Below are 241,920 nucleotides of genomic sequence, written 5' to 3'. Positions count from 1 at the left end.
TAGAAACGAGAGCTGAAAAGGCCAACAACAGCAAGAGTGCTAGGCGAACATTGGCAGTTTGCTCACTGCATTTCATCAAGTAAGGCATTATTTGTGTTTTTTCTTGATTCCTTTGGCATCTAAAAAGTTTCAGAAGTGATAAATCTGGCTGTAATTTTTTTTAAATCGCCCATGGTTCTCGTGGGTTTTTCATACAAAATGAAAACGCATCTGAAGAAATATTTACAGCGGGGGAGAGGGAGAAGGGGGGAGAGGGAGAAGGGGGAGAGGGAGAAGGGGAGAGAGGGGGAGAGGGAGAAGGGGGAGAGGAGAAGGGGGAGAGGGGGGACAGGGAGAGAGTGGAACGATAGCACATTATAACGCGCAGCCGTCCCATTCCGACCAAAGATTATAGAGCAGAGCTCCTCTAGTATCTTTGATTGCGGCCGCCGCCACCGAACCCCCGGCCCACCATTGCACCAAAGATGATAGAGCAGAGTTGTATAATATTTGATTGCACCCTTCTTCACGGCGGGCTTGTGATCTTTGCTTGTGATGTCTCGACAATTCGAGGGATATAACGGGTAACAGCCGCCCATTCTCGGACTTGAATCTGAGCTCGAAAAATCTCCTGGTCACTGGACCTAATGTGTCCCGCGGGCCATATTGTGGAGACCAATCCCTTACAAGAACAAAACCAAAAACGTACAGAAGTGTTAAAATTGTCTTTATTATTGTGGTGAGTAAAGATCTATTAAAAATAAGTCTAATAACTTTCTAATGTACCGACAAACCCAGTTTCCCAATGGCCGTTGATGGGAGAACAGAAAATAACATTTTCACGACAGAATAGCGACTGAAAATAATAAAAATATTTTCTCACCTTTCTTTTTTATTGGGGAACCTAAAGAATGACAGGTCGGGTCGTTTAGATTTACGATTAGAATAATTGATAGCAGAGCAGTGAGATGAAATTTAGATAAGGACGCCATGACCGTGTGGGGGAAGCCCAATAAAATGCCTCAAAAAATGGCGTCGCCGACCACACACGTGATACTACGCGTTTTTCGAGGAGTGGTCTATCTTGCTCCTCTATAATCTTTGGCATCCGGGGCTTTGAAGTCCTGCCCCCACCCCGGAAGGGGTGTTACCTTCATTGTGGTGATTGACAGGAGAGAGGACCAATCAGCTGATCTCAAGGTTTTCTAACACTCAGAACTATTTTATTTTTCATCGATGGAAAAAATCCTCGGGGCTGGCTCAGCGGAGGAGGACTGTGAGCAAGATGGCCAAAAACCACAGCGATACAGGGTAGCATTTTTTCTAAAATCAATATACAGCGTAGACGGGAAGTGGTCAAGATGAGTATTAATTATATAGAGGTTTGTCAGAAATTTTTAAATGATGAAGAGTGAATGAATAACTTGAAAACTGCGAGTTCATCATCGTGGATTGTAAGGAATAGATCATGGATTTCTTTAATAGAGTGGTTGAACCGCTGAAAAGTTCAAGTTCACATTTATTGTCACATGCACCAATTTGTCACATACAGTGAAATATGAGTTACCATACGGCCATAAAAATAAAAATAACACAATACACGATAGAGTTTAACATTAACATCCACCATAGCGGAATCAACGTTTCCCACTGTGATGGAAGGCAATAAAGTTCAGCCATCTTCCTCTTTGTTCACCCGTGGTCTGGGCCTTTGAACCCTCCGCAGTCGCCGCTACAGACAGCCCGATGTTCAGACACTCTCGCCGGGATGATTGGGAAACTCCAGCGTCAGAACGGATTGGAACACACTTGCGGCTTGGAATTTCTGAATCGGCCGCTTCCGACTAGAGACCGCGGCTTTGAAGCCCACTGGCCGAGCTGGGCGGAGCTCCAACACTGGCGATCTCCGGCAAAAGATCCCAGGCCTCCGCGATGTTAAAGTCAGCATCGCGCCCGCAGCTATAAGCTCCGCAGACTACAGCTTCACAGTGTTAAAGTCAGCAGGCCCAACACTCCGGAGCTCCAACACAGGGGATCCCCGACAAGGGATCCCCGGCTCCACGATGGTCATTCAGCGCTGCGTCGCTGCTGAAGCTGTAGCCGGTCTCCGATAGGAAAGGCTGCGCCAATCCAGTTGGTGAGCCGCAAGGAGAAGGGGGGGGGGGGTACGAAGATGCGACATAGAGAAAAGATGCATCTCTGTCCAGGTAAGTGACTGTACAACGGTTTCCCCCTGTTCCACCCTCATCACCCCCATATAAGACATACTAAGAAACATTTAAAACATACAATTAGACACTAAAAATAACAAAAAGAGTGAAAGGACCAACAGCTGCTGGCGAGTCAGCCATTGCTGGCGAAAAGGGGAGTATCGATGGTCATTATTGATAATGCACCTGAGAAGATATGTTACTTCAGTATGTTCCATCATAAGGGATCTTTTGCTGATGTTGTAACTCATTAAATGGAGTGCAAAATGAAGGCCAGATTAGGGAATTATTTGCACGACTGAAATCAGAGTAGGATTCAGATAAGTACTGGAATTGGGTTGATATTACTATTGTATTCTGCACAGAACTGTGTTGGGACCATGTGTATAAGCAATTATAGGGCTAAATGAATACCCAGAAGTGGGGGGTGTTTGAATCCTGTGTATGAGCTGTCTCCAACTTCATTTTATTTATTTGCTTTGTTGTTACCTTCTCCACAATTATGCATTCTACATTTTCCTTGATCTCCATTCCCTTTGCCCATGTTTTCACACCTTCATGCTTCCTTATCTATCTATCTCCCTCTCCCCTGACGTCAGTCTGAAGAATGGTCTCGACCTGAAACATCACCCATTCCTTCTCTCCAGAGATGCTGCCTGGCCCACTGAGTTACTCCAGCATTTTGTGTCAATGTTTGAATACAGTTTGATCCTTGTGCCTGAAAAAGTGCTTGAAAAAGTGTTGGTCAACATTGCGAATGAGGTGACTGGGGGCTCAGGGTGGGATAAAGTAGGCAGCTGTACACTGGGGAGGGGAGGAGTTTGGCGAGGTGAGCATTATGTTGTTAGATTGATGGGAGAGGCATAGGCCACCAATTGATGGACATCTCAGGGACATTGAAGGTTGTGGGTGTAGTTCAGTACAGGGCAGGGTCATGATGTGCTAATTAGGTTATTCACTGACCAACAGGTCTCCCAGATTGTATTGTGGGATGAGGACTGCTGATATCCTTGTGAACAAAGAGGGGGCGTGTCAGGCCCCAAGAACGAAGGGGAACTGGTTGGGGTTGAGGGCTGCTGTTACGTGTAGCGGCAGGCAGTAGATAGGACTGTTTGGTACCAACATGTGGAGACACTTGGGTACTGCCTAGGTTGCGTGCAAAACAAAGCTTCTGACTGCACCTTGGTACACGTGACAATGATAAGCCTAAGCCAGAACATGGTCTCAGAAAGTGAGTTTGAATCCTATAGTTGCACAGAATCTAAGATGGTATGTCATTATCTCTAGTATCCCTGTCCCCCGACTCTCAGCCTGAGGAAGGACTTTGCACTGAAATATTACCTATTCCTTTTCTCCAGAAATGCTGTCTGACCCGCTGAGTTACTCCAGCTTTTTGTGTCTTCTAAGGTATGCCTAATTTGAAGAAGTTCTCCTTCTCTCTTTGATGAGAGTTCTGCAACACCCTCTCTTGCTTCTCCCCCTCGTGTTTAATTTGTTCTTTGTACCTTTTCATATCTCTAGTTTCCCCTCTCCCCTCATACTTAGTCTGAAGAAGGATCTCAGCCTGAAATGTCACCCATTCCTTTTTCCCCCAGAGATGCTGCATGACCAGCTGTTACTCCAGCATTTTGTGTCTATCTAAAATAACACTGTAGTTTCAGATAAGATGCTAACCCTAGGATCTTTCTTCCAGTTCCTGAGGATATTAGAAATGCGTGCAGAGAGCACAGGGTCAAGCAGATTTGGCTGATATTCTGTGAACAAACAATTATAGGTAATGAAAGTCAACAAAGCAATAGAATAATGCAGCTATTTTAATCAAGATATGTCATCAACTTTTATACTCATTTGATTCTCATACAAAGAAAATGTGGATTAGAAATTATATGGTGGTCTGAAACATAGAGACCACAAACTAAAACTATTGGGTAGATTGGAAGTTTACTTAACAATTTATTCAACAGTTTGAAAATAAAAAATGGTTTAATACAGATCTATCTGTTAGAAGTGATAAAGTGAATCAAGTTCCAGAAGCATGTTCAGTTTGGCCCCTCTGTTAATTTATGGATGCAATGTAAAAGTATAAGAATAAAATCAAAAGAAAACAATCTGCTGGGAGGCTGCCAGCGAATTCAATCTGACTCGATGAAGGATATCAACCACTTAAACAAACTCCCGTGGTGTAGAACAAATCCTGAGCCAGGATTAAATACTTTTTCAAGTTCCTTGAGGGTCTCGGCGGTAATGTCAAAGGGAATCTATTGAGAAATAAATGTATCACAATATTTAATGTAATTGGGTTCTGTGAAAAAGCTTACTTTGGAATTTGTTCCAAGAATATGAGAAAGCAATTCTAAATTTGCTGCTGATTCTCCATTAAAAGATTAACTGTATTTAGTATACAATAGTATTTAGTTTATTTTGGAGATACAACGCGGAGACCCACCCAGTCCGTGCCCTAGCATTACCCTACACACTCTCGGGGCAATTTACAATTTAGCCAAACCAATTACCTGCAAACCTGTACGTTATTGGAATGTGGGAGGAAACCTGAGTTCCTGGAGAAAACCCATGCAGGTCACAGGGAAAACGTACAAACTCCGTACAGACAACACCCAGAGTCAGGATTGAACCCAGGTCTCTGGCACCGTAGGGCAGCAACTCTACCGCTGCGCCACCGTGCAGCCCATCCAAGGACATGGTGCATAATCCCTAAAAGGAATCATCATCACCACTTTTCCAAAGTCTCTGCCAAAGTTATGGCAGACTGGAGGCAAATGTTCATACTTTGATGTTCTCAGGGCTGGATTGCCTGATTTCATCTTGCACCTTTGCCCCAACTTATTTATTTGCCCAAGGAAAACATCTAGCTTCCATCACAGAAATTGAACAATAATGCCACTAACGTTCCTTTATCAGCCAAGCGGGTGGAAGATTGGCTGGTAAATATTTCAGTTTAAAACTCTCCTCTGTCGCCAGAGAAGATCAGGTGTTTCCCCTCATGCAATGGCTGGGCATCCTCCCCTCATGACTGCTTCAATAACTTTCCTGAAACTGACTGGGGACCCACTACTGGTGAATAGACAATAGGTGCAGGAGTAGGTCATTTGGCCCTTCAAGCCAGCACCGCCATTCAATGTGATCATGGCTGATCATCCCCAATCAGTACCCCGTTCCTGCCTTCTCCCCATATCCCCTGACTCCACTATTTTTAAGAGCCCTATCTAGCTCGCTCTTGAAAGGATTCAGAGAACATGCCTTCACCGCACTCTGAGGCAGAGAATTCCACAGACTCACAACTCTCTGTGAGAAAAAATGTTTCCTCGTCTCCGTTCTAAATGGCTTACTCCTTCTTAAACTGTGGCCACTGGTTCTGGATCCCCAGCATCGGGAACATGTTTCCTGCCTCTAGTGTGTCCAAACCCTTTACAATCTTATATGTTTCAATGAGATATCCTCTCATCCTTCTAAACTTCAGAGTGTACAAGCCCAGCTGCTCCATTCTCTCAGCATATGACAGTCCCTCCATCCCGGGAATTAACCATGTAAACCTACACTGCACTCCCTCAATAGCAAGAATGTCCTTCCTCAAATTAGGGGATCAAAACTGCACACAATAGTCCAGGTGTGATCTCACTAGAGCTCTGTACAACTGCAGAAGGAGCAGGTGAAGGAGCATGAGACATTCATGGCGCACTTATACATTCCTGTGAGGAATGAAAGAGTTTGGCCCGGTTTGTGTTAATTTTTTCAATTGTTCACTTCGCCCATTTACTCCTAATTTTAACTAGAACTTACTTTAATCCCTCCAGACAGCTTTCCAGCCATGCCATGATATAAAGATGGCTCTAATAAAAGGCTTAAATTTCATATGGCTGATCTATCTTTCCCCATTTCCTCTCTCTCCGTGGCTGACGACTGGATTCTTATTTATCATCTCTCCACCATTATCCAGCTAGGTGGCACTGTGCTTACCTGGTTCCATTCTTATTTTGAAACAATAGATAATGGAATACTGAAATTAAAACAGAACATGCTGGGAAACTTGGGTCAGGGAGCACTTTAGCTTAGTTTAGAGATAGGCCCACCAAGTCTGTGTCAACTGGCGATACCCACACATTACCATTATCCTACGCACACTCGGGACAATTTACAATTAGACCAAACCAAATATCCTATAAACCTGTACGTCTTTGGAGCGTAGGAAGAAACCGGAGGTCCTGGAGAAAACCCACACGGGTCATAGGGAGAACGTACAAACTCCGTACAGCCAGCACCTGTAGCTAGGATCAAACCCGGATCTACGGTACAGTAAGGCAGCAAGTCTACCGCTGTGCCAACATTGTGGAAAGAGAAACAGATGTTTCTGGTCGAAAGCCTGTGTCAGAATTAAATTTCCAGCTTATCCCATTTCCGTTCCATCATGTCTGTCCAATAATAGCCATTGTTAAGGGCGGTGAGTATATAAATCGGGCGCGGGGCTTGTTTTCACAGAGGCCCAGGACCGTTGGAGACAGTGGAGGAGGGTCAGGGCTTACCAAAATCCGTAACGTTCCACACTCCATAGTGAGGGTTCTGGTGGAAGCCGCTGATTGGTGGAAGCAGTCTAGAGGAAGCAGCTGATTGGGTGCAACATCAGGTTAGCATTTGTGCTTTCTGGTTAAAGGGGCAGTGCTTTAGTTAAGGTTCAGTGGGTTAAAGGGGCAGTGTTTTAGTAAAGGTGCAGTGTTTTTGTATTATACTGGTATCAGATCCAGGGTAAGGCGGGAGAATGACAGTCAGAGCAGTGTACTGTTCTGGATGTCAGATGTGGGAGGTCATGGTGTCGGATGGCCCTCCAGACATCCACATCTGCACCAGGTGCAGCGAGATGGGGCTCCTAAGGGACCGTATTAGGATCCTGGAGCAGCAGCTCGATGACCTCGCTCTGATCAGGGAGAGTGAGGAGGTCATAGAGGGGAGTTATAGAGAGGTGGTCACTCCAAAACCACGGGAGAGAGACATGTGGGTCACGTTAAGGAAGGGCAAGGGGCAGAGGCAGGAACGAGTGAGTACTCCAATGTCGGTACACCTCGCAAATAAGTACTCCTGTTTGAGTACGGATGGGGGGTGACAGCCTACCCGGGGGTAGTGACAGCGGACGGGCCTCCAGCACAGAGACCGGCCCTGTTGCTCCAAAAGCTAGGGAAAAAAAGAGGGCCATAGTAATTGGGGACTCTATTGTTAGGGGGTCGGATAGGCGATTCTGTGGACGCAGTCGGGAGACCAGGATGGTGGTCTGCCTCCCTGGTGCCAAGGTCTCGGACGTGTCTCAACGCATCCAAGATATCCTTAAATCAGAGGGAGAGGAGCCTGAGGTCGTGGTACATATAGGTACCAATGACATAGGAAAAAAAAGGGAAGAGGTCCTGAAGGGAGGATTTAGGGAGTTGGGAGGAGAGTTAAGAAAAAGGACCAAAAAGGTAACCATATCAGGATTACTGCCTGTGCCACGCGACAGTGAGAGTAGGAATGGAGCGAGGTGGAGGATAAATGCGTGGCTGAAAGACTGGTGCAGAGGGCAGGGATTCAAGTTCCTGGATCATTGGGACTTCTTTTGGGGAAGGTGGGACCTGTACAGAAAGGATGGGTTGCACTTGAACCCGAGGGGGACCAATATCCTAGCGGGGAAATTTGCAAAGGCAGCTGGGGAGACTTTAAACTAGAATGGTTGGGGCGAGGGACTCAAATAGCGAAAGGTAGTAGACAGAATGGGAGGCAGGAAGCAGAAATGGGAAGCACTCGGACACAAGAGGAGAAAGAAAAAAAAGGAAATAAACAGAGAATAAGAGACGGGGGTTTTCTTAAATGTGCATATTTTAATGCTAGGAGCATTGTAAGAAAGGTTGATGAGCTTAGAGTCTGGATAGACACCTGGAAGTATGATGTTGTGGCGATCAGTGAAACGTGGTTGCAGGAGGGCTGTGATTGGAAACTAAATATTCCAGGATTTCGCTGCTTCAGGTGTGATAGAATTGGAGGGGCAAGAGGTGGAGGTGTTGCATTGCTAGTCAGGGAAGATATTACAGCAGTGCTTTGGCAGGATAGATTGGAGGGCTCATCTAGGGAGGCTATTTGGGTGGAATTGAGAAGTGGGAAAGGTGTAGCAACTCTTATAGGGGTGTATTATAGACCGCCAAACGGGGAACGAGAATTGGAAGAGCAAATATGTAAGGAGATAGCAGATATTAGTAGTAAGCACAAGGTAGTGATTGTGGGAGATTTCAACTTTCCACACATAGACTGGGAAACACATTCTGTAAATGGGCTGGATGGGTTGGAGTTTGTAAAATGTGTGCAGGATAGTTTTTTGCAGCAATACATAGAGGTACCTACTAGAGGAGGGGCAGTGCTGGACCTCCTGTTAGGAAATGAGATGGGACAGGTGGCGGAGGTATGCGTTGGGGAGCACTTCGGGTCCAGTGATCACAATACCATTAGTTTCAATATAATTATGGAGAGGGTCAGAACTGGACCTAGGGTTGAGATTTTTGATTGGAGAAAGGCTAACTTTGATGCGATGCGAGATGATTTAAAAGGAGTGAACTGGGACATTTTGTTTTATGGGAAAGATGTAGAAGAGAAATGGAGGACATTTAAAGGGGAAATTTTAAGAGTACAGAATCTTTATGTTCCTGTTCGGTTGAAAGGAAACAGTAAAAATTGGAAAGAGCCCTGGTTTTCAAGGGAAATTGGACATCTTGTTCGGAAAAAGAGGGAGATCTACAATAATTATAGGCAGCATGAAGTAAATGAGGTGCTTGAGGAGTATAAGGAATGTAAAAAGAATCTTAAGAAAGAAATTAGAAAAGCTAAAAGAAGATATGAGGTTGCTTTGGCAAGTAAGGTGAAAGTCAATCCAAAGGGTTTCTACAGCTATATTAATAGCAAAAGGATAACGAGGGATAAAATTGGTCCATTGGAGAGACAGAGTGGACAGCTATCTGCAGAGCCAAAAGAGATGGGGGAGATATTGAACAATTTTTTTTCTTCGGTATTCACCAAGGAGAAGGATATTGAATTATGTGAGGTAAGGGAAACTAGTAGAGTAGCTATGGATACTATGAGGTTCAAAGTAAAAGAAGTACTGACACTTTTGAAAAATATAAAAGTGGATAAGTCTCCAGGTCCTGACAGGATATTCCCTAGGACATTGAGGGAAGTTAGTGTAGAAATAGCCGGGGCTATGACAGAAATATTTCAAATGTCATTAGAAACGGGAATAGTCCCCGAGGATTGGCGTACTGCGCATGTTGTTCCATTGTTTAAAAAGGGTTCTAAGAGTAAACCTAGCAATTATAGACCTGTTAGTTTGACTTCAGTGGTGGGCAAATTAATGGAAAAGATACTTAGAGACAATATATATAAGCATCTAGATAAACAGGGTCTGATTAGGAACAGTCAACATGGATTTGTGCCTGGAAGGTCATGTTTGACTAATCTTCTTGAATTTTTTGAAGAGGTTACTAGGGAAATTGACGAGGGTAAAGCAGTGGATGTTGTCTATATGGACTTTAGTAAGGCCTTTGACAAGGTTCCTCATGGAAGGTTGGTTAAGAAGGTTCAACTGTTGGGTATAAATGCAGGAATAGCAAGATGGATTCAACAGTGGCTGAATGGGAGAAGCCAGAGGGTAATGGTGGATGGCTGTTTATCGGGTTGGAGGCAGGTGACTAGTGGGGTGCCTCAGGGATCTGTGTTGGGTCCTTTGTTGTTTGTCATGTACATCAATGATCTGGATGAAGGTGTGGTAAATTGGATTAGTAAGTATGCAGATGATACTAAGATAGGGGGTGTTGTGGATAATGAAGAGGATTTCCAAAGTCTACAGAGTGATTTAGGCCATTTGGAAAAATGGGCTGAAAGATGGCAGATGGAGTTTAATGCTGATAAATGTGAGGTGCTACACCTTGGCAGGACAAATCAAAATAGGACGTACATGGTAAATGGTAGGGAATTGAAGAATACAGTTGAACAGAGGGATCTGGGTATAACCGTGCATAGTTCCTTGAAGGTGGAATCTCATATAGATAGGGTGGTAAAGAAAGCTTTTGGTATGCTAGCCTTTATAAATCAGAGCATTGAGTATAGAAGCTGGGATGTAATGTTAAAATTGTACAAGGCATTGGTGAGACCAAATCTGGAGTATGGGGTACAATTTTGGTCGCCAAATTATAGGAAGGATGTCAACAAAATAGAGAGAGTACAGAGGAGATTTACTAGAATGTTGCCTGGGTTTCAACAACTAAGTTACAGAGATAGGTTGAATAAGTTAGGTCTTTATTCTCTGGAGCGCAGAAGGTTAAGGGGGGACCTGATAGAGGTCTTTAAAATGATGAGAGGGATAGACAGAGTTGATGTGGACAAGCTTTTCCCTTTGAGAATAGGGAAGATTCAAACAAGGGGACATGACTTCAGAATTAAGGGACAGAAGTTTAGGGGTAATATGAGGGGGAACTTCTTTACGCAGAGAGTGGTGGCGGTGTGGAATGAGCTCCCAGTGGAAGTGGTGGAGGCAGGTTCATTGGTATCATTTAAAAATAAATTGGATAGGCATATGGATGAGAAGGGAATGGAGGGTTATGGTACGAGTGCAGGCAGATGGGACTAAGGGGAAAAAAATTTGTTCGGCATGGACTTGTAGGGCCGAGATGGCCTGTTTCCGTGCTGTAATTGTTATATGGTAATGGCTTTCTTCCCAGGCCAGTGACATTACTCCTGACATCCCTCCTGCTTTTCACAGCAACATTGAGAAATGGCAATGAGTGGACAGAGGGCATGGCTGAGGTACAAAATGAGCCTTCTACTTGGAAGGCCAAATTGCTGGAGTCTCAGCAAAGGAAGATGAGGTTAGACATGAGTTTAAAAATATGATAAAGCAGGGGGACTAGAAAGCTAGCTGCTCATAAAACGGATACGTCACCTGGTCCACATGGCATGTAGGTTGTTGAGAACAGAAAGGAAAGAAATTGCAGAGGCCCCGGCCAAAATCTCCCATATCTGATGGTGCCTGAGTACTGGTAAATACGTTATGCCTCTGTTCAAAAATCGAGCTTGGTAGCAGGGAAAATGCTAATCATGAACAGGCTTACAAATTGACTAGACTAAGCCAGAATGGATTTGTAAAAAGTACATTCTGCCTAATAACCTCGTAGAGTTGTTGGTGCAGTAACCAATAGGATCAACAAGGGAATCTTCACTCAAGTGGTAGATGTGGACTTGCGAAAGTCATTTGATCAAGAGCCAGTCATCAAGTCATAGGCTTGTCATCAAGACTGCAGATCAAGGAATGAAAAATACTCAGATAGCAGTCTAGACAGAAAAATGCTTCAGTAACAGAAAACACAAAAGGATGGTTAAGATTTTTTTCAAGGAGAGGGAAGTAACCATTGAAGTCCCTTGGGGCTAGAAATGCATTTCATGACATGTGTTAATGATTTTGGATGATTTGGATGTACGGAGCACAAATCTGCAGAATGAGGACTGGGTGACTTTGCTCTCCCGAAGCTCAAGATCAAGGATGGCACAGTGATGCCAGGTAGAGTTGCTGCACCAGAGACCCATGTTTGATCCTGACGACGGGTGCTGTCGGTACAAAGTTTGTACCTTCTCCTTGTGACCTGCGTGTGCTTTTTCCGGGAACACTGGTTTCCTCCCACACACATTATTGACTTGGTAAAATTGTAAATTGTCCCTAGTTTGTGTAGGATAGCGTTAGCGTGCGGGGATCGCAGGTTGACACAGACTCATTGGCCCGAAGGGGCTGTTTCTGCCTTGTATCTCTAAACTAAACTAAATCAACTTCACCTCTACATCTGTGAAGTCAGATGGTTCAACAATGTCAGGATGGGACTGAGGCTGTTTTGACTCATAGGATTCAGCCTCAAATTGGAAGAACTCATTGGAGTAACAGGATAGTTGATAATTCATGGTGTAAAGACAACCATTGTCAAGATGACCAAAAGGAAGGGAACAAAAATACAAATACAAAAATACAAAGACCAGTGACTATACCTCTGTTTCTGGCTTGATGACCGATCCAGAAAGAAACATTTCTTTTATTTCTCTGCATATGTTTATAGCCATCTCCTATAAAATGGATTAGAATATTTGAAGATCGATTGTATAAAGAATGTTATAGGCTAAAATATTTTAACAAACTAATAACGCCATTTACTATCAATAGTGCACTCAATGGAAGGATGATCTTTTAAGTGTCTAAAATATATGTGACCGTTAACAAGAAAAACTTTGAAAAATAGCCCGTAATTGTATTAATGGCTGCTAAGGAATGACACCATGAAGTCACACTGTAGATACATAATCCTGAAATTATAATCTATTGATTAATTGTTTATCTGTTGGATCTAAATTCTATATTGTTATGCCCATCTCTCGTGAATCTGGATAGAGTGGATGTAGAGAGGATGTTTCCATCAGTGGGAGAGTATGGCCAGAGGCCGTGGCCTCAGAATAAAACAACATGTCTTAGAAAGGAGATGAGGAGGAATTTCTTTAGTCAGAGGGCGGTGCATCTGTGGAATTTATTGAATATTTTTACAGCGGAGATTGACAGATTCTTGTGCGGGTGTCAGGGATTATGGAGAGAAGGCAGGAGAATGGGATTGAGAGGGAAAGATCGATCAGCCGTGATTGAATAACAGAGTAGACTTGATGGGCCGAATGGTCTAATTCTGCTCCGAGAATTTATGAACTAATGAACCAAATTCATGAAATGAAGTGCCTGTTGGCTAAAACACTATCACTATTTTATGAAACAATTAGACAGGTACATGGATACACGGGTTAAGAGGGATATGAGCCAAAAGCAGGTAGGTGGGACTAGTGTAGATGGGACATGTTGGCCGGTGTGAGCATGTTGGGTCGCATGACCTATTTCCAGGGCCGGATTTAGATGAAGAGAGGCCCTAAGCTGTTCCACTTGTGAGGCCCCCCCTCCGCGTTGGTTTTCAGAGCTGGCGGCGAGGCAGCGACCGGACAGCCATGGCGGCCAAATCTCCCACAATTCAAAGCGAGGGAGAAAGTGCCCAGCGCCGACCAGTTGCCGTTGCAGTGCGCATGCGCAGGGCGGCCGATGATGTGCTGGCCGTGGTTGTGCGCATGTGCAGGGGGAGGACGTGCAGGCCGCAGCAATGCGCATGTGCAAGGCGGCCTGACCTGCCGTGCCGGCGGATGAGGAGCGAGCGGAGCCCGGCGGCCCGAACACGGATGGCGGGGGGAGATGGAGGGAGAGAGATAGAGAGGGGGGCCCGCCCAGAGTTGAATGGTAGGTGTCCTGCCTTGGCCAGAGGCCCCCTAGATTTGAGGCCCTAGGCTTCAGCCTATGAAGCCTAGTGGTAGATCCGGCTCTCCGAGGCCCCCCTAGATGTCGAGGCCCTAAGCTTCGCGCATGCGTGCTGGCGGGATCTTCACGTAGTCACTCACGTGACTCTGAAGTAAAATTCTCTTTCTCTTCCCACACCCAAAGATGCTGCTGGACCTGTTGAGTGTTTCCAGTATTTTCTAATTTCATTTCCCTTTGTACAACCTAGTTTCGCTAGGCACTGGCTTCACATGTCCAACTATGAGGTTCAACAATTCAGCAAAGGAAAATTGCTCACTATAAAAAGAAACCACTCTTCAATTGATCATTTTTCACACTGAGAACAGTCCATTCCTTGCCTTGTTTACTTGTTTGAGTGCCCCTGTAAAATCCAACCTAGAGTGGATTGCAGTTCCATTAAAAGTCTGCATTTTCTGCATGGTGGACATATTTAAATAGGTTTGAGGTGGTCTAGTTGTAGCATACTGTACATTGGCTCCATCTTTGTACTTTGTCAACAAAGTATTTGAGATTTACCAGACAAACAAATGCACAACATACAGGAGAGTACAGCCTGCATCTCCCTTAATGACAGCAGTTTTTCAGAGGACTTGCATTGCAGTCCTTCTGCAGCTTGAAAGTCTTTATCATGAAGTTCCTTTATCAGAGATGTTGATGTTCAGAACCAAGAAGACAGCAACTTCTGCATCCATCACATTTTCCCTTGCGGATAAACATTCCAGAAGAAAATATGAGGACATTTCTGAAAATCTTTTTCTATGAAATCTTCCCCTTCTCACCTTGAACCTATGACTCTGGCTCTGACTCTGGTTCTTGATTCCCTACTCTGGGTTAAAGAATCTGTATATCTACTATATCAGTCTGAAGAAGGGTCGACCCAAAACGTCACCCATTCCTTCTCGCCAGAGATCCTGGCACAGAACATAACACCCTCTTAAGTGTCAATACTTGCCCTGTGTTATCTCGTACACTGGCTTCATAGGTTGAGGGCAGTGGGATGAGGTATTTTCTAATGATTTTTATTCTTTACTGAAATAATTTGCTGATTGAGAGAAAAGATATTTGCAGATTGAGATAGCAGATCTAGCATAGTCTTCTGGACACCAATAACAGCATGCAGGTGCAGCAGGCAGTGAAAACAGCGAGTGGTATGTTAGCATTCATAGCAAAAGGATTTGAGTATAGGAGCAGGGAGGTGCTACGGCAGTTGTCCAGGGTCTTGGTGAGACCACACCTGGTGTATTGCGTACAGTTTTGGTTCTAATCTGAGGAAAGACATTTTTGCCATAGAGGAAGTACAGAGAAGGTTCACCAGAAGATTCCTGGGATGGCAGGACTTTCATATGAAGAAAGACTGGATAGACTCGGCTTGTACTCGCTAAAATTTAGAAGATTGAGGGGGAATCTTATAGAAACTTGCAAAATTCTTAAGGGGTTGGACAGGCTAGATGCAGGAAGATTGTTCCCGATGTTGGGGAAGTCCAGAACAAGGGGTCACAGTACAAGGATAAGGGAGAAATCTTTTAGGACCGAGATGAGAAAATCATTTTTTACACAGAGTGGTGAATCTGTGGAATTCTCTACCGCAGAAGGTAGTTGAGGCCAGTCCATTGGATATATTTAAGAGGGAGTTAGATGTGGCCCTTGTGGCTAAAGGGATCAGGGGGTATGGAGAGAAGGTAGGTACAGGATGCCTGCCTAGTCACCCGCCGAGTTTCTCCAGCATTTTTGTCTACCGCCAAACTGACCTGAGTGCCCCCACTGCCTGGCAATGTCACTCCTCTTATGCTCGTGTCTTTCCTGATGGACCTGGCAAAAAGGTACAACACAACAGACGAACAAGAGAGAGAAGAGAGGGCAACCCTGCCTGACTCCAGACCTGATGGGGAAGCTGCCTGATTCCCACCCATTGATTTGGACTGCACTACAGATATCAGTGTAGAGCAGTTGGATCCAATTTTTGATTCCCTCCCCAAAGCCCATTTTGGAGAGCACGTCCCTCATGTACATGTGCGATATCCTGTCGAAGGCCTTCTCCTGGTCCAAGCTGACTAGGCAGGCATCCGCCAGTCTGTCCTGCATGTAGGCAATGGTATCTCGCAGCAGTGCCAGGCTGCCTGAGATTTTCCTGCCAGGCACAGCACAGGTTTGGTGGATCACCCATCTCAGAGCAGACTTGACCCGGTTGGTGATAGCCTTAGACATGATCTTGTAATCAACATTCAACAATCTGATGGGTCTCTAATTCCTTATGTCATTCATCTCCCCCTTCTGCTTGTAGATTAGCATGATGCTGCCCTTCCTCAGAGTCTGACATGCTACTGGCTAGAAGCATGTCATTGTACATGTCCAGCAGGTCCGGGCCCCACCCAGTCCCACAGAGCTGAATACAACTCGGCCGGTAAAACATTGCTTCCGGGAGTTTTAGTCGAGTCAAAGGAACGGACAGAGCCAGTCAGCTCCTCTAGGGTCAGTGGTTGGTCCAGACTCTCCCGCTTGACAAGAACTGGCTGGAGTTGGTACCCAAAGTGAGGAAGAAACGAGCTGTGGAAGCAACTGATTCCCACCCATTGATTTGGACTGCACTACAGATATCAGTGTAGAGCAGTTGGATCCAAGTTTTGATTCTCTCCCCAAAGCCCATTTTGGAGAGCACACGGGGAAAAATCTATAACGGGGAAACATTTGGTGATCAGGTGTGAGGTGCTGTACTTGGTGCAAGTGTGGTCTGGCCCACCCTCCTACGCCACAGAGATCACCTGGAGCGTCTTCCAGTTCATCTGTGGGTCGAGGATGGATCGGGTGCGATGGGCCACAATGCACAAGTCGGCAGACAACGGGGGTAAAAGCATGCTCAACGTTTCCCTCACCCTGATAGCCACCTTCGTGTGTGGCTACATCAGGCAGAGCGTAGAGCCAAGGCACGTGGACACCAAGTATCACCACCTGTCCCCGGTGTTGCGAAGGATGGGCCTGGCGCAGATGCCACGCAATGTGCCAGTCAGCTGGACATTGCCGCCCCATCTGTCGTTTGTGGAAAGGTTCTTTCGGACCAACACCTTTGACCACAAGTCCATCGGGCAGTGGTCAGCACGGAATGTCCTGCAGGCACTGCAGGGAAATGACTCCATGGATCCTGTGGCGTGGTTCCCACAGCAGACTGCCCAGCTTGTCTGGCAAAAAGCCTCATCACCAGAACTCATCAACAAGTACCAAGACCTGGCTTGGCTGGCGGTGAGGGGAGCCCTCCCAATCAGATCCTTCCTGCACCGTCGGAACCTCACTACCAGCACACGCTGCCTTTGGGACGGCTGCTATGGAGAGGAGACGGTTGCCCACCACTTTGCATAATGTGGATTTCCAAAGAAAATTTGGAGAGGTTTGCAAGGGTCCCTGTCACGATTTATTTCGAACAGTTCCGTCACAGAGGACTCTGTGATTTACGGACAGTTCCCAAGGCCCCATTCAGAGACTGACATCGAGTGCTGCTGGAGGGTCATCAACTCGGTGAAAGACGCTCTTTAGTCTGCCCGAGCGTTGTCACCACCCAGCGGAGCGAGATGTCCGTCAGGGAATGTTGCCCACTGGCCCGCTGCAGACTGCAGGAGTACGTGCTGAGGGGCGCACTGAAGCTTGGTGCAGCCAACGCCAAGGCTCGGTGGGGGAGGATCCCAGTCTAGAGTCCTTCCGCTGCTGGACATGGGGGGCAGGGTGTGGTGGAGACACCCCTCAAAATAAGGGAAGGGATTCCACGGCAGTGGGCCACATGAGTAGCAATGATGGGGGATAAATGTGTAATTTGTGCAATGTGTGTAAACAGTATTGAATGCTTGTATAGCTTCCGAAAATGTTGGATGAATTTTTTGCACGATTCCTGTATTATATATATTTATTACTTGAATAAAGTCTATCTTTAAATAAAAAAAGAGCACAACATTTGCAATTTCACAATTGATGAATATTATCTTAATGACAACAGGATGCTTCCAAAAAATTATACAAATTAAGAATAAGAACTGGTATGATCATATCTATTTCAACTTACTTCTGTTTGTGTGGGTAGTTTTCTAATATTCAATGCAGAGTCTGTTCGAGTGTACCTTTGCCTTAGTCTGTGAAAACTGCGTTGGGTTGTAGCAGATCTTGAAATTTCCGGTTGCAAGTACATCTCAGCCTTTTGTATCAATCCAGACAGTTTCTTGCGCAACGAAATTAGTCTGGAGTATTGGAGAAACGTTATAGATTCAGTGTTCATTGGAATGCAAGACCATGGGAATTCATAACTGTGGAACCCTGTCGACTCATCCTTACACTCCATCTTCAGCCCTTTCCCATCCCCTGCAGCAACAAACTGTAAAGAATGTATTCTTAAATTCACTTGTAAACACTGGCGTTTAGAAGGATGAGGGGGATTCTTATAGAGACATATAAAATTATAAAAGGACTTGACAAGCTAGATGCAGAAAAAATGTTCCCAATGTTGGGCGAGTCCAGAACCAGGGGCCACAGTCTTAGAACAAAAGGGAGGCCCATTTAAGACTGGTGAGAAAACACTTTTTCACCCAGAGAGTTGTGAATTTGTGGAATTCCCTGCCACAGAGGGCAGTGGAGGCCAAATCACTAGATGGATTTAAGAGAGACTTAGATAGAGCTCTAGGGGCTAGTGGAATCAAGGGATATGGGGAGAAGACAGGCACGGGTTATTGATTGGGGACAATCTGCCATGATCACAATGAATGGCGGTGCTGGCTCGAAGGGCCAAATAGCCTCCTCCTGCACCTATTTTCCATGTTTCTATGTCTCTAATGGTGATTGTCTGAACAAGGATCCTGACCCAAAATGTCATCTATCCATGGTCTCCACAGATGCTTCTTGAACCGCTGAGTTACTGCAGAACATTTTTCCCCCCAAATATAAAGAAGTTATTGAAAAAGATTATCAATCCATTCAACATTGGTTGATAGGATATTTGGATTAGATTGATATTTTTAAGGCAGAGATAGTTAGATTCCTGATTAGTACGGGTGTCGGGAGTTATGGGGAGAAGGCAGGAGAATAGGGTTAGGAAGGAGAGATAGATCAGCCATGATTGAATGGCAGAGTAGATTTGATGGGCCGAATGGCCTAATTCTGCTGCTATCACTTATGAACTTATGATAGTGGAGTTCCAATGCTAGCTTTATTACAAAAATTGCAGCAAAAATATTTATTTGGATAAAGGTTACTTTGGAAAGTTCATTAGTCCGTGCACATGATCGATTTGCAAAATAAAATTGCTGCATGATATTTTGGGATGCTTTCAGAATTGATTCCATTTTTAGAAAGCAGTGCAAGCATTTATCCTATCTCTGTCCCACAATCCTGATCCACCCAATTCTTTTATACTGCCCTCTGACTGAAGGCAGACCTGTACCTGTTGATAGTTGGAACTGCCTGTCACGTCCCAGGGTTTACTTTCTAATTTAAAGAAGCCTCTCTTTCTGAGATGCCTACAACTCATCTTCGTATACCCACATCTTCTCATTTGTATGGTATTTTCTATTTCCAGGAAGTCTCTGTCACTGAACTCACTTACACTTGTGCAGCTTACGGTATGAATATCGACTTCTCTAACTTCAAGTAACCCTTGCTTTCCCTCTCTCTCTCCCTCCGCAAACCTGTGTTCTTATCTCTGGCTCTTGTTCCAATCATCTGCCTGTTAAAAAAAAGCCTTGCCTGTGGCGACCTATTTTCTCCCAGGCATTGGCTCGCCACTTTCCTTTTCCAAAGTTAGAGAAATAAATATTCATACAGCTGTTATGAGCTGCTGATCCTCTGAAGGTGCTGAACAGCACCTCATATTTTGCTTGTGCAGCTTACAACTCAGCATTATGATATTGATTTTTCAAACTTCAAGTAACCCTCTCTCTCGGTCACTCCCCAACCCAAGTCGACGTACTAGTTTCACTGTCGTCTCATTGGCTGTAACTCATTTTCACCTTGCCAAATCTTTCATTCATTTGTTCTATATCTCTCCATCTCACCGTCTATATCTCGTTTCCCTCAGTCTGTAGAAGTTCAAGTTCAAGTTCAAATTTATTTGTCACATGCACCATAAGGTGCAATGAAATGTAATTTACCATGCTGCGTTACAATTAGAAAAGGACACAATACACAATATAATCCAACACAGACATCCACCACAGCATTCTCCACTTGGAGGAAGGCAATACAGTTCAGGCAGTCCTCCTCCTCCTCCCTTGTTCACCCGTGGTCGGGGCCTTGACCCTCTGTAGCCTCCGCTATGGAGGGCCTAATGTTCAAGCCCTCTGGTCGGGATGGTTGGAACGCCGACGTCGGGACAGGTCGAGCACACCCCGCGGCCCTGGAGCTCCCAAATAGGCCAGCTCCTTACCAGAGACCGTGGCTTCTAGATGTTGTAGGCCGCAGACTGGTGGTCGGAGCTCTTCTCCACGATGAAAGGTCCGCTCCATGCCTGCCGCCAGAAGCTCCGCAGACTGAGGCTCCAAGATGTTGTAGGGTGCAGGCCAGCGGGCAGAGCGCTTCTCCGGCATCGCCCGGCATGGGTGTCCGCGATGTTAAGGTCCCCACTGTGCCGCCGCTGAAGCTCTGGCCCCGTGCATCAAACCAGCTGTTGGACCTGCTGATTAACACCGTGGAGCTGTGGTTGCGAGGCCTCGGGCGGCGCTGACTTTAACATCACGGAGGCCTGGAACCCTTTGCCGGGTGTCACCAGTATTGGAGCTCCACCCAGCGCGGCTTGTGGACTTCAGAAGCCCCGGTCTCCGGTAACAAGCGACAGATTCGGAAACTGAGTGTGTTCTTCCGTTCCGACGCCGGAGCTCCAATCATCCCGGCAAGAAGGCCTGAACATCGGGCCATCGTAGTGGTGACTGCAGAGGGTTCAAAGGCCCCGACCACTAGTGAACAAGGAGTAAGATGACTTAACTTTATTGCCTTACCTCACGGTGGGAAATGTTGATTCTGCCGTGTCGGGATGTTCATGTTAAATTCTATCGTGTATTATTTATTCGTATGGCTGTATGGTAACTCAGATCTCACTGTACCAATTGGTGCACGTGACAACAAATGTAACTTCAACTTGAACTTGTAAAGCCGCGAGGAGGGGGGCGAAGAAGCGATAGGGAAGAAAGTTCAGTACCGTCGAGGTAGGTGCCTGAAAATGGTTTCCCCTTATTCCCTCCCACCACCCCCCACACAAGACATACAGAGAAACACTAAAACATATTTTTCAACATTCTAAAAAAAACAAAAAAAGTCAAAACAATGAACCCGCTACAGGCGAGGTAGCTGACGCAGTGCCACCGGAGAAGGGTCTCAACCTGAAACGTCACCTATTCCTTTTCTCCAGAGATGCTGTCTGACCCGCTGAGTTACTCCCTACACACTAATGGCAATTTATAGAGGCTAATTAACCTACAAACCCACTCATCTTTGGGATGTGGGAGGAAACCAGAGTGCCCGGGGGAATCCGGTCACAGGAAGAACGTGCAAACTCCATGCAGACAGCACCAAGGGTTGGGATTGAACCTAGGTCTCTAGCGCTGTGAGACTAGCTGTACCAGCTCCATCAATTTGCCGCCCTACTCCAGCAATCACCCTGCTTTGGAAAGATGGATTAAGTTGGGAAGAGAACGCTGTCAAGACTCAAGGACCTGATCTAGGAAGAGGTTGGGCAAGCTAAGACTTTATGCCTTAGAGAGTAGGAGATGGGGTACTTTATAGACGTATGTAAAAGCTTGAGGTGCATCGCTAAAGTTAATGTACACAATATTTTTCTCAGGGAAGGGAAATTAAAAACTTTAGGGCATATGTTTTAGGTGAGAGGCGAAGGATTTAAAAAGCAACTGAGGGGCATCTTCTCAAAGAATGTGAAGCATATATAGAGAAAGTAGTTGAGGCAAGTACAACAACACCATTTCAAAGACAGTAGAGAGAGGGGGGGTAGAGAGAGTGGGGGAGAGAGAGAGAGGGAGTGAGGGGGAGGGGGAGAGTGTGAGGGGGGGGGGGTGAGGGAGGGGGAGGAGAGGGGGGAGGAGGAGGGAGGGGGAAGAGGGGGGAGGGGGGGAGAGAGAGGGAGAGCGGGGGGGGAGAGAGGAGGAGAGGGAGAGGGGGGGGAGGAGGGGAGAGGAGAGAGAGGGGAGGGAGAGGAGGGGGGGGAGAGAGAGATGGGGGAGAGGAGAGGGGGGAGAGGAGAGAGGGGGGAGAGGAGAGGAGGAGAGGAGGAGGGGGGGAGGAGAGGGGGAGGAGGGGGAGAGGAGAGGGGGGAGAGAGGGAGAGGGAGGGGGAGAGGAGAGGGGGGAGAGGAGGGGGGGGAGGGGGGAGAGGGAGGAGGGGGGGGAGAGGAGAGGGGGGGAGGGGAGGAGGAGGAGAGGAGGGATGGGGGAGAGGAGAGGGAGGGGGGGAGGGGAGAGAGGGGGGGGGGGGAGAGGCGATGGAGGAGGGGGGGGGGGGGAGGAGAGGGAGGGGGGGGGGGAGAGAGAGAGCCTTTTTACTTCAACCCAAACCCAAACAGCCATTTGCAGGCAGTGCTTTTTTACCTCTAACCATATTTTCATTTTCAAACCAAATTAAGGGTACTCACAGTGCTGTAGACATTTGTCAGTGTCATTCAAAGCTCTGATTGAGGCACACCACTTGCAGAGACTGATTGAAGCACACCACTTGCAGAGTTTAATTGAGGCACACCACTTCCTGGTTTTATAGTCCCTCTCCCTCCCTCCAGCAGGGGCAGCAGAGAGAATGGGGAATGTTGTAAAAACATTAATATCTCTGTCAATTTTCATCGACGGGAAAAACTCTCGGCACACATGCTGTGGAGGGGGGCTCTGAGCGAGGTAGCCAAAAATGACGGCCATAGGTGGCGGTGTACTCTCGGAAACCGCAGCACAGAAAGCCAAAACCGGTCAAGAACAGAGTTGTAGTAATATAGATGTGAAGATCACTCGTGAGTGAAATGAATCATTTAAGGATAACTGTTTTTCAGTTTAATATACTATCACGTCCATATTGATATAGGGTTAATGAACATTGCTTCTCTTAAGATAATTAACCTTCTGCTGTGATAGTCAAGAAACAAAGTCACTCATTCAGTTTATAAAGATTATACATTTTGACAAAAAAATATATATGTACCTTTTTAAATAAATCCACTTGTAACCACAGAAACCATTAGTCAAGGTGCTGGTCCTGACGCTGATTAGTGTAATCGGTTTTACGTTATAGGCGTACAAAAATAAGATCTAGTTGAAGCAAACAAAACACAAAATTTTAGGTTAAGCTTATTTAAGCGGGCAAGATCATATCTGACCCCTCTCACCCTGGCCTCAAACTCTTTGAATCACTTCCCTTTGGAAGGCAACTCCGGACTGTCAAAGCTGCCACAGCCAGACATAAAAACAGCTGTTTTCCCACGAGTCGTAGCTCTACTCAATAACCAAAAATCTGTAGCCTCCTTTTGCTGTTATTTTATTCACATGTTTAATCAATAGTGTTTTATTATTAACGTTTAATGTTTTATGTATCATTCTTAACTGTCACTGTATGTCATGTTGTTACTTGCGTGCGGAGCACCAAGGCAAATTTCTTGTATGTGAATACTTGTCCAATAAACTTATTCATTCATTCATTAAAATGTTGCCCCTTTTAAAGGTTGTTTTCCTTTGCAAATCATTCTCTCAGCCAATTATCTCATGCAAACAATGTGCAGGAAGGAACTGTACGCATACAATGAAGATAGGTACAAAAAACTGGAGTAAATCAACCAGTCAGGCAGCATCCCTGGACAAAAGGAAGGGTCTTAAGAGTCTTGATCCGTAACATCATCTATTCCTTTTCTCCAGAGATACCGCCTGACCTGCTGAATTACTCCAGCTTTTTGGGCTACCTCAAGCCAACAATCTCTATTTCCCAACCTATGTAACACAAGCAAACATCCGAGATTTGATGATATCCCTTGACTCCATGGCCTTATATATTACTACAAAACCTTTTAGTAGAACTTGCCATTCAGACTGCTGGAGCATTTGGAAGGTTTTCTCCATATATCTTGAAAGAAGTTTTCTTTTAATTTAAGTCAGCATAATGTCTGAAGATAAAGTTTCAACTTGATAAAGACAACTGTGTTCATTTTAGTTTAGTTTAGAGATAGAGCTGAAACAGGCCCTTCGGCCCACCGAGGCCACACCGACCAGCAATTCCCGCATATTAACACAACACTACACAACCTAGGGACAATTTACATTACCAATTAAAGTAATAATAATAATAATAATAATAATAATAATAATAATAATAATAATAATAATATATTTTATTGTCATTGGATGTCAGTGCAACGAGATTTAGTATGCAGCTCCAACCGATGAAAAAGAAAAGTAAAATAAATAAATAAGCTGTGTGTCGTGACCATACATAGATACATAGAAAATATGTGCAGGAGTAGGCCATTCGGCCCTTCGAGCCTGCACCGCCATTCAATATGATCATGGCTGATCATCCAACTCAGTATCCCACACCTGCCTTCTCTCCATACCCCCTGATCCCTTTAGCCACAAGGGCCACATCTAACTCCCTCTTAAATATAGCCAATGAACTGGCCTCGACTACCCTCTGTGGCAGAGAATTCCAGAGATTCACCACTCTATGTGTGAAAAATGTTTTTCTCATCTCGGTCTTAAAGGATTTCCCCCTTATCCTTAAGCGGTGACCCCTTGTCCTGGGCTTCCCCAACATCGGGAACAATCTTCCTGCATCTAGCCTGTCCAACCCCTTAAGAATTTTGTAAGTTTCTATAACAAACCTGTACTTCTTTGGCGTGTGGGAAGAAACCGAAGATCTCGGAGAAAGTCCACGTGGTCATGGGGAGAACGTAAAACTCCGTACAGGCAGCACCCGTAGGTGGGATCAAACCCGGGTCTCTGGCACTGTAAGCGCTGTAAGGCAGCAACTCGACCACTACGCCATTGTGCTGCCCTTTAATGAATTACCAAGATTATTCCTGCTGCCCTTTAAAAACAGTGAAGATGCCACATCTAGAATGATTAGAGAATGTTTCACGGCTGTTTTGTTTTGGGCTACATCATGGGCTGCACCTTGCTTGTCTGTCTCTGGCCCTGCTTTGTTCTGGCCTTTACCTACCTCCAGTTCTCTTCACCTACACTCAGTCTGAAGAAGAGTCTTGACTCGAAACGTCATCCATTCTTTTTCTCCAGAGATTCTGCCTGACCCACTGATTTACTCCTGCATTTAGTGTCTATCTTTGAATTTTTGTCAGGGCTGAGCAGAGAACTCCCTATATCTGAGATTTAGTCACCTCTCAGCCTGCTTCTACATCTATCTTCCTTTCCAATTGTAGTTTATTTAGGAATTCCATCATTCTTTCTCTGAATTCTTCAACTACAATGTCCTTTGCCATGTTGAATAGAGATGAGAAATTTTGGTTAAAAAACTCACCCGTGTCTTCTGGCCCTATGTCCAGATTGCCTTACTGACCTTGAATGAGTCCTCCTCTTTCTCTGCTTGCCTCTTGTTCTTTTAATTTGTCATTTAATGTGTTTGGAGATTCCCTTAAACTTGCTCATCAATTACATATAAAGTTCCCTCTCTGTCCGAATTTCTTCTTAAGATTTCCTTGCACTTTCTATATTCCTGTTTGACCTCTAAGCTTCTTTTTGTTCTTTACGTAATTGTCAAGATCCCTTGACTTTCTACATTCCTTGGACTTGCTCTTCTCCATGACTGAAGCAAAGTGATCCTGAATTCTCGCCTGAAGAAACAAGGAACTGCAGATGCTGGTTTATAAACAAGGAATCAAAGTGTTGGAGTAACTGAGCGGGTCAGGCAGCATCACTGGAGAACATGGGCAGGTGACATTTTGGGTCAGGACCCTATTTCAGAGTGAATTTTCACTTGGCAGATGTAGACCTATGCACAAGTTGCTGTTCCCAGTCTACTTTAGTCAGGATTCAAATTGATCTTTCCCCAGTTCAAGAACGTTATTTCTGGTCTATCCTTTACACCATCTCCAAAACAAGCTTCAAACTTATAAAGTTACTAGACTAAGTTGGACCCTTTGGGTCCCCCAGGAGCTTTCTGTAGCGCTAGTATGGGTGTTGTGGGCTGAAGGGACTAGTTTCCAGAGGGCTAGTATGGACATTGTGGGCCGATTGGATTATTGGGCTGGCAGCTCAGTCACTCAAGCCTGGTGTGCTGGCAGCTCACTCACTCACGGCTGGTGGGCTGGCAGTTGACTCACGGCTATTCCTTGAAATTCCATTTCAAGCAGAGTGCAGGCCACCAAATTCAAATGCAGTTTCCTACCATTTTAAGCAGGGTGCAAGGCCACCAAATTCAAAAGCAGTTTCCTACCATTTCAAGCATAGTGCAAGGCCACCATGGTGACCTCTCCCTCCCCTTTCTTGCAGAGACTGTGCCACGCCCACACTTCCGGGTTTTATAGTCCTTCCCCCCTCTCACCGGAAGGGGCGTGGCCTTCATGACGGTGATTGACAGGAGAGAGAATCTCAACATTTTTTAAACACTAATAACTCTTTTATTTTTCATCGATGGGAAAAATCCTCTTGTCCTGCACAGAGGTGGGGAACTCTGAGTAAGATGGACAAAAATCACAGCCATAAGTGGTAGCGTTTTTTCTAAAATCAATATGCAGTGCAAACAGGAAGTGGTCAAGATGGGACTTTTAATTATATAGATGGTCACTACCAAAGATCCTATAGCAGAGCTATAGGATCTTTGGTCACTACCTCTGAACAAGGTACTCCCACTGACAAGCACACATTCCCTTAAGTTACTTCCAGTTCTGCCCATTCTATTGACTACCAAACTCTCTTTTAAAAATCCACCTTCTATAAGCCTTTCACACACAGTCAAATGGAGTTATATTCGACACCTCTTTAAGCATTTTAACTAGTGTGGAATGCCTGCAGTGTGGGCCACCTACAAAATCACTGCAGGTATTCATCCTGGTTATTCCAACAGGATATCCTAAAAGGCCTGTCGTACTTACGCGATTTTTTTCTGCGACTTGCTGGCACCCACCATAGTCGCAGCAGGTTGCAGAAAAAAATTTCCAGCGGCGACCAGAAAAAGGTCCAACTCTTCGGTCGACTATTCACCACAAAACTTGCGTCACCCCGCGACATGTCGCCGAAAAGTGGGACAGGCCCTTAAATCTGCTACCTTACCGCTAAGGACAAGATAGGGGACCCTTCCATCTACACAGAACCATACAGTACAGGAACAGGCTCTTGGCCCGTAATGTCTGTGCTGAATGTCATGATACCAAGTTAGTTTCCTCTACCTGCGCATGATCCATATGCCTCTTTTTCCTGCATATCTTTGTGCTATTCTAAAGCCTTTCAAACACAACTATTGTACCTGATACCAACAGTACCCTGGCAATGCGTTCCTGATACACACTACTCTCTATATAAAAATCTTACCTGGCATATCTTCTTCAGCTTTTCCAGCTCTGACCTTAATGCTTTATTCTCCAGTTTCCGACATTTTCACCATGCGAAAAATGGTTATGACCATCTATCTTTGTCTTTCATAATTTGCCATGCTTCTATCAGGTCACCCACAGAATTGTCCCATGAGAGAAATGAGCACAGTTCCATGAGGGGCACGGGGAAGAGAGGAGGGAGAAATAGGGGAGAGCAGTGGGGGTTGGTTTGTTCAGTAAAATTGTAGAATTCAACGTTGATACCGCTGGGTTGTAAGCTACAGAAGTGGCATATGAGGTGCTGTTCACCCAGTAACCTCACTCTGGCAATGGAGGAGGCCCAGGTCAGATAGGCCACTGTAGGAATGTGCAGGGGAGTGAAAATGGTTAACAACCCAGGAGAACAAGCAGGCCCAGGTAGACCAAGTGCAAGTGTTCAACAAAATGGTTGCCAAGTCTACCTTGGTCTCGCCGAAGTAAAGGAGGCCACATCAGGAGCAGTAGATGAGGTTAAAGGAGGTGCATGTGAAACTCATCTGGAAGGGCTGCTGGGGTCCCAGGATGGTGGTGAGGGCATGGTCATTACATCTGTGGTTTCAGGGGTAAGTAACTGAGGAGGAGGTGGTTTGATTGGGAAGGAATGAATGAACCAAGGAGTTGCGGACGGAGCCGGCTCTATGAAAAGTGGAAAGGGGTAGGGATGGGACGATGCGACTGTTGGCGGGATAATGGTGAAGATGGCAGAAATGTCAGAGAATGATGAGAAAGCTGATGGCAAGGACCAGGGGAACTGTATCCGTGTTCCGTCTGGAGGGAGGGGGAGCGGAATCAGAACTAGAGACACTTAGAAGACACAGGTGAAGGATCCATAAGATAAAGGACATCTTGCCTGTCCTAGTGAGGAATAGTTTTTAGATACCGGACGGAAACAGGCCTTTCGGCACACTAAGTCAATTTACAATTTATACCAAGCCATTCAAACCTGTACGTCTTTGGAGTGTGGGAGGAAACCGAAGATCTTGGAGAAAACCCTTGTGGTTCATGGGGAGAATGTACAAACTCCGTACAGACAGCACCCGTAGTTAGGATCGAACCCAGGTCTCTGGCTCTGTATGCGCTGTAAGGCAGTAATTCTACCGCTGCGCCACCGTGCTGTTCGTTTTAAATACGTTTGCCACAGAGGGCTAAAGTTTGTGTTTTGGTGGAGTATGACTCTTATCTATTGGTCATCTCAAATGTTGCCAGAGCATAGCATTCACTATGCCACACTTGAGTTTCCATTGCCCCTGCATATTACCCCAGTTACATTGGAAATAACACCAAATTTTCCGTTGGGTATACAAAGGAATTGAGCCACAAAATTCACTCCAGTAGTTCTCCAGACCAATGGTACACAAACATCTCTATTCACAGTCTGGGAATTTAGAGTTATAAACATTCATTGCTACATCTAGCTGGCCACTTATGCTGTTTCGTACCTTTTGGGTGTCACAAATGGAAGAGGACACTCCCAAAGGTGGCATGAACCATTGGACTCGTAGCTCTTTGTCTTTAGAATGCACTGCCGTACTGATCTTCGATGTGATTTGACCGATGTAGCTGTTTTCTGGTGTTGACAGTGTATGCTCACCAAAGACACTTGTGTAAATCTGAAATACACAAAATTACTAAATGCTAATATTGCCATCCTCCATAAATGAATAAAGAAGTAAAATTCCTCTGTAAAAGTAGATATTGGCAACAGGATTTAAACAAAACATCAATATCAAACTGTTTAGAACAGTTAATGCAGTCTTGGAAAAATGTGGTATAGTTTTGGGAATGAAAAGCTACTGGGCTTGTGGTTGATCATGACTAAAATACTGAAGAAGTAAATCCTAGGTGGCTGATGATCTAACGTTAAAAAAGTAAATTCATGAAATGATCTTATATAGGTGTATATGATCTTACAGAGGTGTACAAAATCATGAGAAAAATAGATTGGGTAGATGCACAGAGTCCCTAGCCCAGAGCAGGGGAATGGAGAACCAGAGGACCTAGGTTTAAGGTGAAGGGGGAAAAATCTTCTAAAACCTTTTTCACACAAAGGGTGGTGGGTGTATGGGACGAGCTGCCAGAGGAGGTAGTTGAGGCGGGGACTATCGCAACGTTTAAGAAACAGTTGGGCAGGTACATGGATAGGACAGGTTTAGAGGGATATGGGCCAAGCACAAGCAAGTGGAACTAGTGTAGATGGGACATGTTGGTCAGTGTGGGCAAGTTGGGCTGAATGACCTGTTTCCACGCTATGTGAAAAGGTGAATATCGGCAGGAATTTTCTCAACGCTCTTGCAGTTCCAAAATAATGAGTATTCGACTTAATTTTCCAGTTTGTTTTGCAAACGTTTCAATTTTTTGCAGCATAATTATATTTTTTGCTGGACTGCTTGTTAAATTGCTGCAGCAGAGTAGTAGGAACTCTGAAGAAATTCTCAGCTCTACATAATGAGGACCATTGTGTTAGTCCCTGGAACATTCTTGTGATCATGAGGGCATGTTTGTAAGGAACTGCAATTATCATGGAGATTTTATCTACATGTTGATTGGATGAAACAAACTATAGCAGAAGAATAATTTGTGTAGTGCCACAGCGATTGCCTTTTAACATACAACCTACCCAGAAGAGGCTGTGTTTGATTTGGTCAACTGTAATCAAGAAGGATTTCAAAGATACCTGGTGATTAAGGATCACTGAACAGTAGTGACCTCACTCACATACAATAGAGACACAAGGACTCCAGATACTGATTTACAAAGTAAACACAATTGTTGGAATAACTTGTGTAGGAAGGAACTGCAGATGCTGGTCTACGCAAAACATAGAAACAAAATGCTGGATTAATAGTGGAGCAGGCAGCATCTCTGGAAGATATGGATATGTGACCTTTGATGTCAGAACCCTTCTTCCCATCTGCCCGGCTGCCAAGACATCAGGGGCATCAACGCCACTGTTGACCCTCAAAGCCTCCCTAACCTCTCCTAGGCTGGGCCCACTGATGCTGTTCACTGTCTCCCTGGCCAACTATAGGCCAGCGACACCTAAGTTTAGAATTTAGTTTAGAATTTAGAGATACAGCGCGGAAACAGGCCCTCAGGCCCACCGAGTCCACTTCAACCAGTGACCCCGCACATTAACATTACAATAGGGACAATTTTCACAAATATTACAAGCCAATTAAACCACAAACCTGTACCTAACGATATAATAGGAATCTGAGGGTTAAACTTTTCACACAGTGGTGGGAGCATGGAACAAATTGCCAGAGGAGGTAGTTTGGGGAAGGAGTCTTGCACCTATTGCACGTTTAAGAAACAATTGGACAGGTACATGGAGAGTACACAAAACTGCTGGAGAATCTCAGCGGGTGCAGCAGCATCTATGGAGCGAAGGAAATAGGCAACGTTTCGGGCCAAAACCCTTCTTCAGACTGATGGGGGGTGGGGGGAGGCGGGGGGGGGGGGGGGGGAAGAAAGAAAAAAGGAGGGGGAGGAGCCTGAGGGCTGAGGGAGAGGTAAGAAGGGGAGGAGACAGCAAGGGCTAACAGAATTGTGAGAATTCAATGTTCATGCCACCAGGATGCAGACTCCCCAAGCAGAATATGAGGTGCTGTTCCTCCAATTTCTGGTGTTGCTCACTCTGGCCGTGGAGGAGGCCCAGGACAGAGATGTTGGAAACGGAATGGGAGGGGGAGTTGAAGAGCTGAGCCACCGGGAAGTCTGGTTGGTTAATGCGGACCGAGCGGAGGTGTTTCGGCGAAACGATCGCCTGGGCCTCCTGTCCGGCCAGGAGCTATGATGGCAACATCGTTGCAAATGTCAGGTGCACTTGCTGTGATATCCCATTGAAGTGAAAAGTTCAGAGTGTTCGTTCTTGCAACTGTGCATTGAAGTGTGTTGGAAGCTGGCAGGAAGAATTTTAACAGTAAAAATCATGTTAAATTTGGCTTTTGTAAAACTTGAATCGTCAATAATTTGTGAAATATGGCATGAAATGTGAAGGGAATCTGTTTATTGCATCGACCGGGTTAATGTGAGTAATAATCTGTCAAAATTTCAACTGTAGCTCGTGACATTTTGACGAAAGTAGAACACATACAGAAACAGGCACACACACACGTATACATACATACATACATACAAGATGAGACTTTTAATGGTATATAGATTCTAGTTTAGTTTAGTTTAGAGATACAGTGTGGCCACATGCCCTTTGGCCCACAGTGTCTGCGCTGACCAGCAATGCAGCGTGGAAATAAGCCCTATGGTCCAACCTGCCCACACCGGCCAACATGTACCATCTACACTAGTGCCACCTGCCCATAATTGATCACTATACCTCCAAACCTGTCCTATCTATGTGCCTGTCTAACTGTTTCTTGCACGTTGGGATAGTCCTTGCATCACCAACCTCCTCTGGCAGTTTGTTCCATACACCCACCACCCTTTGTGTGAAAAAGTGTTTTCCCCTTCCCCTTAATCCTATGTCCTCTGGTCCTCGATTCACCTTCTCTGGGCAAGAGACACTGTGCATCTACCCGATCTATTCTCTCATGATTTTAAGAGATTTTGATTAATTTTGCAAGGTTCCCATGACTATAAATGGTCACAGCAAATGCAAAATGAAAAATATCCATCCCCTAAATATTATCCATTCGCTGTTGAGAAAACAAACATAACAAAGGAAGATTCAGCACAAAATATTATAAGTATAAACATCACCTTGGGTTGGAAATCTGGCATTCTAAAACTCTTGTCAAAGAGTTCATACAGGATTATAGGAACAGCTTCAACGCAGCAAGAACTATTGTATGCCGGTATATGACTGATAAAAAATTGATGCATTGGTTCTAGACGTTGCAAAATACCCATGTTAAAAACCGATGTATGAATTCCTTCTCTGGCACTATTCATTGAATACTTCCAGATATCTATATCAAATGAAAGAAAAATATTTTAAGGTGCATTTAAAAAATGCTCATTTAAGATATCTTATCCATTCTTTAACTCACTTTTTTCCAAAACGATGGTCTCAAACCCATTGCTAGCATTACTCCCTCTCACCCTGTTTGCTCCACCTGGCACAGACCCATATCTTTCATCCCAAGGGCCTACGGTCTAACTACAGACACACAGTCTCGAACAAAGTATACATTTGGCTGGGCCACATAAAACCCAACAGATTCTACCAAAGATTCACTTTGCCAGCATGGACCTGAATACCAACATAAAGAAGCTTCCTTTCTCCTACATATTAGTTTAGTTGGCATTGGTGCTTTGAACTTTCTATTCCAATGTACTGCTGAATGGGTTTTCTCACTTATCCCCCTGAAAACTTAACATCATCCAAAATCCCACAGCTCATGTACTAAAACCAGGTGTCTTACAAGAATCATCTTGTATTCGATGGCCTACATTGTGTCCATGTTAAGCAATTACTTCATTTGAAAACTCTCACCATTTTTTCCAAAGCCTCCACTGTCTTGCCCTGTCCCATGTCTGTTCTGCCCAGTGCTTTATCTCACTGATCCTTGCCTCTTAATCGGCCCCTGCTGATGATATTTGTCATTGTGCCATAGTGTAATAGTGTTGGACAGCACAGAAATAGGGCCTCGAGTGGAAAGCCTCATTTTGGGAGTATTAGTGCCGAGGTGGAGACATTATGATTTGGGGATGGTGTCTTTGCAAGAGGCATCTGGATCTGCTCCCAAGCTTACAAGGTGAAGGTATGAACATTGAATTCTCCATTATTAGGTAACTAACCAAAACTATTTTCTTCCCCCTCTCTTCCCTGTAGTTCACCCGGATGTGCAACCATTTCTCTCACTATCCCGCTCCTCCCTTTCCCTATCCCCTCTCCCCTTTTACCCACACCCCCTTCTCTAGCCTCAGCATTTACACTTCTCTCCTTATCTCACAGCCTCTCATCCTTTCCAATACAAACCATCCCCTCCCCAGGTACTTTCCCCTGCAACCGCAGGAGATGCAACACCTGTCCCTATACCTCCTCCATCGACACCATCCAGGGACCCTGACAGCCCTTTCAGGTGAGGCAGATTTCACATGCACCTCCTCTAGCCTTATCTACTGCATTATTCCCAATGTGGGCTCCTGCACATCGGCGAGACCAAGCGTAGGCATGGCGATCGTTTCACTCAGTCAGTCCGTCGAGGTCTACAGGATCTCTCGGTTGCTAACCATTTTAACTCCACTTCCCACACATTCTGACCTTTCTATCCTGGGCCTCCTCCATTGCCAGTGTGAGGCCACATGTAATAGCCCTGTCCCACGGTACGAGTTCATTCCAAGAGCTCTCCCGAGTTTGCCCTGATTCCAACTCGGAGATTTACGGTAATGGCCACTCGTCGATACTCGGGGCTCTCGTGGACATTTTTCATCATGTTGAAAAATCTTCACGAGTCTTCCCATGCTTACCTGCCATTAGCGAGTCTTCCCGAGTACTTGCCGTTAGCGCTACGAGCCGCTAAGTGACACCCTAGAGCTCCGACGTACCCGCTACGTTAATTCTCCTTGCTTACCACAAGTTTGATTTTTTTTAACTTGGGAGAGCTCTTGGAATGAACTCGTACCGTGGGACAGGGCTTTAAATTTGAGGAACAGCACCTCATATTTCAGTTGGGTAGCTTACAACCCAGCCATACAAACATTTAATTCTCTAATTTTAAGTAACTTTCACGAACACCCCCCTTCACTTTCATCTCCCTCGCCTCTTACCTCCCGTCCTTCACCCGTTGTTTAACCAGTTCCACAGCTCGCACAATGTACCTCTCCTGATATCACACCTTCCCTTGGCAACAATTGGCCTACAGAGGAACCATCCTGCCTGAGATCCTCTGTTGCCAGCCCTGATTTGTCCTGACCTCTCCCCTCCCCCTCCCCTCTCCCCACCTTCAGTCTGAGAAGAGGTCCCGAACCTACACGTCATCTTTAATTTTTTCCGCAGAGATGCTGCCTGACCTGATGAGTGACCAACGTGCTGAGTACTTTGTGCCTATCTCTGCTCACCTGGATAGGTTTTAGAGGAAAGGTTACATTTCACTCTACTTTATAAAAGTGGATTCACAATTGAAGCACCTGCTTTTACCTTCATACTTTTGTGTTTCAACGTGATGAAGCTTGCATTGAGGAAGTTCGACATTGTCTTTTTCACTTTGAACTGAAAGATGTAAATATACTAAATTAGTTATCAAATTGTTAATAGCAGAAAATATTTAGTTGAATAGATGACTGGTCGAAGTTTGGCTGGGTGATTGCAAGTTGGGCAAGTAATCATGGATGGGTTTGTGCAGAGGATCTGTGGGACTTTGATGGGAACACCCCCCCGTGTGTCTGGGCCCTTGACTTTCTCACCGCCAGGCCCCACATAGTCAAGATGGGAGGGAATACATCGAAGTCCCTCACCCTGAGCACAGGATCGCCCCAGGGTTGCGTCCTCAGGCCCCTATTGTACTCCCAGTACACACATGACTGTGTGGCTAGGTTCAGCTCCAACTCAATAATCAAGTTTGCTGATGACACTGTGGTGGTGGGCCTGATCTCAGACAACGATGAGAAGGCCTACCGGGAGGAGGTGGCTGATCTGGCACTCTGAACATCAAAAAAACTAAGCTGATCGTGGACTTTAGAAGGGCACATCATCCGAGGACGTACATACCATTGATGATAAATGGGGATCCTGTGGATAGGGTGAGCTGTTTTAAATATCTGGGAGTTCACATCTCTGAGGATATGACATGGACATCACACGCCGCAGCACTCGTGAGTAAGGCAAGGCAGCGCCTTTACCACCTCAGGCAATTGAGGAAATTCAGAGTGTCTCTGAGGATCCTCTAGTGCTTCTACTCAGCGGCTGTGGAAAGCATCTTGTCCGGAAATATTACAATCTGGTTTGGGAATTGCTCTGCCCAGGACAAGAAGGCTCTGCAGAGAGTAATGCGTTCGGCCGAATAAAATCATGGGAGACCCCTTCCACCCCTGCAACGGACTGTTCCAGCTGCTACGGTCAGGCAAACACCTCCGTTGCCATGCTGTGAGAACGGAGAGGTTGAGAAGGAGTTTCTTCCCAGAGGCCATTAGGACTGTAAACGTCTATCTCACCAGGGACTAACTTTTACTGTACCACTCTACTTTTTTTTTTTTAAATTGCTGTTTTTTTCCCTTTTTCCTTCCGCCCACAATATTTAATATGTAAAAGAATATGTGATTCTGTTCCATTTTGTTTGTAGTTTGGTTGTTTGTTTGTTTGTCTTTTTGCACTAAGTCTGCAAGCATTGCCACTTTTCATTTCACTGCACATCTCGTATGTGTATGTGACGAATAAACTTGACTTGACTTGGATGGAGGTGAGTAGATGTTTGGGTGGAGCACAAGCAGAGGACCAGGGAGGTCGGGTGCAGTTGGATAATAATCAGGAACAATTGTGCTGATGCTGGGGTTGTTGAGTGGATGATTGAAGTTGTGGGGCAGCAAGATGGTGGGGTGGGATGGGGGTTTCAATCAGTTGTTCCGCGGGGACCTGGAGAACTAAGTGGAGGTGATTGAGTGTGTCGGAAGGAACTGCAAATGCCATTTCTCTCCCTACTCTCCTAACCAGTCCAAGTCCTTCTATAGAGTCCTTGCTTCCTCTACACTGCCTGCCCCTCCATCTATCTTTACATCATCTGCAAACTTGGCATCAAAGCCTTTAATCTCCTTCTCCAAATCATATTAACGTACAAACCTGTACATTTTTGGAGTGTGGAGGAAACCGGAGATCTCGGAGTAAACTCACGCAGGTCACGGGGAGAAGGTACAGCCAGGATCGAACCCGGATCTCTGGCGCTGTGAAGCAGCAACTCTCCCACTGTACCAGCGTGCCACCCACTGTGTTGAATCAATTGGGTAAGTGGAAAGAACTGATTGTACATCCATGGCCCTCTGACTGACATTGCTATCATGTTGTCAATACAATACTTCACATTGTAATCTAGTCACCCAATTTGTTTTGCCTGCCTTATATGCTATTCATTTGATCATGTGGGGAGCATAGGTATCATTGATGTGAAAATTACCCATCTTAAGGAACAAAATAGAAAAACAGATCTTTGGTCAGTAATGCAAACACACATACAAGTACTGGTGTCTGCTTTTTTCACCTTTGAGTATTAAGTCCATTTTCTTTTTTAGAACTGAGTATCAGGACCTCATAACTACTACATTGATAAACTTGCACATAATTATCACCAATGATTACAAATAATTCCCCCCCCCCTCCATAGAAATTTTAGCTTTTCCATCTCCCTATTTCAAAATTCCCCCAAATCTTCAAAGGGGTTTGTTATCTCAGTAATGTCATGGAAATTGTAATGCTTTCCTGAAGATATTTCGTACCCACCATGAGCCACATAGCTTTTATACATGCATAACTTTGTCTCTTTTGTCTATCAGTATCACAAAGAAAAATGCGGGAGACCTTACTTGGAAGCAGAACGATATTGTACAGTCTCCGGAGGTGGTTATTGTAACGAAGGAGATGGACGGAGGTCAACTTTTTAGCAGCCTTTCTATATGGTGCTATTGGATCAACACTTTGAATTGATTCTAATGGCTCTTGCTGCTCTTGCTGCTCTTGCTGCTCTTGCTGCTGCTTCTCCTCTTCCTCCACTTTCTCGCCTTGAATGGTAGTTAAGCTTGGCAATAATGTGTCATTTTCTGCAGTAAGATTATGTCCAACAAAATGATACATTTTATTGAAAGATACAAACTGAGAATATAGAAATCTTCTAATTAAGATTGCAATTTTAGGCACTCTATTCGAAAGAAAATTGGAATAATATTTTCAGCAAGGGAAATTTTTTTAATACTTATAACCATATAACCATATAACAATTACAGCACGGAAACAGGCCATCTCGTGCCGAACAAATTTTTTTCCCCCTTAGTCCCACCTGCCTGCACTCATACCATAACCCTCCATTCCCTTCTCATCCATATGCCTATCCAATTTATTTTTAAATGGTACCAATGAATCTGCCTCCACCACTTCCACTGGAAGTTCATTCCACACCGCTACCACTCTCTGAGTAAAGAAGTTCCCCCTCATATTACTCCTAAACTTCTGTCCCTTAATTCTGAAGTCATGTCCTCTTGTTTGAATCTTCCCTATTCTCAAAGGGAAAAGCTTGTCCACATCAACTCTGTCTATCCCTCTCATCATTTTAAAGACCTCTATCAGGTTCCCCCTTAACCTTCTGCGCTCCAGAGAATAAAGACCTAACTTATTCAACCTATCTCTGTAACTTAGTTGTTGAAACCCAGGCAACATTCTAGTAAATCTCCTCTGTACTCTCTCTATTTTGTTGACATCCTTCCTATAATTGGGCGACCAAAATTGTACACCATACTCCAGATTTGGTCTCACCAATGCCTTGTACAATTTTAACATTACATCCCAGCTTCTATACTCAATGCTCTGATTTATAAAGGCTAGCATACCAAAAGCTTTCTTTACCACCCTATCTATATGAGATTCCACCTTCAAGGAACTATGCACGGTTATACCCAGATCCCTCTGTTCAACTGTATTCTTCAATTCCCTACCATTTACCATGTACGTCCTATTTAGATTTGTCCTGCCAAGGTGTAGCACCTCACATTTATCAACATTAAACTCCATCTGCCATCTTTCAGCCCATTTTTCCAAATGGCCTAAATCACTTTGTAGACTTTGGAAATCCTCTTCATTATCCACAACACCCCCTATCTTGGTATCATCTGCATACTTACTAATCCAATTTACCACACCTTCATCCAGATCATTGATGTACATGACAAACAACAAAGGACCCAACCCAGATCCCTGAGGCACCCCACTAGTCACCTGCCTCCAACCCGAGAAACAGCCATCCACCATTAACCTCTGGCTTCTCCATTCAGCCACTGTTGAATCCATCTTGCTATTCCTGCATTTATACCCAACAGTTGAGCCTTCTTAACCAACCTTCCATGAGGAACCTTGTCAAAGGCCTTACTGAAGTCCATATAGACAACATCCACTGCCTTACCCTCGTCAATTTCCCTAGTAACCTCTTCAAAAAATTCAAGAAGATTAGTCAAACATGACCTTCCAGGCACAAATCCATGTTGACTGTTCCTAATCAGACCCTGTTTATCTAGATGCTTATATATATTATCTCTAAGTATCTTTTCCATTAATTGCCCACCACTGAAGTCAAACTAACAGGTCTATAATTGCTAGGTTTACTCTTAGAACCCTTTTTAAACAATGGAACAACATGCGCAGTACGCCAATCCTCGGGGACTAGGGGACTAGTCCCGTTTCTAATGACATTTGAAATATTTCTGTCATAGCCCCGGCTATTTCTACACTAACTTCCCTCAATGTCCTAGGGAATATCCTGTCAGGACCTGGAGACTTATCCACTTTTATATTTTTCAAAAGTGTCAGTACTTCTTTTACTTTGAACCTCATAGTATCCATAGCTACTCTACTAGTTTCCCTTACCTCACATAATTCAATATCCTTCTCCTTGGTGAATACCGAAGAAAAAAAATTATTCAATATCTCCCCCATCTCTTTTGGCTCTGCAGATAACTGTCCACTCTGTCTCTCCAATGGACCAATTTTATCCCTCGTTATCCTTTTGCTATTAATATAGCTGTAGAAACCCTTTGGATTTACTTTCACCTTACTTGCCAAAGCAACCTCATATCTTCTTTTAGCTTTTCTAATTTCTTTCTTAAGATTCTTTTTACATTCCTTATACTCCTCAAGCACCTCATTTACTTCATGCTGCCTATAATTATTGTAGATCTCCCTCTTTTTCCGAACAAGATGTCCAATTTCCCTTGAAAACCAGGGCTCTTTCCAATTTTTACTGTTTCCTTTCAACCGAACAGGAACATAAAGATTCTGTACTCTTAAAATTTCCCCTTTAAATGTCCTCCATTTCTCTTCTACATCTTTCACATAAAACAAAATGTCCCAGTTCACTCCTTTTAAATCATCTCGCATCGCATCAAAGTTAGCCTTTCTCCAATCAAAAATCTCAACCCTAGGTCCAGTTCTGACCCTCTCCATAATTATATTGAAACTAATGGTATTGTGATCACTGGACCCGAAGTGCTCCCCAACGCATACCTCCGCCACCTGTCCTGTCTCATTTCCTAACAGGAGGTCCAGCACTGCCCCTCCTCTAGTAGGTACCTCTATGTATTGCTGCAAAAAACTATCCTGCACACATTTTACAAACTCCAACCCATCCAGCCCATTTACAGAATGTGTTTCCCAGTCTATGTGTGGAAAGTTGAAATCTCCCACAATCACTACCTTGTGCTTACTACTAATATCTGCTAGCTCCTTACATATTTGCTCTTCCAATTCTCGTTCCCCGTTTGGCGGTCTATAATACACCCCTATAAGTGTTGCTACACCTTTCCCACTTCTCAATTCCACCCAAATAGCCTCCCTAGATGAGCCCTCCAATACTTAGTTTAGAGATACATCATGGTAACAGACCCTTCGGCCCATCGAGTCTGCGCCGACCACCAATCATCCCAAGACTAGCACTATCCTACACACTAGGGGTAATTTACAGTATTTATCAACAGCAATTAGCCGACAAACCTGTATGTTTTTGGAGTGTGGGAGGAAACCGGAGCACCCAGAGAAACCGCAAGCGATCAGGGGGAGAAGGTTCAAACTCCATACAGACAGCACCCTTATTCAGGATGGAACCCGGGTCTCTGGTGCTGTAAGGCAGCAACTCTACTGCTGCACCACCATGCAGTTCTTATAAAAAAACTTTGGGGTGAATCTGGTTAGATGGTGAAAAGTCAGGAAATTTGGGGTGATGGATTGAGGAACCAGTGTTAGCAGCTCAGAAATGGCATTATGATGGGAACTGGCTCAAACAGCAGCACAAGCTTCCACACATCATTTCCACTGAGAAAATAAATATTGCGTAAAAATTTAACAGGCAGCTAAATATTTTGACATTTATTTTACCTCCCCCCCTATTTCCTGTTAAGAATATGTTGAGAATCATTGAGTGGCCACTTACCCTAAAGGGGCTGTCCCACTACGGCGACCTAATCTGCGAGTTCTGGCGAGTTTGCCCTCGACCCATACTCGCAAGCATGGTCGATACGAGGTCCTAGAAGGTCTTTGTAAATCTCCTACATATTCGAGAGTAGTCCCCGTGTACTCGAGGCCTCAGCTAGGTCACGGCATATTTTTCAACATGCCCGCGAGTAAAAAAAGGTCGCCATGGAAAAAATCGATACTTTTTTTTACTCGTATGTTTAGTCGTGGTAGGTCCTAGTAGGTCGGCATGTTATTCGTAGGTAATCGAGGGTAGTTGAAGCTAGTCTTCAACATAGTTGAAGGGAGGTTGAAGGAGGTCGTCTTCACTCTCCACTATTCCGTGTCCAATTTTCCCGAAGCTAGTCGAAGCTAGTCTTCAACAGTCGAAGGAGGTCGAAGGAGGTTTTCTATATAGTCATAGGAGGTCTTCAACATGACACTTTTTCAAACTTTCATAAACTCTTCTAAACTCGCCAATGAGGTTGCTGCAGTGGGACAGCCCCATAAATCACCCCATGAATATCCTGTCCCTCGGCTTACCAATCCAATCCACGCCCATCTCCTGACATAACTGTCAAGCTCACCCACCATCTCCCTCCTAATAATCTGCTGATCTACACTCTTGACACCCTCCTAACACCAACCTAAATAGCTGCAATAATTGAGGGGTAATTTGATTGAGGCATACAACATTTTGAACAATACATAAAGCGTAGACCTAAGAAATGTTCCTCCACCTGGTGAATTCAACTACCATCATGGCAGAATTAAAATGTGGTTTATAATTTGATACGAAAGCTGGTAATGATGACTACCACAAAACTACAGGGTATCGTTAAAAACCCTTCTGGTTCACTAATGTCCTTCAGGGGACGAAGTCTGTCACTTGAATTTAGACAAATCTCTTTGGGACTTGATTAATCAATGGGAGTTGATGCTTAAACACCCTCGGAAATAATATGGTTGTCATTCAAGTCAAAGATAATTAGATTGGGTAAAAAACAATCGCCTCTGCTTCCAAGCATAGAAACATAGAAAATAGGTGCAGGAGGAGGCCATTTGGCCCTTCAAGCCAGCATCGCCATTCATTGTGATTATGGCTGACCGTCCCCTATTAATAACCCTTGCTTGCCTTCTCCCCTTATCCCTTGATTCCACTAGCCCCTAGAGCTCTATCTAACTCTCTCTAAAATCCATCCAGTGACCTGGCCTCCACTGCCCTCTGTGGCAGGGAATTCCACAAATTCACAACTCTCTGGGTGAATTATTTTTTTCTCACCTCAGCCTTAAATGGCTTCCCCTTTATTCTAAGACTGCGGCCCCTGGTTCTGGACTCGCCCAACATTGGGAACATTTTTCCTGCATCTAGCTTGTCCAGTCCTTTTATTATTTTATACGTTTCTATGAGATTCCTCCTCATCCAGAGAGTCAAGAGAGTCAAGAGTCAATTTAATTGTCATTTGGACCCCTGGGGGTCCAAACGAAATGCCGTTTCTGCAGCCATACATTACACACAAATAGACCCCAGACACAACATAATTACATTTAACATAAACATCCATCACATAACTGTGATGGAGGCCAAAAAAAACTTATCTCTCCACTGCACTCTCCCCCCCCCGATGTCACAGTCAAAGTCAAAGCCCCCGGCTGGCGATGGCGATTGTCCCGCGGCCATTGAAGCCACGCCGGGTGGTGCGAGGTCGCACACCGGGTCTTGATGTTGGAGCCCCCGGTGTGCGCTCGCAAAGTCCCGCAGCCGTTCCAGCCGCGCGGGGCAATGGTGTTAGGCCCCGCTCCAGGAGCTCTTCGACCCCGCAACACGGGCGGGAGAATTCGCCGTTGCAGCAGCCTGAAAAGTGGTCTCCCTCCAGGGAGCCGCGCGGGGTCGTCCGAGCCGTCCGCAGACCCGCAGTAGCAGCCTCCGACTCAGCAGCAGCAGCGGCATCGGCAGCAGCAGCAGCAGCAGCAGCAGCGGCAGCGCTCCTCCACCGCTCCACCCGCTCCGGTCTCGGCCAGCTCCGCGACGGCAACGGTGAGTCGGCACCAGAGTCCCCGGCTTCTTCCCGTTGGAGGCCGCTCCTCGTTGCGGCCTCAACGACACCTGAGACCCGACGAGAAAAGGTCGGGTCTCCAGTGCAGGGAGAGATTCAAAAGTTTCCCCCCCCCTCCCCCCCCCCCACACACACACCCCAACATAAAATAACAAAAACTACACAGAAACACAGACAAAAAAATAACAAAAACGCGGACAGGCTGCAGAGGCCGCTGCTGACCAGAGCTGCGCCGCCTACCGGACGCGGTAGTGGACTCTAAATCCTTCTAAACTCCAGTGAATACAAGCCTAGTCTTTTCAATATTTCCTCATACGACAGTCCCGCCTTCCCAAGGATTAATCTCATGAACCTATGCAATGCCCATATTCTGAAAAATGACATTTTAAAAATAAAAAATGTTCACAATATTTATTTTAAATCGACAGCTGTGAGTACATTATATTGAATGGAGAAGTTGGATTTACTTTAGTTTAGTTTAAAGACACAGCGGGGAAAGGCTCATCAGCCCACTGAGTCCACACCGATCAGCGATCCCCACACACTTACACTATCCTACACACACCTGGAACAATTTACTATTGTACCAAGCTAATTAACCTACAAACTCCATACATGACATCACCCGTAGTCAGCACCGAATCCGGGTCTATGGCACTGTCAGACAACAAATCTAGTACCTTTGATTGACAGGTAATTTGAAGAGATTATAATCCATTTGGTCTCGAGGGAACACAGTGGACAGGGCAAGGAAATTATTTTGAGGTCATCAGATTTCACACAGCTTCTGGGATTCTCCACCAGAAATAAGAGGAAACACATGACAGGATGTTTTGTTTAGGGAGACAGCCCTTCAGCCCACAGACTTTAGTAAGTATGCAGATGATACTAAGATAGGTGGGGTTGCGGGTAATGAAGTAGAGTTTCAAAGTCTACAGAGAGATTTATGCCAGTTGGAAGAGTGGGCTGAAAGATGGCAGATGGAGTTTAATGCTGATAAGTGTGAGGTGCTACATCTTGGCAGGCCAAATCAAAATAGGACGTACATGGTAAATGGTAGGGAATTGAAGAATGTAGGTGAACAGAGGGATCTGGGAATAACTGTGCACAGTTCCCTGAAAGTGGAATCTCATGTAGATAGGGTGGTAAAGAAAGCTTTTGGTGTGCTGCCCTTTATAAATCAGAGCATTGAGTATAGAAGTTGGGATGTCATGTTAAAATTGTACAAGGCATTGGTGAGGCCAATTCTGGAGTATGGTGTACAATTTTGGTCGCCTAATTATAGGAAGGATGTCAACAAAATAGAGAGAGTACAGAGGAGATTTACTAGAATGTTGCCTGGGTTTCAGCAACTAAGTTACAGAGAAAGGTTGAACAAGTTAGGGCTTTATTCTTTGGAGTGCAAAAGGTTAAGGGGGGACTTGATAGAGGTTTTAAAAATGATGAGAGGGATAGACAGAGTTAACGTGGAAAAGCTTTTCCCACTGAGAGTAGGGAAGATTCAAACAAGGGGACATGACATGAGAATTAAGGGACTGAAGTTTAGGGGTAACATGAGGGGGAACTTCTTTACTCAGAGAGTGGTAGCTGTGTGGAATGAGCTTCCAGTGAAGGTGGTGGAGGCAGGTTCGTTTTTATCATTTAAAAATAAATTGGATAGTTATCTGGATGGGAAGGGAATGGAGGGTTATGGTCTGAGCGCAGGTATATGGGACTAGGGGAGATTATGTTTTCGGCACGGACTAGAAGAGTCGAGATGGCCTGTTTCCGTGCTGTAATTGTTATATGGTTATAGTCCGCGCAGACCAGCGATTCCCATACACTAGTACTATCCTACAAACTTGGGACAATTTTTACCAAAGCAAATCCCCATACAAAGCTGTATGTCTTTGGACTGTAGGAGGAAACCGGAGCATCCTGAGAAAACCCATGCGGTCACGGGCAGAGCGTACAAACTCCGTACAGACAGTACCCATAGTCAGGATGGAACCCGGGTCTCTGGCGCAGTAAGGCAGCAACTCTATCACTGCGCCACCGTGCCACCCACCGTTCCGGAACCCTTCTTGAGTCTTAAGAAGTGTTGCGACCCAAAACATCACCTCTTCCTTTTCTCCAGAGATGTGGCCCGACCCGCTTACTCCAGCTTTTTCCGTCTATGGCAAGCATGCCAGCCAGTGTGTTCAGCTTACATATTATCAGGAGCACCGTGCTTACCTGATTTCAAGTCAAATAAAGAGATAATGGAGCTGCAGGAAATGCAGCCAGAACTGTAATCTAGTCCGCAACAATTCTCAAGATGAATTATCCATTTGGGAAATATTCTGTTATGTTGCACCAGGGCAAAAGAGACACAATAAACCAGAACAAAATTGAAATGTACAGCAGGAAATCACCCAACAAGGAGTGACCATTCTCACCTGTTTGGTAATCGTGAAGTGATGCCAAAATATCCCAAAGCATATATTCAGGCAAATCATTTTGGACAATGTCTTCCATGTGTTCTGTGCTAATTGACTGGTCCCGTGTTAGTTCCTGGGAACTGTGCAAGATACAGTTGGCCTGTACAATAAATAATTGTAGCATATAACGGAAATTTGTTAATTTACAGATTGATTGAACTTTCCTGTATTAAAATACTACGTCGTATATTTTGAGTGTTATTTCTAAATAACTTATTTTACCTTAAGACTAAAGACAAAAGTGGTGGTTTTAACATTCCACTTCAAAAGCAAATAGATGAAGACGGTGAATTACAGGGGATTCGGGAGAACAAGAAACCATTTTAGGAGTTAAAAGAGGTCACAAAATGACCTTGATGAACAGGCACAGGCCCATAACATATTTATGTATTTTAGGAGAAGATCATAAGAAGCAAGAGGATATCTATTGAAAGAATAGGTGTCTTGCCAAGCAAAAGGAAAATCAATTTCTGGGGCCAGGAGATGTGAGCCAGATTCTCAATGAAAATTTCCTCTCGATATTCCCCAGGAAGAAGGAGGGTGGAGAAAGAGGGGAAGGATATGCTGATATTCTGGAAATGTGTCAGGAAGAAAGAGTTAGAGCCACTCGAACACATTAAGGTGGACACCTCCAGGGCCCAAGACCATATAAAATATAACCATATAACAATTACAGCACGGAAACAGGCCATCTCGGCCCTACAAGTCCGTGCTGAACAATTTTTTTTCCCCTTAGTCCCACCTGCCAGCACTCATAGCATAACCCTCCATTCCCTTCTCATCCATATGCCTATCCAATTTATTTTTAAATGATACCAATGAACCTGCCTCCACCACTTCGACTGGAAGCTCATTCCACACCGCTACCACTCTCTGAGTAAAGAAGTTCCCCCTCATATTACCCTTAAACTTCTGTCTAAGAAGGCTCTGCAGAGAGTAGTGCGTTCGGCCGAACGCACTATGGGAACTTCACTCACCCCCCTACAGGAACTATACAACAGGAGGTGCAACTCCAGAGCAAACAAAATCATGAGAGACCTCTTCCACCCCTGCAACGGACTGTTCCAGCCGCTACGGTCAGGCAAACGCCTCCGTTGCCACGCAGTGAGAACGGAGAGGTTGAGAAGGAGTTTCTTCCCAGAGGCAATTCGGACTGTAAACGCCTTTCTCACCAGGGACTAACTGTACAGAACGTTTTTCCTTCTATTATTTATTATGTAAAATAATATGTGTGTTATGATTGTGTTTATAATTTGTTTGGTTGTTTTGTTGTTCCGCGAGCATTGCCACTTTCATTTCACTGCACATCTCGTATGTGTATGTGACAAATAAACTTGACTTGACTTGACTTGACTTAATTCTGAAGTCATGTCCTCTTGTTTTTGAATCTTCCCTATTCTCAAAGGGAAAAGCTTATCCACATCAACTCTGTCTATCCCTCTCATCATTTTAAAGACCTCTATCAAGTCCCCCCTTAACCTTCTGCGCTCCAGAGAATAAAGACCTAACTTATTCAACCTATCTCTGTAACTTAGTTGTTGAAACCCAGGCAACATTCTAGTAAATCTCCTCTGTACTCTCTCTATTTTGTTGACATAGTCAGTCTAACATCGGTAGTGGGGAAACTGCTAGAGTCAGTTATTAAAGATGGGATAGCAGCACATTTGGAAAGTGGAGAAATCATTGGACAAAGTCAGCATGGATTTACGAAAGGTAAATCATGTCTGACGAATCTTATAGAATTTTTTGAGGATGTAACTAGTAGCATGGATAGGGGAGAACCAGTGGATGTGGTGTATCTGGACATCCAGAAGGCTTTTGACAAGGTCCCACATAAGAGATTAGTATACAAACTTAAAGCACACGGCATTGGGGGTTCAGTATTGATGTGGATAGAGAACTGGCTGGCAAACAGGAAGCAAATAGTAGGAGTAAACGGGTCCTTTTCACAATGGCAGGCAGTGACTAGTGGGGTACCGCAAGGCTCAGTGCTGGGACCCCAGCTATTTACAATATATATTAATGATCTGGATGAGGGAATTGAAGGCAATATCTCCAAGTTTGCGGATGATATTAAGCTGGGGGGCAGTGTTAGCTGTGAGGAGGATGCTAGGAGACTGCAAGGTGACTTGGATAGGCTGGGTGAGTGGGTAAATGTTTGGCAGATGCAGTATAATGTGGATAAATGTGAGGTTATCCATTTTGGTGGCAAAAACGGGAAAGCAGACTATTATCTAAATGGTTGCCGATTGGGAAAGGGGGAGATGCAGCGAGACCTGGGTGTCATGGTACACTAGTCGTTGAAGGTAGGCATGCAGGTGCAGCAGGCAGTAAAGAAAGCGAATGGTATGTTAGCTTTCATTGCAAAAGGATTTGAGTATAGGAGCAGGGAGGTTCTACTGCAGTTGTACAGGGTCTTGGTGAGACCACACCTGGAGTATTGCGTACAGTTTTGGTCTCCAAATCTGAGGAAGGACATTATTGCCATAGAGGGAGGTTCACCAGACTGATTCCTGGGATGTCAGGACTGTCTTATGAAGAAAGACTGGATAGACTTGGTTTATACTCTCTAGAATTTAGGAGATTGAGAGGGGATCTTATAGAAACTTACAAAATTCTTAAGGGGTTGGACAGGCTAGATGCAGGAAGCTACTATCTACTTTAATTCTAAAATTAGTCATCTCTATATATGAACTAGTCTGTCTTATAATTAAGGGGTTGGACAGGCTAGATGCAGGAAGATTGTTCCCGATGTTAGGGAAGTCCAGGACAAGGGGTCACAGCTTAAGGATAAGGGGGAAATCCTTTAAAACCGAGATGAGAAGAACTTTTTTCACACAGAGAGTGGTGAATCTCTGGAACTCTCTGCCACAGAGGGTAGTTGAGGCCAGTTCATTGGCTATATTTAAGAGGGAGTTAGATGTGGCCCTTGTGGCTAAGGGGATCAGGGGGTATGGAGAGAAGGCAGGTACGGGATACTGAGTTGGATGATCAGCCATGATCATATTGAATGGCGGTGCAGGCTCGAAGGGCCGAATGGCCTACTCCTGCACCTAATTTCTATGTTTCTATGTTTCTATGTTTCACTGAGATCTCTGCATCTTTGAGAAGTGCAATAGGCGTAAGCCAGGAAGGCGATACACAGTGTCAAAACAAAAACCTCTCCCTCAAAGTCTGCAAGATGAAGGAACTAATCATTGACTTCCTCTACTTGAGTGCCTCTACTTCCTTAGAAGGCTTAGGAAGCTCGGCAAGTCCCCCTACAACTCTCACCAACTTCTACAGACGTACCATAGAAAACATTTTATCAGGATTCATCGCAGCTTGGTTTGAGAACCGCTCCATGCAAGAAATTGCAGCAGATTGTAGATGCAGCCCAGACCATCACACAAACCAACCCCCCTACTATTAACTGCTTTTATACCTCACACTGCACCGGCAACGCCAGCAGCATAATCAAGAACACGTTGCACCCTGGCCACTCCCTCTTCTCCCCTTTCCCTTTAGGCAAAATGGATACAACTGTGAAAACGCACACCTCCAGAATCAGCGACAGGTTCTTCCCAGCTGTTATCAGGCAACTGAACCATCCTATCACAACTAGTGAGCAGTCCCGAACTAGGCCAGGACAGCGGGCTTCAAAGAAAGAAATTATCTCTGCATATCTTGTTATATATTCTTCGGACAAGATCAGACTTGGCAGTGATGAAGAATTTGCAGGATGGCTCCGGAACGTGGCAACTTTCTGCCTACTTTTCCAGAAGAGGATCTAATGTATTCACATATGGCATGATTTGTCTGGATCGCATCCAGAACAAGCAATTCACTGTATCTCTGTACATGATACAATGAATTAAACTAAACTAAACATCATGTACATGCCCCAATTAGCTTTAATGGTGCCGAAGAGTGGATGGTCAAGAGCTTCATGTTGGTTAATATCACCAACATTTTATCCTGGTTCAACCATATTGAAGTACAGCCAAAAAAAGCACATCGATGTCTCCACTTCCTCATAAGACTAATGGGCTACTAGTCAGGAGCCAAGGAGGGTAGATTGGGAGCAGTTGTTATTGGGTAAATCCACAGAGGACATGTGGGAGTCGTTTAAAGGCCAGCTGATCACAGTGCAAGATCAGCATGTTCCAGTAAGGAGGAGGGATAAGGATGTCAAAATAAGGGAACCGTGGATGACCAAGGAGGTTTCAGACACAAGGAGTGATTGGATCGTTTTCTCTGGAACATCAGAGATTGAGGGGAGACGATAGAAGTATATAAAATTATTAGGGGCATAGATAGGGTAGACAGTCAGAACCTTTTCCCCAGCGTAAAAACATCCAACATTAGAAGGCATACCTATAGGTGGGAGGGGGAAAGTTTAATGTAGATGTGCAGGGCATGTTATTTAAACATAGAGGGTGGTGAGAGCCTGGAATGTTGTGCCCGGGGTGGTGGGGGAGGCAGATATGATAGTGGCATTTAAATGGCTTTTGGACAGGCACATGAAAATGCAGGGAATAGGGGGATATGTATCATGTACCGGTAGATGAGATCAGTTCCACTAAGCATCATGTTCGGCACAAACACTGTGGGCTGAAAGGCCTTTTCCTCCACTGTACCGTTCTTTGTAAGCGTATAAAATCACGAAAGGAATAGATACGTTTAATGCTCAGTCTTTACCCAGGGTAGGGAAATCAAAAACCAGAGGTCATAGGCTTAAGATGAGAGGGACAAGATTTAATACAAAGGGGCAACGTTTTCAACTCAGAGGGTTGTGGGTATATGGAACGAGTAGCCAAAGATGACAGTTGAGGCATTCAAAAGACACTTGGACAGGTACATGGATAGGAAAGGTTTAGAGGAATATGGGCCAAACGCGAGCAAATAGGACTAGCATAGATGGGGCATCTTGGTCAGCATGGATGATTTGGACTGAATGGCCTGTTTCTATTTCAGGCAGCATCCCCTTAGAACATGATTAGGTTACATTTTGGTTCAGGGCTTTTTTTCAGACTGATCGTAGTTGGGGAAGAAAGCTGGGAGGCAGGGGTGGGACAAAGCCAGGCAAGTGACATGTGGATACAGTAAGGGGGGTTTTGATTAGCAGATGAGTGGACAAAGGCTAAGGATGGGAAGGAGGCAAATTGCTGTGAGATACGGAGAGAAGGTGTGCAAAATATGAAACCAGAAGTGGAATGTAGGTAGAATGACTTCTAATATTGGTGTTGAGGAAGAGGAAAGTGGGGTGGGATAGTGGGAGAAATGGGTGTGTATCCAGGTGGGACGTACATGTCATGCCACTTCTCTGCTTTCCTCATGGCTTTTCCCCCCATCTCTGGCCTTTGTTCATGCATCTGCCGATCAAAGTATGCCGTCAACTATTTCCATCTATTACTCTCCTGGCTTTGTCCCCCCAGCAACTCTCTTGCAGCGTTCTCCCCCCTACTACATTCAGTCTGTAGAAAGGTCCCTATCTGAAAGGTTGCCCAGCCATATTCTCAAGAGACGCTGCCTGACTCATCACCTGCCACCAGCACTTTGCGTCTTTTATGTGAACTGGTATCTGCAGTTCCATGTGTCTAACCCTTATCAATTTTTACAGATCCACCATAGAAATCACCCGATCAGGTTGTCTCATAGTTGGGCTTGGCAACAGGTTTGCCCAAAACCGCCAGAAATTGTGAGTTGTGGATGTAGTTAGTCTATCACACAATGCTGCCTAACCCGCATTCCCACCTCCTCATCATCCATACTTCACGCTACATTGGGAAAGCAGCCAACATAATCAAGGATTGTTTTCACACCGGTCATTCTCTACTCTCCACTCTCCCATCGTGCAGAACATACACAGGGTTGAAAGCTCATGCCACCAGATTCGGGGACAGATTCATCCCCACTGTTATCAGGTCACTGAACGGTCCTCCCATAAGTTAAAGTATAGTCCCAATCTTCCAACCTACTCCATCCTTTCACCTTTTATCATTTGCACTTTCTCTGCTGTAACATTATAGTCTGCCCTCAGCATTACTCTTTGCATTACCTATTGTGCTGGTTTGATTGTAATGTATAATACGATTTGACTGGATAGAATGCAAAGATTTTCATTGTATCTTGGTATAGGTGACGATACCCATTAGCAATACCAATACAGATTAGAAGAATAGATATGTGCAAGGGACATTCTGTCTCACAAATCTGATTGTTTGTTTCGAAGGGATCACTAAGAAAATAGATGAAGGCAGGGTGGTAGATGTAGCTTACATGAACTTTAGCAAAGCTTTGGATAAAGTCCCACAAGGGTGTCTGGTCCAAAAGTTCAGACATATGGAATCTAGGATGTATTGGCAAACTGGATCTTAAACTGGCTTGTTGATGAGTGGCAGAGGGTCGTGGACATGGCGTCTAATTGTGACAAGAAGTCTGTAATCAGTGGTGTATTGCTAGGATACAAGCTGTTGTTTATCATATGTATGTAAGATGAGAATGTACTTGGATTGATTATTACGTTTATTGATAAAACAAACATTGGTGGAATAGTAGAAAGTTAAGAAGTTACAGAGGGAATCAGATCAATGGAAAGTTGGGCAGAGCAGGAAGAGATTAAATTTAATCCAGAAAATGGGAGCTATTGTATTTTGTGTCGTCAAATATAAATAGTGTATATACAGTAAGTAGTAACAACCGCAGGAGGGTAGACACAAGAGATGTTAGATGTTGGGATCCTGTAGCAAAAGTAAACTGCTGTCAAATAGGCACAGATCAGGTAGACAGAACTATTTTCCCAGGGTGGAAGTGTCCAACAGAGCAAGAAAATGAGAGAGGAAAAGTTTAATGAGATGTGCAGAGCAAGTTTTAGGTTACACAGAGGGCGGTGAGGGTCTGGAACACATTGCGAGGTGATGGTGGTGGAGGCAGATACAATAGTGGCATTTAAGATGCTTTTAGATAGGCACATGGAAGTGCAGGGAATAGAGGGGTATGAATCATGTGCAGGCAGATGACATCAGTTCAGCTCAGCTTCAATTTCTCAACAAAAGGGTGGGATGTAGGGCCCATTCCAGTGCTGTACTGTTCTATGTTCTGTTATTCAACTTAGCTGGTCAAGCAGCAAATGATATAGGATCTTTATCTGAGATGTCAACCATCCCTTTGCTTCAACAGATTCTGTTTGACCAAAAGAGTTCTCCTGGTAGTTTAATTTTTACCTCAGGTGTTTTGATGTACAGAGGGACTTTGGCTTTCAAGTATATAGGTCCCTGACAATGTCAAAACAGTTGGATGGAGTAGTGAAAAAATAGTTGGTATGCTTGCCTTCATAGGCCAAAGGATTGAGTATTTGGGACATTGTGTTTCAGCTGTATAAAACACAGGTTGGTCCGCACGTGGGATTATTGTGTAGTGCCGGTTGCCAAACTAACAGGAAGTTTGTGGCAGCAATAGAACGAGCAAGTGGGAGATTCACCAGGATGAACAAGCTAAGGACCACAGGTTCTATTCCTGAAGGGCATGTGAGGCTGATGGGTTTTACCAGCAGTTTGGAGTGGAGGCCATCCTTGGTAATTAGCTATTACCTGTATATGAATTCAAGATTAAAAACTATGGAGGGCTTTGCAACGTTACCAGTCTGCCAATACTACAGATGTGAGGTTCTTTGCAAATTGATCTTTACTATAATGTTGTGTTGAGGATCATCTTTTTACATCTGCATTACTCAGGTTTACTAATGAGAGATAACAAAATCACTACATAGAATTCCTGGCGTGTACATGGTAAATTAAAGCCATCTGTAACACTATATATTCCTCTACACTTTTTGTTATTTTAACCAAAGACTCCCATGTCATTAAACACTTGCCTATAACATTTGCCCAATGTTAATTGCCTCAAGTCTCTCATTGTTGCTTGAGTTTCTCAGTTTTTCTATACTGGCACTGGACATATCCATGTTACACATTACCCCCCACGGGTAATATTCTGTCTTTCTGAGACCACTGTTGCATTTTCTCTCCAATAACTGCCCATGAGTGTTATTATGTGTGAAATGTTTTAAATTTCATGTGCGATGCTCCGCTATTCACTGCGAAACGTCTTTTCATTTTGCACTGTACAACTGTTACTTGCAAGATGACAATAAAGGTTGATTGATTGATTGATTGATTGATTGATGAATTGTATACAATGGAATAAAAAGATTGTTAGGAATACTTTCTTTGAGCATGAACACAAACCTGATTTGCAGCTCTGATTGCAACCCATGCCAGAATCTTACATTTTGAAGGCTGCTTCAAAACAACTTGCAATATTTCTTTCAGTCTTCCTTGGCCAGTTATCTTGTTAAAAAAAAAAACAAAGTTATTTAAATTTAATCAATTCTTTGCTTAAATCTGTCAAACTCGATAAATTAATTTGTTTATAAAAGCATAAACTAAAATTGCACTATGCCAAATGCCAGTTTGCTTTTAATCCCACTTTATGCATAGATTTTATGTAATGGCTTAATGAATGGCAATCACAACCTTTTTCACATTGATATACAGTGCATTCAGAAAGTATTGAGACCCCTTCACTTTTTCCACATTTTGTTACGTTACAGCCTTATTCTAAAATGGATTTCTTTTTTTTAAAATCATCAATACACACAATACCCCATAATAAAAAAGCAAAAACAGGTATTTGGAAAATTTTGCAAAGTGATTAAAAATAAATAACTGAAATATCATATTTACATAGGTATTCAAACCCTTTACTCAGTACTTTGTTGAGGCACCTTTGGCTGTAATTACAGCCTCAAGTCTTCTTGGGTAAGATGCTACAAGTTTGGCACACCTGTATTTGGGTAATTTCTCCCATTCTTCTCTGCAGATCCTCTCAAGTTCTGTCACGTTGGATGGGGAGTGTCGATTCACAGCTATTTTCAGGTCCCTCCAGAGATGTCCGATCGGGATCAAGTACGGGCTCTGGCTGGGCCACTCAAGGACATTCACAGACTTGTCACGAAACCACTCCTGCGTTGTCTTGGCTGTGTGCTTAGGGTCATTGTCCTGTTGGAAGGTGAATCTCCGCCCCAGCCTGAGGTCCAGAACGCTCTGGAGCAGGTTTTCATCAAGGATCACTTTGTACTTTGCTCCATTTATCTTTCCCTCAATCCTGACTAGTCTCCCAGTTCCTGCCGCTGAAAAACATCCCCACAGCATTTTGCTGCCACCACCATGCTTCACCATGCTGTAGGTATGGTATAGAAACATAGAAACATAGAAAATCGGTGCAGGAGTAGGCCATTCGGCCCTTCGAGCCTGCACCGCCATTCAATATGATCATGGCTGATCATCCAACTCAGTATCCTGTTCCTGCCTTCTCTCCATACCCCCTGATCCCTTTAGCCACAAGGGCCACATCTAACTCCCTCTTAAATATAGCCAATGAACTGGCCTCAACTACCTTCTGCGGCAGAGAATTCCAGAGATTCACCACTCTCTCTGTGTGAAAAAACTTTTCCTCATCTCGGTCCTAAAAGATTTCCCCCTTATCCTTAAACTGTGACTCCTTGTTCTGGACTTCCCCAACATCGGGAACAATCTTCCTGCATCTAGCCGGTCCAACCCCTTAAGGCCAGGTGATGAGCGGTGCCTGGTTTCCTCCAGACATGATGCTTGGCATTCAGGTCAAAGAGTTCAATCTTGTTTTCATCAGACCAGAGAATCTTGTATCTCATGCCTTTTGGCAAACTCCAAGTGGGCTGCCATGTGCCTTTAACATAGGAGTGGTTTCTGTCTGGCCACTCTACCATAAAGGCCTGATTGGTGGAGTACTGCAGATATAGTTGTCTAGTTGTTCTTCTGGAAGGTTCTCCCATCTCCACAGAGGAACTCTGGAGCTCTGTCAGAGTGACCATCGGGTTCTTGGTCACCTCCCTAACCAAGGCCCTTCTCCCCCGATTGCTCTGTTTGGTTAGGCAGCCAGCACTATGAAGAGTCCTGGTGGTTCCAAAGTTCTTCCATTTAAGAATGACGAAGGCCACTGTGCTCTTCGGGACCTGCAATGCTGCAGAAATTGTTTTATACCCTTCCCCAGATCTGTGTCTCGACACTATCCTATCTTGGAGATTTACGGACAATTCCTTTGTCTTCATGGCTTGGTTTTTGCTCTGACATGCATTGTCAACTGTGGGACCTTATATAGACAGGTGTGTGCCTATCCAAATCATGTACAACCAATTTAATTTACCACTGGTAGACGCCAATAAAGTTGTAGAAACATATCAAGGATAATCAATGGAAACAGGATGAATCTATGCTCAATTTTGAGTGGCATTGCAAAGGGTCTGAATACTTATGTAAATGTGATATTTCAGTTATTTATTTTTGATTACTTTGCAAAAATTTCTCAGCACCTGTTTTCGCTTCTTCATTCTGGAGTATTGTTTGTAGATAATGATTAAAAAAATGAATTGAATCCATTTTAAAATAAGGCTGTAACGTAACAAAAAGTGGAAAAAGTGAAGGGGTCTGAATACTTTCTGAATGCACTGTACATTTATTGCAAGTACTTTCAGTGTCATGCAAACCCTTTGCAACTAACCTACATTAATTGTCCATCATATGCCTAAAATCTGAAAGAAACTCAAAAATGTTCTGAAGTATTCAGAAGGTCATGCAGACTTGTGGAGGGAGAAGCAGGATTAAGATTTCAGGTAGATTATTTTTGCCATCATTCGCACTGAGCAGAGGGACCTACTATGGATGATTTTTTTAGCCAAGGATGTGTGTTGAACAGAGGCGAACAGAAACATAACAAAGTACAGGCCAGGAACATCTTGCATCTCACAAGTCTCATGAATCAACCTGTAATCTCACCTTAAAACAATGCCTGCTCGATTGTGATGCTCCTGTTATACGATAATCCAGGTTCTGACTCCATACCCTATCAACTCCTCTCATGATTTAATGTACTTATAGTATTTATTTACTTAAGTATTATGATTTTATATACTTCTATCATGATTTTATATACTTCCACATCAGCAACCAATACTCCAATGAAACCAATCTAAATGTGTCCAACCGATCTTTTTTCGGTAATACCTTTTAATTCAGGCACCATCCTGTTGAAATGTGTGGGAAGGAACTGCAGATGAAGCTCAGTGTGAAGAAGGGTCTCGACCCAAAACATCACTCAGTCCTTCTAACCAGAGATGCTGCTGCCTGTCCAGCTGAGTTACTCCAGCATTTTGTGTCTACCATCCCGCTGAACATCTTGAAAGCCTCAACATCCTTCCCATAGTATGTTGACCAGAACTGCACACAATACTTCAAATGTGGCCTGATCAAAATGTTCTATAACTACAACATAATTTCTCAATCTTTATACTCAATGTCCGAAACAACGGCAGCAATTATGAACTCTTGCTTGCGGACCCAATCACTTTCATCGCTTAATTTGAGAGGCACTGTTTAAACAAATGGTAACATATGCACCAAAGCAAGCATTCTGTTCTCCAGTTGAGGACCCTAAACACCTTCGAGGACATAGAATAGTACAGCATAGAAAAAGGCCCTTTGACCCACAATGTTCATGTTGGACATGATACTAATCTCCTCTGCCTGTACATGTATGTCAAGAGAGCACAACAGAGACTCCACTTCCTGAGACTGCTCAGGAGGGACAACACCAAGAAGAAGCTGCTGGTGGCCTTCTACCGGGCCACCATTGAGAGTCTACTGACATATTGCATGTCACTGTGGTATACAGGCTGCTCTGCTGCAGAGAAGAAAGCGCTTTAGAGAGTGGTAAAAACAGCAGAGAGAATCACCAGCTGCCCACTGCCCTCTCTGGAGGATATTGCCACCTCACGCTACCTCAGCAGAGCCACTAAAATCATCAAATACTCCACACACCCCGGTCACCACCTTTTCGAACTGTTGCCTTCTGGCAGGCGTTACAGGTCAGCCAAAACATGCAACTACAGACTCAGAGACAGTTTGTTCCCCAAAGCAATCTTCACACTCAACATGAAAAAACAACGAGTATTATTCATGCTGCACTCTTCCATACTGCTACCCACCTTGAACTTTTACTATCACCATGTGCAATACTGATTACTTACTTATTTTAATACCTCGTTTTTAACATTGTTTTTAAATTGTGTCCTGTGTTTTTATGTTTGTATATTATGCACCAATGGAGTGGCAACAACAATTTGGTTGTACGCAGTGCTTACAATGACAAATAAAGGCATTTCATTTCATTTCATGATCCATATCCCTCATTCTCTGCATATCCATGCATCTGTCTAAAATCCTCTTAATGCCACTAATGTAGCTGCCCCCACCACCACCATTGGCACCCTTTACTCTCTGTGTAAATAAATTGCCCTGCACAAGAAAGTAGGCACGGGTTATTGATAGGGGCCGATCAGCCATGATCACAATGAATGGCGGTGCTGGCTCGAAGGACTGAATGGCCTCCTCCTGTACCTATTTTCTATGTTTACATGTAACTCCTATAAACTGTAACTCTCATCTTAAAACTATGCCCTCTAGTCCTTGACATTTCTACCTTGGGAAATAGATTCCGACCGTCTACCCTTATTATACACTCAAGTCTCGCCTCAACTTCTGACATTACAGAGAGTAAAATATATAAAATTGTCCAATCTCTCCTTATAGCTAATACTAACTAATCCAGGCAGTATTCTAGTAAACCACCTATATTCTTTCTCCAAAGCCTTCACGCCCCTCCTGTAACAGGGCGACCAGAACTGTACACGTGAGCATTGTTATAATACGCAAGGTGAAGCAGCAGCTTTGAGATTGTGCAACTTATTCTTTCAGAGGAATATAAATCCAGAAAATGGTAGAAATACTCAGGAGGTCAGGCTTTATCTATGAGAAGAAAAGGGAACAAAACATTACAGATTGAAGACATCATCAAAACTGGAGGGTGAAAAAGGAGACACATTATGGGGGACCCCTCCACCCCAGCAACAGACTGTTCCAGCTGCTACGGTCAGGCAAACGCCTCTGCTGTCATGCTGTGAAAACAGAGAGGATGAGACGGAGTTTCTTCCCAGAGACTGTAAACTCTTACCTCACCAGGGACTAACTTACTGTACCAAACTACTGTTGTGTTGTGTATTTTTAAAATTGCTGCTTTCTTTCCTCACCAATATGTAAGTACTGATTCTGTTCTATTCTGTTTTGTAGTTTTTGCACATTCCGCAGGCATTGCCACTTTTCATTTCACTGCACATCTCGTATGCGTATGTGACAAATAAACTTGACTTGACGACTTGAAATGAGGGTGTAGGTATGTTACAATGCTTACCTTCAGCGGCGCTGCAATACTGCCACTGGGCCGTGTGCGCGATTTTGGCGCGTTTGAGGGGGGGGGGTGGCGTTAAAATGGGGTTTTTTTCCGACCTGGTCCTGAATTATATTTTGTTGGAATGCAAGATGTTGCTAATGAATCGTTCTGTGTGTTTTTATAAAAAGTCACCCGACAAGTTAATCGCTGTAGTGATGTTAAAATCAGCTTCTGAAGCCGTCAATGCCGACAACGGGGACGGATTTTATGTAGGAGACAGGTAAAAGAAAGTATTTTTATGTATAAAAGTGTTTCTTAAGATGTATTTATTTCACATTTTAAATTGCAAAACGGTGATTTTTTCCCCCAAAGAACCGGCAGTGTATTTGCTGCAGATATGGGGGACTAAATTCACCGCATCCTGAACGTTCCAAATGATCCCGTTCCAGAAAATACCACTCACAAGCTGATTTAAATGGCCATTAATTTACAGGTATTAAACATTAAATTCCTTCCATTTGGCCTATAAACCCACGACAATGAGATTTAAAAATTATGTTATATTCTGAATTCTTGTGTGAATGTTATTTGGAAACTTAGGCTATTTAAAAATGTTAATCTATTCTTAAGAAATTGATAGATGTTTAGATCTAGTAATTGAATTTTGTAATTAGCTACAATTAGGTAACTAACTAATTATATGCTTTAATTTCAAGTCATTTAAGTAAGATTGTTTCATATTTGTTTCAGAATGCTTCAATCTATAATAACTGAAAATTTATTTCAGTTCTCTTAAATTTTAAGAACGTTATGGCCATTTGACTGTCCTCAATCACAGCTTTTGTGTTAAGTCAATGAAAAAGCAATAGGGACCAAGATGCCAATTTCCAAGTATGAAAATGGCCATAACTTTTTTTAATACTGAAGATATGAAAGTGAATTAGGTGTCAAATTAAACTTATTTTTATGCTTTATCTGATGGGATAAATGAAATACTTGAATTTTAAAATCTCAAAATATAGTAACATTGCTAGGGGGTGGGGTAAGGGTATGTCTGATAAGGTGAAACCAGAGTGATCATGGGTTTATGCTGAAAATTAGGTTATCTGATCAACAAGTGAATGGAAGCGATTACAGAGTGTAAACAGAGACAAAAAGGCATAGTGAAAAAGGAGACACAAAAATCTCGAGTAACTCAGCGGGACAGGCAGCATTCCTGGAGGGAAGGAATGGGTAACGTTTCGGGTCGAGACCTTTCTTCAGACTGGTCTTTCTACACATTGCATCTATGTTAACTTTCCGAAGATAATATTCATGCATGCTTGATATAGGAAAAATGCTAACTTGCAAACATTTTAACTAGAGCTCTTTATACCAACAATCTACTGATGGTTACTTTATTCTTACCTTTTTTTTGGACTGTTTAGATATTAAAATAATTCCTGATTTCACAGATAGTTTGTTATCTGTTTGGACTTGCCAAAGGCTTCTCTCTGCTTCTTTTTCATCCTCATCAGTAAGGTGGAGGTATAACAAAACAAGTTCCAAATATGACTGCCTTATCAGCCTACAAAACACACATATAAAATTATCCAATATATGTTAGTCATTATTTTAAAAGCAATGTCAGAATTCTTTATAATATGCAGATATTTGGAAAGGCAAATGTTCCGTTGAATTTTACTATGAGGTTCTGAGAAGAGGAAAGACATCTTGTCGCAAATATAGAGGCTTAGTGACTGCAGTGTGCAGGTTTGTCTCCTGAGCGATGTAGGATATACGGAAGATATGGTACATATTGAAAGTATGTAGCACACGTACCAGATTGATCCCAAGATCTTGAGTTTTGAGTAACGAGCAGCAATCTTGTTAAATTGTACATATTTCTTTCAAGGCTTGGTTGGATTGATGTGGAGTTAATGTTTTTTCTTTTAGTTTAGTTTTGAAAGGCTCTTTGGCCCACCGAATCCAGTGATCCCCGTTTACTAACACTATCCTACACACACTGGGGAAAATTTATAATTTTACCAAGCCAATTAACCTACAAACCTGTGCGTCTTTGCAGTGTGGGTGGAAGCCAGAGCTCCCAGGGAAAACCCACGCAGGTCACGGGGAGAACTTACAAACTCCGTACAGACAAGCACCTATAGTCAAGATCGAACCTCGGTCTCTGACGCTGTAAGGCAGCAACTCTACAGCTGCGCCACCGTGCCGCCCATTGCTTGCTAAAGGTGTTGAATCACAACCTCAATCTAACGCATCACACGATCAGAACAGAGATTAGAATAAATATCTACACCCCGGGGACTGTGAAACTTTGGAATTAGCTACCCAAAAGGGCCAGAGAGGCTCAGACACTGAGGCAGAGATCCATAGATTTTTAGATCATAAGGGAATTGAGGGACATGGGGGTTAATGCAGGGAATGGTGATGAAAAAAAGGTTTAACAAGATTTTACTAAATAATGCAGCAAGCATAAAGGCCCAAATGGCCTATTCCTACTATTTCTTACATTCTTATTGACAGTTCAGTGGTAAGTCAGAACTGTAATAGTGCCACCTTTGTGTCGGAGGATTGTAAACAGCTGCACTCTGGCCTTCAGGAAAGTGATCATCTGGGTGGTGATCTCTACGATGGATATTGGGACTGTAGACAAACAGTGGCCAGAGTATCCTTGGCAGGATACCATGCTGGTAAATCCATGCCTTGAACTTGCCTGGAAGCCCCGACCGGTCCACTGCTCTCAACCAGCTCTCCAGCTCCTGACAGGTTGCCTGGACAGATGCTGTATCCTTCAGGCTGCTGTTAAATACCTTCCCAAGATTCTTCACTGGCCTTTCGGAGACAGTTGGGATTGGTGACCCTTCGATGCTGAAGCAGAACCTGTCCATGGCTTTGCCAAATCCATTTTTATGCAGCAGGGAGCCTGGACAAGGTGGGAGCAGGCCATGGACCGAAAAGTCACATGGACTGAGCTCTGGCAGGCTGAACCACAGCGCATCAAGTTCCTGGTCCAGGCAGTGTATGATGTCCTGCCCAGCCCATCGAACCTCTTCATCTGGGGCAAAGCGGAATCTCCAGGTGGCCACAATGCTCACATCCTGAGTTGCTGCCCAAAGGATCTTGGGCAGGGCCGGTACACCTGGCATCATGACCAGGTTCTTAAATCCAGTGCAGAAACCAACAGCAAGGGGATCAGCAGCTGAAATGAACACGGCCCACCACCCAGATGATCACCTTTGTGAAGGCCGGTGCAGCTGTTAACAACCACAGCAGCCAGGAATCAGTCAGGAATCTTGGCGACTGCGCAGGACTGGCAGCTTTCTAAAGAGGGGATCGACCGGCACATCCAGATAACCTACAGCGACCCCTTGCAGTTAGGTGTAGACGACGAATCCAAATCCAAGCTCACTATCAACACGCATTTGGGATTGTTTCAGTTCAATAGGCTGCCATTTGGCGTATCATCAGCCCCAGGGATTTTTCGAGGGGTGATGACACGAATTCTAGAAGGAATTGAAGATGTGGAGCGTTACTTGGATGACATCGTCATCTCAGCCCCTGACAGGCAGACACATGATGAAAGGTTGGAAGTGGCACTCAAACGCCTTGAAACACAAAGTGTTAGAGTGAAGGCTTTCTGAACTCGGTCGAGTAACAAACAACCATATAACAATTACAGCACGGAAACAGGCCATCTCGGCCCTACAAGTCCGTGCCGAACAACTTTTTTTCCCTTAGTCCCACCTGCCTGCACTCATACCATAACCCTCCATTCCCTTCTCATCCATATGCCTATCCAATTTATTTTTAAATGATACCAATGAACCTGCCTCCACCACTTCGACTGGAAGCTCATTCCACACCGCTACCACTCTCTGAGTAAAGAAGTTCCCCCTCATATTACCCCTAAACTTCTGTCCCTTAATTCTGAAGTAATGTCCTCTTGTTTGAATCTCCCCTATTCTCAAAGGGAAAAGCTTGCCCACATCAACTCTGTCTATCCCTCTCATCATTTTAAAGACCTCTATCAAGTCCCCCCTTAACCTTCTGCGCTCCAGAGAATAAAGACCTAACTTATTCAACCTATCTCTGTAACTTAGTTGTTGAAACCCAGGCAACATTCTAGTAAATTTCCTCTGTACTCTCTCTATTTTGTTGACATCCTTTCTATAATTGGGCGACCAAAATTGTGCACCATACTCCAGATTTGGTCTCACCAATGCCTTGTACAATTTTAACATTACATCCCAGCTTCTATACTCAATGCTCTGATTTATAAAGGCTAGCATACCAAAAGCTTTCTTTACCACCCTATCTATGTGAGATTCCACCTTCAAGGAACTATGCACGGTTATACCCAGATCCCTCTGTTCAACTGTATTCTTCAATTCCCTACCATTTACCATGTACGTCCTATTTTGATTTGTCCTGCCAAGGTGTAGCACCTCACATTTATCAGCATTAAACTCCATCTGCCATCTTTGGGTACTTGGGTCATAAGATAGACAAGGATGGTCTACACCCCACCAAGGGTATAGTTGATGTGATCAAGAATGCGTCCACTCCCAGAAACATCTCTGAGCTCCGATCCTTTTTAGGAAAGTGCATTATTATGGGAGGTTTGTGCCAAATCTGTTCACCTGTTTACATCCCTTGAACGAGCTCGTGAGAAAAGACATGCCATGGAAGTGGACATGTGAATGTGACCAAGCTTTAAAGTGATGTAAAGCTCAGTTGGCAGAGAGTACAATGCTTGTTCATTACAATGTAAATAAGCCAATGAAGTTAGCATGTGATGCTTCACCATACGGTGTTGGTGCTGTGATCTCACATGTGCTGGAAAATGGAGTGGAGAGGCCAATAGCATTTGCGCCTGAAACACTCAGTCGCAGTGAGAGAAATTAGGCGCAAATAGAGCAAGAGGATCTTATATTGATTTTTGGTGTTAGGAGGTTTCACAAATACTTTGATGGTAGAAGGTTTGTAATCGAGACAGATCACCAGCCGTTGACAGTGGTCCTAAATCCAAACGCACACATACCAACTCTGGCAGCAGCCAGAATGCAAAGATGGGCATTGATATTGTCTGCATACCAGTATGATATTCAGTATTGTAAAGCAGCAGAGCACAGCAATGTTGATGCCATGTCTAGATTACCTTTGGAATCAGTGGTTACACCAAACAGAGTGGACTTGTTTGACTTCTCTCATGTAGATTGGATTGGATTGGATTGGATTCCTTTATTGTCATTCAGACCTTTCAGTCTGAATGAAATTTCGATGCCTGCAGTCATACATGTAATAATAAATAACAAAACAAGAACAAAACAAACGGTAACAAGATGAGTTACCTATTACTTCAAGAGACATTTGGAAGGCTACTCGCACTGACAAACTTTTGTAAAGAGTGCAGGAATATGTTACAAATGGATGACCAAACAAATTGCCGGATTCAGAGGCAGAACTGAAACCATTCTTTGTAAGTAGGAATGAGCTCTCAGTAGACCAAGGGTGTGTCATGTGGACAGCGAGACTTGTAATCCCTGAAAGATACGGAGTAAAATTGCTTGGAGATCTTCATGATCAGCATTTGGGAATGTGTCTACAAAGAGTCTAGCTAGATGCTATCTATGGTGGCCTGGTCTAGATAAGGACATAGGACAAACGGTGAAAGAGTGTAGCTCTTCACAGGCAGTTGGAAAGAATCCACCAACAGTACCGCTAAAGCCATGGAAATGGCCGGCTGGAGTGGGGCAAAGATTATACGTTGACTTTGCAGAGTTAGATGGACAACAATTGTTCATTGTGATTGATAGTCACTCCAAGCGGGTTGAGGCGTTTCCGATGAACCGAATGGCATCCAGCAAAACGATAAACATTTTGCGAGGATTGTTTGCTTCCTATGGATTTCAAGATTAAATTGTGTCTGATAACGAACCTCAATTCTGTTCACAAGAGTTTGCACAATTCATTAAAGGGAATGGTGTAAAACACACTAGAGTAGCTCAATACCATCCCGCTTCAAATGGAGTAGAACGCACAGTTCAAATTATGAAGCGTACATTAGTCAAACAACTGCTGGATCCAAATCCAAATAAAAGACATCTGTCTCACAAACTGGTTAACTTTCAGATTACACACGAAACACACCTCACACCACTACTGGTCAAACACCAGCTGAACTGTACTTGAAGAGAAAACCCAGAACAAGGTTTTCACTGTTGAAACCAAACTTGGTTCAGTAGAAGAGAAACAAAAAGCATATCATAACAGAAGTAGAGTAAAGGAAAGGAGTGTTGAGTTGAATCAGGTAAAGGTGAAAAACCATCATCACAAGTGGGTAAAGTGGTTACCTGGCAGAGTAGTGAGAAAGTGCGGACCAAGGACATACTTGGTCATAGATGTTTGTAAGTGGAAAGGTGAGAAAAGTACACATTGACCATGTCATGCCTGTGCAAGCATAGACAGGTTTGTAACCAGATCAATTAGACGAGTCAGATAATTTGGTTACCACTCAAGTACAGGTATCAATGGATGAACCAGAAATGGTCCAAGGCACACAAGATAGTGAGAGTTTGAACGAGCCTGAAAATGGAGGTTCAAGTTCAAGTACCAGTTAAACAAAATTGACTGATGGACTGGAATCTATGAATGTAGGTCAAAAGGAAGACTTGACAATCAAAAATGAGTCCAAGTGGTTCTAAACAGTCAGAAACCTTTGGTCAGGGAAGATATCCAAAAAGAAGGAGAAACCCAGTGGTTAAGTTAAATTTGCAAAGTTTATTTTGTGAAATGCACATATCATTGTATATGCAATATATATGCATGACATCCTCATTTTATTCAGGTTATATACAAGTAAACTGTCAGACAAGATTGTAATAAATTCATACCATTTGATTATATTAAAACATTTCAACAATGTTATATTCAAAAATGTCAACAAGGCGATAACTTTTTCATTAAGGTAGGGGGAGTTGTAATAGCACCACCTTTGTGTCGGAGGATTGTAAATGATTGAATAAACCACAGGACACTGTGCAGTCGATATCCGGTCACCAGTGTGTCAACTCGTATTCTGTGTCTGAGCATAAGGTATCACAAGAACCTTTGTTGGTTCGTATGATACAGTCACTAACCAACTCATCGTTCCTTCCTGGGTCTGTGTTTTTAAAACCCGTTCTCATTGACTCACCAGGACATGATTAGGGTGGCATGGTGGTGCAGCAGTAGAGTTATTGCCTTACAGCACCACAGACCTGGATGTCTTCCCTACTTCCCTACAGCTTGTTCAGAACGCTGTTGCTAGATTTCTAACAAATACCAAAAAATTTGAACACATTACACCGATTCTTAAATCCTTACATTGGCTCCCTGTATGTCAGAGAATTGATTTCAAAATCCTGCTGCTCACCTATAAATCACTACATGGTTTAAGGCCAAAGTATATCACTGACATGCTTCCACTATATAAGCCTTCTAGACCGCTAAGATCTTCTGAGACCAATCTGTTAGTGATTCCCAGAGTAAATACAAAACATGGGAAAGCAGGATTTAGTTACTATGCAACAAATAGCTGGAATAAACTTCCTGAAGATTTAAGACGCCTCAACTTTGACCACTTTTAAAACAAGACTGAAAACTTTTATGTTTACTTCAGCTTTCAGCTAAATCTTAACTACATTGCACTTTTAACTTTTGCACTTTTTATAATGCATTTTTAATTTTGCTTTATTTTCTTTTAATTCTTCTATTTTATTTCATTTATTATTTCATTTTATTGTATGACATGTTTTTATGTGAAGCACTTTGAGTCTGCCTCGTGTATGAAATGTGCTATATAAATAAAGTTGCCTACTTCGGATCCTGTATGTGCGGAGTTTGTACGTTCTCCCTGTGACTGCGTGTGTTTTCTCTGAGATATTTGGTTTCCTCCCACACTCCAAAGATGTACAGGTTTGTAGGGTAATTGGCTTGGTAGAAATGTAAATTGTCCCTCGTGTGTGTAGGATAGTGTTAATTAGTGGGGATTGCTAGTCGGCGCAGAGTCGCTGGGCCAAAGGGCCTGTTTTCACACAATATCTCTAAACTAAACTCTAAATTAAACTAAAAACTGAGATAGGATCTCAGTATGCCAACTTGGCCAGAATGGACAACTATATAACCATATAACAATTACAGCACGGAAAGAGGTCATCTCAGCCCTTCTAGTCTGTACAGAACACTTACTCCAACAAGGTGGGGCGAAAGCCCTGTTTCTGTGCTGTACAACTCTATTGCTCCTGAGATGGTAGTAAAGTACTGGGTTAGCTGCACTTAAAAGACAGCACCTAATTAAAAAGGGCGGGCAATTAATTAACAATATCTGAAGAATGACCAATCTCAAGAGTGTACTACCATAACTGTTTGAAAGTGGCAACATAGGTGAATAGAGCAGGGAAGTAGATGTTTAGTAAGCTTGTCTCCATCAGTTGGGGCATTGAGTATAAAAGTTGCAAAGTAATTTGCCATTGTATTGTGGAGTATTGTGAGTAGTTCTGGTCGCTGCATTACAAGAAAGACGAGGAGGCTTTGGAGAAGTGCAGAATAAGTTCTCCGGGATACTGATTAGTTTGCAGTGAATTGGCTATAAGGAGGGCTTAGACAATCTTGGATTGATCTCTCTGGTGTATTGGAGGCGAAGGGAAGAGCTGATAGAAGTTTATATAATTATGAAAAGCATAGAGAGGGTAGACAGTCAGGGTGTTCCCAGGACTGTAATGTAGCTTCAAGGTGAGGGGAAAAGTTAAAAGGAGTGTTATGAGGCAAGAGGCAGAGGGGTGATCTTATAAAGTGGTACAAGACGATGAGAGGAAATTGATGGGATAAATGCACAGTTATATTCTCAGGCTAGGTTTTTCCTCGAGCGCAGTTGCTGTCTCCTAAAGGCCAGGGTGTGTAGCCTTCTGTGTACTTCCGACACACCAAGTGTTATGCAAACAGGGGAAATCTTATTTTCACCCCCCGTTGTCTTTTGTTCCATTGCTGTTGTAGTATCACTTCTTAATTGAAGGGCAGGAGTACACACAGTGCTTAACAGGTTGAGAAGCGGAGGTATCAAGATCCTATTCACCAGACAGTGCTGATGCCTGAAAATATCAGGCAACGTGTGGACCATTAAGGTGAGCGAGTTCTGGCAATGACCAGAAAAATAATATTCTCGCTATTATTGATGACGTCTCTATTTAGAGAGTAGAAATGATTTTTATTCATGAAGAGATCCATGCTTTTTTAGTGAGCAATGAGCCTGCAAACACTTGCTCATCAGTAGTCCAGGTAATTCAGGTATGATCCTTCAAGTTGAAGGGGACAAGTTTTAATAGGAATCTGAGGTGTAACTTTTTCATATAAAGTTATGAAACGAGCTGCCAGAGGAGGTAGTTGAGGCAGGGACTATCACAATATTTAAGTTAGACAGGTACATGGATAGGACAGGTTTAGGAGGATATGTTCTAAATGCAGGCAGTGTAGCTGGAACCTGTTGGTTGGTGTGGGCAAGTTGGGCCGAAGGGCCTGTATCCACGCTGTATCATTATATGATCCTCAATCTCCAAAGAGTATCTGGGCATTAGAAATGTTATGCCTCCCATTCTATGGTCCATGACCTTCATTGAGCAGCATGTGATGGCCACCATGAAGCTTCCAGTGAAAAACTTACACACTATGGTGACCATTGAATTGCCCACTGAAACAAGATGCTCCTTAAATTCTGCAAACACCACTCCATGCTCACCGGAGAACATGCTGAGCACCTTCCGATTCAGGAATGCAAAAACGTAATTCAACAAACAGTCAGACAGGCAAGATGCAAAGAGAACTTGATTAAAAAGTGATTGAAGTAAATAGGCACAAGCTCATTTACAAACAAAAAATGAAAAGGTATTGTGGCGGCTCCTAAGGGTCGTGCCATTATACTGCCGAACCCCTCGGCACAGGAGTGGCGCAGTCCGGAGGCGGTCCTTAGCCGGAGGGTATAAAAGGCAGGGTTTGGGTGCCATCTTTTCCTGGTTTCGTCTTCCCCTGAACCGGGAGGAATTAAAGTAAAGTGCTTCTCAAACTTCGGACTACTTGCCTCATTTTGAGACCCACGCACTACATTGGTGACCCCCGACGCTCCATTGGCATCATGATGGAGACAGAACAAAGCCCTACCTCCTCACACGCCAGCCCGACCCTGTCTCTGGACGCGGTCTCCGTAAAACTGCCCAGCTTCTGGACCACACGGCCGCTCATCTGGTTCCAGCAGGCGGAGGCCCAGTTCAACCTGCGGGGCATCACGGTCGATGCCACCCGTTTCTATTACCTGGTGGGAGCCCTCGACCAGGATGCGGTGGAAGAAGTATCGGACTTCCTCGCAGCCCCCCCGGACAATGATAAATACCTCGGCCTGAAACAGCTCCTGCTCCAAATTTACGGACTAAGTAGGATGGAGCGGGCAGGTAGGATCCTGCATATGGGTGGCCTGGGCGACCGGCGGCCATCTACCCTCCTAAAGGAAATGGTGGCGTTATTAGACGGGCACACGCCGTGCCTGTTGTTCGAGTACACTTACCTGCATCTGCTGCCGGCCTACATTAGGTTGCAACTCACCGACGCCTCGTTTGCCGACCTTCGGGCCCTCGGGAGGCGCGCCGACGCCATGTGGTTGGCGCGCCCTGATGACGTCAGCGCGCTGGGCGTCAGCAGAGACGAGGTCGCGCTCAGGTCGACGCGCCCGGATGACGTCAACGCGCTGGCCGTCGGCAGGCACACCGATGACGTCAGCCCAGCAGCTCCCGATTTCCTCCGGTGGGGCGGGGGAGCTGTGGAAAGAGTGACAACTCCAGCCCGACGGCCAGCACGATTACCCCCAGCGGCAGTGAGGGGTACTGCACCTGCAGTCCAGCGCCAGCAAGCTGCAGGCACCACCAGCAGGGGCAGGCAAGCTCCAAATAGCACCAACACAAGGAGCTGGTGCTATTTCCATCAGCGCTGGGGTGCTGCAGCACGACAATGCCGCCAGCCATGCACGTTCCCGGGAAACGCCTGGGCCGGCTGCCAATAGTCCCCGCGGTGGCCGGCCAAATTCACCGCCTTTTCGCTTGGGATCGGCGCTCCGGGACCCGCTTCCTCGTGGATACAGGAGCGGAGCTCAGCGTCCTGCCCCCTTCGCTGGCCGACATTCGTTCCGGTAAGCGGGGGCCCGTCCTCACCGCGGCGAACGGCAGCCCCATCCGCACATATGGACTGCGCATGGTTCCCATCGTGCTCGGCTCCTGCCATTTTTCATGGAACTTTACCGTTGCCGACGTCTCCCAACCATTGCTCGGGGCCGATTTTCTCCGGACGCATTCCCTCATGGTGGACGTCGGGCGTCAGCGTTTGGTCAACGCCACTACAATGGAGCCGATCACGTTGCGCTTGAGTCAACCGGTGGGACGGCCACTGGCGTCCGTGGACTCCCGATTCGCACGAATCTTGGCTGTGTTCCCGGACATTCTCACTCCGCAGTTTCATTCAGCAACCCCCAGACACGGAGTTGTACATTATATCCCGACTACCGGCCCACCACTCCATGCACGAGCACGACGACTGCCACCAGATAAACTGCGTCTGGCACGGCGGGAATTCCGCACGATGGAGGCCTTGGGAATCGTTCGTCCTTCGAGCAGCCCTTGGGCGTCCCCACTCCACATGGTCCCTAAGTCAAGCGGGGGCTGGCGACCTTGTGGGGATTACCGACGGCTGAACGCTGCAACAACAGCGGATCGATACCCCGTACCCCACATCCAGGACTTCACGGCCCATTTGGCTGGGGCCACATTTTTTTCAAAGGTGGATCTGGTGCGGGGTTATAACCAGATCCCGGTTCACCCGGATGACGTACCCAAGACGGCTATCATCACGCCATTCGGGCTTTACGAGTTTACTCGGATGCCGTTCGGCCTCAAAAATGCTGCACAGGCCTTTCAGCGCCTCATGGACGGGGTGTGTCGTGACCTCGAATTCGTGTTCGTGTACCTGGACGACATCCTGGTGGCCAGCCGCTCGCAGCAGGAACACTGCGCTCACCTTCAACAGCTCTGTCAGCGGCTCAGCGAGCATGGTTTGGCCATCAACCTGGACAAGTGCCGTTTTGGGGTCAACAAAATTGACTTTCTCGGCCACCGCGTGACTGCGCAAGGCGCACGTCGGTTTCCCCGCCCACGCACGGTGCGTGGCCTGCAGGAATTTGTCGGCATGGTGGCATTCTACCATCGTTTCGTGCCATCCGCGGCCCACATCATGCGACCCCTGTATCAACTTCTGGCGGGTGGGCAGCAAAAGAGCGTTGAGTGGACCCACGAGGCGGAGGCAGCTTTCGACGGCGCGAAGGAGGCCCTTGCTCGGGCCGTGCTTCTGGTGCACCCGCGGGAAGATGCCCCAACTGCTCTCACTGTGGACGCCTCGGAGTCGGCAGTTGGTGCTGTACTGGAGCAGCTGACAGGCGGAGTTTGGCGGCCTCTGGCCTTCTTCAGTCGGCACCTCAACCGCGCGCAGACCAAGTACAGCGCGTTCGATCGTGAGCTCCTGGCTCTGTACCTGGCTGTGCGCCATTTTCGTTACTTCCTGGAGGGCCGCCCGTTCACCGCCTACACCGACCATAAGCCGCTCACTTTCGCCCTGCAGAAGGTTTCCGACCCCTGGTCCGCACGTCAGCAGCGGCAGTTGGCTTACATCTCCGAGTACACCACAGCCATCCGCTACGTCAAGGGGAAAGAGAACCGGGTGGCCGACGCATTGTCCCGCCCTGCTATAAATGCCGTGTTCGAGGTGGCGCCCGGATTGGACTATTCTGCTCTGGCGGCGGCACAGCTCACGGACGACGAGGTGCCCACCTACCGGACTGCCATCTCCGGCCTCCGTCTTGAGGATGTCCCTCTCGGTCCTGGGGTTGTGACGATCCTGTGCGATGTGTCGTCCGGTCAGCCGCATCCCATCGTCCCTGCCACCTGGCGCCGGAGAGTGTTCGAGGTCATCCACGGACTGGCTCACCCATCAATCCGGGCGACAACGGCACTGGTGGCAGTTTGATCATAGTGGACCGCTTCACGCGGTGGCCGGAGGCCATTCCGTTGGCTGACACCTCATCGGCTACGTGTGCTCGTGCGTTGTCCGCGCACTGGATTGCTCGCTTCGGGGTGCCGGCGCACATCTCCTCCGACCGGGGGCCACAGTTCACCTCCGAGCTGTGGTCAGCCATGGCTCGCTTGCTGGGGGTGCAGCTGCACCACACCACGGCTTACCACCCGCAGGCTAACGGTTTGGTGGAGAGGTTCCACCGGCAGCTGAAGGCGGCATTGAAGTGAGCTGAAGGCGGCACAGGAGTGGCGCAGTCCGGAGGCGGTCCTTAGCCGGAGGGTATAAAAGGCAGGGTTTGGGTGCCATCTTTTCCTGGTTTCGTCTTCCCCTGAACCGGGAGGAATTAAAGTAAAGTGCTTCTCAAACTTCAGACTACTTGCCTCATTTTGAGACCCACGCACTACAGTATGTTATTTAGGAAGATGATATCAGAACATAAGAAATAGTACCAGTCGGCCATTTGATCCTGTGAATCTATTTGCCTTTCAATCTATCTTTGGGCCATTTTTCAGTTCTATCCCCAAATCCCTTGTTTCTCCAGATATTCAGAAAGCTATTGATCTCTGTTTTGCCTGAACTAAATGAATGAGCATCCACAGTGCTCTGGGATGGAGAACACAGATATTCTGGGTGAAAACAAATCTTCTCGTCTCCTATACAACCCACCCATTTTTTTAAGATACTTTGACCCTTTGCATTAGATTTTTCACCCACTGACCCCCTTGCATCAAGTTGAGTTTAGAGATCTCATCGCATTCTTCTAAACTCAATACAGACCTAGGGCTGTGGGTTCAATCATAACTGTGACTGCTGTCTGTATGGAATTTGTACGTTCTCCCTGTGACCTGCGTGGGTTTCCTCCGAGATCTTCGGTTTCCTACCACACTCCAAAGACGTACGGTGTGGGTATTGTGTGGGTAATTGGCTTGGTATATTGTCCCGTGTGTGGGGATTGCTGGTTGTTGTTGATCCTTGAGCCCCCTTGTTTACTTAACGTTCTGGAGATTCGAGCATGACCATGTGCTGTTAACATTTATTAAACCTTTGCCAGTCTCATTAGACTTACCAGGTATTTTGCCCATGAAAATAAGAAATATTGATTGCTTCCATCAAAAAACTAGCAGCTTCGAGACTTTCCAAATAATGTGATTCCATTAACTGGCGCAGTATTTTTCCTAAAAAATAAATATATTACATCACTGCAATTGTAATGACATATTGCCTTTCCCCTGACTGACTTGCACGCAACATCAGCTTTTCACTGTACCTGTGACAATTGTATATGTGACTATAAACTGAACTGAATTATGTAATTGATAACGGACATCTCACGTTAACGTACTACAGGTTTGCAATAGGATGTAGTATCTCATTATTACATCTTCTGATATCACAGTGTATGTAAAATCACATCATTGCATCAGTAATCCAAATACCTAAAAAATATAAGATATTTAAATACTAAATATTTAAAAAATGTAAATGGACACAGAAAACTCCACTGCATTTTAACATCAGATTGTATTCATTTTTTGTGATGAGGTGTTGTAAGAACACTCAACATATATTTACCAAACCCAATCGCTCTTGAAAAGTGGCAAAGAGGCAATTTTTGAATCACTACAGTCCTTCTGGTGAAGGCACTTTGGCATTGATTTTAGGTAGGGAATTCCGATACTGAGACCCAGCAACAATGGAGGAACCTTCTTGGCCATGTAGGTACCAATGACGTAGGTAGAACGACGAAAGGTTCTGCAAAAGGAATTTGAGCAGCTAGGTACCAAATTGAAAAGCAGAACCATGAAGGTAATAATCTCTGGATTGCTGGAACAGTGGGCATATTGGCACAGGGTTGAGAGGATTAGAGAGTTGAACACGTGATTCAAAGACTGGTACTGATGAAGTGGGTTTGTATTTGTGGGACAATGGCACCAGTATTGGGGAAGGAGGGAACTGTTCCGATGGCATGGACACCATTTGAACCGGACTGGGACCGGACGCCTGGCAAACCGTACAACCATAGAAACATAGAAATTAGGTGCAGGAGTAGGCCATTCGGCCCTTCGAGCCTGCACCGCCATTTAATATGATCATGGCTGATCATCCAACTCAGTATCCCGTACCTGCCTTCTCTCCATACCCTCTGATCCCCTTGGCCACAAGGGCCACATCTAACTCCCTCTTAAATATAGCCAATGAACTGGCCTCAACTACCCTCTGTGGCAGAGAGTTCCAGACCAGGACCGTAGATAGAGCTTTATACTAAACTAGACCAAATGGGACCCATCGGATCCCGTCCCCAGCACACTACACACTAACCACCCCCCTTGATATTATATTAATATTATTCATGTGCTCCTTTTACCCCATCCCCAGCCGTATCCACTAATGCATAGCCCCCACCTCGCAGGGAGCGGGGTACAGAGAAAGGGTAGAGAGAGGGGTTGGGGGGGGGGGAGGCATGGGTTGTGGGGAGGGGTTAATGTCACTCGCAGCACGTGGAAGTAAGATGGCGCAGAGTAGACCCATTGTGATGTCATCAGCAAAAGGCAGTCGTTTTAAATTCAACGTTTTGTCACATTTTCGGTAATAGATCGAGAAATAAAGCATTAAATTTTCAGATAACGAGTTTCTGGACTCGACAGAAAAAATGTCAAGCGGAATATGTAATTATTTTATCCTTACCGCGTAGATATTTCGCGAAGATGTAATAACAAAACAAACACACAAACACATACAAGATCAGAGTTTTTGAGTTATACTAGACTAAGTGGGACCCGTTGGGCCGAAGGGACTGGTTTCCAGAGGGTTAGTATGTACATTGTGGGCCGAATGGATTATGGGGCTGGCAGCTCAGTCACTCAGGCCTGGCAACTCCTGACTGCTATATTTAAGAGGGAGTTAGATGTGGCCCTGGAGGTATGGGATCAGGGGGTATGGAGAGAAGGCAGGTATGGGATACTGAGTTGGATGATCAGCCATGATCATATTGAATGGCGGTGCAGGCTCGAAGGGCCGAATGGCCTACTCCTGCACCTATTTTCTATGTTTTTATGTTTAAAACAAAAATCTGAATGAAGTCTCTTAAAGGCACTTTTTCTGGACTTTTCCTGGCCTGGCATGGCACGGGCCTTTTGGCCCAAAATACTCCTCCTGGGCTAATGCAGGCATTCTGGGCAAAAGGGACTGGTTTCTGGGCTAATAGAGGCCTTGTGGGCCGAAATTAGTGGTTTCAGTTAGGCCAAAAGGGGGCTGGCAGTCGATTCACTCACTCATGGCTGGTGGGCTCATACACACACGCCCTCCATCACACACACGCCCTCAAACACACACCCTCACAGCCACACACACACACCCTCCATCACACACACACACCCTCCATCACACACAGACACCCTCCATCACACACACACACACCCTCCATCACACACAGACACCCTCCATCACACACATACATCATCACACACACACAGCCACACACACACACACACACACACACACACACACACACACACACACACACACACACACACACACACACACACACACACACACACACACACACCCTCCCACACACCAACACCACACACACACAGCCACACACACACACACACAACACACACACACCACACACACACACATCACACACACACACACATCATCACACACAGCCACACACACACGCAGACACATACACACACACAGCCACACACACACACACACACACACACACACACACACCACACACACACACACACACACACACACACACACACACACACACCTCCTTGATCTCACACACACAATTCATCACACACTCACAGCCACACACAGACACTCTCCATCTCTCTCTCTCTTACACACACCCTCCATCTCACACACACACACACTGACTCATACACACTCACACAACATATATATGACAGTAAAACTCTCTTGAATCTACTCACGCAGCTGAGCGCGGCCTCTCCACTGAACAGGACATACGGAGTGAGCGGGACTTCTGGTGTGAGTGGGAGTTCTGGAGTGAGTGGGACCTTCAAGTCAAGCACAGTGCAGGGCCAACAATCCTTTCCATTTCATTCCAGGTCAAGCACAGTGCAGGGCCAACAATCCAATCCATTTCATTCCAAGTCAAGCACAGTGCAGGGCCAACAATCCAATCCATGTCATTCCAAGTCAAGCACAGTGCAGGGCCAACAATCCAATCCATTTCATTCCAAGTCAAGCACAGTGCAGGGCTAACAATTCATTTCATTCCAAGTCGAGCACAGTGCAGGGCTAACAGTTCAATTCACTCACGGGGCAGGCACAGTTCAATTCACTCACGGGGCAGCAACAGCTCAATTCACTCCCGGGGCAGACACAGCTCAGCTCAATCAGCAAAGCGCAGAAACAGATCAGTTCAGTTCACACATGGCATAGAATCACAGTTATGGACTCTACTCTCACTCATGGTCTTCAAGAGTAACTGACTCACGTCCGGCTTCCGGGGCTTTATTCACCAGGGCCCCCAGAAGGGGCTTGATCTTCATCATGGTGACTGACAGACTGACTAGCAGCACATTTGGAAAGTGGTGAAATCATTGGACAAAGTTAGCATGGATTTATGAAAGGTAAATCATGTCTGACGAATCTTATAGAGTTTTTCGAGGATGTAACTAGTAGAGTGGATAAGGGAGAACCAGTGGATGTGTTATATCTGGACTTTCAGAAGGCTTTCGACAAAGTCCCACATAAGAGATTAGTATACAAACTTAAAGCACACGGTATTGGGGGTTCAGATGGATAGAGAACTGGCTGGCAGACAGGAAGCAAAGAGTAGGAGTAAACCGGTCCTTTTCACAATGGCAGGCAGTGACTAGTGGGGTACCGCAAGGCTCAGTGCTGGGACCCCAGCAATTTACAATATATATTAATGATTTGGATGAGGGAATTGAATGCAATATCTCCAAGTTTGCGGATGACACAAAGCTGGGGGGGCAGTGTTAGCTGTGAGGAGGATGCTAGGAGGCTGCAAGGTGACTTGGATAGGCTGGGTGAGTGGGCAAATGCATGGCAGATGCAGTATAATGTGGATAAATGTGAGGTTATCCACTTTGGCAGCAAAAACAGGAAAGTAGACTATTATCTGAATGGTGGCCGATTAGGAAATAGGGAGATGCAACGAGACCTGGGTGTTATGGTACACCAGTCATTAAAAGTAGGCCTGCTGGTGCAGTAGGCAGTGAAGAAAGCAAATGGTATGTTAGCATTCATAGCAAAAGGATTTGAGTATAGGAGCAGGGAGGTTCTACTGTAGTTGTACAGGGTCTTGGTGAGACCACACCTGGAGTATTGCGTACAGTTTTGGTCTCCTAATCTGAGGAAAGACATTCTTGCCATTGAGGGAGTACAGAGAAGGTCCACCAGACTGATTCCTGGGATGTCAGGACTTTCATATGAAGAAAGACTGGATAGACTCGGCTTGTACTCACTAGAATTTAGAAGATTGAGGGGGGATCTTCTTCATTGAGTTCTTCATTAGGATGGAGAGTGACATTGTTAATTCAGAAACAATGGTTCTGAACTTAAAGAAAGGTAACTTTGAGGGTATGAGATGTGAATTGGCCAAGATTGACTGGCAATTAATTCTAAAAGGGTTGACGGTGGATATGCAATGGAAGACATTTAAAGACTGCATGGATGAACTACAACAATTGTTCATCCCAGTTGGGCAAAAGAATAAATCAGGGAAGGTAGTACAGGTGCACAACCTTTTATCCGAAGTTCCAAATAACGAAAAGCTCCGAATAGCGACATTTTTTCGGTCCTTGAAGAAAGGTCCTTGAAGACGTTCACCGAGGGCGGCCTGCAGAGGTGACAGCGGAACCTCCGGTCAGTCCTCGAAGAAAGGGGAACTAAATCCCCATTCATAAAAGAGAAGGTGAGGGTATATTGCGCGGGAGGGTTAATAATTGACAATCTGCTGCTGCCTGCCCGCTGAGTTAAAAAGTTCCCACGGAAGACTCACGATACACAGACTTACAAAATTCTTAAGGGGTTGGACAGGCTAGATGCAGGAAGATTGTTTCCGATGTTGGGGAAGTCCAGGACAAGGGGTCACAGAAGATAAGGGGGAAATCCTTTAAAACGATACACAGTGTATCTCTGGTGAGTCTCTGCCACAGAGGGTAGTTGAGGCCAGTTCATTGGCTATATTTTAATGTGGCCTTGTGGCCAGGGGATCGGGCAGGTACGGGCAGCAGCAAATTGTCGCTGCCCTTCGAGTTTCTACTCCTGCACCTACATGTTTCTATGTTTCCCTCTGCTTTTTTCAGCGGGCCGCAGCAGCAAATTGTCGCTCCCTTAAGTTTCACCCCACCTACACCCCTCTGCTTCCAGGCCATGTGTGTGACCCCTTCCCTCCCCTCCAGCTCCCCGCCCATTGCACCTGCGCGAGGGCTTTGCACTGTCTTCACGTCGGAGCCAGTGCCAGTCACCGGAGACGTCAGGACCAACGGGACACCGGCCCCCAGGCCCACTGCAAGCATGGAGATCCCAGAGACCCACAGCCAGCAGCAGCCCAGCCCCGTTCCAACTCCAGAGGAACACGCTCCACGTAGGGACCGAAGCTGATGGTGTGCAAAGTGCGTATTGGTCTTGGGGTTGCGGATGAGGGGGCGCAGCTCGGGCTGTGACGTCTCCGGCCAACCCCCTGTACAGGAGCTGAGACTGGGAACTGTGGGGTTATTTGCAGTTGCAGAGGGAGGGGGCAAGGGCGGAACAGTTCCCAGTCTCAGCTCCAGTCCAGGCTGGAGACGTCAGGACCAACGGGACACCGATTGCAAGCACGGAGACTCACAGCCAGCAGCAACTCTAGCCCAGCCCCGCTCCAACTCCAGAGGAACCCGGTTTCCGGATGAGGGGGCGCAGCTCGAGTTGTGGGCGAACTGCCACTTGTCGCTGTAGCGGCGCATCGGGGAGCGGGTTCCTGTTGGTCCTGACGCCTCCGGCCACACCCCTGGACAGGAGCTGAGAGACGTCAGGACCACCAGAAGCCGCTCCCCGATGCGCCGCTACGGCAACAAGTGGCAGTTCGCCCACAGCCCGAGCTGCGCCCCCTCATCGGGACACCGGCCCCCAGGCCCACTGCAAGCACGGAGATCCCAGAGACTCACAGCCAGCAACAACTCTAGCCCAGCCCCGCTCCAACTCCAGAGGAACCCGGGTTGCGGATGAGGGGGCGCAGCTCGGACTGTGGGCGAACTGCCACTTGTCACCGTAGCGGCCCATCGGGGAGCGGATTCCTCTGGAGCTGGAGGGACAGGGAGACACAGCGGCTTTTGAGAATGGTGGGCAATCACTTCCAAAGTGCTGCCCACACAGTCAGTACACCTCTCCTACACTTGTCTCCCGCACTAAGATCATCTCACAGAGAATGATCCCAGCCTGACCCTCCCTATTCTCTCCTATTCTGCAAGAAAAAACTACATTGAAGACTCAAACTCGCGATCGAGTAACTGCCGGGATCGAGGCGCAAATTCGCGACCTTGCGGATATGAGCCGAGCACTCTACCACTGCGCCAGCGTTAAAATCTACGCTAAAAATCTTCCATTCCGAAAGCCGAAAAATTCTGAATTACGAAAAGTGTCCGGTCCCAAGGCTTTCGGATAAAAGGTTGTGCATCTGTACATCCGTGGATAACAAGGGAAATCAGGGATAGTATCAAAGCGAAGGATGATGCGTACAAATTAGCCAGAAAAGCAGCATACCGGAGGACTGGGAGAAATTCAGAGACCAGCAGAGGAGGACGAAGGGCTTAATTAGGAAAGGAAAAATAGATTATGAAAGAAAACTGGCAGGGAACATAAAAACTGACTGCAAAAGTTTTTATAGATATGTGAAAAGAAAGAGATTAGTTAAAACAAATGTAGGTCCCTTGCAGTCAGAAACAGGTGAGTTGATCATGGGGAACAAGGATATGGCGGACCAATTGAATAACTACTTTGGTTCCGTCTTCACTAAGGAAGACATAAATAATTTGCCAGAAATAGCAGGGGACCGCGGGTCAAAGGAGTTGGAGGAATTGAGTGAAATCCAGGTTAGCCGGGAAGTGGTGTTGGGTAAATTGAATGGATTAAAGGCCAATAAATCCCCAGGGCCAGATAGGCTGCATCCCAGAGTACTTAAGGAAGTAGCTCCAGAAATAGTGGATGCATTAGTAATAATCTTTCAAAACTCTTTAGATTCTGGAGTAGTTCCTGAGGATTGGCGGGTAGCAAACGTAACCCTACTTGTTAAGAAGGGAGGGAGAGAGAAAACGGGGAATTACTGACCAGTTAGTCTAACATCAGTAGTGGGGAAACTGCTAGTCAGTTATTAAAGATGGGATAGCAGCACATTTGGAAAGTGGTGAAATCATTGGACAAAGTCAGCATGGATTTACGAAAGGTAAATCATGTCTGACGAATCTTATAGAATTTTTCGAGGATGTAACTAGTAGCGTGGATAGGGGAGAACCAGTGGATGTGGTGTATCTGGACTTCCAGAAGGCTTTCGACAAGGTCCCACATAAGAGATTAGTATACAAACTTAAAGTACACGGCATTGGGGGTTCAGTATTGATGTGGATAGAGAACTGTCTGGCAAACAGGAAGCAAAGAGTAGGAGTAAACGGGTCCTTTTCCCAATGGCAGGCAGTGACTAGTGGGGTACCGCAAGGCTCAGTGCTGGGACCCCAGCTATTTACAATATATATTAATTATCTGGATGACGGAATTGAATGCAATATCTCCAGGTTTGCGGATGACACTAAGCTGGGGGGCAGTGTTAGCTGTGAGGAGGATGCTAGGAGACTGCAAGGTGACTTGGATAGGCTGGGTGAGTGGGCAAATGTTTGGCAGATGCAGTATAATGTGGATAAATGTGAGGTTATCCATTTTGGTGGCAAAAACAGGAAAGCAGACTATTATCTAAAATGGTGGCCGACTAGGAAAAGGGGGAGATGCAGCAAGACCTGGGTGTCATGGTACACCGGTCATTGAAAGTAGGCATGCAGGTGCAGCAGGCAGTGAAGAAAGCGAATTATATGTTAGCTTTCATAGCAAAAGGATTTGAGTATAGGAGCAGGGAGGTTCTACTGCAGTTGTACAGGGTCTTGGTGAGACCACACCTGGAGTAGTGCGTACAGTTTTGGTCTCCAAATCTGAGGAAGGACATTATTGCCATAGAGGGAGTGCAGAGAAGGTTCACCAGACTGATTCCTGGGATGTCAGGACTGTCTTATGAAGAAAGACTGGATAGACTTGGTTTATACTCTCTAGAATTTAGGAGATTGAGAGGGGATCTTATAGAAACTTACAAAATTCTTAAGGGGTTGGACAGGCTAGATGCAGGAAGATTGCTCCCGATGTGGGGGGAAGTCCAGTACAAGGGGTCACAGCTTAAGGATAAGGGGGAAATCCTTTAAAACCGAGATGAGAAGAACTTTTTTTCACACAGAGAGTGGTGAATCTCTGGAACTCTCTGCCGCAGAGGGTAGTCGAGGCCAGTTCATTGGCTATATTTAAGAGGGAGTTAGATGCGGCCCTTGTGGCTACGGGGATCAGAGGGTATGGAGAGAAGGCAGGTATGGGATACTGAGTTGGATGATCAGCCATGATCATATTGAATGGCGGTGCAGGCTCGAAGGGCCGAATGGCCTACTCCTGCACCTATTTTCTATGTTTCTATGTAATACCAAACTCGCTTTTTATTCATCCATTGTCAAAATGAAATTGCTATTCGTTTTTTGGATTTAATTTGTAGAATACTCGGGAGAGATGGTGCCTCACAGTGCCAGAGACCGGGTTTCCATCCTGACCTCGCTATCTTATAGAAACTTACAAAATTCTTAAGGGGATGGACAGGCTAGATGCAAAAATTGTTTCCGATGTTGGGGAAGTCCAGAACAAGGGGTCATAGTTTAAGGATAAGGGGGAAATCTTTTAGGACCGAGATGAGGAAAACATTTTTTTACACAGAGAGTGGTGAATCTCTGGAATTCTCTGCCACAGAAGGTAGTTGAGATCAGTTCATTGGCTATATTTAAGAGGGAGTTAGATGTGGCCCTTGTGGCTAAGGGATCAGGGGGTATGGATCGAAGGTAGGTACAGGATAATGAGTTGGATGATCAGCCATGATCATATTGAACGGCGGTGCAGGCTCGAAGGGCCGAATGGCCTACTCCTGCACCTATTTTCTATGTTTCTATGACAGGCAAGAAGACCAATCAGCTGATCTCACGATTTTTAAAACATTCATAACTTTTTTATTATTGAACCGATCGGAAAAAACCTTGGGCCGGTTGGAGGAGTGGAGGATGGCGAGTAAGATGGCGAACAAATCATAGCGATATAGGGTAGTATTTTTTCTAAAATGTATTTACAACAGAAAGACAGAAAGTGGTCAAGATGAGACTTTTAGTAATAGGATAGATAGATAGATAGATAGATAGATAGATAGATAGATAGATAGATAGATAGATAGATAGATAGATAGATAGATAGATAGATAGATAGATAGATAGAGGGGGGTGGGAGGGGGCAAGGTCAACAAATTGGAAGTTTATGGGTGGAGTTGTGCAGGAAATGTTACTGAAGGCTCCAGAATTAATGGGATGGAAATGTTAAGAATGGGATGTGTCGGTATTGCAGCTGAGCAAAGGGGACTACAAAGGCATGAGCAGGAGCTGGCCAAAGTTGACTGGAAAGTGATGCTAGCTGGGATGATGGTGGTACAGCAATGGCAGGGATTTCTGGGAATCATTCGTAAGATGCAAACCTTTTCATTCCAACGAGGGAGAGAGATTCTAGGGAGAAAGGAAAGGACATTATATAAAACTAAAAGAGAAAGCAGAAAACATTGCAAAGATTAGTGAGAACCCAGACGATTGGGAAGCTTTGAAAGAACAACAGAAGGTAACTAAATAGACAATACAGGGAGAAAGGATGAAATATCTAATAATATGAAAGAGGATAGCTAGTTTCTTCGGTTATATAAAGAGTAAGAAAGAGGCAAAAGTGGACATTGGACCGCTGAAAAATAATGCAGAAGTGATAATGGGGAATAAAGAAATAGCAGAGTTGAATAACCTTTTTGTAAGTCTTCACAGTGAAAGGCACCAGTTACATGCCTGAAATTCAAGAGAGTCAGGCGGTGGAAGTTAGTGGAGTGGCTATTACTAGAGAGAATGTGCTTGGGAAGCCTGAAGGGTGCAGGGGCCGCTACTCCACACTGTATATTAATGATTGGAGGCTTTGTGCCAAATTTGTGGATGATAAGGAAATAGGTGGAGGGGCAGATAGTGTAGGATAGAAAGGACTCTGCAGAAGGACTTGGATTGGTTGGGAGAGTGATCAGAGAAGTGGCAGATGGAATATGGTGTAGCAAAGTGTGGGGTCATGCACTTCGGTAGTAGAAATAAAGGCGTGGATTCTTTTCTAAATGGGGAGAGAATCCAGAAATTGGAGGAGCAAAGGGACTTGGGAGTGCTTGTGCTGGATTCCCAAAAAGTTAACCTGCAAGTCAAATCAGTAGTACAGAAAGCAAACGCAATGCTAGCATTTATTTCGAGGGCTTACATACAAAAACAGAGATGTAATGCTGAGGCTCTATAAGGCACTGGAAGGGACGCACTTGGAATATTGTGAGCAATTTTGTGCACCATATCTCAGGAAGGATATGCTGGCTCTGGAGAGGGTCCAGAGGAGGTTTACAAGAATTATCCCAGGAATGAGTGTTTGACGGCACTGGGCTCTATATTCTCTGGACTTTAGAAGACTGAGGGGGACCTAATTGAGATATACAGAATAGTGAAAGGCTTGGATAGTGGATGTGGAGAGGATGCTTCCACTAATGGGAGAGTCTAGGACTAGAGGTAATAGCCTCATAATTAAAGGACATTCTTTTAGGAAGGAGATGAGGAGGAATTTCTTTAGTCAGAGAGTGGTGAATCTGTGGAATTCTTGCCACAGAAGGATGTGGAGGCAAAGTCAGTGGATATATTTAAGGCAGAGATAGATAGATTCTTGATTAGTACAGATGTCAGAGTTAATGGGGATAAGGCAGGAGAATGGAGTTAGGAGTGACAGATCAGCCACGATTGAATGGCGCAGTAGACTTGATGGGCCGAATGGCCTACCTTCTATATCTTATATACCTCAATGAATTTTCAAGTCAGCATAGTTTGTGACTTGGAGAGGAATCTCGTGTTTCTATGCATCTGCTAATGAAATACCATGAAGGTAGGAGAGAAGGAACAGCCAGAAGCAGCAAGAGCTAGGATTGGCTGGAAGTGGGTGAGTCAGAGGGAAAGAAGATTTAAAAAGCGCGTCTTGTGAGTAAAATGCGAGTCTTTTGCTCAAGAGTCTTCAGCGAGTTGGTGAGGCAAGGAGACTATATGTTAGAAATAATGACTTTTACCTTCTGAAGGAATGGCAGGGTGGAGCAGGGTGTCTCCTGCAGGATGTGGGAAGACAAGGACACCTCTGGAGCTTCTGGAGACTACACCTGCGGGAATTGTGTCCAGGTGCAGCTCCTGAATGAACATGTTGGGGAACTGGAGAAGCAGCTGGATGATGTCAGGGCCATCTGGGAAAACGAGTTTCCTGGACAGGATCTACAGTGAGTCTCACCAAAGATACAGGAAGAGCAAAGGCGGGTGACTGGGAGAAAAGGGAATAGCCGTGGAGTGCAGGAGACCCCAGTGGCTGTGCCAAATGGAAACACGTACACCCTTTCTGGAGCAGTCGGGGCAGACGACGCTACCAGATTGAGCGGAGGACAAGTCGGTGGCTCCAATTGTTGTGATGAGACTCGACTAGCGAGGCCGATGACGGGCAGAGCGACAGCGGTGGGTGACTCCATTGTCCGAGGTGTAGACAGGGGATTCTGTGGCGGCAGGCGAGACTCACGGATGGTCTGTGGCCTCCTTGGTGCCAGGGTTCAAAATATCGCACCAAATTCAGAACATCCTCGAGAGGGAAGATGAACAGCCGGCAGTAGTTGTGCACGTGGGCTCAAACGACTTCGGGAACAAGAGGAAGGAGGTTCTGCAATGCCAGTTTAGATAGCTAGGAAGAAGACTGAAAAACAGGACTTCTAGGGTGGTTATCGCTGGATTGCTTCCAGTACCTCATGCTAGTGAGGGCAGGAACAGAGTGATAGGGGATCTGAATATGTGTCTGGGGGCTGGTGCAGGGAGCAAGGATTTAGATTTATAGACCACTGGGATTTATTTTGGGGTAGGGGTGACCTGTACAAAAGGGACGGGTTGCACCTTAACTGGAGGGGACCAACGTTCTGGCAGGCAAGTTTGCTAGTGCTGTGGGTTTAAACTAAATAGTGGGGGGGGGGGTTGACAAATTGGGAGTACAAAGATGGAGTTGAAGGGGAAGTACAGGGAGTACAGGAAAAGTTACAAGAGACGCCCGAATTAATGGGAAGAAAAGTTCGAGAAGGGATAAGAGAGTAAGGTCATGGCCAAAAGTGACCGGTGTGAGAGGGGAGATGAACACAAAGGTCAATGTGTTGTATATGAAAGTACGAAGTATAAGAAATAAAGTGGGCGCAGTTGAGCGATGAAAGAGTAACAGCGTTACCTGATAGCTGACAATTTAACCTTTTTAAATATACAAAAATGCTGATACAACCACATAAGTCTTTTATTGAAATGTTGTCATCAAGAGAACAAAATTTACGCAAACAGGAGAGACAAAGTTGATATGAGGAAGACCAAAACCAAGAAAAATGACTCAAGCAATCTAGGCCTGGACCAAGCACCACCCTTGCCTGACATGCCGATGCCGGATGAGATGAATGAGGAGGAAGAAGACCCATCCAACAAGGCTGTGCTAGGTGCTATTGCTGTGCTAAGGACTGAGATAGCCCAAATTAAGAGGGACATATGCCCATCCATTGACAGCCGTATCAAGAATGTTTACACGGACTTAAGAGAGGAAATAACCACGGCTAAAGAGATTTACAAACTTCCATCTCTAAGCTTGAGACATCGTCGACCTTACACAACAATACTATCAAGGAGATGGAAAAGTCAGCCTCGTTCCACTAGGATAGTTAGCATGCTACAAAACAAGCGGCTCGGAGCTGGAAAAGATTATTCAAAAATGTCAGGACTTAGAAGGCAGATCGAGAAGACACAATGTCAGAATCATCGGGGTTCCGGGAAGGAAGGGCCCAAACTGAGAGATTTGATTGCCCAACTCCTGCAGGAGACACTCTACAGAGCGCACAGGACCCTCCGGCAGCGACCCGCACCCTCTAAACCTCCCCGCCCCTTTGTAATACATATACAACAGTCTGTAAAGTTAACACGCAGGATTCTTCAGGACCCCTCTCACATCCTGTTTCCTTAGTTTGAGTGGCTCCCCTCAGGACGCAGACTCCGCTGTCCGGGTTGTCGGACACAGAGGAGGAAGGCTAACCTTCATCCCCAGGGCTGTCCAGCTTTTTAATGCTGATCACTGACTCATGAACATATGAAATGAAATAACCTTCTATATGCACTTTTTAATTGAAGCACTTAGGAAGCACTTTAAAAACTATTGCTGTGTGTTGAATGTTGATGTGCGGTGTGTGTTGTGTGATTGTGCAGTGTGTCTGTGAAATGCGTGTGCTGGTTGATTGTGCAGTATGCATGCTGCTTATGGTTGTTGATTGTGTCCCTTTTTAAAAAAGCTACTGTAATGCGCCCTTTTAAATTGCCCCTCGGGGACAAATAAAGTGTTTTGAATTGAATTGAATTGAATTGAATTACTACCATACCCTGGAAGATATCCTACGCAAAACGTTGTCAACAAGAAACATCTAATACCAAGGAAAAAAGATCCAGATCTTCCCCGTCTACCCACCGACCATCGCGAAATGGAGAGCACTCTTCACTAAAACTCGAGAAATGCTATGGGCCCAACCCGGCATGAGATACGGCCTGATCTACACAGCAAGACTCCTGGTGACCTACAACGGCGAGCAAACGTCATTCACCCATCCCCAAAAAGCCCAGGACTATGCGGCACACCTCCTCAGAACACCGTCCGACACAACAACAAAACATATCATACACCGGATGCTCCAGCCTCACAAGTTCTCTAACTGTTGTTAACTAATTAATTGATACTATGTTATAATCAGCTGTTTTTCTTTCTTATATTTTTGGAAAGTTGTCGAGCTATTTTTAAGGTAAGAAGTAACGGAAGTAAACAAGGTTTACAGTTACTTAGTGGAGAAGCTTCTTAAGTTTGACATTTATTTATTTATATATATATTTATTATTATTTCTTTTGTTTCTTGTTTTCCCCAAAGTGAACTCGCGCCATAACTATTTTGGTAATGGCTAGAGATATTTTATTTTTGTTATTGTTGTTAGGTATGTTACTAGTTATAATGCAGAAAACACAGAGAAAATCAGACAGGGACGGATCTATTCAGGAAGACAGAACTCTTGTAGATAAAGACACCCCATATGATACACAATTAGGATGCAAAGTAACGTAAGCAATGAGACAGGTACAAAAAAGGTTTGCCATTCACAAGTTGGAATACTAGAGGAGTAAACAACCCAGTCAAAAGAGGCAAAGAACAGGCTCGTTTGAGATCACTGAATTCAGATATAATGTTTTTGCAAGAAACACATCTAAAGAATGACACTCACACTAGACTCAGGGCAAAATGGATAAAAGACATATAATCATACAACCTTGTCCACAAAGGCAAGAGGAACAGCGATATTAATAAGAAAAGGGATACCCTTCATTTATAACAAAACAATTGCTGACAAGGAAGGACAGTATCTGGTCGTGACAGGGGAGATACACAATACATCCTTAACTCTAGTTAATATATACGGGCCCAATATAGACAACCCTTCATTCATCAAAAAGCTCTTTGCCCTTACACCTGATATATCTAAAAAAAAACTAATAATAGGAGGAGACTTTAACACTGTTTTGGATCCACATCTTGACAGATCATCCACCATAAAGATCCCAAGAACCAATTCGTGAACTCCTAAATACGTTCCTCAAAAATATGAATCTTTCAGATGTATGGCGGATCGAGAACCCTGCAGGTAAAGACTACTCTTTTTACTCGTCAGTACATAACTCATACAGTAGAATCGATTATTTCCTGGTAGATACAAAATTAATTACAACAAATATTAAATATCACAATATTGGGATCTTAGATCACATTCCTCTCACTTTTTCACTGTACTTGGAAAACATGACCTCATCATATAGAACGTGGAGACTGAACCCGCATCTCCTAACTGAAAAAGGGTTTTGTGAATATTTAAATACCCAAATTAATATTTATTTTGAAACAAATGATATCCCAGAAACCACCCCTGCCACATTGTGGGAGGCCTTTAAAGCCTATTTGAGGGGATGTGTCATTTGAAATTGCAAGGAAAAAAAAACAATAAAATAAAAATAGAAGAATGCGAAAAACAGATCCAACAATTGGCCGGGGTAACGCACTCTCTCCCTCCCCTGATTTACACAGGAACATAGCAAATTTGAGATATCAATATAATCAATTACTCTCTGCAAAAATAAGCAAGGCGTTTTTATACACCAAACAAAAAAACTTCAAATTTGGAGACAGACAGCACAAATTATTGGCACGGCAGCTAAGAAAAATGGAGACTGACCGAACAATACATAAAATTAAGAGTGACAATGGAACAGCACTAACAAAATCCAAAGACATAAATGATAGATTCCTAGAGTTTTATTCCAGCCTATATACGCCCAGATGCACCGCAAACTCCCCTGTCATAAATGACTTTCTTAATAAATGCAATCTCCCTAAATTGAGTGAAGAAGAATGCCTTTTGCTTAACTTTCTTAACTGATCTTAACTTTGATCTCCGTGTTGTAGAGATTCAAAAAGCCATCTGGTCTCTTAAAAATGGTAAAGCACCAGGCCCAGTGGACTTCCAAGTGAATTATACAAGAAATGTAATGATACTCTGACACCGTATATATATATAGAATGTATAGCCAAGCACAATCGGACGGAGCCCTACCACCATCACTGACTGAAGCAACAATTACAGTGATTCATAAGAAAGGAAAAGATGCCCAAGAAGTAAGTTCATACCGTCCGATCTCACTGCTAAATATAAATGGCAAGCTATTTGCTAAAATCTTTGCCAATGGATTAAGCCCTGAGAGGAACCTATATATTCGAAAAACCGGCAATAAGAACTAGCGCAAAACTCCATTGTGTTACAGCAAAGTAGGTATGTTACAAAACCTACCTGAATCGTCATTGGGAATCTGCCCTCAGCCATGTCGGCGATTTTGGCGCTGTTTGGAGGGGGCGGGTTTAAAACGCGATTTTTACTAGGCTGTACTAATCGCACATGTTCAGCCTAGTAAATCATTAACGAAAAATCGCTGCAAGACCCGGTCGCAAAAGGTATTATTAGTTTTATAGGCCTCGATAATATAGTTATAATAGTTTTAAAATTACTCTCTGATTTCGCAACCTCTCGCAGAATCCCCCTGGGGTTTTATAAAGCAAACAATTAAATTGGTATAGTACCTTATTTTTACATTAAATGGGCATATATATAACCCTGAATATCAAGTTATCTAAATAACGAATATATTCATTTTGAAACAAATGATTTTTATAACCACCGCAGTATTTGGGAGGCCTAAAGGCATTTGAGGGCACTAATCCAGGAAAAAAAAAACGCTATGTCAACGTTCCAAAACCAGCGCGTTCCCCACATGAACATAGCCCACTGAGAAAATATAATCCTCTCTTAAATAAGGGCATTTTTTTACACCAAAATTGAACACTTAAATTCCTTCCATTTGGCCTATAAATTAATGTAAAATTAGATAGCGCTAAAAATCATGTTATATTGATTGAGAGTTATTTGTGAATAATCTTTGGACACTTCCGCTATTTAAAACTTTCTAATAATCAATTTCCTTGAAGAAATGCCTTTTGCTTGACTATCCAAGATCACAGATCTCCGTTTTTGTCAAAATGCCATCTTGAAAATAAATAGGGAACAAGATGCTAATTTCCGAGTATGAAAATGGTCATAATATTTTTTAATACTTGAGATATGAAAGTGAATTACAGTGTCAAAGGAAAGTTATTGTTATGCGATTCATCTGATATAAATAAATTCTTTGCAAGACTTTGATTTTTTAAATCTGAGAAATTTTGTAACATTGCTAAGCATTGTAACAGGGGTGTTAGTCTCTGGAATACAGGTGCACAACCTTTTATCCGAAAGCCTTGGGACCAGACACTTCTCGGATTTCGGGATTTTTCGGTTTTCCGAATGGAAGGTTTTTAGCGTAGATTTTAACATGTGGCTCAGTGGTAGAGTGCTCGGCTCGTGGCCGCAAGGTCACGAGTTTGCGCCTCGATCCCGGCAGTTACCCGGTCAGGGCCGGCCTTTAGCCGATAGGACCTAGTTCTCCCAATTGGGCCCTGCGCCTAAGGGGGCCCTGCGCTAGAGTAATCAAATCAATTGGAGCAAAGATCTTATAGCGCGCAAGATGGTCCACTCCTGCGAAATACAATGAACTGACCCGTAGTCCACACCGGAGCGTAACCTCCGTCGTTTCAGTAACCCCGACCCGACTTCAGTTATGCCTCTCGCAGCGTTGCGGGGGAACAGCTTAGGTGTTGTTAAATGTTTTAAATGTTTTTCATCACTTCCTTTTTAAACGGCACATGCCTTGTACTTTTTAAACGGCACATACTGCAGATGCTGATTAAACCGAAGACAGACACAAAAGGCTGGAGTAAATCAGCGGATCAGGCTGCCTCTCTGATGAGGAATACGTGATAATAGGAGGAAATAGGTGATATTTCGGGCCGACTTTTTCAATAGCTGCCATGAGGGGAGAAGCGCCGGCACCAAGAGCGAGCGAAAGCGTGGACAGACGGACGAAAGCAACGTTCATAGAGCGGCGTTGGTAGACATTTCGGGTCGAGACCCTTCTTCAGACTGATAGTCAAGGGAAAGGGAAACGGGAGATATCGGCATATCTTCCATTCACTTGTCCTTAGTACCGTCCATAGCTCTTGCTCCTCTTTCCCCTGAGTCAGTCAGAAGAGGGGTCTCGACCCGAAATGTCACCTACAAAGATCTTTGGTCACCTATTCCGACCTATGATCGTTGCTTTTGTCCGTTCTGTCCGCGCATTCGCTCGCTCTTAGTGCCGGCGTTTCTCCCCTCAGACACCGCCAAACAAACACACACACACACACACAGCATGTCCGGCAGATCGCTGCGGGCCGAGAGAGAGTAGAGAGGTAGAGGGGGAAGAAAGGGGTAGATGGGGAGGGGGGTGTGAGGGGGAATGGAGAAGGGGGAGGTGCCCTCACGCTCCCGGGGCAGCTCTCCCATCCCTCTAGTCGCCGTGCTTCACGCACACAGCCCCGGCTCCCGCCCTCCCCCCTCTCTCCAGGAAGACGCGGTGAACAATACACGGAGGGCCGGGCTGGGGGTTGCAGCAACGTTTACAACCCTCGGACTTAACTGACGCCCGGACCCATGCATCCGTTCCCGCCGCTGGACCTTTCCCTCCCTTCCCTCCCTCCCTTCCCTTCTCTCCTTCTCCCCTCAGACTCCGCCAAACAAACACACATACACACAGCATGTCCGGCAGATCCTTCCTCTCTCTTTTCCCTTCTCTCCCCTCCCTTTGCCGAAACCCTTCCTCAGACTGATAGGGGGGACTGATAGGGCAGTCTGAGGAAGGGTTTCGGCCCGAAGCTTTACCTGCTTCCTTCGCTCCATAGATGCTGCTGCACCCGTGGAGTTTCTCCAGCATTTTTGTGAATCCCTAGACCTAGTTCAGTGAGTGTCCACTGAGGGTCACCCGGAGAGGTGACCGCGGAACCTCGCCGAGCGACCCTCCGTGGATGCTCACTGTACTAGGTCTAGGGATTCCTACTCTCCCCGGCAATATACCCTCCCTTTTTTCCAGGACCGAAAATGTCCGATTTTCGGAGCTTTTCGGTTTCCGGAATTTCGGATAAAAGGTTGGTCACCTATAACTGCCATGATGAGCTGAAAAAATGTAAGACTCTATTCAAACTAAAAACACTCTTCAGAAATAAAAGATTGAATGGTTATGAGCAGGACCAGTGATTTTCTTTTCTGTTTGGTTATTTCTTGTTTGTGGACTGTTCAACAGATTTTGGGTCCATTTTTTCCCATTATTTTGTTTTTCCATGAAAATGTATAGAAAATAAGAGGGGGTAGGACCAGAAACGTTTTCGAGCTTCTTCTTACCCCTTTTGAACATGAACGATATTATTTGCATTATTTGAGTTACTTATTTGTTTGTTTTCCTTTGTGTTTTATTTTCTTTTTTTTATTGCCTACAAGTTTATTTGTGTTTGTATTTCTTAACATGTTCAATAAATTAATAAAGTAAGTCAGTAAGTTAAGCCCATTAATAAGTAAATTAATAGACAAAGATCAAACGGGGTTCATATCTAATAGACAATCCACCTTTAACTTGAGATGTCTGTTTAATATCATGTGCACAAAAAGAGAAGGAAACAATGACCTGGCTATACTAATGCTTGACCAGATTGAATGGCCATACTTATTCGAGCTTCTCAAGAGATTTAACTTTGGATACAACTTTTTGGAATGGATTAAGCTTCTGTGCAAAAATCTGACAGAACATGTTCTCATAAAGCAAACGCTCTCATCTCCCTATAATTTGTTCTGGGGAACAAGACAGGGCTGCCCCCTATCAGCATTAATATTTGCCCTTGCTATAGAACCATTTGCTCAGAGAATTCGATTAGATCCCCGTATTCAGTGGTTATGACACAAAAGAGACTACAAATAAAATATCTTTATACGCGGATGATATCCTCCTGTACATAACGAAACCTCAAACCACTATTCCAGCGATACTGGAAAATATTAATCTGTTTGGTACATTTTCAGGCTACAGTATTAACTGGAATAAAAGTATACTGTTGCCAGTTCATCCCCTCAGATACATTGGAGAATTTTCCTTTCAGAGTAACAACAGATAAATTGACCTATCTAGGGATTTAGGTTACAAAGCATTACTCTTCCCTTCTACAGGCCAATTTCCTTCCCTTATTATAAAACCTAAATTGCAAAATCCAATTCTGGAAAACTCTTCCAATTTCCTTACTCAGAAGAGTGAATACCATTAAAATGATCTTCGGACCCCAGCTACTATACCTAATTCAGAAAATTCCTATTTCTCTTACAAAAACATTTTTAAGAGATTAGATTTGATAATAATACCTTTCATGTGGAATACAAAACTCAAAGGATAAACAAAAATCAGTTCTACAAATCAAAAACTAAGGGCGGGCTTGCTTTTCCAAATTTCAGATTATATTACTGGGCCTCTGCCATCAAGTCCTTTGCTTTCTGGCTTGACACCTCAAACATCCCTCTGAATTGGCTAAAAATAGAACAAGAAGATTGTCACCCATACTCAATAGGTGTACTACTAGCTCCTACTTCAATTGATAAATCATATTATGGATTTAATCCTGTTATACAGAATTTGATACATATATGGAAGCAAATCAGAACCTACTTTGACCTTAAACCTATATCTCTCGCTTTGCCCATAGCAAACAACCCCACATTCAAGCCATCTATTTTAGATAAGACTTTCTTTACATGGAGTGAATTAGGAATCCCCAATGTCCGAGACCTATATATCGATGGTACGTTTGCCACCTTTACACCGCTACAAAAAAAAAATTGAACTCCCAAATAGTAACTTCTTCAGATACTTGCAAATCAGGGATTATATAGGAAAGCATCTGTCGGGATTTGAAGTTGAGAGGCAGTCAGGCAAAAATGGATGACTGCCTTAAAACAGGACATAAAGACAAATTCATCTCCTAAGCGGTATGATGTCCTAATAAGAACCACTCCGGTCCTCTAGCGAAGTCTTAGCCCATTGGGAAAAAGAAATACCTGTGCAAATCCCTGGGGTATCTGGGAGGAAATCCTCATCAAGATATATAGGTGCTCTCAACAATGCTAGACACTGCCTCATACAATTCAAAATTATACATAGACTTCACTCGTCCAAGGTAAAATTACACAGTATATATCCAAATGTTTCTGCTACTTGTGATAAATGTCACTTTTCAGATGCTACTCTTTTTCATAACTTTGTATCATGCCCCCAGCTCGCCTATTTCCTTCTGGTCTAGATATGCTTTAAGCTGATCTCAGACATTTTTGTAACATCCCTTAAACCTAGAGTCAGCATATTAATCTTCTTTGAACCCAAGCTGAATCATCATGACTTGACTCAGTACATTACTGCTCAGAAAGAATATTCCTCTGCTAGAGTCAACCAATTAATAAAAGCAAACTACTGCTCTTGTCATGGAAAAATTAACACATAGCTCCCTATTCCAGAAGGTACTACAAACCATGCTGGAAAAACTGAGCGGGTGCAGCAGCATCTATGGAGCGAACAAAGTAGGCGACGTTTCGGGCCGAAACCCTTCTTCAGACTGAAGAAGGGTTTCGGCCCGAAACGCCGCCTATTTCCTTCGCTCTATAGATGCTGCTGCACCCGCTGAGTTTCTCCAGCATTTTTGTGTACCTTCAATCTTCCAGCATCTGCAGTTCCTTCTTGAACCCAATTCCAGAATGTGGCTTCATGACTTGACCAGTACATTACATTTAGAAAGAATAAGATAGAAGTTCTAAAGGATACCCCAACTTCATTTAATTAATTAAAATCTGGCCCCATTTGTGTGTGAATTTTCCCTACTCTCAGAGGGAAAAGCTTTTCCACGTCAACTCTGTCTATCCCTCTCATCATTTTAAACCTCTATCAAGTCCCCCCTTAACCTTCTGCACTCCAAAGAAGCCCTAACTTGTTCAACCTTTCTCTGTAACAAAGAATGATTGCGCTGAACTGCTCCCTATGTACTGTTGTCACCTTTTGCACTTTAATTATGTATTTATTTAGTTTTATTTTTATTATTTACTTTTATTTTTCCCTCAATATTATTATTTTTTTAAAAAAAAGTTTTTAATGTTGTTTTTATAAACATGCCCATCAATATTGTTTTATAATACTCAAATGCTCTGTTTCAATATGTACATTTGGAAAAAATAAGGTTGGATTTGGCAACATAATCTGCACCCATTTTTTGATGGCTCAATAAAATAAAAAAATAAAAAAATAAAGTGGAAGAGCTTGAGGCTCAGTTAGAAATTGGCAAGTATGATGTTGTGGGAATTACAGAGACATGGCTGCAAGAGGGCCAGGGCTGGGAACTGAATTTTCAAGGGTACACGTCCTATCGAAAAAACAGACGGGTGGCAGAGGGGGTGCGGTAGCTCTGTTGGTGAGGAATGAAATTCAGTCCCTTGCGAGGGGTGACATAGAATCAGAAGATGTAGAGTCAGAATGGATAGAACTGAGACATTGTAAGGGTAAAAATACCCTAATGGGAGTTATCTACAGGCCCCCAAACAGTAGCCTGGATATTGGGTGTAAGTTGAATCAAGAATTAAAATTGTAATGTAGCAAAGGTACTACTATGGTGCTAATGGGAGATTTCAACATGCAGTTAGAAAAGGAAAATCAGGTTAGTACTGGACCCCAAGAAAGGGAGTTTGTACAGTGCCTCCGTGATGGATTCTTAGAGAAGCTTGTACTGCAGCCTACCAGGGAGAAGGCAATTCTGGATTTAGTGTTGTGGAATGAACCGGATTTGATAAGGGAACTCAAGGTAAAGAAGCCATTAAAGGTAGTGACCATAATATGATAAATTTTAATCTACAATTTGAGTGGGAGGAGGGGAAAATTGGAAGTGTCAGTATTACAGTTGAGCAAATGGAACTATGGAGGCATGAGGGGGGAGCTGGCCAAAGTTGACTGGAAAGATACTCTAGCAGGGATGACAGAGGAACAACAATGGCAGGTATTTCTGGGAATAATACAGAAGGTGCAGGAGCAGTTCATTCCAAAGAGGAAGAAAGATTCTAAGGGGAGTAAGAGGCGACCGTGGCTGACAAGGGAAGTCAAGAACAGTGTAAAAATAAAAGAGAAGTGTAACAGCAATGATGAGCGGGAAGCCACAGGATTGGGTAACTTTTAAAGAGCAACAGATGATACCTATAAAGGCAATACAGGGAGAATAGATGAGCCAAGATTATAAAGGAGGATAGTAAAGCTTCTATAGGTATGTGAAGAGGAAAAAAATTAGTTAAGTCCAAAATTGGATCCTTGAAGACTGAAAAGGGTGAATTTATTATGGGGAAATGGCAGATGAGTTGAACAGGTACTTCGGATCTGTCTTCACTAAGGAGGACAAACAATCTCCCTAATGTACTAGTAGCCAGAGGATATAGGGAGACGAGGGAACTGAAGGAAATTCACATTAGGCAGAAAATGGTGTTGATAGGACTGAAGGCTGATAAATCCCCAGGGCTTGATGGTCTGTATCCTAAGGTACTTACGGAAGTGACTCTAGAAATCATGGGCGCATTGGTAATCATTTTCCAATGTTCTATAGATTCAGGATCAGTTCCTGTGGATTGGAGGGTAACTTATATTATCCCACTTTTTAAGAAAGGCGGGAGAGAGAAAACAGGGAATTATAGACAAACACAATAGACAATAGGTGCAGGAGTAGGGCATTCAGCACTTCGAGCCAGTTAGCCTGACATTGGTGGTGGGGAAGATGACAGAATCAATTATGAAAGATGAAATAGCGGCATATATTTGGATAGCAGTAGCACCGCCTTCAATGTGATCTTCCCAAAGATCCACATAGGAGATTATGGGCAAAAATTAGAGAACATGGTATGCAGATGGTGGCTGGTAAGATCGTGTTATGTTAGTATCCACTTTGGTAGCAATTAGGCAGATTATTCATGGCTGATCATCCCCAATCAGTACCCCATTCCTGCCTTCTCCCCATATACCCTGACTCTGCTATCTTTATGAGCCCTATCTAGCTCTTGAAAGTATCCGGAGAACTGGCCTCCACGTTGTGAGTCTGTGGAATTCGCAGAGTCTATGTTAAGTACCCTATGATGCAGACCATCAGTCCCTGGGGATTAAAAGTCAGACTTCAGTCCCATCAGTGAACTATGCCATGAAACCATTTCCGCGTAATGCGGAGGTTTCCACTTTGGTAGCAAAAATGGGAAGGCAGAGATTATTATCTAAATGGTGTCAAGTTGGGAAAAGGGGAAGTACAATGGGTGGGGTCCATCCGTCAGCATGCCACAGAGGCCTCTGGACCTTCACTAGTACGTCAGTATAGGAAGATTGTTTGCCCTGTGAAACCACTCCTGGAGTATTGTGTGCAGATTTGGATCCAAATTTGAGGAAGGACATTGTTGAGGGAGTGCAACTTATCGGGAGCCATTTCCTTGTTCCCCATACAAGGTTTTTAAATTCATGTCCCGATGTTGGGGAGTCCAGAAGCAGGGGCTATAGTTTTCAGAAAATACTTTTTTTTCAAGAGTGGTGGAGGCCTGTTCTCAAAGTGGGGTGTAAACCAGTTAGCCTGACATTGGTGGTGGGGGAAGATGACAGAATCAATTATGAAAGATGAAATAGCGGCATATTTGGATAGATAAGTAGCAGGGTTTTGGCCCGATGTCAGCATGGATTTACGTAGGGGTTCCAATCAAATCATCTTAGTAATGAGTTTTGGATCATTCTGGATTTCCATCAATTTTTTTGATGGAAAGGCTTTGGGTTGTCAGATGGTAAATTACTACCATAGGATTCCCAGCATCTGACCTATTCTTGTTGTTCATCTAGCTGGGTTTAGGGTGTTTCCCAGGATGTTGATGGTGGTGATCACAATTATGGTAATCATTGAATGTCTGAAGTAGATGGTTTGTCATTAGTTTACAATCATTACACATTGACAAAACAACGTGAATATTTTTAATTATATAATTTTGAACACTTTTTGCGAAGTTCCCACTGAAATGTGAATATGATCCAGATTTAAGAGAAGGTTGTAAATGAAGAATATTCTTCAAACTTTCAATGGGTATTTATTGTCTGTGCCTGGAAGAAATAGTCTGACTCAATTATCAATTCTCTGATCTTGATATTTAGAAGAAGATGAAGAGAGGAGAGGGAAAGCTAAGAGCAGCCAAAAGTAAACTGATACATTTGGAAATTTTGGAAATCAACAGGAAATCCTGTTGAATTTATCAACGGAACACCTTATCTTATTTTCTAAAGGAGCTAAATTGGCAATCTGGCTGGGAGAACCATGGAGAAGTAATTGAGTTGACTGCAGGAAGAGAACAAACAATGGACTCAGGCCAATGGTGGGATGGGATGGGGAATAGTGTTGGGCAAGGTTGCTTCATATAGCATGGAGATGAAATGACACTGGCAGAACAAGGATTCATTGAGAATCAGGAGTTGCAACCTTGCAGCTCCTGGACCACAATGAGTACTCAAAGAGAAGTTTCCCTTTCAGCTGGGTTATGGCCCAGAGAAACACGACCAGGAAGAGTTATATTTAAATTAGGTTACTTGTTGGACTATGGTGTAAAATAAAAATGCTGGAAATAATCACCAGGTTAGGTAGTATCTGTGAAGAGAGAAGAAATAAATAATGTTTAAAATAGATGGCCTCTCTTCAGAACAGCGAAAATGTGATTAAAAAATGTTAACAAAGAACCATCTCTAAACAATACAGTGCCTTTATTTTCATTGAAATTTAAAGAGGTTTGACGTCATTAATTACTCGAACAAACTTCCTCAGATGTATTGTAGAAATAATCCTGATGAGTTGAATCATGGCCTGGTACAGCAATTACAACACATAGGAGCACAAGAGGCTGCAGAGAGTGGTGTACTCAGCCATCACGAACACAGCCTTCCCCAACTATGAAAATCATCTACATGAGATACTGCCTGAAGAAAGCGGCATCTATCATCATGGAACACCACCATCCAGGCCATGCTCTCTTCTGCTGCAACGTCAGGCTGGAGGTACAAAAGTCTGAGGTCGCAAACCCCCACATTCACGGACAGCTGTATACTACACATCGTGATCTTGAACCAATTTGCACACTCTTATCGAATATCTGTACATTATCCTACCTTGGCAGTACCATGGACTTGTTTAACTTTCTAATTGTGTTTTGCAGAGTCTTTTTACTTTTTTCTGTCTTGCAGAATTTATGGGTAACTAATACATAAGGAGTTTTTGTGTGTTGTCTATCATGTACCTGTGATGCTGCTCCAAGCAATATTTTCATTGTACCTGTATCTCATTGCACCTGTGTATGTGACAATAACCACAATTCAACTTGACAGTGGACTTGCATGCCTCATAGTGACAGAGGGCAGAACATACCTGGGTGCATACATTGGATTAGGGTCATGTTTTGTACCTTTTGGTTTAACTGCCCTTCTATTCATCCAGAAATGTTTAATGGAGTCGATTTTTGTTGAAATGTCAGGAGTTCAACTGTATGTGTAGGTCTGAATTTGGTTATCTCCCCACACTCATGCATTTTATATGCACAATATTCAGGAATAGCTTTCGGACAAAGCCCATGGCTGAGGAATTTGGGATTTATATGCCCTGCTTAAGCCCTCAGTACTAGAATGGAGAAAGCAAAGGCACCTCAGGGTTTTATTACAACAGAGTGTGGTATCTGAAGTGAAGTATTCCAGAGAAAATGGAATGAAGCAAAGCAGCAGCACTAAGATAAGTGAAATTGTATAAAGGGAAAAACACTTAGCAAGTGGACAGCAGGCAGGTGAGCGACAGCAATTACAATGTGCTACCTGTGGAGTAATGGTGTGTTTGGGGTTGAGAAGCAGCAGTTGGCAATAAGATTAGAGTAGGTAGGGAACAGGGGGGGATGGAAGATATTCAACTGCAGGATCATCAGCTGGGTTGAGGCTTGGAAACCAGGATTCACTGCGCTAGGAACATCAGTGATCCTTTAGTTTAGCTTAGATTAGTTTAGAGATACAGCGTGGAAACAGGCTCTTCGGGCCATTGAGTGCGTGCGGACTAGTGATCCCTGCATACTTAAACTATCCTACACATACTAAGGATAATTTACAATTATACCAAGCCAATTAGCCTACAAAACTGTACGTCTTTAGAGAGTGGGAGGAAACCAGAGATCCCGGAGAAAACCCACGCAGGTCAAACTCCGTACAGACAGCACCCGTAGTCAGGATCGAACAGACAGCAACTCTTCCGCTGTGCCACCATTTGGGTATAAGGAGGCTAGTTCTGCACCTACCAGTTCCATATTCAGGCAAGGAACATCCTCCTCCTTGCAATCGTTTTGTAAGGTGTGTTACCTGGTGGTTGTGGCTTGGGCAGTGTGCTTGTTTTAGTCATTTATTTAATTGAATGGAAATCAGATGATAATAACCTCTGCAAGCAACCTTCTATCCAGCAAGATTCGAATTTAGGAAAGCTAATCCATAAGCTAGACCTAGTACTAGGGCAACAAAGTAATTAGAAGCTCACTCATCCATCATATATCCATATTGTTTTACAATTTAACTAACTGCAGAGCTACCGAGAAGGACTGGGACTTGGAAGAGTGGGCTGAAAGATGGCAGATGGAGTTTAATGCTGATAAGTGTGAGGTGCTACATCTTGGCAGGACAAATCAAAATAAGACGTACATGGTAAATGGTAGCGAATTGAGGAATGCAGTTGAACAGAGGGATCTAGGAATAACTGTGCATAGTTCCCTGAAGGTGGAATCTCATGTAGATAAGGTGGTAAAGAAAGCTTTTAGTGTGCTGGCCTTTATCAATCAGAGCATTGAGTATAGAAGTTGGGATGTAATGTTAAAATTGTACAAGGCATTGGTGAGGCCAATTTTGGAGTATGATATACAATTTTGGTCGCCAAATTATAGGAAATATGTCAACAACATAGAGAGTACAGAGGAGATTTACTAGAATGTTGCCTGGGTTTCAGCACCTAAGTTACAGAGAAAGATTGAACAAGTTAGGGCTTTATTCTTTGGAGCGCAGAAGGTTAAGATAGAGACTTGATAGAGGTCTTTAAAATTATGAGAGGGATAGACAGAGTTGACGTGGATAAGCTTTTTCCATTGAGAGTAGGGAAGATTTAAACAAGCGGACATGATTTGAGAATTAAGGGACAAAAGTTTAGGGGTAACATGAGGGGGAACCTCTTTATTCAGAGAGTGGTAGCTGTGTGGAATGAGCTTCCAGTGGAAGTGGTGGAGGCAGGTTCGATTTTATCATTTAAAAATAAATTGGATAGGTATATGGACGGGAAAGGAATGGAGGGTTATGGTCTGAGTGCAGGTGGATGGGATTAGGTGAGAGTAAGTGTTCGGCACGACTAGAAGGGCCGAGATGGCCTGTTTCCGTGCTGCCATTGTTATATGGTTATATGATTAAACAAATGTCAATTGCAGATTTTTCAATTGAAATATTTACAGTCAAAGCATGTTGTTACTAAATACACATTACCTTTTTGTAACAGGAGGTCTGCCTCTAGATCAGACTCATGAGATACTGCATCTTTACACAGCTCAAGACCATTGGTGTACATGGAAAGTGCATCATGCCATGATGGTAACTTCTTTTTGTCTGAGCATGCTGCCAATTTTGCGGCAACATTCCCTTTAATAGGAGGAAAAGACAAAATGCATATTACTATAATCTGCTGAATAATCTGCAAGGGTTTTAAAATTCTGAAATCACAAAAGTAGGATAATGATACTTTAATTGGCGAATGGTGCTTTTAAATCGACAGTACAATATACAGTAAGTGGGGAAAAAACCATTGTTGCACAGGATTTTGCCTTTTACTTTTGTTAATGATAATTTTGTTCTTATCATGATGAAATAGAGGGGTGAGGGTAGAGTGCTGATATGGATGGAAAATTGGTTGGCAGACAGGAAACAAAGTAGGGATTAACGGGTCCCTTTGAGAATGGCAGGCAGTGACTAGTGGGGTACCGCAAGGCTCAATGCTGGGACTGCAGCTATTTATAATATACATCAATGATTTAGATGAAGGGATTCAAAGTAACATTAGCAAATTTGCAGATGACACAAAGCTGGGCGGCAGTGTGAACTGGGAGGAGGATGCTATGAGAATGCAGGGTGACTTGGACAGGTTGGGTGAATGGGCAGATGCATGGCAGATGCAGTTTAATGTGGATAAATGTGAGGTTATCTATTTTGGTAGCAAAAACAAGAAGGCAGATTATTATCTAAATGGTGTCAAGTTGGGAAAAGGTGAAGTACAACAGGATCTGTGGGTCCTTGTTCATCAGTCAATTAAAGTAAGCATGCAGGTACAGCAGTCAGTGAAGAAAGCGAATGGCATGTTGGCCTTCATAACAAGAGGAGTTGAGTATAAGAGCAAAGAGGTCCTTCTGCAGTTGTACAGGGCCCTAGTGAGACCTCACCTGGAGTATTGTGTGCAGTTTGGGTCCCCTAATTTGAGGACGGACATTCTTGCTATTGAGGGAGTGCAGTGTAGGTTTACAAGGTTAATTCACGGGATGGCGGGACTGTCATATGCCGAGAGAATGGAGCGGCTAGGCTTGTATACTCTGGAGTTTAGAAGGATGAAAGGCAATCTTATTGAAACATATAAGATTATTAAGTGTTTGGACACGCTAGAGGCAGGAAACATGTTCCTGATGTTCGAGGGAGTCCAGAAGCAGGGGCTACAGTTTAAGAATAAGGGATAAGCCATTTAGAACGGAGACGAGGAAACACTTCTTCACACAGAGGGTTGTCAGTCTGTGGAATTCTCTGCCTCAGAGGGTGGTGGAGGCCGGTTCTCTTTTTTACTTTCAAGATAGGGCTCTTAAAGGTAGCGGAGTCGGGGGATATGGGAAGAAGGCAGGAACGGGGTACTGATTAGGGATGATCAGCCATGATCACATTGAATGGCGGTGCTGGCTCGAAGGGCCGAATGGCCTCCTCCTGCCCCTATTGTCTATAATATATTTGGGTATGAAGGAGTAAAGATGAGGGAGTGGGGGCCTGGAAAACAGAAATCATTGAAGAGACGAAGACATGTCTTGGTCAGAGGTCGGGAGGGATTGGACCAGGGGAGATAGGATGGAATCGAGGTATGTGGAAATGATTTTAGTGGGACAGGAGCAAGCAGAAACAATGCATCTACCAGGGCAGTTCTGTGTATGGATTTTGGGGAAAAGGTAAAACTGGGTCGTGCAGGGCTGGGGAACGGATCAGGTTGGAGAATGTATTGGGCAAACAGCCGGAAGTGATAAAATCAGAGATGGAGTAATATTTTTGTAGTTTTGTTTCACTATTTGAAATGCTTTGGCTTTGATTTTGGACCATTAAAATAATGTTGGAGTGCTTACTCATGTTAATTCTGTGCATTATGGTCACATTGTTATGGGCCTCGTGCAAAGCCCAAGTGCTTTTATGAATCTGGTGTTGCATCCACATAAGAAAACAGTGTGGCCCTGACATTTGTTGCACAAAGTGCTGTGGGCTCCAGCCCTGACTGGGACATTCTGATTAGTTACACATACAGGCACCGTGGGCCCACAAATTACAATTCTGAATTGGAGCAAGGCCAACTTTGATGGCATTAGATGGGGATTTACCCAAGTTGATTGCGGTAGGGCATTTGCAGGCAAAGGAACGTCCAGAAAGTGGGATGCATTTAACATTGCGATGACAAGAATTCAGCCTGTTCCTGTAGAATGAAGGGCAAGGCGGGTGGGAGTAAGGAAGCCTGAATATCAAGATAAATTGAGGTGCTTCTCAGGAAAAAGATGAAGACATGTGACAGGCATAGCCACGTAGGATTGTGTATCCTTGGAGGCATTTTGAGAATTGGGGTGCATACTTAAGAAGAAAATCAGGAGGGCAAAAGGGGGACAGGTGATAACTCTGGGAGATAATATGAAGGAAAATTTAAAGAAAGTCCTCAATGAGTGGAGAAAGACAAGGAGGCTGAGAAGTTGGGCCAGTTAATGGAGATGTCTTGACGACTGTCCATATTATGGTCAAGAAGGTGCTGGACGTCCCAAGATGGATGAAGGTAGATAAATCTCCTGGGCCTGATCAGACATATCCAAGAACATTCTGGGAAGTTAGAGAAAAAATTGCAGGAGCTCTAGCTGAGATGCATGAACCATCATTAGCCAAGGGTGGTTATTACTTTGCTTCTAGTTAAGAAGGGCAATAAGGAAATCTCTGGGAGCTCCAGTGAGATTAGCATCAGTGGTAGACAAGTTACTGGAGGATTCTGAGGGATAATATATGATATGATAGAATTTTTTTTAATCCCAGGAGGGAAATTGATCTGCCAACAGTCATAAAACACAAGATGAATGAAACATGAAATTAAAGGGAGGGGGGGGGGGGGGGGGGGGGGGGGGGGGGGGGGGGGGGGGGGGAGGAGGGGAGTGGGGGGGAGGTGGTCAGTCTCCGTCTACCCTACGACAGAAGGGAGAGGAATTGTACAGTTTGATAGCCACAGGGAAGAAGGATCTCCTGTGGCATTCAATGCAGCATCTTGGTGGAACCAGTCTGTTGCTGAAGGTACTCCTCAGGTTGACCAGTGCGTTATGGAGGAGGTGAGCTGCATTGTCCAGGATGCTCCGCAGTTTGAAGAGCATCCTTCCCTCTAAGACCACCTTCCAAGAATCCAAAGCTGGTCCCAGGATGGAGCCAGCCTTCTTGATGAGTTTGTTAATCCTATTGGCGTCCGCAGCCTTCACCCTGCTGCCCCAGTACACAGCAGCGAAGAAGATGGGACTGGCTACCAACATCTTACTGCAGATGTTTAAGGAGCGGAGCCTACTCAAAAAGTACAGGCGGCTCTGTCCCTTCTTGTGGAAGAGGATGTACACACCATTGAAGATAAATGGGGATACTGTAGATAGGGTGAGTTGCTTTAAATACCTGGGAGTCCACATCTCAGAGGATATGACATGGACATCACATGCTGCCGCACTGGTGAGTAAGGCAAGGCAGCGCCTTTAATACCTCGGGCAATTGCGGAAATTCAGAGTCTCTCTGAGGATCCTCCAGTGCTACTCAGCGGCTATGGAAAGTATTTTGTCCGGAAACATCACATTTTTCATCACAACATCACATCACACAAACATTTTGGTTTGGGAACTGCTCTGCCCAGGACAAGAAGGCTCTGCAGAGAGTAGTGCGGTCGGCCGAACACGCTATGGGAACTATGCTCGCCCCCCTGCAGGAACTATACATCAGAAGGTGCAAATCTAGAGCCAACAATATCATGGGGGACCCCTTCCACCCCAGCAACAGACTGTTCCAGCTGCTACGGTCAGGCAAACGCCTCTGTTGCCATGCTGTGAAAATGGAGAGGATGAGAAGGAGTTTCTTCCCAGAGGCCATTATGACTGTAAACTCCTATCTCACCAGGGACTAACTTACTGTACCAATTTACTGTTGTGTGGTGTCTTTTTTTTCCCTCCCACAAATATGTAATATGTGAATATGTGATTCTGTTCCATTCTGTTTTGTAGTTTTTTTGCACAATCCACAAGCATTATCACTTTTCATTTCACTACACATCTCGTATGCGTATGTGACGAATAAACTTGACTTGACTTAGTGTTCCTGGACCAGTCCAGTTTACTGTCCAGGTACACTCCCAGGTATTTGTACTCCTAGGTGAACTGCACATCCACACCCTCTCCTCCTAAAGTCTAGCACCAACTCCTTTGTCTTGTTGGTGTTGAGTTGCAGGTGATTCAGCCCCCACCACTCAACATAGTTGTTGACCACACCTCTGTATTCAGCTTCCCTCCCCTCACTGATGTAGCCCACAATTGCAGAGTCATCTGAAATTTTCTGCAGGTGGCAGGAGTCCGAGTTATATCCAAAATTTGAGGTCTAGATGGTAAACAGGAAGGGAGAGAGGACCATCCCCTGTGATCCAGGACACCAATGGAGCCTCCACCCGCATCTTCGGCAGTTTGCACCCTAGCAGTGCAGGCCGGATGGTGTTAAAAGTACTGGAGAAGTAAAAGCACATAACTCTCACAATGCTTCCCCGTTTATCCAGGTGTGCATAGGAACGATGGAGCAGGTGGATGATGGCATCCTCAACCTCCATCTTTGTTTGGTAAGCGAACTGCAGGGGGTCCAGGTAGGGTTTAACCAGGGGTCACAGGTGAGTGAGCACCAGCCTCTCCATGGACTTCATGACATGTGAAGTCAGCGCCACCGGTCTGTAATCATTGGAGGAGCTGGGATGCGTCCTCTTTGGCACAGGAACCAGACATGATGTCTTCAACATCACAGGAACGCACGCCAGGCTCAGGCTGAGGTTGAAGATATGCTGGAGTACTCCATGGCTAGCACACGCTTTTAGTATTCAAGAAGGAACTGCAGATGCTGGAAAATCGAAGGGACACAAAAATGCTGGAGAAACTCAGCGGGTGCAGCAGCATCTATGGAGCGAAGGAAATGGGTAACGTTTCGGGCTGAAACCCTTCTTCAGACTGATTGGGGGTGGCGGGGAGGAGGAAGGTAAAAGGAGGAGGGCTGGGGGATGGGAGGAGACAGCCCGAGGGCTGAGGAAGGGGAGGAGACAGCAAGGGCTAACAAAATTGGGAGAATTCAATGTTCATGCCCGCAGGATGCAGACTCCCCAAGTGGAATATGAGGTGCTGTTCCTCCAATTTCCGGTGTTGCTCGCTCTGGCAATGGAGGAGACCCAGGACAGAGCGGTCAAATTGGGAATGGGAGGGAGAGTTGAAGTGCTGAGCCATCGGGAGGTCAGGTAGGTTCTTGCGGACCGAGCGGAGGTGTTCAGCGAAACGATCGCCCAACCTCCGCTTAGTCTCACCGAGTTTCTCCAGCATTGTTGTGTACCGCACGCTTTTAGTACCCTCGGCCTGATGCCATTGCAACTTGTGGCTTTGCCTGGGTGGAGTCTGCACAGATCTTTCCTCACCTGCTCATGGTCAGGTACGACAAAGAAATGGCAGAGGAAGTGGACCAGGGGGATTGAAGGGGGATTGAAGGGGAATCTGGTCCACTTCCACTGGTGAGCAGGGGGGAGGGTGGGCAGAGGCCCCACCATCAAATTTGTTAAAATATACAATACAATACAATACAATACGGTTTATTTGTCACATTGCACATAAAGTGCAAGTGAAATGAATGTCAGCAGCGGTACAATGATAAAGAACACACACAAAAACACAATAAAAATTTAACATAAACATCCACCACAGCATTCATCACTATGGTGGAAGGCACAGAACTTGGCCAGTCCTCCTCCATTTCCCCCCGTGGTCGGCACCTCAACCCTCCGCAGCCGTTGCTGCGGGCGTCCAGATGGTAAAAGGACAAGGTACAAGTCCAGGTAAGTCCAGGATCGGCTCTTCCCTACCGGAGACCGCGGCTTTAAGTTGGTGTAGGCCGCAGGCCGGCGGTCGAGATTTAAAGTTTAAAGTTCCCGCCGTGCTGCAGCCAGAAGCACCACAGACTGCAGGGCTGACGGTCGAAGCTCTCCTCCAGGGGTGATGGTAAGTCGCCACCGCGCCCACGGTAGAAGTTGGCCGCGGGCCGGCAGTGATGGCTTCTTCTTCCCCCGGGTCCCCCATGAGGGATCCCGGGCTGTAGACGCCGCACCAGCTGGAGCTGTGCAGACCGCGCGCGGCTTCAGGCTGCCGGCTGCCACGAGCCAGCGAAACAGAGCGCTCCCCTCTAGCGAGGGCTCACCCGCTCCACGCCGAGAGTCCACGCTGCGCCCACCGCTGAAGCCCCGGGCGCATCTCCGGGAAAGGCCGCGCCGATCCTTGTTGTTAGGCCACGGGGGAGGCGACCTGGAAAAAGTCACCTCTCCATGGAGGAGGCGGCCAAAACGGTTTCCCCCTCACCCCCCCCCACACAAAACACACAAAGAAACGTTAAAAACATACTTTAAAACATACTAAAAAAAATAAAAAATTTGAAAAAACTAACGCGCTGCTGACAGGGCTGCCGCCATTGCAGCGCCCCCACTGTTAGTGACAGATACAGCGCCCTCCATAATGTTTGGGACAAAGACCCATAATTTATTTATTTGCCTCTGTACTCCACAATTTGAGATTTGTAATAGGACAAATCACAAATGGTTAAAGTGCACATTGTCAGCTTTTATTAAACGGTATTTTTATACATTTTGGTTTCACCATGTAGAAATTACAGCTGTGTTTATACATAGTCCCCCATTTCAGGGCACCATAATGCTTGGTACACATGGCTTCACAGGTGGCCCAAACATTGTGTTTGTAATTGCTCAGGTGTGTTTAATTGCCTCCTTAATGCAGATATAAGAGAGCTCTCAGCACCTTGTCTTTACTCGTCTTTCCATCACCTTTGGAAACTTTTATTGCTGTTTATCAACATGAGGACCAAAGTTGTGCCAATGAAAGTCAAAGAAGCCATTATGAGACTGAGCAACAAGAATAAAACTGTTAGAAATATCAGCCGAACCTTAGGCTTACCAAACTCAACTGTGTGGAACATCATTAAGAAGAAAGAGAGCACTGGTAAGCTTACTAATCGCAAAGGGACTGGCAGGTCAAGGAAGTCCTCCACAGCTGATGACAGAAGAATTCTCTCTATAATAAAGAAAAATCACCAAACACCTATCTGACAGATCTGAAACACTCTTCAGGAGTCGTGTGTGGATTTGTCAATGATCACTGTCTGCAGAAGACTCCATGACCAGGAATGCAGAGGATACACTGCAAACAACTGGTTAGCTGCATAAATAGGATGGCCAGGTTACAGTTTGCCATGAAGTACTTAAAAGAGTAACCACATTTCTGGAAACAGGTCTTGTGGACAGATGAGACGAAGATTAACTTATATTAGAGTGATGGCAAGAGTAAAGTATAGAGGAGAGAAGGAACTGCCCAAGATCTAAAGCATACCACCTCATCTGTGGAACATGGTGGTGGGGGTGTTATGGCATAGGCATGTACGGCTACTGAAGGTACTGGCTCACTTATCTTCGTTGATGATACAACTGCTGATGGTAGTAGCATAATGAATTCTGAAATGTATAGACACATCCTATCTGCTCAAATTCAAACAAATACCTCAAAACTCATTGGCCAGCGATTCATTCTACAGCAAGACAATGATCCCAAACATACTGCTGAAGCACCAAAGGAGTTTTTCAAAGCTAAAAAGTGGAAAATTCTTGATCACCCAATCTGAACCCAATTGAGCATGCCTTTTATATGCCGAAGAGAAAACTGAAGGGGACTACCCCCCAAAACAAGCATAAGCTAAAGATGGCTGCAATACAGGCCTGGCAGAGCATTACCAGAGAGAACACCCAGCAACTGGTGATGTCCATGAATCGCAGACTTCAAGCAGACACTACATGCAAAGGATATGCAACAAAATACTAAACATGACTACTTTCATTTACAAGACATTGCAGTGTCCCAAACATTATGGTGTCCTGAAATGGGGGAACTATGTATAAACATTGCTATAATTTCTACATGGTGAAACCTTTATTAAAATCTGACAATGTGCACTTTAACCACATGTGATTTTTTCCATTATAAATCTCAAATTGTGGAATACAGAGGCAAATAAATAAATGGTGGGTCTTTGTCATAAACATTATGGAGGGCACTGTGTATGCATTTGGATAGACAAAGGTGATTAGATATGGTCAGCGTGGATTTATATCTGGGAGATTGTGTCTGATGAATCTGAAATAGTTTTTTGGAGAAGTAACCTAAATAGGTTGATGATGGAAATGCCACAGTCGTTGTCTATATGGACTTCGACAAGGCATTTGATAAGTTTAGTTTAGTTTAGTTTATCGTCACTACAGTGAAAAGCTTCTGTTGCGTGCTAACTGGTCAGAGGAATGACAATACGCGATTACAATCTAGTCATTCGCAGTGTACTGATACATGATAAGGGAATAACGCTTAGTGCAAGGTAAAGCCAGTAAAGTCCGACCAAAGATAGTCCAAGGGTCTCCAATGAGGTAGATAGTGGTTCAGCACTGCTCTCTAGTGGGATGGTTCAGTTGCATGATAACAGCTGGGAAGAAACTGTTCCTGAATCTTGAGGTGTGCATTTTCACAATTCTGTACCTTTTGCCGATGGGAGAGGGGAGAAGAGGGAGTGGTCAGTGTGAGACTCATGCTTGATTATGCTGTTGGCCTTGCCGAGGCAGCATGAGGTATAATGGCTCATGTGGTTAGCTGATGTGTCAATGGAATGGAGATTGGTTTGGGTGATGGTCTGGCCAGTGTCCACAATTTGCTACAATTTCTTGCAGTCTTGGATAGAGCTGTTATGCATCCTGATAAGATGCTTTTTATGGTGCATCTGTAGAGGATGGTGAGGGTTGTTGGGGACATGCGGAACTTCCTAATCCTTCTGAGGAAGTAGAGGCGTTGATGTGCTTTCTTGGTCGTTGTTTCAATCTGGGAGGTCATGGGGAAGTTGTTGGTGATATTGACTCCTAGGAATTTTAAGTTTTCAACCATATCTTGGCACTGTCAATGCAAACTGCGGTATGTGTACCATTTAGCTTCCTGAAGGCGATCACTAACTCCTTTGTCTTGCTGACATTGAGAGAAAGGTTGTTGGCGCGACACAACACAAAGTTCTCAATCTCCTTTCTGCATTCCGACTCATCATTATTTGATATCCGGCCCACAATGGTAGTATCATCGGCGTATATGTAAATTGAGTTAGATTTTTACAGGGCAGCACAGTCGTTGGTGTACAAGGAGTAAAGAACGGGGCCGAGACACATTCTTGTGGAACACCCGTGTTGAGGATTATCAAGTCAAGTCAAGTCAAGTCAAGTTTATTTGTCACATACACATACGAGATGTGCAGTGAAATGAAAGTGGCAATGCTCGCGGACCTTTGTGCAAAAGACAAACAACCAAACAACCAAACAAACTATAAACACAATCATAACACACATATTCTTTTACATAATAAATAATGGAAGGAAAAACGTTCAGTAGAGTTAGTCCCTGGTGAGATAGGCGTTTACAGTCCGAATGGCCTCTGGGAAGAAACTCCTTCTCAACCTCTTGCGGATCATAGCGGATGATTGTCCCCTAGCATCACTGATTGTTGGTCAGGAAGTCGAGGATCCAGATGCAGAGATGAGTGCTGACTTCAAGTTCCGTGAGTTTGGTTATGAGCTTGGATGCTATAATGGTGTTAAAGATAGAGCTGTACTCTCCTATGAGTCTGACGTAGGTGTCTCTTTTATCCAGGTGGTCCAGGGATGAGTGTCGGGCCACTGTTTTGCATTTGTTCTACATCAGAAGATAATGTTCTGCATGGTAGGCTGCTCTGAGATCGCATAGGATCCAGGGAGAGCTAGCCAAATGGAAAAATAATTGGCTTTATGGAAGGGAGCAGAGGATGATGATGGAAGGTTGCTTTTCAGACTGGAGACATGTGACTGGGGTGTGCCTCAGAGATTAGTGCTGGGGCCATTGCTGTCTGAGGTTTATATCAATGATTTGTATGAGAATGTAAAGGCATGATTAATAAGTTTGCAGATTGTATTGAATTGTATTGTATTGTATATCTTTATTGTCATTTCCTGAGTATTCACATACCCAGAGGAAACCAAAAAACGTTGCTCAACCAGTGTCCATTCAGTGTGCATTAAAAATAAATAGAAATAAAAATACATGTATCATGAACAAATTAGATGATGCTAAAATGGGTGGTATCCTAGATAGCGAAGATGGTTATCAAAAATTACAGCAGGATCTTGATCAGCTGGATAGTCTCGCTCAAGTTGACTGGAGCAGGTTATTAGAGGGGAAAGGAACTTCGGCCAAGAGGGATGTTTTTAAAAGTGTACTGAAGAAAGCTCAGGATATATAGAGTGAAGGGCAAAGCAGGCAGGTGCAAGGAAGCTTGACTGACGAGGGAAATTGAGATGTTAATCAAAAACAAGAAGGATGCATGGGACAGGTATAGGCAGCTAGAATCAAGCGCATCCATGGAGGAGATTCGGGAACTTAGCAGCAAACTAAAAAAGGAAATCAGAAGGGCAAAAAGGGGCCAGGAGATAGCTCTGGCGGGCAGCATAAAAGACAATCCCAAAAGATTTTATAAATACATAAGGGGGAAAAGGGTAACTAGAGTGGGACCTCTTAGGATCTGTAGTTGTTAAACTACTGGAGAGTATTCTGAGGGATAGGATATATAGGCATTTGGATGGGCAAAAGGCTGATTAGAGATAGTCAGCATAGTTTTGTACGAGGGAGGTCGTATCTTACAAATCTGATTGATTTTTTTGAAAACGTGACCAAAAAGGTTGTTGAGGGAAGAGTTGTAGATGTTGTGCACATGGACTTCAGTCAGGCTTCGCACAATGGTAGGCTGCTCTGGAAGGTTAGATCACATAGGATCCCTGGAGAGGGAGCTGAATGGATAGCAAATTGGCTCCATGGAAGGAAGCAGAGGGTGATGGTGGAAGGTTGCTTCTCAGACTGGAGGCCAGTGACCAGTGATGTGCATCAGGGTTTGGTGCTGGGCCCGTTACTGTTTGTCATCTACATCAATGATTTGGATGAGAACATACAGGGCAAGATTAGCAAGTTTGCTGATGATACAAAAGTTAGTGGTTTGCAGGTAGTGAAGATGGTTGTGAACGATTGCAGCTGGATCTGGATCGATTGGTCAGGTGGGCGGAGGAATGGTTGATGGAATTTAATACAAAGAAATGTGAGGTGTTGCATTTTGGGACGTCGAACAAGGGCAGGACCTACACAGTAAATGGTAGGCCTCTGGGTAGTGTTGTAGAGCAGAGGGATCTAGGAGTACAGGTGCATGGTTCCTTGAAGGTGGTCAAAAAGGCTTTTGGCACATTGGCCTTCATCAGTCAGAGTATTGAGCATTGAAGATGGGAGGTCATGTTGCAGTTGTATAAGATGTTGGTGAGACCGCATTTAGAATATTGTGTTCAGTTCTTGGCATCATGTTATAGGAAAGATATTGTCAAGCTTGAAAGGTTTCGGAGAAGATTTATGAGGATGTTGCCAGGACTGGAGGGTGTGAGCAATTGGGAGAGGTTGGGTCTCTATTCCATGGAGCGCAGGAGGATGAGGGGAGATCTTATAGAGTTATACAAAATCATGAGAGGAATAGATCTGGTAGATGCAGAGTCTTTTGAACAGAGTAGGTGAATCGAGGACCAGAAGACATAGGTTCAAGGTGAAGGGGAATAGATTTAATAGGAATCCGAGGGGTAACTTTTTCACACAAAGCCTGGTGGGTGTATGGAACAAGCTGCCAGAGGTGGTGGTTAAACTGGGACTATCGTACCGTTTAAGAAACAGTTAGACGGGAACATGGATAGGACAAGTTTGGTGGGATATGGAGCAAGCGCAGGCAAGTAGGACTAGTGTAGCTGGGACATGTTGGCCGGTATGGGCAAGTTGGGCCGAAGAGCCTGTTTCCACACTGTATCACTCTATGACTCGAAGTGTGCTGATGAATTGTTAATGGAGTTTAATGCAGATAAATGCAAGATGTTGCATTTTAGGAAGTCAAATCAGGGCAGGACATTCGCAGTGATAGCAGAGCCCAAGGGAGTGTTGTAGAGCAGAGGGAGATCGGAGTGCATGGACATCGCTCACTGTAAGTGGTGTCAGAGATAGATAGTGTGGTCAAGAAGGCTTTTGCTTCATCAGGAGCAAGCAAACAATTTTACTTCGGAGTCACGTGAGTGACTACGTGAAGAACCCGCTCAGCACGCATGCGCGGCATTACGTTTCAGCAGGCAACAGCGGCAGGCGGGAGTTAGGCACTCCCGCTACAACCCTGAAAGGAAGCTTTAGGTAAGTGTTCCGTTTCACGGAAGGGGGAGAGACGCCACCAGGACCGCACATGCTGCGGTCCACGGACAGGGGCTGCGCCGGTGCCAGTCCAGACGCAAGCGGCCCCCGTTGGACTCCGGGGAAGGAGTGTTCCGTTTCACGGAAGGGGGAAAGACGCCACCAGGACCGCACACGCTGCGGTCCACAGACAGGGAGCTGCGCCGGGTTCCAGTCCAGAGAACAGCGGGAGTCAGGTGCTCCCGCTACAGTTAAAAAACGGACCATCAGGTAAGTCTACTCTGAGGTTGGTTTAACTGGCAAAGGAGAGTTCTTTGCTTGCTCCAACAGCCAAGAAAAAAGAACAGAACAAGACTCTCCAAGAAACCTGTCCCCAGCTCGGCTCCAGCAGACAGTGTCTCATCACAGGGGGACAGAGGGCGGTAGGACCGCCAACCCAGCGCTCCGCCATCCCCGACACCGAGCCGAGCCCAGTTCCACTAGCGCCTGAGCAGCGGACTGGATGTCAACAATCCGGCCGGTGGTATCCGATTGGCCGGACGGGGACGTCTCACCGCCCGCTTAGGGCAGAGACAGCCGCCTGAGCCGCCTGGAGCGGCTCGTGGAGTGTAAGCTCCAGCGAGACTTGCTTTATGGGGGAGCAGTTTCGCAGAGGGAGTTCAGGCACTCCCTCCACAGTGCCTCATGCACTGGCCATTGCTTCCTCCTCATCCGAGGACAGCTTTGGCAACCAGGGCTGGGCTGGTCAAGAAGAAGGGGCACTGGCTGAACAACATCGGGAGTATGCTTTGAGGTACAGGAACAGGAAGAGCTGCTGGGTGTGGCCACTACGTGGTTTCACCACGAGCGAGATGGTTTCACTCTTAACTGATGGCCAGCCTACTACCTGGTTTTTCCAAAAAAACCTCTCCAAGACAGGTAGCCATGAGGTGTTGGTTTTATCACGCCACCCCTAAATTGCATTTACTCAAAGTGCCCGCCATTATTGGGGGATACATTGAGCAGTGCATTTAACCTAAATATTTTAAAAATGCATTTGATACCCTGACGTCCGCTATCATGTCCACCTGCTCATTCCAGAAGGGCAGGATAGTATGGCAAAACACCTGACCCTACTGTTCAACGGTATACCCCATAACTTCTCAAGTGAACTCACAAACCTGCCCTCAATCTATGAAATTAACAGGACTATGAGAACGCCGACCTCACAAGCCGAACCTGCTACCTGGCACTTACCAAACCAGTCCTAAAAAACTGGACGAAGTGTTCAAACTATTCGGCACAAGAGGGCATAGTCTGGAATGAGCACCACACAGAAGACCAGACAGCAGTACCTCTCCGCATCCACCAGGAGCGTGTACCTCATGGTACTGGTGAAAGCTCGGGGCCTGCATGCCAAACCCGTAGCATTTTAGGTCACGGCCCAGAGCAGGCCCCAGGGAAAATGTGCCATCCCACAACTAACATCGTCCCTACAAGAACAAGGAACCAGAAACCGAAGAAAACAACAATGATGACAGATAAGTATGGTTCCTACCATCACATAAAGGTGAAGGGTTGTACTAACAAGGGGTTGGTGAATCACGCCTGGTTAGGAAGCTATCACTATTGGTAGTTATATACCAAAAAATAAATACAAGGGGAATAGAATTAATATCTTGCCACCAATTCAGCAAGCACCCCAAGGGGTCTACCCTCCCACGACGGTGAATGTCGCACCATCATTGATAAACCACTTGAGTATTTCACCAGGTATACCCATTCATGGGATTTGTAACTACTACCATGGATCCAAGGATACTTTATGGTAGACATCGACCTTGAAGATGCATACTATTCAGTACCTTGTCATATAAGTTTCGGAATCCGCAATTACCTGGATGGAGTAACCATGATGAGCGTTGCGGCATTTGCCAAAGCTATCCAGAATCAACCAGCCCTGACACTTAAGAAACATCCGTCATGGCATGTTTATATATTAACGACAGACTATCCTTGGATACAGCTTTAGCTGCATTAGCTACTAACTTATTTAGCGGGCACTGCCATATATCCAGACATTACGTTGACCATCCACAACTTTGTCATCTGGTATTCATTAAGACTATCAGTTATGGTAACATTAACCACCAATCAACTACGTGGCAAAGTAATTGGGATAGTAGCAGCATTACCAGCTACTGAACATTGTACCTTTCCTATGAGCTGAGATACTAGTGTTCAAAACTATCTCCATACCTGTAATATGGGGGCAAATGGATAAATCTGGAGTGTTATCATGGAATTTATCGGCAGGAAGGATTATGGTTGTACACTCCACCTGTTTTGAGTAACATCTTATGTGTCCTGATGTGTTACTGAGCTTGTAATACTTAGCGCCAATGTGAATTGACTTAAACGTGTTATATATTAACTTACTTAATTCTAGTGAAGCATTTGCTCAGTAATCCACCAAATTTGCATGTTCGTTTATAAGTTAACAACATCACATTGGTGGCATATACCAAACCACTTGGGCGGAGAACATCGATATTAGGTGACAATTTATTAACAATTGGTAACCGTATGTTGTCAAACATGTTTGACCATCAGCAACTCACCTATCAGGTGAGCTAAATACTGTAAACATACATTTAAACCAAAAATATTTGCTGAAATTACTAAGCAATATGGACACCAGATATCGATTCCTTATATCCAATTAAATCACCACGTACTAACTTACGTCACATGACACCAATTTCAAGGCAACGGCAATGGAGACATTCCCTCATATTGAGGGGTGGGGGGGAAACTAATCTCTATGTTCTCCTTTCCTTCTACCTCTTCAATAGGTACTACGGCTTCATCAGTCGGGTACTACGCAAATTACAGTGGACCAAGTCCACAGGCATGGTTCCCAGTGATCCTCGATATGGTCATTAAAAGAATTGCAGAATTGGGAAGACCACTGCTGTGCTTGGATCAGCAGCACTATCAACCTGATGACAGCATTCCGTCACATATCCTAGGGAACATACCCGAGGAGCATCAAGAAATGGGACACTGTTTTCCAAAACAGGAATTACACATTCAACTACAACAAAAAACTGTACTGGAGCTCCTGGCAGGTCTTCACCACAATGAAGGAAATATTCTGTCAGCCTACTCAACTTGGGTACCGCTCACTGGTGATCAGATACAGGAGAGGTATATTCAATCCATTCCCCAGAAATAGGTACACCCAAATTGGGATGTCAGTGAAATCCTGACATACCTTAGGGGATGATCACCAGCCAGGTCACTCACCCTGGAACAGCCTACCCTGAAGATGGACATGCTGGTGGCCTTACCTCAACACAAAGAGCCAGTTCTCCCATCTACTGCGATTGGACAACATGGTTATAACACCAGATAGTGTCACATTCCCATTCAAGGGTTGGCCAAACAGAACAGACCAGGAACATCAGGTCCAGTCATGAAATTCTGGGCATACCCACCTGAACCACGTTTTATGTGTCATGACCCACTTAGAGATCTACATCGACACAATAAGGAATACCGAGGGAGAGGAAAAAGCCTTATGGGTCAGCCACAATAAACCTCTTGGTCGGGTGACGAGCTAAACTATCTCTAGTGGCTAGACAAGGTCTTGTATCTTGTATCTTGTATCTACAAGATACAAGATACAAGATACAAGAGACAATTAAATGTATCTTGTATCTTGTATCAAGCAGGTACTGGGAGTTGCTGGATTAAATACTAACGTGTATAAATCTTATTCCACCAGGACAGCTTCCACGTCAGTAACTAAGAGGATGGACGAGCCTATGGATCACATCCTGACTACAGCGGGGTGGTCTAGGGAGTATACGTTCCAAACTTTTATAACAAACCACTGACAGAACCTGTATCGTTTGCAGAAAAAGAATCTGCAAAAAATATATAATTAACCCCGGGGGAGCAATTGATCTTGTTGTTTTCCATTTGATGGCAACACCATTATTGTTTTCACAAACAGATTCATGGTTGATTACGATAACATACTTCCTCCCTCGAATGACTTTGGCAGCGAGTGAAGTATGAACTGTTACACGGTTTGAAATCACAGAGCTTTGAACTTTAAAGTCTTCAAGGAATCACTCACGTGACTCCGAAGTAAAATAGTAAGATTAAACGAGAACTTACCAGTTTGAAGTTTGATCTGTATTTTATGAGGAGTTACGATGAGGGATTAAGTGCCCTCTGCTCCCACCCTCAATAATATGGATCAAACTGATAAACTGATGTCTCCTTGACTTACTATGTTTATTTCAATAACTGTGTCTATCTGTGATTCCACACCGCTGCTTTGAAGTATGTCTCGCATGCGTGCTGAGCGGGCTCTTCACGTAATCCCTCATCGTAACTCCTCATAAAATACAGATCAAACTTCAAACTGGTAAGTTCTCATTTAATCTTACTATTCTATACCACAAGTTCTTAATCAGTATTTTTACACTGCTCACACTTCATAGACTTGCTCATATCAACTATTGGAGGGCTAAGGCAAAAGTATCATCATGACACTCATGCTAACAGTAATGCACAAGTAGACATATCGTAACATGGACCCCTGATGAGATATTGTGGACTTGACTAAATTTCATTTGAGTGGTCTCATAGAAAGGACTGGCCATCTAGTGCAGCACCTCTGGGAAGGGAAAGTGAAAGAGTCAAAAGCCCAATACAGTGTAGAAGAAACTGTTCTTTGGTGTGGCTTTCAAGCTGCTGTCTCTTCTCCCAGAAAGAAAGAAAGGGTATGACCAGGAATCCTTAGACATACTTCCAGCCTTCCTGATGCTTCACACCATGAAGATGGACTGGATAGAAGGAAGTGATGAGCCTATGCTGGACTAGATTGTGTTCACCATTCTCTGCAGGTTCAAGTAGAGAAGAGCTAAAGCAGTTGTCATACCCATCCTGAGACGCATCCAGTCAGAATACTTTCTTCAGTGCATCTGCAGAAATTTGAGAGAATCCTTGTGGACATGCTGAATCATTCAGATGCCCGAGAAAGTAAATACACAAATGTGCTTTATTGATCACCACATGGATGAGAAGAGACCAGATTACGTGCTGGTGTTATGGTTGGCTAGGAACTGGAAGCTCTCACCCATCTCCAAAGCAGCTGATCCGATGAAGACGCGTTGTGTTCACCCAAAGATAGACACAAAAAGCTGGAGTAACTGAGCGGGACAGGCAGCATCTCTGGCGAGAAGGAATGGGTGATGTTTCAGGTCGACAACCTTCTTCAGCCATTTGCTTTCTGAGATTAACTACCAATTTTGTTGACGTCAAGGCCCAGGTTGTTGCCCTGATACCATGACAAACAGTTTCCATTCCCTTTCCTGTGTTTCGTTTTAGTGTTGTTGTTGATACTACTGACATCAGTAGTAAAATGGACCAACTTCGAAATCGAGTTAGCATTGTACTTCTCCGCACAGTGAGAAAAAACTTTTTCACCCAGAGAGTTGTGAATTTGTGGAATTCCCTGGCACAAGAGAGAGTTAGATAGAGCTCTAGGGGCTAGTGGAAAAGGGATATGGGGAGAAGGCAGGCATGAGTTATTGATTGGGGACCATCAGCCATGATCACAATGAATGGCAGTGCTGGCTCGAAGGGCCGAATGGCCTCCTCCTGCACCTATTTTCTATGTTTCCATGTCATAAGTGTAGAGTAAAGCAAGAGACTGAGCACACACCCCGAGCGGTGCCTGTGTTGAGGGCCAGGGTGGAGGAAATGTTAGGACCAATTCTAACTGAATGAGGTCTGCGGTCAAGAAGTCCATGCCAGTTGTTGACGGAGGTCCCAAGGTCAAGGTCCGGACATTTAGTGATGGGCTTATTTGTAATTGAAGGCTGAGCCTTCACTAATCTTACAAAAAAAAAAATCCTGTTTTATTTTACTTTATCAGCTCCTGATCTTTTAATTCCACTACTGAAAACCCTTTGATTCCTGTGCCCATTATCTGGAGGTGTGGCACAGTCGGAAATGTTGCAGAATTTGCATCATTCCGGAACTTGCACGTGTGTGTGTGTGTGTGTATGTCTGTGTGTGTGTGTGTATGTATGTGTGTGTGTGTGTGTGTGTGTATGTGTGTGTGTGTGTGTGTGTGTGTGTGTGTGTGTGTGTGTGGTTTGTGGGTGTGTGTGTGTGGTGTTTGCATGTTCTCTCTATGCTAGAAGAAAAAATGGAGTTTGTAGATATGAGAGGTCGCTGGTCAATGCAGACTTCCAAAGGGTCTATTTCTGTGTTGCAAGACTATAATTTTCATGAATAGTTCTTCATGAGTGGTGTTATTGCTATTGACAATTCTAAATTTGAAATTGTCAGAATTTAATCAGAAAATAATTTCATTTACAGAAACAAATTAAAATTGTCATGCAATCTCTTACCGAGTCTTAGTTTAACTTTTGCCATCATGATAATATGTGGTAAATAAATATTTTTCATTGGTTGTGCTGGACAGGAATAGATATCTCCTTTAGATTCATGCTTTAAAGTTTCTCCCAGTAAAACAAGCTGCACAAAAAAAAGACAAACATACCAGGTTATTATATCTCACAACAATAGCTCAATATACTTATTTTCTAAAAAGGAAGAGTACTTACATTTACATAGAATAGAATAGAATGCCGTTTATTGTCATTTAAACATGCAAGGTTCAAACGAAATTACATTCCTGCAGTCATAACAGCAAAAAAACAAAACACACAATTAACACAATTCCACACAGTGAACCTCTGAACACCTCCTCACTGTGATGGAAGGGAAAAGTCTTATCTCTTAACTGTTCTCTGTTCTTTATTCTTCTTCTCCCGCAGTCAAGCAGTCAAACTGCTGCATCGAGCTGGTCGAGGCTTTTGATGTTAGAGCCCCCAGCGGGCGATGGTAAGTCCCGCGGCTGTTTAAGCCGCGCCGGGCGATGTAGGGCCGTGCTCCGGGTCGATTTAAATCCCTCGATTCAGGCGGGAGAAGTTGCCATTACGGGAGCTCCAAAAAGCCCGCGAGCCCCCGATGTTACCGCACGCCACCACAGCGCTCCACATTCCGAAGTCGGCCAGCTCCGCGATGGTGAGTGCAGGCTCTGCTACTGGAGCCCCTGGTCGATTCCGGTTGGAGGTCGCCGACTCCACGATGTTAGGCCCCAACGAGAACGGAGACGTGACAGGGAAAGGGTCGAGTTCCCGTGCAGGGAAGAGATTAAAAAGTTTCCCCCACCCCCCACCCCCGCACATATACACAGCTAAAAATAAAATAAAACTAAAACCAAAAACATACACCTAACAGGACAAAAAATTAAGAAAAGACTGATAGACTGCAGTCGAGCTGTTGCCACAAGGCACCGCGAGAGAAGATAGTCCTACAGACAAATTAGAATATATTGCATTGCTTGACAGCACAAAGTAGCTATCGCAGCAAACTAGTTTATATGTGGTATATTTCATACAATCGCTCTCTCACCCTCCTCCATCTTTTTTAAAATCAAAATCTTTTTATTTAGTTTTCAAGACATAACAAGGCGCAAAGTTGTTCATTTGTTACAGACAGAGTGTATGAAAAGAATAAATAAAAAACAACTTATGCCAACATATAACAAGAAAACAACAATAAAAGAAAAATAAGATCCCAAAAATAATCCCTGCCCAGTCACTGCCAGTGAGCATTTGCAAATATCAGCCTGTCACAGCAATAATCCCCGATAAAAGAATGGATAGACTGTTAATGTTAAACTGTACTTGATGATCAAGCATTTACAAAGTCTGGAATGCATTTAAAAAAGGTCCCCATGCTTTCTGAAACCTTCCATTTGAATGTTGAAGTGAGTACCTAATTTTCTCGAGCTTTTTCTCGAGCACCCTACTACATCTAATACTGTTAACATAAACTGAAGAAGAGTCTTGACCCCAAACATCACCTATTCCTTTTCTCCAGAAATGCTGTCTGACCTGATGAGTTACTCTAGCTTTTTGTGGCTATCTTCAGGTTTATACCAGCATCTGCAATTTCTTCCTAAACATAACCTTTCTCTTCGTACTTCAATATCTTCAGTGCGGCTATGTATGTTGCCTTCCACGTGAAAGTAAGATGCATATTTATTGCCAAATAAATATAGTTCATCAGAGTCCAACACTGGATGGTGTAGTGGGTATCCCATATTTATAGAAATATATAAAATTATGAAAGGTACAGATCGGGCAGAGTCAGAACCTTCTTCCCAGGGAAGAAATGTCAAAGACAGGAGGGCATACTTTAAGATGAGAGGTTTAAAGGAGATGCCTCACACAAAGGGAGATGGTTCACACAACGGGTGGTGGGTGTATGGAACAAGCTGCCTGAGGAGGTTGTTGAGGCAGGGACTATCCCAACATTTAAGAAACAGTTAGACAGGTACATGACTAGGACAGGTTTGGAGGGTTATGGACCAAATACAGGCAAGTGGGACCAGTGTAGCTGGGCCATGTTGGCCGGTGTGGACAAATTGGGCCAAAGGGCCAGTTTCCACACTGTATCACTCTATGACTCTGTGCAGGGCATTTTTCTTTACACAGGCAGTTAAGTCTGCCTGGAAGATGCTGCCAGGGGTGGTGGTGGAGGCAGAAACGACAGTGGATTTTAGCTAGGCACATAGATTTCTTGGGAAAGAAGGGATATAGATCATATGCAGGCTGATTAATTTAACTTGGGCTTGTTTAGCATGGACATTGTGGACTAAAGAACCTGTTTCATTGCTTTACTGCTCCATGTTCGATTTATGGCCATTCCAGTGGATTCCTCACAATGGAGGTATGTTTTCCATGACCACACTACCAGCATCTTCTCCATAGATGCTGCCTCACACATTGAGTTTCTCCAGCATTTCTGTCTACTTTCAATTTTTCCAGCATCTGTTCTTTCTTAAACACTATCAAGTAGCTTCATTGCTTAAAATATCTTATTACACCTCATTGTCTTCTCTTTTGTAGCGAATTGAGTTGCAGCTTGTTCAATCCTTTACCATTGCACCGTTCTATAAATGTATTTTGTATCATCTAATGGTTTTCTAATCATTTGCTAATACAGACATCAATATTGTACACAGTATACAATGATGAGTATGCTACATATGCATTGTTAAACTTGGTTGTATTGTAAACCAATTCTTCTGCATCTTTTTAGTTTACTTTAGTTTAACGAAACAGCGTGGAAACAGGCCCAGCGATCCCTGCTCATTAACGCAATCCAAACACACTAGAGACAACTTACAATTTTATCAAGGCCAATTAACCTACAAATCTGTAAATCTTTGGAGTGTGGGAGGAAACCGGAGATGCCGGAGAAAACCCACGCAGGTCACAGAAAGAATGTACAAACTCCGTAGAGACAAGCACCTGTAGCCAGGATTGAACCCAGGTCTCTGGTGCCGTAAGACATGCAACTTTACCGTTGCGCCCAATCCGCCTACATTTTAGATACGTTTGGTCTAAATATTCCTGAAGGATTGAATTAAGGTAGATACAAAATGCTGGAGTAACTCAACGGCACAGGCAGCATCACTGGAAACATAGAAAATAGGTGCAAGAGGAGGCCATTCAGCCCTTCGAGCCAGCACCGCCATTCATTGTGATCATGGCTGATCGTCCCCCATCAATAACCCGTGCCTGCCTTCTCCCCCTATCCCTTGACTCCACTAACCCCCTAGAGCTCTATCTAACTCTCTCTTAAATCCATCCAGTGACTTGGCCTCCACTGCCCTCTGTGGCAGGGAATTCCACAAATCCACAACTCTCTGGGTGAAAAAGTTTTTTCTCACCTCAGTCTTAAATGACCTCCCCTTTATTCTAAGACTGTGTGTGGCCCCTGGTTCTCGACTCGCCCAACATTGGGAACATTTTTCTTGCATCTAGCTTGTCCAGTCCTTTTATAATTTTATATGTTTCTATAAGATCCCCTCATCCTTCTAAACTCCAGTAAATACAAGCCTAGTCTTTTCAGTCTTTCCTCATATGACTGTCCCACCATCCCAGGGATCAATCTCGTGAACCTACGCTGCACTGCCTCAATCAAAAGGATGTCCTTCTTCAAATTAGGAGACCAAAACGTTACAAAATACTCCAGATGTGGTCTCACCAGAGCCCTATACAACTGCAGAAGAACCTCTCTACTCCTATACTGAAATCCTCTTGTTATGAAGGCCAACATTCCATGTACAAGGACACCGAGGTCTCGCTCTACCTCCCCCTTACCTAACCTCACCCCATTGAGATAATAATATGCCGTCTTGTTTTTGCCGCCAAAGTGGATAAACTCACATTTATCTATATTACTAGACTAAGTGGGACCCGTTGGGTCCCATGTTCACACGGGACGGCTGGTCCCCTGATGCAATATTCCACCTCTCCACCAATTCCAATATTGGTGGCCAGTGGGGGCGCTTTCTGGAGCGCTGGTATGGGTTCTTGGGGTGGCAGCTCAGTCCCTCAAGCCTGATCTGCTGGCAGCTCCCTCACGGCTGGTGGGCTGGCAGTTGACTCATGGCTATTCCTAGAAATTCCTTTTCAAGCAGGGTGCAAGGCCATCAAATTCAAATCCATTTCCTACTATTTCAGGCAGGGTGCAAGGCCACCAAATTCAAGTGCAGTTTCATACCACTTTCAGCAGGGCACCAAATTCAGTGCAGTTTCATACCACTCCAAGCAGGGTGCAAAGTCACCATGTTCAAGTGTAGTTTCATTCCATTTCAAGCAGGGTGCAAAGTCACCCAATTCAAGTGCAGTTTAATTCCATTTCAAGCAGGGTGCAAGGCCACCAAATTCAAATGCAGCTTCATACCATTTCATGCAGGGTGAAACCATCATAAAACCACCATAAAACCCACACAAAACACCAAACTCACAGTTCAGTAGACAGTCAGTGTGTTCAGTTGATTCACAGCTCAGACAGTCGTGACCCCTCCCTCCCCCATCATGCAGAGACTGAGCCACACCCACACTTCCGGGTTTTATAACCCCTCCCCCACCCACCGGAAAAGGTGTGGCCTTCATGGCATGATTAACAGGAGATAGATTCTCAACATTTTTTAAACACTAATAACACTTTTATTCTTCATTGATCGGAAGAATTCTCTGCATATGCTGAGGGGAGGAGGACTGAGTAAGATGGCCAAAAATCACAGCCGTAAGTGATAGCATTTTATCTAAACTCAATATACAGTGCAAACAGGAAGCAAGTGCATTTGCAGTAAGTAGTGCCTTTTAATTTCAAGCCAAAGCACCCAAACAACCATTTGCAGTAAGTAGTGTCTTTCAACTTTAAGCCAAAGCACCCAAACCACCATTTGCAGTAAGCAGTGCCTTTCAACTTCAAGCCAAAACACCCAAACCACCATTTGCCGCAAGCAGTACCTTTCATCTTCAAGCCAAAGCACCCAAACCACCATTTGCAGTAAGTAGTGCCTTTCATCTTCAAGCCAAAGCACCCAAACCACCATTTGCAGTAAGTAGTGCCTTTTAACTTCAAGCCAAAGCACCCAAACCCCCATTTGCAGTAAGTAGTGCCTTTTAACGTCACGCCAAAGCACCCACACCACCATTTACAGTAAGTAGAGCCTTTTAACTTCAAACCAAAGCACCCACACCACATTTGCAGTAAGTAGTGCCTTTAACCTTCAAGCCAAAGCACCCAAAACACCATTTGCAGTTAGTGCCTTTTAACTTCAAGCCAAAGCACCGACACCACCATTTGCAGTAAGTAGTGCCTTTTAACGTCAAGCCAAAGCACCCAAACTGCCATTTGCAGTAAGTAGTGCCTTTTAACTTCAAGCCGAAGCACCCAAACCACCATTTGCAGGCAGTGCCTTTTTACTTCAAACCAACCATATTTTCATTTTGAAACCACATTAAGGGTACTCACAGTTGAGTAGACATGTGTTCAGTGTTATTCAGAGCTCAGAGAGACGTGACCCTCTGGCTTCCTCCATCTTGCAGAGACTGAGTGAGGCACACCACTTCCGGGTTTTATAGTCCCTCCCCCCTCCCACCAGCAGAGGCAGCAGAGAGAATTGCAATTTTTTTTTAAACATTAAAATCTCCCTGATTTTTCATCGATGGGAAAAATCCTTCTGTCCCGGAAGGCAGAGGGGGGCTCTGAGCCAGGTGGCCAAAAATGATGGCCGTAGGTGGCGCGTTCTCTCGGAATTCATGCCACAGCGAGCCAAAAGCGGTCAAGATCAGACTTTTAGTAACATAGATACTGCATTTGCCACGCATCTGCCCACTCACTCAACCTGTGCAGATCACCCCACAACCTCCTAACATCCTCTTCACAGTTCACACTGCCACCCGCAAACTTGCTAATGTTGCTCCTAATTCCCTCTTCCAAATCATTAATATATTTGGTAAACAGTCGCGGCCCCAACACCGAGCCTTGCGGCATTCCACTCGCCACTGCCTGCCATTCTGGAAAGGATCCGTTCACTCCTACTCTTTGCTTCCGGTCTGCCAACCAATTTTCTATCCATGTCAACACCCTACCCCCAATACCATGTGCTCTAATTTTAGTGACCAGTCTCCCGTGCGGGACCTTATCAAAAGCTTTCTGAAAGTCTAGATACACTACATCCACTGGCACCCCTTCATCCATTTTAATTGTCACATCCTCAAAGATTTCAAGAAGATTAGTCAAGCATGATTTCCCTTTCCTAAATCCATGTTGACTTGGACCTTTTACTGCTATCCAAATGCCCCATTATTTCCTCTTTAATAATTGACTCCAGCATCTTTCCCACCACCGGTCAGGCTAACTGGTCTGTAATTCCCCGTTTTCTCCTTTCTTGAAAAGTGGGATAACATTAGCTATCCTCCAATCCACAAGAACTGATCCTGAATCTATTGAACATTGTAAAAAGATCACCAATGCGTCCACTATTTCTAGAGCCACCTCCCTGAGGACCCTGGGATGCAGACCATCGGCCCAGGGGATTTATCATCCTTCAGTCCCATTAGCCTACCCAATACTATTTCTCGCCTAATGAAAATGTATTTCAGTTCCTCTACCCCCTTAGATCCTCTGTCCTCCAGTACATGTGGGAGATTGTTTGTGTCTTCCTTAGTGAAGACATATCCGAAGTACCTATTCAATTCATCTGCCATTTCCTTGTTGCCCATAATAATTTCACCCGTGTCTGCCTTCGAGGGACCCACATTTGACTTTGCTACTCTTCTCCCTAACATATCTAAAGAAGCTTTTATTGTCCTTCTTTATATTTCTGGCCAGCTGGAGAGACTAGGTGATGTTTCGGGTTGAGACCCTTCTACAGACTGATGTCAGGGGAGGGGGCGGGACAGACATAGCATGTAGTCAGATACTGTAAGACTGGTGGACCAACTGGGATGGATGAGTGGATGGAGAGAAAGGGAGAGCAAGGGTTATTTTAAGTTAGAGAAGTCAATGTTCATACCGCTGGGGTGTAAGCTACCCAAGCAAAATATGAGGTGCTGTTCCTCCAAATTGCGCTGGGCCTCACTGACAATGGAGGAGGCCCAGGCCAGAAAGGTCAGATTGGGAATGGGAGGGGAAGTTAAAGTGCTGAGCAACCAGGAGATCAGGTAGGTTAAGGCAGACTCAGCAGAGGTGTTCAGCTAAACGATCGCCGAACCTGTGCTTTGTCTCACCGATGTACAGAGGTTGATCTTTGGAACAATGGATACAGTAGATGAAGTTGGAGGAGGTGCATGTGAACCTCTGCCTCACCTGGAAAGACATTCGGGGTCCTCGGATGGAGTCGAGAGGGGAGGTAAAGGGACAGGTGTTACATCTCTTGCAGTTGCAGGGTAGGGGGTGGTTTGGATGGCTAGCGATGAGTGAACCAAGGAGTTGTGGAGGGAGCGGTCTCCATGGAAGGCGGAAAGGTTTTTGGTTGGGAAATGTGAAACGTGGTGTGATCACATTTAAGGTGATGGAAATATTGGATGCGAAGGCTGGTGGGGTGAAAGGTCCAGGGGAACTGTCTACTTGTTCCATCTGGGGGAATGGAGAGCGAGAGCACAACTATGACACAGAGAAAATGTGTGTGAGTGATTCTTCGAGGACAGCAGGTGGGGACAACATGTGTAGAAAAACACAGGTATCTTGGATGTCGACAAATGGAAAGCCTCATGGGAGCAGATACGGCAGAGACTGAGATATTCTTGCAAGAGGCAAGGAAGTGCAGTCCAGATAACTGTAGGAGTCAGTAGGTTTGTAATATGTTGGACAACTGAATTTGACAGAGAAATGAGACTTGAAACCATTTTGCAAAACAGCCATTTCCCATTAAACCTATGAACTGAAAAAGTTAAATAAATTACTGTTGAGACCTTCAGATTACTTGACCTGTTTAGGTTAGTAACTGAGAGATCTGCAAAATATGCAGTAAATACATTAAACCCTCACTTTATTGGACCACTTCACAACGGAGTTTGGTTATTGCGGACCAGTGTTTCCACTTTGAAGGAAATAACCCGCTATTCGGGAATTTCTGGTTGTCTTCAGGTAATTTTAGGGAAATTGAATAATTTTGGGAAATTTTCGTATCCGGCCCGCGAAGGGGTGTAATGTAATACCCACAGCACTGCCGGTTTGGTGCTCAAAGTTTTAAACAGGGTGCTGTCAGTTTTAAGAGCTGCCGGCTCAGCGCTATGGGTTCTAAATATAGCGCTACCGGCTGCAGTGCTATGTCTGTAAACATAGCGCTATGGGCTTTAAACGTAGCGCTATGGGCTTTAAACGTAGCGCTATGGGCTTTAAACGTAGCGCTATGGGTCACAGGCTTTTCAGGAACATTCTCTATAACAATGAATTTTTGGAATTTTCTGTCTCAGTGGATGTTGAGCCTTTGATTATTTTTCAGGCAGTGGTAGAATTCTGGAAAAGGTGAAAAGTTACCAGTGGGCGGTAGGACTGCAGTTACATTGGGATTGGCCTTCATTTTACAGAACGGTGGGTGGGCTCAAGGGACCGAGAGGGAGAGAGAAGGGGTGGGGAGAGAGGGAGAGAGAGAGGGAGGAGGGAGGAAGAGAGGGAGATGGAGGTAGGGAGAGAGATGGAGGGAGAGCGAGAGAGGGAGGGAGGGTGAGAGGGTGTGAGGTGGAGAGGAGAGAGGGAGGGAGGGAGGGAGAGAAAAAAGGAAGAGAGAGAGAGAGAGAGAGAGAGAGAGAGAGAGAGAGAGAGAGAGAGGGAGAGCGAGAGAGAGGAGGGAGAGAGAGAGAGGGGGGGGGGGGGGGAGAGGGAAAGGGAGAGAGAGGGAGGGAAAGGGAAAGAGAGGGAGGGAAGGAGGGAGAGTGAGAGAGGGAGCGAGGCAGGGAGAGGGAGGGATGTAGAGAGGGAAAGAGGGAGGGAGGGAAAGGGGGAGGGAGGGAGGGAGAGAGAGAGGGAGGGAGGGAGGGGGAGCAGAGACTGGGACACATGAGAGCAGGTTGAAAAAACAAAGACAACAAAAGCTGTTGGAGACAACAAAGCTACGTTGCAGAACACTGTACAAGTGAATAACAGAAGCAGACAGATATGGTGTAGTTACATAGATCTGTTTTGCCTTGTTCTTCTTTGTGTTGTTAACGTGTGCCCGTGAAAAAAATAATAATAAAATAGCATGCAGGAAGCATTTTTGAACATTTGAGAAAATACCATCAAATTGTAGGTAATTTGAGATTCTATTGAAGGAAATATTTTGTTGAGGTGTGGAAGCACTGTAGTGGCCAGACCTACTGATGACTGCCTGAGCCTCTCCCGGTTGACTTATGGAATGCCATTGAACTGCACCGCTTCTGTCAAAATATGCATATTGACCCGCATAATTATGGGTTTCAACAACTAAGTTACAGAGAAAGGTTGAATAAGTTAGGTCTTTATTCTCTGGAGTGCAGAAGGTTAAGGGGGGACCTGATAGAGGTCTTTAAAATGATGAGAGGGATAGACAGAGTTGATGTGGACAAGCTTTTCCCTTTGAGAATAGGGAAGATTCAAACAAGAGGACATGACTTCAGAATTAAGGGACAGAAGTTTAGGGGTAATATGAGGGGGAACTTCTTTACGCAGAGAGTGGTAGCGGTGTGGAATGAGCTCCCAGTGGAAGTGGTGGAGGCAGGTTCATTGGTATCATTTAAAAATAAATTGGATAGTTATATGGATGAGAAGGGAATGGAGGGTTATGGTACGAGTGCAGGCAGGTGGGACTAAGGGGAAAAAAATTTGTTCGGCATGGACTTGTAGGGCCGAGATGGCCTGTTTCCGTGCTGTAATTGTTATATGGTTATATGGTTATAATTGGTCATGCGCAATCGGCAAAAACAGATACCATCCTCCCCCCACCCACTGGTTTGTTATATTGAATTGAATACATTTTATTAGCCAATTTTGTATACAAGAAATTTGCCTTGGTGCTTTGCTAGCAAGGATAACAACACGATATACAGTAGACAATTAAAAATAAAATATTATAATTTAAACATGCAAAGAATAAAATAATATACCAGAACAAAAGGAGGCTACAGACTTTTGGTTGTTGAGAAGAGCTACTGCTCATGGAAAAAAAGCTGTTTTCATGTAGGGCTGTGACAGCTTTGACAGTCTGGAGTCGCCTCCCAGAGGGAAGTGATTCAAAGAGTTTGTGACCAGGATGAGAGGGGTCAGAGATGATCTTACCCGCTCAATTCCTGGCCCTTGCATCGATGGGGGAAGGTTGTACTGTATTCACTGTACTTATTCACTGTACTTAGGTACATGTGACAATAATGTACCACTGAAGGCTGATCGAATGATGTGCTGCAGCCTCTGTATGTCATGCTTGGTGGCTGAGCCAAACCAGACCATAATGGAGAAGGTGAGGACAGACTCTAAGATGGCAGCATAAAACTGTGACCATCATTACCTGTGGCAGATTGTGTTTTCTCAGCTGTTGGGCCTTTTTGACCGTGGAGTCGAAGGTGGCCTTCCATTTAAGGTGCCTGGAGATGATGGTTCCAAGGAACTTAAATGACTCCACAGGTGTGACTGTGATGTTGTTGATGGTGAGTGGGAGGGAAGGGAGGGGGAGCTCTCCTAAAGTCTACAATCAATTCCACAGTCTTAAGCAGGCACGGAAATCACTAAAGTTAACCTATGGAGGGGACAGGGGGGACACAATTTCTTGGCGTCCGCGCGCGCATGCGCACGCTCAGACACACGCGAGGCTTCGGAGGCTCAATCCAGCGCTAAATGCAGCTCAACTCTGACTGTCTCGCCGAGTTAACCTACAGCCCTGCCAGGACTGATGGGACACCAGTGCTGATTCTCCCCGCTGGCTGTAAACCTGGGCCATATTTTCCCCAAGTCCAGGCAGGACTGTAGGTTAATCTGAAGAAGGGTTTCGGCCCTAAACGTTACCTATTTCCTTCGCTCCATAGATGCTGCTGGACCCGCTGAGTTTCTGAAGTTTTTTTGTGTACCCTGTAGGTTAACCTGGTGGGACAGGCAGAGTTGAGCTGGGTTTAGCGCTGCTTCTCTGCGCTGGCTGTGGGCACAGCTCCCGTCTGACTCCCGACGTCTCTGGCCACCCCCGAGTAGGGGGAGGGAGGGGGGCACTTGGGTGGGGATGGAACAGCCGGAGACCCGGCCGGGATCGATCCTGGCTGCGGACGAGGTGCAGGTCTGTGCTGAGAGTGTTTTGGCATGTTTCCCTCCTCCAATCACTGTGCTCTATCCTCAGTTCCACCCCCCCTACTTACGCCTCTGACTGACACCTCCCTCCTCCAATCATCGCGCTGAATCATCATGTCCCACCCCCATTGCCTGCTGACCGACGTTTCTCTTGTCCAATCGGTGCCCTAGATCAGCAGTCCCTCCCCCCACTCTCTCGAGTAAAGTGTAGATTTAACCGGGTTTTAAATTCCGGATTACAAAAAATGTGGGGGGGAAATCATCCCACACCTCTCAAAACAGGGGGCTGTCCCTCCTGGCCCCCCGGGATTTCCATCCCTGGTAAGAGCATTGAGCTACAGGTTGTTGCGATGGCACCCTTATATCAAGGATTCGCTGTAGTCAACTTGCATCGGATGAGATAGAAGCTGTTAACAGTTTTAAACATGGTCACACGCTTCCATGTTTAAAATGACACATATGGGCCTTGCAATTTATGGTGGGTTGGAGAGAATGCAATCATTTTAATTTTAATGTGGTCATTGAGGTCACTATCTAAATTGCTGAAACCAGCCCTGTTCTTAGGTCATGTGATTCCTGCAATTTGTTTTGCAATTGAAAATATTGGGATTGTCCATTAAAGGTTTGAAATTTATGGAATTGCAAATGGATTTCACCATAATTCCATGGGGAATTTTATGGAATGTCCAATGCATATCCAATGGAATGTCATGGTGGTGCAGCGGTAGAGTTGCTGTCTTACAGAGAATGCAGCGCTGAAGACCTAGGTTCGATCCCGACTATGGGTGCTGTCTGTAAGGAGTTTGTCCATTCTCCCCGTGACATGCGTGGGTTTTCTCCAAGATCTTCGGTTTCCTCCCACACTCCAAAGACGTACAGGTTTGTAGGTTGATTGGCTTGGTAAATGTAATAATTGTCCCTAGAGTGTGTAGGATAGTGTCAAAGTGCGGGGATCAATGTATCTCTAAACTAAACTAAGCTTAAAATATGTACACATGAAATATGGACATTTTTGAGAAATGTGTATGATCTGCATGATCAACACTTACAGATTTGTGGATGTATAAAGAATGCATTTATTTTAATGTTAATTTTAATACAAGTAATGGAACCTTCCCAACTATTCATCAAAACCGGCTCCTACATGGATGATTTAGTCAGCCACTCTTCCCACTTTAGTCGCTTATTTCAATACCAATGTGCAACAGAATTGTGACTGTGGTTCAGCACACAAGACCACATCTGCTGTACATTCTATATGGGCTGTAGCTCCTCTGTCAACTCCATTCAAAAACCATGATAGTCCTTTCAGGTGAGGCAGAGGTTCACCTACACCTCCTTCAACCTCATCTACTGTATCCAATGTTCCAGGTATGGACTCCTATATATCGAGGAGACCAAGCGCAGGTTCGGCGATTGTTTCACTGAACACCTCCGCTCAGTCTGTCGAGACCTGTGATCTCCCGGCTGCTAAACACTTTAACTCTCCCTCCCATTCTAACCTTTTTGTCCTGGGCCTTCTCCACTGTCAGAGAGGGGCCCAATGTAAATTGGAGGAAAAACGCCTCATATTTTGCTTGGGCAGCTTACAACTCAGAGGTATTAATATTGACTTCTCTAACTTGGTAACCCTTACATCCCCTCTCTTTCTATCTCTACCTCATCCTAGTTCTCTGACTAGTTTCACTGTCCTCCTGATTAAATTTTACTGATTGTATGCCTCGTTTTCACCTTCCCCTCAGCTAAATTCCACAACTTTCTTGAACATCGCCCCCTTTGATCACTCATTTTCACACCTTACACTTCCACATCTCTCTGTCTCCTTCTCCCCTCACTTTCAGTCTGGAGAAGGGTCTCGACCAGAAACATCACCCATTCCTTCGCTCCAGAGATGCTGCCTGGCTTGCTAAGTTATTCCAGCATTGTGTGTCTAACTTCGGTATAAACCAGCATCTGCTGTTCCTTCCTACACATTTTGTCCGCTGAACATTCATTCTGTGCAATTACTGACAAAGGACAATTGTCAAGGAGGAAAGACAAAGAAATATTTTAGATTGTCTACCTGGTCAAGAATTAATTTCTGGGCCGAGAGACAAGTATCCATCTTCTTCCACATGATAGCAGGTTTCACAATGCACATCGATTCCAATGTATTCAAGTCAGTCAACTGAAGGATACTCTGAGCAAGAAGCAGTTGTGCATTGGGTGAATTAAAGTGTCTTGAATTTAGTAGATCCACTATATTCTGTTTAGGAATAAAATACACAAAACAAAATGACTTCCACAAAGCAATTTCTACACAGGGCCGCATGTTGCCAGTTGATGCCCCTGGTACAGCAAGCAGGTCACTGCAATAGAATTGAATGTACAAATATAAATTCCAGCAGCAATTGACATTCAAACACAATGTTAGCACGAGCAGCACTAACCCAGCCAACATCACTTGCTGCAAATTGTGCTTACAATCATTGGAGTGGCCATAGCTGAGACTACAGTTAATGTCAGGGTTGAAATAATGGCACCTAATTAATCCTCTTTCTCATGCCCAATTTTATCCATATGCCACAATTTGTCCTAAGTTACGAACTCCAGATGGTATAAATACCCAGCCCTTAGTTCCCCACTGCTCCTTACCACAAATCCAGCCTTGCCTTTCTTATTTTAGTTAACCCAGACAATCTACCTGGCTAAATGTTGGAGGAAGCGTGATAAAAGAATGGTAATAATATGACATGCTCGTCTACCATTTCAGATAATGGCTGTGTTCATTATTTCCAAAGTCGCCTATACTCAGGTCTAGTCTGTAGAAGGGTCACAACCCAAAACGTCAACAATTCCTTTTCTCACGAAATACTGCCTGACCCGCTGAATTACTCCAGTACTTTGTGTCTATGTTCAATGGTAACAGAGTTGTCAGCCAATGGAGGGTGCTTTCGAAGCTTTAGGTCAACAGCAGAACTTAGCCATCAGTCAGAAAGTTCCATCTCAGATGTTTGAACACATAATCTGGGTTGATACTTAAATCAGACTGGGTGGCACGATGGCACAGCGGTAGAGTTGCTGCCTTACAGCACCAGAAACCCGGGTTTGATCCTGACTACGGGTTCAGTCTGTACGGAATTTGTACGTTCTCCCCATGACCTGCGTGGGTTTTCTCCGGGATCCCTGGTTTCATCCCACACTCCAAATACATACAGGTTTGTGGGCCTTTTGGCTTAGTATAATTGAAAATTGCCCTTACTGTGTGTAGGATAGTGTCAGTGTGCGGGGATCGCTGGTCGGCGCGGACTTGGTGGGCCGAAGGGTCAGTTTCCGCAATATATCGCTAAACTAAATTAAAATAAACAAGATCCCAGGACACCACATTAAAAGGAGCAGGATAATTCTGTCCAATACTGAGGTCAATGCTTAACAATTAACAACATCCCATTAACAGATGATTTGGCTATTATCTCATTGCTATTTGAGGACCCATTGTTGATGTTTGTGTGCATTTTTCATTGTTATACGTCATTGAGTCTTCACACATTGTGACCTATCCAAAGAAAACAAAGAATGAAAGCATGTGCCCATCCTATTTAAAATCACCAACATCATCTCAAATGAACAAACATTCAGCTTTAGTTTTAGTTTAGGAGACACACAACGTGGAATCAGTATCTTTGGCCCATGGAGTCTGTGTCGACCAGCAATCACCCCTACACGAGTTCTATCCTACACACTCGGAGCAATTTACCAAAGTGGATTGAACAACAGACCTGCACGTGTTTGGAATATGGGAGGAAACCGGAACATCCGGAGAAAACCCATGCGGTCACAGGGAGAACGTACAAACTCCATACAGACAGCACCCATAGTCAGGGTCTCTGGCGCTGTAAGGCAGCAACTCATCACCGCATGGTCATGCCGCATCTGAGTTTGTTACTAAATAATTTATGATCTTAACTTAAGCGCATGAAAGATGAAATTCCATGTGTTTAGAAAGTCTTTCAAGATTTAAAGTTAGAAAGTTAGAAAGTTTTTTCAAGCTTTAAATCTTTCAAGCTCACCTGTAAACGTGTCTTGATGCTATTGTTAATATTTCCCAGCCGGAAATCAAGTAGAGCTGCCTGCAGCATGAACTCAGTTTGTGCCTCGACATCACCATAGACCTTTGCTTCTTTTATCCCTTCTTCACAGATCGCAAAGGTATCCAGACTGCCCTCCACATCTTAAAAATTAAAAACATTCAGGTTTCCACAAGGTTACAAAATGTTTTTCTATCCTTTAATTCAATTTCCTCCCCTAAATTTCAGCACCATCAAGGACTCACTCCACCCTGGCCATGCTCTCATTTCACTATTGCATGGGAAAGGAAAGTATACGAGTCATAAAACCGTAACCTCCAGGTTCAGGAACAGTTTCTTCCCAACAACTATCAGGGAAGTCATGGTGGCTCAGCCAGTGGCGGACCTACATTTTTGGGGCCCTGAAGCTTGAACTGTTATGGGGGTCCCTTCGCAATCAGCAACAAGGTCTGGGTAACCACTGTTATCTTCTGCAATGGGGTTGATACACCACAGATCACCACACATCTATCTATCTATCTATCTATCTATCTATCTATCTATCTATCTATCTATCTATCTATCTATCTATCTATCTATCTATCTATCTATCTATCTATCTATCTATCTATCATATAAAAGTCTGTGGCTGCCGCCTGCCGTCCGTCCGGATGCCTGTCTGCCTTTTGATTCGCTGCTCCTTCCTATCAGCTTCCAACACACTTCAAAACAAAGTTGCAAGACAGGGACACTCTGAACTTTTCACCTCAATGGGATATCACAGAAAGTGCTTCAACAGGAGGGGGAGGGCCAATTGGTCTTGCAATTGGAACTGCTGCAGCAGGCAGGGGAGGTGAAATTGGAATTTTTTTTAATCCACTGCTGAGGGAGGCAGGGGAGTGCTGGAATCTTACATTTGGGAACGGGTTCAGTTCCGTTGGAGGAGACGGGTGCATGGTGGAATCTTGGGTTGGGGGATCACACCATTGGGGGAGCAGACCCAAAGGGTCTGCACTTGGTCTAGTTATTATATAAAAGTCTGTGGTGGCTGCCGGCTGCCATCCGTCCGTCCGGCTGCCGGCTGCCTTTCTTCCTTTTGATTCGTTTCCATCGTGTGATGTCACAATGCCCAATGTTCACAGATGTCCAATCGGACTTTCTTCCTTTGATTCCCTGCAACTCAGAAACCAGACGCAGAATGGCCGACATCTTTTCCATTTCGGTAGAGATTTCACTTTTCTTTCTAAGTATCCGCTCCTCATTACATTTCGTCATGTTTAAGTACACGTTTTTATCAATTCCTTCCCCCCCCCCCCCCCCCCCCCCCCCACCCCAATATTTCAAAAATAAACTGGCTTCTCACCCATAGAATCAGCACCAGCCCCAGCCCCTGGTGATCATTCCATCGTGTGATGTCACATTGCCCAATGTTCACATATGTCCAATCGGAATGGATCCATTTACATATGCCTTTGCAGGAGCCCCAGCCCATGGTGAACGTTCCATCGTGTGATGTCACAATGTCCAATGTTCAAAGGCATTGTTGCCATAGAGGGAGTACAGAGAAGGTTCACCAGACTGATTCCTGGGATGTCAGGACTTTCATATAAATAAAGACTGGATAGACTCGGCTTGTACTCGCAAGATTTTAGAAGATTGAGCGGGGATCTTATAGAAACTTACAAATTTCTTAAGGGGTTGGACAGGCTAGATGCAGGAAGATTGTTCCAGATGTTGGGGAAGTCCAGTACAAGGGGTCACAGTTTAAGGATAAGGGGTAAATCTTTTAGGACCGAGATGAGAAAAACATTTTTCACACAGAGAGTGGTGAATCTCTTTAATTCACTGGCACAGAAGGTAGTTGAGGCCAGTTCATTGGCTATATTTAAGAGGGAGTTAGATGTGGCCCTTGTGGCTAAAGGGATAAGAGGGTATGGAGAGAAGGCAGGTACAGGATACTGAGTTGGATGATCAGCCATGATCATATTGAATGGTGGGCAGGCTCAAAGGGCCGAATGGCCTACTCCTGCACTTAATTTCTATGTTTCTATGTTTCCCTCTCCTCACCCTGCTCCCTCTCCCATCCATCCCTCTCTCCCCCACCCCCTTTCCCTCTCTACCCCACCCCCTTCCCTCTCTCCGCCCGCCCCCCTTCCCCTCTGTCCCACCACTCCCCCTACCCCTCCCTCCCCCACTCTTCCACTTCTCTCCCCTTACCCCACCCCCTCTCCCTCCCCATCCCTCTCTCTCCCCTCCTTCTTCCCCTCTCTCCCCACCCCTTCCTCCTACCCCTCTGTTCCTCTTCCACCCCTCCCGCTACCCCTCTACCCCTCCCTCCCTCCCTCTTCCACCTCTCCACCCTCTTCCCCCTTCTCTCCTCCGCCTCTCCCTCCTCCTCTCCCCTCTCCCTCTCCCATCCCTCTCTCCCCCACCCCCTTCCCCTCTCCCCCCCACCCCCTTCCCCTCCCTCCGCCCCCGCCCCCCCCCCCCCCCCTATCCCTCTGTCCCTCTTCCATCACTCCCCCAACCCCTCTCCCCTTCTCTCCTCCGCCTCTCCCTCTCCTCACCCCTCTCCCTCTCCCATCCCTCTCTCCCCCACCCCTTCCCTCTCTACCCACCCCCCTTCCCCTCTCCCCCGCCCCCTCCCCCCCTATCCCTCTGTCCCTCTTCCATCACTCCTCCAACCCCTCTCCTCCTCCCTCCCCACTCTCCCCATCCCCCTCTCTCACCCCCTACCCCGCTCTCCTTTCTCTCCCAAATCGGTCCCGTTTCCTCCTCCTCCTCCTCTCCCCTCCCTCCACTCTTTTAACCCCCCGCCGCAAACGCCGTTGGGGAAACAGACCCAACGGGTCTGTACTTGGTCGAGTACATAACTAAAACTCTGATCTTGTTATCTTTCGGTTTGGCGGTCTTCTTATTTGTGCAAAAAAGGTTTGCCATAGCGTTACGATTTTTCGCCAGTTCATTCACCGTTCACATGTGCTGCGATTGCACCAAGTTTCGTTCCGATCGGTTGAATGTCGTAAAAGTTAGCGAGGTTTAAAAATCTTAAAAACAGCGCGTGCGCAGATCAATCTCTTCTCCTGCCAGTCAGCGCCGCGCGGATTAGTCTCTTCCCCTGTCACGGTCCGCCCCTTCCTGCGCTATCGCGTCTTTTCTGGAGCTGAAGGTTTCCAACCGGACTTTCGGAGGGTCCAGAAGCAGCCCAGCCCAGCGCGGGAGACCCAGCCCAGCCCCGAGTTGGATATGTTGCCGATGTCGACAAACAAAAAGCGGAGACTCTGATCCTTGCGGAGGAGAACGAGCAGCGACCAGCGCCCGCTGTGAGTCCCCATCGCACCGTCAATTCCAGCCACTATCCCTCTGCTGCCCCACGCTGGTTCCTCCCCCCTCCTCCATGATGCCCCTCTCTCCCCCATTGTTCTTCCCCCGTGTTTTCTCCAAGCTCACTCCCCCTTCGCCCACACACCCCCCCCCCCCCCACACCCCCCCTCTGCCCAAACCCCCCCCCCCCCTGCCCAACCCCCCCCCCCCCCCACACACCCCCACACACACACCACACACCACACCCCACCGGCCACACACCTGAGCCCCCACCACTTCCCCCCCCCACACACTACCCCTCCCAGACACACACACCCACCCCCCACACACAACCTCCCTTCCCCCACAACTCCCCCTCCCCCACAACTCCCCCCCCCCCAAAACTCCCCCCCCCCTACAACCCCCCCCCCCCACAACTCCCCCCCCCCCACAACTCCCCCAACTCCCCCCCCCCACAACTCCCCCTCCGCCACAACCCCCCCTCTGCCACAACCCCCCATTTGACACACCACACCCCCCCCCCCCCCCCCTACACCTCCCCGTCCACACACATCCCTCCTCCCCCCCCCCCCACACCCCCCTGCCACACACCCCAGTTCCCTCGCCCCCTCCCCTCCCATACATGAAGAGGAGGGGGAAGGAGTGCTCAGGGATGAGGGGAAATGAGCCGTGCCTGCACAGTTAGGGGCTATGGGCGAGTGGCAGAATATTGCGTTGGTGGAACCGTTGCGTTAGGGGGAACGGGTGAGTGGTGGAATATTGCGTTGAGGAATGTGTTGGGTGGCCAGGCCTCCCATTTGACTGGGACACAACGGGTCCCACTTCGTCTAGTTTTTCATAAAAAATGTCATTACTACATCTCAGATTTTGATTCAAATTACTGTACTGTATTATCTCACATGTCGAAGTCACTGGTGTGAATACAAATTTACTATGCCTTATAGTTTTTGAGTTATGGGGGGATGGATATTAGAGAAATATTACATACATGCATGATGCATCATAGAATGACAAAATAAAACGAAAAGCCACCAGTCAATATAATCTTTTATTTTAAACACCTATTAGAATACATACTAAATGAAGCACATTTTACAAAATACCCTTTTTTCTGTTTTTTCTAGCAACATATTCACATACAATTTTGTCATGAGAGCTTCCTTGCAATGTAACTTTCTAGAGACACTATGCATAAAGAATTCTTCAGTCATGGTAGACCAAAATTTGTTCTTTATGAAGGATAGCTTTGAAAAATGTGTTTCTGCTTCACAGCTTGTGATAGGCATTGTCAATTACAGCTTAAGCGCAGCAGTAATATTGGGGAACACTTCAGTTAGGTGTTGCTCACAAATAAGCTGAAGAACTTCTGCGCATTACATTTTAGATGACGTGTTTTATTCTGGGATTTCCTGAAGTGCAAATATTCTTTGAACTGATAACACTCGTTTACTAATTTGTGGTCAATATCATTTTTGTAATACAATATTATAAGTTTAATACTGTCCTCATCAATTTCAGAATTGTTCACCAATTCTGAGAGGAACCTTTTCGCAATCTGCTCATATCAGATTCAGATTCAGATTCAACTTTATTGTCATTGTCAGTGTACAGTACAGAGACAACGAAATGCAGTTTGCATCTCCCTAGAAGATCGACATAAATATGAGCAATAAATAAATCTATTTACATGCATGCAGTACGGTGGGAGGAGTGTCCGGGGGGGGGGGTGATTGGAAATCACCGAGGTACAGTGTTGAGTAGTGTAACAGCCGCAGGGAAGAAGCTGTTCCTGGACCTGCTGGACGTGCAACGGAGAGACCTGTAGCGCCTCCCGGATGGTAGGAGGGTAAACAGTCTGTGGTTGGGGTGAGAGCAGTCCTTGGCGATGCTGAGCGCCCTTCGCAGACAACGCTTGCTTTGGACACTCAATGGAGTGGCGAATCTCTGGAACTCTCTGCCACAGAGGGTAGTTGAGGCCAGTTCATTGGCTATATTTAAGAGGGAGTTAGATGTGGCCCTTGTGGCTAAAGGGATCAGAGGGTGTGGAGAGAAGGCAGGTACGGGATACTGAGTTGGATGATCAGCCATGATCATATTGAATGGCGCTGCAGGCTCGAAGGGCCGAATGGCCTACTCCTGCACCTAATTTCTATGTTTCTATGGAGGCGAGCGAGGAACCGGTGATGTGTTGGGCAGTTTTCACCACCCTCTGCAGTGCTTTCCGGTCGGAGGCAGAGCAGTTTCCAATCCATACTGTGATACAGTTGGTAAGGATGCTCTCGATGGTGCAGCGGTAGAAGTTCACCAGAATCTGAGGAGACAGATGGACCTTGCATGGTCAATCCTCTTGCGTAACTGGATTATCAAGCAGTCATAGAGTTGATAGAGAGCTTCTATCCTAAATTTGCCAGCTCCTCTCAAAGATGCAATACCACTTGTTCCATCTGAAAATGTCCTTGTAACAATGCGTTTGGAAGCATCAGCATAACTTGAGGTGATATCTTCACACAAACCATTTGCTTCTGATTCATAGTGTGCAATCCTATCAGCTGAATTTTCTCTGAGTTCTTTAACAAACGAAAGTAAAGATGATAGCAGAAGATAAACTTCAAATTTCCATCACTGGTTATGCTTAAGCTCTTCAGAGAAAAATCTTCAGAGAAAAATCTAGATTGCCCTGCGTGTTTAAAATCCCCCCATCTTCATGGAGATCCAGAAAAGAAAACATACAGCTCCTGCAAAATGCCCAAATAGTCAACAACTTTTAGGTCTACTTTCTGAGAAAGGGATTTTTTCAAGATTTACTAGACCAAGTGGGACCCGTTGGGTACTGTCACAAGGGAGGCCTGGTTCCCCAATGCAATCCGTTCCCCAACACAAAATTCCACCATTCACCCATAGCCGACAACTGTGCAGGGGCTGCTCATTTCACCTTGTGCAACCTCCCTCATTTGTAAACTTAAAAGAAAAATTATTTGCACTTGCTCGCTAGCAGAATTCAATGTATTGTGACTTTAAAAAAATGCATTTGCACTTGCTACGGTAAGCAGGACTCAGTGTACTTGGATAGCAACAATGTTGCAAGCAGGACTACAATCCCATTGTGATGTTACAACTGTAAGCACAGGGAAAAAGCAGTTTTTTTCCCCAGTCTCTTCAGATTTTTGAACATTTTTGATTAATAACTCGATAAATAATGCATGCATTTTTAGATAAGGCGAATTTTGACCACGGGATAAATCTCTACCGGGATATGTAAACATTTTACCGTTACAACGTCGTTTTTTCGAGAAGATGTGATCGCACACAAGCAGATAAATACATAAACACACATCCAAGATCAGAGTTTTATAGTTATAAGGATAATAAATAAGCTAAATAAGCTAAACTAGGTTAAGTTCAAGCTAGCCTACACTAGGCTAGACCAAGTTAGGCAAGGCTAGGCCACCAAAACTCATAGGCAAAAGTAATGTAACACAATTTTACCATTATTTGAACACTTTTCATAATAAACATAATAAAATAGGACGTACATGGTAAATGGTAGGGAATTGAAGAATACAGTTGAACAGAGGGATCTGGGTATAACCGTGCATAGTTCCTTGAAGGTGGAATCTCATATAGATAGGGTGGTAAAGAAAGCTTTTGGTATGCTAGCCTTTATAAATCAGAGCATTGAGTATAGAAGCTGGGATGTAATGTTAAAATTGTACAAGGAATTGGTGAGGCCAAATCTGGAGTATGGTGTACAATTTTGGTCGCCAAATTATAGGAAGGATGTCAACAAAATAGAGAGAGTACAGAGGAGATTTACTAGAATGTTGCCTGGGTTTCAGCAACTAAGTTACAGAGAAAGGTTGAATAAGTTAGGTCTTTATTCTCTGGAGCGCAGAAGGTTAAGGGGGGACCTGATAGAGGTCTTTAAAATGATGAGAGGGATAGACAGAGTTGATGTGGACAAGCTTTTCCCTTTGAGAATAGGGAAGATTCAAACAAGAGGACATGACTTCAGAATTAAGGGACAGAAGTTTAGGGGTAATATGAGGGGGAACTTCTTTACGCAGAGAGTGGTGGCGGTGTGGAATGAGCTCCCAGTGGAAGTGGTGGAGGCAGGTTCATTGGTATCATTTAAAAATAAATTGGATAGGCATATGGATGAGAAGGGAATGGAGGGTTATGGTACGAGTGCAGGCAGGTGGGACTAAGGGGAAAAAAAATTTGTTCGGCATGGACTTGTAGGGCCGAGATGGCCTGTTACCGTGCTGTAATTGTTATATGGTTATATGGTTAACATCTGTAATTTAACACAAATTCCCCATTTTATTACTTTTTCATACGTAATATAGTCTTAGCCTAGGCTATGCGGTCATAGCCTACCTTCCATTCACCTCTTCATAAAACCAATAGGCTTAGGTTAATCTAACACTATTTCACCTTTATCACTTACCTTACTTTTCTAAATATAACATTTATTTTTGTGAAGGGGTAATTAAAATATTGTATTCTTATGAACACTTTAATGAAAAGATCGTTGTCACGAGTGAAGTCACGAATTGATAATCGTGTGATTTCATGTTAACATTGTGATTGCCTTTTCAACAACTCCCCTTTTTTGTTACGACATGTCATCTACTGTTTGTATCTACCAAAGAAGATCTTTTTATTACCTTTTAATTTTTACTGTTTTCTAATTATACCTATTTTAATTTTAATGTATGTATTTTAATTTTACCTGTGGGTGAAATTATTATTATTTATTATAATAGTATTATATGTTTAGTATATTTTAAGGATTTATAAGATTATTGTGTAAATAAAAAGTTACCGAAATGTTGTCCTTTACAATGACCGCAATTTTTTCGATTACGGCTAGCCTAAGATAAATAATTTTAATTAAAGTTTTAATTTCCATCATAAATGTTAGTGTTTTAAATGATTTATAATTATTTTATATTAAATATATTTAGAATGAAACATCCTTAATTATTTAAAAAAAAAACTCTTCTCATACAGTAGACCCAAAAAGTTTAAGCATTGTGGACTAAAATCGCTTCTGGGACTCCTCCAGTTTCCTTTGGGTGCTCCAGTTTTCTCCCACTATCCAAAGATGTGCAAGTTTGTAGTTTAACTGTAGGTTAATTGGCTTCTGTAAAAATTGTACCAAATGTGGAGGATAGAACAAATATAGGGGGTGATCACTGGTTGGTGCAGACACAGTGGGCCAAAGGGCATGTTTCCACACTGTACCTCGAAGCTAAACTAAACTACTGAACACTACAAATACCAACTAAAATTCGAATGGTGAACTGTTTTGGTTTCACTGGGACTTTGGGCTTTGTTTTGTTTTGCACTATTATTTTACTACAATTGTTGAATTTTTCTTGTTTGTTTTATTACTAAGTTATCTATTGATATTTGCAGACCTATTATACTGCTGCACCTCAGAATTTCATTGCTCCGTTTCAGTATAATATGACAATTAAACACTCTTGACTTTTGCTTTTGTTTTAGAACTCTGAATAAGGTCACTCTGGCCAAACATCTCCTTTTTCTTGGTTTTATGCAAGGTAGAGTAAAGGGCCTGTTCCACTTACGCAATTTTTTTCGGCGACGGCCGATACCCGTCATAGTCGCTGCAGGTCGCCGAAAATTTTCAACATGTTGAAAATCCAGCGGCGACCAGAGAAAGGTACGACTTTTTGGGCGACTACTCACGACCATACAGGCGTCACCCCGTGACATGTCACAGTCTCCTCAACCAACCAGACTAGCCTTGTGGGAAAAGAAACGCAGTGAAAGCAACCACCACGTAAAGATGCCAATCCCAACTAATGAACAGCTGCCACCTGGTCACAGGTGTGACTGGGAGACATGGAAGTCACTCAATAGGCTTCGTACCAGGATGGGCTGTTGTAAGACCAATATGAGCAAATGGGGCTATGCAGATGCAGCAGACACAGAATGTGAATGCGGAACATTTATACAATCCATGCCACACCTACTAAAATGCCCACTTCTTGGTGAACAATGCTGCCTGGAAGATCTAGCGGTGGCTGTCCACTGTGCAAGAGGCTGGCCGAACATTTGAAACATAGATGATGGACATGAAAGAAGACAAGTACCTTGTATAATAATGGATTGTCAAAGTTTCCTCAAGTGGCTAGAAAGTCCTTTCAAAAACAGTGAAGCTAGTCTATTGCAATGGATTGGTGGACATTGAAAGTTAAAAACGACTGTAAAAACTGCTATAAATTCTCATTAGCGCCTGGCCAAAAGCTAATAGGACGAGTCTTGCCAATTGCAAATCAGGTGGCTCTATAAAATTAAGAATATCCCAACAAACAAAATTGGCAATTTAAATTTCAGTTTGCCCCTTACTCACAGAGGGATGGTGTTTCTCTTGCTTTTACCAAGGTGAACTATTGAGCAATACATGGATGAAATCAACTTTGCAACTGAAGGCTGACTCGATAATCGTAGATGCTATTAAGAATTTAATGTCCAGAACCAATGGACCCCAGTAACGATGCAACTGAATCTCTGAAGTAGGATACTGAACTGGTTTGCCAGACATTTACATGCTAAGTAAAATATGCATGAAACATAGCTGAAATATCAAGAAACTGGGCAATTAGAATATGAAAGCAAAATACCTTCCTTTAGTCCCACGCCATATATCTGAGCAGTCAGGGCAGTCACTAGAGCCAAACGACACTTCAGCCACAGTCCCATATGCAAACGCTGGCGTGCTTCCACATTATACGTTTCCTGGTGGAAGTTTATATTCATAGGATCCCCACGTAGCTGAGGGGAAACATTTTCTATTATAATTTTATTTTTGACAAAATGAAAAAGCTTTTTACATTTATTTTAATCTAAACATGATGGATTGTCAAAGTATCCCCAAGTGCGCCACGGGGTAGCCGAGGTCAGAGCCCCTGCAGGTCAGAGCCCACGACCAGTGAAGGCCGGAGTCCCCGTGGGGTGGAGCCCGTGGCCGAGGTGGAGCCCACGTGCCGAGAGTCAATGGAGCTATGCGACTGGGGTCTGCGTCAGCGCCACGCAGGCGTCCGGAGAGAACCTGGCAGTGATAGTGAAGAGGTCGGTGCGGCAGTCGATGGGGGGCGCTGGCCGACGGACGAGGACAGACACATGGAAGTGAGAATGCCTCTGTCGAGGGAAGAAACAAAGGAGGACATGCGTGGGGGAGGAGGAGAACATAGAAACACTGTGCAGTCAAGCACCCATAGTCAGGATCGAACCCAGGTCTCTGGCGCTGTAAGGCAGTAGCCTACTGCTACGCCACCCGTCTATGATTCTATGACTCCAAGCCCAGTCCTCTTCCAAGGACAGACAAATGGTGCTATAAAATGTTTGGATGAAGCAATGTTGCGAAGTGCTCTAGAGAGTTCTTCTGGAAAAGCATAGGAATGATGAGATATGGGCCATGTGAAAGTAGATGAGATTGGTTTATTTTGGCATTATGTTCGGCACAGACATTGTGGGCCGAAAGGCCTGTTCCTGAGCTGAATGTTCTATGCTCTATGATGCTTATTTCTGTACTAATAAACAAACCTGGCGCAAAACTGTGCAACCAACTCTGTCCATTCACTGTCACGCAAGTAGCAAACAATGCAATAAGTCATGAACCAAATGTGAATTAAAAGCATCCCCACCAGGATTTCAATGTTTTTATTCCTTATTGATATCATCGCACATTTTTGATAAGGTTGCTAATATGAAGCAGTCGAATGCACATTTTAATAGTAAGATTAAACGAGAACTTACCAGTTTGAAGTTTGATCTGTATTTTATGAGGAGTTACGATGAGGGATTACGTGAAGAAGCCCGCTCAGGGCGCAGGCGCGGCATGCTTCCAAGCAGCGGTGTGGAATCACAGACAGACACAAGTATTTGAAGTAACATAGTAAAGAAAAAAGAGACATCAATTTATCAGTTTGATCCATATAATGAGGGTGGGAGCGGAGGGCACATAATCCCTCATCGTAACTCCTCATAAAATACAGATCAAACTTCAAACTGGTAAGTTCTCGTTTAATCTTACTATTTTACTTCGGAGTCACGTGAGTGACTTCGTGAAGATTTCAAAGCTCTGTGATTTCAAACCGTGTAACAGTTTTACTCACTCACTGCCGAAAGCTCTTGAGGAAGGAAGTGTTATTGTAATTAACCAATGAATCTGTTTTCAAAACAAAACGGTATTTATTAACAATAACAAAAACAAAATAGCTCCCCTGGGCTTTAAATTAAATATTTGCAGCTTCTAATATTCTCGCTGCAAACAAATCAGGCTTCACCAAAGGCTTATCATAGAACGTTCGGAATGTGGATTCCCTCGACCATCCTGCTTTGTTCAGGATGAGGTCAATAGGCACATCCATCCTAGCTGCCGTTGATGTGGATGCTGCCCTGGTGGAATGAGATTTGTAAAGATTAATGTCTATCCCAGCAGCTTCCAATACCTGTTTTAACCATCTTGAAATGGTCTGGCTTGTTACCCGGCCATGTGGTTTTTTGTGGCTGACCCATAAGGCTCTTTCACTCCCTCGGATGTTATGGGTTGTGTCAATGTACTGTTTGAGGTGGGTCACCACACACAATCGTGGCTCTGGTGGGTAGGCCCGGAATACCACTAGCGCGTTGGATGTTCCTGGCCTGCTTTGTTTTATCAGACCTAGTAGAGTGAATGTTACCTGGTCTGGCGTTGTTTCCATGCTGTCCAGTCTAAGTTTGTGTAACGACTGGACCCTCTGTGCAGATACTAGTGCCATTAGCATGAGCGTTTTTAATGTTAATTGCTCAAGGCTGAGGGATCTTGCTGGTGGTCTGTCCCGGAGGTATGTCAGAACGACACTGATGTCCCAAATTTGAGTATACCTGGGCTTTGGGGGCTTGATGTTAAATATGCCCCTCATCAGTTTAACCACCAGCGGATGGGACCCCATAGGCTGATGTCCTGCAGGTTTGAGGTAAGTGGAGAGGGCACTACGTGCCGTGTTGATGGCACTGAAGCTCATATCCTCATGGTGATGTAGGTAGGCCAGGAACTCCAGAACATTGGCTACTGTGGCTGTTTCGTAAGAAGTCCCTGTTTCTTGGCAGTACTTCTCCCATTTTTTGATGTTGGTTAGGTACTGCCTCTTTGTAGATGTTCTCAGGGATGCTGACATGGTGGTGATGGTTTGTTGCGATAATCCCAGGTCCAGATAGGGTCGGTTTAGAATCTGCAACCCAGGAGTTTAATGTCTTGATGGCATGGATGGCTTATGCCTGACACTGGGTGAGTCAATAAACCTGGATGACTGGGAAACACCATTGGTGATTCCACCACCATGTCATGAAGTACTGGGAACCATGGCTGTGTAGGCCAGTCGGGTACCACCAAAATTCCAGAGGCTGAGTCCATCTGGATTTTGCGAAGTACCCGACTGATGAGGCAGAAGGGAGGAAAGGCATAGAAAAAGAACTTTCCCCAATCCAGCGTGAAGGCATCTACCGCTGCTGCCTCTGGATCTGGTTCCCAAGCGACATACGTAGTTAATTGGTGATTTAGTCTTGATGCAAATAAATCGATATCTGGCTTTCCATATTGCTTTACAATTTTAGCAAATGCTTTAGGATTTAACATCCATTCGATGTTGTCATTGAATTCGCGTGACCTGGTGTCCGCCACTGTGTTTAGCTTACCTGGTAGATAGGTAGCTGAAAGCCAAATATGTCTTTCGACACACCATTGCCAAATCGTATTGACCAATTTGTCGCATGATAAAGATTTTATGCCGCCCATATGGTTAATGTAAGCCACCACCGTAGTATTGTCTATTTGTAATCGAACATGCAAGTACTGCATATCGGATACATATGCTTTTAAACCATAAAAGGCGCCCAACATTTCCAAATAATTAATGCCCAGTGTAGATAGTAATGATGATTCTAAGTTAGTCCATCTACCACCTGTGCTGGATATGGAGTTAGTTGCTCCCCAGCCTTGAGCACTGGCATCTGTTTGGAGAACTAAAGTAGCATTAGTAATAATAATAGGACTACAACTATGCCAAATATTTTGTATCCACCACTGTAGCTCTGATATTGCTTCAGAGGGTAACATCATGACCCGGTCATAGTGACCTTTATGTTGTTTTAGTGCCTGCACCTTTGCTCTTTGTAAATTTTGATAATGCAAAGGTCCAAATTGGATAGCCGGAAATGCTGCTACCATTTTCCCAATTACTGCTGCTACTTGTCGAATAGTTGGTCTTTTGTTAATTTTTAAGTTATTGCATGATTGTACTAATGCAATCATCTTTTCCCTTGGCAGGGTAATAGTCATTTGGACTGAGTTAATTGTGAAACCCAGCTAGTCCATAATAGAGGATGGATTTAACTTGGATTTATCTGGATGTAAGACGAACCCTAGCGTTTCTAGGAGCTGTTTTGTAGCTGATACTGCTGCTACAGCCAATTCCATAGTTTTCCCAACTATGAGGATGTCGTCCAAATATGCCATGACTATATGATTTTGTTTCCTTAATGTTGCCATGGCTGGTTTTAATATTTTTGTGAATAATCTTGGGGCTGACGTGAGCCCATTAGGCAGTGCTTTATACTGCCACAGCTGCCCCATCCAGATAAATTTAAGGTATCTGCTATAATCCTTATGTATGGGTACCAGATAGTAAGCATCTTTGAGATCAATGCTTGCCATATAGTATCCTTTGGAAATCAGTTGTCTAGCAGTCACAAATGTTTCCATTTTGAAATGTATATACTTAACAAAATTATTTAGGGATGTTAAGTCAATGATGATGCGACATCCACCATCTTTTTTAGTTTTTGTAAATATGTTGGAAACAAATTCCAAGGGCTCATGTTTGGTCTTTTCTATGACCCCTTTATTTATAATTTTATTTATAAGTCTCACCAGTTCAGCTTGTCCCTCCTGTTGTTCTTTTTTGGAGGGAAAAAATACCCTTTCGGGCCAGTGTTGAACTGGCGGTGTTTTTGAAATAAATTGAATTTTATATCCTCCAATGCTATTGAGTATATATTTATCATTAGTGATCATTCCCCATGTTTTTTTAAACAAGTGTAACCTTCCCCCTGTTAGTAAGGCACCCTTATTCTCTATATGCTGGTAGGAACCAGATCCACCTACCTCCATGATTATTGACGACTTTGTGATTACTTTCTTCTTAAAGGTTTGTTTTGTCGACGTGCTGGCGATGTTGGGGGGAGGTGCATTTTCCAGGGGGTCCGCGGCGGGCCCTGACCTAAAAAAGGTCTTTGGGGATATTGCGGCCCCAAGCTTTCACCAGTCCCATGTTCCAGATGTTGACTGGTGGATGCCGTGGCGTGCTGCCGCTTGGGTATCAGAGTTGTTCGTGGTTTGCTCGTCGCAGGGCCTGCCCTCATGAGGCCGAAGGTTTTGGATGCCTCTTCCATATCCTTCAGCTGTTTGTTTAGGTCGTTCCCAAACAGTAACGAATCTGCCTCCGTAGCTGGAGCTTTGCACAAGCCAGCAAATTTTGGGTTGAGGGCAGGTCTTATGTTTTCCCTCCGGAGGTTGTTTAACTGAAATTGGGTTGTACACATCAATGCCAGCACATCCTGCTGGTGTGTACTCATCTCCGTAGTCTCCACGCAACGAGCAAAAGCTGTGATGGCCGACGTCAGGAGCCTAATGATCCGCTGTAGCTTTATTTCTTGTGCCCGTATAGGGCCCCCCACATTTCCCCAGATTTGACTGTTGAGGCTCTTGACCTTAAGGGCCTCACAGTTCTCTGGCGCTGTGTGTTCTTCTAGTACTTGGGCGAGCACCTTCTCCTGTAGAGGCTTATTAGACAGGTGGTTTATGCTAGCCGCCATCCTCGGCTCCAGAGGTGCTCCAGCCCGTGGGGTAGCTACAAAGCGGTCCACCACACCCAGCAGCTGTTCCTGTTCCTGCACACCCTGCAAACTCCCGATTCCTTCCGCCTGCCCCTTTTCCAGACCAGCCCTGCCCTGGTCACCAATGCTAGCCTCCAGTTCTTGATCTGAGGTAGCAAAGGGAAGTGCCGGACTCGACACTATGGAGGAGGCGCCTGTCCTGTCTGCCCGGGAGCGCTGCTGTTCCCGGTAGACCATCTCCTCTAGGAGCTGCTGAATGCAGCTCAGGCGGCTGTCTCTCCTCCGTTTTGGGGAGGACATTTCCCCCTCCGACGAGTCGGAATCGACCGGCCGATTTGTTTTTCGGGTTGCTTTCCCAGCCCGCCGTGCAGGCTCTGGCGTGACTGGGTCAGGCTCGGTCTCAGGGATAGCAAACCGCTCAACGAGCGGTGCTGCCGCCGGTTGCTGCCCCGCTGGAATTGGTTACTCCTCTGGTGGAGTTAGAGCGCGGGCAGTTCTTTGTGAGAGCTTCCTGCGTTGAGACATTTTTTGCACTGCAAAACACTAACGCCAACTCTCCTCCGGTTAGTCCCAACGCACCGTCCACTTACCTGACGGTCCGTTTTAAAGTGCAGCTGGAGAGCCTGACTCCAGCTGCCACCGCTGTTGCACTGCTGGGCGTAATGCCGCGCCTGCGCCCTGAGCGGGCTTCTTCACGAAGTCACTCACGTGACTCCGAAGTAAAATTAGCAGACAGCAGCCATTATGTCAAATGCAGACAGCTGCATGAAGAAGCATATTATCTGGAGAGAAAAGCAGTGGTAAAGCAGTGTTGGGTGGCAGCATTCCGAACAAAGCTATCGGAAAATGCAGAGCTCACAGTGTTCACCTATTCCTTTTCTCCACAGATGTTGTCTGACCCGCTGAGTTACTCCAACATTTTATGTCTATCTTAAGTGATAGGTGGTTACAGGTGATAGACTGGAGAAGATAGTGACAAAAGCTATATATGAAGATAAAAGAAAGTCAAATAAGGACAGAAAAATAATTCAATGTAAAGTCGGAAGGAGAGATATGGGAGGAAGGGGACAGGAGAGAGAGAAAGGAAAGTGGATAAAAACAAAATGGGGTACTCTGAGATATGCAGAAGGTAGATGGAAAAGGAATAGGATAAGGCAGGTGGGAGTAGAAATGTGTGCACATCCTTGGGGGGGGGGGCATGAGGGGTGGCAAGGAAGGTAGGGTAGTGGAGTATTAATTAAAATTGGGAAATTCAATGTTCATACCATTGGGAATTGTGTTGGAGGCTACCCAGGTAGAATACGAAGTGGTGTTCCAGTTTGATAGTGGCTTCACTGGCAGTGGAGGGGGTCAAGGATAGAAAGGTCTGAATGGGAATGGGAAAGATAGTTGACAAGTTGGTTTCCTGAAAGTTTGTACAGTTGTAACTTTGACATGTTAAACCTTCGAAGAGTATGTAATGTACTCTAAAATGGGCATAATGGCACGTTATTTTGACCTAGATGGTAATAAAAAACAAACTGAGGACATACTCTTGTACAACTCCAATTCTAGAAAATTATCAGAATGCTAGATGCCAGTCACTGCAGCTTTGGTGGGAGTGAAATCCAAATGTGCTGGACAATGAGAAACAGAGCCTTCAGTGTTGGGGCCAGCAAATACCAAGACATATGGGAGGTGCCATCAAGGCGAGATCTTTACAGCCATTCTGGTATACTACACCACAGCCCCTGTGGACAGAGCAAAGGTTATGGTTTTCCTGACTAAAAGATACAAATTGCTGGAGTAACTCAGCGAGTTAGGCGGTATCTCTGCAGAACATGGATATGTGATGTTTCGGGTCAGGATCCTTCTTCAGGCTGATAGTGTGGAGAGAGGAGAAAATTGGAAAGTAGCAGGGGCAGGACAAACTTCTACAAACATCTCCCTTCCCCCTCCTCTTTTCTCTCTCCCAATACACTCCCCCCCACCCTTACTTTTTCCTCCACCTCCCTTCCACTGAACCCTGGCTGATATTGAACCAGTCCCCTCCTGTCACCCTATCCCCCCCCCCCTTCCTCAATAAAAGACAGTTAACAGTTCACAACTTGGCAAACGCATATATAAATAAGATCTGGGTTTTCGCCGGGTGCTTTGGTTTTCTTGCACATTCCAAAGAATGCAGGGTTGTAGGTTACTTAGCTTCTGTAAATTGTCCCTAGTGTGTAGGATCGAACTAGTGTGCGGGTGATTGCTGCTTGGAGCGGATTTGGTGGGCTGAAGGGCCTATTTCCAGCCCGTATATCTAAACTAATCTAAAACTAAACTGCATCTGACTGTGGCATATTGTTTAAAAGAGGTTTGTTGCGCAAGTTTGCATAATTTGTTATTGTACTCACAGTACTTTTAAATGCACTTTTAAGGGCTGGTGTTGAACTTTTTTTATGCTCTTGCCGATGTTTCAAGATTCTGGTTCTTTGCAAGAGCTGAACTGCAGATAAACCAATGGCTGCGCTGTAAAAAGAAGAACATTATCACATGTGGGTTACATAAGAATATCAATCCCACTTTATTGGCAGCCTTTAAAGTTAGTAAAGGGGCTGTCCCACTTGGGCGACCTAATTGGCGAGTTTAGAAGAGCTTAGGAGAGTTTGAAAAAGTGTCATGTTGAAGACCTCCTTCGACAATGTAGCAGACCTCCTTCGACTATGTTGAAGACCAGCTTCGATTAGTTTCGGGAATATTGAACACCGAATAGTGGAGAGTGAAGACGACCTCCTTCGATCTGCTTTGACCTCCCTTCGACCATATTGAAGACTATCTACACCTACCTTCGACTACCCTCGATTACCTACGAATAACATGCCGGTCTACCACGATCTACTTCGACTAAACCTACGAGAAAAAAATATCGATTTTTTCCATGGTGACCTTTTATTACTCGCGGGCATTTTCTGCATGTTGAAAAATGCGCCGTGACCTAGCTGAGGCCTCGAGTACGCAGGGACCACTCTCGAGCATGAAGGAGAGTTACAAAGACCTCCTAGGACCTCGTGTCAACCATGCTGCGAGTATGAGTCGAGGGCAAACACTTCTAAACTCGCCAATTAGGTCGCCGCAGTGGGGCAGCCCCTTTATAAGGCCTGAATAGAGTGAATGTGGAGAGTTCAAGAAGGAACTGCAGATGCTGGAAAATCGAAGAAGTGCTGGAGAAATTCAGCGGGTGAGGCAGCATTTATGGAGCGAAGGAAATAGGCAACTTTTCGGGCTGAAACCCTTCTTCAGACTGATGCAGGGTGGGGGGAGGGGGGGGGGAGAAGAAAGGCAGAGGAGGAGCCAGAAGGCTGTGGGAGAGCTGGGAAGGTGAGGAGACAGCAAGGGCTACCGGAAATTGGAGATGTCAATGTTCAGGCCACTGGGATGCAGACTGCCCAAGCGGAATATGAGGTGGTCCTCACTCTGGCCATGGAGGAGGCCCAGAACAGAAAGGTCGGATGGGGAATGGGAGGGGGAGTTCAAGAGCTGAGCCACAGGGAGATCAGGTTGGTTAATGCGGATCGAGCGGAGGTGTTCGACGAAACGATCGCCAAGCCTATGCTTGGTCTCACCGATGTAGATCAGCTAACATCTAGAGCAGCGGATGCAATAGATGAGGTTGGAGGAGGTGCAGTGAACCTCTGTCGCACCTGGAACGACTGCTTGGGTCCTTGTATGGAGTTGAGGGGGGAGGTAAAGCGAAAAGTGTAGCATCTCCTGCGGTTGCAAGGAAAAGTGCCCGGGGAGGGGGTGGTGCGGGTGGAAAGGGAAGAATTGACAAGGGAGTTACGGAGGGAGCGGACTTTGCGGAATACCTGAAGAATGAAGCACTGTTGAGCAACCCTTGCACTTCCATGAACTTGCTGTATAATTGCATTTTTGCATTAATGTCTTGTCCTTTGTCACTATCTTACAGTGCCTTATGTTTTGTGTCGTGTTATTTAGCAACAGCAAAGGTAAATCAAAAATGTTTTTGTTGTCAGCAGTGTTATAAAAACACAACAATATTAGATTTACCTGAAGGCCAGTTGCAATCTTTGGAAAGCTATTGCTGCAGACTGAAGTTTGGCATCAATGACCATCTCCAGAGCCACAGGAGGAAGGTTGACAAATTCACAATTAAATTTGTCTTTCAAATCGTCAATTAAAACATTCAACTTATTTTGTGCCTCTTTCAAGATTGCATCCTGCAGTAGAAAAGAATCAGTTATTAAAGTCATAAACTACTTTATCTGATTAGGCAAATTCAATTATCTCAACTATCACGATGACAAGAGCAGATTGAAGAACACAAGATCATTGGAGCAGGATATGGTCACCTTGTCTCTCACGGAGCCGCTAATGCCAAGGAGTGACTCACGGGACCGAAGTGCTGCCACCTAGTGGAGAAATGAGGGCAAAGCACTTGGCTGCAGGTGAGACTGAAACACCATGGTTACAAGTCCCTCCGTCCCAGCAAATTACTGGCTAATGGGCAGGCTATAAAGAACATTCCTGATGAACTTAAAGCCAGACCAACCTACCTCAGAGACTGAAGAAGGGTCTCGACACAAAACGTCACCCATTCTTTCTCTCGAGATGCTGCCTGACCCGCTGAGTAATTCCAGCATTTTGTGTCTATCCACAGTGCATTCAGAAAGTATTCAGACCCTTTAACTTTTTCCACATTTTGTTAGGTTACAGCCTTATTCTAAAATTAATATTAATTTTTTTTTTATCATCAATCTACACACAGTACCCCATAATAAAAAAGTGAAAACAGCTACTTAAAAATATTTGCTAAGTAATTAAAAAGATATAACTGAAATTTCACATTTACATAACTATTCAGACCCTTTACTCAGTACTTTGTTGAGGCACCTTTGGCAGTAATTACAGCCTCAAGTCTTCTTTGGTATGATGCTACAAGCCTGGCACACGTGTATTTGGGTAATTTCTCCCATTCTCCTCTGCAGATCCTCTCAAGCTCTGTCAGGTTGGATGGGGAGCATCGATGCACAGCAATTTTCAAGTCCCTCCAGAGATGTTCGATCGGGTTCAAGTCCGGGCTCTGTCTGGGCCACTCTAGGCTATTCACAGACTTGTCACGAAGCCACTCCTACATTGTCTTGGCTGTGTGCTTAGGGTCATGGTCCTGTTGGAAGGTGAACCTCCGCCCCAGTCTGAGGTCCAGAACGCTCTGAAGCAGGTTTTCATCAAAGATCTCTCTGTCTCCCAGTTCCTGCCACTGAGAAACAGCTCCACAGCATGATGCTGCCACCACCATGCTTCACTGTAGGTACGATATTGGCCAGGTGATGAGCGGTGCCTGGTTTCTGCAGACATGATGTTTGGCATTCAGGCCAGAGTTCAATCTTGATTTCATCAGATCAGAGAATCTTGTTTCTCATGCCTTTTGGCAAACTCCAAGCGGGCTGTCATGTGCCTTTTACTGAGGAGTAACTTCCTTCTGAACACACTTCCATAAGGGCTTGGTGGAGTGCTGCAGATGTGGTTGGCCTTCTGGAAAGTTCTCTCATCTCCACAGAGGAACTCTGGAGCTCTGGCAGAGTGACCATCAGGTTCTTGGTCACCTCCCTGACTGAGGCCCTTCTCCCCTGATTGCTCAGTTTGGCCGGGCGGCCAGCTCTATGAAGAGTTTTTCCATTTAAGAATGATGGAGGCCACTTTGCTCTTTGAGACCAACAAAGCTACAGAAATTGTTTTATACCCTCTGATGTGCACTGCCAACAGAGAGACCTTATATAGACAGATTTCCAAATCATGTCTAATCAATATAATTTACCACTGGTGGACTATAATCAAGTTGTAGAAACATGCCAAGGATAATCAATGGAAACAGGATGAACCTAAGCTCAATGTTGAGTGTCATAGCAAAGAGTCTGAATACTTTTGTAAATGTGATATTTCAGTTAATTCTTTTTAATTACTTTGCAAAAACTTCCAACCACCTGTTTTTGCTTCTTCATTCTGGGGTATTGTGTGTAGATTGGTGATAAAACATTTTTTTTAATCCATTTTAAAATAAGGCTGTAACGTAACAAAATGTGGAAAAAGTGTAAGGGTCCAAATACTTTCTGAATGCACTGTACCTTGGAGACTGCTGTGCGCTCAGCTTCACAGAGACATGAATTACCACTGATATACCTGATTGTGCCATTCAACCCGAGGACTTCTCCCTTCAGCGGATGAACAGCACAACATCTTCAGGTAAGGGTAGAGGTGAAAGGGTTTGCTTCTTAATAATAATAATAATAATATGTTTATTTATATAGCACATTTATAGTCAATTTTCATATAGTGCACATTTATAGTTCCATACAAAGCATTGACCCCATGGTGTTAACAAAATAATAAAATTACAACATGTAACATAAAATCAGTCATCCATACAAAATTTTTTGGCCGTCCTCCTCCACCCCCCCCCCCCCCCAGTCCCGTGGAGTCCAGAAAACTCACCGGAGACCGCGGCTTCAAGATTGTGTAGGCCACAGGCTGGCGGTTCAGATTTAAAGTCCCCGCCGCAGCCAGAAGCACTGTAGACTGCAGGACCGGCGGTGGAAGCTCCCCTCCAGGGGTGATGGTAAGTCCATGCCAGGCCCGCGGTAGAAGTTTATCCGCGGGCCGGCAATGGCGGCTTCTTCTTCCCCCCCCCATGAGGGATCCCGGGCTGTAGACGCCGCAGCAGCTGGAACTCTGCAGACCGCGGCTTCAGGCTGCAACTTCAGGCTGCCGGCTGCCCCGGGCCAGTGAAACGGAGCACTCCCCTCCGGCGAGCCCCAGCGAGGGCTCACCCGCTCCACGCCGAGTCCACGCTGCGCCTGCCGCTGAAGCCCCGGGCACGTCTCCGGGAAAGACCTCGCCGATCCTTGATGGTAGGCCACGGGGGAGGCGACCTGGAAAAAGTCGCCTCTCCATGGAGGAGGCGACCGAAGCGGTTTCCCCCTTACACCACCCACACCACCCCCCACACAAAACACAAAAAACCCCACTAAATACAGTTTAAAACATACTAAAAATAAAAAAATAAAATTGAAAGGGTGACACGCTGCTGCCATGGCTGCCGCCAGAACAGCGCCCCCTTCAGCGCCCCAATCAGTACCTCATGAGATCATGCTCCCCAGACCTGGTAATTCTAACAGTGAAGTACTGTTCCTATTACCTGCTGTGGGAATTCATCTCCCCTCACCTCAGTTTGGGGTGCAGCGGGAGAGTTGCTGTCTTATAGCGCCAGAGACCCGGGTTCAATCCTGATTATGGGTGCTTGTCTGTATGGAGTTTGTACATTCTCCCTGTGACCAATGTGAGTTTTCTCTGGGATCACTTGCTTCCTTCCGCACTTCCGGAGTAGAAGTTTTGGCTTGGTATAATGGTAAATTGTCCCCAGTGTGTGTGTGTAAGTAAACATTAGTGTACGGGGATCGCTGGTCAGTGTGCTGAAGGGCCTGTTTCCGCACTGTATTTCTAAGCTAAAGTATCTTAACAGCAGCTGACATCCTTTCACATGCTGGCTCTGAATGAACTGATATACTAATAGCAGTGAGACACTGGTCATTGTAGCCGGGGACTTTAATCAAACCAACCTTGAGGTTGCTTTGGCAAGTAAGGTGAAAGTAAATCCAAAGGGTTTCTACAGCTATATTAATAGCAAAAGGATAACGAGGGATAAAATTGGTCCATTAGAGAGTCAGAGTGGCAGCTATCTGCAGAGCCAAAAGAGATGGGGGAGATATTGAACAATTTATTTTCTTCCGTATTCACCAAGGAGAAGGATATTGAATTATGTGAGGTAAGGGAAACAAGTAGAGTAGCTATGGAAACTATGAGATTCAAAGAAGAGGAAGTACTGACACTTTTGAAAAATATAAAAGTGGATAAGTCTCCAAGTCCGGACAGGATATTCCCTAGGACATTGAGGGAAGTTAGTGTAGAAATAGCAGGGGCTATGACAGAAATATTTCAAATGTCATTAGAAACGGGAATAGTGCCGGAGGATTGGCGTACTGCGCATGTTGTTCCATTGTTTAAAAAGGGGTCTAAGAGTAAACCTAGCAATTATAGACCTGTTAGTTTGATGTCAGTGGTGGGCAAATTAATGGAAAGGATACTTAGAGATAATATATATAAGCATCTGGATAAACAGGGTCTGATTAGGAACAATCAACATGGATTTGTGCCTGGAAAGTCATGTTTGACTAATCTTCTTGAATTTTTTGAAGAGGTTACTCGGGAAATTGATGAGGGTAAAGCAGTGGATGTTGTATATATGGACTTCAGTAAGGCCTTTGACAAGGTTCCTCACGGAAGGTTGGTTAAGAAGGTTCAATTGTTGGGTATTAATGGTGGAGTAACATGATGGATTCAACAGTGGCTGAATGGGAGATGCCAGAGAGTATTGGTGGATGGTTGTTTGTCAGGTTGGAGGCCAGTGACTATTGGGGTGCCACAGAGATCTGTGTTGGGTCCACTGTTGTTTGTCATGTACATCAATGATCTGGATGATTGTGTGGTAAATTGGATTAATAAGTATGCAGATGATACTAAGATAGGTGGGGTTGTGGATAATGAAGTAGATTTTCAAAGTCTACAGAGAGATTTATGCCAGTTGGAAGAGTGGGCTGAAAGATGGCAGATGGAGTTTAATGCTGATAAGTGTGAGGTGCTACATCTTGGCAGGACAAATCAAAATAGGACGTACATGGTAAATGGTAGGGAATTGAAGAATGCAGGTGAACAGAGGGATCTGGGAATAACTGTGCACAGTTCCCTGAAAGTGGAATCTCATGTAGATAGGGTGGTAAAGAAAGCTTTTGGTGTGCTGGCCTTTATAAATCAGAGCATTGAGTATAGAAGTTGGGATTAAATTTTAAAATAGTACAAGGCATTGGTGAGGCCAATTCTGGAGTATGGTGTACAATTTTGGTCGCCTAATTATAGGAAGGGTGTCAACAAAATAGAGAGAGTACAGAGGAGATTTACTAGAATGTTGCCTGGGTTTCAGCAACTAAGTTACAGAGAAAGGTTGAACAAGTTAGGTCTTTATTCTCTGGAGCGCAGAAGGTTAAGGGGGGACTTGATAGAGGTCTTTAAAATGATGAGAGGAAGAGACAGAGTTGACGTGGATAAGCTTTTCCCACTGAGAGTAGGGAAGATTCAAACAAGGGGACATGACTTGAGAATTAAGGGACAGAAGTTTAGTGGTAACATGAGGGGGAACTACTTTACACAGAGAATGGTGGCTGTGTGGAATGAGCTTCCAGTGAAGGTGGTGGAGGCAGGTTCGTTTTTATCATTTAAAAATAAATTGGATAGTTATATGGACGGGAAAGGAATGGAGGGTTATGGTCTGAGCGCAGGTATATGGGACCAGGGGAGAATACGTGTTCGGCACGGACTAGAAGGGTCGAGATGGCCTGTTTCCGTGCTGTAATTGTTATATGGTTTATATATGGTAGTACCAAAATATTATTGACATATCTCTTGTCCCACCAGGAGCCAGAAACCCTTGACCACTGCACGTCCATAAAAAGTGCCAACTGCTCCATTGCACGGAGCACATTTTGGGAAATCTGACCATCTAGCTGTGCTTCTACTCCCTGCCTACAAACAGAAACTGAAGCGAGAAAATCCGGTTAAGAAAGCTGTTTGGTGTTGGTTTGCATTTCCTATATTTCCTGCTTTGAGTCAGTGGACTGGTTCATATTCACGTAATCTGCTGCCAACCTGAATGAGTATATCACTGCCATGACAGACTTCATCTGTAAAAGCCCTGTCCCATGGTACGAGTTCATTCCAAGAGCTCTCCCTAGTTTGCCCTGAATCGAACTCGGAGATTTACGGTAATGGCCGCACGTCAGTACTCGGGGCTCTCGTGGACATTTTTCAACATGTTGAAAAATCTTCACGAGTCTTCCCGTGCTTACCTGCCGTTAGCGAGTCTTCCCGAGTACCTGCCATTAGCGTTACGAGCCGCTAAGAGACGTCCCCAAGCTCCGACGTACCCGCTACGTTCATTCTCCGTGCTTACCACGAGTTTGATTTTTTTTAAAACTCGGGAGAGGTCTTGGAATGAACTCGTGGGACAGGGCTTTAAGTGCATAGAAGAATGCGCGCCAAAGAAGACAATCAGAGCATTCCCTAACCGGAAACCATGGATGAACCGTGAGGTTCATTCCCAGGTAATATGAGGAAAGATTGAAAAGACTAGGCTTGTATTCACTGGAGTTTAGAAGGATGAGGGGATATCTTACAGAAACATATAAAATTATAAAAGGACTGGACAAGCTAGATGCAGGAAAAATGTTCCCAATGTTGGGCGAGTCCCGAATTAGGGGCCACACTCAGAATAAAGGGGAGGTCATTTAAGATTGAGGTGAGAAAGAACGTTTTCACCCAGAGAGTTGTGAATTTATGGAATTCCCTGCCACAGAGGGCAGTGGAGGACACATCACTGGATGGATTTAAGAGAGAGTTAGATAGAGCTCTAGGGGCCAGTGAATGGATATGGGGAGAAGGCAGGCACGGGTTATTGATAGGGGACGATCAGCCATGATCACAATGAATAGCGGTGTTGGCTTGAAGGGGCGAATTGCCGCCTCCTGCACCTATTTTCTATGTTTCTATGTAATGGCCAAGACCACAGCTTGAGGCTCAGTTAGAAATTGGCAAGTATGATGTTGTGAGAATTACAGATTCATGGCTGCAAGAGGGCCAGGGCTGGGAACTGAATATTCAGGGGTATACATCCTATCGAAAAGACAGGCAGGTGGGCAGGTGTAGCTCTATTGGTGAGGAATGAAATTCAGTCCCTTGCGAGGGATGACATCAGGAGATTTAGAGTCAGAAAGGGAGATTTCAACATGCTGTTAGAAAAAGAAAATCAGGTCGGTACTGGACCCCAAGAAAGGTAGTTTGTGGAGTGCCTCCGTGATGGATTCTTAGAGCAGCTTGTATTGGAGTCTTCCAGGGAGAAGGCAATTCTGGATTTAGTGTTGTGTAATGAACCAGATTTGATAAGGGAACTCAAGGTAAAGAAGCCATTAAAGTTAGTGGCCATAACACGATAAATTTTAATCTCCAATTTGAGTGGGAGAGGGGAAAATCGAAAGTGTCAGTATTACAGTTGAGCAAAGGGGACTACGGAGGCATGAGGAGGAGCTGACCAAAGTTGACTCGAAGGAGACCCTAGCAGGGATGACAGAGGAACAACAATGGCAGGTATTTCTGTGAACAATACAGAAGGTGCAGGATCAGTTCATTCCAAAGAGAATGTTTCTAAAGGGCCTGTCCCACGAGCATGCGACTTGCATGCGGCAAGCGCGACCTAAAGGGCCGGTCCCTGCAGCATGCGCCTGCATGTGGCAAACGCGGCCTAACGTGGTCGCTTCAGCCGTACGGCATGCGGCAAGCGCGACCATACCAGAAGCGGGAGCCATGCGGAGGTTGAGTGAATGACACGGCGTCGAGGCGGCTGCGGGCCGGCAGGCCGTTGCCACGTGGAATTTTTAAACACGGTCAGTTTTTCGGAGCCCCGCGGGATGTCGGGACCAGCTCCGCACAACTACTTACGGCACCGGCGATCGAAGTGGGACCAGCCCCGTGAGGCCGTACGGCTCACGCGACCACTTTAGGTCGCGCTTGCCGCATGCAGGCGCATGCTGGTGGGACCGGCCCTTTAGGTCGCGCTTGCCGCATGCAGGTCGCATGCTTGTGAGACAGGCCTTTAAGGGGAGTAATAGGCGACTGTGGCTGAGAAAGGAAGTCAAGAAAAGTGTAAAGATAAAAGAGAAGTATAACACAGCAAAGATGAGCAGGGAGCAAGAGGATTGGGAAACATAGAAACATAAAAACATTTAGGTGCAGGAGTAGGCCATTCGGCCCTTCGAGCCTGCACCGCCATTCAATATGATCATGGCTGATCATCCAACTCAGTATCCCGTGTAAAGATAAATCCTCTTAGCCACAAGGGCCCACATCTAACTCCCTCTTAAATATAGCCAAGGGAACTACCCTCTGTGGCAGAGAGTTCCAGAGATTCACCACTCTCTGCGTGAAAAAAAAACTTTTAAAGAGCAATAGAAGATAAGTAAAAAGGTAATACGGGGAGAAAAGATGAGGTACGAAGGTAAGCTAGCCAAGAATATAAAGGAGGATAGTAAAAGCTTCTTTAGGTATGTGACGAGGAAAAAATTAGTTAAGGCCAAAGTTGGACCCTTGAAGACTGAAAAAGGTGAATTTATTATGGGGAACAAGGAAATGGCAGATGAGTTGAACAGGTACTTTGGATTTGTCATCGCTAAGAAAGACACAAACAATCTCCCAGACGTACTAATGGCCAGAGGATCTAGGGTGAAGGAGGAAATGACGGAAATGATGTTGGGTAGACTGATGGGACTGACGGCTGATGAATACCCAGGGCCTGATGGTCTAAAGGGTACTTAAGCAGGTGGCTCAAGAAATCATGGGAGTATTGGTGATCATTTTCCAATGTTCTACATATTCAGGATCAGTTCCTGTGGATTGGAGGGTAGCTAATGTTATCCCACTTTTTAAGAAAAGAAGGGAGAGAGAAAATTATGGACCAGTTAGCCTGACATCGGTGGTGGGTAAGGTGCTGGAGTCAATTATAAAAGATGAAATAGCGGCACATTTGGATAACAGTAACAGGTTCAGTCCGAGTCAGCATGGATTTATGAAGAGGACTAATTATCTGGAATTTTTTGAGGATGTAACTAGGAAAATGGACAAGGGAGTCATGTACCTGGACCGTGGATGTCATGTGCCTGTACTGACAGAAAGCATTTGACAGGGTTCCACTAGGAGATTAGTGGGCAAAATTAGAGCACATGGTATTGGGGGTAGTGTGCTGACATGGATAGAAAACTAGTTGGCAGACAGGAAACAATGAGTTGGGATTAACGGGATCTCTTTTAGAATGGCAGGCAGTGACTAGTGGGGAGCCGCAAGGCTCAGTGGTGGGACCACAGCTATTTACAATATACATTAATGATTTAGATGAAGGGATTAAAAGTAACATTTGCAAATTTGCAGATGACACAAAGCTGGGTGGCAGTGTGAACTATGAGGAGGATGCTATGAGGATGTAGGATGACTTGGACAGGTTGGGTGAGTGGGCAGATGCATGGCAGATGCTGTTTAATGTGGATAAATGCGAGGTTATCCACTTTGGTGGCAAAAACAGGAAGGCAGATTATTATTTTAATGGTGTCAATTTGGGAATAGGGGAAGTACAACGAGATCTGGGGGGGGTCCTTGTTCATCAGTCACTGAAAGTAAGCATGCAGGTACAGCAGGCAGTGAAGAATGCTAATGACATGTTGGCCTTCATAACAAGAAGAGTTGAGTGTAGGAGCAAAAAGGTCCTACTGCAGTTGTACAGGGCCCTAGCGAGATCACACCTGGAGTATTGTGTGTAGTTTTGTTGTCCAAATTTGAGAAAGGACATTCTTGCTATTGATGGAGTACAGCATACATTCACAAGGTTAATTCCCGGGATGGAGGGACTGTCATATGTTGAAAGAATGGAGCAACTGGGCTTGTATACTCTGGAATTTAGGATGAAAGGGCATCTTATTGAAACATGTAAGATTATTAAGGGATTGGACATGCTAGAGGCAGGAAACATGTTCCCAATGTTGGGGGAGTCCAGAACCAGGGGCCACAATTTAAGAATTAGGGTTGGGCCATTTAGAACGGAGATGAGGAAAAACATTTTCACCAAGAGACCTGTGAATCTGTGGAATTCTTTGCCTCAGAAGGCAGTGGAGGCCAATTCTCTGGATGCTTTCAAGAGAGAGTTAGATAGAGCTCTTAAAGATAGTGCAGTCAGGGGATATGGCGAGAAGGCAGGAACGGGGTACTGATTGTGAATGATCAGCCATGATCATATTGAAAGGCTCGAAGGGCTGACTGGCCCATTCCTGCGCCTATTGCCTATTGTCTATTGTATAATTTGCTAGAGTTCTTTGAAGATTATTCAGTTAATATAAGGAAATCTGTAAATGCAGTACATTTAGATTTTCAGAAGGCAATTGAGAGTGCCACATAAAAGAATAGTGCAGAAAATAAGAGCTGGACGTGTGTTAAGGGCCTGTCCCACTATACGAGTTTACCCAAGTGCTCTCCCGAGTTAAAAAAAACTGGTAAGTACGTAGAATGTACGTAGCGGGTATGTCGGAGCTCAGGACGTCTCTTAGCGGCTCGTAACGCTAACGGCAGGTACTCAGGAAACGCGATAAGATGTCCACGAGAGTCCCCGAGTACCTACGAATGGCTATTACCGAAATTCTCCGAGTTCGAATCAGGGGAAACTCAGTAGAAATCTTGAATTACCTCGTACAATGGGACAGGCCATTTAGCATGGACTGGTTATCACACAAAAGACATAGAGTTGGAATTAACCAGGATGGTTCAGTCTAGAATGATGTAACTGATGGAGTAGCCCAAGGATCAGTTCTTAGTACTAATGATTTACATTCATGACCAGGCAGAAGAGAGGAATGTAAGGATCCAAGTTTACTGATAACACAAAAAGAGGTAGATTATATGTTGCAATAAGGATATAAAAACTCTGCGACAGAAGATAGTATTGAGAGGTTGAGCGAGTGGGTGAAAACTTTGCAAATGCAAGTTTATGTGGAAGGACCAAGCTTATGTACTTTGGTAAAAATAATCCAAAGGCAGACCATTATCAAAAAGCAGGAAGGCTGCATATGAGTGAAGTAAAGAGGTTCTTGTACACAAACTGCAAAAAGTTACCAGGAGGTACAGCAAGTGATGAGAAAGGCAAACGACACATAACTCTCAATTGTACATGGGTTGTGGCTTAGAAATGGGGAGTGCGGTTACAGTTGCACAGTGAAGTGGTAAGTTTGCTGTTTAAAAAAAAGATATGATGGCATTGGAGGAAATCCGGAAGAGATTCACTAAATTAGTTTGTGGGATAAGAGGATGGTCCAATTGTAAGTGACCAAAGAAATTAGATGAATATTCTTTGCAGTTGAGAAGATTGAGCAGTGATCTTGTATATGCTGAGAAGTTTTAACTGGATGGAGAATCTCAAATTTTGTGGAGGATTGTGGAATTGGGCAGTTTACAATCCAGCAGAATATTGATTTTTCTAACTTTAAGTAACCCTTGCATCCTCCATCTCTCCCCCCCCCCCCCCCCCCCCCCCCCCCCCCCCATAGTCCACTGTACCCCCCCCCCCCCACTGTCGTCCTGCTGAGTTTTCACTGTCGTTGCAGTTTTCACTGTTTGCATTTCTTTTTCTTCTCCACCATCAACAATGGACCATTGTGGGCTCCACCTTTCCTTGATCATCGTCGCCGGCTATGGTTTGTCCTTTTGAATATCTTGTATTCATTTCTTCCATGTACCTTTTCATAACTCTCGTTTCGCCCTCTCCCCTGACTCTGAGTCTGAAGAAGGGTCTCGACCCGAAACGTCACCTGTCCATGTTCTCCAGAGATGCTGCCTGACTCGCTAAGTTGCTATAAGCATTTTGTGTGTATCTTTTGGAATTCCTGCCGCTGGAGGGCTGTGGAGGCTAGATCATTGGAATTATTAAACAGCAAGTAAATAACTTATTGAAAGATCAGGGAATTGAAGGCTTTAGGAAACAGGCACAGAATACGAGGTCTGGGCAGAGTAACCATGATCACATCCACTTTGGGGGTCATTTGCTGACTCCTACTATTTTGTCACGTTTGTAAGTGGATGAAGGCAATAAAAGGAGCCTTTTTACTGATGAGAAATACTAATTTGAAAATAATTTTTGCACGGGTTGAAAAATAATCTGATAATTCCACAAAGATTTCCTTACAACTACAAGCTCATCAACATTCAAGTCAAGTCAAGTCAAGTTTTATTTGTCACTTGCACATAAAGTGCAGTGAAATGAATTTGCCAGCAGTGGTACAATAAAAAAAGAACACACAATACACAATAAACATTTAACACAATCATCCACCACAGCATTCATCATTGTGGTGGAAGGCACAACATTTGGTCAGTCCTCCTCCATTTTCCCCCGTGGTCGGGACCACATCCCTCTGCAATCACCGCTGCGGGTGTCCAGATGTGCAGCCAAGGTAAGTCCAGGTAAGTCCTGAATCGGTGCTTCCCCACCGGAGACTGCAGCTTCAAGATGGTGTGGGCCGCAGGCCAGCGGTCGAAGATCTAAAGTCCCCGCCGTGCCGCAGCCAGAAGCACCGCAGACCGCAGGGCCGGCAGCCGGAGCTCCTCTCCAGGGATCCCCGGTGAGGGATCCCGCTCCGGATAGTAAGTCCCCGCCGCGCCCGTGGTAGAAGGCCACGGGCTGGCGGTCGGAGCTCTTTTCTCCTCCCCAACGAGGGATCCCAGGCTCCGGATACCGCACCAGCTGGAGCTCCGCAGACCGCGGCTTCAGGCTGCCGCAGGCCTGCGCACGGAGCGCTCCCCCCCCGGTGACCCCCGGTGAGGGCTCGCCCGCACCGCGACAAAAGAGTCCTTGCTGCGCCCGCGGCTGAAGCCCCTGGTGCATCTCCAGGAAAGGCCGCACCGATCCTCGATGTTAAGCCACGGGGGAGACGACATGGAAAAAAGTTGCCTCTCTGTGGAGGAGGCGACCAAAGCGGTTTCCCCCTTACCCCCCCCCCTACACAACCCCCCACACAAGACACACAAATAAACATTAAAAACACACATTGAGACACACTAAAAAAACAAAAAAAGTAGAAAAAACTAACATGCTGCTGCTCTTTAAATTCACCAGTTAAAGAGAGAATTACCTTGAGCTGGGGTAACTTAAGGTGGCCTTGCAGGGAATAAAGGTCACGTGTCTCTTCGTTTGGACATTGTTTTGTGGCACCGTGTGCATTCGATAAATGAGTAATGACTGTCACATCCTCATTATCAAGGTCTAAGACCTTTTCACCTGCAATTTGGAGCAGAGCAAGTTTACTAAAAGATACACAACAAAATAAACCTTTGCATGAACAGCAATAAAACATTATCCATTATAATAAGAAATTGTTTGCAAGCTAAATCAAGGTTTTACCATGACTGGTGGGATATGCCAAAATGATAATTAATGATGTTTATACATGTTTTAGACAGGTACATGGATAGGACAGGTTTGGAGGGATATGAGCCAAGGCAGGTGGCACTAGTGAAGCTGGGCCATGTTGGGTGGTGTGGGCAGGTTGGGCTGAAGGGCCTGTTTCCACGTTGTATGACTCGATGGCACGATAACTCTATCTGCCTAAGCCAGTAAAATGGTGTGAATTCTTCAAATGACTGGAATCTGAAGTCTATATTCACAGTCAAAGGAGTCATGAGGGCAGTAGCAAGTGTGAGTGGTACTGGATGTACGCGGAATAGGATGTGGGAAATGTGAGGTGTGTTGATTATTGTGCTATTTCAGCAAGTCTTTTGGCAAGGTCCCAAATGGATGACTGGTCCAAATGATTACAGCCCATGAATCCAAAACAAGTTGGCAAAATGCATCCAAAATTTGCTTGGTAAAAGGAGGCAAAAATGATGGCAGGAATTGTTTTGTGATTGGAGATCTTTTGACCTACGGTGAAATCAGGGATCAGCGTTGCCTTATTGTTTGTTGAATGCGTTGTGAACATCTGGTGTATAATGAGTAAGTTTGCAAGTGGCTGTAAATTGGCAGAGTTGGTGACAGAGAGGATGGTGAAAGATTACAGAACAATATTGACCAATTTGTAAATTGGGTGAAGCATTGGCAAATTAAATTTAATCCTCATCAGAGTGAGATTATGCTTTTAGGAGGTCTACTAAGTTTAGATTTAGTTTGGTTTGGAGATGGAGCGTAGAAACAGGCCTTCGGCCCACCGAGTCCGTGACGACTTGCGACCCCCACACATTAACACTACCCTACACACACTAAGGACAATTTATACATACACCAAGCCAATTAAACCTCACACCTGTATGTCTTTGGATTCCACAGATTCACCATCCGCTGACTAAGGAAATTACTCCTCATCTTTCACGTTCACTCGATCCAAGCCTTTCACAATGCAGTAAGTTTCAATGAGGTCACCACTCATCTTGCTAAAGCCATTATTTCTACCTGCTGTTGCTCCATAGAGAGTTCCTTTATACCTGGACTCCATCCTGTTTCACCTTGTCTGGACCCTTCCCACATATCTCAGATCCTCCACTATTTTGATAATTTCCAGCTACCTGGTCCAATATGACTCATCTTGACTCATCATGGATTTCTAGTTTCAATACATCTCTAACCCCTATTTTTGAGCCCTCTGTTGCTTTCTGGAACAAGGGCCCATTACGATCTCCACTACTAACACTCTCAGACCTTGATCCTATCCTCAATGACCTCTTTTGGATTCCTCCCATGTTCTACAGATCAGGCATGGCCCCTAGCTATGCCAGTCTTTCAATTACTATATGAAACAGTCCTTGTTCATAGCCTACATCAACAACTGCATGGAGGCACTTCCAACATCCTTGCAGAATTTGTCAAAAGAGTCATCGCTACTACAAACCTCCATCCTTGCTTCACATTTGTCTAGACTATCTCTTTAGTTCCTTTGCTACATCTTTCTGACTCCTTCCCTGAGAAATACTTGGCATCGACATCCTCTATAAACGCAACAATGCTAACAGTCACTTCAATCATTCTTTCTCCTACCCGATCTGCTGCAATGATATTATCGGTTTTCTTCATTTTCTGTACCTTCACCCTATCTGTTCTCAAGATGAGGCTTTCTAGTCTGTTTTCTGAAATCTCCTCCCAGAAACATGGCATCGATACAGACACCAAGCCTCTTTTTCTTCACTTCCCACAATCTGCTCCCTCTCCATAAACTCCAACCCCACCTATTCAGACAAAACAGTGATGAAGTTCCCTTGGTTCTCAGCTTTCTGCCCACTCGCCTCCGCTTCCATACATCATCCTCTGCCATTCCCACCAGCCACCAGTTCCAGTCTGACCCCAAAAGCAGTCACATTTTACCCTTTCTGCATTCTGCAGGGATTACTATTTTTGTACTTGGCTGGTTTGCTCATCCTCTCCTACCCACCCTCCTTGACCCTTGTCACTTTGCCTGAAAAATGTAGAAGATCATAGAGTCGTAGAGTCTTACAGCGTGGAAACAGGCCCTTCACCCAACGTACCCACACCGGCCAACATAGACATCCACAGTGGCCCACATCCCTCTAAACCTGTCCTATCCATGTACCTGTCCAAATGCTTCTTAAATGATCCTACAACTCCGGCAGCACGTCCCTTACACCCACCACCCTTTGTGTGAAAATGTTACCCTTGATTCCTATTAATTCTTTCCCTCCTCTCACCTTAAACCTATGTCCTCTGGTTCTTGATTCCCATGCTCAGGTCAAGAGACTCTGCATCTACCCGATGTATTCCTCTCATGATTTGTACACCTCTATAAGATCAGCCCTTATTCTTCTGCATGCCAAGGAATAGAATTCTAGCCTAGGTGTGTCGCTATACCTCCTACTCACCACCATCTAGAGACTAAACAACCCTTGCAAGTAAGGCAGAGATACATGTTCACCTCTGTAATGTGTGGGTTTAAAAATGGAGTTGCCAGCTAAATGAGCAACACCACATTTCAATCCCTGCTTAGGAAAACAAGTAGACATTTTAGAAGAATGCTTAGGATAGTAGTAAATCATGGGGCCACTTGCAAGGTTACTAAGATAAGCTTTTGTCTTCCTAGTCATCCAAGACTAACTCGGTGCCTGATATAAGACAAGTAACTCATGCTATTATGATACAAAGTATGATAGGATAGCGAGTAAGCAGGATAGCTAGTTTTGACACCTAGTCACCTGTTATTGTCAGAGATAACATTATCATATCAATGCATGCTTTGACTGTTGGAGACGGGTGGAAATCGCTATCAAACATGGGGGGGGGGGGCACAATTTCTTGGTGGTTGCGTGCGCATGCGCCCACACACGAGCGCACGCGCGAGACTTCGGAGGCTTCGGCCGTGGGCCCTGTGGACCAATATCTTATAGCGAAGCAAGATGGGTTACTCTGACGCAAAAGTGTAGTACGCTCATGGGCGGATTCATGGGTGATTTTATGACTCATTTTAGCAACCAGCCCCCGCCATCTTGCTCAGCCATCTCGCTTCCGGACACAGATTGGATCCGCAGCGGGGAGAGGGAGTGCGGGGTCCGGGGCAGCGGGAGAGGGAGTGCACGGCCCGGGGACTGTGGGGTCCGGGGCAGCGGGAGAGGGAGTGTGGGGTCCGGGGCAGCGGGAGAGGGAGTGCGCGGCCCGGGGCAGCGGGAGAGGGAGTGCGGGGCCCGGGGCAGCAGGGAGAGGGAGTGCGGGGCAGCGGTTGAGGGGCATAGGAGGGAGGTAGACATTGTAGTGAGGTGGCAGGGGAGGTTTACAATGTTTCTTATTTAATGTCCCTTGTCTAGTCTGAAATAAAGTTCATTATTGGATCAGAAGAAATATAATTGTGTGTGTTATATGATTATATGCATTTATATAATTTTCATGTATGTGTGTTTATAAACATTTTATTCTTTAACAAGAATTAACAGAATTATGAACTAACACAATTATGAATCTAACCCTATATCACACACAAAAAGTTCCCCCGCAATGTCAATTACCCTGCGGGTCGGGTCGGTTCCGGTTACTACAAAATCAACTCAAACACTGTTTGTGAGCCATTTAAAAAGAAATGATTTAAAAAACATTAAAAAAGACAATTACCAGAGTCAAATTTTATTCTTGACAAGAAGTTTGAACTGACAGATTTATGAATCTAACCCACACAAACTGTTGCCCCGCAACATTGATTACACTGCGAGTCGGGTCGGGTCAGGTAGGCTCAGGTTACTAAAATGGGCGTGGAAAAATGCCCATGATTGAATTGAATTGAATTCCTTTATTGTCATTCAGACCTTACGGTCTGAACGAAATTTCGTGCCTGCAGTCATACATACATTAATACAATAATAAACAACAATAAACACAAATTAACATCCACCACAGTGAGTCCTCCAAACACCTCCTCACTGTGGTGGAGGCAAAAATCTTAGGGCTGCAGTCTCTTCCCTCTTCTCCCTCTGCGCTGAGGCGATTCCCCACTGGGCGATGGTACAAACAGTCCCGCAGCTCACCGAACCCTGCGAACGGGCTGGTTCAAACACTGCGGCCCGGGGTGGTCGAAGCCGCCGCGCCTCCAGTCCAGCACACGCAGCCGCCGGCCCGTGGCTGAACCCAGGACTCTGGACACCGCCGCCAGAATGTTGTCCCAGCCACCGGAGCACCGTCCCAGCCCCCGGACCGGATCGCCCTCGCGTGAGTACCGTTCCACCCTCGGGCTGGGCCACTCCAGCGGGAGTGCCGTTCCTCCCTCGGGCTGGGCCACTCCGACGGGAGTGCCGTTCCCCTCCATAGCGTACTACACGTCAGCCCATTGCATTTAGCAGAAGTAGCCTATCTTGCTCCGCTATAAGATCTTTGCTGTGGACATTGGGAGCTGAACTGGTTGATGACTGACTCCAAACTCCAGCAACAGCAGCTTGTCCGCCCCAAATCGTGGAGCTTCAATCGGCCCGTTCGCAAGGTCTTTCATCGCCCTGCGCGGCTTAACACCGGCCACAGGATCTTTCATCGCCCAACAGAGGCTTCAATAACCGGAGCCTTGATCACCTCGACACAGCAATTTGACTGTGGGGCGGTGGAAGATCCCGCGGCCGATTTTGAGCCGCGCCGAGCGATGAAAGGCCCCATGAACGGGCCAATTCAAGCTCCGCTCTATGATCTTTGCTCCACCAGGATGCCTCCCTCCTCCAATCAATGCGGTCTATCCGCAGTCCCACCCCCCTACTTCCGCCTCTGACCGACACCTCCCTCCTCCAATCATCGCGCTGAATCATGTCCGTAACCGCTATCGTAAACTTGCCTGGAGCATTCCCTGGAGCATTCCCTTGTCCCACTGCGTTTAAACAGACACCGCCAGCCAACTGTGGGATGTGCTTTATAGTTTCAGCAAGTTTGATGATAAGATACGTTCGTCCAAGTTCAAATTTTTTTGCAAGGCGAGAGCCATAAAGTGTGTGTAATGCCGAAGGTAGTTCTGTCTTCAATACCTCATCAAGCACCTGCAGATAAATAAATAAATAAATAAATAAATAAATAAATAAATAACTGATCAGCATAAAAGCAACACAACCCAGATCAGTAAACAGGGAGTGCTTTTATTCATATCTTTTGGTCAAATAAATAGAATATAGATAATAATAATAATAATAATAATAATAATAATAATAATAATAATAATAATAATCTTATTTATATAGCACATTTTTAGTCAACTTGCATTGACCCCAAAGTGCTTCACATAATTACATTACATTTACACACAGGAAAAGGTGGGTGAAGTGTCTTGCCCCAAGGACACAACGACAGTATGCACTCCAAGCGGGATTCAAACCGGCTACCTTCTGGTCGCCAGCCGAACACTTAGCCCATTGCGCCATCTGTCGTCCCTGATGCAAGGTGGCAAGGGGTAAATGGAATGAGAGGAGGCTCTGCTGTGTTATAAACATGAGCATGGATCAATTGGCCCAGATAGTTTGTGGAGTTTGTGACATGGTGAACAAGCTGTTTAAACTTGCTGATATTTTTCGATGGCCACAAGTCAGAAACGTTAAAAGTCTTTAGTGTTACTAGATTTTGAAATGTCTATTGTTTGATATGTGTGGATATGTTTATAACGAAAGGCCACAGTATGGTATCCTGTCTATTAACATACCATAGGTAGACTCAAAAAGCTGGAGTAACTCAGCGACTCAGGGAAAATCTTTCCATTTCCACTGACTCTGTCTGAAGAAGGGTTTCTCAAGAGATGTTGTCTAAGCTGCTGAGTTACTCCAGCTTTTTGTGTCTATCTTTGATTTAAACCAGAATCTGCAATTCCCTCCTAGACCATTATCATACCCTGACAGACATATTCTAGAATACTCATTCACCAACTGGCTTGATTTTCTAATAACAATTTCATAAAAATAGGTGACAAAGGGTTCAGACCTGAAACATCACCTATTCATGTTCTCCAGGGATGCTACCTGAATTGCTGAATTACTCCAGTACTTTGTAAACCAGTTTCCACAGTACCTTGTGTCTGAATAATTAATGTATATTTAATATTGGATGGACATGCTTCCAATTTAATTTGTTAATGGTACTGTTATGATGATGATTGAATTTAAGTTGCGTTGCCACTGAATGAACCAGATGGAAGAGCAGAGATATGCTGCTCACTACACACCAAGTGGAATTCTTCTTTATAGTTCCAACTATTTCTTCTAAGCATCCCATCAACCAAGTGTCAAAGGTTCACAAGTTCTAGGAGCAGAATTTGGCCATTTGGCCCATGAAGTCTACTCTGCCTTCCAATTATGGCTGATCTATCTTTCCCGCTCAACCCCATTCTCCTGCCTTCTCCCCATAACCCCTGACACCTGTACCGATCAAGAATCTATCAATCTCTGCCTTAAAAATATCCATTGAATTGGCCTCCATGGTCGGCTGTTGCAATGAATTCCACACATTCACCACCCTCTGACTAAAGAAATGTCTCCTCATCTCCTTTCTAAAGGTATGTCCTTTTATACTGTGGCTATAGCCTCTGGTCCTAGAGGCTTCTACTAGTAGAAGCATCCTCTCCACATCCACTATCCAGACTTTTTGGTATGTTTCGATATTGGTTGATGATCAAAGGAATTAACTAATCCAATGTATCCTACTCCTAACAAGCAAGTGATGTTTATTGATTGAATCGGAGTTTTAGTCCAAGTTAGTAAGCTAGAAAATAAAAATTGTAATCTTATCACTGTATTGTAACATAAAATGTAACTGTAAATAATTGGTTGGTGCCATTAAAATGATCAAAGAGAACCAGTGAAAAATCAAGAATAACGTAATCTAATGTGAATCTTAAGGTGTATTTCAAGATGGACAAAAAAATACTACCATGCTATTTCACCAACATCCCAAAAACAAATTCCAGTAAATTCATAGTTCAACAAAAACACCCACAAATATTACCTAAATAATGTTTATTTCTTACCTGTAAATTATCGCTGAGAAGTGGTATTGATTGATTAAACTTCATTTGAACCTATGAGGGAGATGTTAACATTTTTTAATCACTTCAAATATCTTTATTATTATCGAGCAAAAAAGGACTCCAGATTTACATCATGATTATAGTACAACATATTAGCTGCCTAATGTCATGTCAAGGAGAACAAAAGGCAAATAGGGGCGGCACAGCAGAGCAGCGGTAGAGTTGTTGCCTTACAGCGCCAGAGACCTGGGTTCGATCCTGACTATGGGTGCTGTCTGTACGGAATTTGTACATTCTCCACATAAAAGCGTGGGTTTTCCCGGGAGCTCCGGTTTCCTTCCAGACTCCAAAGACGTACAGGTTTGTAGATTAATTGGTTTTGGTATAGATTGTAAATTGCCCCTAGGGTGTAAGGTAGTGTTAATGTATGGGGATCGCTGATCGGGCACGGACTCGGTGGGCAGAAGGGCCTGTTTCCATGCTGTATCTCTAAACTATAATAAAAAATAGAAGAATGGGAATCAATACAGTGAAATTAAATAACATTTTTTATGGTAGAATATTTTGAGATATTTTTAGCCAAGGATTACCATGACTTTTGTAATGAAAGTCTCACTATAGATAAATGATACAAATTATTTACAGTAATGTTAGCCAGGATTGCAGGAGTGCTCTTTGAGCAATGTCATGAAATCTCTTAGAATTTGAACAGACAGAGCTAATTAATATATTATCTGTAAACCTCTGAACATATAATGAAACCGTAAACTTCACAATCTTTAAATCAGAAACATATGCCTCATCAAAGGGTAAAGATGAAACTCAGGAAATTATCAGTTCCAGATTGGGTGTTTTCCCATAGACAAATGACTTACTAGTGCAATGAAAACAATGCTGAAAGCAGATTACATTAGACAATAGACAATATGTGCAGGGTAGCCAGCACCGCCATTCAATGTGATCATGGCTGATCATCCACAATCAGTACCCCGTTCCTGCCTTCTCCCCATATCCCTTGACTCTGCTATCTTTAAGAGCCCTATCTAGCTCTCTCTTGAAAATATCCAGAGAACCAGCCTCCACCTCCCTCTGACGCAGAGAATTCCACAGACTCATGAATATATTTTGAATATATAGTTAAGCTACACATATCATGAATATATATTGAAGAAGCAAAAGACTTGGAATTGTATGTGAATATTGTAAGCAAATGTAATAACAAAGCCAATCCAAATCCTTAGACGTGCAATACAGCACAGGGTCTTCAGTCAATGTCCATGCCTATCATAAAGTATCTATCTATACTAATCCCATTCCTTAACATTTGTCCTGTAACTCCAGTGACTTGACAATTCAACTTGTTCATTTGAATTCTTCTTAAATGTTGAAAGTACCTGCTTTAGAAACATAGAAAATAGGTGCAGGAGGAGGCCATTCGGCCCTTCGAGCCAGCACCGCCATTCATTGCGATCATGGCTGATCGTCCCCAATCAATATCCCGTGCCTGCCTTCTCCCCATATCCCTTGATTCCACTAGCCCCTAGAGCTCTATCTAACTCTCTGTTAAATCCATCCAGTGATTTGGCCTCCAATGCCATCTGTGGCAGGGAATTCCACAAATTCACAACTCTCTGGGTGAAAGTTTTTTCTCACCTCAGTCTTAAATGGCCTCCCCTTTATTAGACTGCGGCCCCATGTTCTGGACTCATCCAACATTTGGGACCATTTTTCCTGCATCCAGCTTCTCCAGTCCTTTTATAATTTTATATGTTTCTATAAGATCCCCCTCATCCTTCTAAACTCCAATGAATACAAGCCTAGTCTTTTCAATCTTTCCTCATATGACAGTCCCGCCATCCCAGGGATCAATCTCGCGAACCTATGCTGCACTGCCTCAATCACAAGGATTCCTCAAATTAGGACACCAAAACTGGACTCAATACTCCAGATGAGGTCTTATCAGACCCCTATACAACTGCAGAAGTACCTCTCTACTCCTATACTGAAATCCTCGTGCTATGAAGGCCAACATTCCATTAGCTTTCTTCACTGCCTGCTGTACCTGCACGCCAACATTCAGTGACCAGTGTACAAGGACACCTAGGTCTCGCTGCACCTCCCCCTTACCTAATTCAACCCCATTGAAATAATAATCTGCCCCCTTGCTTTTGCCACCAAAGTGGATAACCTCACATTTATCTATATTACTAGACTAAGTGGGACCCATTGGGTCCCATGTTCACACGGGAGGGCTGATCTCCCAACACAATATTCCACCTCTCCACCAATTCCAATATTGGTGCCCGGTGGGGGGGGGGGGCTTTCTGGAGCGCTAGTATGGGTTCTTGGGGTGGCAGCTCAGTCCCTCAAGCATGATGGGCTGGCAGCTCACTCACAGTTGGTGTGCTGGCAGTTGACTCATGGCTATTTCTTGAAATTCCATTTCAAGTAGGGTGCAAGGCCACCAAATTCAAATCCATTTTCCTACCATTTCAAGCAGGGTGCAAGGCCAACAAATTTGTGCAGTTTCCTACCACTTCAAGCAGGGTGCAAGGCCACCAAATTCAAGTGCAGTTTCATATAAATTTCAAGCAGGGTGCAAGGCCACCAAATTAAAATGCAGCTTCATACCATTTCATGCAGGATGAAACCACCATAAAACCACACAAAACACCAAACTCACAGTTCAGTAGACATTAAGTGTGTTCAGTTGATTCACAGCTCAGACAGTCGTGACCTCTCCCTCCCCCATCATGCAGAGACTGAGCCAACCACACTTCCGGGTTTTATAACCCCTCCCCCTCCCACCGGAAAAGGTGTGGCCTTCAGGGCGTGATTGACAGGAGAGAGATTGTCAAATTTTTTTAACACTAATAACACTTTTATTTTTCATTGATGGGAAGAATCCTCTGCACCTGCTGAGCGGAGGGCGACTGAGTAAGATGGCCAAAAATTACAGCCGTAAGTGGTTGCGTTTTATCTAAAATTAATATACAGTGCAAACAGGAAGTTACCCAAAGCACCCAAACCACCATTTGCTGTCGTGCCTTTTAACTTCAAGCCAAAGCACCCAAACCACCATTTGCAGTAGTGCCTTTTAAATTCAAGCCAAAGCACCCAAACCACCATTTGCAGAAGTGCCTTTTAACTTCAGGCCAAAGCACCCAAACCACCATTTGCTGTTGTGCCTTTTAACTTAATGCCGAAGCACCCAAACCACCATTTGCAGTAGTGCCTTAGTGCATAGACAGCACAGTCAAATGGTGCGCAGACAACAACCTCCAGCTTAATATTTCAAAAACCTTAGAAATCATCATAGATTTCAGACGCAAATAAAACCCCAAACCCCTGGTCCATGTCAACTCCCATCCCATAACCTCCACAAACTCATTTAAGTTTCTGGGCACCTATATCGGCAATAATCTAAAATGGCACATCAACGCAGACCACATCATCAAGAAAGGACAACAACGCCTATACTTCCTCAGACAGCTCAAAAAGTTCAGAGTCCACAAACAACTCCTGGTCAATTTCTATCAATCCATCATTGAAAGCATCATCACCTTCTCAATCACAGCCTGGTACGGTAACACTGACAGTCACTCACTACACAGAATACAACGCATTGTCTCCCAGGCCTCCAGGATCATCAACCCCTCCCCTCCCCTCAATCCATTTCCATTTACCTCCAACGTATCTCAAAACGGGCAATAAAGATCATCTCGGACCCCTCCCACCCAGCAAACCACCTTTTCCAATCTCTCCCTTCAAGGGAGGCGCCTCAGGTCACTTGCTACAAAATCCACCCGCTTTAAAAACAGTTTCTTCCCCTCAGCAATAAGAACACTAAATTCCCTCCAATAACAGATAATACTAAGGACTTTTGATGTATACAGTGCCTTGTCTATGGTCTTTGTCTGTTGGACTATGAATTGTTGGTGAGATTTGTGATTTGTGATGTGGTATAGATGCACTTTATTACTGTGATCTGTGTTGTTATTAGTGTTAATGTGGCTAAAGCAGTGTACCATCATGTACCGAACCCAAATACCACCAATCCTGGTCGTGTGGCAAATAAAGATTCTATTCTTATAACTTCAAGCCGAAACACCCAAACCACCATTTCCAGTAGTGCCTTTTCACTTCAAGCCAAAGCACCCAAACCACTATTTGCAGTAGTGCCTTTTAATTTCAAGGCAAAGCACCCAAACCATCATTTGCAGAAAGTAGTGCCTTTTAACTTCAAGCCAAAGCACCCAAACCACCATTTGCCGCAAGTAGTGCCTTATAACTTAAAGCCAAAGCAGCAAAACCACCGTTTGCAGTAAGTAGTGCCTTTTAACTTCATGCCAAAGTACCCAAACCACCATTTGCCGCAAGTAGTGCCTTTTAACATAAAGCCAAAGCAGCCAAATCACCATTTGCACTAAGTAGTGCCTTTTAACTTCAAGCCAAAGCATCAAACTGCCATTTGCAGTAAATAGTGCCTTTTAACCAATCCAAAGCACCCAACCCTCCATTTGCAATAAGTAGTGCCCTTTAACTTCAAGCCAAAGTACCCAAACCACCATTTGCAGTAAGTAGTGCCGTTTAACTTCAAGGCAAAGTACCCAAACCACCATTTGCAGTAAGTAGTGCCTTTTAACTACAAGCCAAAGCACCCAAACCACCATTTGCAGTGAGTAACGCCTTTTAACTTCAAGCCAAAGCACCCAAACCACCATTTGCAGTGAGTAACGCCTTTTAATTTCAAGCCAAAGCACCCAAACCAACATTTGCAATAAGTAGTTCCTTTTAACTGCAAGCCAAAGCACCCAAACTAACATTTACAATAAGTAGTGCCTTTTAACTACAAACTAAAGCACTCAAACTACCATTTGCAGTAAGTAGTGCCTTTTAACTTCAAATCAAAGCACCCAAACCGTCATTTGCAGTAAGTAGTGCCTTTTAACTTCAAGCCAAAGCAGCTACACCGCCATTTGCAGAAAGTAGTGCCTTTTAACTTCATGCCAAAGCACCCAAACCGACATTTGCAGTAAGTAGTGCCTTTTAACTTAAAGCCAAAGCAGCCAAACCACCGTTTGCAGTAAGTAGTGCATTTTAACCTCAAGCCAAAGCACCCAAACTGCCATTTGCAGAAAGTGGTGCCTTTTAACTTCAAGCCAAAGCACCCAAACCGCCATTTGCAGTAAGTAGTGCCTTTTAACATCAACCAAAGCACCCAAACCATCATTTGCAGTAAGTAGTGCCTTTTAACTTAAAGCCAAAGCACGCAAACCACCATTTGCAGTAAGTAGTGCCTTTTAATTTCAAGCCAAAGCACCCAAACCAACATTTGCAATAAGTAGTTCTTTTTAACTGCAAGCCAAAGCACCCAAACCAATATTTGCAATAAGTAGTGCCTTTTAACTACAAACCAAAGCACCCAAACTACCATTTGCAGTAAGTAGTGCCTTTTAACTTCAAACCAAAGCACCCAAACCATAATTTGCAGTGCCTTTTAACTTCAGGCCAAAGCAGCAAAATCATCATTTGCAGTAAATAGCACCTTTTAACTTCAAGCCAAAGCACCCAAACCACCATCTGCAGTAAATAGTGCCTTTTAACTTCAAGCCAAAGCACCCATACCGTGATTTGCAGTAAGCAGTGCCTTTTAACTTTATGCTAAAGCAGCCAAACCACCATTTGCAGTAAGTAGTGCCTGTTAACTTCAAGCCAAAGCACCCAAACCACCATTCGCACTAAGTAGTGCCTTTTAACTTCAAGCCAAAGCAGTCAAACCACCGTTTGCAGTAAGTAGTGCATTTTAACCTCAAGCCAATGCACCCAAACTGCCACTTGCAGAAAGTGGTGCCTTTTAACTTCAAGCCAAAGCACCCAAACCGACATTTGCAGTAAGTAGTGCCTTTTAACTTCAAGCCAAAGAAGCCAAACCGCCATCTGCGGCAAGTAGTGCCTTTTAACATCAATCAAAGCACCCAAACCATCATTTGCAGTAAGTAGTGCCTTTTAGCTTCAAGCCAAAGCACCATTTGCAGTAAGTAGTGCCTTTTAACTTCAAGCCAAAGCACCCAAACCGCCATTTGCATTAAATAGTGCCTTTTAACTTCAAGCCAAAGCACCCAAACCACCATTTGCAGTAAGTAGTACCTTTTAGTTTCAAGCCAAAGTACCCAAACCACCATTTGCAGTAAGTAGTGCCTTTTAACTACAAGCCAAAGCACACAAACCACCATTTGCAGTAAGTAGTGCCTTTTAACTTCAAGCCAATGCACCCAAACCACCATTTGCAGTAAATAGTGCCTTTTAACTTCAAGCCAAAGCACCCAAACCATCATTTGCAGTGCCTTTTAACTTCAGGCCAAAGCAGCAAAATCACCATTTGCAGTAAATAGTGCTTTTTAACTTCAAGCCAAAGCACCCAAACCACCAGATGCAGTAAGTAGTGCCTTTTAACTTCAAACCAAAGCACCTAAAGCACCATTTGCAGTAAATAGTGCCTTTTAACTTCAAGCCAAAGTACCCAAACCACCATTTGCAGTAAGTAGTGCCTTTTAACTACAAGCCAAAGCACACAAACCACCATTTGCAGTAAGTAGTGCCTTTTAACTTCAAGCCAAGGCACCCAAACCACCATTTGCAGTAATGCCTTTTAACATCAACCAAAGCACCCAAACCACCATTTGCAGTACGTAGTGCCTTTTAACTTCAAGCCAAAGTACCCAAACCGCCATTTGCAGTAAGTAGTGCCTTTTAACTTCAAGCCAAACCACCCAAACCACCATTTGCAGTAAGTAGTGCCTTTTAACTTCAAGCCAAAGCACCCAGACCACCATTTGCAGGCAGTGCCTTTTTATTTCAAAGCAACCATAATTTCATTTTGAAACCACATTAAAGGGACTCACAGTTGATTAGACATGTGTTCAGTGTTACTCATGAGAGACGTGACCCTCTGGCTTCCTCCATCTTGCAGAGACTGAGTGAGGCACACCACTTCCGGGTTTTATTGTACCTCCCCCTCCCCCTCCCACCAGCAGGGGCAGCAGAGAGAATGGCAAATTAAAAAAAAAAAACATCTCTCTAATTTTTCACCGATGGGAAAAACCATTCAGTCCCGGAAGGTGGAGGGGGGCTCTGAGCGAGGTGGCCAAATATGACGGCCGTAGGTGGTGGCGTTCTCTCGGAAATCTCGCCACAGCGAGCCAAAGGCTATCAAGATCAGACTTTTAGTAATATTGATAATGCATCTGTCACGCATCTGCCCACTAACTCGTTCACTCCTTCTATTTGCTTCCTGTCTGCCAACCAATTTTCTATCCACGTCAACACCCTACCCCCAATACCATGTGCTCTAATTTTAGTCACCAGTCTCCCGTGCGGGACCTTATCAAAGGCTTTCTGAAAGTCTAGATACACTACATCCACTGGTTCCCCTTCATCCATTTTACTTGTCACATCCTCAAAAATTCCATAAGATTAGTCAAGCACGATTTTCCTTTCATAAATCCATGCTGACTTGGACTAATCCTTTTATTGCTATCCAAATGCCCCATTATTACATCTTTAATAATTGACTCCAGCATCTTTCCCACCACCGAAGTCAGGCTAACTGGTCTGTAATACTCCGTTTTCTCTCTCGCTCCTTTCTTGATAAGTGGGATAACATTAGCTATCCTACAATCCACAGGAACTGATCCTGAATCTATTGAACATTGGAAAATGATCACCAATGCATCTGCTATTTCTAGAGCCTACTCCCTGAGGACCCTGGGATGCAGTCCATCAGGCCCAGGGGATTTATCATCCTTCAGTCCCATTAGCCTACCAAATACTATTTCTTGCCTAATAAAATTTTATTTCTGTTCCTCGACCCCCTTAGATGTTTCAATGAGATGCACTCTCATCCTAAACTCCAGAGTGTACAAGCCCAGCTGCTCCATTCACTCAGCATATGGCAGTCCCGCCATCCCGGGAATTAACCTTGTGAACCTATGCTGCACTCCCTCAATAGGAAGAATGTCCTCCCTCAAATTAGGGGACCAAAACTGCACACAATACTCCAGGTGTGGTCTCACTAGTGCTCTGTACAACTGCAGAAATACCTCTTTGCTCCTATATTCGATTCCTCGTGTTATAAAGGCTAACATGCCATTCGTTTTCTTCACTGCCTGCTGTACCTGCATGCTTACTTTCATAGACTGATGAACAAGGACCCCCCAGATCCCGTTGTACTTCCCCTTTTCCCAACTTGACACCATTGAGATAGTAATCTGCCTTCCTGTTTTTGCTACCAAAGTGGATAACCTCAAATTTATCCGCATTAAACTTCATCTGCCATGCATCTGCCCACCCCCCGAACCTATCCAAGTCACCATGCATTCTCATAGCATCCTCCTCACAGTTCGCATTGTCACCCAGCTTTGTGTCATCTGTAAATTTGCTAATGTTACTTTGAATCCCTTCATGCAAATCAGTGATGTATATTGTAAATAGCTGCGGTTTCAGCACCGAGCCTTGTGGTACCCCACTAGTCACTGCCTGCCATTCTGAAAGGGACCCGTTAATCCCTACTTTATTTCCTGTCTGCCAACCACTTCTCTATCCATGTCAGCACTCTACCCCCAATACCATGTGCCCTAATTTTGCCCACTAATCTCCTATGTGAAACCTTATCAAATGCTTTCTGAAAATCCAGGTACACTACATCCACTGGCTCTCCCTTGTCCATTTACCTAGTTACATCCTCTTTAGATTAGTCAAGCATGATTTTCCCTTCGTAAATCCATGCTGACTCGGACTGATCCTGTTACTGCTATCCAAATGTGCCGCTATTTCATCTTTTATAATTAACTCCAGCATCTTCCCCACCATCGATGTCAGGCTAACTGGTCTATAGTTCCCTGTTTTCTCTCTCCCACCTTTCTTAAAATGTGGGATAACATTAGGTACCCTCCAATCCACAGGAAGTGATCTTGAGTTTATAGAACATTGGAAAATTGTCACCAATGCTTCCACGATTTCTAGAGCCATTTCCTTAAGTATCCTGGATTTATCAGCCTTCAGTCCGATCAGTCTATCCAACATAATTTCCTGCCTAATGTGGATGTCCATCAGTTCCTCCGTCACCGCAGATCCTCTGGCCACTATTATATCAGGAAGATTGTTTGTGTCCTCCTTGGTGAAGACAGATCCAAAGTACCTGTTCAATTCATCTGCCATTTCCTTGATCTCCATAATAAATTCACCTTTTTCGGTCTTCAAGGGTCCAACTTTGGTCTTAACTTATTTTTTTCTCTTCACATACCTAAATAAGCTTTTACTATCCTGCTTTCTATTCTTGGCTAGCTTACCATCATACCTCATCTTTTCTCCTTGTATTGTCTTTTTGGTATAGAAACATAGAAACATAGAAATTAGGTGCAGGAGTAGGCCATTCGGCCCCTCGAGCCTGCACCGCCATTCAATATGATCATGGCTGATCATCCAACTCAGTATCCCGTACCTGCCTTCTCTATCTTCTGTTGTTCTTTAAACATTACCCAATCCTCTTGCTTCCCGCTCATCTTTGCTACGTTGTACTTCTTCTCTTTAATTTTTATATTGTCCCTGACGTCCCTTGTCAGCCATGGTCACCCCTTTCTCCCATTGGAATATTTCTTCCTCCTAGGAATTAACTGATCCTGTACCTTCTGTATTATTCCTAGAAATACCTGCCATTTTTGTTCCACTATCATCCCTGCTAGTGTATCTTTCCAGTCAACTTTGGCCAGCTCCTCCTTCATGGCCCCGTATTCCCCTTTATTCAACTGTAACTCTGACACCTCCGATCCAATTGTAGATTAAACCTGACCATGTTATGGTCACTACCTCCTAATTGTCCATATGAAGTGGCAATGCTTGCGGATTGTGAAAAAACTACAAAAGAGAATAGAACAGAATCAGTATTTACATGTTCGAAAATAATTTTTTTACAAAAGACACAACACAACAGTAAATTAGTACAGTAAACTAGTTCCTGGTGAGATTAGAGTTTACAGTCCTGATGGCCTGTGGGAAGAAACTCCGTCTCATCCTCTCTGTTTTCACAGCAGGACAGCGGAGGTGTTTGCCTGACCGTAGCAGCTGGAACACTGAGGTGGTATGGGGCCCCCATAACGTTGCTGGGTCTGGATCTGTACCTCCTGGTGTATAGGTCCTGCAGGGGGGGCGAGTGTAGTTCCCAAAGTACATTCGGCCGAATGCACTACTCTCTGCAGAGCCTTCCTGTCCTGCGCAGACCTGTTCCAAAACCAGTTTGTGATGTTGCCGGACAAGATGCTTTCTACAGCCCCAGAGTAGAAGCACTGAAGGGTCTTCAGAAAGGCTCTGAATTTCCTCAGCTGCCTGAGGTGGTAAAGGCGCTGCCTTACCTTACTCACCAGTGCGGCAGTGTGTGTTGTCCATGTCAGATCCTCTGTGATGTAGACTCCCAGGTATTTAAAGCTGCTCACTCTATCCACAGTAGTCTCATTTATCTCATGTGGTGTGTATGTCCTCGGATGTTGTGCCCTTCTAAAGTCCACAATCGCCTCCTTAGTTTTTGTGACATTCAAGAGGAGGCTGTTGACCTGACACCAGAGTGCCAGATCAGCCACCTCCTCCCGGTAAGCCTTCACATCGTTATCGGAGATCAGGCCCACCACCACAATGCAATCAGCAAACTTGATGAAGGAGTTGGAGATGAACCTGGCCACACAGTCATGTGTGTACCGGGAGTACAGTAGGGGGGTAAGGACACAACGCTGGGGGGATCCTGTGTTCAGGGTGAGGGGGTTGGATGAATATCTTCCCATCTTGACCACCTGGGGCCTGGCGGTGAGAAAGTCCTGGACCCAGGCACACAGGGGAGTGTTAAGCCCCAGTTTAGAAGAGATTATGTTAAACGCTGAGCTGTAGTCTATGAACAACAATCTAAGGTATTTATTTTTATTGTCCAAGTGGTCCAGTGTAGTGGAGAGCCAGCAAGATTACATCCTCCATAGATCTATTGTGGCAGTAGGCAAATTTTAGCTGGGCTCAATTGGGTTCAGGTTCTTGCTGAGGTAGGAGTTGATGTGCGTCAAAACTAACATTTAAAAGCACTTAATCACCAATGAAATTAGTTCTACTGGTCAGTTGTCACTGAGGGACGTCACCTTACTCTTCTTGGGCACCGGTATTATTGGTGCTCTTTTAAAGCAGGTGGGAACCTCAGACCTCAATAATGAGGGGTTGAAGATTTCTGCAAAAACTCCAGCCATTTGGCCTGCGCAGATAGCGACCAGGTACACCATCAGGTCCAGATGCTTCCTGAGGGTTTACCTTCCTGAAGTATCTTCTGACGTGGGCCTTGGTGATTGGGATTGCAATACCATTGGGACGATGTGGGCCCAAGATGGCACATTAGTGTTCTTCCTGTTGACGCATGCATAGAACCCATTGAACTCATCCAGGAGTGATGCCTCACTGATGCTTTGGCTGCCCCTGGTTTCGCCTTGTAGGAAGTGATGTGCAAGGTGCAAAATCTGCGATAGCTGCCGAAACACTGTCTCATCCTAGTCCTTTGCATTACCACTGTCAATGCTCATCCTAAATACTTAATCAGCTGCAAGGTATCATAGCCATACCAGACAAAAACAGGCCATTTGGCCCAATATACCCATGCTAACCAAGATGCCCCATCAACATTGTCCCACCTGCCCGAGTTTGGCCCATATCCCTCTAAACCTTCCTATCTTGTATTTGTATTTAACTTTGTATTTAAAGTCTGCATTGCATTTAAATCTGCGCAAAATGCTACCCTATATCGCTAGGATTACTCGCCACCTTACTCGCCGTTCTCCTCTTCTCGAAGCCACCAAGTTTTGTTCCGATCGGTGGAGGATTACAAAAGTTATGAAGGTTTAAAAAAATCATGAGATCAGCAGATTGGTCGTCTCGCCTGTCGTCACCATGAAGGTAACGCTCCTTCCGTCACCTGCTGGAAAATAAAGCCCCGGAGACCGTGCTGTGTCCGTGAGCTCGTCCAGAAGCCGCCCGTCCAGAATTCAGCCACCCGTCCAGAAGCCGCCGAGAAAAAAGCTGAAGCAGCGGAGCATGTGCTGTGTTCCGTGGGCGGGGGCGGGGGCTGTGAGCGCGACAGGCACTGGAGACGGGGGAAGCTGAGTGAGTCGGGAGCCAGGAGTGCGGTCAGAACAAGGGCCAGGAACCGGTGAGCCCACACACCCCCATCCCTCACCCCCCTCCCCCCCCCCTCCCCTACACCCCCTCCCCTACTACACTCCCCTCCCCTGCACCCCCTACACACCCCTTACCCCACACTCCCCTATACCACAACCCCGCTACCCCACACACCCCCATCCCTCACCCCCCTCCCCTATACCCCCCTCCCCTACACCCCCCTCCACTACACTCCCCTCCCCTGCCCCCCCCTACACCCCTTACCCCACCCCCCCTATACCACCACAACCCGCTACCCCCACACACCCCTCCCCCGCATCCCCCCCCCATACCACCCCCTCCCCCACACATGCCCCTCCCCCCACACACACCGTCCCCCACACACACACTGTCCCCACACACACACACCCCCCCACACACACCCTCCCCCCCCCCAAAACACCCCCACACACAACTCCACCAGCCCCCGACAGGCCCCGCCTGAAGCTGTCCCCGTCCCCTGGTTATAGAACGCTCCCGCCGTTGCGTTGGTGGAACAGGTGAGTGGTGGAATATTGCATTGGGGAATGGGTTGCGTTGGGATCCAGGCCTCCCATGTGACTGGGGACCCAATGGTCCCACTTAGTCTAGTGTCTTCTAAATGTTTTTTTAGTACCTGTCTCAACTACCTCCTCTGCCAGTGTGTTCTATTTACTCACCACCGTCTGTGACAAGGCCACTAGCATAATCAAGGATGAGTCTCACCTTGATCACTCCCGCTTCCCTTCTCCTCCATCAGGCAAGAGGTAAAGAAGTGTGAAATCGCATATCTCCAGATTCAAGGGCCGTTTCTTCCCAGCTGTTATCAGGCAACTAATCCCTCCTCTCAATAACTAGAGAGCAGTTCTGAGCTACTATCTACCTCATTGGAGTCCATCAGATTATATTTAATCAGACTTTACTGGACTTTATCTTGCACCTAACATTATTCCCTTCATCATGTATCTGTACACTGTGGATGGCCCAAATGTTCACTGTACACTGTGCATGCAACAAATGTTTTTCACTTATCTCAGCACAAGTGACAATACAATACAATACAATAATACGTTATTAGCCAAGTATGTTTTGCAACATACAAGGAATTCCCTTTGCCAAGTCAGTCATACAAATTAATAAGCAACAGAACACACAAAATACATTTTAACATAAACATCCACCACAGTGACTCCTCCACATTCCTCAATGTGGAGAAGTCACAAAAAACATTTCAATCTTTTCCCTTCTTTGATCTCTCGCAGTCGGGAGTCTCAAGCCTTCTGTTGACGGGATGATCTTACTCCCATAGCCGGCGGCGGGCCTTCCTCGTCGCAACGATCAAGCAAGGGGATCTTAGGTCGTGGCTGTCGAACCTTCTGCATCATTGGAGCTCCCGACTTGGTCTCTCCCGAGACTGCGATGTTAAAGGCCACGGTTGGAGCGATCCAAGGCAAGAGATCAGCTCTGATGGTAAGTCCACACCCCCGCGGTGGGTCCCAAAGTCAGTCCCGAGCAAGGCCTCCAGCTTCACGGTGTTAGGCTGCAGAGTGACCGGAGATACGACCCGGAAAACAATCGCATCTCTGGCAAGATAAGAGACTGAAAAAAAAGTTTCCCCCAACCCCCTCCCCCTTCCTCCATAAAACAAACTGGAGAACATTTACACAAACTTTAAAAGACACAAAAAATAACCAAAAAATGACGAAAAAACAGACAGACTGTTGCGAGGCTGCTAATCGTGCGGGGCCCCTGGTGGTACTAAACAATAAACTAAACAAACAAAACTAAACATATTTCGTTGTTTCCTCTTTCTCTTTTCACCTATATTCCTTCCTCTGGCTTCATAACTTGCACCTCTTTCAACATTATGTCATCCCACATGTTTTATCTTTTCATCTCTGGCTTTTGTCTGACCGTCGGCAATTCAAAGCAACTCCTCACCTGTATCTACTTATTACTTACCAGACTTTGACCTAACCCTACATTCCTTCCAGCTTTCCTGCCCCCCCCCCCCCCCCCCCCCACCCCCCCAAAACAGTCTAAAGAAGGGTCCCGGCGTGAAATGTTGCCTCTCCATGTTCTCCAGAGATAATGCCTGAACTGCTGTTACTCCAGCACTACTATCACTCACCTTCTTTGCATTCAGCACATTCCCCACAGAATAGGATGAAAGAAACAGACTTCCAGCTTCCTTTGTTAATTACTTTTCTTTATAGTTTTGAAGAGAACATAATTTCTCTCATGCCCCAAACACAATTTGTGTCACAGTGTTACCTCAAGAGAGAAGGTAGAGATAGAATGTTGCATACAATGAATGCAAGAAAATAGATGCAAAATTGTTGCTTACCATGGGCTCTGAAGGTCTGAAACCTCCCAACAGTAAACATGGAATCTTTTCACCATTAATCATGATATGGTGTTCAGCAAAAGCTTCTGCGAAGAGTCCCAACTCCGTCAAAGCTCTCATCTGTTTCATTTGGCCAAAATAAAAATATGTATTCTGTGATGAATATATAAACAATTGTACAGTGTAGCTAAATCACAGCAAATTCCAATTCACAATGTTTAGGAAAGCAAGAAGCCCTATCTTCTCCAAAAAACAAATAGAGATGGTAAGCCCTTAAATGAATCATTCACAAGTTCTATCATAACTTGTGATGGAAAATATAGATGCTTACAAAAAGAATAATTCAATAAGGATTATTAATCCTGCCCAGAAAGCAATTTATTAACCAAACAATGAAAACCATTTTTGTTTAAAGATGGAGAAGCATTGGAAAGTATTTTGCTTTGTTATTCTATAAGGTATGCTATATTGTTGAAAACTAAGAAATAGTTTCCCAGCAGGTTGCTGAATGCTCACTCATTAATATACTTTCTTTGTACAGCATGATTTGTTAATATAGACATATGAAGTTGCATTTCTTTTCCTCAGTATTCACCAAGGAGAAGGATATTGAATTATGTGAGGTAAGGGAAATTAGTATAGCTACAACCATATAACCATATAACAATCACAGCACGGAAACAGGCCATCTCGACCCTTCTAGTCCGTGCCGAACACATAATCTCCCCTAGTCCCATATACCTGCGCTCATAACCCTCCATTCCCTTCCCATCCATATAACTATACAATTTATTTTTAAATGATAAAAACGAACCTGCCTCCACCACCTTCACTGGAAGCTCATTCCACACAGCTACCACTCTCTGAGTAAAGAAGTTCCCCCTCATGTTCCCCCTAAACTTCAGTCCCTTAATTCTCAAGTCATGTCCCCTTGTTTGAATCTTCCCTACTCTCAGTGGGAAAAGCTTTTCCACGTCAACTCTGTCTATCCCTCTCATCATTTTAAAAACCTCTATCAAGTCCCCCCTTAACCTTCTGCGCTCCAAAGAATAAAGCCCTAACTTGTTCAACCTTTCTCTGTAACTTAGTTGCTGAAACCCAGGCAACATTCTAATAAATCTCCTCTGTACTCTCTCTATTTTGTTGACATCCTTCCTATAATTAGGCGACCAAAATTGTACACCATACTCCAGAATTGGCCTCACCAATGCCTTGTATAATTTTAACATTACATCCCATATGGATACTATGATTTTCAAAGTAAAAGAAGTACTGACACTTTTGAAAAATATAAAAGTGGATAAGTCTCCAGGTCCTGACAGGATATTCCCTAGGACATTGAGGGAATTTAGTGTAGAAATAGCCGGGGCTATGACAGAAATATTTCAAATGTCATTAGAAACGGGAATAGTCCCCGAGGATTGGCGTACTGCGCATGTTGTTCCATTGTTTAAAAAGGGTTCTAAGAGTAAACCTAGCAATTATAGACCTGTTAGTTTGACTTCAGTGGTGGGCAAATTAATGGAAAAGTTACTTAGAGATAATATATATAAGCATCTGGATAAACAGGGTCTGATTAGGAACAGTCAACATGGATTTATGCCTGGAAGGTCATGTTTGACTAGTCTTCTTGAATTTTTTGAAGAGATTGTTACTAGGGAAATTGACGAGGGTAAAGCAGTGGATGTCGTCTATATGGACTTTAGTAGGCCTTTGACAAGGTTCCTCATGGAAGGTTGGTTAAGAAGGTTCAACTGTTGGGTATAAATGCAGGAGTAGCAATATGGATTCAACAGTGGCTGAATGGGAGAAGCCAGAGGGTAATGGTGGATGGCTGTTTGTCGGGTTGGAGGCAGGTGACTAGTGGAGTGCCTCAAGGATCTGTGTTGGGTCCTTTGTTGTTTGTCATGTACATCAATGATCTGGACGAAGGTGTGGTAAATTGGATTAGTAAGTATGCAGATGTTACCAAGATAGGGGGTGTTGTGGATAATGAAGAGGATTTCCAAAGTCTACAGAGTGATTTAGGCCATTTGCAAGAATGGCTGAAAGATGGCAGATGGAGTTTAATGCTGATAAATGTGAGGTGCTACACCTTGGCAGGACAAATCAAAATAGGACGTACATGGTAAATGGTAGGGAATTGAAGAATGCTGTTGAACAGAGGGATCTGGGAATAACCGTGCATAGTTCCTTGAAGGTGGAATCTCATATAGATAGGGTGGTAAAGAAAGCTTTTGGTATGCTAGCCTTTATAAATCAGAGTATTGAGAATAGAAGCTGGGATGTAATAAAATTGTACAAGGCATTGGTGAGACCAAATCTGGAGTATGGTGTACAATTTTGGTCGCCCAATTATAGGAAGGATGTCAACAAAATAGAGAGAGTACAGAGGAGATTTACTAGAATGTTGCCTGGGTTTCAACAACTAAGTTACAGAGAAAGGTTGAATGTTAGGTCTTTATTCTCTGGAGTGCAGAAGGTTAATGGGGGACTTGATAGAGGTCTTTCAAATAATGAGAGGGATAGACAGAGTTGATGTGGACAAGCTTTTCCCTTTGAGAATAGGGAAGATTCAAACAAGAGGACATGACTTCAGAATTAAGGGACAGAAGTTTAGGGGTAACATGAGGGGGAACTTCTTTACTCAGACAGTGGTAGCGGTGTGGAATGAGCTTCCAGTGGAAGTGGTGGAGGCAGGTTCGTTGGTATAATTTAAAAATAAATTGGATAGGCATATGGATGAGAAGGGAATGGAGGGTTATGGTATGAGTGCAGGCAGGTGGGACTAAGGGAAAATTATTGTTCGGCACGGACTTGTAGGGCCGAGATGGCCTGTTTCCATGCTGTAATTGTTATATGATTATATGGTTATATGTAATAACTCTAGCGGAGATTCAATTGCCTCATCTTATTAAGTCACTGTAATTTTAGTGGAAAATTCAGAGAAGCTATCCTATAGTTCTATGTGCTCTATATTTACACTTTACTTTAAAGAGAATCTCACACAAAAATGCATGCTTCATAATGCAATGTTACTCACTCACCTTCAATATTCTTGCTTCAACACTCTTCTGTACATCACGGCAGATTGAAGTGACAACATATTGGTAGAGTGTGAACAGTGGTAAAGCCTGTCATACAAGAAATACATGATTAAAATCAAGCTTCAAACTGAAGTAAGCATCGATTCTTTGTACAGAATTGTTGGGTATTAATGGCTGCTTGAACCCATTACCTCCTCTTTGCAGCGGGAATTATTGGTTTTTATTTTGAATGTTTCTTTTGATTTACTGGTTTAGAATGATGGTATTTATTTTTGGAATTTATTTAATTTACTTATTTCACATATGCATTTAAAAAAGTTTACTTCATTTGCTTACCTGCAGATTAACAGATTCCCATAAAACTACCTCCCACCACTTCCCACTAAAGTGCCATGTGAGAAATCACAGGCATTTCTTGATCAAACATCTAAGAAAATACTTAAACCCCATGAGCACAGGCAGCTCATAATGAAACTTTATTGACTTCAGGAAAATATGTTAATAAAACAGCTACTCTGTTGAGAGCCGACTGAGGGCAAATAATGACATGATGTATAAAAAGAGATTCAAAGTCTTTCTTGGAACATCCCTGAAGAGTTTTCTCATTGACAGAACTGGGACCATCAAGTATTGGATCATCCTATTTGGCACCAAAAAAAAGTGTTTGTGCAAATCAGGAAGCTAGAATGGAGGAAGCAAAGAGGAAATGAAAATTTAGAAAACTAAAAACCACTGATGTTACAACAGCCCATTTGGAGTATTGTGTACAGCTCTGGACTTAAGGAATGATATCGAGACTTTGAAGAGGATGCAGACAAGGTTCACCAGACTACTGATTGTTCCATGTAGAAGAGATTTACTGTAATGTTTCCTGGGAACTATTGTATAACCATATAACCATATAACCATATAACAATTACAGCACGGAAACAGGCCATCTCGACCCTTCTAGTCCGTGCCGAACACATAATCTGCTAATTAGATTTTAAATTATTGTACAGATTTACAAGCTGAGGGTTTTCTCCTTGAAACAGTGGAGACCACGAGAGATCTGACAGAGGCATTTAAACCCGTGAAGGATCCAGACAGAGTAGTAACTGTGCCCATTGATGAGACACCAAGAATGAGAAAATATATAACAAAGGAGATTGGAGAAATAATCTAGAGTGATGCTTAGAAAGACGATTCTGCAGGGTTAGGGCGTGGAATACACTGCTTTTACTGGGGCTAACGGGCAGTTCCAATTATGCAATTCAAAAGGGAACTGTATAAGGACTATGCAAGGATATGGGGAGGAGCAGGGGAATGGGACCAGCTGGATTGCTCTGACATACAACCAGCATGGATTCATTGGGACAAATATCACCTTCCATGGTGTAACTTGCTATGATTCATTGAAACAACAGACATAATACCAGCTGTGCCATATTCTTATTATTTAGGTCAATGATAAATTAATAAGAACTATCTCAATAACAAAATCATTCTTGACAGAGTAACATTGAAAAAGCAGGTCAGACTTGCCCAGAGACCCAAACGGAGGAGCAAGCAAAGGACTCATGATTGCAGATTCTACCTTAGATTGCAGATTCTACCTGACATCCCCCCGATGCGGGAGCTGAACGCCTCGACGCAGAGAGCCCGAACGCCGCCGGCTACGGGAATTTAGATCGTCCCGTCAACGGAGGCTCGAGGTCCATGACTGAGGAAGAACTAAGGGGAGGACTTGAACTTTATTTCGCCTTCCATCACAGTGAGGAATGTGTTGCAGTCACTGTGGTGGATGTTATGTTAAAATTGTGTTTTTGACTGATCTGTTACTTTTAATTGTATGACTGACCTGGCCAATGAAATTCCTCGTATGTTGCAGAATCTACTTGGTGAATAAAGTGTGATTCTGATTTTAAAATGTTGGCATAATTGTAGCAGGTAATGTCTATTAGTTATGGCAAACAGGTAAGTTACAGCAATTTGGATCAATATGTTTAAGTGGGGTGAAAGAAAGATGCGGTTAGTTCAAAAAGGTTGAGAGAGAGAGAGTTTATCACAATCCCATTCAGAAAACCAGTGCCATTTCTGTATCGCACCAGAGCAGAAATCTGATTGGAAAGATTGTAAGTGAAACAGTAGAGGTGTCTAGAGGGTCGGGGTAAGAAGTTTAGTGTACGGGGTAATAGAATCTGAGGAAGAATATTTTCACCCACAGGATAGGTGGACTCTGGCACACATAGCTGATGGAAAGACTCATACATTTAAGAAGTGAACAGATGAGCACTTGAATGATTAGGGTCCAAGCACTCGTAAATGAGATTAGTGTAAATATTTACTTGAGGGTCAACATGATGGGCTGAAGAAACTGTTTCTCCACTACATGAATCAATGAAATTTGGAATTGAAAGCCAACAAACTCAAGAGAGACTGAAGATGCTGAGTTTGCTTTCCTTGGACCAGACGAAGCTGAGGGGGAAACATGATGGAAGTCCACAAAATTATGAGAGGCAAACATAGGATGGCTTGTGAGGAACGTATCTCCAATACAGGTCATATATAGCCAGAGGCCTTAATTTAAGGTGAGGAATAAAAAAATAAACAAGGGAAACAAAATTGGAGGATGATGCATTCCTAATGCATCTAGAGGTGGGATATAATCTTGAAAAGGTCTGAGCTCAGGGCTCAGACTTGAGATAACATTCATAGAACTTTAGTCCAAAGCACTAGAGAGAAATGCCAGATATGACTAAACCCAAGGTTTCTTAATGTCAAGAGGTTCATGAACTATTGCAGGATTTGTTGGAGGTGGGGATGGTAGAATGAAAAGGTGGTTTTCAGCAGAGAAGAAAACGCCTAGAAGTTATCTTTAAAATCCTGGATGATCCTTAAAGACTGGAATGACAAGAAAGACTCCAAAATAAAATGGTCCAGCAGATCCAATAGTTAAACATGTTATGGACCAAAGATGTCCAAATCTGCACTTTTTGAACGAGAATATATCAGTCACTTTTTGCAGTACCTGTCCATAAGTGGTATAAAGTTAAGGGAGAGTGAAGAAGAAATGTATCAACTTTGATAACAATTAATCCATTTTTATTTGCATTTTGCAGGTTTCAAAAGCATACAATATTGCTATCGAGCGATGACTTAAAAAAATTATCATGCATAATTAAGAAAACAAATACTCAATTTTTCCAGAACGTTAATTGTTAAGTAACTTTGGAAAGGTTTCAATACAGTGAAAAGAACGGCGAATTGTAATTAAAATATTTTTCATACCAATAGGTTTTGCTTTGCAGCATGTAGTTCGTGGAGCAGGAAGTTCATACTTCCCACCATTGTCCGTATATCAGCTCTGAAACGGTTTGAGAAAAGGTCGATCCCAGGAATGAGCTCAACAACGTCACAATCAAGCCCAATTTCATATGACGCATATTCACAGTCACTTCGTGGGTGTGGAAGAGTAGTTCTGAGCAGGCCCTGGAATGATATATTTATATGTTGTTGATCCCTTTTCGCAATTCTGACTGTCTGCATTATATTTCTTCTCACAATGTTTTGCCTGGATGGCAGGACCATGCAAATGGAAGAGGGACTTTAGAGGTCTGGAGATATAGTGTGCCAACAGGCCCTTTGGCCCACCTGGATCCATGCTGACCAGCGGTAACCCTGTACACTAGCACTATCCTGCACAATTAGGGACAATTTACAATTTTCACAAGGAAAACATACAAACTTCGTACAGTTAGCATCCACAGCCAGGATTGAACTCGGGCCTCTGATGCTGTAAGGCAGTAATTCTACTGCTGCACCAGTGTGCTATCCTTACCATCAGAGACCCACACCACCCAGGCCATGCACTCATTTCACTCCTGCCAATGGCAAGAAGGTACAGGAGCCTGGAAAATGTAACATCCAGGTTCAGGAACAGCTTCTTGCCTACAGCCATTTCAGGTTATTAAACACTACAACCTCAAACAAGCTCTGAACTACAATAGACTGTTTTTTTGTGTGTACGTATGTGTCTATATATATATATATATGTGTGTATGTGTATTTGTGAGTATGAGTACATTGGACTTTTTTTCCTCTTTTTTTTCTCTCTCATTTATTATATTGTTTACATATTCTGTTGTGCTGCAACAAGTACGAATTTCATAGTTCTATCTGGGACATACGCCAATAAAACACTCTTGACTCTCTCTCTCTTGATTCTTACGGGTGCCCTTTTGAGGATGAGGGAGACAGTGGAAGCAATTCCTTTGAAGTGCTGACAAAGGAGGAGAGGGGAATGTGTCAAGGGGATAGTAATTGCAAAGAATGATCAGTTGAATCAGGAGGCTGCGGATCTCTATTCTTGTTCTGTCCGAGACGAGAAAGGGCACGAGCATAGGCACAGGAAATAGATGAGATGCAGCCAATTATTCTGACCACAGTTCAGAAAGAAGGAAGTCGTTTCAGATATATCTCTGCAGAATGTTTGACCACTGGAGCAAACACAAAGTAGATTTTGGAACTGAAAGATGGAATAAATTCCTTACAGGAGGCAAGATGGAAGCAAGTATTGGGATTAAAATCTATCTCCCATTTCTCAGCACATGTCAACAAAACAGGGCAGCACAATGGTGTAGCTGCCTTCCAGCGCCAGACACCCGGGTTCGATCCTGATTATGGGGCCTGTTTTCAAAATGCATCTTTAAATTAAATCAAATGTCAATATTGCCCTATGGCCTAAGACCGCCCTTCATACGATCAACAACCCCACCATCTTTCATCTGCAATCATTCTTCCTTAACGGCCTGTCCCATTTAGCCATAATTTGCGCGTAATTTACGCTACATCATTTACACGTCACATCGCGTGCGTCGTGACACACATGTGATGCGCGCATGGTGTGCATTACGCACGCATGGTGCGCGATGACATAGGCAGTGACGCGCTGCTGCGCGCGGCATCGCAGGATTTTGTGATGTGCAAAATCTTCACGCGCCATCTGCATGACGCGCAAATGACGGCCAAGTGGGACAGGCCCTTTACTGATGGCCTTCTACATGTACATCCAAATTGTTCATATACATTAAAAACACTTTCTGAGTCCCAATACTGATCTCTTTCAAACACAGGAACAATGCCATAACCTCACTTGCCGACTCATACTGACAAGCAGGTTTCGGATCCAATGTACGAATTTTCCCTGTATCCCATGGGGCCTAACCTTTTGGACCAGTTTATCATGTGGAACCTTGTCAAAAGCTTAGGATAAATCTCAACCAGCCCTGAGGATTTATTCACTTTTTAGACACCAGTAAGACATCAAGTACCTCCTCTTAGGTACACAAACATGCTGGAGAAACCCTTCTTCAGACGGTCTGAAGAAGGGTTTCGCCCCGAAACGTTGCCTATTTCCTTCGCTCCATAGATGCTGCTGCACCCGCTGAGTTTCTCCAGCCGTTTTGTGTACCTTCGATTTTCCAGCATCTGCAGTTCCTTCTTAAACAAATACCTCCTCTTTATCTGTGGAAGCTTGCACTAGACTTTCGCCTCTTTCGCTGAATCCTCCAGCTACAAAGTCCACTTCCTTTGCAAATACTGATGAAAAGCTATCACTTGGAAAGTCACCAGTACCTTTTAGCTCCAAGTACAGATTGTCCCCTTGTTCATTACGGGACCTACTCTTTCCCAAGTTATTCTTTTGCCCTTAATATACGTTAAGCACCTCTGGATTTACCACAAAAATCTAGAGTAACTACGTGGGTCAGGCAGCATCTCTGGAGAAAAGGAACAGGATTAGAATTGCTCCTTCTTTTGTTGGTTTATCTTCATACTGTGTGAAAAAGTTGATGGATATACACCTAAGATTTTTACACTTGCAATCCTAGTTAGTGTTCAGTAACTTTAAATCCCCAAGGGTAACAATCTTACTACTAATATATCTCCCTGCTAGTTGCTGACATATCTGTCCCTGTATCTCCTGTTGATTGCTGGAGCACGATGGCGCAGCGGTAGAGTTACTGACTTACAGCGCCAGAGACCCGGGTTCGATCCTGGCTACGGGTGCCGTCTGTACGTTGTCCGTATGTTTCTCCCCGTGACCTGCGTGAGTTTTCTCCAAGATCTTCAGTTTCCTCCCGCACTCCAAAGACATACAGGTTTGTAGGTTAATTGGCTTGGTAAAATTGTATACATGTAAAATTATCTCTAGTACGTGCAGGGTAGTGCTAATTTGCGAGGTTTGCTGGTCGGTACGGACTTGGTAGGCCGAGGGGCCTGTTTCTGCGTTGTATCTCTCAACTAAACTAAAGGTTTGTAATACGCCCTTTTGTTTTCTTCCTAATCTCTACTGATATGGCCTAATTTGAGGAGCTCTCTAAGATATCTTTCCCGACTACTGAGGTAATGCATGTCTTGACCAACAGTTCAATGCCATCTCCCTTTTATATTCTCCTCCTCACCCCCCAACGTCCAGCACATCTCACTTGAGATGTCTACACTAGGATACTTGGATGCCAGTTCTTCCCTACTGTCACAAGCTCCCTCAGTGATGGCAACAACAGTGTCATCCCACATGCACTGTGCGTAGAAAATACGTTATATTTTAGGGGCATATAATCATGAATATACCTTAAAGAAAAAGCTTGATAAGATGCAGCAATCAGTTCTGAATTTGAAGTCCGAGAATGTAATAAATCTAAATCACAAGAATAGAGCATTATTAAACAAAAGACAGACTTATGGTGAAGCATTCATAACAAAGTGAAATACTAATAACAGTTAATTGACACAAAAATAGTGTCTATCTTCGGTTTAAACCAGCATCTGCAGTTCCTTCCTACTAATAACAGTTCTCTGCTGATGGCACATCAGAAAAAGGAGGTAGGAGGAAATGAGCTTAGATTGCATGTTTATTAACAACGTTAATTATTTTAACTTAATCAACCAGTGGTTTCAAAGGAGTCAATGCAAGAAAAAAATTAAATTGAACAGACAAAAAAAGGAAAAGAAAGGAATGAACTATTGTCCTGTCAGTCTGGCATTGGTAGTTGAGACAATGCTTGACTAAATACAAGGCACCAATAAATATTAATATGTTTCAGCAGTCAAAGCGGATTCTTTGAAGGCTTTCAATAAGTTTCCTCATAGGTTAACAATGTTGGAACACATGGAACCAGGTGCTACACTTGCATGGATTGAGAGTTGGTTAACAGATAGAAAACACAGAATAGAAATAAATGGGTTTCTATAGATTGGGACTAAATGGCATATTTCAAAAGTTTGCTGAATACATAAAATTAAATGGAAATCAGGTGGAGATGGGAATGCAAAGAGGTTGTAATGGAATAGATTCAATTTCAGCGTATACAAGCAGAGTTGCCAATGGGAAATTTGCAGCAATTTGCTGCATTATTTTACTATTTTGCAAGAAATAAAGCTTCCTATGTCAATTTGCTGCAATACCTGAACATAACTCAGGCTTAGACTCATAGAGTGTACACCACTGAAACAGGGTTTTCGACCCATTATATCCATACTAGCCATCATACCTATTTGTAATAATTCAATCTACCTATATTAATTCCATCTCGATGCTCTGCTCAAGTAACTTTACAGAGTTTGAGTCTGCTATTGTGGGTTGCATAGTGTTTCCACTTTGAAGGAAATTACCTGCCATTTTAAGGAAATGGAATAATTTCGGGAAATTGCAGGAAATTTCCGCATCCGGCCTGCAAAGAGGTGTAAAGGTAATACACACAGCACTGTTTGGCGCTTAAAGGTTTAAACAGAGCACTGTCAGTTTAATACATGGGAATTTAAACAAAGAGCTGTTGGCTGCAGCGCTATGGGTTCTAAATATAGCGCAACCGGCTGCAGCGCTATGGGGTTTAAAATAGGCGCTATGGCCACAGCACTATGGGTCACAGACTGTTCAGGGAAATTCTCGTATAACAATGAGTCTTTGGAATTCTCTTTCTCAGTGGAAGTTGAGCCTTTGATTATTTTTCAGGCAGCGGTAGAATTCTGGATAAGCCTAGTGGTGAAACGTTACCAGTGTGCGGTGGGATTGCAGTTACATTGGGATTGGTCTTGATTTTGGGTGGACTCAAGGGGCCGAGATGGATAGAGGAAGGGGTGGAGAGAGGGAGAGCAGGAAGGTTGTAGAGAGGGAGAGGAGGGAGGGCAGGGAGAAGGAGACAGAAGGAGGGAAAAGGAGGATAAAGGAAGAGGAGGGATAAAGAGGGAGGAGGGAGAAGGAGAGAGGGAGAGCAAAAGAGGGAGGAAGGGAATAAGAGGAGGGAGAAATAAAAGGAAGGGGGAGAGAGAGAGAAAAGAGAGAAAGAGGGAGAGAGGGGAGGGAAAGGGGGAGGGAGGACTGTTGTTATGACTGTTGGCAGAACAATTTCCCTCCAAGGATAAATAAAGTTCTATCGTATCGCAGAGGCTTCTTAAATTCCTGCCTCCATCACCTCCTGTAGGCTCATGCCAGGTACCAACTACTTGGTACACAAGTTTTATCCTTAAACTCCTCTGTAATCTTTCTCCCACTCACCTTAAACGGTCACCTCTTGTTTTAGACAGGCATGTAATAGTAAACAGACTTTGGCTATCTACCCTATCTAAACTTCTCATAATTATAAATACAGATTATGTTATGGGGAGGTTGTGTTCCTAGAAAACTGTCTATATCCCAATTTACCATAATGCAAGCTGCTTTTTAACCATTTAACCGCTCTTACCAAGTGGAGATGTGTTCCTGCAAAATATATTTTCTCTCATATCAAATCATCTTATTGGAGATGGTGGAGTAACCCATCACTGTTATTAAATAGCTGGAGCTAACAGTAAACTCAGTGACTGGACAAGGCTTGTCAATTAGGGAGGGTTTAAGATGTGTGAATATTTAGAAATGGGAAGTGATTGGGGGACCAGGGTTCATGGGAGAATGTGGTGCAGAAGGAATTCAGCACTAATAGGTAAAGCAAGGTGACAGTGAAAATGTAGGTCGAGGGAAATGTAGGTCAAGAAACCAGCATTTACTCATAAAAACATTATTTCCCCATGGATAAAATCATGCTGACTCTCCCTTATCAGTCCTTGAATACAACACAAAGAGCTGGAGTAACTCAGCGGGTCAGGCAGCATCTCTGGATGGAATGAACAAATAATGTTTTGGGTCGCAACTCAAAATGCCAGTTGTCCGTTTCCTCCAGAGATGCTGCCTGACTGCCAAGTTATTCTAGAACTTTGTATTTTATTCGACACTTGAGCAGTTCCCCAAGTCTCTTATCGATCCTTACCAGCAAAAGCAAATAAATCCTGTCTCTCAAAATCCCTTCCGATAACTTTACCACCTGTGATATAAGGCTCGACAACTTATACCCTAAGTGAAAAGTGTTAGGGTATTGTAATGGCTCAGCTGGTAGAGCTGCTGCCACAAAACTCTAGCTAAAAAGTTAAAAACTTTGTTTTCCTTGTGACTTGTGGATGTCCTTCAATTGTCACCCCATATTCCAAGGATGTGGGTTGATAAGTTAATTGGTCACTGTAAATTGACCTTGGTGTATAAAGCAAGTGGCAGATACCGGGGGATGTTGATAGGAATGTGGGGAGACTAAAATGGGATCAGTGTTGGATGAGTGTAAATCGGTTCTTCATGATCAATGGAGGCTCAGTGGGCTAAAGGTCCTATTTCCAAGCTGTACGATTCTATAATCTCTCCTCGGAGTGGCATGGTGGCGCAGAGGTATAGTTGCTGCTTTACGGCGCCAGAGACCTGGGTTCGATCCTGACTACGGGTGCTGTCTGTAATGAGTTTGTACATTCTCCCAGTGACCTGCGTGGGTTTTCTCCGGTATCTCCGGTTTCCTCCCACACCGCAATGACATAGAGGTTTGTAGGTTAATTGGCTTGGTATAATTGTAAATTGTGCCCAGAGTGTTTAGTGTAGTTTAAGTGGGTGGGGATCGCTGCTGCTTCTTTTTCTTCTTCTTCTTGGGTATGGCGTGCACAGCCTAAAGTTGTAGGACAACTTGTTCTATTTGATCTTATTTGATTGTGCACGCCGGGTTCATTGCATTCGTCCAAACAGGGAAGACCACGTGAAGGTTGCAATCTCCTTCACTGGTCAGCGTGGACCTGGTGAGTCGAAGGGCCTGTTTCCACGTTATATCTCTAAACTAAACTAAACTAACTCTATGACATAATTTTTTTTCACCAAAATATATTACAGTGGAATCCAGTCACGTATAATCTGTGCGGCAATTTATAAATTTAATCCTGACAATCAAAACATGTAAAAACTTTTTTCGCTAAACCTACCTGATCTCCCGGTTGCTAAACACTAACTTCTCCTCCCATTCCCACACTGACCATTTTGTCCTGGGCCTTCTCCATTATCAGACTGAGGCCCAGCGCAAATTGCAGGAACATTACCTCAATTTTGCTTGAGCAGCTTACATCCCTGCGGTATGAATATTGACTTCTGGAACTTCAAGTAACCCCTCTCTCTATATCCCTCCCCCTTAACAGTCCTCCCACCAATGTGACTGTCCCTGATTACGTTTTATTTCTGTTTGCTTTGTTGTTACCTTCTCCTAGCTAACAATGATCTATTCTACATTTTGCTTGATCTCCACCCCCTTTGAAGTCTCGTTCTCACACCTTGCACTTCCTTATCTCTGTATCTCCCCCTCCCCTGACTCAGTCTGAAGAAGAGTCTCAACCCGAAACAACACTCATTCTTTCTCTCCAGAGATGCTGCCTGTCCCACCAAGTTACTCCAGCATTTCGTGTCTATTTTAAACCAGCGTCTCCAGTTCCTTCCTACATAAAAAAGTTATTTTTTGCTTATTACGGAATAATGTAATATGTGCTGGTTTGTCATACTTACTGAGCTATTTTTGCAGATAAGATTCCAGCCAGCACACAGCCCCAGATACCAGCTCGCTGTAGCAGAGTTTCACTGAAATCTTTTGAATGTTTAAATGAAATGCCGCTACTTTCCATGTCTTGCCAGTTATTGATAAAGTCGGTCACATTTACAATTGCATCAATTGCTTGCGACCAGCATTTAAAAGCGTTCCTGAAAAATATATATTTTTCTATTATTGGCAAGTAATAATCTCATAAATATTAGCATTCAAATCCTTGCACACAGTAATGCCAGCTGGTCTCCAGGATACCGCTCCTGCTGACAAAGAAATGTTTGTTGTCTGCACAATTCTCGGATTCCCAGTACCCTTGCTGATGTGAGTTCGAACTAACCTCTTCCGGCTCATATCCTGCTTGTTCCTTGTATTTGCAAATATCACTTCTTTGTCATTTGTTAGCAATAGACTTGAAAATTACCTGGGAAATTAAGCCCTGAGGGAACAACGGAAGGATAGAGAGAAAAAAAGTTGAGGAATAGGACAGATACAGAAACATACAAACTAGAGTAACAATCAAAGGGGGAGAACAATCTGAGCGATGGAGGGAGAAAGGAGTATTCACAATGGAGGAAGAGATGTGAGCTACAAAATAATGGTGGAGGGAAGGAGGGATAGAGGGGAAGCCACGCAAACTAGTGAAAGTGCAAGGCAAAGAGTGAGGAAGAGGGAGGGCACTATTAAAAAGAGAAAGAAGTGAAGACACAAGAGAGGAACATATAGGTGGAGTGCAATGAGGAAGAATGAGAGTAGCAAACTCAGAATGGAATTGGGAAACACTGTTACTGGGAGAAGACCACAGGACAGATGGAGAAAAACAGAAATAACCATCTAAGTATACTTGAAAAGCAATAAACTCCAAATGATGGGCAACTGAAATAAAATCAGAGAAACCTAGAATACTCAACAGGTGAACCTTTCAGGTTCATGATCTTTTATATGTTTCTCTCTCCACAGAAGATGCACAACTTGCTAAATATTTGCATAATTTTCTGTTTTTAAACCAGATGTACTTCACACTTAATGTTAAGTGAGTATATTTGATTGGCAGCTTCGATCCTGCAGTTAAATCTCAGCTACAGTTGGGAGGGGGGGGGAAGTGCTAGTGAGCAGCACATGGAGTAGACGTGCTTCCAGAGGCTCCTCCGTGCCAGTCTTTATATTTGGTATTATTATAGTCTCACATTTTTTTTCACCGGCCTCGGGAACTTTCCTGACACAATAGGGGTCAGGCTAACTGATTTTTTGGGACGTCATGCCTCACAAGAAGTCTAAAGACACCGAGTCGCTCCGACTAGCTTCAGCTAATATTAATGCTAGCAATGCTAGTGGCAGCTCCCCCAGTCGAGCTCTGGGTCAAGTTACAGGTGGTGACGTCGTCGATGACCTGCCGCTGATCTGGGAGAAGGCCTCCGATAAGATACTCAAACACATTCATGTCAGGTTTGATAAATTGGAGCAGACTCTTCAGGCAGTACAAAGCTCCCAAAAGGAACTGTTGGAGAAGGTAGAGTTTATCGAGGAGCAGGTGCAGGAGCAAGAAAGCCGTATTAGCTTCCTGGAAAAGTCATTGTCCGGCCTGAAGGATGAGAACAGCGCACTCAAGCTCAAGGTGGCGGGCCTCGCGGGTCGATCACGCCGCAATAATATTAAAATTATCGGCATACCTGAGCTAGAGGAAGGAGGTAAACCGACGGAATTCATCGAGGCTCTGATACCGAATCTTCTTGGAGATGGCAACTTCCAGTCCAAGGTGATTATCGATCGGGCACACCGGATCCTGCGACCGCCACCACCGGAGGGAGCCAGGCCCCGCGCCATTATCGCACGGGTCCATTTTTATCGGGAGAAGGAGCTTATACTACGACTCCGGAAGGCGCGTAAGCTGGTGTATGAAGGCAATAAGGTGCTTATCTTCTCGGACTACACACCAGATGTGATGTGACAATGACGGGAATTCAGTGATGTGTTGGGCGAGCTGCGGGAGCTCAAGGTGGAGCATAGTCTCCTCTTTCCAGCAAAGCTCCGCATCAAACACAAGGGCCGCGTCAAGGTTTTCACTTCACCGGGTGAGGCAACGTCATTTCTGAACACTGAGTTAAAAGACATATCTTAAAAACTTTGACCCCACTCTGAGTGTTCAGAGGGTTGATTATGTTTCAACGTGACTTTTTGTAGTTCAGAGAATTCAATTGGCCTGTATGAGACTGTCAATTGATGTTGTTTTATTTAATTCAGCCGTGGCTGGTGGCGGAGCTTCTTGTAGCTTTATTCAGCTAGCTACTTTTTTTTGGTTTTGTTTTTGGAGGTACTCACCTCGCGTGCGTTTAGCGGTCCCAGGCTTAGAGGGACACCCGTGCTTCGTTTGGGGAGGCACTCTGTGAGTGGGTAGGGAATATGTTTACGGGGTAGTGTGAGTGTGGTGTTTTGCACAGCAATGTGTGGTGTTTATGTGTTTTTTATTGTCTTTTGTGGTTTTTTTGGAGGAATGCCAGATCGTCTATGTCTCAGGGATAATGTCAGTACCTGACAGTACTGCACATAGCAGCATTAATAACAATTTAACTTTAGTCTCATGGAATGTGAAGGGACTTGGTCATGTAATTAAAAGGGGTCGCGTTTTCTCACATCTCGAATTATTGAAGTCGGATATAATTTTTATACAAGAAACGCACATCGGGGTAAACGAACAGGGTAGACTGAAAGCAAACTGGATTTCTCAGGTTTTCCAAGCGCCTTTTACTCGTAAGGCCAGAGGGGTTGCTATTCTTTTTCGTAACAGTATTACATTTTGCCTTGAATCTATGAAAGCAGACCCTTATGGCAGATACTTCATGATTTCAGGTCACATAAATTCACTTCCAATAACTATGCTTAATATCTATGCCCCAAATGTAGATAATCCTGATTTTCTTCGTAACATTTTTGATATGATACCAGCCTCTAGCCCTAATGTCATTATTGGAGGTGACTTCAATTGTTATTTAGACCCAATCCTGGACAGACTCTCAAGAAAACCGGCTCCTACCATAGCCTCAGTGCAAACTTTAAATGGTTTAACTAAGACTAGGAATATGGTTGACATTTGGTGATTGCAGCATCCTACTAACAGAGATTTATTTTTCTATTCTCATGTCCACAAATCCTACACCAGGATTGACTACTTTTTTGATTTCGTCTGAATTACTGTCCAGTATAACAAATTCCACCTATCATAATATTTTGATTTCTGACCATAGTCCGGTGTCACTTCAATTTAAAGATATTCTGTCCAAACAAAAGTACAGCTGGCGCTTCAACCCTCTTCTTCTTAATGATCACTCTTTTATTGACCAAATGACTGCATGTATAGATGAGTTTCTTACCACAAATGATAATGGGGAAGTCTCTGATTCCACTTTATGGGAGGCCTTTAAGGTTGTGATGAGAGGCCATATTATTTCATTTGAATCATATACAAAAAGAGAACGTAATCGTCGTGTTAGGGATATTGATAAGATGTTTCCAGTGCTTGAAGAGATGTATAGATCCTCTCTCTTACAGTCTGACTACAATAAGATCTTAAAACTAAAATATGAATATAATACTATCCTCAATAAACGTCTTAGCAGCCAATTACTAAAGCTCACACAGAAATACTTTGAACTCGGTGATAAACCAGAGAAATTATTAGCAAGTCAACTTAGAGGTGAGCAAGCTAATCGTGCTATTCATAGGATTAAATTAAAATCAGGTATACTGGTTACTGACCAGAAGCATATAAATGCTTGTTTCAGGTACTTTTATAAAGAACTTTATTCCAGTAAAGTAAAGCCCACTGAAACAGATTTTTGTACTTTTTTCACTAACGTAAATATTCCACAACTTGATGGAGCATCTAGAGATGACATTGACACTCAGATTTCTGTAGATGACCTTCTGGAAGTTATCCGAGCATTTCCCTCTGGAAAAGCAGCAGGCCCAGATGGCTTCGGCTGCGAATTTTATAAGGCGTTTCATGGAAAAATAGTTCCTCTCATGTTAAGAATGGTGAATGATTCAGTGAAAAACAAGAGGCTCCCCAGCTCACTCTATGAAGCTAATGTTTGCTTGCTCCTAAAAAAGGGAAAAGCAGAGACTGACCTTGCAAGTTACAGACCAATCGCTCTTCTGAACTGTGACCAGAAGATGATAACTGATGTCCTGGCCACAAAATTGGGTAAGCATATCTCAAAAATTGTACATCCTGATCAGACTGGATTTATACCGGATAGATTCTCATTTAGTTTATATTCGGTTCATGACAAGGATACGCAAGCTGCCATCCTATCTCTCGATGCTCAGAAGGCTTTCGATCAGATCGAATGGCCCTATATGCTAGAGACGTTAAAACAGTTTGGGTTTGGGATGAACTTTATAGAGTGGATTAAAATAATTTATTCAAATCCAGTATCTTCTATTCTGACTAACACAGAAAAATCCCAACCTTTTGACTTGCAGCGCGGTGTTAGACAGGGTGATCCCCTTTCTCCCCTGCTGTTTGATATCGCTTTAGAACCTCTTGCAATAGGAATCAGGGGTCACCCGGGTATCCATGCTGTAAAATTTGGTAATGTTGAAAGTCTTGTGAATTTATATGCGGATGATTTATTAATTTGTTTATCTGATCCGGTAGTGTCAGTTCCCAACCTTCTGAACTACATTAAGTCATTTAGTAAACTGTCAGGATATACAATTAACTGGGATAAAAGTGAATTCATGCCCTTGACGAATAATTTGAGCCCTGCTTTCTTGAAATCTTTGCCATTTAAATTAGTTACCACCCACTTTACCTATCTTGGACTGAAGATTTCCAGAAACCCCAAACTCCTACCTAAATTGAATTTTTTGGACATGGTAGACAAATTAAAAGCTAGCATTAGGTGCTGGAAGCTGCTTCCCCTCTCAATGATTGGCCGCATCAATGCTATCAAAATGGTTTCACTTCCAAGATTTTTGTATCTTTTTCAAAACCTTTCTGTCTACTTACCTTTATCTTTTTTCAAACAACTGGATTTGGTTATACTCTCATTTGTCTGGGCAGACAAACCCCCCTCGCATTGCTAAAGCCCACCTACAGAAAAATGTGGACAGGGGTGGCCTCGGCCTTCCGGTACTGAAGCATTACTACTGGGCTGCAAATGCGAGGGCTCTCACTTTCTGGCAGTGGGGCTTTCCTGATGATTCCCCACTCTGGCTAAAAATTGAATCCATGTTTGTTTCAGAGACCTCTCTCCCAGTGTTGCTCTTTTTCGGAGCACAGGTTCCCTCCAAATTAGTTGGTCATAACTTCATTCTCAGAAACTCCGTAAGGATTCTGAATCAAATAAAAAAATTCTTTGGATTGGTAAATATCTCAGTGTATACCCCTATAGTACACAATCACTTGTTCAAACCGGCACTGATGGATAGAGTGTTTCTGGACTGGAGGGGGAAGGGGCTGTGTTGTATTGATGATCTCTACATAGATAATAAATTTGCCTCATTTATTCAGCTCCAAACTAAATATCGCCTTCCTCAACAACACTTCTATCGCTACCTTCAAGTCAGGCATTTTGTACGGGAGCGTATCCCAGAATTCATAGTCAAACCAAAAAGTCACATTCTTTATGATCTACTTCTCTCCCAGCCTGACTCTAAACACTTGATCTCCCGCATTGTCACTGCCTTTACGACACCAGTTGAAGCCGGTCATCTCAGGGAGGCCTGGACTGCAGAATTGGGCACTCCTGTGTCAAATGAACTGTGGGAGGAAGGTTTGTCCGGTATACAGAGTTGCTCTATTAGTTCTAGATACAGATTAATTCAATTTAAAGTCTTGCATAGACTACATTATTCTAAAACCAAACTTAACATGATTTTTGAATCGGTTTCCTCCATGTGTGACAGATGTGGTACTGCAGAAGGATCACTATCACATTTATTCTGGCATTGTCCAGTATGAAGTAATTTCTGGAGTGACATATTTAACTGTCTTTCCAAACAATGTCGAATAAATATTCCGCCTGATTGTAATCTGGCTATTTTTGGTTGCTCTGACAATACAAGGGCCCTTCCTTCCCACCAGAAGCAGATTCTTAGAGCAGGTATGGTCGCAGCTAAAAAAAAAATAATATTACTGAATTGGAAGTCCCCACTCTCCCCATGTTTTAAGAGGTGGCTCAACGAAATGCTTTCTATTGCTAAGATGGAACAGATTCGTTTTAACAAAGGGAATTTACAAAATTATGTCTTGAAGGTGTGGAAACCATTTTTGATTTTGCTTGAAGAGGCATAACTGTCTGATCTGTTTATTTTGCTGCTGTGCTATGTCTTTAATCTGAGCGAATCTTGCACTTTGATTGATATTCTGGCTGCCCCCCACTCGTTTTTTTTTTCCTTTAATTGGTGTTTTTGTTTTCTGTCCATTGTGTGGCTGCTATGATAAAATTTGAAAAAAATGAAGCTGTACAATAATTGTATAATGGTAGATGCCGAGCGATTTATTCTTGTACAATTGCTTCTAATAAAAATAAATTAAAAAAAAAATAAAAAATCTCAGCCGCAGTTAGCAAGACCAATGTTAGACATTGTATACTTGGACTCAGTCATCTTGGATTAGGAAACAAAAAATGCCACTAATTTATCACCTCACCCTTCCAAGAGGAGAAAATATGGCACATTTTAGTTGTGGCAAATGTAGCAAAATAGTTACATAAGCTCAACAATGTGGGGAAATAAAATTTGGATATTTCAGTCCATTTTAGTAGCATGTACAATGGGTTGCCAAACCTCCCAGAATGTCCAATAATTTGTGAGAGATACAGTGGTTCACACCTGTAACACTGTTGCCTCAGAGCTATCTTTTCAATGGCGACCTCCAGTGATGTGTGGTGTTGTCATATTCCCCCGTGACCAAATGGGCTTCCCCCTGGTGCTCCAGTTTCTTCCCACATCCCGAAGGCATGTAGGCTGGTGAGTTAGTTTACAATTCTAAATTGTCTTTAGTGTAGGTAGGTGCAGTGGGACTCATAGTGGACTTAAAGAGTCAGTCACATAGCATGGAAACAGGCCCTTCAGCCCAACATGCCCATGCTGACCAACATCCCCCACTTCATTCGACTCACCTGCGTTGCCCCATAACCCCCTGAACCTATCCTATCCATGTACCTGTCTAAATATCTCTTAAGCAATATGATGATATATGCCTCAACTACCTCCTCCGTTTTGTTCCATACACCCACCACCCATTGTGTAACAAAAGTCACCCTTTCAATTAAATAATTCCCTATCAACTTAAACATGTCCTCGATTCCCATCATCTATTCCTCTAATGATCTTGTACACCTCATCTTCTAGTGGAATAAAATCCTAGCCTGTTCCACCTTTAGCTCAGGCCCTTGAGTCCTGGCAACATCCTCATATATCTTATCTGCACCCATTCCAGCTTGGCAACATCTTTCCTATAACATGATGACCAAAACTGAACACAATACTCAAAATATGGCCTCAGCAATGCCAAATACAACTGTAACATGATCTACCACCCTCTATACTCAATATTCTGATTGATGGAGGCCAATATGCTAAAAGTCTTCTTGACCACAATATCTACCTGATATCACTTTCAAGGAAGGGTGCAACTGCATTCCTAGATCCCTCTGCTCTACAAGGCTCCCCAGAGCCCTGCCATTCATTGTGTAGGTCCTGCCCTTGTTGGACTACCCAATGCAACACCTCGCACTTCTCTGTATTAAACTCCATTAACCATTTCTCAGCTTCCTGCCCAACCGATCAAGATCCTGCTGCAATTTTTGAAAACCGTCTTCACTATCTACAATACCAGCCACTTTAGTGTCATCTGCAAATTTGCTGATCATACCTTTGATGTTCTTGTCAAAATCATTAATATAGATGACATAGATGCAGTTCCGATTGGATCCCATGCAATCTAACCATCCAGATTAGACTACTATGAGAAACCGTCAAATGTCTTTCTGAAATCCATATATACAGCGCCTACAGCTCTGCCCTCGTCAACTATTTTAGTCACATCTTCAAAATCTCAATTAGATTTGCGAGGTACGATCTCCCACGTACAAAGCCATGTTGACTATGTAAATACATGTATATTTTCCCCCTCAAAATATTATTTTGTAATATTCCCACAGCAGACATGACTTCAAAATTAAGGGACAGAAGTTTAGGGGTAATATGAGGGGGAACTTCTTTACTCAGAGAGTGGTAGCGGTGTGGAATGAGCTTCCAGTGGAAGTGGTGGAGGCAGGTTCTTTGGTATCATTTAAAAATAAATTGGATAGGCATATGGATGAGAAGGGAATGGAGGGTTATGGTATGAGTGCAGGCAGGTGGGACTAAGGGTAAAAAAAGTTGTTCGGCATGGACTTGTAGGGCCGAGATGGCCTGTTTCCGTGCTGTAATTGTTATATGGTTATATGGTTATAGATGTTGTATTCACTGGCTGTAATTACCAGGTTTTTCCCTGCATCTCTTTTTAAATAGAGGCACAACATTTGCCACCCTCTAGTCAACCGGCACATCACCAGTATTTAATTATGACATAAATCTCAGCCAGGGCAACTGCAATTTCCTCTATAGTTTCCCCACAGTCATAAGCTTAAGGATCTTCAGTACCTCCTCAACCATAATGGTGACTGCCCTCAAGACACTTCCGTTGAATGCCCCAGTTCCCCAGTCCTCATATATTTCTTCATGATCAAAACAGAGGAGAAATACCTTTCTCCTATGGCTCCACACAGAGTTGATCACTTTGATTCCTGAGGTCCTTATCCTCCCTCTGGTTAACCTTTCCCCCTTAATGTACTCATAAAATTGCTTGGGATTACCCTGAATATTATCTAGCAGAACCATCTCGTGTCACCTTATCGCCCACCTGATTTCCTTCTTTGGAGTGCCCCTCAGTTCCCAAACCTCTTCCAGAGGTACACTTCATCCCGGCTGCCCCATGCCCCCTTCTTGCTCTTGACCAGATTACACGCAGCTGCCTGTAATCATTCAAGCTGCTCTTGTCATCCAAGCTTCCTTACACCCACTTGCCTTGGCCTGCCCTCTACCAGGGACATGCATGGCCTGGACTCTTGTCGGCACATTTTTAAAAACATCCCACTTTTCTGACGTTCCTTTTCCTTTAGGTAACCCGCTCCAATCAACTTGAATAAGTTCCTGTCTAATGCCTCCAAAGTTGGCCTTGCCCCAATTTAGAATTGTAAGTCATGGGCCTGCCCTGTCCCTATCCATAACTATCTTAAACCCCAATAGAATAGTAGTCACTGGTTCCCAAATACTCATCCATGAACACATTATCCACATGTCGCTCCCAATTTCCCAAGACTAGATCAAGCATTGCCCTCTCCTGTGTAGGGCCTTCTACATGTTGCCAGAGGGAACTTTTCTGAACACATTTGACAAATTCTGCCCCATCTAAACCTTTTGCACTATGACATTCCCAGCCAATATTGGAAAGTTAAAATCCCCCACTACAGCACTTTATTAGTTCTACAACTGCCTGTAATCTCTTGACATATTTGGCATGTTCTAATTCCCATTCACTATTTAGGGGCGTGTAGTACACTCCCAACAAGATGATAATTCCATTCTTGTTGCTGAACTCCACCCATATAGCCTCACTGGACGAACAGTCCGTAAATTCGCCCCTGACCAGTGGTCTGGGGAGACAGCTTACTGTGATCCTCCTTAATTAACAATGCAACACCCCTCCTTTTTTATCCCCCCCCCTTTGCCTCTCCTGAAGTGGTGGACATATGTGGAAATAAGTGTAGGAATGGGATTGATGGATTGCACTCACAGCTTGCATAGATTGATGCGTCAAATGATCTATTTTGTCATAAGGAAATTGGAAACATAATTTGATGATTAGCCTCTGTTGGAAGAAAATCAAAAGTAACATTGTCACGTTAAATTCCTTTTTTTGATAGTCTGCAGTTCTTTTAAATTGCTGAATTTGGAAATGATTCTATTGCCGACTTTCAAGAATATATAATTTGGAAAACAAACTTTCTTTGCTTATCTATTGGTATGAGAAGACAACGTTCCATGAGACTGGGCAAGTTAGACAACTAATGATTGGGATTTGAGGTAAGGTAATTGGAGGCAGGAGATTATACAATGGACCACAAAACCAAAACTAACCTGAAGTGGTGGTTCTCCCAACAATGACATTGCTTTACATTTTATACCATAGAATGTATTGTTACCCTAGCCCAAATGCAACATATGTCAGGATAATAAAAAGAGAGAATGTTAGAAGTATTGAACTAGAGTAACATCTGTGGAAAGAGAAAAAGAGTTTCATGCTAATGGTCTGAATCTGCAATATTTTAATTTTGGATAACTGTCAGGTTAATATGGAGGTCAAATGACAGATTGGTACAAAATTACCTCCTCTTTCCTCTATAGAAGTGAAGATTTCCTTGTTCATGGAGGGCCTGTGCACACAAACTGTTCAGGCCATTTGATCGAAGTACGTCTAATTGATAAGAATACAAGTAAGACAAATTTTATATGTACCATGTCAGCAGATTGTTAACCATTCAAAGATAAATTACATTCAGATGAGGGTTATTTGTTTTACCTTTTCACCAACACAATTCAACTGAAATATCGTTTTAACTCCCCATTTACGTAATGGAGAAGATCCATTGAAAGATAATGGAATTTGCATCACGAGGAGAAACTTGGACATAGCTCAAATATTCTTTCACTCTGATTTTTTCCAAAATGTTAGAATTAGGAGATATAGTGTTGATAGAGTCTATCCACTCTTTCCTTCAGCAAAAAGAATGAGCTGCTTGAAGGACTCAGCAGGTCCAACAGCATTGGTGGCGGGAAATAGGCAGTCAATATTTCAGGTCAGGACTCTCCATTTGGACTGGATCCACATGAAGTGTCTTGACTCAAAATGTCGTTCATCTATAAATAGACACAAAGTGCTAAAGTAATTCAGGGGGTCAGGGGTAGTATCTCTGGAGAAAAAAAAAGTCAGGTAGTTAATGTTGGGTTATTGATGATGATGATGATAGGACTGGAACTATGCCAAATGTTCTCTATCCACCATTGTAACTCTGATATTGCTTCAATGGGTAATTTCATGGTTCGGTCAAAGTGACCTGCATGTCGTTTTAGTGCCTGCACTTTTGCTCTTTGTAAGTTTTGATAGTGCAGAGGTCCAAATTGTGTAGCTGGAAATGCTGCTACCATCTTTCCAATTACTCTCGCCACTTGTCGAATGGTTGGTCGATCGTTGACCATTAAATTGTTACATGTTTGTGCCTATTCTGCTGTTTTGTCTTTTGGCAAAGTTACAGACATGTGGACTGAGTTAATTGTGAAGCCCAGATAGTCCATGGTTGTGGATGGCGTCAACTTAGATTTATCTGGATGTAAGACAAATCCCAAGGTTTCAAACAATTGTTTGGTAGCTGACACAGCTGATATAGCCAATGCCATGGTTTTGCCTATTATTAAGATATCATCAAGATATGCCATGACAATATGTTTTTGCCTTCTTAATATTGCCAAGGCTGGTTTTAGTATCTTGGTGAATAATCTTGGGGCTGATGTTAAACCGTCCGCAACGCTTTAAACTGCCATTGTTGCCCCATCCAGGTAAATGTCAGGTATCTGCGAAGATCCTTATGAATGGGTACTGAATAGTAAGCATCTTTAAGGTCGATGCTTGCCATGAAGTATCCTTTGGAAATCAGTTGTTTGGCAGTTACAAACGTTTCCATTTTGAAATGTATATACTTAACAATACAATACAATACAATTTATTTGTCACTTGAACCTCATAGAGGCTCAAGTGAAATGTTGTTTCTGCAGTCATACATACAAGAAAAAAAAGACCCAAGACACAACACAATTTACACAGACATCCATCACAGCGCATCTCCACCTCGCTGTGATGGAAGGCAAAAAAAACGTATCTCTCCCCTGCACTTCCCTCTCCCCCCGATGTCAGAGTCAAAGACAGAGCCCCCGGCGGGCGATAACAATTGTCCCGCGGCCATTAACGCCGCGCCGGGTGATGCAAGGCGGGCGCTGGCAAAGTCCCGCAGCCGTTGAAGCCACGCCGGGCGATGATGTAAGGCCCTGCTCCAGGTCATCCTCGACCCCGCTACTCGGGCAGGAGAAGTCGCCGTTGCGGAAGCCCCGAAAAGCGGTCTCCCAGCAGGGACCCGCGGGCTCCCGGTGTCACTGTCCACCAGACCTGCGGTAAGCCTCCGAATCTCCGAGGGTCGGGTCGCAGCAGCGCGCCACCACAGCTCCTCCCGCTCCAGACTCGGCCAGCTCCGCGATGGTGAGTAAAGTCCGCAGGCTCCGTAACTGGAGCCCCAGGACGTTCCTGCTGGAGGCCGCTCCACGGTGCAGCCCCAACGACAACGGAGACCCGACAGGGAAAGGTCGGGTTCTCCGTGCAGGGGAAAAATTTTAAAAGTTTCCCCCCCCCCCCCCCCCCCACACCCACACACACATACCCCATCAAAAAAAAAAAAACTACATTAAAACGGGACAAAAAAATAACAAAAAGACTGACGGACTGCAGAGGCCGCTGCGACGTGAGTCGCGCCGCCCACAATATGTATATATGTAACAAACATATTTAGTGAAGTTAAGTCAATGATGATGCGACATCCACCATCTTTTTGGGTTTTAGTGAATATATTAGAGACAAATTCCAAGGGTTCATGTTTGTTTTTTTCAATGATACCCTTTGTGAGTAGTCTCACCAGATCTGCTTGGCCCTCTAGTTTTTGTTTAACTGAGAGGGAAAAGACCCTTTGGGGTGAGTGCTGAACTGGTGGCAAGTTTTCTAGAGTAAACTCTATTTTATATCCACGAATGCTGTTGAGTATATACTTGTCATTCGTGATAGACTTCCATGCTTGCACAAACAGGTGTAATCTCCCCCGTTAGTATAGAACACCCACTTTGTATATGCTGGTAGGAACCAGACCCACCTACCTCCATGGTTACGGGTGTTTCTTCTGTTTCTTTGTCGGATGATGAGTCTTCTGATGTGTTGTCTGATGTGTTGCTGTTGGTTGGGGGGTGGCGCATTTTCCATGGGGTCCGCTCTGGGCCTTGGCCTAAAAAAGGCTTCCGGTGGTGATGTGCGGACCCCAGGTTTTCACCAGTTCCATAGGGTTGACGTTGACTGGTGGACGCGGTGGGGTACTGCCGCTTGGGTTTTGTGGGTTTGCTCGTCCCGGGGCCTGCCCCCATGAGGCCAAATGTTTTGGACTCCTCCTCCATGTCTTTTACTTTCTTGGAAAGGTCCTTGCCGAAGAGCAGGATTTCTGGCTCTGTGGACGGCGTTTTGCACAATCCCGCGAATTTCGGGTTGAGGGCAGGTCTTATAATATCCTTGAGGAGGTTGTTAATTTCGAACTGGGTATTACACAGCAGTGCGAGTGTATCCTGCTGATTCGTGGTCATTTCCACCCCATCCACGGAACGAGCATATGAAGTGATGGCTGACGTCAGAGGATCCGCTGTAGTTTGAGCTCTTGATTGCGGATGTTTGGCGCAATGTGCCCCCAGATTTGGCTATTGACAGCCGGCACGTTGAGCGAAGCGCAATTCTCTGGGGCCGAATACAACTCTAGGTCCTCATTAACTTCCTGCTCCTGTAGGGGCTTGAAGGACAGGTAGTTAATGCTGGCCGCCAGTTTTGGCTCTAATGGCTGTCCTGCACGTGGAGCTGCCACGTAGCGGTCTCCCACACCCAGCAGCTCTTCCTGGTCCTGTATCCCACGCGTACTCCCGACATCTTCGGCCAGTGACCCCTCTTCTTGACCAGCCCAGCCCTGGTCGCCAAAGCTGCCATCGGATGAGGGGGAAGCGATGGCCAGTGCGTTGTGAGGCACTGTGGTGGGAGTGCCTGAACTCCCTTTGCGAGACGGCTCCTTCTCAAGCAAGTCTCGCTGGAGCATTTGCTCCACGAGCCGCTCCATGCGGCTCAGGCCCCGTCCGAAGAATCGGATACCACCGGCCGGTTGGTCTTCCATGCTGCTTTACATCCAGCCCGCTGCTCAGGCTGTGCTAGCGGGACTGGGCTCGGCATGGTGTCGGGGATGGCGGATCGTTGGGTTAGCGGTCCTACCGCCTCTTGCCCCCCACTGATGGAACGCTCCTTCGTTGGAGTCGAACGGGGGGCGGATTTCTTGGCATGTCTTGTTTTGCTCATGTTCCTCCTGGTGAGACAAAACAAAACACTTCTTTTTCGGAAAAGACGGCCTCAGAATAAACTTACCTGATGGTCCGTCTTTTTTAAGCTGTAGCGGGAGCGCCTGACCCCCGCTGCGTCGCTGTTGCACTGCGTGAACGCTCATGTTGTGCATGCGTGCTGGACGTAGTCACTCACGTGGCTCTGGAGTAAAACTATCATTTGTGATAGTCGTCCATGCTTCCATGAACAGGTGTAATCTCCCCCCTGTTAGTACAGTTCCCCCACTTTTTATATGCTGGTAGGAACCAGACCCACCTACCTCCATTGTTATGGGTGTGCTCCTTTCTTCTGTTTCTTCATCTGTCGGAGTCATCGGAGATTACCAGCCGGTCCGAATTCCTTTTCGTTTTGCCTCCAGTCCGCTGCTGTTGGTCAGGCTGTGCTAGCAGTGCTGGGTGGGGGTGGTGCATTTTCGATGGGGTCCGCTCTGGGCCCTGGTCTAAAAAAAGCTTTCGGGGATGGTATGCGGACCCCGAGCTTTCACCAGTCCCATGAGGTTGACGTCGACTGGTGGTCGCGGTGGGGTACTACCGTCTGGGTTGTGTGGGTCTGCTCGTTCCGGGGCCTGCCCTTATGAGGCCAAATGCTTTTGACTCCGCCTCTAGATCTTTGATTTGTTTGGACAAGTCCTTACCAAATAGCAGGATCTGTGGCTCTGAGGCCGGTGTTTTGCACAGTCCTGCAAATTTGGGATTGAGGGCAGGTCTTATTGCCTCTTTGCGGAGGTTATTGATCTCACATTGCATATTACACAGCAGAGCCAGGGTGTCTTGCTGGTTGGTGGTCATGTCCACCCTGTTCACGGAACGAGCATAGGATGTGATAGCTGACGTCAGGAGCTTTAGTATGCACTGCAATTTAAGTTCCTGGGTTCGGATACCCTGCCCAACGTACCCCCAGATTTGGCTGTTTACGGCGGGTACGTTGAGTGAAATGCAGTTCTCCGGAGGCGAGTAGAGTTCTAATGCCTCATTGACTACCTGTTCTTGTACGGGTTTGAAGGACAGGTCGTCAATGCTGGCCGCTAGTTTTGGCTGCAACGGCCGCCCCGCTCGTGGTGTAGCCACGTAGCGGTTTGCCACAACCAGCAGCTCTTCCTGATCCTGTACCCCGTGCACTCCCGACATTTTCGGCCAGTGACCCCTGTTCCTGACCAGCCCTGCCATGGTCACCAATGCTGCCCTCGGCTGTGGGAGAAGCGATGGCCAGTGCATTGTAATGCGCTGGTGCGGGAGTGGCTGTACTCCCTTGGCGAGACTGCCCCAGCTCCCGAAGCAAGTCTCGCTGGAGCATTTGCTCCATGAGCCTTTCCATGCGGCTCAGGCGGCTTTCTCTGCCGCTCTCGGGCAGTGAGTCTTCCTCACCGTAGTCATCGGAGGTTACCGGCTGGTCCGATTTCCTTTTCGCTTTGCCTCCAGTCCGCTGCTGTTGGTCAGGCTGTGCTAGCGGTACTGGGCTCGGCTCGGCATCAATGATTGTTGACCACAGCGTGTGCGGTCCAGGTGCCGCCGATCATCCCCCATTGATGGAACGCTCCTGTTCTGTTGGAGTCGAACGACGAGCGACCTTCTTTCCCTGTTTTGCCGTGTTCATTTTTCTGGACAAAACAGAACAAGGTTTTGGATATCACGATCTCAGAGTAAGTTACTTACCTGACGGTCCGTCTTTTTAAACTTCTAGCGGGAGCGCCTGTACTCCTGTTCATCGCTGTTGCAATGCGTGAATGCTCATGTTGTGCATGCATGCTGGACGGGTTCATCACGTAGTCACTCACGTGACTCCGAAGTAAAATTTAATGTTTTGCTCTGATGCCCTATAATCATAGCGCTTGAATAAACACTTTTCAAGTTTGGAACTCCAGGACTCGGAAAACGATTGAGAATTCAGTGATGCTGCAGGAATCACGATTGATACGTCGCCAAGACATTGTTCTGGCGTATGATCAGGACATTCATTATCAATGTCACAACTCAGTAACACCTGTAAACCTGTGATGCATTATCTCAACATGATAAAATATCTACTATATTAAATAACATTGAAGCTTTAGAAGCATTTTAAATGATCTGACTAATATGTAAATTCTATAATTTATATTTGCACCAATCATCGCACCACCTGAACTCGGACACATCTATGAAATAACTTCCAGCATGGGAAAGTTATCTATTTGTTAAAATTATGACATAAAAACAGAAAGATGGCATACAACATCTGTGTAGACTGTCTTTCCTTTAATCCAATCATATAGCGTGCTTATACTGTCGTATTTATCTAAACAGACCTGAGTGAGTTTCTATGATAGGCAGAACCACAGCATACAAATAGATCTAAAAAGCTAGATGTTGTAATGCATATCTTACCAATGGTATTGTCATATGATATGATGACAAGCAAAACTTGTGACCACGACAGTGGCTTACTCAAAACGCTACTAAAAAAAAGAAAATCTTCGTTCGACAGGTCCGCTGGTTTGGAATTTTCAATAAGTGTTGGTGTTGTAGTGAAGCCAACTCTTCCAGGTGTGGCTCTCATTATTTCCTTCCGTCCTAAAATGTAAACGGAGGAAGTTTCAGTAATTTATGATATTTTAACAATTTATCTTGCTGACACGTTTTACCTCCATTTGCCGCAATGAAAATAAAGTTAATTACTTTCTGCAAATGATTTAATACTTATTCTCATTACTTAATGCACCTTGATATGCTTTACAGTGAATTGTATTATGACATATATTCTAAGTCCTATTAATATCGCAAGTTCACAATGGTGGTGCAGCTGACTTGCTGCCTTATAGCGCCAGCGACCCGCGTTCAATCCTGACTACGGGTGCTGCCTGTATGGAGTTTATACTTTCTCCTCGTTACCTGTGTGGGTTTTCTCCAGGAGCTCTGGTTTCCTCCCTCACTACAAAGACGTACAGGTTTGTAGGTTAATTGGCTTGGTAAAATTTAAATTGTCCCTAGTGAGTAGGATAGTGCGGGGGATCACTAGTCGACACGGACTCAGTGGGCCGATGGGCCTGTTTCCTCACTGTATTTCTAAACTGAAGTTGTGGTCGATTCAACCTGCTGCCAAGACCTGGCCCCATTTTCTTCCCATTCCCATTAATATGCATGGGTCCAATTGTCCTGGGCCTCCCGAATTCCCACATTAGACAGAGAGGTGAATTGAGCCCTCTGAGCTGACTAGTTCTCTGCCGACATATCACGGAAACACTGCCCCTGGAAATTCCTGATGGTTTAGACAAGAGGCACATCTGAGGGACTGTACTTACTGATGGAGGGGGAGGGAGGAATCTGGGGCAATGGGCGATAGGTGCTATTATGTAAGATGGTTCACAGCTTGAATGGTCTATAAAACTCATCTTCTATTTATGGCATGATATTTTTGTAAGGAAGACATTGTAGGGCCAATGGTGATGGGGGAGTGCATGCTGAAATTGGTGTCATAGTTGATGCTGAGTAGCTAATATAGTTTTATTGCTGGTACTGATTTTATGCCATTTTGGCACAATTGGTGGATGGCTTGCGAGATCTTTTAAGTTCCCCTGGGTCTTGAGCATAGTCAGGATAAGTAATCTTGACTTGTTTTTCAGCAATCCAATAGTTGCAGGCTTACTGACATCAGCCTATTTTAACCAGAATGATTTGACTAATTGAATTTAAATTGCTGTTAGCATGCTGAGGTTTAAATCTAATCTTTGGGATTACTTATCCAGGTCTCAGTAATATATCCATATTAACATTACCATTTTGGTCTCTTTCAGTCAAATGCATTTGGGATTTTGGGTTAATCCCGCTTCCTCAGTCCTTTACCCGATAGTTCCTCAAGTGTCACAGAGTCATATAGCGTGGAAATAAGTTCTTCCACCCAAATTGCCCACAACGGCCAACATGTCCCAGCTACACTAATCCCACCTGCCTGCTTTTGGCCCATATCACCTCCAAACCTGCCCAATCTATTCATCTGTCTAACTGTTTCTTAAATGTTGGGATAGTCCCTGCCTCCTCTGACAGCCCGTTCCATACACCCACCACCCTTAGTGTGAATAAGCTACCCGTCAGATTCCCCTTCATGACTGCGTAGCCGGTCATAGTGCGAACTCCATCATCAAGTTCGCTGTTGACACCACTGGTGGGACATATCACTGATGGGGACAAGTCAGAGTATAGAAGTGAAATCGACCGACTGACCAAATGGTACCAGCACAATAACCTGGCCCTCAACACCAGCAAAACCAAGGAACTGATTGTGGGATTTGGAAGGGGGAGGATTGGGACCTATAGTCCCGTTTATATCAACGGGTCGATGGTGGAGAGGGTCAAGAGCTTCAAATTCCTGGGCATGCATATTTCTGAAGATCTCTCCTGGTCCGACTACACTGATGCAATTATTAAAGCAAAGCACATCCTGAGAAGAGTTGGCAAGGAGGACTCTCTCTAACAACTACAGGTGCACAGTAGAGAGCATGCTGACCGGTTGCATCATGGCTTGGTTTGGCAACTTGAGTGCCCAGGAGCGTAAAATACTTCAAAAAGTAGTAAACACTGCCCAGTCCATCATCGGCTCTGACCTCCATATCATCGAGGGGATCTATCACAGTCGCTGCCTCAAAAAGGCTGGCAGCATCATCAAGGACCCACACCATCCTGGCCACACACTCATCTCCCAGCTACCTTCAGGTAGAAGGTACAGGAGCCTGAAGACTGCAACGTCCAGGTTCAGAAATAGCTCCTTCCCCACAGCCATCAGGCTATTAAACTCAACTGAAACAAATCTCTGAACACTAATAGACCATTATCTGTTTATTTGCACTTTATCTGCTTATTTATTGATGTGTGTATATATTTATATAATGGTGTATGGACACACTGATATGATACGTTCTGTATTCATGCCTACTATATTACGTTGTGCTGATGCAAAGCAAGAATTTCATTGTCCTATCTGGGACATATGACAATAAGGGAAATTGACGAGGGTAAAGCAGTGGATGTTGTCTATATGGACTTTAGTAAGGCCTTTGACAAGGTTCCTCATGGAAGGTTGGTTAAGAAGGTTCAACTGTTGGGTATAAATACAGGAATAGCAAGATGGATTCAACAGTGGCTGAATGGGAGAAGCCAGAGGGTAATGGTGGATGGCTGTTTATCGGGTTGGAGGCAGGTGACTAGTGGGGTGCCTCAGGGATCTGTGTTGGGTCCTTTGTTGTTTGTCATGTACATCAATGATCTGGATGAAGGTGTGGTAAATTGGATTAGTAAGTATGTAGATGATACCAAGATAGGGGGTGTTGTGGATAATGAAGAGGATTTCCAAAGTCTACAGAGTGATTTAGGTCATTTGGAAAAATGGGCTGAAAGATGGCAGATGGAGTTTAATGCTGATAAATGTGAGGTGCTACACCTTGGCAGGATAAATCAAAATAGGACGTACATGGTAAATGGTATGGAATTGAAGAATACAGTTGAACAGAGGGATCTGGGTATAACCGTGCATAGTTCCTTGAAGGTGGAATCTCATATAGATAGGGTGGTAAAGAAAGCTTTTGGTATGCTAGCCTTTATAAATCAGAGCATTGAGTATAGAAGCTGGGATGTAATGTTAAAATTGTACAAGGCATTGGTGAGACCAAATCCATCTGGAGTATGGTGTACAATTTTGGTCGCCCAATTATAGGAAGGATGTCAACAAAATAGAGAGAGTACAGAGGAGATTTACTAGAATGTTGCCTGGGTTTCAACAACTAAGTTACAGAGATAGGTTGAATAAGTTAGGTCTTTATTCTCTGGAGCGCAGAAGGTTAAGGGGGGACCTGATAGAGGTCTTTAAAATGATGAGAGGGATAGACAGAGTTGATGTGGATAAGCTTTTCCCTTTGAGAATAGGGAAGATTCAAACAAGAGGACATGACTTCAGAATTAAGGGACAGAAGTTTAGGGGTAATATGAGGGGGAACTTCTTTACGCAGAGAGTGGTGGCGGTGTGGAATGAGCTCCCAGTGGAAGTGGTGGAGGCAGGTTCATTGGTATCATTTAAAAATAAATTGGATAGGCATATGGATGAGAAGGGAATGGAGGGTTATGGTATGAGCGCAGGCAGGTGGGACTAAGGGGAAAAAAAAAAATTGTTCGGCATGGACTTGTAGGGCCGAGATGGCCTGTTTCCGTGCTGTAATTGTTATGTGGTTATATGGTTATAAAGTCTCTTGACTTGACTCTTAAACCTATGGTCCTCGATTCCCCTACTTTGGGGCAAGAGACCCTGTGCATCTACCTGATCTGTTCTTCACATGATTTTATACACCCCTATAAGATCACCCCTCATCCTCCTGCGCTCCAAGGAATAGAGTCTCAACCTACTCAACTTCTCCCTATAGTTCAGAGCCTCGAGTCCTGGCAACATCCTCATAAATCTTCTCTGTACCTATTCCAGCTTGAGCTCAGTTGGGTTCCTTTTAAGGTGATAATCCCTGCCTTTACCATTTTTCAAGCTGTGGGTTGCAAATCCCCACTACTCTTAGGGAGATTACTTTCACTCATTTACCAATTAAATCAATGTCCTCGAGTTGCTGACTTCTCAGTTTATGAAATTAACATCTTACTCTTGTTGATCCTACCCACATACTCTTCTAACCTCAGTGGTTAATGGAGATACACTTCAAGATGTCTGTTCCTTTATACTTGTGAAGTATCTCATCATATATCATGAATTCCCTGCATGTTCAACTTTCCCCAATACTTTACATTCAATTTTAGATTCAATTCAATGGTCTTTCCGATTCCACCTGTTCAGTCCATCCATATCTTTCTGAAGCAAATAGTTTTCTTTCTCACTATTAACTGCACTGCATTTCCCTTGACAAAATTCCATGGATCACTTTTGTGCTGATGTAAGTAATTATAGAGTCACCGAGATATGGTATCGAACAGACCTTTCAACCCATCTGACCATCAAACCACCAATCGATCGCCCATTTACACCAATCCTACAATAATCCCCAATCAAAAAACGATGTCAGTAGTTATTCGAGTCAATTTTGTATATCCTGTCTAAAACTTCACATCCTTCCTGAAATGAAGTGCCCAGAATTGAACTCAATATTGGAGCTGGGGAATATTCCAATCAATAAAGGTTTGGTTTTTCGCAGTCTGGGTTTGATAGTGCCCAGTGGTTACATCGAGCTCGGAGAAGCAGCAATCAAAGATGGAGAAGAACCTATTGGCTGAAACCTGTGGGAAAGGTGAGACAGAGAGGAAAACAGTTTAAAAAGAGTGCCAAATAGCCAGTGTTAGCCCAATGCTTATGTGGAGCTCGGAGAAGCAGCAATCAAAGAGAAGCAGGGAGAAGAGCTTACTGGCTGAAACCCACGGGAAAGGTGAGTCAGAGGGGGAAAACAGTTTAAAACTGAGGAATTTGATTTGTAAATTGGCAAATTAGACAATTTATCAGCAAATATAAGCAAGGCTGCTCTAGGAGAGTGGCAGTGAAGGAAGTGCCTTGAGGGGGAAGTGTCTTGAGGGGGAAATGTGAGTCTTTGGTTTGTGAAACTTCGGTGCGGAAGCTGAAGAGAGGAGACCATACAAAAAGCTGGCGAGGACGGGAACACATGATGGGTAAAATGAGGCAGTGTGATACTTGCAAGATGTGAGAGGCAGGGAAACAGATGGAGTCTCTGGCTGTTACAAATGTGGCAAGTGCGTCCAGGTTCAGCTCCTGAAGGACCATGTTGGGGAACTGGAGAAGCAGCTGGATCACCTCGGGGGCCATCCGGGAAAACGAGAGTTTCCTGGACTGGTCCTACAGTGAGGTGGTCACGCCAAGGATACAGGAAGAATGAAGGTGTGTGTCTGAGAGAAAGGGTGATAACCGTGGAGTGCAGGAGACCCAGGTGGCTGTGCCTAATGAAAACAGGTATGCCCTCTTCAGAACAGTCGGTGGAGATGTCAGTGGCTCAAATCCTAGAGATGGGACTCGACGGCGAGACTGACGTTGGGCAGAGCCATAGTGGTGGGTGACTCCGTTGTTCGAAGTGTGGACAGGAGATTCTGTGGCGGCAGGTGAGACGTGGGGATGGTCTGCTGCCTCCCTGGTGCCAGGGACCGTGTGCGGACGTGACGTCGAAGGACGAGAAACCGAGGCAAAGAAATGGAAGCCAAATAACTGAACGGAAACAAAGGCAAAACATCAAATAACCGAAAGCGTACAAAGCTGTAACGCCAATTAACCGAAAGGGTAGGACGCCTAAACACTAACTAACCGAAAAGCTGCATCGGCTAAAAGCAAACTCACCGAAAGGCTACTCTGCCGAAAAGCCAACTAACCAAAAGGCTGCATCGTCTACAAGCCAACTCACCGAATGGCCGCTCAGCCGAAAAGTCAAGTAACAGACATGACGTCGCTGGGGGCGGGGGGGACTTTCAGCGATTGGTCCAGACCCCCGCGTTGGTGACATTTCGGGTCGAGACCATTCTTCAGACCTGAAGACTGAGTCTGAAGGGTCTCGACCCAAACGCCACCCATTCCTTCTCTCCAGAGATGCTGCCTGTCCCACTGAGTCACTCCAGCATTTTGTGTCTATCTTTGGTGTGATAATTTTCTCATTTCATCAACTTCATGTATTGCACGCATGGAAGAAAGGCTTTACATGCTGCTTGCATCTATTCATCCCAGTGTGTTCTTAATGAAATCTCACATCTTTGCGAGGGAGGGATTGAATGGATGTAACCACCGGCTAAAGCAAAGGCATAGTTAGGACAGGGAAATAATCCCACCACTTAATTAACCAGGTTCCCGAATGTAAGAACTATTTATACATGTGGCATTTTTGTTTTTCAATCTATGTAACACTTTTTTGATTTTTAATGCCATTTAAAATTGATTTAATGCCATTTACATTGATTTAAAAACAAAAATGTTACATGTATAAATAGGTCTTACATTCGGGAACCTGGTTAATTAAGTGACTTTCCGGCTGAGCGGCCATTCGGTTAGTTGGCTTGTAGGCGACGCAGCCTTTCAATTAGTTGGCACTTCGGCAGAGCGGCCTTTCGGTGAGTTTGCATTTAGGCGTCCCGCCGTTTCGGCTAGTTGGCATTTCGGCTTTATACGCTTTCGGTTATTTGGCGTTTCAGCTTTGTTTACATTGGGTTATTTGGCTTCCACTTCTTTGCTTCAGCTTCATGTCCTTTGACGCCACGTCCGGGTACCCCAGGGTACAAGATGTCACACACCGAATCCAGAATATCCTCGAGAGGAAAGGTGAATACCCGGCAGGAGTTGTGCACGTAGGCACAAACGATGTCAGGAAGAAGATGAAGGAGGTTCTGCAATGTGAGTTCAGAGAGTTAGGAAGAAGACTGACAAAGCAGGACTTCTAGGGTGGTTATCTCTGGATTGCTTCCAGTACCTCGAGCTAGTGAGGACAGGACCAGGGAGATAGGGGATCTGAATGTGTGGCTGAGGGGCTGGTGCAGTGAGCAAGGATTTAGATTTATAGACCACTGGGATCTCTTATGGGGTAGGGGTGACCTGTACAAAAGAGACAGGTTACATCTTAACTGGATGGGGACTGACGTTCTGTCAGGGAGGTTTGACTAAAATAACTAAAAAGGCAATATGGGGAGAAAAAGATGAGGTACGAAGGTGAAAGGTAAATTTATTATGGGGAACAAGAAAATGGCAGATGAGTTGAACAGGTACTTTGGATCTGTCTTCATTAAAGAGGACACAAACAATCTTCCTGATATATGGTTATATGGTTATATACTAGTAGCCAGAGGATCTGGGGTGACAGAGGAACTGAAAGAAATCCACATTAGGCAGGAAATCGTGCTGGGTCAACTGATGGGACTGAAGGCTGATAAATCCGCAGGGCCTGGTGGTCTGCATCCCAGGGTACTTAAAGAACTGGCTCTAGAAATCGTGGAGTATGGTGTACAGTTTTGGTCCCCTAATTTGAGGAAGGACATTATTGCTATTGAGGGAGTACAGTGTAGGTTTACAAGATTAATTCCTGGGATGGCGGGACTGTCATATGCTGAGAGAATGGAGCGGCTGGGCTTGTTCACTCTGGAGTTTAGAAAGATGAGATGGGATCTTATTGAAACATATAAGATTATTAAGGGTTTGGACAGGCCATGGGCAGGAAACATGTTCCCGATGTTGGGGGAGTCCAGAACCAGGGACCACAGTTTAAGAATAAGTGGTAAGCCATTTAGAACGGAGATGAGGAAACACTTTTTCTCACACAGTGTTGTGAGTCTGTGGAATTCTCTGCGTCGGAGGGCAGTGGAGGCTGGTTCTCTGGATACTTTCATGAGAGAGCTAGATAGGGCTCTTAAAGATAGCGGAGTCAGGGGATACGGGGAGAAGGCAGAAAGAGGGTACTGATTGGGGATGATCAGACATGATCACATTGAATAGTGGTGCTGGCTCGAAGGGCCGAATGGCCTACTGCTGCACCTATTGTCTATCGATATACTACTTCAATTTTACATTGTTACATTGAACTATATGTTTTAAACTTACTTTGTTGTGTGTAAGCCAGGAATAATGCATGCAGCTTTCTGCTGTGCCGGAAGGCACAACTGATATAGTTTGTGATGACCAATGTCTCCCTGAAGCAGTTGAGTGTATCCTTCATATCCACTGGTACCGAGATCAAGGCATTTGCTCTCTTCACTTCTAAATTAGTGACTGCATGTTTAAGATGACAAAAGAAGTATATTTTAAACACAGGTTAAAGTTAAAGAATGAACATGAAGAAAGATTAATTTATTCCATTGACAGAACAGCATGTTAACTACCATTTGCTTATGGCACTCGTATGCAAAGCTGGCTTTTTGTAAATAACGTTTAATTTTCTCATTCATTCCACTGAGGAATTTTGTGATTTACATATTTATTGTTACCTCAATATTATCATTCTTTGAGAGTCATGTCTCATGCAAAACAGCAACAAAATACTAACAGATACTTTATCTGGGGAGAAGGCAGGCACGGGTTATTGATTGGGGACGAACAGCCATTATCACAATGAATGGCCGAATGGCCTCCTCCTGCACCTCTTTTCTATGTTTCTATATTTATTACCAGCCATCTATTTTCAACGAGCATATTTGTTTATTCTTTCTGCACATCATTCACTAGTTGGTCTTCTATACTATTCATTGCCTGCTTGTGACCCACTTGGGTGCCATCTTAAATGTAGCGAATGAACATTACAGTAAACGGACACCTATATGACGGATTTCAGTTATTGCGAAAGGATCTGCCGACCACCCGCAGTTTGCACTGCCTCCCCTCCGCTTCTGGCCCTGGCTTCCAACACCATCCCTGGTTCACAAGGTGCACCAGCAAGCCCTTCCACACCCACCACATGGTCCGATTGATGCCACTGTTGTTGCGGCTCACATTGTAGTCCTTGGGGACAGTGCTTTCTTCAGGCTGCTGCCACCAACAGGACGCACTCAGTCAACACGGGGCTCATTCCCCTCTCACCAGCTGCTACTTCTTCCCATCGGCCATTGCTTTTGTCCTCCTCCTCCGTCTCGCGTCGCTTTGTCCATTTGGCCTCTCCACCCACTCCACCATAGCCTCCTCTTCCTTCTCCGCCAGAGTGGCCGGTGACAACGGGGGGAGAAGGAGGAGGAGACAGCAGAGGAGAAGGAGCAGACAATGTGACGGCCGACAGGAAGAAGTGGCAGCTGGTGAGAGGCGAAGGTGCCCATGGTGCCTGAGCTTATCTTGTTGGTGGCAGTGGCCTGAACAAACAGCTGATGGCCAGCAGCTACAAATTGAGCAACAACAGTGGCATCAACCAGACCGTGTGGTGGCTGTTGAAGAAGGCCACGCTAGTGCAGACCAGCGGTATCGGCACCTAGTTTTAAGGTGAAACGACACAAAGTGCTGGAGTAACTCAGCGCACTGACTCAGTCTGAAGAAGCGCCCCAAGTGTCAGCTATCCATGTTCTCCTGAGATGCTGCCTGACCCGCTGAGTTATTCCAACACATTGTGTCCTTTTGTATGTTAACCATCATCCGCAGTTCTTTGATTCAACGACATATAATGATAATACCTTTCTCGGTTATAGAGGACAATCGGCAATAACAGACATCATTCAAATACCCCTGAAGGCTGCCAAAGAGAATGTTCAATGTGTTAAGCAGGTAAATCTCCTTACCTTCATCATCCTGCTGCTCAGGGTCAACAGGGCCTTCGCCATATGTAGATGTTGCAACTGTCAACTGATGTTCTATAAAGTTCCTGCAATTTATCTGAAAAATAAGCATTTTTATGTGAAATTTATGAGGTGTTGCAAATGAGAAATGTGAGGTGTTGCATTTTGAGAAGACTAAATGAGAAAGATCTACACACTGGATGGTGAGCCTCTGGGCAGTGTTGTACAGCAGAGGGATCTAGGAGAGCAGGTACGTGGTTCCTTGAAAGTGGAGTCGCAGGTAGATAGGTGTTTGGCACATTGGCCTTCATCAGGGAGAGTATTGAGTATAGAAGTTGGTCATGTTGCAGTTATATAGGATGGTGGTTACGCTGCATTTTGAACTTGTGCTCAGTTTTGATCACCCTGTAATAGGGACGATGTTGTTAAGCTTGAAAGGGTGCAGAAAAGATTTATATGCAGAACTGGGGATACTCTGGGATTAAAGGGTTCAGTGTTCCGTTTTTGAAGATCAGGGGCTGATTGAAGTTAGGTTTCACTTTTCTTACTGTGACATCATCATTCTGGTAAAACAAGTGATGTTCGATGCTATTGTGATTGGCTAAGATATATTCTGCTGTGTATGATTGTAATAGGGTGGAAATATTGTCCCCGCCTATATAACCATGTGATACTGTAGTAATTGGTCTAGAATTACCGTCTATTGTAAGTTACCTCCCACTGTATCAACTACCAGTGTTTTCACTGAACGGACTAAGGGATATAAATACCGGAATTATCATTTGGGGGCATCGTCCGGGGTCTCGCAAGTTTGCGGTAAAAGGGTTGAGTTGTTGGATCGGAGCTGTCCATCTTCTGTTCTGTCAGTACGGTGGACAGTGAAGGACACGGTTAGGCAGATTACCTGATCCGGAATCAGCGTGACCAGCCATGTTTCGGTCAGGCAGAGGATGTTGCAGTCCCTTATGTCCCGCTGGAATCTGATCCTTGTCCTGAGGTCATTCAGCTTGTTTTCCAGGGACTGCACATTCGCCAGAAGAATGCTGGGCAGAGGGGGACGGAAGGCTTGGGCTTTCAGCCTATTCCGAATCTCCCCCCCCCCCCCCCCCGATGTTTTCTCCGGGTTTTCCTTGGAGCCGCGCTCCCATTGTTGATCTCTGCTGGCCACGCTGGATCGGTGAGTACAGCGTTTAAAAAGTCTCCGTTTACGCTAGAGTTTAGATTTAAGATAGTTTCCCTATCATACTTTGTTAGTGCTAGGGAGTTGGAACTTTTTAAAAAAAAAGAACATGCAAGTTAAAAATACGCAGTTTCCGCGGAGCTGCCATGACGGCGACTGGACAGGTGCAAGCCATCTTGGGTCCGGCTAACGATAGGACTGTAAACTCCTACCTCACCAGGGACTAACTTACTGTACCAATTTACTGTTGTGTGGTGTCTTTTTAAAATAGCTGTTTTTTTGTTTTTTTTCTCTCACAAATATGTAATATGTGATTCTGTTCCATTCTGTTTTGTAGTGTTTTTGCACAATCCGCGAGCATTGCCACTTTTCATTTCACTGCACATCTCGTATGTGTATGTGACGAATAAACCTGACGACTTGACTTATAATTGCATCAGTCTTCTCGGACCGGGAAAGATCTTCAGAGATATGCATACCCAGGAATTTGACTCTTTCCACTATCTTGACCCTTTCCACTATCGACCCGTTGATATAAACGGGACTGTGGGTCCCCATCCGACCCCTTTCAAAGTCTGCAATCAGTTCCTTGATTTTGCTGGTGTTGAGGGCCAGGTTTTTGTGCTGGCACCATATGGTCAGTCGGTCGATCTCTCTTCCACACACTGACTCGTCCCCATCAGTGATATGGACATTTACCTCCCGTGGAAGTCGAACAAAATGATAATCTTACTGAACCAGCTGCCAAATAAAAATAAATCACCCGCCTCATTTGTAAACTCCCTCCAAGCCACTATATGTGTCTATATTGTGGATTTTACTTCGGAGTCACGTGAGTGATTCCGTGAAGATCCCAGCCCAGTGCGCAGGTGCGGCATTATCGCACAGCTGTGCAACGCGGCCAGCGGGAGTCGGGCAGCTCCCGCAAACCGTGAGGTAAGTACTTACCTTAATCGGGCCTTGTGGTTTTTTGCTCCAGGGGGAGCAAAGCAGCAGAGGAAGCGGCCCCCGTTCGACTCCAGCGAAGGAGCCGACAGTGGAGGGGGAAAGGCGCAAACGGGACCGCACAGGCTGCGGACCGCTGACAGGGAGCTGCGCTATGCCGGTCCGCTGAACAGCTGTTTGGTTAACAGCAGCGGACCGGCGGGAAATTTAAAAACCCGACCGGCAGCCCTGCAGACTCCTGACAAGGAGAATCGCCGCCCGGGAACCGCTACAATGCCGCCTGAAAAACGGCAGGCAGCCTCTACATACAGGTAAGACAAAAATCTTACCAAAATTACAGGTTCTATAGGAATCAACTTCCTCCAACACTGGAACAGGCTGGAGACAGCAAAAACAAGTGTGTCTGTCTCCCCAAGCCAGAGGAGGTCATGGAGTTCAAAACCTCCAGGAAAAAAGGGGCACTGGCTGAATGCCAAGGGAGCTGACACTCCTACCCCAGTGCTATTGCACTAGCCATCTCCCTTGTTGAGGGATTGATGCAACAGCGGAGTTTGAGCTATGCCTCCTCCAATTTATAGCACACCCTTTTGCTCCCTCTTTTGAGGCTAGCTAAGGAGGCCAGGGCTGGGCTGGCTTAAACGCTGGGCAGGCGGACGAGAACAGCAGTATGCCAGGGGAGCAGGATCAGGTAGAGCTACTGGGTGTCGTGGGCCACTACATGGCTCCTCCACGCGACCATCTTCCCAACAAAGCCCTGCAGGAGCAGGCCTTTCTAGAGGCAAATCCGCAGGCAGCTGGGTCAGCAGACTCGCAGCCAAGAGCTAAAAGCAGCGAATTCTGAAGCTCCTAACAGAAGGGTCAAGATGTCACCGCCTTTGCTCGTTTTCCACGGATCATACTCACCTGGCAGGCGAGACGCCATGATCACCAAGGTGGTTCTCCTAGGATGAGACTATCCCGTTGCACTACGAGGGTGCTGACGCCTAAGATGTTCCCAAATTTGGGATACTCGACTGACATTGGTGCATATAAGACCTGCCCGCAACCCCAAATATACGGGGCTATGCAAACCGCTGCTGCGGGAAGAGAGGCAGCTAAACCTGTGCGCCTCATGAGGGCAGGCCATGGAACGAGCAGGACATCGCATCCAACACCCAGCTGGCAGCACCCCTCGGCATCCACCAGCAATATCGAACAAGGACTGGTGAAAGCCTGGCGACCGCTTCACATTACCCCCAAAGTTCTTTTTAGACAGGGGCCCAGAGCGGAGCCGTGGGAAAATGCGCCGCCCCACCGACAGCACCAGCATACCAGCAAACTAGGCCTTCATGAAAAAACAATAAACATGGAGGTAGGTAGTCTGGTTCCTCCCAGTTTACACTAAATAAGGGTGTTCTACTAACTGCGGGGGGGGGGGGGGGGGGGGGGCATTTACACTTGTTGATAAAGCATGGGATGCTGTCACAAATAACTAAAATATACTCAACAGTATTAGTGGATAAAAACGAATTCAAATTGGGCATATTACCGCCAGTTCAGCAATGCGCCCAAAGGGCATTTTCTCCCTCTAAGAAAGAGAAGTGAGAAGGTCAAGCTGAACTAGAAAGGCTCATTACTAAACGGATCATGGGAGTAAACATGAACCATTGGAATTTGTATCGAATATATTCACCAAAACTACAAAAGATGGTGAATGTAGCATCATCATTGATCTAATATCACTAAATAAATCTGTTGAGTATATACACTTTAAGATGGAGACGGGTTTTTGTCACTGCCAGACATCTGATCTCCAAAGGATACCTATGGGGAGCATTGATATGGAAGATGCTAACTATCTTATACCCATACACTAGGATCATTATAGATACCTAAAAAATTTTACCTGGATAATGGATATCCCGGTTAGGGCAACTATGGGAGTATAGAGCATTCCCAATGGTTTAACCTCAGCCCTAAACTATTATAAATATTAAAAATGGCCATGAAAATATTGAGAAAACAAGCATAATCATGGCATATATTGGATGATATCCTCATATTAGGGGAAACAAAGGAATTAGCTGTGGCAGCAGTTCTAGCTACGAAACAGCTCCCTAAAGCTCTGAGGTTCATCCCACGCCCAGATAAACCAGAATTGAAGCGTTAACTACCATGGATTATCTGGGCTTCAATAACAATTCCATCCATATGACTGTTACTTTGCCAAGGTACTTGGGTCACTATAATCAAATCATGAATGTACCCACTGAAGCTATATCACAATTACGGTGGTGGGCAGACATATATTTGGCATAGTTTTCAGCCCTATTATCATCACCAATCCCAACTTGGTTATTAAAAACCGATGCCAGTACTTTAAGCTGGGGAGCAACTAAACTCCATATCCAGCACAGGTAACAGATGGACAAATTCACAAACATCGTTACTACACACACCGGGCATCAACTACTTGGGATTGGTGATCGCCTATTGGGCTAAAAAGCATATGCATTTCAAATGCAGCACGTACATATGTGGTTACGGATTGATAATACTATGGTGGTGGCTTATATCAACCATATGGGAGCATAAAAATCATTATTGTGCAACAAATTGGTCAAACAAACCTGGCAATGGTGTGTCAAAAGACATTTTAACTATCAGCTGCCTATGTCCTAGGAAGCTAGAACACAGTGGGAGACACCATGTCACGGGTAAAAATTTATGATAACATTGAATAGATGTCAAACCCAAGATGTCTGCTAAAGGTATTAAGCAGTTTGAAAGCCAGATATCAATTTGGTTGCACAAGACGGAATCACCAGTAACCTATGTATGTGACTTAGGAACCAGATCAGAGGCAGCAGCGATAGATGCCTACACGCTGGAAGGGGGAATTTCTGCTTTGCCTTCCTCCCTTCTGCCTCATCAGTCGGGCACTTCGCAATACAGATGGAATCTGTCTCCGAGATATTGAACGTGCCCGACCGGCCTACACAGCCATGGTTCCCAGTTCATCACGACATGGTGGGCGAGTCACCTATGGATTTCCCTAGTGGACCATGGTTGCTGACTGAACCCAGTATCAGGCATAAGCCACCCATGCCAGAAAAACCCCTGGGTGCAGGGTTAGAATAGACCTTACCAGGGACTGGGATTATCCAAAGGAACCATTACCACCGTGTCGGCATCCCTGCGAACAGTCACCAAGAGCTAACATGGGTAAAATACTGCCACGACGCAGGGACAACATACCAAACTATTCAACCACTGACGTATTGGAGTTCCTGGAACATCTACACCATGACTAAAAGGTGAGTTACAGTGCCGTAAATACAGCATGGAGCGCCTTGTCTGCTTATCTAAAACAGCAGGACAGCAGAGCATGGGATCCCATCCACTGAAGGTAAACTTATGAAGGGTACTATAATAATAAGCCCCAAAAACCCAGGTATACCCATGTATGGGATATCGGTGTGATATTGACATATCTCAGAGAATGGCACCAGCCAGATCCCTCTGTCTTGCTCAATCTATGTTAAAAACGCTCATGCTTATGGCTCTTGCGTACGCTCACAGAGTCCAGTCACTCCATAAAACTAGACTGGACAACATGGTGATTACCCCAGACGCATCACGTTCATCATTCTAGGTCTGGGAAAAAACCTAACTCGCAGGTATATGGGACTAGGCGAGATTATGAGTTCGGCACGGACTAGTAGGGTCGAGATGGCCTGTGTTTTCCGTGCTGCAATTGTTATATGGTTATATGGACCAGGAACGCCCTATTCAATGGTGGGATTCCGGGCCTACCCACCAGAGTCCAGGTTGAGTGTGGTGACCCATCTACTACAATATATAGACACAACCCACAATCTTAGAGGGAGAGGAAAGCCTATGGGTCAACCACAGAAACCCCAAGACGGGGTACGAGCCAAACCACTCCAAGGTGGCTCAAACAGGTACTGAAAGCTGCCGGAATAGATAATAATACATTTTAATCCCATTCCACCAGGGCAGCATTGATATCAGCGGCTGAACGAATGGACATCCCGGTTGACCACATTCTCAATACGGCAGAATGGTCAAGGGAACGAAGTTCAGAACATTTTTTATTGTAAACCGTTGATAAGCCTGATTTAATTGCAGAAAGAATATTACAAACTGCAATATTAATTTAAGCTCAGGGGAGCTATTTATGTTGTTATTGTTAACAAATACCTTTCTGTTTCTTGTGAAAGCAGATCCACTGGTTGATTACGATAACACTTCCTCCCTCAAAAACTTCGGCAGTGAGTGAAATAAAAACTGTTACACGGTTTGAAATCACAGACCTTTGAAGTCTTCACGGAATCACTCACGTGACTCCGAAGTAAAATAGTAAGATTAAACGAGTACTTACCAGTATGAAGTTTGATCTGTATTTTATGAGGAGTTACGGTGAGGTATTACGTGCCCTCCGCTCCCACCCTCAATATATAGATCAAACTAATAAACTGATGTCTCATGATCTTTACTATCTTACTTCAAATATTGTGTCTATCCTGTGATTTCACACCGCTGCTTCGAAGTATGCCGCACCTGCGCACTGGGCTGGGATCTTCACGTAATACCTCACCGTAACTCCTCATAAAATACAGATCAAACTTCATACTGGTAAGTACTCGTTTAATCTTACTATTCCACAGAATTATGGGCCCTGGTGCCACAAGTTCTAACCCCAGTAGAACACGCAAGATTCCTAGCTAACTTAAGGTCCCCAACCCATGTCAATCAACATGCCCAGAATGGCCTGGGATGACGCAATCCTTACCGTCCTTACTACCACTCTGTAAAAAAACGTATTGACATGTACAAAGTCCTGGATACTAGACCCCGGAAAGGAGAGGGGGAAGAAGAATTTTTTAACAGGTTTTCACAGATGTTCAGAGATATACATCTGTCAGTCGGGGGATACTAAATATCGAGACGGTGAGAATTCACCTCAGCATTGTGCTGTGCTGATAAATTGTTTCCCAGCCACTGTCATAGAGGCAATAAAAACTAACAATATGGACTGCGGACAATTCTCGGAGCCAAATGGCCTGTGCAGTTAAATGCTACTTTAATTGTATCCAGCAAGGCCATTGGAGCAAGGAGTGCCCATGGTGGAGACAAGCGGAGATGGGTTATCAGCAAGAACAAAGGGGAGGTTGGCAAGGAGATTGAGGACAAGGGAGGTACACAGACTTTTCCCAGGCTGATCCATTTCCTCAATGCTGACAAGCCAACTTAGTGGTGAATGGGTGCTACACTGACAAGGAACCTGTTCTGGTATTACAAGTTGCGAGAAAACAGTGTACCTTCATGGTGGATACAGGGCATCCATGTCATCCATTCAGTCCACTCACAACCTCCCCAAATCCGACAAGACTCAGAGACTATCTGGATTCCAAGGACAAATATGCCAGTCAAAGTAACATACTGGAATGAGGCAGTACAGCATCAGTTTGTAATCACCCCAGGGAACAGCAGCGTATGCTGAGGTGCTTTCAGAATTGTGGAAGCAGGACTCTGAGGTTGCCCCACATATAACAAAGAAAGTGAATTTCCCATTTCATGGAAAGGATTTAGGAGCTATGGTTTATCAAGCAGTCAGCCTGGCAGATCCAAACACGAGCCATGAACAAGAATTGCCTAATAATTGTACTGTTCAATTTTATCAGCCACCATGGACAGTTACTCTAACTGTGTGGCCCCTGCTCTTCCCCACCCACACCACAGCCCTCTCACCACCCCACCCCCTGACCACCCACCACCCCCCCACCACACATCGCCTCGTCCCCACCTGCCTTCCTCCGGCCCCAACCCCCATCCCTGTCGAGTGTTCACCATCCCCCCCGACCTCCCCCTCTCCAACACCGAACGGTCCGTCCTCAACAGAGGTCTTACCTTTGTCCCCCTCCGTCCCCACCTCAATGAATTCCGCGCCCACCACGACTTGGAGCGCTTCTACCGTCGCCTCCGCCTCACAGCTTTCTTCCATGGGAAGGAGTCCTCGCCCCCCACTGATGACCCCTTTTCCCGTCTCCAACGCACCCCCTCCTCGTGGAACCCCCCTCGTGGCCAATTTCCGGCTTTAGAACTTTTTATCAATAACTGCCGTCGCGACATCAACCGCCTCAACTTCTCCACTCCCCTGCCTCACTCCAATCTCTCACCACAGGAACGTTCTGCCATCGACTCACTCCGCAACAACCCAGATTTGGTTATCAAACCCGCTGACAAGGGAGGTGCCGTGGTAGTCTGGCGCGCCGATCTCTACAAAGCTGAGGCCACGCGCCAACTATCGGACACCTCCTCCTACTTACCCCTGGACCATGACCCCACTGACGAGCACCAGGCCACCATCTCCAGCACCATCACCAACTTCATCCACTCCAATGCCCTACCCGACCGAGCCTCCAACCTCATCGTTCCCCAGCCCCGCACAGCCCGATTTTACCTTCTCCCTAAAATCCACAAACCTGATTGTCCCGGAAGACCCATTGTCTCCGCCTGTTCGTGCCCCACCGAACTCATTTCCAAATACCTTGACTCCATCCTATCACCCTTGGTTAAATCCCTCCCTACCTATGTCCAAGACACCTCAGACACTCTCCGTCGTCTCCGCGCATTCAATTCTCTAGGCCCTCACCCCCTCATCTTCACCATGGACGTCCAATCACTATACACCTCCATCCCCCACCACGATGGTCTCACAGCCCTCCGGTTCTTCCTCGACCAGAGAAGCAACCCATACCCAGCCACTGACACTCTCCTCCGCCTAGCGGAGCTGGTCCTTACCCTCAATAACTTCGCGTTCGACTCCTCCCACTTCCTCCAAATACAAGGCGTAGCTATGGGCACACGCATGGGCCCCAGCTATGCCTGCCTATTTGTAGGTTACGTCGAGCAATCCTTGTTCAATACATACCAGGGCCCCATCCCCAACCTCTACCTCCGCTACATCGACGACTGCTTTGGTGCCACCTCCTGCACCCGCACACAACTGACTGACTTCATCCACTTCACCACTAATTTCCATCCGGCACTGAAATACACCTGGACCATTTCCGACACTTCCCTACCATTCCTTGACCTCACTATCTCCATTGCAGGTGATAGACTTCTAACCGACATACACTATAAACCCACTGACTCCCATGGCTATCTGGACTACACTTCTTCCCACCCTGCTTCCTGTAAGGACTCCATCCCCTACTCCCAATTCCTCCGTCTACGCCGCATCTGCTCCACGGATGAGGCGTTCCACACCAGGACATCTGAAATGTCCTCACTATTCAGGGAACGGGGGTTCCCCTCCTCCACCATAAATGAGGCTCGCACCAGGGTCTCTTCCATACCCCGCAACACTGCTCTCTCTCCCCATCCCCGCACTCGCAACAAGGGCCGAGTCCCCCTAGTCCTCACCTTTCACCCCACCAGCCGTCACATACAAAAAATAATCCTCCGTCAGTTTCGCCACCTCCAACGTGACCCCACTACTCGCCACATCTTCCCATCTCCGCCCATATCTGCCTTCCGCAAAGACCGCTCCCTCCATAACTCCCTTGTCAATTCTTCCCTTCCCTCTCGGTCCACCCCCTCCCCGGGCACTTTCCCTTGCGGCCGCAGGAGATGCAACACTTGTCCCTTTACCTCCCCCCTCGACTCCGTTCAAGGACCCAAGCAGTCGTTCCAGGTGCGACAGAGGTTTACCTGCATCTCTTCCAACCTCATCTATTGCGTCCGCTGCTCTAGATGCCAGCAGATCTATATCGGTGAGACCAAGCGGAGGTTGGGCGATCGTTTCGCCGAACACCTCCGCTCGGTCCGCAATAACCAAGCTGACCTCCCGGTGGCTCAGCACTTCAACTCCCCCTCCCACTCCGCCTCCGACCTCTCTGTCCTGGGTCTCCTCCATGGCCACAGCGAGCAGCACCGGAAATTGGAGGAACAGCACCTCATATTCCGTTTGGGGAGTCTACACCCCCGGGGCATGAACATCGAATTCTCCCAATTCTGTTAGTCCTTGCTGTCTCCTCCCCTTCCTCAGCTCCCCTGCTGTCTCCTCCCACCCTCCAGCCTTCTGGCTACTCCTCCTTTTCCCTTTCTTGTCCCGACCCACCCCCACCCCGATCAGTCTGAAGAAGGGTTTCGGCCCGAAACGTTGCCTATTTCCTTCGCTCCATAGATGCTGCTGCACCCGCTGAGTTTCTCCAGCTTTTCTGTGTAACCATGGACAGTTACTATGTCGCTATGCCATCATCTGGGGAGCGAGGTAACAGTCATTTGACCCACAGGTGTGGGCAGAAGACCCGACTCAGGTAGGATGCGTTCAGATTGATCCCATCCAGGTAGCTCTCCAGAAAAAAATGTAGTACTGCCTTCCATCCGACAGTACCCACTGAAGCAGCAGGCAATGCCAAGCATTGATCAATTAATCCAGGGACTGCTAGAACAGGGTATCCTGGTCAAATGCCAATCCTGTTGTAATACGCCTATCCTCACAGTACCCAAAGCAGGGAAACCGAATCAATACAGATTGGTTCAGGATTTGCGATCCATTAATGCCATAGTGGAACCGCTCCATGCAGTGGTGCCTAATCCAGCTCACGTTTTAGCCCAAATCTGAGCACAGGCACAGATCTTTTCAATAGTGTGACCCTTCTCACTACCTTTGCAGCATGCCTTATCACTATCCTTGCACCAGAACAGTCAGCACCTCAACGCCTTCAACTACAACGGACAACAGTATACATGGACTCAGTTGCCCCAAGGGTTTGTGAATTCCCCAACATTATTTTGCAGATGTCTCCACAAACAGTTGCAGACCCTAAGCCTTTGGCGTGGCTCCACCCTCGTCCAATATGTGGATGATTTGCTTGTGGCCAGCAAGGCTGAAGAAAGCAACTGCAAAGATGCCACTCAGTTATTGAATGGTGGTGCTAATTAGATACAAGTTGGATAACATGAAGGAAGCAAGTGATTGGGGTAATTGGGGTTTCGGAAGTTGGTCAGACTAACTAATCAACATGGCCATGTACCTAGCTATCGCAATTATTTGCATTTTTGTTGGATTAACAATTGTAAAATGTGTATCGGGGAGAATGCAAGCCGCACTGGTAGGCATAGGTGCACCAAGAATGTTATTGGTAAGACAGGACGAAGTATGTGATGAAGAAAGACTGAGTACATTAATAGGGTGCAGGAAGAGTTTGAACGACTGGGAAGGATATAAATAAGTAGGAACATGGGGAGTTATCATGGAATGATAAAAGGGTGGAATAAGAATTTGCAGAACTGGGGATACTCTCGGATTAAAGGGTTCAGTGTTCCGTTTTTGAAGATCAGGGGCTGATTGAAGTTAGGTTTCACTTTTTTTACTTTGACATCATCATTCTCATAAAACATGTGATGTTCGATGCTATTGTGATTGGCTAAGATGTATTCTGCTGTGTATGATTGTAATAGGGTGGAAATATTGTCCCCGCCTATATAACCATGTGATACTGTAGTAATTGGTCTAGAATTACCGTCCATTGTAAGTTACCTCCCACTGTATCAACCATATATATATATATGCTAATTCCTTTGAGCACATGTTTCACATGCTGGGAGAGCTTCCCAAAGCAGGACAGAGATTCAAGGTCACCTTGGTAAAATAAACGAGATTTAAAGTATTCTAGTCGGTGTTTTCATTGAACGGACTAAGGGATATAAATACCGGAATTATCAGCCTGAGCTATGAAAGGTTGAATAGGCTGGGACTCTATTCCTTGGAGCACGAGGATGAGGGGTGATCTTATAGAGGTATATAAAATCATGAGAGGAATAGATCGGGTAGTAGGGGAATCGAAGACCAGACGTTTAAGATGAAGGGAAAAAGATTTAATTGGAATCTGGGCAGTAACTTTTTCACAAAAAGGTGGTGGGTGCATGGAACGAACTGCCAGGGGAGGTAGTGGAAGCAGGGACTATCTCAATGTTCAAGAAGCAATTGGACACGTACATGGATAGGACAGGTTTAGAGGGACATGGGCCAAATGCGGGCAGGTGGGATTAGTGTAGCTGGGACATTATTGGGTGGTGTGGTGAGTTGGGCCGAAGGGTTTGTTTCCACACTGCGTGACTATCACTTTCGATGATTCTATGGCAGCATGAAATCTAGAAATGGAAATGCAAAATGATGTCTTGGACATGAACGTAGATGTGTCGATGAGTAAGTTTACAGACTATACCAAGATTCTGGAGCTGTGCACTGAGGAAGGCTGTCACAGTATACAGCAGGATGTGGATCGGCTACAGAAATAGGTGGAAAAATGGCAGATGGAGTTTATTTGAGCAAGTGAGTGGTGCACTTTGGGAGGTAATTGTAACAGGAAAATATAGTTAATGGCAAAACCATTACCAGCATTAATGTACAGAGGGATATGAAAAGCTGGAGTAACTCACCAGGTCAGGCTGCATCTCTGAGGAAAGGAATAGGTTATGTTTTGGGTTGATATGTTCCCTCTTAAGAAGGGTCATGACCCATAACGTCATCTGTTCCTTTTCTCCAAATATGTTGCCTGGTCTGTTGAGTTATTCCAGCTTTTTGTGTCTATCTTTGATTTACACCAGCATCTGCATTTCCTTCCTACACAA

The 241,920-nt window shown here is 44.7% G+C and overlaps 2 protein-coding genes across 3 annotated transcripts in view; both read right to left on the bottom strand.

Annotated features, from left to right (window-relative positions):
- Positions 1–2,904: 2,904 nt before the first annotated feature.
- Positions 2,905–168,985, bottom strand: LOC129707615 (cilia- and flagella-associated protein 54-like). Its single transcript, XM_055652742.1, has 20 exons — positions 166,813–168,985; positions 154,040–154,209; positions 152,386–152,500; positions 144,754–144,904; positions 134,780–134,940; positions 132,793–132,975; positions 119,474–119,600; positions 100,696–100,848; positions 72,224–72,332; positions 59,422–59,581; positions 52,941–53,042; positions 44,671–44,812; positions 36,572–36,805; positions 34,200–34,271; positions 31,817–32,025; positions 28,537–28,707; positions 22,729–22,835; positions 17,618–17,789; positions 12,243–12,317; positions 2,905–4,447 (listed from the first exon to the last, which is right to left on the bottom strand). The coding sequence occupies exons 1-20, from the start codon at positions 167,032–167,034 to the stop codon at positions 4,322–4,324; spliced, it is 2,961 nt and encodes a 986-aa protein (XP_055508717.1). The 5' UTR covers positions 167,035–168,985; the 3' UTR covers positions 2,905–4,321.
- Positions 168,986–171,685: 2,700 nt separating this feature from the next.
- Positions 171,686–241,920, bottom strand: part of LOC129707613 (cilia- and flagella-associated protein 54-like) — a 297,068-nt gene continuing 226,833 nt past the window's right edge. For both annotated transcript variants that reach the window (XM_055652738.1, XM_055652739.1), the window contains 11 exons: positions 229,149–229,242; positions 227,494–227,661; positions 219,324–219,509; positions 213,108–213,195; positions 202,634–202,825; positions 198,370–198,436; positions 195,028–195,228; positions 191,758–191,844; positions 188,711–188,830; positions 174,148–174,198; positions 171,686–172,177 (listed from right to left, as the gene is read on the bottom strand). In XM_055652738.1, the coding sequence (XP_055508713.1) occupies positions 171,722–172,177; positions 174,148–174,198; positions 188,711–188,830; positions 191,758–191,844; positions 195,028–195,228; positions 198,370–198,436; positions 202,634–202,825; positions 213,108–213,195; positions 219,324–219,509; positions 227,494–227,661; positions 229,149–229,242 (1,710 nt within the window). In that variant the 3' untranslated portion in view covers positions 171,686–171,721. The remainder of the gene's footprint in view (positions 172,178–174,147; positions 174,199–188,710; positions 188,831–191,757; positions 191,845–195,027; positions 195,229–198,369; positions 198,437–202,633; positions 202,826–213,107; positions 213,196–219,323; positions 219,510–227,493; positions 227,662–229,148; positions 229,243–241,920) is intronic.

Source organism: Leucoraja erinacea, chromosome 22 (genome assembly GCF_028641065.1).
Source record: "Leucoraja erinacea ecotype New England chromosome 22, Leri_hhj_1, whole genome shotgun sequence".
NCBI classification, from domain to species: Eukaryota; Metazoa; Chordata; class Chondrichthyes; order Rajiformes; family Rajidae; genus Leucoraja; species Leucoraja erinaceus.
This window is presented reverse-complemented; position numbering and strand designations above follow the sequence as displayed.

Coding starts and splice junctions, on each gene's coding strand:
- LOC129707615 (XM_055652742.1), bottom strand. CDS start 167,034: ATGTTTTATTGCTGTTCATGCAAAGGTTTATTTTGTTGTGTATCTTTT. Junction 72,333..100,695: donor AGACCTCCTGTTACAAAAAG/GTAATGTGTATT, acceptor TTTATTTTTTAG/GAAAAATACTGCGCCAGTTA. Junction 17,790..22,728: donor AAGTGGATTTATTTAAAAAG/GTACATATATAT, acceptor CCAATACTCCAG/ACTAATTTCGTTGCGCAAGA.